Below are 209,498 nucleotides of genomic sequence, written 5' to 3' on the forward strand. Positions count from 1 at the left end.
AGCTAGAGAGCTGAAATTTGGCATGCATACTCGTGTATACCATAGGCAGTACAAGTTTGCTTTATTTTTTCGATAACTCGTCCGATAACTTTTTTATCGAGAATAATCGAAAAATCGACTTGGTTTTTTCAGCCTAATTTTAACAGTTTTAGACCTGGAGACTTCGAATTTGGGTTGTATATAAAGTTAATGGACACAAAGATTTTGTAATTTACAGATTTTGGATACCACGCCCCCTTCGCCCCCAATTTGTAAAAAAATTGAAATTTGCATTTCAAGTACTACAGACTTGTGCTTTGGATTGTACACACATTTTAACCATATGATTACGCTCTGAAAGTTTCATTAAGATTGTGTGTCTACAAAAGAAATTATTCAAGAAATAAATTCTCATAATATTGCCCACATTGCAGCGCAGCCCAAGCGCAGTCGCTGCTTACTGCGCAGTTAGCAGAGCGCGTGCTTATAAGTGCATGTGTATGTATGTGTGCATAAAAGAAGTCCAGACTGAGTAGAATATCAGCTTGGAGGGTTCAGGGTATCTCCTAGTCGAGCAGTCTCGACTGGAGCCTTCTTACTTGTTAAGAGAGTGATAGTAAAACTGAAATAGATTCACTGCTGCAGCGCCATCTAGCAAGTCTAAACTAAACTACTGCTGATGTGATTCTAATAATAAAAACTGTTGTAGCTGCTGCACGTCCCTTTGTTAATTGGTCAAACATTTTGTTATTTTTTAACTTCAATAGACTTAATGAAACTTTCAGCATATGCTCTACATATTTTATTGGATATTTGACAAATATAAAAAAATGCCAAATCATTCACAATTAAGCGGGGTATCCACAGACGAATTACACGAACTTGTTGTGTTCGTCAAATATTCGAATGTGGATAGCAGTGTTTGTAAGAACATTTTGTTCGCCAACTGTGTTCACATAAAAATAGAAATGTTTCTTTCTTACGAGTGTTCGTGCAAACATGTTCGACAATGGATTCGAGTGTTCGTACGAACATAATTTCTAGAAATATTTCGGTATGACTACCACTAGCCATACAGCGTTAGCACCCCAGAATTCGAATCCGCTCAGCTCCTCACTTTTAAGTTCGGGCTACGAAAATATACGACAGCGCAATCATTTCGTTTCATGCGCTCGACCGAGATGGTCGACTTCTGAACAAAAGATCCCTCTATGCTTAACCCCAGTGGCGGAAATGCCCATTACTTTGTCCATTACTCATGGATTATTTGTCACCTATGTGCATGAAAAGATCGATTACAAGCTCCATTACTTTCTTAACAAATGGCCGCGTTTTCAATCGAGTGCATAAAATAATTGATTTTTGTAATGCAGAAAGTAATGAAGTGACTAAGTTTCATTCGGTTTTCCATTACCCAAGCGGATACTTTGTAAACCCTGAATCAATTGAAAATGGGAAATCAGGGTATAATGGTTTTGTTAAATGTAACAGGCAGAAGGAGGCGTGGCAGACTCCAAAAAGTATATATATTCTTGATCAGGGCGACGAGCTGAGATGTTTTAGCTCTGTATGTCTGTCCGTCCGTCTGTCCGTATGTTTGAACGCGTAGATCACAGAAGATATAAGAGTTGGAGAATATCGAATATCTCCAAATTTTATATGTATCTCTATTTACATTTTATACAATTTCGGTTTTTGTCAAAATTTACTCCCCACCCCTAATTCAGGAGTCTTTCAAATACTAGGGACTTGTGCTTTGGCACATACATGCATATCTATGTTATATTAATAATCTGAAAGTTTCATAAAGATCGTACGTCCACAAAAAAAGTTATTGAACAATTAAGTTCTCATAGTAAGCGCACACTGCAGCGAGTTTTGGCGTGGGTGCTTGTGAGCGTGTATGTGTGTGTATCCGTGTGTCTTTTGTAAGTAAAAAGACGCGAAAAATTATTGAAATAGCTATTGCCCGAAGGGTTCAGGGGATCTCGTAATCGAGCAGTCTCGACTAGAGTTTCTTACTTTTTATACCCTGAACCCATTGAAAATGGGAAATCAGGGTATAATGGTTTTGTGAAAAGTATGTAACAGGCAGAAGGAATCATCGCAGACCCCATAAAGTATATATATTCTTGATCAGCGCGACGAGCTGAGTCGATATAGCCCTGTCCGTCTGTCCGTCCGTCCACCCGTATGAGCAAAAGGATCTCAGAAGATATAAGAGCTAGAGAGCTGAAATTTGGCATGCATACTCGTGTATACCATAGGCAGAACAAGTTTATCTTATTTTTTCGATCACTCATCCGATAACTTTTTTATCGAGAATAATGGAAAATTCGACATGGTTTTTTCAGCCTAATTTGAACACTTTTAGACCTGGACACTTCAAATTTGCGTTGCATATAAAGCTAATGGACACAAAGATTTTGTAATTTACAGATTTTGGATACCACGCCCCATTCGCCCCCAATTTGTAAAAAACGCATTTCAAGTACTAGAAACTTGTGCTTTGGAATGTACACACATTATAACCATATAACCATAACCATTAAGATTTTATGTCTACAAAAGAAATTATTCAACAAATAAATTCTCATAATATGGCCCACACTGCAGTGCAGCCCAAGCGCAGCCGCTGCTTACTGCGCAGTTAGCAGAGCGCGTGCTTATAAGTGCATGTGTATGTATGTGTGCATAAAAGAAGTCCAGAATGATAAGAATATCAGCTTGGAGGGTTCAGGGTATCTCCTAGTCGAGCAGTCTCGAGCTTTCTTACTTGTTATACCCTGAACCCATTGACAATGGAAAATCAGGGTATAATGGTTATGTGAAAAAGTATGTAACGGGCAGAAGGAGGCGTGGCAGACCCCACAAAGTTTATATATTCTTGATCAGCGCGACGAGCTGAGTCGATATAGCCCTGTCCGTCTGTCCGTCCGTCCGTCCGTATGAGCAAAAGGATCTCAGAAGTTATAAGAGCTAGAGAGCTGAAATTTGGCATGCATACTCGTGAGTACCATACGCAGTACGAGTTTGCTTTATTTTTTCGATAAATCGTTCGATAACTTTTTTATCGAGAATAATCGAAAATTTGATTTTGTTTTTTAGCCTAATTTGAACATTTTTAGACCTGGAGTCTTCAAACTTGCGTTGTATATAAAGTTGATCGATACAAAGATTTTGTAATTTACAGATTTTGGATACCACGCCCCGTTCGCCCCCAATTTGTAAAAAACGCATTTTAAGTACTAGAGACTTTGGAATGTACACACATATTCATCATATGATTACGCTCTAAAAGTTTAATTAGGATCGTATGTCTACAAAAGAAATTATTCAACAAATAAATTCTCATAATATTGCCCACACTGCAGCGCAGCCCAAGCGGAGTCGCTGCTTACTGCGCAGTTAGCAGAGCGCAGGCTTTTGCGTACATGTGGATGCATGTGTATGTATGTGTGCATAACAGTGCAGAATGATTAGAATATCAGCTTAGAGGGTTCAGGGTATCTCATAGTTGAGCTGTCTCGATTAGAGCCTTCTTACTTGTTATACCCTGAACCCATTGAAAATGGGAAATCAGGGTATAATGGTTTTGTGAAAAGTATGTAACAGGCAGAAGGAATCATCGCAGACCCCATAAAGTATATATATTCTTGATCAGGACGACGAGCTGAGTCGATATAGCCCTGTCCGTCTGTCCGTCCGTCCGTCCGTCCGTCCCTATGAGCAAAAGGATCTCAGAAGATGTAAGAGCTAGAGACCTGAAATTTGGCATGTATACTCGTGTATACCATAGGCAGTACAAGTTTGCTTTATTTTTTCGATAACTCGTCCGATAATAATCGAAAAATCGAGAATAATCGAAAAATCGACTTGGTTTTTTCAGCCTAATTTTAGCACTTTTAGATCTGGAGACTTCAAATTTGGGTTGTATATAAAGTTAATAGATACAAAGATTTTGTAATTTACAGATTTTGGATACCACGCCCCCTTCGCCCCCAATTTGTAAAAAAATTGAAATTTGCATTTCAAGTACTACAGACTTGTGCTTTGGATTGTACACACATTTTAACCATATGATTACGCTCTGAAAGTTTCATTAAGATTGTGTGTCTACAAAAGAAATTATTCAAGAAATAAATTCTCATAATATTGCCCACATTGCAGCGCAGCCCAAGCGCAGTCGCTGCTTACTGCGCAGTTAGCAGAGCGCGTGCTTATAAGTGCATGTGTATGTATGTGTGCATAAAAGAAGTCCAGACTGAGTAGAATATCAGCTTGGAGGGTTCAGGGTATCTCCTAGTCGAGCAGTCTCGACTGGAGCCTTCTTACTTGTTAAGAGAGTGATAGTAAAACTGAAATAGATTCACTGCTGCAGCGCCATCTAGCAAGTCTAAACTAAACTACTGCTGATGTGATTCTAATAATAAAAACTGTTGTAGCTGCTGCACGTCCCTTTGTTAATTGGTCAAACATTTTGTTATTTTTTAACTTCAATAGACTTAATGAAACTTTCAGCATATGCTCTACATATTTTATTGGATATTTGACAAATATAAAAAAATGCCAAATCATTCACAATTAAGCGGGGTATCCACAGACGAATTACACGAACTTGTTGTGTTCGTCAAATATTCGAATGTGGATAGCAGTGTTTGTAAGAACATTTTGTTCGCCAACTGTGTTCACATAAAAATAGAAATGTTTCTTTCTTACGAGTGTTCGTGCAAACATGTTCGACAATGGATTCGAGTGTTCGTACGAACATAATTTCTAGAAATATTTCGGTATGACTACCACTAGCCATACAGCGTTAGCACCCCAGAATTCGAATCCGCTCAGCTCCTCACTTTTAAGTTCGGGCTACGAAAATATACGACAGCGCAATCATTTCGTTTCATGCGCTCGACCGAGATGGTCGACTTCTGAACAAAAGATCCCTCTATGCTTAACCCCAGTGGCGGAAATGCCCATTACTTTGTCCATTACTCATGGATTATTTGTCACCTATGTGCATGAAAAGATCGATTACAAGCTCCATTACTTTCTTAACAAATGGCCGCGTTTTCAATCGAGTGCATAAAATAATTGATTTTTGTAATGCAGAAAGTAATGAAGTGACTAAGTTTCATTCGGTTTTCCATTACCCAAGCGGATACTTTGTAAACCCTGAATCAATTGAAAATGGGAAATCAGGGTATAATGGTTTTGTTAAATGTAACAGGCAGAAGGAGGCGTGGCAGACTCCAAAAAGTATATATATTCTTGATCAGGGCGACGAGCTGAGATGTTTTAGCTCTGTATGTCTGTCCGTCCGTCTGTCCGTATGTTTGAACGCGTAGATCACAGAAGATATAAGAGTTGGAGAATATCGAATATCTCCAAATTTTATATGTATCTCTATTTACATTTTATACAATTTCGGTTTTTGTCAAAATTTACTCCCCACCCCTAATTCAGGAGTCTTTCAAATACTAGGGACTTGTGCTTTGGCACATACATGCATATCTATGTTATATTAATAATCTGAAAGTTTCATAAAGATCGTACGTCCACAAAAAAAGTTATTGAACAATTAAGTTCTCATAGTAAGCGCACACTGCAGCGAGTTTTGGCGTGGGTGCTTGTGAGCGTGTATGTGTGTGTATCCGTGTGTCTTTTGTAAGTAAAAAGACGCGAAAAATTATTGAAATAGCTATTGCCCGAAGGGTTCAGGGGATCTCGTAATCGAGCAGTCTCGACTAGAGTTTCTTACTTTTTATACCCTGAACCCATTGAAAATGGGAAATCAGGGTATAATGGTTTTGTGAAAAGTATGTAACAGGCAGAAGGAATCATCGCAGACCCCATAAAGTATATATATTCTTGATCAGCGCGACGAGCTGAGTCGATATAGCCCTGTCCGTCTGTCCGTCCGTCCACCCGTATGAGCAAAAGGATCTCAGAAGATATAAGAGCTAGAGAGCTGAAATTTGGCATGCATACTCGTGTATACCATAGGCAGAACAAGTTTATCTTATTTTTTCGATCACTCATCCGATAACTTTTTTATCGAGAATAATGGAAAATTCGACATGGTTTTTTCAGCCTAATTTGAACACTTTTAGACCTGGACACTTCAAATTTGCGTTGCATATAAAGCTAATGGACACAAAGATTTTGTAATTTACAGATTTTGGATACCACGCCCCATTCGCCCCCAATTTGTAAAAAACGCATTTCAAGTACTAGAAACTTGTGCTTTGGAATGTACACACATTATAACCATATAACCATAACCATTAAGATTTTATGTCTACAAAAGAAATTATTCAACAAATAAATTCTCATAATATGGCCCACACTGCAGTGCAGCCCAAGCGCAGCCGCTGCTTACTGCGCAGTTAGCAGAGCGCGTGCTTATAAGTGCATGTGTATGTATGTGTGCATAAAAGAAGTCCAGAATGATAAGAATATCAGCTTGGAGGGTTCAGGGTATCTCCTAGTCGAGCAGTCTCGAGCTTTCTTACTTGTTATACCCTGAACCCATTGACAATGGAAAATCAGGGTATAATGGTTATGTGAAAAAGTATGTAACGGGCAGAAGGAGGCGTGGCAGACCCCACAAAGTTTATATATTCTTGATCAGCGCGACGAGCTGAGTCGATATAGCCCTGTCCGTCTGTCCGTCCGTCCGTATGAGCAAAAGGATCTCAGAAGTTATAAGAGCTAGAGAGCTGAAATTTGGCATGCATACTCGTGAGTACCATACGCAGTACGAGTTTGCTTTATTTTTTCGATAAATCGTTCGATAACTTTTTTATCGAGAATAATCGAAAATTTGATTTTGTTTTTTAGCCTAATTTGAACATTTTTAGACCTGGAGTCTTCAAACTTGCGTTGTATATAAAGTTGATCGATACAAAGATTTTGTAATTTACAGATTTTGGATACCACGCCCCGTTCGCCCCCAATTTGTAAAAAACGCATTTTAAGTACTAGAGACTTTGGAATGTACACACATATTCATCATATGATTACGCTCTAAAAGTTTAATTAGGATCGTATGTCTACAAAAGAAATTATTCAACAAATAAATTCTCATAATATTGCCCACACTGCAGCGCAGCCCAAGCGGAGTCGCTGCTTACTGCGCAGTTAGCAGAGCGCAGGCTTTTGCGTACATGTGGATGCATGTGTATGTATGTGTGCATAACAGTGCAGAATGATTAGAATATCAGCTTAGAGGGTTCAGGGTATCTCATAGTTGAGCTGTCTCGATTAGAGCCTTCTTACTTGTTATACCCTGAACCCATTGAAAATGGGAAATCAGGGTATAATGGTTTTGTGAAAAGTATGTAACAGGCAGAAGGAATCATCGCAGACCCCATAAAGTATATATATTCTTGATCAGGACGACGAGCTGAGTCGATATAGCCCTGTCCGTCTGTCCGTCCGTCCGTCCGTCCGTCCCTATGAGCAAAAGGATCTCAGAAGATGTAAGAGCTAGAGACCTGAAATTTGGCATGTATACTCGTGTATACCATAGGCAGTACAAGTTTGCTTTATTTTTTCGATAACTCGTCCGATAATAATCGAAAAATCGAGAATAATCGAAAAATCGACTTGGTTTTTTCAGCCTAATTTTAGCACTTTTAGATCTGGAGACTTCAAATTTGGGTTGTATATAAAGTTAATAGATACAAAGATTTTGTAATTTACAGATTTTGGATACCACGCCCCCTTCTCCCCCAATTTGTAAAAAACGCATTTCAAGTACTAGAGACTTGTGCTTTGGTATGTACACATATTTTAACCATATGATTACGCTCTAAAAGTTTCATAAAGATCGTATGTCTACAAAAGAAATTATTCAACAAATAAATTCTCATAATATTGCCCACATTGCAGCGCAACCCAAGCGCAGCCGCTGCTAACTGCGCAGTCAGCAGAGCGCGTGCTTATAAGTGCATGTGTATGTATGTGTGTATAAAAGAAGTCCAGACTGATTAGAATATCATCTTGGAGGGTTCAGGGTATCTCCTAGTCGAGCAGTCTCGACTGGAGCCTTCTTACTTGTTATACCCTGAACCCATTTTCAATGGGAAATCAGGGTATAATGGTTTTGTGAAAAGTATGTAACAGGCAGAAGGAGGCGTGGCAGACCCCACAAAGTATATATATTCTTGATCGGGGCGACGAGCTGAGTTGATTTGGCCCTGTCCGTCTGTCTGTCCGTCTGTCCGTCCGTCCGTCTGTCCGTATGTATGAACGCGTCGATTTCAGAAGATATAAGAGCTAGAGACTTCAAATTTTTTTTTAAATGTTCGTAATTACAGCGCGCATATCAAGTTTATCATAAAAATCGATAACTCATCCCGATCTTTTTTTATCGGTAAAAAACCTTATCGAAAATCAGTTATAAAATTATATCTTCTACACCTTTATTGCTAGAGTCTCCAAATTTTTAATGTATGCCTATATGTAATTTATACAATTTCGGTTTTTGTTAAAATTCACCCCCCACCCTTAAATTCACCCCCTCACCCTCACTTTTGTAAAAAGCGTATTTCAGATACTAGAGACTTGTGCTTTAGCAATTACATGCATATCCATGTCATAATCATAATCTGAAAGTTTCATGAAGATCGTACGTTCACAAAAAAGTTATTAAGCAATTAAGTTCTCATAGTAAGCGCTCACTGCCGCCCATGCGTGTTTATGCTTGTGTGCGTATATGTATGTAATTGTTTGTGTATGTGTGTGTGTTTATGTGTGTATGTATGTGTGTGTATGTATGCCTGTGTGTGCGTGCGTGCGTGTGTGTGTGTGTGTGTGCGTGTTTCTTGTGTAAGCTGAAAGACGCGAAAAATTATTGAAATAGCTATTACTCCAAGGGTTCAGGGGATCTCGTAGTCGAGTAGTCTCGACTAGAGCTTTCTTACTTGTTTTTATTTAATTTTATAATAATTAAAATTTATTTTGTCCTATTAGCTAAATATTATTTACATTCTTAAAATCTAAATTCACTCAGTCTATATTTACATAACTACATATTAATTTATTGTTTTAATTTTTTGTGGTTTAATTTTTGCTTCTGAACCCCCAAGCAGTTCCTAATAGTTACACACATCTGTGACGAGTCCAAATTTAATCTATTAGGGTCTGATGGATCACAAAAAATCTGTCGGAAACCTAAGAAGGAATGGTTTGGGGGTTTTTGCTGCTTCTGGAGTTGGAAACCTTGCGTTTATTGATGACACTATGAACAAGCATGTTTATAAAGACATTCTCAAAGAGAATTGAAGTTCAGATATTCAAAAACTGCGTCTCAGTGGCACTGATTGGCAGATTCAGCAAGACAATAACCCAAAACGTTCGTCCTATCTTGTCCAGGAGTGGCTCATATACCATTGCAAGCAGTTCAAAACACCGCCCCAATCACCGGATTTGAATCCCATCGAGCGGGAGTGGCACCTATAAGAAAGAAAGATACTATATCATCAAATAACCTCAAAGGATTCTCTAAAAGAGGTCCTACGCGCTGGATGGGCCAATAATTAGCACGAAGAGACGTTTGCAGGCGGGTATTCAGTCTAAAGGAGGACCCTCAAAGTATTGGGGTGATTGACTACCGATGAAAATGACTCATTACGCCTTTTGTGCCACTTTTACTTACTTTTTGGAGGAAAATTTGTGCCTATATACATATTTTAGTTCAGCGCAAGTGAACCAAACTAGAAATTGACTTGTTGTTGTTGTTAAATATTATTAGAAAACATGGTTTTAACAAATACCGTTTTTCATTTATTTATAGCTATGTTCCAAAAAAAGTTACAGCTCTTAGAAGTTAGATTTTTCAACTGTGCCAATAATTTTTTGGCCCACTGTATGTATGTATGTATACAATTATGCACTTGTATTTTCACAAAAAAGGTGCTTATAAGAAAATGATTTCGCGACGAGGGTGTACACGCACACTACAAACCCTCGATACATGTATGAGCATCGCGTCCCCTGCGTACACACAATGTATGTATGTATATGTGAGCAGATCACTAGATCTACCAAAGGCAGTGTTGCCAAAGCCGAGATTAAAAAATATATGCAACTCTTTTGATAGCGTGTAGTACAAGAATTTATGTGTTTAAGGTTGCCGACAAATTTTCAAATAGTGAAAAATGTTGATTCCTTTTCATGCATATATATTTTTGGAGAACATTGATAAATTGAACCCCAATATAAGAACATCCACCCAAGAAATATAAGAAATTTAGGAACGGCCACTTTTGAATTGCTTTCTTTGGTAATGCCCAAGTGGGTAACATTTTTCGTCAGATCAATACTGTGATGCTTAACTCAATTTCAAGCTTCATGTAAAACATATATAATATAAAACTTCGCAGAAACGGCTTGCGGTGGTTGAAGAAATGATGCCATAAGTTGTTAAAAATATGTTTAAATATCAATCAAATCAAGGCAAAAACAACAGTTTATTTCCGATTTTTTTCACAAAATTTCGTCTTTTTTTTAAAGTATCCCACTAAAAACAGCTTTTTTTGCTCAACAAAAATTGGCATCATTGACCAAAGGCAAATTCTAGGCTTTATAACTGCTACAGGCAGCAAGAGCTTCGCTGAGGCCATACATACAATGGAGGACAAAAGTATTTTGACAACACATTGCAAAAACTTAAACCGCTTATTTCTGCGTGCTGAGAGAGCTGAGAGAGCTATTTTTTAGAGAGAGCAAACATACTAGGCTTTAAGTGACCAAAATATTGCATTGATGGCATGATTCATTATTTTTCTATAATTATTTGCATGGCGGATTATCATTATTTGGGTGGACAAAAGTATTTTGACACTAATATTTATTACATAAAGTGAGACAAAAACTTAACAATGGTAATACTCGTAGTAACTAAAATATTAATAAGAATTAAACCCTCCTTTAATATCTGCAAGAGTCTAGGGATCGATCTTACCAAATTTTGTAATGTTTCTATTGAAAAATCCTGCTAAAGTCCTCAAACCTCAGTAATCCGTCTCTTTGGGCGTTCTTGATAAGTCTAAGCTACGTTTTACTTTTGCGTAAGCCTATAATATTGAGATCAGAGCACTGAGGTGGCCAATCATATGTATTGACTTCAATATTATCAGAAAATTCAGTTATAATATTGGGGCATGGAGCATTGTCCTGCTGCAGTATACATGATTTTCCAATGAGCTGGTAACCGGAATTCGATGAGTGGTCATTCAGGACACGTAAATAATTATCCTTCTTCATTTTTCCATTAATTAATATCAAATTGGAGAGGCTATTGACACATGCGAGCCCCCAGAGCATTACCAATTCTTCAGCACGTTGGTACATAGGCATCTTTTTTTGCGAATATTCTTTGGGAACCTGCTATAAAGCGCTTTTTTTTATCCAGGATACTCAAAGGAGCTATCGTCCATCCATAATACTTTTCCCCAGAAGAATTGCGGCTTGCCTATGAAGGTTTTAGCAAATCGATACCTTTTTAGTTTATTTTATAGTGATATTAAGAGTATAGAAAAATTGGCCTTTTATTCTTCGTTCGCGACTAATTTTTAATGATTTCACTTTATCACGTTGTTTGCCCATAAGTTGCCGAAAACTGTGATCAAATAATGGGTATTATTAAAGAAGACACAAAAAATAACTTAAAAAATAAAAATATGTATTTTTTAATCCAAGCGAATTACCGAAAATGAATTTGAAAGGGAATGTCAAAATACTTTTGTCCACCCAAATAATGATAATCCGCCATGCAAATAATTATAGAAAAATAATGAGTCATGTCATCAATGCAATATTTTGGTCACTTAAAGCCTAGTATGTTTGCTCTCTCAAAAAAATATAATGGGTACCGTTAGCTCTCTCAGCACGCAGAAATAAGCGGCTTACGTTTTTGCAATGCGTTGTCAAAATACTTCTGTCCTCCATTGTACATATGTATGTTATAAATAAACCTGAGGCTTGCAAGTTACAGTTGAAAAGACAAATCAGCAGCTACATATCATCTTGCTTAAGGACTTAAAAGAAAATACATAAATATTGAACTTTTATTTTATATCAGTGACATGATCTGATATTCGAAATTTACATACGTAACTACTAATACATATACAGAAAATATTTACAGCAAGATTTATAATGAGATATTGCAATATATAAATAAACCGATTAGCCTGCTTAATTCTATTACCTATAAATTCTCCCGTAAACAGAACTGTAATAGGTAATATCATCGAGACAATATTATTCTGAATTTGTTGCTGCTTGTTAAGATAAAATATCTCAATCATTATGCATAGAAAAACGGGAATAAAAAGAGAATTTGAAACATAGCACGATAAGATATAACCTAATATTGAAGCTATAAATATGTGAACCCTACATTTAATAAATTTATTTTGAGTTTCACGGTTACTACTGGACGAAAAGCGCGTAGTGGAGAAAACAAGTTCTTCTTGAGATAATCCAACACCGATGGGAACATTTGGCTCAACTTCAGGGTCTGAGTAATCTCTTGCTGTACAATCTGTAATGCAATATATGTAAGTATTAGCTTTAACATTCGAATTTTATCTTGTATTTAAGTATTTGTAAATGAATTATTAAAAATAAATAAATAACGTGCATCACACGGCAGATCAATAAATACACTTATACTTATTTATAATTAAAAATTGATTTACATAAATGCCTTTGATGACATCTTTTAATTCATACCCGTATTATTGGTTTCAACTAATTTAACTCCACCATTTAATTTTTCTAATCGTGCTTTGGCAGATTCCAGAATTTTTCTTCTTCGGGCTTCTCGTCGTAATTCAGCGCCACTTAATTCGGAAGTTTTTCCTGTATGCGATTCCATTTGACTTAAATTTAATATTTTGAACAATTTAACTCTAGTACATCTAAAGTACTAATTAGAAACATTAACTTTACAATTTTATAGTTGGGTCAACATAGCATCTACTATTAGCTATTAATGTTCATAACAAGTTCTAAGTTACAGTGACGATTTATAATAGAAATGTTCGATATCAAGTTAAAAAACCAAAACCACTGACCAGAGCACACATAGACTAGACATGTAGAACAAATTTTTTTACAGAAAAGTATATTAAGTTGGTGGACCACTATTCGAGCATTGAAAATATTGCACGACAAAGTCAGTGCGCTGCAATATACTTGGGTAAAAGCAGCTCATTGAGGTGAACCGGCTCACTCGCTCTTTTTTGTGAAGTGAGCCAACTTACTCATTTGGCTCACTGGCTCACTTGCTGATAGCTCATGAGCCGCTACTGATCGCAAGCAAAATGAAGCAAACCGAATGAGCGAGTGAGCCAAAACGAGCTAGTGAGCGAAAACGAGCTAGTGTACCAAAATAAGCCATATTGAAGGAGCTAGCTCAGTGGCTCAGTGAGCTATTCATTTTGCAAGCGCTCAAACGAAATGGTCCATTCTTATATGAAGCACAGCTATGCGCTATTTATCTCTCTCCCTCTCTATCTCTCCCCATGGTCTCTCAAATCACCGAACTCAGCAGCGCACCTTTTGAGTAAGGATATACCGAAATCTTAAAAGCGTTTGCTACGTTCATGCAAAATTTTAGCATTTTCATTGATATTTCTAGGAAGGGTATGAAAGCGTTGAGACGCATAAAGAATATAATTTACCCAAGTATTTTGCAGCGCACTGACTTTGTCATGCAATATTTTCAATGCTCGAACCTCCAACTTAATATATTTTTCTGTAAAAAAATTTGTTCTACATGTCTAGTCTATGTGTTTTCTGGTTATTACTTCAGACAACAAACAAATAGGGATAACATATTTAGAATAGAACAAATAGGGATAACATATTTAGAATAATTTATAATGTATAATATATTTACATATATTTTAATTTTTATTGTAATTTTAGTGATTCTGCCAAATTATTCAGAAAAATGAAACAAATTCATGTAGTAATCATTATTAAAAACTCTTAAATTATTATTAAAAATTTTTATTTTGAGTTAAAAATAATAACCAACCAATTTATGAAATGAGTAAATAAAAGCTTTTCAATCATTTAGTTCAATTGAACTTATTCAAAACTCTTCGATATAACTCTAATTAACATTGTAAGCAGATTGACTCACCCTGTGAATTTCATGTTAGACATTATTGACAGATAACTCGAGAATTTAACTACAAGTGCATGGGCTATTCCTCCAGTTTTTAATATACTTTATGATCGTAAGCTAGTTATTTCAATTACTCTATTTGTGATTAATTGGTGATATGTGAATGTATGTATGGGCGATCATAAGTTAAATTAATTTTTTATAACGAAAATGACATTTCCAAAACAAATAATCGTAATGAAAATAGTCAAAAATTGAATCAGTGTAACACTTAGAAAAAGAGACATAAAGAAGTTGGAGCGTGTTGCATGTATGTATATACATTTGTATATACATATATAATATATGTTTATATGCACGTATTGGAGTTTTGGAAAAGGTCCTGTTTTGTGTATTAAGTATTTGTTGATATTCGATGCTGAGACTTATGTATATGTGTACAAACTTAATGTTAAGTTCGAACTTCTAGTGAGGATGTATGCATATGTATGTTTTTGCATATGTGTGCGCGTTTAGATTTACCCATGTACATATATGTATATTTATGCACAACACATATTGTGTTATGTACTTTGGCAGACGATATACATGAATACATATGCCTGTGTATGCACTGTATGCGGTGTTTATTATCATGTTAATGTATATTATTTATTTACATTACAGGTTGTTTATAATTAATTGTTGAAAATTAAATTAAATGAGCCATTCTAGTTTGTATATGAGCGTAGACATAAGTATGGATTATAGTAGCTCAATGTAAGTAAACATAAAATGTAAAATAATTTATAATTTATTCAACTTCAACTGATGACTATTCAACTGAGGTTCTATATATATTTGGACCATTAAAATATGTACATGTTAAGTTATAATTCGGATATTAGTGTGCAAGAAATGTATGCAAATGTACTTACTCTAACCCTTTTAAAATTTATTTCTACCTCCTATATATATTATATATGCATATATATAGGAGGTAGAATCTCTAGATTAGAGATATATATTTATATAGATGATTAGAGACTCTACCTCCTATATGTTTATACATTTTGAGTCTTGTAAATTTTTTAAAGATGATTGAAATCCATTTGATTGTACTTATACATGTATAACAATTACTAAGAAATTGTTGCACCAAATACTTAAACAAAATTTTAAAATTGTTTTAACGTTTAACTCTTACTCTTATAGTACAGACTGCTCGGCTAACGGATGTATGTATACGCCTACAGTACCTGATATATAATATAGGAACCAGTAGTTTTAAGTTCATCCTCATATCAAAAGCTCAAAATAAGTTAAAATTAATTATTAAATTTTTCAATTCATATTCTGCTTTATCTAAATCAGTAGTCATGTACATAATGGGGAAAAAAGTTTACGATATAATCAAAAATTTTACTGAAGCAGTCTTGCTTATAAGGAATAAATTAATTTTATTTATCTGAACATTTGAAAGTTAAACTAACTCTTTTTCAATCCTCTTTTTCAGGTACTGCATGTTTTCACTAAAAATGGTTCATACAATAACGCTTGTCATAAAATTATTGATATGAAGAGAAAAATAAATAATGAAAAAGAAATCAAAACAAATAGATATAATAATATTAAAATTATAATTTTTAAAAGACAATATCATATTTGGAGACTAATATGGCAAACACAATATCCATAATGTCTAATGCGTTACGAAATGTTGTGAGCAAAAAACGCATACGATACAAGGAAAAAGGATTTAATTTGGATCTTTCATGTAATTACTCTAAATGCATATTTACTTACATTTTAAGCTTTATAATAGATTTATATGAAAGCTATATTATATAATTTCCATTATCTCGGCCTAATTTAATATTTGTATATTTCAGCGATCTTTTTTTAAAACACAAAGTTAATATAAATTAAAATATTTCAAATCTATTTACGTTTGGGAGTTAAGCGAAACTGTGAAGTTGTTATTAAGAATATAAATCTCAGACAATTTTTTTTTAAAATATATTTTAGACATTTGCCCGAAAATAATTGCGATGGGATATCCTGCTCCGGACATTATTGAAGGCATTTACAGAAATCGCCTAGAGGATGTTTATAAATTTATGGAAGAAAATCATGGAGGGCATTACAGAATATACAATCTGTGTCAAGAACGGAGTTATGACATTAATAAATTTCATGGGGTAGAATATACGAAATTCAATATATTCAAGCTACATTCAAATATATTTATTTACAGAATGTTGCAACATACCCGTTTGAGGATCACAATCCTCCTCCTATTGTACTGATGCAACGTTTTTGCCAAGACGTTGAATCCTGGCTTAATAGAGATCCGTTAAATGTCGTAGCTGTGCATTGTAAAGCTGGAAAGGGAAGAACCGGTAAGAAATAACTAATTAATAGCTAAACGCACGTCAGCATATTAACTGCAGGTATAATGGTTTTGTTAAAAGTATGCAACAGGCAGAATGAGGCGTGGCAGACCCCATAAGGTATATATATTCTTCATCGGGGCGACGGGCTGAGTCGATTTGGCCCTGTTCGTCTGTCTGTCCGTATGTTTGAACGCGTCGATAGAGACTTGCATTTTTTTTAAATGACCGTATTTATAGCGCGGATGCCGAGATTACCTTTAAAATTGATAAATCATCCCATTATGTTGTTATAGATGAAAAACAGTAAGAATCAAGTCAGATGCCAGTGTAGATAGCTGTGAACTATTTGTTTGTTTGTTGGTTTTTTTTTTTTAATTTGTCAAATGTCTTTTAGAATATGTAGATCATAAGCTGACAATTTCATTAAGTTCCATTGTCTATCGACGTTAAAAAATAACAAAATGTTTGACCAATTAACAAAGGGACGTGCAGCATCTACAACAGTTTTCCTATACGTGTGCACATTCTTAAAATCACATCAGCAGTAGTTTAGTTTAGACTTGCTAGATGGCGCTGCAGCAGTGAATCTATTTCAGTTTTACCATCACACTCTTAAGAAGTGAAGTGGTGTTGTGACTAGCAGCGCGACGCTCGATCGAGTCTCGCGTTTGACTCCGAGCGCGCAATTTATGTTTATTATTTCAAAATATTTAATTTTCCCAATTGCAACTAGTAAAAGTGCCTCATGTCATTAGTTTTTGCCATACATATGTACGTAAATATAAATATATTGCACTGTGTAATTAAATGAGTTTTTTTATTTCATTTATATATCGAAATAGAAATTTTGAACCGTACTAAATGTTTTTTTTTTTTTCATAGCTTGGTTCATGGTAGTATCTAGTCGAGCACTCTCGACTAGAGCTTTCTTACTTATTTTAAGAAGCGTTTAATATTGAGCGTATATAAAAATGTATTGGTCTAAAACTAATATTCTTACGAACAGTAAGAAATATTTTGGTTTTATGAATTTTGAAAATAACTATGAAGTGTGTAATCGCAATTTTTTAAATAAAATAACATTATTATTTCGATTTGTAAGTTTTGCCAGCCTACATTACATTATCGTTTTATAATTTTAAAATATGTTTAATCAACAGGTACTATGATATGTGCATACTTGGTTCATAGTAAGTTCTTGAATACAGCAGATGAAGCTTTGGCTTTTTATGATGAAAAACGTACAATAGATCGGAAAGGTGTTACAATTCCATCTCAACGTAGATATGTTCAGTATTATTCAAATTTAATCCCAGATATACATTATGAAGTAGTCAGTCTTTACGTAAGTAACACATATACTATCTAACTGTCAGCCCTTTAAACAGTACTTTTGTAGATTTCTGAAATCCGATTTGCTGAGGCAAATTACCTGCATAATCTTGGTACAGTGCAATGTTCAATTTCCGACAGGCAAGAGTCTGCATCAGAGAAACTTAAGGCGCATGTAAGTATGTTGATTTATTTATCAGCTATATTTAATATTTTGTGTACCCTGAACACAGTGAAAATGGTAAATCAGAGTATAATGACTAGGGCGACGCGCTGACTGAACGTGCCGGTCTCAGAACCTCTAAGGGTTAGAGATTTTTTGAGGTCTCTGGATATTAAGATTAAGATCAAAAAGCAGTGTTAGCCAACAAATAACAATTTGTTATAAGAAGTGGATATTAAGATGCCTTGTGGATTTTTTACGCAATGTGCGAACATTCCTCTTCTAGGGCTCGAATCCATCTTGGAACCAATGAGTTATCGCACAATGACCTTCAAGGTGGAGCCGCGCAGTGTCTTTTAAATGAGCGTTTCGCTCTGCCTGCGTTCAGGTCATACTTCATCCGCCGCAGAACCTTTTAAGCGAAGTTTTACATTGTGGCACATTCGCTGTACTGTCTGTACTTTGACTTCACTAGCAGTTTCTGCCAAGTCGGTTCTTTCTTCTTCTGTTCTGCGTCGTCCTTTTCATTTTCGCAGTAAAAATAGGATTCGGTAGTTTTCCCAAATCCACTTTCCATATCTTTCGCATGACCATCTTGCCTTCCATGAGAATATGATTTGCTGTCGTATGGTCTTTGCCAACCGTTCCGTGAATTCTCCGGTTTGCCGGATCAGGCTTCCGCTTACTCGCATCTCTATTTCGGTTGGAATCTGCTTCCCTGTGAACAGAAGTAATTGTGTTTTCCAATCGTCGAGGGCTAAGCCATGACTGCGTGCAGACCATGCACCGGTAAGTCTCTTTTGGGCTTCTATGGTATTTTTGGCAGTGATGACGCGATATCGTCTGTATATCCAGTTAGGAACGAGTCTTCAAGAATTTCCAGTCTTAGGCTGATGTCAGAGTGGCCGCGATAAGCGATGCGATGCTATAAGCGAGAATTATCGTAGCGATTTGCAAAGCGATGCCATGTCAGAGTGAAAGAGATAAATATTGCTTGAATTGCCAAGAATATATTTCACCTACTAACTAACGGTTATTTAAGCTCAGCACGCAACGAAAACGCACGTATACGAAAATCTTTATTACGCGATAAAGCATTTCAGAAATGCTTTCTCGCAATTGTCGCTTTGGCTCTCTTCTCGCTTCGCTTGCACTCTGACATGTTTTAAGCGATCACATGTAAATAAGCATGTAGAGCTTTCTCGCTTATTGTCGCTCGATATTATCGCATCGCTTATCGCGGCCACTCTGACATCAGGCTTAAAATGCGTCGTCATAGAACAGGTCTTGCAGACACGCTTCGACCAGTCTGTGTATAGCATGTGCGTACTTGATCCTGCATGAAAAAAATATCGATTTTTTTTAGATCGAGTATGTCCGTACGGCAATACCGATATTTTGGTTTCGATATTTGTACTTATCAAGTATCTCTCAAGCTATATCGGATTAATAAAATCTAAATTGAAAGATTTTAAAATCTAAATTGAAAGATTTTCATACCTTGAACCCATTGAAAATGGGAAATCAGGGTCTAATGGTTTTGTTAAATGTATGTAACAGGCAGAAGAAGGCGTGGGAAATCCCATAAAGTATATATATTCTTGATCAGGGCGACGAGCTGAGTCGATTTAGCTCTGTCCGTATGTTTGATCTCAGAAGTAGTGTTCCAAAAATAGCTGTTCTCCCGTCAAATCTGGCTTTTTTGAAAGAATAATTTGCTTTATTTTCGCTTTTATCATTTATTGAGCGAATTTTCGTATTTTGTAGGGATAATTCGTATGAAGAATGAAGTTTTCTTCATTGTAGTTGAATTAAAACCAAATAATTCAGTAATTTAATTTTCAATGGACGAACCAAGCGGTAATAATATGGAACTAACTAAACTAGGATATGATTTTTATTCAATTCAGAACAAATTATTGTGAACAACAATATCGAACTTTTTCATTCTATGTAAATGAAACGAAAAGATTTTTTAACAGAGCTTATAAAGCAATTAAAAAATGTATGCAACTCTTTTGATAGCGTGTAGTACAAGAATTTATGTGTTAAAGATTGCCGACAAATTTTCAAAATTTGCAAAAAGTTGATTCATTTTATGCATATATATTTTTGGAGAACATTGCAAGTATTGAACACCAATATAAGAACATTCACCCAATTCAGTAGGAAACTACGCTACAAAGTTATGGGTTGAGATGCGTATTTCTAAGGGTTCGATAGGAAATAAGAAATTTGAGAACTTGGCCCCTTTTCCATTGCTTTCTTTGCCAATGCCAATGGGTAAAATTTTTCGTCAGATCAATACTGTGATGCTTAACTCAATTTCAAGCGTCAGTTGTTAAAAATATATTTAAATATTAATCAAATAAAAGCAAAAAACATCAGCTTTTTTTCCGATTTTTTTTTTTGGCTTTTTTTCAAGTATCTTCCCACTAAAAACAGCTTTTTTTGCTCAACAAAAATTGCTCAGAAGATATAAGAGCTAAGACTTTGAAATTTTTATACCCTGAACCCATTTTCAATGGGAAATCAGGGTATAATGGTTTTGTTGAAATGTAAGGCAGAAGGAGACGTGGCAGACCCCATAAAGTATATATATTCTTGATCAAGGTGACGAGCTGAGTCGATTTGGCCCTGTCCGTCTGTCTGTCCGTATGTATGAACGCGTCGATTTCAAAAGATATAAGAGCTAGAGACTTCAAATTTTTTAAATGTCCGTATTTACAGCGCGGATATCGAGCTATCATTAAAAATCGATAACTCATCCCGATCTTTTTTATCGATAAAAAACCTTATCGAAAATCAGTTATAAAATATATCTCCTACAATTTTAGAGCTACAGTCTCCAAATTTTAAATGTATATTGATATGCATTTTATAAAATTTCGGTTTATGTTAAAATCTCCCCCCTCCCCTATATCTACCCCCTCGCCCACAAATTTGTAAAAGGCGTATTTCAAATACTAGAGACTTGTGCTTTGGCAAATGCATGCATATCCATGTTATAATGAAAGTTTCATGAAGAAAGTACATCTACAAGAAAAGTTATTGAACAATGAAGTTCTCATTGTAAGCGCACACTGCAGCCCATGCGTGTTTAAGTGAGGCTGCTTGTGTGTGTGTGTATATGCGTGTGTGTGTGTGCGTGTGTAGTTCTTGTGTAAGCAGAAAGACGCGAAAAATAATCAAAATAGCTATTGCTCGAAGGGTTCAGGGGATCTCGTAGTCGAGCAGTCTCGACTAGAGCTTTCTTACTTGTTGTTTTTTTTTTTTTTTTTTTTTTGTATTCCGTTATTAACAAATTTATATATTATTTATATTTTACAAGATGCGTGGTGACTAGGATAGCGCACGATGCTTGCGCATCCGTAAAGCATTGCTTCGCAAGCACTATGCGCTACCTTAGTCTGGGACAGCTCGTATTCTTATTGGCTCGACCCTATGGAGCTCCGTCATGACTGTGGCCGCGAAGGTGCTTAATAGTTCTATATACTATATATATATATACATATATATATATATATATATATATATATATATATATATATATATATATATATATATATATATATACTATATATAATATATACTATATTGTCCGCTCTTATGGTACGGCCCGCTGCTTTTTTTAGACGAAGCCTGTCCTCCAGGAACCGTCCACATTAGAATAAAATATGTTTGGTGTCTTCCACATGCCCTCATCCGCACTTGGGGCATTCGTCAGTTTCGTCGTGACCAAAGCGCTTCAAATAGCTCCTAAAGCAACCATGTCCCGAAAGAATCTGTGAAAGATGGGATGAGCGTGTGTGTCCATCGCCCTTTAGTTGAGCTATTCCACCTTCTTTGCCATCGTGCAATGCTGTTCGCCCTGATAGCGTTACGTCGCGCAGGCGCGTGTGAATTCCGCTCCACGGCTTCGGCGACCAAATCCTCCAGTGACACCATGCCGGCTATGACGAGTGCCTCGTCATCGGGGACAGTCGTGAAAGTGCAGCTGACTCTGATTGCGCTAAGTCTGTAGGTCGCGCAAATGCCCCGGTTGTAGCTCGGCGTTGCCATCTCTCTTGACCATATTGGCGCTGCATAGAGGATGACAGACCTAATGACGCTCATTAGAAGAAGCCGTCGTTGCTGTTTTGGTCCCCGCGTGTTAAGCATAAATCTTGAGAGACCTATAAAAGAATCTGCTGCCTTTTTATGCACATATTCTAAGTGTTCGCGGAAAGTTAATCTTGTGTCCATCATGACACCAAGTTATTTTATCGCCTTTTTTTACGCAATGGTGACGCTGCCGATCTTTATATTGGCAGTTTCCACTCTTTTGCGACTGCTGACTGGGACGACTTCGGTTTTGTGTGCCGCTAGCTCGAGCCCAGCTCCTGTCAACCAGCTCCGTATGCGATTGATACTTTCGCTGCACACATCTTCTGTATCTTTAAGCTCCTTTCCTATGGCGACGACAGCTACATCATCAGCAAAGCCAATGGTGTGTGCACCTGCTGATAGTTTCAAGCAAAGTATGCCGTCGTACATGACATTCCATAGGAGAGGCCCTAGCACTGAACCATGGGGTACTCCAGCTGACACTGTATGAGTTTGGGGACCCTCACTCGTGTTGTATACCAGTGTTCTTTCTCTGAAGTATCTCATTATTGTCTATTTTAGATATTTAGGGATATTATATTGTGCCATCCACTGCATCCATTATCATATCCCAAGTAGCTGTGTTGAAGGTATTTTGAACGTCGAGAGTCACAATAATACAGTATTGCTTCGTCCCATGCTTCCAGCTTGTGCCCTGAATGGCGGAAGTAGCCAGACCAACAACTTTATATAGCGCGTCTGTTATTGACCGGGCCTTCCGGAAACCAAATTGATTTGGTGACAGGCCTCCGGCAAACACCTTTCCCATGGTGTCTAAGGGACAGATCGGTCTGTATGAAGATGGCTCCTCTGGTGGTTTGCCAGTCTTGGGTACCAATACCAAGTTCTGGACTTTCCAGGTTGCAGGGAACGTTTCCTGAATTAAAAATGCATTGAACAGTTCGGTGCAAGGCGAGGGCTAGCTTTAGCGCACGACTTGGGATCCCGTCCGGCCCTGGAGCTGTATTAGTTCTAAGACCTCTGAGAGCTACTAAGATTTCTTCGTCTATAACTAAAACAATTTGTGTGCTCGTTGAGCCCTGATCAGCAGACTCGGACTCAGGGGCATAAATGGAGCTTAATCTTTCTGGGAAGAGCGTTTCCACAATCGATTTAAGCTCCAGACGATCCGTAGGCTGCACCTGTTTACCTGCGTATAGTCTTTTAACTACTATCTTATATGCCCTGCCCCAAGGGTCATATTCGCCTGAGTCGCACAACTGTAAAAAACATTCTCTTTTGTTTGCCCGAATGGCCTTCTTCAGCTGTCTTCTAGCTGCCTGGTAAGTTAATTGTTTTTCGAAGAACGTAAACCTACCACGTGCTCGTTGGTAGCTTCTTCTCGCCTGAATGCATTTGCATGGAATGCCACCTATTTGTGCATTCCACCACGGCGTAACATGCTGCCATTGCAGGCATTCTGTATTTGAGCTACCATTTGACATGCTCTGGCCTCAGCATTACCAACTGTTCCCAGCGACTGAATGGCCACTGAAAAGGCCGTGGGATGAAAAGTATCCAGCCAATATGATTCCCTACGCAAGGCTGGCGCCCTAGCAGGTGGTTCACCTATTGTGAACAGAAGTGCCGAATTATTGTTGCCCGTATAGCTATCGCAATGATTGATAAAGTGACAAAAGTAATGTCAACTACTGATCCGTATCCAGCCCGACTGAAAGTGAACTCGTGGCCAGTGTTGAGCAGTGCAATATCCAGTGTCGCGAAGATCTCCAGTAGGATATGGCCTCTGGTATTTGTTGTATAGCTACCCCATTTTAACGCCAAGAGTTAAAATCTCCTGCTCGTCAAGCACTGTTGTGAGCCGAGCTGCATGCTGGGGGCTAGGTAGCAACTGTAGAGCCATAAGTTACCATATCGGCCACGTACGAACCTATTGAATGACTTAACATTCGAAAGTGTATTCGTTGAGTTGCGGCATACCGACAGCACAGCTTTGCCATTAGCGTCTGTTGACTATATTCTATGGCAGGCGGTCCTGAGGCTCACTGAGAAAGGCTACGTCTATACATTTTTGTACCCTGAACCCATTGAAAATGGGAAATCAGGGTATAATGGCTTTGTGAAAAGTATGTAACAGGCAGAAGGAATCATCGCAGACCCCATAAATTATATATATTCTTGATCAGGACGACGAGCTGAGTCGATATAGCCCTGTCCGTCTGTCCGTCCGTCCGTATGAGCAAAAGGATCTTAGAAGATATAAGAGCTAGAGAGCTGAAATTTGGCATGCATACTCGTGTATACCATAGGCAGTACAAGTTTATCTTATTTTTTCGATAACTCATCCGATAACTTTTTTATCGAGAATAATCGAAAAATCGACATTGGTTTTTCAGCCTAATTTGAACTGTTTTAAACCTGGAGACTTCAAATTTGCGTTGTATATAGAGGTAATGGACACAAAGATTTTATAATTTACAGATTTTGGATACCATGCCCCCTTTGCCCCCAATTTGTAAAAAACGCATTTCAAGTACTGGAGACTTGTGCTTTGGAATGTACATATTTTAACCATATGATTACGCTCTGAAAGTTTCATTAAGATTGTATGTCTACGAGAGAAATTATTTAACAAACAAATTCTCATAATATGGCCCACATTGCAGCGCAGCCCAAGCGCAGCCGCTGCTTACTGCGCAGTTAGCAGAGCGCGTGCTTATAAGTGCATGTGTATGTATGTGTACATAGAAGAAGTGCAGAATGATTAGAGTATCAGCTTCGAGGGTTCAGGGTATCTCCTAGTCGAGCAGTCTCGATCTTGAGCAGCAACACAAAGATTTAAGTTAAGCTGGAGGAACCTTAACATTTAATTTTACGCGCAGCTTCACGGTAGGATGGACACTTAAAGCTGCCTGCTGAGTGATCCGTCTGCTTTTCACCTTTGTGGACGCATAGGCTACATTTTGGGGGCTTGGTGCATGCTTTTGAACAGGCATGCTCTGAAACAGGCACCCTTTATGCCACAGTCGCTGCTGCAGTTGGCTGCCGTTTAGGCTGGTCCACGGCTCTGATACGGCATACAACTCATCCTATTCTAATTTTGGACAGCTCGAGCAGAGTTCTGGCTTTCCCAACTGGAAGAGTAACCGTATCTCTTTGCTGTCCACCAAACGCAGGCCGAAGTGATTTGATGGCCTCAATGGGGAGTGAGCTATCCTTCAACTCGACCCTGATTGCCTCCAAGACCTCCTCCTTGCTAGGTAACTCATCTAGATCACGGATCTCAATCTGAGCCGATTCGGTGAATGTGTAACTACTGCTCGGTCGGCCAAGGAATTGTCTACAGCTTCGTGCAGTGCTTCGGCACTATGCTCCGGCTTCCTACTTAGTTGCAACAGAAGGTCCCTCATAGCTGTCTTCCGAATGTCCTGAACATCGCAGCTCAGATGTTTATACTCATTCACTAGGAGCGTTGCAAATCGAAAATGCATTTTCCGATATGCCAGAAATCATATTAGTTGAAGAGCTAGAAAGCTGAAATTTTGAATGTAGATGCGCATCGACCACCCAAGATCACCAGCTATGGCGGATATATCTCCACCCATTGGGGGCGTGGCAAATCGGATCAAACTGTATCTCCAAGAGTTTTACAGCTAGAGCGCTGAAATTTTGCACGTCAGACAAAGACAAAATTATAAGTCTACGCCCATTAGGAGCGTGGAAAATCGGACCTGAAGATATAGTGATTTTTTAAATTCTGCTATATTTTGGACTCTATTGATGCCAGAGACCTCAAATTTTGTATATATACTTGGGCTGATCACCCAAGACCAAAAAGTTTTGTCGGATATATGTCCGCCCACAGGAGGCGTGGCAAACCGCAATAATAGCTATAATAGCTAGAAGCTTCAAATTTAGATAGTTAAGATACCAGTAAACTCCTCTATCGATAACCCAAAAATAATTTTTACGCCTCTTTTGGGCGTGGCATATAGAAAAATGTAATTTTCACATTTTTTGAGGGTAAGCATTCAAATTTTTCAGGTAGGGTACCGTTACCGTTCTAAGAACTGGGCAAGAATGAGGTGCATAAGCCCAGTAGGTGAGTGGCAAATCGAATAGCCACCATCTCGGTCGAGCGCATGAAGCGAAATGATTGTGCTTTGTATATTTTCTTAACCCGAACCTAAAAGTGAGGAGCCGAGCGAATACGAAGTTGTCTGGTGTGCTAACGCTCGAAGAAAAATGTGGTCTATGTGTTCTATGGTTAGTGGTTATAGAACATAGAAATTTTAATACATTGATTTCAATTATTTATATATTGATTGCTGTGAAAGAGTTTTTGAGGGTTTCTTGACAATTATAAAAAATGTAACACTTTAAAACGACTTATCGATTAATTTTTTTGCCCTTATAAATAATAATAATTATAATATTTATTAAGTATATATAGTAATCTAATAAATATACTTTTTTTTGGCAATATATGTATTTTGAAATATTTAAGATAGAGCGACTTGACATATCTGTAGCTCAAAATTTTAAATTATTAGTTGCAGTCTAACTAGCAATTATAAATTGTTATTATCGTTGAACAGGGCATTGGAAAGTCGGCTTGATTTGTCAAATTATCTTAATAAATATCACACATAATGCAACATAAATTTCAAATACAAACTAAAGACAAGCTATGCAACATAACTAAATCATATTTTCCTTTAATTCAGGAACTGAAAACATGGCCAATTGATTTCCAAAAAACTTCAATATTGGACTTAACTAGTTCGCCTTTGATGGTTTCTGGTGATATCAAAGTCGAACTTACTCAAAAGTCATCAAGAAAGATGATTTGCAGTTTTTGGGTTAATACATTCTTTATGCAAAATGATGCGGGTATGTAACAATTTTTAATTTATTTATGCTATTGGCGTTAAATCTTAGCTAATATAAGCGATTTAGAACGACAGAATTATATTAGTTAATAAAAAAAAAGTAATTTTCCCATGTTTTTATTAAAATAGATTAGATTAAAATACTGTGAGCTCTCAGAAGAGGTGTTATTTCAATTTTTTCATTTTTATACCCTGAACCCTTTTTCAACGGAAAATTGGGGTATAATGATTTTATTAAAAGTATGTAACAGGCAGAAGGAGGCATGCCAGACCCCACAAAGTATAGATACTCTTGATCAGGGCGACGGGGGTCAATTTAGCCTTGTCCGTCTGTCCGTCTTTCCGTATGTATGAACGCGTTGATATCAGAAGATATAAAAGCTAGAGACTTGAATTTTTTTCTTAGGTCCGTGTATATCACGCGAATATCGAGTTATTAAGCAATTAAGCTTCCATAGCATGGCCACACTGCAGCCAATGCGTGTTTATGCTTGCATCCCAATGTTTTTCTGTGTGTGTGTGTGTTTCTTGTGTACGTAGAAAGACGCGTAGTATTATTGTGAAAAATCAAACTGGTTGATGGGATGTGAATGAGTATTCCGCAGTCGGTAACGCCCGACTGCAACGTTCTTACTTGTTCTGTGTGTGAGTGTGTGTGTTTCTTGTGTTAGCAGAAAGACTCTAAGAATTATTGTGAAATATCAATTCTTCGAAGGGTTCAGGGGATTTCGTAGTCGAGAAGTCTCGATTACAGCTTTCGTACTTGTTCTTGAAATCAATTTTAAGCTAAACATGCTCATACGATTTCATACTGTCGCATCAACGCCTGTTTATACCCTGAACCCATTGAAAATGGGAAATCAGGGTATAATGGTTTTGTTAAATGTATGTAATAGGCAGAATGAGGCGTGTCAGACCCCATAGAGTATATATATTCTTGATCAGCTGAGTCGATTTAGCTCTGTCCGTCTGTCCGTATGTTTGAAAGCGTCGATCTCAGAAGGTATAAGAGCTAGAGACTTGAATGCAGCCCCTCATCCACACCTTTGTACAAGACGTATTTCTAATACTAGAGAATTGTGCTTTGGCAAATACATGCATATCTATGTTATATTCATAATCTGAAAAGTTATTAAACAATTAAGTTTTCGTGCGTATGGCTGTGTGTGCGCGTGTGTGTGAGCACGTGCGAATAATTATTGTAATATCAGTTGCTCGAAGGGTTCAGGGGATCTCGTAGTCGAGCAATCTCGACTAGAGCTTTCTTTCTTGTTTTTTTTATATATTATATTTTTTCGATAACTCATCCGATAACTTTTTATCGTGATTAATTAAGAAATTGATTTTGTTTTTGCTGTGTATATACTAAAGACTTGTGTTTTGGAATGTACACACATTTTAACCATATGATCACGCTCTGAAAGTTTCATTAAGAGTCCGTCTACTAATAAATTTTTATATTATCCAATGCAAGCCCAAGCGCAGTCGCTGCTCATTGTTCAGTTAGCCGTGCGCGTGAGTTATGTATAACGCTACTCCATTATACATAAACCGAATTAGCAACCAAGTACACTAGTTATTGAACTCTTTAAATTCCAAATAATTGCAACAGTTGCATTTCTAAAACCCAATTAAATAAATTTGTAGTCAGTGAACTTTCAAATTCAAAGAAATGCTAATGCTAATGCTTAAAGTCATAACAGGAAATGCAACGTTTCCAAATTAAGACACATGCCAACTACTGAAGATCATCCCAATTAATTTAGTCAGTGAACTTTCAAATTCAAAGAAATGTTAAAACTTAAAGTTATAACAGGAAATGCAACGTCTCCATATTAATACACATGTCAACCAATGTATATATAAGACACATAGGTATTGAATAAGTTTAATCAGCAATTATGTAAACCCACTTTATAAGTTTCAATTAAAGAATTAAAATAAAGAAAGAGCAGTCGATTCTCGCCATTGAACACTACTAGTCGTGTTTTCATTTACCAAGACCTTTTTTTTATTACCCGCATCTACCGTATACAAAATTCGTGTTTATACGTACAGTGTACCAATAATGTCCTCGTACAGCAATGAGTTTTTTCTTTGGCAACGAATAAGTGATGCAAAATGGGCAAAAATTAAAAATTTTAATTTACAGATTTATTAACTAATATTTTAACAACAAATTAGAAAAAAAAAATAATTTCAATATTTTGCTTAGCATAAAAGTTATAACTAAAAACCATACAAAAACCGTACCGTACTTCTTATACTGCCTGTTACATACATTTCAACAAAACCATTATACCCTGATGTTAATTTTTTTAATTGTTTCAAAATATTTTTATATTTTATTAAGTGATTTTTGTATTTCATTTATATTTTTAAATACATCGAAACATTATCATTAACATTAGTATTTTGTGGGGTAGCCCTTATTCTTTATGACTGCTTCTAGTCTTTTTGGCATCGACAAAACTAATTTTTCTGTGTATTTTTTGTCAATTTTCACACACTCCTCTTTTAGTACTTCTATAAGTTTGGATTTTGAACTAATGTGGTGTATTCTGACCCTTTACTCTAACACATTCCAGCAGTGCTCGGATTAAGATCAGGACTCTGTGGTGGTGTCTTTAATAAATGAGGAGTTATGTGCCATATGTTTAGGATCATTGTCATGTTGAAAATAATAAGACCCTGATAAACCTAACATTTCTACACTTGGAGCCAAATTCTTTTTTAAAATGTCAATGTATTTAAGGTGGTTCATCACTCCATCAATTATTTCCGCAAATTCTGCATAGGATTTTTGTTGCTTAACATGCATATTTAAAATAATATGGCGTACTTCAATTGTTAAATATTTTCCTGGCATTTTTAATCAGTTTTTGTCCACCCGCCGACTATATGTGCATACATGTTTTTTCGAATTTATTTCTCAACTATGCGTAAAACACATAAGCAAAAATTCGCAACAAAAAAAAACGTTATCATTTTCGTTTTTTGTCTGCAGCTAAAGTTCTAGGAAAGTACGCTGTACGAAGACTTTATTTGAGGCAAAAATGCGTTTTTTGTATGGTTTTAGCTATAACTTTTATCCTAAGCAAAATATTGAAATTGTCTTTTTTCTAATTTGTTGTTAAAATATTAGTTAATAAATCTGTAAATTAAAATTTTTAATTTTTGCCCATTTTGCATCACTTATTCGTTGCCAAAGAAAAAACTCATTGCTGTACGAAGAAATTATTGGTACACTGTACGTGTGGATGCATGTGTATGTATGTGCGCATACAAGAAGTGCAGAATGATTAGAATATCAGCTTGGAAGGTTCTGGGTATCTCCTAGTCGAGCAGTCTCGACTAGAGCACCCATACTGCATACTGGTTTCTTTCTAGCTTTTGCTTACCACTCCACTTCATTCTAATTGACAAGAAACGAATTTTTAAAAGTGTACACATATGAATTAAAATTACGTTTTAAAACAAACGTTATACAACAACATAGCAAACGACCAGTAGCCCAAGCGCAGTCCGTGAGAGTGTTTGTGTGCATGTGTTGTTATGTATGTATATATATTAAGCAGCGAAGAGTCATTGGAGTATCAGTTCTTCGGGTTCAAGTAATCCCATAGTCGAGCAGTATTGATCATAGCACTCTGAATTGTTTATGCTTAAATTTACATTCACACCACGAATATTTTAATAAAATATTATTTTCTTTTCAGCTCGCATTCTTGATGGAAATACCGTAAAGTTTATGCATACCTTAAATAAATCCGAGATTGATGGTGCACATAAAGACAAAGACCATAAATCGTTTTCGGAGGACTTTAAGGTAAATAAAGAAAAATCGATGTGCTGATTGGGGAAATCAAGTACCAAAAATCGTAAAGTGAATTCTAAATAAATATTTATTTATTCATTTAAAGATATATTGACAAAAAGTAAAGTCAAACTAAAAAACAAGTAAATTACCAAGAAAAAGGAAAATACTGTGGTAATGAGAGAAAAACGAGCAAAAATAAAAAAAATTAGATAGGACTGTGACCTATGAGAATTAGATCACCACATAAAGGGTATTGCGAGGGATCTCTCTAAAATCAGCTGAAAGCAAGGAACGGAAGAGAGAGCTCTAAGGAAAATACATGGTCAAATTTATAATAGGTAACGCATATAACATAACAAGAAAAGAAAAATTAAGTCGCTTTAACAGAGGGAGGAAATAATATTACCAATACACAAATTATGTAGGAGAGCTAACTCTAGAATTATTCTATGATTGGTTAACGATGGAAGATCAATATGATATGATAAAATGGTAAATATAAATTTCCGTCCCAGTTTAAATTCGTCAGGACAATGAGAAAACACTGTTTCTGACCGATTCAATACGATTCTGATACAATTTATACAATTTGAACAATATTACGATGTATAACGTATTAGCGAAATAAATAACTTTGGTAATAAAGGGATCTTTAAATTCCTTTAACCATCGTTTAATAAAGCCAAAAACACATTCGGCTTCATTAATGATGGTAGAAATATAAAGATTAAAATAAAGTTTACAGTCAAAGAGGCCAAGATCTACGAAACGTTGTAAGGAAGTTTTATTAATTGTATAGTCTGCTTAGCCACACACCAATGTTGAAATGCACTACGGTTACGGAAGCTGCATACATAAATATCGTTGAATGTTAAATAGAGCTAGGAAGGTCAATTATAACAAGTAAGAAAACTCTAGTCGAGAGTGCTCGACTAGAAACTACCCTGAACCAAACTAATAAAAATGCCCATTTAGTATGGCTAACATTTCAATTTCGATGTACTTAAAAATATAAATGAAATACAAAACTCATTTAATAAAATATCAAAATATTTTGAAACAATTACAAAAATTAGCATCAGTTGCGCGCTCGGGATTCGAACTCGAGACTTCTCGTCGAGCGTCACGGACCTACTCACACACCACCACACTTTTCAATGTTCCGCTGGCAAAACTGACTGCTGCAGCGCCATCTAGCAAAACTAAACCAAACTAACTGCTGATGTGATTCTAAGAATCTGCTAGAATACTCAAACTAATAAAAACGCACATTTAGTATGGTTAAAATTTCAAATTCGGTGTACTTAAAAATATAAATTAAGTAGAAAAAAACTCATTTAATTAAATATGCAAATATTTTGAAACAATGAAAAGAAATAACGTCAGTTGCGCCGCTCGGGGTTCAAACCCGCGACTTCTCGATCGGGCGCCACGCCGCTACTCACTACGCCACCTCACTTTTGGAAGCTGCGCTGGCAAAACTGAAATAGATTCACTGCTGCAGCGCCACCTAGCAGAACTAAACCAAACTAATAGCTGATGTGATCCTAAGAATGTTCTAGAAGAAGTTTGAATGCATCTGTGCACACGTATACGAAACTGTTATAGCTGCTGCACGTGCGTTTGTTAATTGGCCAAATATTTTATTATTTTTATATATAAATGGGAAATCAGGGAATAATGGTTTTGTTAAAAGTATGTAACAGGCAGAAGGAGGCGTGGCAGACCCCACAAAGTATATATATTCTTGATCAGGGCGACGAGCTGAGTCGATTTGGCCCTGTCCGTCTGTCTGTCCGTCCGTCCGTCCGTCTGTATGTATGAACGCGTCGATCTCAGAAGATATAAAAGCTAGAGAACTGAAATTTTTTCCCTAGGTCCGTGTATATCATAATATCCGCATCATTAAGAGGAATTGGTACCAACAACAGAGTCAGATTGGGAATGACGACTATCGAAGTTGTACTCATTTTATATTTCTTTCTTCAGCTGTCGAAATTCAATGATGTTCTTATTAAACGAAATTGGTTAGTGAACGAACGACCCAATATTTATTGTACTGATACTTTTTTATAACCTGAACCCACTAAAAATAGAAAATCTGGTTGTAAAGGTTTTGTTAAATGTATATAAGAGATAGAAGGAGGCCTTAAGGGGTTGATAACCGGAGCCGATTTAGCCCTGTCAGTTTGTCTGTCTGTTCCCCAGTGCGAATGTATGAACGCGTCGATCTCAGATGATATAAGAGCTACCGACTTGAAGTTTTTTGTGCGATCAGATCCAGATTTCTTCCAGGAATCGAGAACTATTCAGTAAATAGATTATGGCCTGCTTAGTGTTATATATTATAGCATATTAATTAATCATTTTTCCTGTTGTATATTTTGAAAACATTATTATCATATGATCATAAAATTGAATATCTGAACTTATATTTGTAATATATTAAAATTTAATTTTAGATCTCTCTCGTATTTATAAATGAAGAAAAACGCTCTGACAGTATAATCGCTGAATCCTCAATAGATAACAGTAGGAGCAATAATCAAAGCTCAGAAAATCTTCCTGGTGATAATAATACGAATCTAAGCAGTGAGGGTTCAGTTTTAAACTCTCCGTCCTCAAGTCGTTTGTTTGAAGGTCCATTTCATACCAGTGATGAAAGAAGTGAGGGGCAATCTCACCTAACAGCACAGAGCAGAAAACTAGTAAGTATAATGTTTTAGACACAAAAAACCATGGGACCTAAGAATTTATTTTTGTTAGACTAAAAATCAACATAAAAAATCAACTATCTCAAAATATCCTGCAATGGCATCTAAACGCAAACAATCCTCTTCAAAATGCCTACTAGGTGCTAATAATACCTCGTCAGGCAAGGACAACAAAAAACAGCATATTTTTAATCAACCGTCCCGTAAACAAATCGAAATGGTGCCTAATAATTGGCCCAGTAACATCTATGGAAAAGCCTCAGAGGGTCTACATATATTTGATCGATGTAATATTTCCAATATTTCTGGCGGAGAACAGAATTCACACAATACTTACAAACGATCATCTTCTGATTCAAATCAAAGTGGTGAAGAAGGAGACGAGGATTGGGAATCCGGTGAGTACCCCAAAATACACTTTTTTTGTGTACCTATAAAATTTTTTATCTGTACTTCCATAACAAAAATACAAATTTCGATTCCATATTAAAAATATGGTTTAGTGATCTACAAGCGCTTTTTGTTACCGTAAGCCTACTAATTTTTCGTGTGATACTGTCCATTCTTTAATGGTCTTCTTCCATTACTCTACGGGAACAACTTTTGAAGTGAAACACACCATTAAAAATTTCAGTAATACATCTTTTGTGATGCTATGAACGATAGTTAAATGTCGATAGATCTAAATTTAATCAAGTTCATATACAGAGTTCTGTCTGTTTAGAAAGTGCTATTTTAATATTGAAAAATATTTACAAGGTTTGCGATCTCAAAATTACAAAATTGTACTGTCTCCTCCTCCTGTAAATCTAATAATTTTGAATAGTCTTTTTTTTTTTTTTTCAATATTTCTCTGCCCTGTAATGCATGGGTCGGAGCGTAAAAGAAGGTAATTTAATATGTCCGTATTTGTTGACATTTGTATTCGTGACATTTTGCTCTATAACAACAGATCCGTAAATGAGCACCTTATGCACTGTCGCCCGCAAACAGGGATACTCCTTGATTAACTCTTTGGCAGTATCTAAAGGATATTAATTGAATTTTTCCACACTGATTTTATACACACATCTGCATGTTTGTACAGCTATGTATTTACATACATAGAGCTGGGCATCCATCGATGGTGGCAACACTCAATGGATATTGCAGCGATGAGAAAAACCATCGATACTATCGATAGTTCAGTCTCTATCCATCGATGGAGAGCATAATCGATATTATCGATGTTTCCATCGGCAATTTAAATGGCTTTTTTTAAAAACTATTTTAAGGTTTTAAACATTCTTTTAAAATTATTTAAGCCTCGCGAACAAAATTCAAAATTATTTATAATGTTTTAAAGGAATTTTGAAACTTTTCAAAGGAAACAAAGATTTTCGTGCAAACCAAAATAAAGAAAAAAAAAAGATATAACTTCAACATCATATCTATAGTTAGGAGAAACACTTGTGCGTAAATGAAAATAACTTCATTTCGATGTCAACAAGAATCACTTATTGTGTAAGAAAACAAAAACAATAACTTCATTTTGATAACTTAACCTGATGGACACTGACAGAATAAGTCAAATATAAGTCAATTGATTAATAAGCCATTGGTTTTTGTTCAAGGTCTTGACTATAGTTGACTTTAAACTCGACCTTCGGTCCGAAGCAATCGATCCTGTTTTTCTAAATGTTCTTTCCGATTCGGTAGAACTTGCTGGTATACATAAATATTATTTTAACATTCATAAGGGCTTACAATTACATTTTCATTGCTATTGTGTATTATGTACCTAACATTTTAATCTGTTGAAAGCTAAAATATTACAATTAATAACAAAAAGATTGCAATTTATTATTATTGTACACTCCACCACGCTCACAACAACTTCGATAAATCGAGATCGAAAAATTTCCATCGATCTATCGTACTTCCCGAGGCCCATCGATACTATCGATTGAGTCCTCGATGGATTTCCCAGCTCTAGTATGTAACAGGCAGAAGGAGGCGTGACAGACTTTCAAGGTATATATATTCTTGATCATGACGACGACCTGAGTCGATTTAGCCAGGCGGACACTGTCTGTCCGTATGCTTGAACGCGTCGATCTCAGAAAATATAAGAGTTAGAGATTAGAAATTTTTTTCTTAGGTCCGTGTGTACCACGCAATTTTTACTCTATATATCAATAACCATTGCCGATTAAAATCATCGAAAACCAGTAATAAAAATATATAAATTTATATCTTCTACATCTTGAAAGCTAGATTCTATATAGTATATATTATAGATTTATATTATATATACTATATAGAATTTCGGTTTTTGTCAAAATTTACCCCCTACTCCATATAGGAGTGGATATCCACCACGTCACCCTCACATTTGTAAAAGGCGTATTTCAAATACTAAAGACTTGTGCTTTGGCAAATACATGCATATCCATGTTATAATCATAATCTGATGAATATAGTCTACCCACAAGAAAAGTTATTAAACAATTAGTTCCCAAAGTAAGCTCACACTGCAGCCAATGCGCATTTATGCGTGCGTGCGTAAGCCTGTGTGTGTGCGTGAGGGTGTGCATGTGCGAATAATCATTGAAATCTCAATTGCTCGAAGGGCTCAGTTGATCTTCTAGACGAGCAGTCTCGACTAGAGCTTTCTTATTTGTTTTTGTATACTTTGTTATTAACTTTTTATACCCTGAACCCATTGAAAATGGGTATAGAGTAGACGTCTGCATGAATGGCAAAAAAAGCACATTCAACTGTACAAAGTCATCATTGAATTGAGTGAAAACTTGAAAAAAACGAAATGAGAATGAGTGAGCGACTGAAGTCGTGTTTCTCTCGGCTGCACAAAAATATTGCCGAAAAGAAACGAAGTGAGTGAGTGAGCAGTAGAAGCTATTAAATGTTGTATATTGAATACATTTGAGTATTGTCAGCTGTTTTTTGCTGTGTGTATCTGTTAAAAGAAAGAGGGAAAAATAAAGAAATATGTGTGCAATGTATTTTTTGTTGTGGAATTTTTAACTTATATATTTATTTCAAAAAATTAATTAATAATATTCGAATTTAAAAACATAATTTTATTAATTCTATCAGCTATTGGAAGCTATTGAACATCGCTTTTCAGTAATTAAATTTCTTGCAATTGAAAACGTTCTCTCAGAAGCTGCGCTGCTGGCTGGAATACAAAATATTTGGCAGCTTGTTTTATGCAGTATTGGGAAAAAATGTTTGTGCATTTTCCACCATGCCAAAACGTCAAAATTGGTTGAGTATGGAACATTTATATTTGTATAGCCTGCTATTTCCATTTAAATCTGATCTTTATTGGAGTCAACCTGGGCAGCTTCTATGAACTCATCAAATTCATCGCTAGCTGTTTGAGTTTCAAAAGTTTCACAATTTGAGTCTACTAAAAAATGCTTCATAATAGTTTTACAGTCATTTATTGTTGTTTCCTTTTCATTTTGCGAAAATTGTTTTAGCTTATTTGTTGGTGGAAACAAAAACAATGCAATGCTGTGATATTTTGATAAATTTGGAGTAATTGTATCCACAATTTGAGATCGTAGTGAAAACTTCATTGATTCAATTAGTTGAACATCACTGTACTCGGACTGACATTTTTTTTTAAATTATATATATTTGGTAGAACCAAATGAATAGTCGGGCGTTTAACTGCTTCTAGTTTTTTGGAAACGTTTTCAAATGCTTCTAAGAGACAGACTATGGCAGCTAAATTATTTTTATTGATTCCTTCTATTCTATATTCTTGTCCTTTTTCTTTCAAAATTGAAATTATTTGCGTCCAATTACTATCTACCGACTTAAGCAAATAGTATACTGTGTTCCATCGTGTTGGGCAAAAGCTTTTTAACGAGAGACCCAAAGAAGAATTAGCTCCTGACTTTTTAAAATACTTCACCAGCTTTGTAGAATGTGATACAATATTTGTAAGCTCAGGAACAGACTCAATTGATTTCTCGACGGCGTTGTTCAATAAATGATTGACACAATTAATTTTTTCTAAGTTGCAGAAGGCTTTAATCATGTTTGACCCACGATCAGTAACAATAACTGGATTGTCATTTTCGAGGTCACATCCAAAATCTCTTAAAACGTCGGCGATTTTTGCATGTACATTTGCACCTAAACAAAGAATAATAAATTTAAAACTTTTACAAATAGATTAAATATTGATACATACCTGTGCAGGAGACTTCCTTCATCGACTTCATGGCTAATAATCGGTCAACAAGAGCTCCATCCTTAATGTAGTGTATGGTACATGACAAGTAAGATGATTTTAAAAAATTGTCTGTCCATATGTCACTGGTAATGGCGTATCCGAAACTCTTACATTTTTTAATTTCATCTTGAATCGGGCCAAAGTGTGTGTCGTATATTGCACCTATGTTTCTTGATATAGTTGTTGGATGCGGTAGCAATTTCTCGACGTCGACATTACTACCAAAAATTGCTCCTACTTTAATCAAAAATGATGCAAAGTTTTTGAGTCCGGAATCTTCGACAATTTTAAACGGGCGACAATTTTTTATTACCCATTCGGTAACAACATTAACAGCTTCATGCTTTGTTGCAGAATTTGTTTCGATTAGTAAAGTTTTCTCTGTTTTACAGATCACATTGTAGCATTTGTGCTTCACCAAATTTGATGTGCTACCTGAAAACTTCAAAACCGAGAAACACATTTTGCAAGAAAAAAGGCCATCGAACTCGATTCCACATTCGTTTTTTATTTTGGCAAAATATCGCCACACTTCGCTTCGTCCGCTTTTATCTGTTAAGCTGTACACTCCACTTTGTAGCATTTTTTTTATTTCGTCGCTTTTAAGCAACGTACTCTCCTAAATTTTATATATTGAAACCAAATAAATATTAAATCTGCAAATATCAACACAGGAAACATATATAGACGGTCACAACTACACATTTTGTTAGTAAAACTAAAACACAAGCTTTAAACAAAACACAAAAACAACACGCTGGTATTTGCCGAAAAATACATACATTTTTTCCTGCAGGTTCCGCTTCCATTTCGCACGTCTGCTCACAATTTCTCAAAGCAAAAAATGAATATACAAAATATTCTTCGAACTACTTGAGTAGTTTGAGTGTTTTCGAAGTTTTCCTTTCACTTTCCTCTTCTTTCGTTATACTCAGTCATTCGGCATGAGACACAACATGTTCGTCTTGCGAAAAAGTAGTATACACATTCGTCTCATTCTGTCCTTTTCACTCAATCATATTCCACTCATTTCGAATGTACTCAATGTGGCTTTGTTATGAGTGTAATCATGCAGACGTCTAATATAGAGTTACACAAGAGTGACACAAAGATTTTGTAATTTACAGATTTTGGATACCACGCCCCCATCGCCCCGAATTTGTAAAAAACGCATTTCAAGTACTAGAGACTTGTGCTTTGGAATGTACACACAATTTAACCATATGATTACGCTCTGAAAGTTTCATTAAGGTCGTGTGTCTACAAAAGAAATTATTCAACAAATAAATTCTCATAATATTGCCCACATTGCAGTGCAGCCCAAGCGCAGCCGCTGCTTACTGCGCAGTTAGCAGAGCGCGTGCTTATTAGTGCATGTGTATGTATGTGTGCATAAAAGAAGTCCAGAACGATTAGAATATCAGCTTGGAGGGTTCAGGGTATCTCCTAGTCGAGCAGTCTCGACTGGAGCCTTCTTACTTGTTCTTTTTGGCCTTAGGCGGAACCACAGTGCGTTGTTTGACATAGACACAAATTTTAAAATATTTTGGTGGTCGTTATGCGAAAATTTACTTACTTACTTTCCAAAAAAAAAAAAAAAATATTTTCGCTATTGCGAAATGTTTGTTAACCGAGGGTTCACTGTATATAGTTTTTGGTAATTAATAGAAGAGGTCCATAGTATTTAATTTGTTAAATATAAAAGATACATTTTCTTTTCGATTTTACACTTACGCTTTATATGTATGTAATTATATATATTATATATTTTTCATCTAATTTTCTGCCTCCTGATAGGCATTGGGAAAATCATAAAACTGTACTCCATGCGAAGATATATTCCAAATCTAATATCTCTAACTTCAGTCGGAGCAGGCTTTAGATGGATATTGAGTATAGTCTTCGCAAACAATTTACGAGAAGCGTCATGCTTGCGTGTTGCTACGTAGCCATCTATAAGTCGAATTTAAAGAATTAAGTGCTAAAATATAATTATAAAACTATTGTGACTTTGTAGAAAGTATTTTAAGTATTCGGGTAGTTTGTGACGGCCTTCATTTGTAGCCCATGTGGGAGACTCGGTAGTTATGAAGTCATTTTACTGTCGGCGTTTACAAAAGCCTCTCTTTGATTTGTACTAGTCTTACAAAGGAACATAATTAAAAACACAGTTATTGGAGACAAGCTATTAACTTCAGAATTCTAGCAATAGTGTTGAATATTCAACATTCTTATCATTCTAAAGGGTTTATTGAAGATCTTCTGATGTACAAGTTTATGCTCAACCTACTTGTATTAAAGAAATTTATGAGCATGTAAATGATAGAGACTTGCTTCTTGTGTTGGGTGATTTTAATATTCCTAACACTTCTTGGTCATCAACTTTAAATTCAAATTACTTTATTCCGACAATTGTTCACTATCTTTTTGATGAATTGTTTAACCCTTCTATGTTTAACATTATATCTTGTGTTCATTAATCATAAATCGCTCACTAATGTCGTGAGATCAGCCCCTTTTCTGCTTACCAGAAGATATACATCACCCCACCCTAGAGGTTTTGATAATCATCTCACTTATACCCCTTTGCCTTCTAAACTAAGTCGCTGTTATTGTAAATGCAGTTTTGTTTAGCTTAACAAATTAATTAATTCATCAGACTAGTATATTTTATATAAGTCGATTGATATTAATTTGGCAGCATGGTTTTTGTATACTACCTTAAACTCTATTCTGGATGTTTGTGTCCCTCTCTGTTGTATTTCGCCTGTTTCAAATAAGCTTAAGAATCTTTCGAACTTAAGAAACATTAAAACTAAATGTTTTAAAAATTATAAAAAGTCTGGTTTAAGTGTTGACTGACCTAAAGATTACATAGCCAAGTCAAATTTCAATCTTTTAAATTCACGTTTTTATGATAATTATCTTATACGTTGCAAACATCAGTTTGCTCGAGATCCTAAACAATTTTACTCATTTGTAAACTTGAATAGTAAATTTTTTGGTTTGCCGTCCTCATTTGTACTTGATGGTGAAAAAACTTGCAATGACCAGGATTCCTCTGATCTATTTGCAGATTTTTTCTATCCACTTATTCCTTTGCTAATCTCTACAGCAACTCATATCCATATTCACGTCCTGAATATGGGTCTATTAATTCTCCTAAGGTCACTGCAGCTTCTCTGGCTGCAGCCATTAGGTCGTTGAATCTTTTTTGCAAATCGATTATTCAACCATCTCAACATGGGTTTGTTCAAAATCGATCAACGTCCTCTAATTTACTAGAATTTACTTCTCTTGTCAATGACAACTTTTCTAAAAAAAAATGCAAACTGATGTTATTTATACTGACTTTAGTAAGGCATTTGACTCAGTATATCATCAGATACTTATTCTAAAGCTTGAACGCTTAGGATTTTCACCTAGACTTGGATTTCATCCTATTTAAAGGGTAGAACCCAAAGAGTCTTGCTGAGAACAGCTATTTCTAAACTTATCTTTGTTTCGTCTGGTGTACCTCTTTTCCCTTTTTCTAAACGACCTTCCTAGCTGTATCTCTTATTCTACTATATTTCTGTATGCGGATGATGTAAAACTTTGCCTTCCATACTCCAGTGCAAATGGGCATCTACACCTTCCAGATGGCCTTAATGCGTTTCAACTTTGGTGTGTGGCAAACCAGTAGGACCTAAATTGCTCAAAGTGTAAGACAATGACCTTCAGTGGTACCGTTCCACTAATTTTTGACTAAACAAGTAAGAACGTTGTAGTCGGGCGATACTGATTGCAGAAGACTCATTCACAGCCCAAACGCTGTCAACCAGAGTATATAGTGCAATTTTCAAGTCTAGTGCGCAACAAAAAACAGGGCATGATCCCATTAAAATTGGAAAATCATCGATAGCTATTGTTATGATCATTGCATCATTGCATTCAAATTACATACATATATAATTTATACAATTTTGATTTTTATTATTATATATTTATATCCATATATTGGATACCGGCTTCAAGCTAGCGGCGGATCAGCGCGATTTTCGTATACATGTGTACACACTCATCGTCCATTCGATGCGTACAGACAGAAGCGCGCCTTTTCTCACATTCTTAGAATTTCGATTGATTTCTGGACTTTCTAGCCGTTACTGTCTGATGACGCTCTCTTATTAAGCTATTCTATTTTAGCGACTGGCTGGTCAAGCAAAGCAGTGGCGCGGGTGCTAAGGGCGACGCAAATTATGTTAGAGTAGGGGAGGTTCGAAACCTATTTGATGTTATTTTTATTTTTTTATACCCTGAACCCAATTTCAATGGGAATTCAGGGTATAATGGTTTTGTTGAAATGTATGTAACAGGCAGAAGGAGGCGTGGCAGACCCCACAAAGTATATATATTCTTGATCAGGGCGACGAGCTGAGTCGATTTGGCCCTGTCCGTCCGTCCGTCCGTCTGTCCGTATGTTTGAACCCATTTTCAATGGGAAATCAGGGTATAATGGTTTTGTTGAAATGTATGTAACAGGGAGAAGGAGGCGTGGCAGACCCCACAAAGTATATATATTCTTGATCAGGGCGACGAGCTGAGTTGATTTGGCCCTGTCCGTCTGTCTGTCCGTCTGTCCGTCTGTCCGTCCGTCCGTCTGTCCGTCTGTCCGTCTGTCCGTATGTATGAACGCGTCGATTTCAGAAGATATAAGAGCTAGAGACTTCAAACTTTTTTTAAAATGTCCGTAATTACAGCGCGCATATCAAGTTTATCATTAAAAATCGATAACTCATCTCGATCTTTTTTTATCGATAAAAAACCTTATCGAAACCCAGTTATAAAATTATATCTTCTACACCTTTATTGCTAGAGTCTCAAAATTTTTAATGTATGTTTATATGCAATTTATACAATTTCGGTTTTTGTTAAAATTTACCCCCCACCTCTAAATTCACCCCCTCACCCTCACTTTTGTAAAAAGCGTATTTCAAATACTAGAGACTTGTGCTTTGGCAATTACATGCATATTCATGTTATAATCATATTCTGAAAGTTTCATGAAGATCGTACGTCCATAAAAAAAGTTATTAAACAATTAACTTCTCATAGTAAGCGCACACTGCAGCCCATGCGTGTTTATGCGTGGTTGTTTGTGTGTGTGTGTGTGTGTGTATGTGTGTGTGTGTATGCGTTTGTGTATGTATGCGTGTGTGTGTGTAAGTGTGTCTGTATGCGTGTGTGTGTATATATGCCTGTGTGTGCGTACGTGCGTGTGTGTGTGTGTGTGCGTATTACTTGTGTAAGCTGAAAGTTGCGAAAAATTATTGAAATATCTATTGCTCCAAGGGTTCAGGGGATCTCGTAGTCGAGCAGTCTCGACTAGAGCTTTCTTACTTGTTTTTAAATGTCCGTATTTACAGCGCGGATATCGAGTTTATCATTAAAAATCGATAAATCATCCCGATATTTTTTATAGATAAAAAAACCTTTTAAAAACCAGTTATAAAATTATATCTTCTACACCTTTATTGCTAGAGTCTCCAAATTTTTAATGCTTATATGCAATTTAAGCAATTTCGGTTTTTGCTAAAATTTACCCCCCACCTCTATGTCCACCCCATCACCATCACTTTTGTAAAAGGCGTATTTCAAATACTAGAGACTTGTGCTTTGGCAAACATGCATATCCATATTATAATCATAATCTAAAAGTGTCATGAAGATCGTATGTCCACAAAAAAAGTTATTAAACAATTAAGTTTTCATAGTAAGCGCACACTGCAGCCCATGCGTGTTTATGCTTGTGTGTGTATGTGTTTGTGTATGTAAATTTTTGTGTATGTATATGTGTGTGTGTGTATGTATGCCTGTGTGTGCGTGTGTGTGTGTGTTTCTTGTGTAAGCTGAAAGACGCGAAAAATTATTGAAATAGCTATTGGTCCAAGGGTTCAGGGGATCTCGTAGTCGAGCAGTCTCGACTAGAGCTTTCTTACTTGGTTTTTCATACATATTTTGTTTTTTATAAAATAGATATTTTATTGGGAAGGTGCGAGCTTGAATGAATGGCACTTAATACTCTTCTTTTTCTTAGTCGAATAATTTTATAAGTTTAAATTTGTTTCTTCTTAAATAGCCCTCAAATACATGTACGCAAATACATGCATATGTATATATGTAAGTCTGCACGCATAGCATCAAGCATTCCAGCCTTATACACGCGCTGTGTGTATGTATGTACACATAAATGTGTACTGTAGCATATTCAAAGAATCCCGCTGCGATTGATTTGTCTTTGCATTGTTTTTGAATTTCCAGCCGCTACACTGGCTTTTCTTTGCTATAAGGCGTCATAACAATAATGTGATTTCGTTTTAACTACTGTTGCTCGAAACGACGCGGTGGTGCTGTAGGCGGAAGCGCCGGCGATCTTTATTTTAGATATTTTGACATGAACATGCTATTCGGCTTGGGTGCGAGTTTAAATCCCGCGGAAAACTCGTTTTTGTAAATTGCAAATTTTTGTTATTTTAGCTTTTTTATATATTATTAATTTTTTAAAAATGTTTCCTTCCGTGCTATTAATGCCTATTAAGCCTATTTATATGTACAAATACATAAATAGATGGCTGACGCATATAAATGCCGCAATATGGTCACTATAAATGCCTATTGCCGCGCCCCTAGTGGCCGTAGACTCCTCATTTTTGGCCAGTTCTTAGAACGAGCAACCGGTAACCTAAATGCAAAATTTGAATTCTTACGCTCAAAAAATGTGAAAATTACAGGGTATTTTTCGATATGCCACTCCATTAAAGAGGCTTAAAAATTATTTTTGGGGCATCGATAGAGGAGGCTACCAGTAACTCAACTATCCATTTGAAGCTTCTAGCTCTTAAACTGTAGGAGATATAAACTTTTGCGGCTTGCCACGCCCCCTATGGGCGGACATATATCTACCATAGCTCGTTTCTGGTCTCGAGAATCAATAGTGTCCAAAATATAGCCGAATTCGAAAAATCACTATACATTCAGGTCCAATTAGCCACGCCCCTAGTAGGCGTGGATATATAATTTTTTCACCCATCTTTATAGAATTAAAACATCAGCTTACGTGCAGAATTTTAGGTTTATAACTTTAAGAGATACAGTTTTGTTCGATTTGCCACGCCCCCAATGGGCAAAGATATATCCGCCATAGCTCATGATCTTGAGTGGTTGACGCGGACCTACGTACCAAATTTCAGCTTTCTAGCTCTTCAACAAACATGATTTCTGGTATATCGGAAAATGCATTTTCCGATTTGCAACGCCCCTAGTGGGCGGATCGGGAAAATTTTAACACTTTTTAAATCGGATATACACGAGTATGTGTTCCAAATTTCAAGTCTCTAGCTTCAATAGCGCCGAAATAGATTGCGTTCATACGCATAGACGGACGGATAGCAAGACGGACATTGCACAAAACCAATATACTCATTTCACTTTCGTGAATGAGTCTAAAAATTTCCTTATGACGCATCTTTACCGTCAAAGATCTTGGTGATTTCTTTGACTGTAAACTAATTTTAATCTTCATATTTCTACCATCATTAATGAAGCCAAAAGTGTGCTTGGATTTATTAAACGTTGGTCTAAAGAATTAAAAGATCCTTTTATTACAAAGCAATTATTTATTTCGCTGGTGCGTCCTATCTTAGAGTATTGCTCAGTTGTATGGTCCCCGCAGCATAAACTACATCATTACCGTCTTACCATAGTAAGCTTCAGCTAATTAATCTTCCATCGTTAATCAGCAGAACAATTTTAGGAATTGTTTTTCTGCATAAATTCATTAGCGTTGATATTGATTCGTTCTCTTTGTTGAGGCGTCTCAATTTTTCGGTTCTGTCCCCAACGACTAGACACTATCGTCCGCTTAATTCATCTCTGTGCACTACGGATTATTCTTTGCATAGTGCGTTTCATGTTCTTTATGTTAATTTTAACAAATATCACGTATTTTCCTTTGAGCTCTCTTTTCCTAAAATAAAATCTTAGCTTACCTTAGGGAAATCACTTGCAGTGCCCAGGCATAAGCACTGGTACTCATTTCGTTGCCAATGTTGTGTAGTGAATTCTCAATCCTATCCTATATTCTATTTTTATACCCTAAACCCATTGAAAATGGGAAATCAGGGTATAATGGTTTTGTGAAAAGTATGTAACAGGCAGAGGGAATCATCGCAGACCCCATAAAGTATATATATTCTTGATCAGGACGACGAGCTGAGTCGATATAGCCCTGTCCGTTTGTCCGTATGAGCAAAAGGATCTCAATTTGTACTAGAGACTTGTGCTTTGGAATGTACACACATTTTAACCATATGATTACGCTCTGAAAGTTTCATTTAGATTGTATGTCTACAAAAGAAATTATTTAACAAATAAATTCTCAAAATATTACTCACACTGTAGCGCAGCCCAAGCGCAGCCGCTGCTTACTGCGCAGTTAGCAGAACGCGTGCTTATAAGTGTATGTGTATGTATGTGTGCATAAAAGGAGTGCAGAATGATTAGAATATCAGCTTGGAGGGTTTAGGGTATCTCCTAGTCGAGCAGTCTCGACTGGAGCCTCATTACTTGTTGCTCTTCTTTTACTCTTTTTTTTTCGTAGTCTTTATTCTTTTCACTATTCTTGCAATAACTTGTAGTACTTTCCATTTGCTTTACTAATTTTTTTATACTCATTCACGAAAGTGAATTAGTATATTGGTTTTGTGCAATGTCCGTCTTGCTGTCCGCCCATCTGTCCGTCTGTCCGACTGTCCGTATGAACGCAGTTTATTTCGGAAATTTGGAACACATACTCGTGTATATCTCCTATTTATAAAGTGTTAAAACTTTCACGAACCGCCCACTAGGGGTGTGGCAATTCGGAAAATGCATTTTCCGATATACCAGAAATTATATTAGTTGAAGAGCTAGAAAGCTGAAATTTTGAATGTAGATTCGCATCGACCACCCAAGATTACGAGCTTTGGCGTATACATCTACGCCCATTGGGGGCGTGGCAAATAGGATAAAACTGCATCTCCTAGAGTTTTAAAGCTAGAACGCTGAAAATTCGTAAGTAGGCTAATGTTATGATTCTATAAATATTAAAGAAATTATGTGTCCATTCCCATTAGGCACGTGGCAAATCGGACCTGAAGGTATAGTGACTTTTTTATTCTGCTATATTTTGGACACTATTAATGACCTCAAATTTGGGGCTGACCACCCAAGTCTAAAAAGCTTTGACGGATATATGTCCGCCCAAAGGGGGCGTGTCAAACCGAAAAGTTTATATCTCCTAAAGTATAATAACTAGAAGCTTCAAATTTGGATAGTAACCTCCTCTATCAATAATCCAAAAATAATTTTTACGCCCTTTTAGGGCCGTGGCATATCGAGAAGTACCGTGTAATTTTCACATTTTTGGAGCGTAAACATTCAAGTTTTGCAGTTAGGGTACCGTTAGCTTGTTCTAAAAACTGACCAAAAATGAGTTGTCTATGCCCAGTTGGGGCGTGGCAAATCGGGAAAAACGCATTTTCTACAGTATTAGAGCTAAGCTTAGCTGCTAAATTTCTGATGGGATGTGAATGAGTATTCCGCAGTCGGTAACACCCGACTACAACGTTCTTACTTGTTGTATATTAATTATATTTAAGCTCTCTTAATAATTATTTTAAGTTTTCTTTTTAATACTTTCTTTTTATAGTCTCAATAGTATCACTGACCATATTTAGCTGTGAAGTGGGGCATAGCTAGCCGGACCGGCAGATACCTCCATCGGGTTGGTGATACTATTGTCATTATTTGTTGTACTTTTTGTAGGCTATTTAATTTTATTTGACACTAGCTTTATCAATATCTTTTAAGTAAATAAATAAATAAATAAATAATTATTTTTCAAATATGGATTTTAAAGAAGCTTTGAAAAATGATATGCATAAAATCATTTTGATATGGATTTTCCAGTGTATATAGAAGAAAAAACTCGAAATACCATAGTAGATACGAAAAGATGTTATATTAAGTCTCCAGAGTGATTAAAATAAGGTTTTTACGAGCCAATAGTACACAATGGGCTTCGAACACATAATATTCTTACATAAAAAGTAAATGAAAGTGATTAAAGTATTAGTAAATGCTTAAGAAAAAATTATATTTAATATAAAACTCCGCGAGTATTAATAACATTAAAGGTTGTTTAATATATGGCGACAAATGGTATACCTTCACAGTTTTATTAAACCCACTCGCGAATTCAATCAAAAATATGTTAAGCATTCTTGAGAACCCCGAGGCCTTGAATGGTTTCGAATATTATATAATTCTACAGCCATACGACGTGTCACCAAATCATGCGATTTCATCGTCCACCGCACTTTAAATGCTATGAAATAAATTAAAAATAATCCAAAGAACAGAACGTCTCATTTAAAAGCTTAGGTTATGTAGCAGCCAAAATTGTGGACTTAATATCACTATTGTAAGTTATGCGATTGAATCATCGATTTTAAATTAGAATACGTTGTTATGTATTAAAAAATATATTTACAGGATCTTAATTTTCATAGCTATGGAGGTAGCTACGTCCGGCACTACGTAAGGAGTCATATACCAAAGTGTTCTACTGTAAGAACTGAAACGTCAGATTCATCAGTATATGTGGTGAGTCTATTTCACCTTTGATCGGTAAAGTGAGATATTTTTTTTTAATAGACCAGACGTATCTCACCTTAATTAATTGTTTCTAAATAAGTCCTCAAAATTTTTGAAATTGAGTATTCTTAATATATATTAATAAATATATTTTATATATTTAATGAAATTATTGTAGATGATAGAAATAGTAAAAATCGATGACGCTGGAAAGACTTGTATATATTTATATTGCTCAGTTTTCCGTTTGTTATTTACAGATAGTAAAATATATAGCGTATGTAATTTAATACATACTTCAAAGTAGTTCAGGTTTCTTCTTAAATTTTTACTAAGAAAATAGGAATATAATTGCAATAAAAATGTAACAAGACTATTCTTTAAACAGGCAAGTCCTGTTAATTTAAAATGGCAAGAGGATCAGTGTTTTATTTTTCGATTTACACAGAAGTTCAAATTATTGAGAATGATTTGTTTTTTTTTTTTTTTTTCAAAGATATATATTTTTTTTAGACTCGTATACACTGTTACCTCTAAAATATTGAATATTATTAGACTATTTAAATAAAACTCCAGCAAAACGTATCTATTAAATAATTTCCAAAAAAGTATTTAAAATATTACATACAATGATGGAATAGTTCTTTTTTCGTATCGCATATTTCTATTAGTTACATATGTGATGAATATTGTATTTTTATATATTTTGTAAACAACAACAATTTTAATGTAAGAAAAACAAAAAAATAAAAAAAAAAAGCGCGAAATTCAATTAGTCATTCGGTCTTGGGTCTTGGGAAGAGGTCAGTAAAGCATTTGAACTGTGGTTTTGCTATAAAATTTATTAAATATACTATTTTGAAACATTTTGTTGGGTTTTAGTAGGTGTTTATCAATTTATATTGAAATGGGAAAAGGAGAGATGCTGACAAACGAAAATATGGTAAAAGTCCTTGCATGCAAGGTTGGATACAGGGTTTTAGAATTCGACCATTCGATAACAGAACGCCGTGTTCAGTAAATTTTGGCGACTAGCAACCGGCCAAAATGGATGAAACTGAAGTCAAAACCGGCTTTATCTAACGGCCACAAAGCGACTTGGGTAGATTTTGTGAAGCAACACATGTCCTGGTCGGAAAACTGAAAAAAAAAATATTTTCTCAGATGCGAAAAAATTCAATTGAGATAGCCCTGATGGTTTTAATTATTACTGGCATGACATTCGGCAGCCTAAGCGATACTCCACATATCGAAACTTTGCTGGCGGATCATTAATGGTATGGGCTGCGCTTAGCTACCGCTATCGAACTTCAATATGAATAGTATCCTGGCGTTTGAATTCTCAAGGCTGTATACATTTATTGGAGAACATACTTGTGGACTTTTTGGATGAAGAACCGTCCAGGATTTCAATTTTCCAACAGCATAATGCGGCCATACATGTTTCATAGTCTAGTCGAACCAGATTTCAGGAGCTGAAAATCACCTCAATGTCATGCCCTGCTCGATATCCTGACTTAAATCCTATAGAAAACATGTGGGGGGACCTTGCCAGGCAGAAGAAAATCAATCGGTGGAAGATCTTAGAAAAACGGATTCTCAGGAATGGACTCAAATACCACAAGCCGCGTTTAATAAAAACTATTAATTCGATGCCAAATCGGGTTTATGAAGTAATTCATAAATCTGCCTTTAATTGAGATTCACGCTTATTTTTTGAAAATTTTTGTTTTCTTGCATTAAAATTTTTTTGTTTATAAAATATATAAAAATATTGTTGTGTATGCCATATAACTAAAAGAAATGTGTGATAAGAAAAATACAACTATTCCATCATGCATAATACTAAAAAAAAAACCAAGAAAACTGAGTGCCTTTAATTGAATTTCGGGGAGTGTACATACTTATATATTTAAAAGACAATTATAAGTGGATGTTGGTTCTTAATTCTATGTTATGTTGCTTCCGAATTAATGTTATTTTTGAAAGTCTACATATGTAAGTCTCCAATTTTACTAAGGGAAATTCGAAAATGGAAAATCAGGGTATAATGGTATCTTTTTATCGAGAATAATCGATTTTTAGATTTTGTTTTTTAGCCTAATTTGTAAACTTTCAGACCTGGAGACTTCACATTCAGTGTGTATATACATTTGATGGATACCCAAATTTAATAATTTACATATTTTGGATACCACGCCCCTTTTGCCCCTAATTTGTAAATAAATTACGTTCATGTACTAGAGACGTGTGCTTCGGAATATACATACATTTGAGCATTATGATCACGTTCTAAAAGTTTTATTAAGAGAAATTATTCAACAAGTAAATTCTCATAATATTGTCTACAGTGCAGCGCAGTCGCTGCTTACTGCACAGTTAGCAGAGCGCGTGCTTATACGTACGTGTGGATGCATGAGGAATGTGTGCTTAAAATAAAAATTTCAAATATCTATGAATCAATTCTGCATTTAGTTTGTGTTTATCAAATTTGTATTATATTTCGGATATCGTCACCCTAATTTGAATTTGAATTTGCGTTTTTCCTAAATTTAAATATTTTTAGTAGAATATTTAAGGATATAAGTTAAAAATTTAATCGAAATCTACTAATAAAAAATATAGTTATGCACGATGATTCTTTGTGCTGTGAGTTCACAGAAGGACGGACAGTGCTGAATCGACTCAGCTCATCGCCCTGATCAAGAATACGACTAAGAAGAATACTAGGATACTAAATTAGGATACTAAAATTGTGACTAGATCTTTGTTACTTGTTATGTATCCGTCTGGTATTCAAAAGAAAAATTGAGCATTTATAAAATATGCATAAGGAGAAACCTTTCCCACTGATGTAGTTATCGATTTTTATAAAGCAATCTTAAGTGCGCATTTTAATACTGTTTTGAGCGTTTCTGTTTCGCATGATTGTCTAGAAACATTGACTACTTTTGTATATTTGTGTAAAAGTTCCGTCAATTTCAATCAAAACAAATAATAATTGTTGTATTAAGTACTTATAAATGTGGACGGGCATTCGTACATGACAAGGCTTGAAAGTATGAATAAAAAACTCGCATTCATTATATTTTTTACTTTATTTTATTTTATTTATTTTCAGTCCTTTTCTACTTAAATATAATGATATTTTTATAATATGGAAATTGATTCTTTAGAGTTTAACATACACATGGGGAAAAATTTATATAAAAACCCCAGTTTTTATATATATATATTTTTTTTAATTGCAGATATTTATCCGGAGTGATATCTACATCAACCATGACAAGAGGTGATAACTCACCACTCCACACTTTTTGGCTGCCATTATGTTATTTATTTATTTTTAAAATGTAAAATACAACAAGCTTGTACAGTATAAATTGTTAAAAAAAAAAAAAAAAAAAAAAAAAAAAAACAGTTAATTGCACATTCATTGTTTTAGTCTAAATTCAAATGATAGGAGTGAAACTTTAAGCTCAAAGGATCTTGCCATTGTATATTTTTATACTTCGTTCCTATAAATAAAGGCAAAATGGTATTGCACAGATATGACATTGAAAATAAGTTTGTTTAAGTCATGTCGAATATTAATATAAGCCTATGAAGCTGATTTCTATGCGATAGAAACGTTTCCAAGCACTTAATCGTCATTTTAGAAAGCGGTTTACAATTAAAGTGTCGATTGCTGATACGCATACTAAAATTTCATTGTGTATTATGCAGATTATTATTGGATTGCCTTTGGATTGTGTTTTGTCATTATATTTTTGTTTTTACTTATTAGGATTGTCGTTGGCTTGTTTTAATATTATTTGAAAAAATATTGCTTTGTTTAGTATTAGTAATACTTAAAAGACATAAATGTGATTTATTAATTTTGTATTTTGACTGCAAGAAATTTGATACCTTATAGAAAATAAATTAAAAATGGCACCGTGGTTATTGTTTCATAGTGGAATAGAATAGAAGAGAAAACGCAAAATACAGTCGATAAAATTATGATTGTCAACAATTCTGAAAATTCTGCTTACATAAGAATTGACTAGATACGTTTGGAACCTGAAGCAAATTAATGATTGTCAAACTTTCTAATAACTAGCGATATTGTCACTGCTGTAATTAGTTATATTGTTCTACGCTTTTTGAAAAAAGATCAATACCATCCTAGATTACCATCCAAAAAATCTTGTTTAATGATTTTTATAATGGATAGTCACATTTAATGTCTTACTCATATATGTTTTACCTGATTAATAACATAATAAATTTGTGGGTTAACTTCGAAGTATAATGCATCGTTGCCACTTCATCTCATCTGAACTTTCTATGCCTTTTTCTTTTTTTTTGTCTTTCAGATTATCTCTGGGAAGTCACTGACCGATCATGGCTACGAAATGGTGTATAGCTTTCCGGGCGGTCTAATAAATCGTCCCAACTGAGTAAGAGATAATCTGTTCTTTAGTTTACCGTACAGGACTGACTGACTGTAAGGCTAAAATTTAATATTCGCCCTATTGATCAACCCACTGAAAATAGAAAATCCGAAAATATATGTGTTAGAATGTATATAATAACCAGAAAGAGGTGTGACAACCCCCATAAAGTGTGTATATTCTTCATAAGAACGCAGTACGAGTTTATAATTTATAGTTCCATCAATTTTTTCGATTCAAATCACTCAATTTTTTTTTAAAACGATAAACTTTCTATGACAATCTAATGGGGGATTTTTTTAACATTTTAATTTGGAGAACAAGACTACGAGAGCAAACGATTAATTATTAATACAGCCACATTAATTCGTACCCCGCTGAATCGAAAACCTCAATATTTCGTAAGAAACTGCTGGTCTCTTGAAAAAATGTTATAATTCGTAATTTCGTTTCGAAGCCTCTTGTAATACATAATGCTTGATTTTGCTGAAAGTTAAACTACCGTTAGGTCTTGCAAACTATTATGCATGGCGCCTTTAAAGATGTCGCTTCATGTGCGAAATTTTGTTGTTCTCTCATTGGATTTACATTAGTTTGCTAATAAAAAATTAGTATAAAGGACAATAAAAAACAAGTAAGAACGTTGCAGTCGGGCGTTACCGACTGCAGAATACTCATTCACATCCCATCTACAATTTAGTAGTTAAGTTTCGCTCTAATACTGTAGAAAATACAGTTTTTTTCCGATTTGCCACGCCCCTACTGCGCGTAGACATCTCATTTTCAGTTCTTAGAGCGTGATAACGGTACCCTACCTGAAAAATTTTAATGCTTACCCTCAAAAAATGTGATCAGCCCGAGTATATATACAAAATTTGAGGTCTCTGGTATCAATAGTGTCCAAAATACAGCAGAATTTTGAAAATCCCTATATCTCCTGCTCCAGTTTGCCACGCCACGCTCGGAGTAGACTTATAATTATGTCTTTAGACTCTATAGAATCATTACATTAACTGACGTGCAAAATTTCAGCGCTCTAGCTGTAAAACTCTTGGAGATACAGTTTTATCCGATTTGCCACGCCCCCAATGGGCGGAGATATATTCGCCATAGCTCGTTATCTACGGTGGTCTACGAGGACCTACATACAAAATTTCAGCTTAACTCACATGATTTCTGGCATATCGGACAATTTTAACACTTTATAAATCGGAGATATACACGAGTATGTGTTCCAAATTTCAAGTCTCTAGCTTCAATAGCGCCGAAATAGATTGCGTTCATACGGACAGACGGACGGTCAGCAAGACGGACATTGCACAAAACCAATATACTAATTCACTTTCGTGAATGAGTATTTTTAAAATCTTAATTTAACCAGAAAAGAAATTTGGAAATATCAATTCCTCGAAGGCTTTATCTTTCTTACTTGTTTATTTAATGCCGTATGTCATACGTTCGAGCATAATTCGAGCAAAATATCTAAAATGAAATTAAATATAATTTTGTATTCATTTATGATAAAATTATAACTTGCTTATTTAGTATATACAGTCGACTCACGGTATTTCGAAATTCGAGGGACTCTTTAAATATAACGAATTATCGAATGTTTAAAATATTAAATGGCTCGAAATTTTTAAGAGAAAATAAATAAATCTTCGAATTATCGCGGGTTATTACTTAACTGCTGATATCTTACATCCATCCGTTGATTGTAGTTAAGAGAGTACTGAGTGGAATCTTTTGCAATATCGCTTTTTTTCTCATCTGCTTATACTTTTTCAATAACCTTTTTATTTTTAGCAATCGTCAAACTTGCCTACCCATTTTGAATAAAAACTTTAAATCTGTATACTATCGAACCGATTCGTACGAAAGTAAGCATTAAAATGTGCTTATGTTTTATTCGTAACACGCAACCACGCACAGTAAAGGTAGTTTCAGGGGAGTCCCTATATTCAAATTCAGAAAGAAACTTCGCAACTTTGTATTGTCGCGTCCTATTACTGAGTGCATAAAAATGTATGGATATAATTCGAAATATAAAGAGATTTTGTAGGGCTCCAGAGTCGACTATATATATATATATATATATATATATATATATATATATATATATATATATATATATATATATATATATATATATATATATATATATATATATATATATATATATATATATTTATTTATCTATACATAATTAATTTTTTTTTAAAGAACAAAAATATAATTTTTTTTTCTCATGTGAAAACACTTTCGTCTCAAACTGAATATACTTTATATATGTATATAGACGCCTTCTGATCAAATTTTAAATTTAATTTATACCATACGCAATAAGAGTTTATTTATCATTAAGTTGAACTTGAAGCTTATTTTTTTCGGCTCACAAATATTTTTCCCTTAAATATTTTAAGTGCTGTAACGTTGTATCATTATATTTACTCTAAGCAGTAGAACAAGTGATTGTTAATGTTATTTGATTTTAATAATTAGCTGTGCTTAGCATACGTACAAAATATTGTTGCTCTAATATTATTAAAACTAGAAACTAGATCACTCAATCAACAATTTGTCGAGATATATAAAACATATCTTGCAAATAGCAGTCGACAGTTTGACATTTTAACGTAATATTCGCGAAATCAAAAATGAGACTCAGTAAGTAGACACATGGTCTTAATTGACTCACTTCATTCACAATCGCCATTAATATGCATGATTGCCAAAAAAAAAAAAACGTATTCGAATTAACAATGCTCATATTGAGATGTTTGGCACCGAGGCCAAAACGAAAATTGTATGAGTGTGTGAGTGCGATCGTATATGACTTAGACGCACAATATTGTATTGATCGACAAAGAATAAATAGGTTTTGAGCACGAGTATATGAATTGCTTCGATGAGTATATGAGTTGCGTCGCAGTTTGCAGAGAATCATTAGAATAATTATTTTATTTAAGTTGTCAGGATTAGTAGATACAGTCGACTCTTGTTATTTCAAACCTGCGTTATTTCGAACCTCTCATTAATTCAAAGTTATAACTCAGTAATTCGAACTAAAAATCATTGCTAAGACGCGGTAATTCGTACTCATATGGTTAAACACTCGACAATTCGAAGTATTTTTAAGAGTCCCTTGAATTTCGAAATAACGAGAGTCGACTGTACATAAAATAATGTCATGAAAACGCTAACATTTTGCATGAGCATGGCAATCCCCTTTCAAGAGCTTGATTTATCCTTTGAATGGAAAGGGCATAGAAAGAGACAAGAGTAAGAAAAAATAAGAGCACAATCAGGCTTCATATTAAAATGCGTGCTTTACGCTTGAATGCTCGAAGCGAGAGATTTTTTCACTGCTCGAGCCTCAAGCGACGGAGCCGAGCAAATACGAAGTGTTGACACGAAGATATATGCATGCAAAAACTCGGCTGCCTCGTCGCCTAAATGCTTTGGTTAACTGTTGTATTCCTCTTTAGGTCTTATTTATTCTCATTCTTTTTACTAAAGGCAGTGAGATATGAGATCTTGAGTCCATGCCATCTTTCACTCTATCAACACATTTTATGCCTATCACTCATTCACTCAGTCTCAATTCGAGTGCACTCTATTTTGCTAGGGTATGAGTGCGGCCATGCAGCTCTCTAATACATACACACAAAACATTTTTAATTTATCTTAACATGCGGTCGCTAAACAAACAAAATCTATAAGTATTTTCTCAGAGTGTGGGAAAAACATATTCATGTCTGTATAAGTATTTTAATATTTCCCCCATTCTAAAACTACAGATAGAGTCGACAGTGTCTCTTTCTCTCTTTCGTCGATTCTGCTTAATTAATATTTCCCAAAAAAAAGTTAAATCGCCTTTAAAAACTATAATATTAATTGTTTTGTGGTACAAAATCATCTAATACCAAACTTAGAGCCCAAATTTCCTTGATGTACACTGATGTAAATATATATTAGAGCATTGTCATTTATTGCTAAATTATTTAACAAATTGTTTTATTATATTGCAGGTGAATCAACATACCTTTGAATAAAGTGTATTGGACCTGCTATACTTGGAGATCTACAAAAATTTTAATTTAGCTTCTAACATTTTATAAATGTATATGAATTTGTAAATATTTAGGTTTAAAGTAGGCTTTATATTATTAAGTAAATTTCTCTTTGGATGTATACTTTACGACATTAAATAAAAAAATATATTTGTCGTAGTCTGTCATACAAATGAGAAATTTGATACACGTACACTTACATTTCAATCGAGTTTAAGATCTCAATGTATCGACAAATGCACAGTTGGTCACCTAAATGTTACTTATTTTACGGTAATGGTGTTACGTAAATTGTAATTATTAATTTCTACTTTTCATTTTAAGTAAACTTTATTAATTGAAAAAGGTTTCGAGATTGTTTGATTACACATTCTAAATATATTAATTTGAAAGCTTAGAAGTTATTTAATTAGTATTTATAACAAATGTTGTTTATAAATATTTCTGAAACAATTAAATTAAATGTAAAATAGTGAAATAGTATTAGTATTTGTGTACAAATGGCTTATGATTTAGATGTCAAACAACGACAATCATGGTTAAACTTTAATTCTTTACAGGTGTCAATTACAAGATGATTAAAGGTTAGCATTGGTCTACGATTCTTAGCTCTGAGAATTGGATAATAGCCCATTCATTGCTTGAAACTAACCACAAATATTTTGACAAGTAGTGCTCTGCTTTAGTGCTGAAAATATCCCGTTATTATCAGCAACGCAAGTAACATGAGCTTTCATTTTCTTATAGGCTAAATTAATTAATTACAACGTGATACAGCGCTTAAAACTGAAGAGCATAATTAAATTTGTTAGCTTAATTCCTGAATAATGTAAGCACATACAGAACTTAAACTGTTTAAAAAACTAAAACCAGTCATTTTCAACAATAAATTTTATTTATGAATTGGATATTATTTCCCATTATTAACCCATTTAAAGGTTAATAATGGGGAATAATATCCAATGCTTTGACTTATATTTATTTTCATTAATATGTAGTTAAAACTGGTTTTAAGAATCATATATACAAATATACATATATATTGAGTAAGTGTCCCTCTAAACATAGTCAGCGCTTAACATTTTTAGTTATACCCTGAACCTATTGGAAATGGGAAATCAGGCATGTTTTTGTGAAAATGTATGAGTTGGCAGAAAGAGGCGTGGTAGATCTCATAAAGTATTTATGATTTTCATCAGGGCGATGAGTCGATATACCCAGATCCGTCTCTATGAATGAGCTTAGAGATCTCAGTAGAGTCTACCCTACTATCAGGGCATAATGGTTTTGTTAAAACTATGTAACAGGCAGAAGGAGGCGTGGCAGACCCCACAAAGTATATATTAAAGGTGCCAAACTATCGATGGTGGGCCCATCGATTGTGGACGATAGTAATTTCCAAACCATCGATAGCGGTTGATAGTACCATCGATTTTGGTCGATAGTCGCAAAAAAAAAACAGTGATTCTTAGCCTTAAAAATTTGAGCACTTCAATTTTCTGAAATTACCTTTTAAGATAAAAGCTGAATTGACTTAAAAGCTAAAACCTAAAAACTATTAAGTTATGGTTTTTATTGTAATGATCGATTTTTGTTTTCTGCAAATAAGCGTCTTTCACTCACACAATAAGAATTTAGAATTCAGACAGAAACTGAGCGAGACAGTTATTTCAGTTTTCGTTTCGCTCAAGTCAAGCACTGATTGCTTGAGTTAAATGAATTGAAATAAGAAATAAGAGGTTAGAGTTTTTGCAATGCGTTGTGAAAATAATTTTGTCCTCTATTGTATGTATGTATGTATTTGCATGCACACGAAGATCATTTTTGTAGAGTTTTTTAGTCAAACTGTCTTTTGCTGAGAGTCTTTGTGTAAGCGACGCACTTGACCAAAACGGATTCAAAGCAAAACAAAGAAGGCCGCTCATAGCGAGATTGAGTCTGCCCAATCTTTTCGGTTATGTTATGAAGCAGAACATATTCGAAAAACGATCAACCATCATTTGCAAGCTATGATACAAAATTAAGAAAAATTATAATTATTACTCACGCACCTTTGACGATATTATCGTCCACTATCGAGACATTGAGCCATCGATAGTTCAGTCGTTCGATAGTGGCCGATCATTCACACAATTCTAAGCTGTCGTAGGCACAAGTCAATGCTCATGTCGCATGCATACGCATATAAACATACACACACGCACATACATATAAAGGCACTCAAATGCTTCTACAATGATTACCCCATCATTTGTGAGCATCGCGCACACACAATCAAACATATGTATGTAGGTGTGAACACTTCACAAGATCGACCAAATGCTAATGCTGGGATTTCAAATTGCTACAGCCAGCAAGAGCTTCGCACACAGGCATACAATTGCTCATAGTACATGTAGCATACTGTAAGTGTGTGTGTGCATGCTCGTCGCGAAAACATTTTCATTATGCGCAGCAACGCTTTCATACACTTCCCACAAATAATAACGAAAACGCATGGCAAACGGCTTGAAGAGTTCGGAATACTCTTCACTAAGAAGGGAAGACATGGGTTCTTGCTGCGAAGAAATTTCAATTTTCGTGATCTGCTGTAGGCATTTTAGTTTAACATGATATTTACCATTATATACCATGGTAAATACCATAAATTAATACTAAAATACAAATGATACTGTTAAATTTTCGTAGGAAGTATTGGCATATAAGGATGCTAGCAAAAAAAACTCGCATCATGAAATTGCATTTTTATACCCTGAACCCATTGAAAATGGGAAATCAGGGTATAATGGTTTTGTTAAATGTATGTAACAGGCAGAAGGAGGCATGGCAGACCCAACAAACCATATATATTCTTGATCAGGGCGACGAGCTGAGTCGATTTAGCTCTGTCCGTCCGTCCGTCTGTCCGTCTGTCCGTATTTTTGAACGCGTCGATCTCAGAAGATATAAGAGCTAGAGACTTGAAATTTTTTTTCCTAGGTCCGTGTATAGCACGCGCACATCGAGTTTTGTTTTAAATATCGATAACTTGCCCCGTTATTTTTTTATCGATTAAAAACATTATAGAAAACCAGTAATAAATTTATATCTCCTAGATCTTTAATGCTAGAGTCTCCAAATTTTTTATGTATACTTATATGCATTTTATACTATTTCGATTTTTGTCAAAATTTATCTGTATGCATGTGTGTGTATGCGTGTGTGTGTATGTATGCCTATGTGTGCGTGTGTGTGTGTGTGTGTATGTTTCTTGTGTAAGCTGAGAAACGCGAAAAATAATTGAAATAGATATTGCTCCAAGGGTTCAGGGGATCTCGTAGTCGAGCAGTCTCGACTAGAGCTTTCTTACTTGTTTTAAGCCTATTTTTTTAAAGAATCTTTAGCCTATTCTAGCTTATATTTTTAAGAAATTTGGCCTATTTTGTCGTTCAAAATCTGGCACCACTGGCTGCTTGTGCTCACATGCATACATACATATGTTCATATACACATTTGAGAGAGCAGATAGCATCGAGAGAGAGAGAGAGCAAGGGAAACATTGAGCATAGAGGGATCTTTTGTTAAACATTTGACCATCTCGGTCGAGCGCATGAAGCGAAATGATTGTGCTTTCGTATATTTTAGTAACCCAAACCTAAAAGTGAGGAGCCATGCGAATACGAAGTTGTCTGGGGTGTTAATGCTCGAAAAAGAGTGTGCAAAACGCTTTACACTACGTGTCCGGTCTACACTCCCCGAAATTCAATTGATGGCAACTGCATTTCTGCAGATAAAACTGGAAAAAGTGACAAACTTTTCTACTATGCTTTCTTTTCTACTATGCTTTGTCTAGACTCGAGACCTTCGTATTCTATTTTTAGCATGCACAAAAAATTTACAGTTAGATTTGCAGTTACAATGAGTAAATTTCATGCACATTCCTCATTTTTTGTGTTGTTTTTCGCGAAATTCAATTAAAGTCACTTCGTCTTGTGTCTTGGAAAGAGGTCAGTGAGGAATTTATGCTGTGTCATTTATTATAAAATTGGTTAAGCATACTATTTTTAAACGTTTAGTTGAGTTTTAGTCGGTGTTTATCAATTTATATTGAAATGGGAGGAGGAGTGACTCTGACAAGTGAAGAAATCGCTAAAATCCTTGCATACAAGGATGTGGGTTGGTAAAACGAAGGATTGCATCGAAATTGAATCGCTCGCCAACTGCTGTAAATAATGTTGTGAATTTGAAAGGAAATTACAACAGCAATTGGAGAAATTGTAATAATCAAAAGGTGTCACCACGTGGAAAATTCGCTATTATACGCGCAGGGCTACAAAAAAATGCTACTGCTGCCAAGATTCTTAAGGAATTAGACCTTCCTATAACAAAACGCCGTGTTCAGCAAATTTTGGAAACTAGCAACCGGCTAAAATGGTTGAAAATGAAGTCAAAGCCGGCTTTATCTAACGGCCACAAAGCGGCCAGGCTACATTTTGCGACGCAATACATGTCCTGGTCGGAAAACTGGAAAAAAGTGGTTTTCTCAGATGAGAACAAGTTTAATTTAGATGGCCCTGATGGTTTTAATTATTACTGGCATGACATTCGACAGCCTAAGCGATACTCCACAAAGCGAAACTTTGGTGGCGGATCATTAATGGTAAGGGCTGCATTTAGCTACTACAAGCGAACCCCAATAGGCAAAGTATCCGGACGTTTGAACTCTCAAGGTTAAATAAATTTATTGGAGAATGTTCTTGTACACTTTTTGGATGAAGAACCGTCGATGGATTCAATTTTCCAACAGGATAATGCGGCCATACATGTTTCAGGGTCTAGTCGAGCGTGGTTTCAGGAGATGCAAATCACCATAATGCCATGGCCTGCTCGATCTCCGGATTTAAATCCTATCAAAAACATGTGGGGAAACCTTGCCAGACGGGTTTATGCTGGAGGAAGAAAATTTCAATCGGTGGAAGAGCTTAGAAAAGCGGTTTCTCAGGAATGGGCTCAAATACCAGAAGCCGAGCTTTAAAAAACTATTGATTCGATGCCAGATCGGATTTTTGAAGTTATTCACAAATCTGGGGGATGGACACATTATTAATTAATATTTACGGGTTTTAATTAAGTTTATTTTCGATTTTGTTATATGAAAAATCAAAGTGCCTTTAATTGAATTTCGCGCTTTATTTTTGAAAATTTTCGTTTTTCTTAGATTATAAGTTTCTTGTTTACAAAATATATAAAAAAAATTGTTGTGTGTAACATATAACAAATAGAACAACCAACACTGCTTCAGGGCCGGACGGGATCCCAAATCGTGCGCTAAAGCTAGCCCTCGCTTTGCACCCTAGTACGTTCGCCGAATTATTCAACAAATGTCTAATTCAAGAGACATTCCCGGCAAAATGGAAGGCCCAGAACCTGGTGTTGCTACCCAAGGCCGGCAAACCACCAGATGAGCCATCTTCATACAGACCGATCTGTCTCTTAGACACCATGGGAAAGGTGTTTGAGAAATTGATCTGCTCTAGACTGGAGACTGCGATTACTAGCGCCGGAGGCCTGTCACCAAATCAATTTGGATTCCGGAAGGCCCGGTCAACAGCGGATGCGCTAAACAAAGTTGTTGGTCTGGCCACTTCCGCCATCCATGGCACAAGATGGAAGCATGCGACGAAGCAATACTGCAATATTGCGACCCTGGACGTAAAGAATGCCTTCAATACAGCTAGTTGGGATATGATACTGAATGCGCTGTCACAATATAATATCCCTAAATATCTTAAAGAAACAATAAAGAGCTACTTCAGAGGAAGAACACTGGTATACAATACGAGTGAGGGTCCCCAAAGTCATACAGTGTCAGCTGGAGTACCCCAAGGCTTAGTGCTGGGGCCTCTCCTATGGAATATCATGTACGATGTATTCACAAGCTCATCCCGGTGCTTGAACCATGGGTCAACCGCAAACACGGCGAGGTAAACTTCTACCTTACGCAGATCCTCTCGGGACATGGATGCTTTCGGAGCTATTTGAAGTGCTTTGGTCACGAGGAATCTGACGAGTGCCCCTGGTGCGAGCGAGGGCATGTGGAAGACGTCAACCACATTCTTTTCGAATGTGGACGGTTTCTGGAAGAGAGGCGTCGTCTGGAAGAGGCAATGGGCCGCTCCATCAGAGCGGACAACATTGTCAACGCCATGCTGGAATCGGAGGAAGCTTGGGAATTAACAAGCACCTTCGCGGCCACAGTGATGATGGAGCTCCGCAGAGTCGAGCGAATGAGAAGACGAGCTGTCCCAGGCTAAGGTAGCGCACAGTGCTTGCAAAGCAATGCTTTACGGCCGTTCCGCAAGCATCGCGCACTATCCTAGCCACCACACAACTTGCAAATTGTATTAAGATTGTCAATAAACGAATATAAAAATAAAAAAAAACAAGTAAGAAAGCTCTAGTCGAGATTGCTCGACTACGAGATCCCATGAACCCTTGGAGCAATAGATATTTCAATAATTTTTCGCGTCTTTCAGCTTACACAAGAAACACGCACACACAGGCATACATACACACACACGCATACAGACACAAACGCATACAAAGACTCACATACACACACACATACACAAACACATACATACACATACACAAACACATACACACACATACACCAACAAATACACACAGAAGCACCCACGCATAAACACGCATGGGCTGCAGTGTTGGCTTACTATGAGAACTTAATTGTTTAATAACTTTTTTTGTGGACATACGATCTTCATGAAACTTTCAGATTATGATTATTACCCATTTTCAATGGGAAATCAGGGTATAATGATTTTGTTGAAATGTATGTAACAGGCAGAAGGAGGCGTGGCAGACCCCACAAAGTATATATATTCTTGATCAGGGCGACGAGCTGAGTCGATTTGGCCCTGTCCGTCCGTCTGTCCGTCTGTCCGTCCGTCTGTCCGTATGTATGAACGCGTCGATTTCAGAAGATATAAGAGCTAGAGACTTCAACGTTTTTTTTAAATGTCCGTATTTACAGCGCGGATATCGAGTTTATTATTAAAAATCGATAACTCATCCCGATCTTTTTTTATCGATAAATAACCTTATCGAAAACCAGTTATAAAATTATATCTTCTACACCTTTATTGCTAGAGTCTCCAAATTTTCAATGTATGCTTATATGAAATTTATGCAATTTCGGTTTTTGTTAAAATTTACCCCCCACCTCTATATCCACCCCCTCACCCTCACTTTGGTAAAAGGCGTATTTCAAATACTAGAGACTTGTGCTTTAGCAAATACATGCATATTCATGTTATAATCATAATCTACAAGTTTCATGAAGATCGTATGTCCAAAAAAAGTTGCGTGTTTATGTGTGCGTGTGTGTGTGTGTGTGTGTATGCGTGTGTGTGTGCGTGTGTCTTGTGTTCAGGAGTTCAGGGTAGTCGAGCAGTCTCGACTACAGCTATCTTACTTGTTTTTTACAAGATTTCATGTTTTGGTTCAGTTTGCAAATTTACCCAACTTTGATGGGTCATAACTACCCTTAAAATTCACCTATTTTCAAAAATCTTTTGGAATCTGTCCCTATGGTCAATTTCCAATCAATTTCCAATGAAATAAAAAAAATCAAAATCCAAAAGCGGTAATTATGACTTCACTTACTTTTGCCACGCTCTTCCGGCAGAAGTCCAACTGTGCGTCGCTGGGTACGTTGCCCCTACAGAATACACGTGGATTTCAGTTCTTTCCATTTTCCAGGGAAAAACACAGAACAAGCTAGAGTCCACGATGGATCACGATGACCGCACTCCACGAAAATGCAGCTCGAACTCTTAATATGTGCATGTGTGTATGCTTGGGACTTTTACATCGGCGTGAGCCTACCACAACTTAGAATTGTGAGAACAATTTTGGCTTCGAAATGTAGAATCGCGTTTACATTTTAGTATCCGACTAGCTAAAGTAACAAGTGCACTTCCCATTACTTCTTTGGGAATTTTTTAATTGCATGACTTTTATGACATCTAACAGATGCACCCTTTTAAATGAGTCCATTTGGCCTGTATATGTATGTATATACATATGCTTCTTTTAAAAAAGGTACATTTCACCTGTATATCCGCAGGTGTAAGCGATCGAAAATCACATTCCAATTTGGATACTGGGCTTAATCAGGTACATTTTTTTTTAATCCAACAACTATACTGTCTATGAGCGGTGTATAGCTCAACTAAGCAGGCAGATCGACGCCATTTCAGCATCCAGTGCACCGTCCGCCTCCGTTTCCGCTCCTCTCGCTTCGTCTGCAGGCTGTCGCCTTCCACTCGTTCACACGGAGGTATTTCAAGGCGATTACTTGCGCTGGCCATAATACCTTTACGGCCATTTACATAAATAGTACCCGTTGTCTCCGGTGGAAAAGCTATTCCACCATAATTAAAAAACCGCAGGCGATGCAAACGCACTTATCGCACAGTATCCTCTCACAAGCGACGGTTTTGCATCGGCTTGGGTCTCCTTGTGTGGTCGGTTCTAGAGTAAGCGGTTATTAGTCCACAGCCAGCTTAAGTTCTTCTCAACCTTTCCAAAGTCACTAAGGATTCAGGTTCTTCCAATTTGCCGGAAATATTTTTATCTCTCTGGGAGCATTCATTAACACGAAAAACAGAAATCCCAGCATGGCAGGACTTTAGTCACTTCCTTAGCGAGCGCGCTTGTGCTCTTGAGGCTATGGAAGGTGATCGTTTGGTTCCAAAAGTTCCTAACTCAGTTCCGAGATCTGCGAACCCTGCCCTTCCCAATCGAATGAACTCGTTCACAACGCAAGCGGACACAACATCCAATCCGAATCGGCCCTCGGTTTCTCCAACTATCAATTCATGAACGAGAGAGTTACATAAAATAGAGTGTACCAGCAGTACGCACAACTGTTTTCAGTGCTATGGTCGTCATAACACACTCCTCCACAGGGACAACGTCGAAGCTTCTGCTCTCGTCGTTCCAAATCTAGCTGATAACACCCCTTCGTCTTCAATTCCGCAACTCTTGTTAAACGAACTTCCGAAAGTTCAGCTTGCTGACCCCGAGTTTTACAAGAGTGCGGCAATTTATGTCTTTATAGGCGTAAATATCCTTCGGACTATTATTCAGCTATTATTATTCAGAAAGGTTACCATCCTAATATTTTTGGACCTCTCATAGGAATAAGGACTGTTTTTGGTTGGGTACTGACAGGCCCACATTCCCAGACGACACCGGGAACGGTCTCCTCCTTCAGAACTCAAATTTCTGTGTCGGAAGAAGCAAAACATGAGTCTCCAATAACCGTGTCATCTATCGCTGCTCTTCCATTCTGAGTTCCCGACAGCACCACTCCGAAAATGAGGGTCGGTTGCAATGCTCTGCGTCCATCACTGAATGATAATGCCCTGTATAATATTCTTCATTCACGCCCATCATTCCAACCGTCCTCCTTGGGCTGTTCAACTACCTTTCATGTCATACTCTGGGGAGTAAGCAATTCTTCCTCCTAATCAATCGATCTTCCAGGTAAAGACGCCGTTGTCAGAAGGTACCAAGCTTCCCGGATCAGTGCCTTCCAGTGCAGAGGAATCTACGGTCTCCAGAACTGCCGGCGCATTCTGGGCATTTCAGAGAAGAGACGGATGCGTGTGGTACTTTTACATAAGTACTCCACGAGCGATCCGGGTAATTCTGCCGCAGCAAGGGACTTTGCGAAATGTGTGGCCAGGATCGCCACACGCTCCTGCATCTCCAGGGATCAGCACGTCACTCCGCCTCGACTCCTAAAGAGGCGGTCACAGCTCCGCTGACGGCCTTGATCCGAAATATGGTTGTCAGCATCCCTCCTATGGTGAACATCGTGCTCCCACGCCAAGAGGTCTCCAGCTTCGAGCACGACGTCAAAATTTGCAATCCTTTCAAGGAGGGGAGTATGTTAATGCCAGATTCCATTAACAGAAATTGCTCCTTCCGCACATCGCCATATTATGCTATTAACTGCATTATGTTAGTAACATAGCGCCCACTTGTCACTTGCCTCTCCTGGTACTGACACTTATACACTTATACATATCGACTACATAAAGAATCCTTGATTTGTTTAACGTGACGTGTACCCCAACGGGGGTTTACTACTACGGTACTCGCATGTGCCACATATGTGACACATAGTGCAGCGGGTAAAAATAAAAGAAAAGTAAAAATTAAAGAAAAAGAACCAACTCGAATTGTGTTGTCGGGACACAATTCCCGCTTGGGCCGAGGTGAGGCCTATCATAACCTGTTGATTCATATTTTATTTTACTTTAATTTGATTTCACTTAAAAGATATTGACAAAACTAGAGTCAACTAAAATTAAATAGCCGACAAAAAAAAAGTGTTACAATGAAAACTTAAAATAAATATTAAGATAGCTTAAATATAGTTGGTATAATAAAAATTATAAAAATTCTTAAGGTATAACAAGTAAGAAAGCTCTAGTCGAGACTTCTCGACTACGAAATTTAATTGTTTAATAACTTTTTATTTTGTTGATGAACTAGGCTCATGGAACTTCAAGTCGTTAATATAACAATAAAGTGCGTGTATATGCCAGTGCACAAGTCTCTAGCATTTGAAATACGTCTTTTACAAAGATGTGGGTGAGGGGGTGGATATAGGGGTTGGGGATATATTGCAACAAAAATCGAAACCACGCCTCCTTCTGCCTGTTACATACTTTTAACAAAACCATTATACCTTGATTTCCCATTTTCAATGGGTTCAGGGTATAAAAAATAAAGCCCTATTTCAAGTACAACAGACTTGTGCTTTGGAATATACACACATTTAAACATTATGATTACGTTGTGGAAGATTCATTAAGATAATCCGCCTACAAGAGAAATTATTCAACAAATAAATTCTCATAATATTGCCCACACTGCAGCGCAGCCCAAGAACAATCGCTGCTTATTGCGCTGTTAGCATAGCGCGTGCTTATACTTGCCTGTGTATAAAAGTGCAGAATAACTCAAATATCAGCTTGGAGGGTTCAGAATATCTTCTAGTCTCCTAGTCTTGTAGTCTCCTAGTCTTGATTATAACATTGAGTGCATGTGCTAAAGCACAAGTCTCTAGTATTTGAAATACGCCTTTTTTCAAATATGTGGGTGAGGGGGTGGATATAGGGGTGGGGGGAGACTGTAGTTCTAAAGGTATAGGAGATATAATTAAATAACTAGTTTTTGATGAGGGTTTAATCGATAATAAAATATCAAGAGTATTTATCGGTTTTTATGAGAAAAACTGGATATGCGCGTAATATACACGGACCTGGGAAAAAAATTTCAGTCTCTAGCTATTATATCTTCTGAGATCATACGGACGGACGGACAGGGCCAAATCGACTCAGCTCGTCGCCCTGATCAAAAATATATATACTTTGTGGGGTCTGCCACGCCTCCTTCTGCCAGTTACATACTTTTAACAAAGCTTTTTAACTTTACTTTTCCATTTTCATGGGTTCAAGGTTCAGACATTTATTTGCATACATCGCAAAATGGTCAACAGTTATTTGTGTGCCATGGTTAGTTAATCTAAAAAACGCTCTAAGTTAGCAAGAGAAACCCAGAAGTGCCCTATAGATAATAGCCAAGTAACGTAAAATTGTTTCAGAACTACATATATAAATTTAATAATTTCTTTTCGGTGTACAAAACGTTCATTGTAAGGAAAAAATATAAGAATATTATATTACTTAAGTTAATGTGTTTGTCCAAGTCCTTGGGTTCTATATAATGTAAAAGAGTCATACACATGCTCCAGCTCTGACAATCGGTACTCTTCCAAGCAAACAATGCCTTGTAATGATGGTGATAGTTTCAACACACATGGTAAACAGTGGACTACATGTCTTTTCTCTTGCTCTCTTATGAATAACACGTTGAATACTTCAACCTAAAAAGAAGGAACGTATTTTTATTTTATTAATATTTACATTTATGCTAAAATATATACAGTGCTTATCATAGTTATAACCCACTCAGCAACTCAAACTTAGTACCAATTTTAACATTTCTAAGATTTTTCAAAAATAAATTTTACAGTATTTTGTTGACAGTTCATGTTTATTACAATTTACCGATGTTTGTGTTCAATTTATAGAAAACTAAGAATTTTGGCGTATAGTAGTAGTTAAAGCCCACAGTAACAAATTTGACTTTATAAAATGGGGGGCAGACTTTTTAGTTTTTAAGAGATGCCGCTTGGAAAACAATCTCATTATTTTTCATAATTATTTTTCATAATGAGAATTGTTTTCAGGTATTTTATCACCTTTTGAGTCAGGAGAGTCTATTTCGAGGCGAAAACCGTTACTAAGTGCGCGCGATAAACGCAAAATTATTACCAAAGTAAACAAAAGCTCACCCGCTTGTACAGCTTTGACCTCACATGTGGGCGGATCTGTGTAAGTGATGACTGTTTGGCGCTTACTTAAGAGCTCAGGAATCATAAAGAGGTATAAACTGACCAAAGAACCCATACTGCTAAGTCGCGACAAGGTTGCACGACTTAATTTTGCCGAAAGACATACTGCGACCGATTGGACATACGTGCGATTGAATCATCCTCTTTTGTAAGTCAAAGAGTATACTGTAAGCAGTATACACTAGTCGGCATAAGTATTTTAACCAAATCATGTTGTGTCTAGTACTGTTACATAAATGAGCGAAAATTGTGAGCAAACCAGAGTCTATTAATAGCTCTATGCGCTCTTTCTGCTGATAAGAATGCATGCAAGCATCGAATTTGTGCATGACATAAGTATTTTGACGAAAGCTTTATTCAATTGTTTATTAACTTTTGAGCAGTTGACAACAAAAAATTTTCGCTTACTTTGAGCATCACTTTTTTTTTATATATATATATACAGTGAGTAACATTAATATTCGGTTTTTTTTTCAACTTCAGCCGCCCATAAAACACGTAATTTTAGTTAAAATTAAAAAATTTTAAATTGTAGATTGAAGAATTACCTTTCCAATGAGGTATAAAATATAGTGGATATCATACCAAACGTTAAATGTGAACCATTTTTAATAGAACTCGAATTTGGTCAGTTGTTAAAGAAAAAACCGAATATTTAAGTAACGACAAATTTTGGGTTTTGTCGGTTTATGTACAATTTTTGTTAGTTATATTAAATATACTATATTGATATATACTTAATCGGAAAGGTAATGCTTCAATCTACAATTTAGCATTTAACATTTTTGAATTTCAACTAATATTACTTGTTTTATGGGCGGTTGAAATTTACAAATAAAAAATCTGAATATTAATGTTACTCATTGTATATACATATATATATAGTTATGCTCAAAGTAAGCGAAAATTTTTTCGTCAAAATAATTATGCCGACTATATATGTGTATATATATATGTTCATGCACATGCATGAACATAGAAATATAAATATGGGAACATACACTCTAAGTACTCAACAGCTAGCATACATAAAATAAATAACACATATGAAAGTGTGAACTGTCAAACTAGAAATAAAATATGACTCTGACCCTTAGCGACAAGAATATGTAAGAGACGAGCGCTGAGCCTTACAAACTCAGCGATAGGATAAGAATAGCTAATAGACCTGTGCTGAGCCTTACACACTCAGCAATAGACACACTAGATTGAAATTATGCATGAGTCTGGGTATATAAACCCAGGCTCAGAAGAATAAAGATCAATACGCAACTAAACACCATCAAAGTCAAATCATTAATCATTAATGAATATATTTCCTTATATAAGTGTGTATTGCTTTATGATAAATAAAAATTAAAAACTTACTTCACATTGTCCGCAATAGTGGGACGCTTCGTTTTTTCCACGCCCATTAAATCGTATTTCAACTCCTTTTGACTTCACAAATTCTTGTATGTGAAAAACATTTTTTAGAGATTGACACAAGCACATTCTAGAAATAAAATTTTACATTTATATGTAAATATATATAAAGATATTTTTTGTATTACAAAACAATGAAACTAAGAATGTAAGATACGATCCACATTTATCCTTTATTTGTTAATGTTTCAGTTTTAAGATAAATCTTTTATTTGTATAAATGCCTAGTTCCCTTAAACAGAAAAATAGAAACCCTAATATACAACCACAAACCACTAATAATTTTTTTTTTTTTTGCAATGCAATAACCATTGAAATTACCAATGCATTTCATCTTAAAGAGCATTTTTTTCTCTTCACGATGAAAAACAAGAACAAAAATATGAGTAATTTATTCAAAAGGTTAACTGAAGAGATAAGAAACAATTGACCACTATTAATTCGAACGCTGCGTAATGTGATTTACGATCATACTTAAAACAATAATTTAATTAATATTAGAATTGTGTAACGTCACCCTTGGCCTGCATTACGCAATTAACTCGTTTGGCATTGATTTTAACAAATTTTTGCAGTGGTCTTGAGAAATTGAGTCCCACATCTCATGCAGCTTGATTTTCAAGTCAGAAATGTTTCTTTGTGGCTCATTTCGAAGCTTGCCTTGTAATGATGGTGGCTAATGCCACTAAATATTTTCAATTAAACTGGACTATTTGATGTCCAATCTAAAATCTGCATTTCATTCCAGCCATTTTTGGTTTGTTTGGATGAGCGCGATGCCTAAAACTTCCAGCTATGGTATTGATGGCCGAAAACTATCTTTTAAAATATTAATGTAATGTAACCATCCCTTCTATGAAATGCAGTTTTCCTAATCCTTTGGTAGACTAAATCCCCATACCCATACCATACATGCTCGCAAGAAACTTCACTCTTTTACGGCAGTAGTTATGGTATGATTCTGCACTCTTACGGATGACACGATTTCTCGTATCGCCGAAACTAACATCAAATTTAACGTCATCGCTTAATATGATGGTATCCCATTACCTTTGAGTCCAAAACATCCTTTCCCGAGCCCACTGCAAACGTTTCTTTTTTGACGAAGTGTAAGCAAAGGTGTTTCCTTGGCTTACGAGTAAGATAAGTTATTGGTACGATGCAAAACTTACCTTATAAAAACCTTATCCAATATTTTTTTAAATGCATACGCGTCCATTTTCGCTCGACAGCTTTGCCAATTTTCTGCGACCACTCAGAGGCCAAATATCTTAAAGATTGTCTTTTGTCGCGGGGTATTATTGCTAATGCTCGGCCTCTATTTGCAATGTTGTGCTCAATATTCCCAATTTTTTAAAAATATTTATCACCTCATGCACAGACAATCCAGACACATTTAATTGCTTGCTGATCTCCATGTCTTCCCAGATTCTAATCAATACTCTAATTTCGTTGCAAGTAGGCTTCCCACTTACCACTTACATTCACTGATCTACAACAATTTAAAAATTGTTTACATGCAGCATTGCAATATTATTCGCAGACTATAACTAGATAGTGATTCTGTTATATTGGATGCTTTTGTTTTGTTTTTCTTTTGAGATAAAGGTAAGCTTACGCACCGTTCGAATCAATAGTGGTAAATTTTTTCTTATCTCTTAAGTCTAACGTTTGAATAAATTGTTGTTGTTTTTGGCAATAGATATTTTTTAAATGCATATGTGTTTCTCTTCGCTGGGAAGAGAATAAAATTCTATTTAAGACATTGGTATGTGTGATCTTTAGTATTGATAATATAGTCTGTTAAACATTGCGAACTGCAAAAAAAAACCTGCTGTTCGAATTATTAGTGGTTTGGGCTCGTATAATGAAAGAAATTTTGATTGAATAGTAATATTCCTTTAATATATTCAAGTAATTTTTTTAAATTAATTGCCACGCCCCTAGAAAAGGCTTAGCCAATCTTATGAATCTATATTGACTTACGTCTAAGATTTTTTTTAAACTTGTCAGTCTTAATTGAAATTAAGCTCTATAAAATTAATAGAGTTTAAGTTTACACGCGTACTTACTTTATTAACTCAAATAGTTTGACATCTGAAACTTTAATATTTCTGGCTAAGTTCCAGCTTAAATGCACCATAGGTACAATACTTTTAAAACTTTGAAGCTTGTTCCACTCATAACGCTCAATGGCAAGAGAATACTGTCGTGCAGTTAGTGGCCCAACATTCCATGCAATATTATTACACCACCCTACAGACTGTACCCAGTGAACACATCTGAAATGATGAGTAAAAAGAATTTTATTTCGTAGTATAAATAAATAACTGAAGTGAAAAACTTACCACAGTATAGACTAATTAAAAAAAAACTAGTTGAGGCTGCTCGATTACGAGATCCTCTGATATTTCAATAATTCTTCGTTTCTTTTCAGCTTACATAAGAAACATCATACACATAGACAGGTATGCGCTGCAGTGTGAACTTACTATGGAATTTTAATTGTTTAATAACTCTATTTTCTCTAGTATTGAAATACGCCTTTCACAAATTTAAGGGTGATAATTATAACGAAGTTGACTACTATGGCTTCAAAGATGTAGAAGATAAATTTGAAAACAGATTTTTGATAAGGGTTTAATCGATAATTAAACAAGTAAGACAGCTGTAGTCGAGACTGCCCGACTACGCGATCCCCTGATCCCTTCGAGCAACTGATATTTTAATAATTATTCGGACAAGCACACACACACATTGGCTGCAGTGGTGGCTTACTATGGGATCTTAATTGTTTAATAACTTTTTTTGTGGATGGACTACCTTCATGAAACTTCAAGAGATTTAGATTATGAATATAACATAGATAGCATATATTTGCTAAAGCACAAGTCTCTAGTACTTGAAATACGCCTTTTATAAATATGTGGGTGAGGGGGTGAATATAGGAATGGAGGGTAAATTTTGACAAAGATCGAAATTCTATTAAGTATATATGAATTTACATTTATAGCGGGGCAAATTATCGATTTTAAAAGCAAAACTCGATATGCGCGTGGTACACACGGACATAGGGGAAAAGAATGTCAAGAAGAATGAAGAATTTTCTCGAGTCAAGAGCCAAACTACACTATACATTTGTAAATAATTGGGATGAGTAAAAAATAAAAACTAATAATAGTGGGTAAATTATAAATTTGCAAGGAAACATAAAAACTGGGGCGTCGATGAATGGAAACGAATTGTTTAGTCTCACATATCCAACTTTAACCGTTTTGAATCAGATGGAAACCAATATACTGTAAGCGTAAATCTGTCCCAGGGAATGTATTCACAGAAACCATATAAAGCAAATTGTCGAACATGACGGCGTGATTTGCTTGGAACTTGGTCCTCGTATTAGATAATGGAAAGTATAATACGGAAAATCATCCCGGTTTTATGCAACACACGGCTAAAATTGTTAAGAAATGGATTAAATAGAATTTAAGCAAAGGGAGATGCAATTGAAAATCATTGGTCAATCTTGAAAAGACTACTTGGGCAGAAAAGACGACTACGGAATGGAATGGACTAACGGAATGTAATAGAATTACCAAAGAGGCTGTACTGAATTTCGTAGAAAACATGCAAAATGACTATAGCTAATCTTATGGGAAAAATATTTAAAATGGTTTGGTCATTTTCATGAAACGAGCAACACTTAGTTTATGTGTATTTTTTGGTTTCTTCATTCGAAATTTTTGAATTTATGAAATTTTTTCCCTGTTGTCTTATTTTATTTATTAAAAACAATAAATAACGAAAAAATCCCTATTTTCTTGAGTTACTTACCCAGCATTTACCCAAACTAGGTCTCCAGGCTTCTGAATGAAGCGGTAGACTGGAATATTTTCTTTATATAAATCTTCTAAAACAGGCCACCACGAGCCGTGTAAATAGCTGATATTGTTTTTTTCACAAAGATTATGGATGCCACCCCAATAAGAATCTGGGACAGCAAACCATTCGCAGTCTCCTGGACCAATGTTTATATTAATTGAGCAAAAATTATTATTTTCTTGATGCCCAGGTGTTCTACTTCCAGGCACTTTCATGTATAATTGCACAGTATTCATTCCCAAAATGACGTGACCTACATGAGACAACATATTGGCAGCAGAAATTACTCTAGCAAAAGCAGGCAACTTTTGTAATTCGCTTAATTGCGGTTTCCATTTTCGTTCATCAGAAAGATCAACATTGGTTCCGAACCTATTAAAAACAAATAAAATATTAGCATCCGAAAAAAATATGTTTTAACATTTTTGTATTACCTTAGCATTTTACTACCGTTTTTGGTTTTTTTTCGTTTTAAATTAATATTTGAATTAGATACTGAGTCCTTCGAATCGGAATCCGACATCACTTGGGATCCAACTGAGCCTTTGTCGCCTTCATCCTTAATTTTCATGATTATTATTAATTTATCGATGCTCAAAACGATGTGATGCTAAATTTATTACCTTTAAACTGTCTTGAAAGCTTGATGCCTGATATTGAGCATATTTTGCTATAGTTGTATGAGATCGATGAGATATACAAGCCCAAACTCGCTTTGCTTGAGATATATCCCAGTTTTCATCAGGAGACTGATTCACTTGGGTTCTGACTTCAACGCTGTGATCCGGGTTAGCTTCGACCAGGGTTTTAGTTGAGAAGAGTCCCAAATCTAATTTAAGAGCGCCAGCTAGTCCACGTACAACTGCAATAGGATGCTTTAGACAAAATTCCTGCAACTGTGGACTAAAAGCATTTTTTTTATTTTCCAAGTGGACCGACGGCGTTGGTGGTAAGAGCTGTTCCCTTGAAAGTTTCTGTGGCGGACAATCCGGTGGCGTTGGCGGAGGGGAATTTCTCAAAAAAACAGTAAAATTGATCGGTGGCTCATGAACCGGTAAAAGCTGTACTGCAGACCATAATTGCTTAGATTCCATGTGTATATTGAATTTTGGTGATATATCGGGATCAAGATCATATTCATTTTTAGTCTTCTGTTCAATAATATAACTATCATCATTGCTTTGTGTTGAGCTTTCATGCTTAACAGAATTTTTGCTATTATCGGAATAACTCTGGTTAAAGTCTTCAATTAATTCCGAAGAGTTTTGACTGCATGCAATAATCGACCGACCTAAGCATATACAAAATGTATGTTTAATTAATAATACTATTTTTTGCCACTCAAAAAGTCTTTAAATGTTCAGATCGAAAATGAGTTTGCTGTCATTATGCAGAATTTGCATTGAAATAATTTTTATTGTAGATATTCATGTATTATTCTTACACATACCTAATGAAACCTGATTATTTGAAGAAACATGTTGTTCCAAATCAGTTGATTCTTCTTTAATAATATTAGTTGATGATGCATCAGAAGAATACGTATTTATTCTTTCAGATGAAACATCACTTCCAGGTGTTACTGATGAAGACATTTTGTTAAGAGGATGACAGTTTGAAGCGGTTAGCTGTAGTCCAAGTTTGTCTTGCTGCACACTAAATATTTTTTTATTTTGTTGTGAAAATTGTGTATTAATTTCTAATTTCTCTGATCTATTGATCGTCGACATTTCAGTATTATCATCTTTTGCTCGTTTTGCGGGTGTTGGATTGGTTTGACTTCCATGATTATGTGGGTAGGGTGGCGGCGGCCCCTATATAAATAAAACGTTTGAAAAATATTTCTCAATTATAAAGTAAAAGAATTATTTTCAAATTGTAAAATTAAACGAGTAAGATGCTCTAGTCGAGACTACTTCACTAGGAGATACCTTGAAGGCCGCAAAGACCAAAATTTGGTCACCAAATATTCTAATCATTCTGAACCTATTTTATACACACAAACACATGCATGCGCACGCATAAGCAAGCATAAGATGTAAGCAGCAAATGCGCCTGCGCTGCGGTGCACTGTGGGCAATATTATCAAAATATATTTATTGAATAACTTGTAGTGGGACTATCTATATCAACATACACTAGTCGGCATAATTATTTTGACGAAAAAATTTTCGCCTACTTTGAGCATAAATTTTTAACGGCTTTATTTTCAATTTTTTATTTATTATTCATTTGTTATATATATCTAATAGAAACATAAAAAAATATATATATTCATAGAAACTTAAAAATATATTTATTAAATTTAAATTTGGGGCATGCACATTGGGCCAGCGAGCCGATTTTTCGACGAAAATTAAAGTTTCAAAGCTAGGTTCTTGAAATTTGTTACATATGATAGTGTCGATGCATATAAAAATATATCTAAGTTTCAGACCGATCTGACCACGCCTTCCCTAGCCGCCCTAATGATATTGGTTTCCTCTTATTGATACTTTACGGTAATGAATATTGCTACCACTCATTAAATTCAACAAATGTTTTTAATTCATTTGTTTAACCCTTATCCTTAATATTAATAAGTTATAGTAAACAAAAATATATTGCATTCAAAATGACTATAACTATTTTACATTTAAACATGTTCCTAAATGTCATCTATATCAATTTATATATATTTTTAAGCAGATATGTTAAAGCTTCACCCTCCGCTAGCCCAGCCAAGATTTTTTCTAGCCTTTTTAAGGTTACACGAAGTAAGAAAGTTTTTCAGTTCAAGGGATGTATCTTTCTCGTTCGACTTTCGGCCGAAACCGGCAAGGAGACATGTGTGGTGACCCTGATTTACAGCTAAATCGGGTACCAGTTTTCTCTGCAGGCGGCGTTAACATATTCAAGGGTAGGCGTCCAACTGGGCTTGTTGTTTTATTGGACAAAAGCCATTTTGTTTTGTCTTAAATCTGGACATACTTATATTATATTATGGATTTATAGTGAGCCAGATCAAAGAAGGACTACTAATCTTCTATATATATATATATATATATATATATATATACATATACAAAAGAAAGTTGTGTAAAAGTGCTCCTCCACTTATAACTCGAGATTTGCTGGACCAATTTTAATGGTTTTTGATTTGTTGGATTTGTCTCCGCCACGAGTAGGATAGTAGATCTTAAAAATACTGAAAAAATTTGACAAATACTTGAATAACGCGGTTTTTTCCCTAAAGATTCAAATGTCCATTGATACTTAGTAGGCTTGATAATAGTGACAGTTTTCGATCTTGCTCTCATATTATACAATAGTATAGAAGTAAATAAACAAATGTAGTCAGTCAGTCTACGGAACAGCCTGAGGCGAACCTGACTATTCATAAAAAAAGCACATTTGATAAAAATAATACGCGTGCGTACAGAAGCTAAATCTCTCGAAAGTTCAGGTATTTGTCTTAGAAGATCTAATCTTTCCCGGCGGACCCATGATGCCATTAGGCATCGGAATATCGCGAGTCAATTATCTGACTAAGAACGAGAAATCGCGCCGCGTTAGTACCCAGCAAAGGGCCTTAAGTCGTGCATCTCAATGAGAGGCAGCCCGTGAAACGGCAATAAGAAATGGTTCAAGGATTGATTTGAATCGAGCAGCGTTTCGATATGATTGCACCATTGACTACAGCTTGAATCGTGTAGTTTGCATTGGTCCAATGGACGTTGTTTGCCAGCAATGTGGCGCATTGAAGTTTGCTTGTGAAACGCCCGGTTTGTGCTGCCTTAGTGGTAAAGTGACATTGCCATTAGTGGTCCCGCCACCAGAGCCATTGCGTTCTTCCCTGCTTTATGGCGAAACACCTAGAATCGCGACATTTTCTAGCGAACACTCAATAATACAATGTATGTTTCCAAATGACTTCATTTGGGGCGGAAATTATTGAAGAACACGGATATAATCCAACAATCACTCTTAATTTAGTAGAGAGTAGCTGTAAGAGTCGTAAACCTATTCTAAAATACAATTTTTACTGTATTTGTTTCAGGTGAGGAAACTGCCAAGAAGGTTAGTTCGATGAATTATTACGCATATTATTTAATGATTCGTGAAAATTCTGACAATTATCTATATTAATATTTTTTTGTATTATTGTATTACGTTCATAGAAGCCCAAATTAGTTCAGCTAAAAGGTAACACGACATTACTTACTGATTTTGATACAAAAATTTGACAGCTCCAAAATTAAAGAACTTTAAAGGAAAACAAGTAAGAAAACTCTAGTCGAGAGTGCTCGACTAGATACTACCCTGAACCAAACTAATAAAAATTCCCATTTAGTATGGCTAAAATTTCAATTTCGATGAAGTACAAAACTCATTTAATAAAATATAAAAATATTTTGAAACAAAAAAATTAATATAACTCGCACCGCTCGGGACTCGAATCCGCGACTTCTCAATCGATCGTCACGCAGCTACTCACTACGCCACCTCACTTTCGCGAGCTGCGATGGCAAAACTGAAATAGATTCATTGCTGCAGCGCCATCTAGCAAAACTAAACCAAACTAACTGCTGATGTGATTCTAAGAATCTGCTAGAATAACCAAACTATTAAAAACGCACATTTAGTATGGTTAAAATTTCAATTTCGGTGTATTTAAAAATATAAATTAAATAGAAAACTCATTTATGAAAATATAAAAATATTTTGAAACAATTAAAAAAAATTAACATCAGCTGCACCGATCGGGATTCGAACCGCGATTACTCGACCGAGAGTCACGCCGCTAACACACTACGTCACCTCACTTTTGGAAGCTGTGCTGGCAAAACTCAAATAGATTCACTGCTGCAGCGCCATCTACCAAAACTAAACGAAACTAACAGCTGATGTGATTCAAAGAATGTTCTAGAAGAAGTTTGAATGTATGTGTGCACACGCATACGATACTGTTGTAGCTGCTGCACGTGCGTTTGTTAATTGGCCAAATATTTGATGATTTTTAATTAATTTTTGACTGAACGGAATTTATTGAAACTTTCAGCATATGATCAACATATTATATTGAATATTTGGGAAATTTAAAAAAATGAAAAATCATTCAGAATTAGCTATAGTGGCATCTGACTTGAACTTGAATGTTTTTACTAGATAAAAACATAACGGGATGATTTATCGAATTTTAAAAGCAAACTCGACGTCCGCGCTGTATATACGGTCATTAATAAAAAAAATCAAGTCTCTAGCTCTTATACCTTCGGAAATCGACGCGTTCATACATACGGACAGACGGACAGGGCCAAATCGACTCAGCTCGTCGCCCTGATCAAGAATATATATGTTTTGTGGGGTCTGCCACGCCTCCTTCTGCCTGTTACATACATTTCAACAAAACCATTATACCCTGATTTCCCATTGAAAATGGGTTCAGGGTATAATAACGTATTTTTCAAATATTCCTAAATTTTATTTTTATTTTTATTCGGGGCGGAGACAAATCCAACAAATCAAAAACCATGAAAATTGGTGCAGCAGATCTCGAATTATAAGTTTTGTAACAAACTCGACTTTGCTTTATATTTATAGAGACTGTTAGGCGGTACGAAGTTCGCCGGGACAACTAGTCTTTAATAAAGCTAAATATCACCCGAGCTTTTATGACAAATACTGGACAAATTATTTTTCGATATGACGATAGTCGGAAAGACAGACATTATCATTTAGGATACTCAAATATTTGCCCTATTTTATTGAGTCAGTGATAGGAATGAACTTATCTAGCCCATTGAATGCAAAAAGTCTTTAGAGCATGACAGAGCCCCTACCATGGTTATTTTCTCTTCAAGCATTTTGCTTTTTGGTAAACAAATTTCTTTTTGAGATGAGTTATATTCCAAGAAGCTGTTATCTGTTCATAAAACACTTCTTTCTCCATAACTTCATTGGTTTGTTAACTTATTCCTTACTAAAGGCTAGTCTTTTAAGCTTGCATTGGACTTGATGAGAGACATGTCCTTGCTCCTATTTGTCCCAATCTTTACTTTATTTCAACGCCAAAACAGTACGTCCATAGATTATGTTCTTGGGCGTCAAATTAAAAATAAAATTGCAGCATTTTGAGCTGTCCGAAAAATATTTGTTCAGCACCCCCAAAAAGGATTTTGCCTATAAAGGTCATATTTTATGCTTGGCAACTGGAGTTGTGAAGATTATACTCTTTAAATATATTAATTTGATACAACAGAGCTTGACGACAATCGAAATTTATTTGCACTGCGTTTTATAGTCGTGCTGGGCTAAAATTTGCGACCATTGAAAGTGTGGTATCCATGCTCAAATATCCTTGGATTTTTACTTTTTTTACATTTTTTATTTTTTATCAACACTTAATACCAATTAAAGTTAAATACAACAAGTAAGAAAGCTGTAGTCGAGACTACCCGACTACGAGATCCCCTGAACCCTTCGAGAAACTGATATTTTAATAATTATTCGCATATGCACACTCACACACGCATTGGCTGCAGTATTGGCTTACTATGGGAACTTAGTTGTTTAATAACTTTTCTTGTGGATGGACTCATCATCATCAAACTTTCAGATTATGAATATAGCATAGATATGCATGTATTTGCCAGAGCCCCTTTTACAAATGTGAGGGTAAGGGGGTGAGTTAGGGGTGAGGGGTAAATTTTGACAAAACCCGAAATTGTAGAAAATGCATATAAGTATACATATAAAATTTGGAGACTCTAGCTCTAAGATGTAGGAGATATAAATTTATTACTAGTTTTCGATAATGTTTTTAATCGATAACAAAATAACGGGGAAAGTTATCGGGGAAAGCAAAACTCGATATGCGCATGCTATACACGGACCTAGCTAAAGTCTCTAGCTCTTATATCTTTTGAGATCGACGCGTTCAAACATACGGACAGAGCTAAATCGACTCAGCTCGTCGTCCTGATTAAGAATATATATACATATTTTTAACAAAACCATTACACCCTGATTTCCCATTGAAAATGGGTTAAAGGTATACAAAAAAAACTTGGTTGTTAACTGCTCATAAGTGAATAGAGAATTTAAAAAATACTTATGCCACTCAAAAACTCGATGCTTGCATACATTCTTATCAGCAGAAAGAGAACGGAAAAGCTAAACAGCTCAAAATTTGGCATGCATAGAGCTGTTAATACACTCTTTGCTTTGCTCACAATTTTCGCTCATTTATGTAACGGTACTAAGCAATGCCAGCTTTAATAGTCGAAACACGATTTTGTCAAAATATTTATGCCGACTAGTGTACTTGTTTAATTTCAATTAATGTATTAATTAATGTATTGGTCAATGATTTAATTTCCGGATATCTCTTACACAATACTTATATCTATTGCCTTAAAGCTCTCGAACTAAAAGCTTTAATGCCATTTTCAAGCACGCCTAACCAATATATTTTTGGGTGCTCTTTAACAGTACCTTTAAAACTGCGCAATATTTACGGTAACTTACTTGCACAAATGAGTGCTTTCCATACTGTCTGTGCTGCATTTGGAGGTTTTGCTGCTGTTGACGAGAGTTTATTTCTAATGATATTGGAAGATTCCAAGCCTCTTCAATTGAGCAAAGCTGGCGTCGTTTAGATGTAATACTTGGCAGTGGTGCTTGACTAAGCTGGGTTTCGAGGAATTTTACTCGTTGCAATATGCCCTTTGTCAGTCCATTTGTACTGCTTGTAAATAATATAGGTTTACTTCCTTCATTGACAGAATTTATTTTCTAAAAAAACAAAAAAATCTTCATGTTTAATGCAATTTGTAAATCTATATTTGACATATTCAATAATCTGTCTGGACATGGAATTAACGCGACTTAGAATGAAAATAAATTGGTCTACTCCAAATTTATAAATTTAAATCATAAACAGTCGAGTCTAGATAATTTGTACCCCGCTGAACCGAAAACCGCTATAAATCGAAAGATGTCTATTTCAAACAAAATTAGTTCTCGATAATTCTCAATTATAGGATTTTTGGGTGGATCGAAAAAAAGCCCGAGAGAAAGCTCTAGAAGAGAATGCTCGACTACGGGATCACCCTTCTATGAACTGATATTTCATAATAATTCTTCGCATATTTCTGCTTACACAAGAGATACACACACAAATACACTCACAGACACATCTTGGCACGCATGCATAAACACGCATGGTCTGCAGTGTGGTTTTACTTTTTCCTAGGTCCGTGTATATCACGCGCATATCGAGTTTTTCTCAAAATATCGATAGCTACTCCCGATATTTTATTATCGATTAAAACCCTCATCGAAAACTAGATATTTAATTATATCTCTTATACCTTAAGATCTTGAGCTTCCAAATTTTTAATGTTGACTTATATCACTAACCAGAGAACACATAGACCGGACACGTAGTGTAAAGCGTTTTGCACACTTTTTTTCGAGCGTTAACACCCCAGACAACTTCGTATTCGCTCGGCTCCTCACTTTTAGGTTTGGGTTACTAAAATATACGAAAGCACAATCATTTCGCTTCATGCGCTCGACCGAGATGGTCAAATGTTTAACAAAAGATCCCTCTATGCTCAATGTTTCCCTCGCTCTCTCTCTCTCGATGCTCTCTGCTCTCTCAAATGTGTATATGTATGTATGCATGTGAGGCTCACATTGTGAGCACAAGCAGCAGCTCACGAAAATTGAAATTTCTTCGCGGCAAGAACCCATGTCTTCCGTTCTGAGTGAAGAGTATTCAGAACTCTTCAAGCCGTTTGCCATGCGTTTGCGTTATTATTCGTGGGAAGAGTATGAAAGCGTTGGTGCGCATAATGAAAATGTTTTTGCGACGAGCATGCACACACACACTGTCCCTTGCTACATGTACTATGAGCATTTGTATGCCTGTGTGCAAAGCCCTTGCTGGCTATAGCAATTTGAAATCCTAGCATTTGCATTTGGTCGATCTTGTTAAGTGCTCACACTTACATAAATATGTTTGATTGTGTGTACGCAGGGGCCGCGATGCTCACAAATGATGGGGTAATCATTGTAGAAGCATTTGAGTGCCTTTATACGTATGTGCGTGTGTGTATGTTTATAAGTGTATGCATGCGACATGAGCATTGACGTGTGCCTACGACAACTTAGAATTGTGTGAACGATTTTGAGTTTGACCGGAAGAGGCGCGCTTATATTTAAGTAGTATTGCATGATTTTTATGACATCTAACAGATGCACCCTTTAAAATGGGTCCATTTAGCCAGTATATGTATGTATGTACATACATATGCTTCTTATTAAAAAGGTAAATTTCACCTGTATATGTGCAGGTACAAGGGATCGAAAATCGCATTCCAATTTGGCCACTGGGATTGATCAGGTACTACATTTCTAGCAAAAATCATTCTGATAGGCAAACCCACGATCATTGAAATAAAATCATCTACTTAAATATAAGCGCGCCTGTTCCGGTCAAACCACATTTGAGAGAGCAGAGAGCATCGAGAGAGAGAGAGAGCGAGGGAAACATTGAGCATAGAGGGATCTTTTGTTAAACATTTGACCATCTCGGTCGAGCGCATGAAGCGAAATGATTGTGCTTTCGTATATTTTAGTAACCCAAACCTAAAAGTGAGGAGCCGAGCGAATACGAAGTTGTCTGGGGTGTTAACGCTCGAAAAAAAGTGTGCAAAACGCTTTACACTACGTGTCTATGTGTTCTCTGGTTAGTGATATAATAAAATAACTAGTTTTCGTTAAGGTTTTAATCGATAAAAAAATATTGGGATTGGCTATCGATTTTGGGAGAAATTGTCGATATGCGCGTATATCTTCTGAAATCGACCCGTTCATACATACGGACTGACGGACAGACAGACGGACAGGGGTAAATCGACTCAGCTCGTCGCCCTGATTAAGAATATATACATATTTTTAACAAAACCATTACACCCTGATTTCCCATTGAAAATGGGTTAAAGGTATACAAAAAAAAAACTGACCCCCTTGTCATTTCGAATTATCGGGTCTCGAACGTATTATGAGTTACATTAGGGATACATTAAAGATATTAAAAATCCCAAATTTATACCTGGTTTGATATTTGTTTCACCGCGTTTAGATAGCATGCGTAAGCATCTCGCAATTGCCCGCAACTTTCATATAGAATTCCCAAATTTGTCCACGCCGACTTATGATCCTTATCTAATTGTACTGCGCATATGTATGCTTGTAGTGCATCCGTTGGTTGATTTTGCTGCTGATATAAAACACTATACATATTAAGAAGTATTGATTGCTCATGATGTAAATTAAGAAATAATATTACCCAATCGAGCACCAGGTGTCTGCATTCCCTTCACTTTTCTCAACAGAATTCCTATAAGCTAAAAACGCATCATGAACCTTATTCACGCCAGCGTAACATCTCCCCAATAAATATAATGATTGTCCACACTTTGGCTCTGCTTCAATTGATTTCTGTAGAAACCGTAATGCTTTCGATTCACGTTCTTTTTTTTCGCCTAGGCATTCGACACAATGATACATCCATCCTGAAAATCAAGACATTTTTAATAATAATGAAATTTTATTTATTTATTTTACTCATTAACCAAAGTGAAATGAGTATTGGATTTGTGCGCTGTCAGCCTTTTCGTCTGTCTGTCTTTCCGTATGAATGCAATCCATTTCGATTTAAAAAAAAAAAAAAAAACTCTGTATTTATGCAGCGTGGAAAATCGGTTAAAACTGTATCTTCTTTTTTAAAGCTTTAGGAGTGCGAATGAATATTCTTCAACATTGCTACTTGCTTTATTTATTTAATTGTTCCTTCAGGCCAAAATATAAAACAACCCATCATAGTAAGAGACGTTCTGATTTGAGATTTTCCGTTTTGGTTATAGACTTTTAGTCGAGCTCAATGAAGTAATGTGTTTTGTGCATTGAAAATACATAAGTGATGATCTCGAAGAACGCAAAAACATTTCGGACAGTCAACACGTGCCAAAATAAACAGACAATTTTATGGTTTCGCTTTCAAAGATTCTTTTCCTCCTCGTTCTTTTGTTTTAAATAAACATGTATATATTACATATTAAGGCCGCGGGATTGTTGTCTTCCACTTGAATGTTTACAATCCAAAATTTGGTTTAAAATGTTTTTCGAATGGGAAAACAGATTTATTAAATAATTTTATCGTTAGTATCATCAATAGTAGCGATATTAAACGACAGAGCAGTAAATATCAAACAAGTTTAAAAAATTGAATCATATTTGAAATTGAAGAAAGTCAGGTGCAACGCAACGCAAAACAACGCACATTAAAAACTATCACCTTCTAGCCCTAAGTGACTTCATCAGTGAGCACACAGTCCGACGACGCTTAAAAGGAGGTGATATTAAGACCCATTAGTCAACGGAAGTGACGTTCATTTCAAGGGCAAATTTATATATTTATATATATATATATACTAGCTGGCCCGGCAAACGTTGCATTGCCCTATCCATTATTTCTAGGTAAAAAATTGTTGAAAGCTATGTTGTCCAGGTTGGGATACACTCTGATTAATTTATTAATCGGATTTTCATTTAAGCCCCTTGTGGTAAACGACATTCTTCGTTTTTTGGTCAGGTGCAAGAACAAATAATGCGGATTGTTTGCCAACACGTGAGCATGTCACGTACAATTGACCATGAGAAAAACACGCATTTTCTAGATTGAGGCCACAAATAGTCAAAGATTGGCCCTGTGATTTGTTGATCGTCATGGCGAAGGCAAGACGAATCGGGAATTGAATTAGTTGAAACTCAAAGGGCATATCTGTTGGGGTCATCGGAATCCTCCTCATCTTTAAATTTTCCTTTGAGTATCGATGCGTGAATCACATTGCTCATTAGTTTTCTTATCACCAAACGCATTCCATTGCATAGTTTTAGTTGGTTTAAATTTCTAAGCATGATAACTACCGAGCCAACCTTCAGTTGTAAATTGTGCGGTGGTAAACCAGGCACATCCAAGGAGTTCAAAAATTCAGTTGGATAATTAGTGGCTTCTTCATCGTTTGTTACACAGTCGATAGATTTGAATGAATACAGAGTACCAACGATTTGATTTTGAATTATAAGATTAAAGTCATCCACATCTCTATTTTTAGCCGCCAAAATTGCTTGCTCACTTAACCATTTAGTATTTTTGTGGAAAGCAAGGATATTCGGAAATACTTTGTTGATAAGCTCATCTTTTGATGAGACGAAATTGCAAAAATTGAGGAAATGAAATAAAGTTACTCGATTCGTCAACAGGAATACGGCCATTACCGATATTCAGCAATTGCTTCGAGAAATTATCAGCAGATAGATCGTTCAACAATGCAACTCTCATATTTACAGACAGTTGAAGTCATTTTGAGTGTTCGCTAGAAAATGTCGTGATTCTAATGTTTCGCCATAAAGCAGGGAACGCAATGGCTCTGGTGGCGGGACCACTAATGGCAATGTCACTTTACCACTAAGGCAGCACAAACCGGCAAACTTCAATGCGCCACAATGTTGGCAAACAACGTCCATTGGACCAATGCAAACTTAACCATTCAAGCTGTAGTCAATGGTGCAATCATATCGAAACGCTGCTCGATTCAAATCAATCCTTGCACCATTTCTTATTGCCGTTTCACGGGCTACCTCTCTTTGAGAAGCACGAATTAAGGCTCTTCTTTGCTGTGTACTAACGCGGCGCCTTTCTCGGGCGATTTCTCGTTCTTCGTCAGATAATGGACTCGCGATATTCCGATGCCTAATTGCATTATGGGTCCGCCGGGAAAGATTACATCTTCTAGGATGCGGCATTTTTATCAATAGTAACAATATGCCCTCGCACAAAACCACATAAAACAATCGAGAAATATAAATATAAATAATTTACACAAATTTATGTTTGAGACAAACAAATACCTGAACTTTCGAGATATTTAGCTTCTGTACGCACGCGTATTATTTTTATCAAATGTGTTTTTTTTTTTATGAATAGTCAGGTTCGCCTGAGGCTGTTCCGTAGCCTGACTGACTACATTTGTTTATTTACTTCTATACTATTGTATAATATGAGAGCAGGACCGAAATTTTTTCAGTATTTTTAAGATCTACTATCCTACTTGTGGCGGAGACAAATCCAACAAATCAAAAACCATGAAAATTGGTCCAGCAGATCTCGAGTTATAAGTGTTGGAGCACTTTTACACAACTTTCTTTTATATATATAGAAGATATATATAAGTATATCCAAAGTACGGCTGCAAAGCCATCGATAGAGGTTACCCTCGATAGATTTATCCATCGATGGAATAAACCATCGATACTATCGATAGTTCCATCGAAGATTTGAAGTTCTTACAAATTAATAAATTTTCAATAATTTCGATCATACATCCAGCATAAAATGATTCGTGCAATTTTGTATAAGAATCCATTACAATAGTAATCGGATATTTGTGTGATGGTTGTATATCTAATAAAATATATATTGTATTACATATGGACAAAATTGGATGCATCATCCTCAGAAGCGGTGGGCAAAAATCTAGTAGTACTAGCAGCAGCAGTGGAAGACTTAGAATTATCAAAGTTCGCCACAGTAGAACGCGAAGCAGAAGCGCCATCTTTAATGTACATAATAAAATAAAAAACACACTTGCACTTTAAACATCAGTTTCATGCTTAATTGATGGCTTTAAAAATTTATCCATACACTTTTCTTACGAAGAACCACCAAATATCATTGAAATATAGCTATAAAAGCTAATCACAATATAATAATATTATTAACTTAATGTTTATATATATATGTATATGTATGTTATGTTATATATGTATATTCCGAAAAATGCTTACATGCGTCTCTTTGCGCCACCTAGTTGTAAATTAACGATGGATGAAAAAAACCATCGATATATCATGAGAGCCCAAATCCATCGATACTATCAATAGTCTCCATCGATGGATTTGCAGCCCTAATGCAAAGCACAAGTGCCGAGAAATTTTTTGAATCGGGGGAAGGTGTCTAATAGTATTTAAAACAGGTAAGAAAGCTCTAGTCGAGACTGCTCGACTACAAGATCCCTTGAACCCTTCGAGCAACTGATATTTCAATATTCAGACATACGTACGCACGCATTAACACGCATTGCAATGCCAATGCATTGGCTGCAGTGGTTGCTAATATGGGAACTTAATTGTTCACTAACATTTATTGCGGACCTAGGAAAAAAATCCGTATGTATGAACGCGTCAATCTCAGAAGATATAAGAGCTAGAGACTTGAAAGACTTCCTAGGTCCGTGTATATCACGCGCATATCGAGTTTTTCTCTATGTATCGATAACTACTCCCGATATTTTATTATCGATTAAAAACCCTATCGAAAGATACGATCGCAGTCGCTGCTTACTGCGCAGTTAGCAGAGCACGTTCTAATACGTGCGTATGTATGTATGTGTGCCGAAAAGAAGTGCAGAGTGATTAGAATATCAAATTAGAGGGTTCAGGGTATCTCTTAGTCGAGCAGTCTCGACTAGAGTCTTCTTACTTGTTTTTATTGATTCACCCCAAGAAACTTTGAAAGAAACCACTCTTTCGTAAAACAATAAATAACAAATAATCTTAATAAATCCATAAAATACATTCTTACCTAATTGTCTGTAAATATCGGCTTTTAAGTCAAGCGATATATTTTTGTCATTTAAGATAAATTCATATGATTCTTTTGCAGCCTTGTGTTTATTTTGTACTTCATACAGATGAGCTATTTGAAATTTCACTGAAAAGTAAAAAATAATACAAAGTGTTAGTATTCAAAAATTGTAAAACGATATGAAGATTTTGACAGGCCTTCAATAAAACAAGTAAGAACGTTGCAGTCGGGCGTTACCGGCTGCGGAATACTCATTCACATCCCATCAACAATTTAGTAGTTAAGTTTCGCTCTAATACTAATAGAAAATACAGGTTTTTTCAATTTGCCACGCTGGACGTAGACACCTCATTTTTGGTCAGTTCTTAGAACGTGATAACGGTACCCTAACTGCAAAGTTTGAATGCTTACCCTCAAAAAGTGTGACAATTACAGGGTATTTTTCTATATGCCACGCCCTTAAAGAGGCGTAAAAATTATTTTTGGGTCATCGATGGAGGAGGTTACTGGTAACTTAACTATCTAAATTTGAAGCTTCTAGCTTATACTTTAGAAGATATCAGCTTTTGCGGTTTGCCACGCCCCCTGTGGGCGGACATATATCCGACAAAATTTTTGCTCTTGGGTGACCAGCCCGAGTATATATACAAAATTTGAGGTCTCTGGCATCAATAGTGTCCAAAATATAGCAGAATTTAGAAAATCACTATATCTTCAGGTCCGATTTGCCACGCCACTGATAGGCGTAGATATGTCTGCCATAGCTCGTGATCTTGGGTGGTTGATGCGGACCTACATACCAAATTTCAGCTTTCTAGCTCTTCAACTAACATGATTTCTGGCATATCGGTAAATGCATTTTCCGATTTGCCACGCCTCTAGTGAGCGGATCGGATAATTTTGAGCTGTCAATCCGAGTATACTTTTGATCTTAGGTGATCATCGCGATTCAAAATTTCAAATCTCTAGCTCCTCAGCTAAAATAAAGTCACGCCACTAATGAACGGATCGAGAGAATTTTCGAAATATATATATATGTTCTAAATTTCAAGTCGCTTGCTTCAATAACTGGAAAAATTTGCTTTTATACGCAAAGTCAGACAGACATAAAACGGGCATTACACAAAATCAATACACGCATTCATTTTTTTAATGGTGAATAATTTTTTTTTTTTTTTTTTTTTTTTTTGTGAATAAGTAGATTGAGCCAGCAAAAGCATATCCATATTTATAAATAGAAATAATGATTTTTTATATATACCTTGAAGATCCGAAAAAGTCGAGGGTGATGAATCCGCCAATGCCAACTGGAAGTGTTTAAGTGCACTACGAAAATCACCATTAACTTTAAGCATCAGTCCTAAACGCAGATGAATTTCATTTGCACAGACGAAATATGGGTTCAAGTACAAAAGTTCTTGGAATAGTTTAATTGACCTTAAGAAATAGAAATTAATATTCAATTTATTATATTTATTTGGGAAATTTACTTTCTCGAAGAACTTTGCGTACACATGCAAACAAACACATACTTTTATGTTTACTTGTATAACACACTTAAGGCAATATTTTTGTATAACATTTCTCATTTATTTATTAATATAATTATGTCTTTTATTATTAAATAAAAAAAAAATTAAAAAAAATAATATGAAAAAAAAAATTATAAGCAAAAGACAACCGAAAAATGACACCTCAAAACTAACTAACTATTCTACGCACAACGCAGGAATTTGGTGGTTGTTAATATCTTGGTGGATACCCTTATCGTTTTAACACCTCAGTCAAACGTGAGTCAATAGGTTTAAAGTATTCTCTGCGACTATTTATCCTCATTTCTCCATCATGACCTTTTATTTTCTTCTTTTATGCCAAATATGCAAAACTGGCTCTCATCTTGCTCTCTTTGAAAAAATCACTTTATTCCAGAAGCTAGAAGGCTTGGCAACGTGCTCATTGGCGAAGTCCATACGCTTTTTCCTGTTCACAACTGATACATGAGGCTTCCTACGTGCAACTCGGCCGGGACAGCCGGCCGGTTTCCTCAGAACCAGTTTTGGAGAAACGTTCTTCAACTTCCAGACGTCCTTCTTGTGTCCGGACCGGGGCAATATGGAGCCCGATCAAACATAATTGTCGTAGACTCTTTGACACGAGGAATAAGTTCTGCCTACCAATTAACCAATTTCTTGTTAGGATTTGCCTTCCAACCTGCTTCCAACGGCTACCGATATTTCTTATTCTTTGTGCTTCATGAGAAACAGCGTGCTAAATTTGTTTTCCAAGTGATACCAAATTACGAAAATCAGCCAAGACGAATTAAAGAAACGTGCAAAAATTAACGGTAGTCACGAATTCCGGAATTGTACGCAGAATAGTTAAAGTGTACGAAGATTTTTGAGGTGTAATTTTTCGTTTATATCTTTTGTTTATATATTTCATTATTTTATTTTATTTGTTTTTAATTAGGTTTAGTTTTAATAATATAAGAAAGACATAATTATGTTATTAAAATAAATTTTGAACATAAAATTACTAATTCGTATTGAATGTTTTAGTTTGAGGCAATGTACACTTAGCTATTATTTTACCTTTTAAATTTATAAATTAAAATAATTTTAAAATCCTCTACGTTTGTTAATGCAAATATCAGATTGCTAAATCAGTCCAAATTTACAAGTCATGCATAAAATATGTATTTTTACTTTTATTACCATATAGAGAATTAAGAACTCATTAATCTATATATTTATTTGCCCAACTAATTACAATACAAAAGTGTACTTATTATTAATAAAATTATATTTATATGGACTATATTTCATACAATTGCTTATGACATATCGAGAACATAAAATATCAAAATATTTTCTTTTATAAAACAAGTAAGGAACGCAAAGTTTAAATACATATCTACATAAATACATGTATTCGCTTTGTAAACCATCTATTTACTTCTTTGTTTATATATGTACATACATACAATCATTTATATTTCTGTTTAAACATATATACGCACATATATTCTTATTACACATATGATTTTGCAGTAATATACAAACAGGGCGCACATACTTTAATTTTTTTAATCTGTATAATTATTAATTTAACTTGATTTTTTCTATTTGTACTAGCTTTTCGAAGTTGTGACAGTTGATATTTGGCAGTGTTTCTTTCTAATATAAAAATCACTCAGTCAATACAGATTCATAATTTCATAGTTAATTTACGGACTAGTGGTGAAACGAAAATGAAAAATATCGATATACCTCATTACATGTATTCGATACATCGGTGAAAATTAAGTAATGAATCTAAGGGAACAAGTTGACAAATGGAACAATACTAGGATTCTACCACTAACCAGAGAACACATAGACTAGACACGTAGAACCAACTTTTCTACAGCATAAAATGTTAAGTTGGTGGGCCACTATACTTCGTTTTTGCTCGACTCGCTCGTTGGAAGTTCGAGCAGAGAAAATATTGCACGAAAATGTCAGTGCGCTGCAAGCGCTCAAACGAAACGGTCACATTATTATATGAAGCACAGCTATGTGCTATTTGTCCTACTCACTTTCTAAAATTTAAATTTGTTCGCGACGATCTTTCCTTTTCAGTGAAAGGTATACCTAAATCATAAAAGAGTTTGTCAGGCTCATGCAAACAAACTGTAGCGTTTCGATGGATATTTGTGGGAAGGGTATGAAAGCGTTGATGCAAATCGCTTATGAACCAACTCGCCATGCTTATGCGAAATGTTTGCGTTTTCCTTATTATTCGTGGGAAGGGTATGAAAGCGTTGGTGCGCATAATGAAAATTCTTCCACGACGAGCATGCACACACACACTGTCCCTTGCTACATGTACTATGAGCATTTGTATGCCTGTGTGTGAAGCTCTGGCTGCCTGAAGCGCAGCATTTGCATTTGGTCGATCTTGTGAAGTGCTCACATACATATGTATGTATGTATGTATATACATTTGATTGTGTGTACGCATGGGAGTCGCTGCTCACAATCATGGGATATAACTTGTAGAAGCATTTGTATGCCTGTGTGCCTTTACATGTGTTTGTATGTATGCATGGGAGATGAAAATTGGCGTGTGATTCCATCAACTTAGAATTGGTTGAACGATTTTGGGTTTTAATTGAAGAGGCGCGCTTATATTTAAATAGCTGACTAACTAAAGTGACAAGTGCTCTCGTATCGTAGCGATTTGCAAAGCGATGCCATATCAGAGTGAACGAGAGAAATATTGCTTGAATTGCCAAAAAGAATATATTTCACCTACTAACTTATCATGCGATAAAGCGAGAAAACGATTCAGGAATGCTTTCTCACATCTCGCTTAACTTCTCGCTTTTGCCCTCTTCTCGCTTCGCTTGCACTCTGACATTTTTTAAGCGATTACATGTAAATCTGCATGTAGAGCTTTCTCGCTTATTGTCGCTCCATAATATCGCATCGCTTATCGCGGCCACTCTGACATCAGGCTTAGAGCAACTGATATTTCAATAATTATTCGCACATGCACACACACACGCGATAAAGGTTTTAATCGATACTATATAACGGGGCAATTTATCGATTTTTTAAGAAAAACTCGATATCCACGCTATTTTTACGGACATTTAAAATGTAATTTCAAGTCTACGGACAGACGGACAGACAGAAAGATAAGAATATATATTCTTTATGGGGTTTGCCACGCCTACTTCTGCTTATTACTTACATTTCAACAAAAACCATTATACCCTAATTTCCTATTTCATAACAAGTAACAGTGTTCTAGTCGAGACAAAATGATATGCACACATACAGTGGCGAACCAAATTACTGGCACAGCAAGTATTTTAAGCTTTGTAGGAATTTTTAAAGTATTTTGAAACATTTTTTTAGAGAAACAAAAAATTAACTAAATACAATAGAGTATTTATTAAATAATTAAATAAAAAAAAAACAAGTAAGAAAACTCTAGTCGAGAGTGCTCGACTAGATACTACCCTGAACCCAACTAATAAAAATGCCCATTCAGTATGGCTAAAATTCCAATTTCGATATGTTTAAATATATAAATGAAATACAAAACTCATTTAATAAAATATAAAAATATTTTGAAACAATTAAAAAAAGTTAACATCAGCTGCATCGCTCGGGATTCGAACCGCGACTTCCCGATCGAGCGTCACGCACCTACTCACTACGCCACCTCACTTTCGGAAGCAGCATTGCCAAAACTGAAATAGATTAGCTGCTGCAACGCCATCTAGCAAAACTAAACCAAACTAACTGCTGATGTGATTCTAAGAATCTGCTAGAATAACCAAACTATTAAAAACGCACATTTAGTATGGTTAAATTTCAATTTCGGGGTATTTAAAAATGTAAATTAAATAGAAAACTCATTTTTTTAAATTAAAAATATTTTGAAACAATTAAAAAAAACTGACATCAGCTGCACCGATCGGGATTCGAACCGCGACTTCTTGATCGTGCGTAATGCCGCTACTCACTACGCCACCTCACTTTTGGAAGCTGCGCTGGCAAATCTCAAATAGATTCACTGCTGCAGCGCCATCTACCAAAACTAAACCAAACTAACAGCTGATGTTCTGGAAGAAGTTTGAATGTATGTTTGCACACGTATACGATACTGTTGTAGCTGCTGCAAGTGCGTTTGTTAATTGGCCAAATATTTGATTATTATACCCTGAACCCATTGAAAATGGGAAATCAGGGTATAATGGTTTTGTTGAAATGTATGTAACAGGCAGAAGGAGGCGTGGCAGACCCCACAAAACATATATATTATTGATCAGGGCGACGAGCTGAGTCGATTTGGCCCTGTCCGTCTGTCTGTCCGTCTGTCCGTCTGTCCGTATGTATGAACGCGTCGATTTCCGAAGGTATAAGAGATGGAGACTTCATTTTTTTTTTTTAAAGATCGTATATACAGCGCGGACGTTGAGTTTGCTTTTAAAATTCGATAAATCATCCCGTTATGTTTTTATCAAGTAAAAACATTCAAGTTCAAATCAGATGCCACTATAGGTAATTGTGAATGATTTTTCTTTTTTTTTAAATTTCTCGAATATTCAATATAATATGTAGATCATATGCTGAAAGTTTCATTAAATTCCGTTCAGTCAAAAATTAATAAAAAATAATCAAATATTTGGCCAATTAACAAACGCACGTGCAGCAGCTACAACAGCATCGTATGCTGTTTCTTCTAGAAACATTCGTTGAATCACATCAGCTGTTAGTTTCGTTTAGTTTTGGTAGATGGCGCAGCAGCAGAGAATCTATTTGAGTTTTGACAGCGCCACTAGCAGGAGTGGGGTGGCCTAGTGTGTTAGCTGCATGACGCTCGATCGAGAAGTCGCGGTTCGAATCCCGATCGATGCAACTGATGTTAATTTTTTTTAATTGATTCAAAATATTTTTATATTTTCATAAATGAGTTTTCTATTTAATTTATATTTTTAAATACACCGAAATTGAAATTTTAACCATACTTTATGTGCATTTTTAATAGTTTGGCTATTCTAGCAGATTCTTAGAATCACATCAGCAGTTAGTTTCGTTTAGTTTTGATAGATGGCACTGCAGCAGTGAATCTATTTGAGTTTTGCCAGCGCCACTAGCAGGAGTGAGGTGGCGTAGTGTGTTAGCTGCATGACGCTCGATCGAGAAGTTGCGGTTCGAATCCCGATCGATACAACTGATGTTAACTGTTTCAATATATTTTTATATTTTTATACCCTGAACCCATTGAAAATGGGAAATCAGGGTATAATGGTTTTGTTAACAGTATGTAACAGGCAGAAGGAGGCGTGGCAGACCCCACAAAGTATATATATTCTTGATCATGGCGACGAGCTGAGTTGATTTGGCCCTGTTCGTCTGTCTGTCCGTCCGTCCGTCCGTATGTATGAACGCGTCGATCTCAGAAGATATAAGAGCTAGAGACTTTTTTTCCTAGGTCCGTGTATATCACGCGCATATCAAGTTTTTCTTTATATATCGATAGCTACTCCCGATATTTTATTATCGATTAAAACCCTTATCGAAAGCTAGTTATTTAATTATATATCCAACACATTTCTAGCTAGAGCTTCCAAATTTTAAATGTAGACTTATATGTATTTTACATAATTTCGATTTTCGTTGTAATTTACCCCCCATCCTTATATCCACCCCCCACCTACACCTTTGTAAAAAGCGTATTTAAAGTACTAGAGACGTGTGCCTTGGAATGTACATACATTTTCACCATATGGTTACACCCTGAAAGTTTCATTAAGATTGTACGTCTAGAAATTAAATTATTCAACAAATAAATTCTTATAATGTTGCCCACACTGCAGCGCAGCCCAAGCGCAGTCGCTGCTTACTTCGCGTTCTAATACGTTCGTTTGTTTGTGCCGTAATGAAGTGCCGAGTGATTAGAATATCAGATTAGAGGGTTCAGGGTATCTCCTAGACGAGCAGTCTCGACTAGAGTCTTCTTACTTGTTTTAAATGAGTTTGGTATTTTATTTATATTTTTAAATACATCGAAATTGAAATTTCAGCCATACTAAATAGGCATTTTTATTTGTTGGGTTCAGGGTAGTATCTAGTCGAGCACTCTCGACTAGAGTTTTCTTTCTTGTTTTTTTAATAATTTTTGACTGAACGGAATTTAATGAAACTTTCAGCATATGATCTTCATATTATATTGAATATTTAAGAAATTAAAAAAAATGAAAAATCATTCACAATTAGCTGTAGTGGCATCTGACTTGAACTTGAATGTTTTTATTCGATAAAAACATAACGGGATGTTTTATCGAATTTTAAAAGCAAACTCGACATCCGCGCTGTATATACGGTCATTTAAAAAAAAAATTCAAGTCTATAGCTCTTATATCTTCGGAAATCGACGCGTTCAAGCATACGGACAGGCGGACAGACAGACAGACGGACAGGGCCAAATCAACTCACGCTCGTCGCCCTGATCAAGAATATATATACTTTGTGGGGTCTCCTTCTGCCTGTTACATACATTTCAACAAAACCATTATACCCTGATTTCCCATTGAAAATGGGTTCAGGGTATGAAAACAAGTAAGAACGTTGCAGTCGGGCGATACCGATTGCAGAATACTCATTCACAGCCCAAAGGCTGTCAGCAAGTGCAATTTTTCAGTCTAGTGCGCAACAATAAACAGGGCATGATCCCATTGAAATTGGAAAATCATCGATAGCTATTACTATCATCACTGAATCATTGCATTCAAATTATATACATATATAATTTATACAATTTTGATTTTTATTATATATTTATATCCATATATTGGATACCGGCTTCAAGCTAGCAGCAGATCAGCGCGATTTTCCTATGCATGTGCACACACTCAACGTCTATTCTATGCGTACCGACGAAAGCGCGCCTTTTCGCACCTTCTTAGACTTTCGATTGATTTCTGGATTTTTTAGCCGTTACTGAAGTTTTGTCTGATGACGCTCTCTTATTAAGCTATTCTATTTTAGGCACTGGCTGGTCAAGCAAAGAGGTAGCGTTGGTGCTAAGGGCGACGCAAATTATGTTAGAGTAGTGGAGGTTCGAGACCTCTTCGATGTTATTTTTTTTTTTTTCATACATATTTCGTTTTTTATAAAATAGATATTTTATTAGGAAGGTGCGAGCTTGAATGAATGGCACTTAATACTTTTCATTTTCTTAGTCGAATAATTTTATAAGTTTAAATTTGTTTCTTCTGATTTGTCTTTGCATTGTTTTTTAATTTCCAGCCACCACTCTGGCTTTTCTTTGCTATGTGGCGTCATAACAATAATGTGATTTCGTTTTAACTACTGTTGTTCGAAACGATGCGGTGGTGCTGTAGGCAGAAGCGCCGGCGATCTTTATTTTAGATATTTTAAAAAGAACATGTTATTCGGCTTGGGTGCGAGTTCAAATCCCGCGGAAAACTCGTTTTGTAAATTGCAAATTTTTGTTATTTTAGCTTTTTTATATTTTATTAATTTTATAAAAATGTTTCCTTCCGTGCTATCAATGCCTACTAAGCCTATTTATGTGTACAAATACATAAATAGATGGCTGATGCATATAAATGCCGCAATATGGGCACTATAAATGCCGATTGCCACGTCCCTAGTGGCCGTAGACTCCTAATTTTTGGCCAGTTCTTAGATCGAGCAACCGATCGAGCAACTTGAATTCTTACGCTCAAAAAATGTGAAAATTACAGGGTATTTTTCGATATGCCACGCCCCCAAAGAGGCTTAAAAATTATTTTTGAGGAATCGATAGAGGAGGCTACCAGTAACTCAACTATCCAAATTTGAAGCTTTTAGCTCTTAACTGTAGGAGATATAAACTTTTGCGGTTTGCCACGCCCCTATGGGCGGACATATATCTACCATAGCTCGTTGGACTTGGGTGGTCAATCCGCGTATATATACCAAATTTCAGGTCTCTAGCATCAATAGTGTCCAAAATATAGCCGAATTCGAAAAATCACTATATCTTCAGGTCCGATTTGCCGCGCCCCTAGTAGGCGTAGATATACAATTTTTTCACCCATCTTTATAGAATTAAAACATCAGCTTACGTGCTTTCAGCTTTCTAGGTTTATAACTTTAGGAGATACAGTTTTGTTCGATTTGCCACGCCCCCAATGGGCGGAGATATATCCGCATTTTCGATCCCTTGCACCTGCACATATACAGGTGAAATTAACCTTTTTAATAAGAAGCATATGTATGTACATACATACATATACTGGCCAATTGAACACATTTTAAAGGGTTCATCAGTTAGATGTCATAAAAATCATGCAATTAAAAAATACCTATAAATGTAATGGGAAGTGCACTTGATACTTTAGTTAGTCAGCTACTTAAATGTAAGCGCGCCTCTTCAATTAAAACCCAAAATCGTTCACACCATTCTAAGTTGAGGGAGGCACACGCCAATGTTCAGCTCCCATGCATACATACAAACACATACACACACACATGTAAAGGCACACAGGCTTACAAGTGCTTCTACAAGTGATATCCCATAATTGTGAGCAGCATATCCCATGCGTGCACACAATCAAATGTATATACATACATACATACATACATACATATGTATGTGAACACTTCACAAGATCGACAAATGCTGGGCTTCAAAATTGCTACAGGCAGCCAGAGCTTCACACACAGCCATACAAATGCTCATAGTACATGTAGCAAGGGACAGTGTGTGTGTGCATGCTCGTCGCGAAAACATTTTAATTACGCGCACCAACGCTTTCATGCCCTTCCCACAAATAAAACATTCAGCGCAGAGGGATCTTTTGTTCAATATTTGACCATCTCGGTCGAGCGCATGAAGCGAAATGATTGTGCTTTCGTATTTTTTCGTAGCTCGAACACAAAAAGTGAGGAGCCGAGCAAATACGAAGTGTCTGGGAGATAACTCCCGAAAAAAAGTGTGCAAAACGCTTTACACTACTTGTCCGGTCCATGTGTTCTCTGGTTAGTGGTAAAAACGAGCTAGGAACCAGAACGAGTTAGTGAGAACAAGCTTGTGCATTTGCACAAGTCTCTAGTATTTCAAATATGCCTCTTACACATTTATGGGGTGGATATAAAAGTGGGATGTAAAATTTAATAAAAATCGAAATTCTATAAAGCACATAAATCTACATTTAAAATTTGACGACTATAGCTCTAAAGATGTAGCAGATAGAAATTTATGACCGATTTTCGATAATGTTTTTAATCGATTAAAAATTATCGAGACAAGTTTTCAAGTTTTCAACGCGTTCATAAATACATACGGACGGACGGACGGACAGACAGACGGATAGGGCTAAATCGACTCAGCTCGTCACCCTGATCAAGAATATATATACTTTACAGTGTCTGCATTTTAACAAAACCATTATACCCTGATTTCCCATTTTCAATGGGTTCAGCGTATAATAAGTATTTATACAGAAGTTTACTTTTGTAGAGAACGCCTACAGTTTCAAATACTAGCCGATTAATGGTAAAAGCGAAACAAGACATGGTAGAATAGCGGGGGCTCTAATTGTATTATTAAATAGGTGTTGATTGGGGAAGATGCGAGTTTCAATGTAACTTAAAATTTTGCGTAAGTATAAATTTGTTTCAAATTGAATAACCTCACAAATGCTTATACATATACATATGCTTATACATACATATGTACGTAAGTGTACACGCAAAACTAAAACCATCCCAGCGTTTTTATTTGTCTCAAATTCGGTTGAATTGTCTTTTCATTGTTTTTGAGTTTCCAGCGTTTCTCTGACATAGAATAGTCGTTTTATCTTAATTACTATTTTTGAGAACTATGGATTTAAATGTTTATTATTATTATTATTATTATTATTATTATTATTATTATTATTATTATTATTATTATTATTATTATTATTATTATTATTATTATTATTATTATTATTATTATTATTATTATTATTATTATTATTATTATTATTATTATTATTATTATTATTATTATTATTATTATTATTATTATTATTATTATTATTATTATTATTATTATTATTATTATTATTATTATTATTATTATTATTATTATTATTATTATTATTATTATTATTATTATTATTATTATTATTATTATTATTATTATTATTATTATTATTATTATTATTATTATTATTATTATTATTATTATTATTATTATTATTATTATTATTATTATTATTATTATTATTATTATTATTATTATTATTATTATTATTATTATTATTATTATTATTATTATTATTATTATTATTATTATTATTATTATTATTATTATTATTATTATTATTATTATTATTATTATTATTATTATTATTATTATTATTATTATTATTATTATTATTATTATTATTATTATTATTATTATTATTATTATTATTATTATTATTATTATTATTATTATTATTATTATTATTATTATTATTATTATTATTATTATTATTATTATTATTATTATTATTATTATTATTATTATTATTATTATTATTATTATTATTATTATTATTATTATTATTATTATTATTATTATTATTATTATTATTATTATTATTATTATTATTATTATTATTATTATTATTATTATTATTATTATTATTATTATTATTATTATTATTATTATTATTATTATTATTATTATTATTATTATTATTATTATTATTATTATTATTATTATTATTATTATTATTATTATTATTATTATTATTATTATTATTATTATTATTATTATTATTATTATTATTATTATTATTATTATTATTATTATTATTATTATTATTATTATTATTATTATTATTATTATTATTATTATTATTATTATTATTATTATTATTATTATTATTATTATTATTATTATTATTATTATTATTATTATTATTATTATTATTATTATTATTATTATTATTATTATTATTATTATTATTATTATTATTATTATTATTATTATTATTATTATTATTATTATTATTATTATTATTATTATTATTATTATTATTATTATTATTATTATTATTATTATTATTATTATTATTATTATTATTATTATTATTATTATTATTATTATTATTATTATTATTATTATTATTATTATTATTATTATTATTATTATTATTATTATTATTATTATTATTATTATTATTATTATTATTATTATTATTATTATTATTATTATTATTATTATTATTATTATTATTATTATTATTATTATTATTATTATTATTATTATTATTATTATTATTATTATTATTATTATTATTATTATTATTATTATTATTATTATTATTATTATTATTATTATTATTATTATTATTATTATTATTATTATTATTATTATTATTATTATTATTATTATTATTATTATTATTATTATTATTATTATTATTATTATTATTATTATTATTATTATTATTATTATTATTATTATTATTATTATTATTATTATTATTATTATTATTATTATTATTATTATTATTATTATTATTATTATTATTATTATTATTATTATTATTATTATTATTATTATTATTATTATTATTATTATTATTATTATTATTATTATTATTATTATTATTATTATTATTATTATTATTATTATTATTATTATTATTATTATTATTATTATTATTATTATTATTATTATTATTATTATTATTATTATTATTATTATTATTATTATTATTATTATTATTATTATTATTATTATTATTATTATTATTATTATTATTATTATTATTATTATTATTATTATTATTATTATTATTATTATTATTATTATTATTATTATTATTATTATTATTATTATTATTATTATTATTATTATTATTATTATTATTATTATTATTATTATTATTATTATTATTATTATTATTATTATTATTATTATTATTATTATTATTATTATTATTATTATTATTATTATTATTATTATTATTATTATTATTATTATTATTATTATTATTATTATTATTATTATTATTATTATTATTATTATTATTATTATTATTATTATTATTATTATTATTATTATTATTATTATTATTATTATTATTATTATTATTATTATTATTATTATTATTATTTTATTTTATTTTATTTTATTTTATTTTTTTTTTAGACGCTTTTTAATTGTAAAGTAAAAGTGACTGCCGCGAAAATTTTAAATCGAAAATGTATGTTTTTTATAAAAATGTTTCCGTCCATTCAGAGTCTATTAAGCTTATTTATATACATATATGTATGTATGGCATACGCAAATGAATTTCGTAGTTGAACGCCACAAATGTTTATCACACATTCAATGGGCGTGGACTTTGCTGCCAGCTCGAACTCCGCAGAAAGTTTTAAAAAATAAATAAAGATTTATAACCTAATGCAAATTTTTTAAACTTCATTATAATGTTTCCATTCGTGTTATGCCCGTTAAGCTTATTTATATAAAGAAATGGCAAACGCATGTAAATATAAATAAGTCTAAAAAATTTAAAACTTACAGGATACTCAAAGCCTACAAAAAAGCATTGAGGAGGTTGCTAAATATCCAAAGTTAAATCTTTTAAAGGACATACAGTGTGCGTCACTAAAAATCGAACAAAATTATTGGCACAGCAAGCTTTTTAAACTTTAAAGCAATTTTGTAATTGTTTTCTAACGTTTTTTAGTGAAACAAATAAAGTACTAAATAGAATTGGGTATTTATAATATTTTACAGTAAAAATATTGCGAAAAACTTCAACGCACTTTTTAAAAAAATTCAATAACCAAAAATAAACCTCGATTTTGCTGAACAAAATTATTGGTACACTAAAAACAAAAAATTAAAAATGTTATGAAAAAATTTGATAATAACTATAATTAACATTGGGTATGTATCCTTTAAAGTTTAATAATGGCTAATAATAGGTTTGGCATCGAAAAAATTATTTTCACTAATTTTTTGCCATTCCTCAATAAGAGCTTGTTTTAGGTCGTCTTCTTTTGTTATTACTCGATTTGAGATGCGCCTATCCAATTCTTTCCACAAGCGTTCAATTCTATTTAGGTCTGGAGATAGTGGTGAGTGCGGTAACACATGGGCGGTAGCCATATTTTGACGATATGGGCAGAATGCTTGGGGTCATTGTCATGTTGAAATGTGAACGAGCTTGGTAGTTGTAGCTTTTCAGAATTCTTTTAAAGGTTATCACTCAAAATATTTAGATACAAATGTTTGTCCATTATACCGTCTACAAATACCAATTCGGGCACACCTGCAGCAGATATGCAATGCCAGACCATTACCCCACAACCACCATGCTTAACGCTTGGCGTAATTTTGATTTTGTGAAACGAAGTATTCGGCATTCTCTAAGCAGTTTAACGCCCATCCGATCGAAATATATTGAATTTCCACTCATCACAGAAGAAGACTTGACTTCAATAATCAAATGGTTTGCTAAAATTTTCCTTTGCTTAGTCCAAACGCTTCTTTTTATAAGCACCTTTAATGCACGGTTTTCGTCTAGCCACATGCACTTTGTATTTGGCCTTGTGCAGTACTCTTCGTATCGTAATCGGGTGCATATCGTTGCCCATTTCTTTTGTAACTTCAGCAGAAATCTGTGTAGATATTATTTTGGGATTCACATGCACCTTTCGAACGATTTTCCAGCATTCATGGCTGCTCAACAACTTAAGGCGACCTGTATGTTTATGAACGTTGCAGATTGTGGGCTTCCTTGGAGCGCCGCACGTAGCTTCGAATAGAAAATCGGTTTCTTTCTATTATCTCTCTAGTTTATGCATAAAATTTGCCTTGATCATCCAAATGCAGGATCATTTTCCTCTGAGCTATCGATGTCTCTTTTAGCTTAGGTGCCATTATTATGAAAAGTAAAGAAATATGCTCAATTCTTACAAAATTTTCTATATTTAAATTCAATTTTGCGAAGTTTTAAATAAAGAAACAACATATAGTGAAATGCAAAATGGTTTTGCACACTCGGTCAAATTGTTAAAAAAAAACCCAAAAAATACTAAGTGTGCCAATAATTTTGTTCAGCAACATTTAGGTTCTTTTTGGTTATTTAATTTTTTAAAAATGTACGATGAAGTTTTTGGGAATATATTTTTTTTTTTATAATTTAAAAGATCCCCTATTCTATTTTGAAATTTGGAACACATACTCGTGTATCCGATTTATAAAGTGTTAAAATTTTCCCGATCCGCCCACTAGGGGCGTGGCAAATCGGAAAATGCATTTTCCGATATGCCAGAAATCATATTAGTTGAAAAGCTAGAAAGCTGAAATTTGGTATGTTGGTCCGCGTTGACCACCCTAGATCACGAGCTATGGCGGATATATATCCGCCCATTGGGGGCGTGGCAAATCGGATAGAGCTGTATCTCCAAGAGTTTTACAGCTAGAGCGCTGAAATTTTGCACGTCAGCTAATGTTAATGTTAATCAAATTTTGTATATATACTCGGGCTGATTATCCAAGACAAACAAGTTTTGTCGGATATATGTCCACCCACAGGGGGCGTGGCAAACCGCAAAAGTTGATTTCTCCTAAAGTATAATGGCTAGAAGCTTCAAATTTAGATAGTTAAGTTACCTCTATCGATGACTCAAAAATCATTTTTACGCCTCTTTAGGGCGTGGCATATCGAAAAATACCCTGTAATTTTCACATTTTTTGAGGGTTAGCATTTGCAGTTAGGGTACCGTTATCACGTTCTAAGAACTGATCAAAAATGAGGTGTCTATGCCCAGTAGGGGAGTGGCAAATCGAATAAAACTATATTTTCTACAGTATTAGGGCGAAACTTTACTAAATTGTTGATGAGATGTGAATGAGTATTCCGCAGTCGTTAACGCCCGACTGCAACGTTCTTATTTGTTTAAAATAGTGTTCGAAGCACTCTTCTGACTAACGTTCTTTTTATACCCAGAACCCATAAAAAAGGGAAATCAGAGTATAATGGTTTTGTGAAAAGTATGTAACACTTTTAGACCTGGAGACTTCAAATTTGCGTTGTATATAAAGTTAATGGATACAAAGATTTTGTAATTTACAGATTTTTCGCCACCAATTTGTAAAAAGCGTATTTCAAGTACTACTCATTAAGATTGTATATCTAAAATTCTCATAATATTGCCCACATTGCAGCGCAGTCAGCAGAACGCGTGCTTGTAAGTGCATGTGTATGTATGTGTACATAAAGGAAGTACAGAATGATTAGAATATCAGATTAGAGGGTTCAGGGCATCTTCTAGTCGAGCAGTCTCGACTGGAGCCTTCTTACTTGTTTAAATATATTTTAAGCTCCTTGTTAATTTTTTGGACGGACTTCAAGGCAATTTGTTTTATTTGTCGAACTATCCACCTTGCATGGTTTTCTGTTAACTTGGTATTTGCCTGAACTTTTAATTTACTTTAGACTGTACTGTTTGTTTTAATTCATTTTATGATATACTAAATGGTACTTCGAGGTCTATTAAGGATTTCAACTATCTCAGTATAACTTTTTCCATTATTATGATGGAAAATAGCCAGCACGCGCTTCTTAGAAGATGTCTTCTTCATGGCTTTTAAGTGAAGATTTTAAATTATTTAAATTTAGCGGAAAATCACTAAAGACACCCCCAGCTACATTCTCAGCTAAGCTCAATTGGAAAAGCTGTACGATTTTCAGTGACACTACATTTTCGTATAGAAAAAAGGCTGTTTTATGAACATTATATTAAATCTTTTTGTACAACCTACCTTTTAAAAAATATTTTGTACAAAAATGTTGTTTACTTTAGGAGTTAAGAGCTACATTTTAAAGTCTTATTAGCTTTACGACTTTTAATGACGCACACTGTGTTAAATTTTTCGGTTTACCACGTTCCCTGTGGGATTAGATCCGCTCCTAGTGCGCAGATTTGTAATCGATATTTATAGAATCGTAATTTTAACTACCGTGCGAGCGTTCTAGCTTTAAATCTGTATAAGGTACAGTTTTACTCGATTTCTTTCTCCCATATCTTTTTGATCTTGGGTGGTCAACGCAAGTATACAAACCTACAAAGAGGTTCTATTTCAATTACTCTACTTTTTTGATGAACGAGTAGCAATATACAATTTAATTGTTTTAGTTAATGAGAAAACATATATACGGGTAACTTAAATTGAAAATAATGATCCTTATATCGACTATATTAAGTCAATATATAATGTGCCTTACCATTTAAAACAACGAAATTCAAAGTAAACGATTCCAAGACCGTATAAAAAGCTATGGTTATTCCAATATTTTGGACATAGCCGCATATACTTTTGATACGCAGATAGAGCTAGAAAGAAAAAAAATTGCATATTCTTTTAATTTATTTATATTGTGTAAATAGGTAATTTAATATAACGAAATTATACAAATTTATAGAAAACAAGTAAGAACGTTGCAGTCGGGCGTTACCGACTGCGGAAAACTCATTCACATCCCATCAACAATTTAGTAGTTAAGTTTCGCTCTAATACTGTAGAATATACAGGTTTTTCCGATTTGCCACGCCCCAACTGGGCGTAGACACCTCATTTTTGGTCAGTTTTTAGAAAGAGATAAAGGTACCCTAACTGCAAAGTTTGAATGCTTACCCTCAAAAAATGTGAAAATTACAGGGTATTTTTCGATATGCCACGCCCCTAAAGAGGCGTAAAAATTATTTTTGGAGAATCGATAGAGGAGGCTACCAGTAACTCAACTATCCAAATTTGAGCTTCTAGCTATTATACTTTAGGAGATATAAACTTTTGCGGTTTGCCACGCCGCCTGTGGGCGGACATATATCCGACAAAACTTTTTGGTCTTGGGTGATCAGTCCGAGTATATATTTATTCTACCTTAAACTCTATTCTGGATGTTTGTGTCCCTCTCCGCCGTATTTCGCCAGTTTCAAATAAGCCACCTTGGTTCACCAAAACTCTTTCGAACTTGAGAAACATTAAAACTAAATGTTTTAAAAATTACAAAAAGTCTGGTTCAAGTATTGACTGGTCCAAATATTCCATTGCCAAGTCAAATTTCAATCTTTTAAATTCTAGCTGTTATGAGAATTATCTTACACGTTGCAAACGTCAGTTTACTCGTGATCCCAAACAATTTTTCTCATTTGTAAACTCGAAGCGTAAATCCTCTGGTTTGCCGTCCTCATTTGTCCTTGGAGGTGAAAAAACATGCAATGATCAGGATTCCTCTGATCTATTTGCTGATTTTTTCAATCCACTTATTCTTCTGCTGATCTCTACAGCAACTCATATCCTTATTCTCTTCCTGAATATGGATCTATAAATACTCCCAAAGTTACTGCATCCTCTCTGGCTGCAGCCATTAAGACATTGAAATCATCTTTCTCTCCTGGTGCTGATAATATTCCTAGTTGTGTGATTAAAGAGTGCAGTGTTTCTCTTCAGTCACAATTACTAAAATTGTTTAACTTGTCCTTGGATACTTCTGTGTTCCCTTCAATTTGGAAAGAATCTTTCATCATTCCCTTATATAAAAAAGGTGGAAGATCTGATATTTCCAATTATAGAGGCATTGCGAAATTATCTGCTATTCCGAAGTTATTTGAGAAAATCATAACATCGGCCTTGCAGCATTTTTGCAAATCGATTATTCAACCATCTCAACATGGTTTTGTTCAAAATCGATCTACGTCCTCTAATTTACTTGAGTTCACGTCGCTTGTTAATGACAGCTTTTCCAAAAAAATGCAAACCGATGTTATTTATACGGACTTCAGTAAAGCATTTGACTCAGTACATCATTACATACTAATTCTTAAGCTTGAACGCTTAGGATTTTCACCCAGTCTTGTCTCTTGGATTTCATCCTATTTAACGGGTAGAACCCAAAGAGTCTTGCTGAGAACAGCTATGTCTAAACTTATCTTTGTTTCGTCTGGTGTACCTCAGGGTAGCCATTTGGGCCCATTGCTCTTTTCCCTTTTTATAAATGACCTTCCTAGTTGTATCTCGTATTCCACTATATTTATGTATGCTGATGATGTAAAACTTTGCCTTCCATACTCCAGGGCAAATGGACATCTTCACCTTCAAGATGACCTAAATGCATTTCAACTTTGGTGTGTGGCAAACCAGCTTGACCAAAATTGCTCAAAGTGTATGACAATGACCTTCAGTCGTACCGTTCCTCTAATTGTTGATTATAAAATTAGCAATAATTCCTTACAACGCATCTTTACAGTCAAAGATCTTGGTGTATTCTTTGACTGTAAACTTAACTTTAATCTTCATATTTCTACCATAATTAATGAAGCAAAAAGTGTGCTTGGCTTTATTAAACGTTGGTCTAAGGAATTTAAAGATCCTTTTATTACCAAGCGCTTATTTACTTCGCTTGTGCGTCCTATCCTAGAGTATTGTTCTGTCGTATGGTCTCCGCAACATAAACTGTATCAGGATCGTATCGAATCGGTCCAAAAACAGTTTCTTCTCTTTGCCTTAAGAGACCTTAGATGGGACAGTAATTTACGATTACCGTCTTATCATAGTAGGCTCCAGCTAATTGATCTTCCATGTCTAACCAATCGCAGAACAATTTTAGGAATTGTTTTTCTGCATAAATTGATTAGTGGTGATATTGATTCGTCGTCTTTGTTGGGTCGTCTAAATTTTTTGGTTCCGTCCCGAGCAACTAGACACTATCGTCCGCTTCATTTACCTGTGTGCACTAGGGATTATTCTTTGCACAGTGCGTTTCATGTTCTTTGTGTTAATTTTAATAAATATTATCACGTTTTTTCCTTAGAGCTCTCTCCTCCTAAAATAAAAAGTGTACTATCAGCTTATCTTAGGGAAATCACTCACAATGCCCAGGCATAAGCATTGGCATACGTTTTTGCTGCTAATGTTGTGTTAGTGATTTCTCAATTCTATTCTTATACTCTATTTTTGGCTCTTCCATTACTCTTTTCTTTTTATTATTTCTTATTCTTTTTATTAACTTTTCTTGCAACTTCTCTTATTACCGGCCTTTTTCTTTTTCTATACTTTATCTCTTCTTATTTTATTCTTTTTTTCTTTTTTTTTATTATTGTTTTTTTTTTAACTCCTTTTATTTATTTATTTATTTTATTTTATTTTATTTTTTTTATTATTATTATTTTTTTTTTATTTTTTATTATTATTTTAAAAATTATTTTAAGTATGCTAAATATTGTTTAATAACCTACATTTTAATATTTTATTTTTTTTAAGTTTTCTTACTAACACTTTCTTTTCATAGCTTAAATAGTATCACTGACCATATTTGGCTGTGAGACGTGGGCATAGCCGGCCGGACTGGCAAATAAAATACCCCCATCGGGTTGGTGTTACTATTGAAATTATATCGTGTACTTTGTATAGGCTTTTTTAAATTAAAATTGACTCTCGTTTTTGTCAATAGCTTTAAGAAAATAAATAAATAAATAAATACAAAATTTGAGGTCTCTGCCATCAATAGTGTCCAAAATATAGGAGAATTTAAAAAATCACTATATCTTCAGGTCCGATTTGCCACGCCCCCAATGGGCATAGACTTATAATTTATCTTCAGACCTTATAGATTTATACCATTAGCTGACGTGCGAAATTTCAGCATTCTAGGTTTACAACTTTAGGAGACACAGTTTTATCCGATTTGCCACGCCCCCAATGGGCGTAGATATATCCGCCATAGCTCGTGATCTTGGGTGGTCAACGCGGACCTACATACCAAATTTCAGCTTTCTAGCTCTTCAACAAAAATGATTTCTGGTATATCGGAAAATGCATTTTCCGATTTGCCACGCCCCTAGTGGGAGGATCGGGAAAATTTTAGCACTTTATAAATCGGAGATATACACAAGTATGTGTTCCAAATTTCAAGTCTCTAGCTTCAATAGCGCCGAAATAGATTGCGTTCATACGGACAGACGGACAGACGGACGGACGGACAGACGGACAGACAGACGGGCAGCAAGACGGACATTGCACAAAACCAATATACTGATTCACTTTCGTGAATGAGTATAACAAGTAAGAAAGCTCTAGTTAAGATAACTTTTCTTGTTGATGAACAGAGTTCACTATATAATATTATAACATTAGTCATTAATATAACATTAAAGTGCGTGTATATGCCAAAGCACTAGTCTTTAGTATTTGAAATACGCATTTTACAAAGGTGATGATGAGGGGGTGGATATAGGGGCGGGGGATAAATTTCAAGAAAACAAAAATGGAAATTATTTAAAATACATATAAGTCCAAGTCTCAGGACGACGAGCTGAGTTGATATAGCCCTGTCCGTCCGTCCACCCGTCCGTCCGTATGAGCAAAAGGATCTCAGAAGATATAAGAGCTAGAGATCTGAAATTTGGCATGCATACTCGTGTGTACCATAGGCAGTACGACTTTATCATATGTTTTCGATAACTCATCCGATAACTTTTTTATCAAGACTAATTGAAAACAAGTAAGAACGTTGTAGTCGGGCGTTACCGACTGCGGAATACTCATTCACATCCCACCAACAATTTAGTAGTTAAGTTTCGCTCTAATACTGTAGAATATACAGGTTTTTCCGATTTGCCACGCCCCAACTGGGCGTAGACACCTCATTTTTGGTCAGTTTTTAGAAAGAGATAAAGGTACCCTAACTGCAAAGTTTGAATGCTTACCCTCAAAAAATGTGAAAATTACAGGGTATTTTTCGATATGCCACGCCCCTAAAGAGGCGTAAAAATTATTTTTGGGGAATCGATAGAGGAGGTTACTGGTAACTTAACTATCTAAATTGGAACCTTTTAGCTATTATACTTTAGGAGATATAAACTTTTGCGGTTTGCCACGCCCCCTGTGGGCGGACATATATCCGACAAAACTTTTTGTCTTGGGTGATCAGCCCGAGTATATATACAAAATTTGAGGTCTCTGCCATCAATAGTGTCCAAAATATAGGAGAATTTAAAAAATCACTATATCTTCAGGTCCGATTTGCCACGCCCCCAATGGGCGTAGACTTATAATTTATCTTCAGACCTTATAGAATTATACCATTAGCTGACGTGCAAAATTTCAGCATTCTAGGTTTACAACTTTAGGAGATACAGTTTTATCCGATTTGCCACGCCCCCAATGGGCGTAGATATATCCGCCATAGCTCGTGATCTAGGGTGGTCGACACGGACCTACATACCAAATTTCAGCTTTCTAGCTCTTCAACAAACATGATTTCTGGTATATCGGAAAATGCATTTTCCGATTTGCCACGCCCCTAGTGGGCGGATCGGGAAAATTTTAACATTTTATAAATCGGAGATATACACGAGTATGTGTTCCAAATTTCAAGTCTCTAGGTTCAATAGCGCCGAAATAGATTGCGTTCATACGGACAGACGGACAGACGGACGAACAGAAAGACGGACATTGCACAAAACCAATATACTGATTCACTTTCGTGAATGAGTATAAATAGACTTGGTTTTTCAAGCCTAATTTGAACACTTTTAGACCTGGAGACTTCAAATTTGCGTTGTATATAAAGTTAATGGATACAAAGATTTTGTAATTTACAGATTTTGGATACCACGCCCCCTTCGCCCCCAATTTGTGAAAAACGCATTTCAAGTACTAGAGACTTGGACTTTGGAATGTACACACATTTTAACCATTTGATTACGCTCTGAAATAAATTCTCATAATATTGCCCACATTGCAGCGCAACCCTCACGCAGCCGCTGCTTACTGCGCAGTTAGCAGAGCGCGTGCTTATAAGTTCATGTGTATGTATGTGTGCATACAAGAAGTGCAGAATGATTAGAATATCAGCTTGGAGGGTTCAGGGTATCTCCTAGTAGAGCAGTCTCGACTGGAGCCTTTTTACTTGTTATTTCCCGTTTTTAGATGCGCCTATCTAATATTTCCCACAAATGTTCAATTGGTTTTAGGTCTAAAGATTGTGGTGGAAGTGGCTCATTGGCGGTATTATACGCCAGTCTCATTTTGACGTTATGAGCAAATTACTTGGGGTTGTTGTCATGTTGAAATGTGAACGAGAATTGTAGTTTTAGTCTTTCTTACTAAATATTGAGATGCAAATGTTTGTTACCAACTCGCCCACAGATGCAGCAGACATGCAACCCCAGACCAGTGCTGTCATAATTTTTCGAGCAAATAGAGCCAGATTGGCAAAAAAGAAGCTAAAGAAGCTCAATTTAAGTAAAAATAAGCCAAAATAAAAGCTGGGTTTAAAAACACTATTTTCTTAATTAAATTTATTTATGATTATTCATTTGTTTTTAATTGTTTGATTCCTTCAACTATAGACAAGGAATCTCCACTTTCAAGAGAAATATTAAAATCAGGAACGTCGAAATCATTATTCCACTCTCAACAGAGACGTATTTAATAACGATACCACAAACCATTAACGTAGAAATTATAGATATACATGCATATACATATGTACAAATTATAAAATATTCAACCTTTTAAAGAGAGGTCAGGTGTTTAATAAATAATTGTTATTTACCGAGCCGCTTTGTCACTTGACTTGTCCAAAACCAAAATAAATTTAACGCTTCCAATCTTATTTCTAAGATCCTCCAAAAAATGAGGAGCCAACGAATGTTTAATTATGTTGTACATTTAATACGGCGTAGTTTAAATTGCTAAACGCTCATGCTGTCGCATAATTTTGTTTGGCAGAGAATACCTAGGTTGTTGATGGGAGTAATTAATGTGTGATTTGCCACATAGAGGAAATGTGCTGTTCGTTGTTGCTGTGGTTTTTTTTAGAGTTTGCCCAAAATCAATTTTTTCTTTCTGTGCCCATCCAATTCGTGCACATTAGTGTTTTTTTGTTGACAAACAAGACCTGTTGCTCGATACTTGTATTCATGATTTTTAGTGTTGACAGCGATAAAAACAAAATAAATCAAAATAAATAAAGGAAAATTAAATAAAGCTAAAATAGAGCTAAATTAATTTATTTATAGCCAGAATTCCCGCAGCCCGCCGTTTTCGAATTTTTCCCGCAATTGGACTTCAAATAAAGCCAGATCTGACGGGAAAAAAGCTGAAATGACAGCCCTGTCCCAGACCATCACCCCAAAACCAGTATGCTTAACTCTTGGCTTAATATTGTTTTTGTCAAATGCATTATTCGGCTTTCTTCAAACCGATTGGAGTCCATCCGATCGAAATATATTGAATTTCCACTCATCACAGCACAACACATGAGTCCAGTAATCAGATGGCTTGCTAACATATCCCTTAGTCCAAACGCTTGTTTTTATTACCATCTGTGATGCACGGGTTTCGTCTGTATTCGGCCTTGTGCAGTATTCGGTGTATCGTAATTGGGTGCACATCCTGCCCTATTTCATTTTAACCTCAGCAGCAATTTGTATTGATGTTATTTTGGGATTTACCTTTCTAACGATTTTCCTGCATTCATGGCTGTTCAACAACTTTTGACGATCTGTATGTTTTGGACTTTGCAGGTTGCAGGTTGAAGTGCTGCAGGTGCTTCGAATAGTGAATCGGCTTCTTTCGATTATCTCTCCAATTTCTGCATAAAATTTGCGTTGATCTTGGAAATGCAAGATAGTTTTCCTCTGAGCTACCGATGTTTAACTTAGGTGTCATTATTAAGCAAAGCCAAAAAATATGCTCAATTATTACAAAATTTTCTATATTAGAATTCAAATTTTCGAAGTTTCTATAAAGGTGAAAAGCTTACTCTACAAATAATCAAGTGCGTCACTGTATGTATGTATATCCTCCATATCTTTATACTCATTCACGAAAGTGAATTATTATACTCATTCACGAAAGTGAATTATTATACTCATTCACGAAAGTGAATTAGTATATTGGTTTTGTGCAATGTCCGTCTTGCTGTCCGTCCGTCTGTCCGTATGAACGCAATCTATTTCGGCGCTATTGAAGCTAGAGACTTGAAATTTGGAACACATACTTGTGTATATCTCCGATTTATAAAGTGTTAAAATTTTCCCGATCCGCCCACTAGGGGCGGGGCAAATCGGAAAATGCATTTTCCGATATGCCAGAATTCATATTAGTTGAAGATCTGAAATTTGGTATGTAGGTCCGTGTCGACCACCCTAGATCACGAGCTATGGCGGATATATCTCCGCCCATTGGGGGCGTGGCAAATCGGATAAAACTGTATCTCCAAGAGTTTTACAGCTAGAGCGCTGTAATTTCGCACGTCAGCTAATGCTATGATTCTTTAAAGTCTAAAGAGAACATTATAAGTCTACGCCCAGGGGGGCGTGGCAAGTCGGACCTGAAGATATAGTGATTTATTAAATTCTGCTATATTTTGGACACTATTGATGGCAGATACCTCAAATTTTGTATATATACTCGGGCTGATCACCCAAGACAAAAAGTTTTGTCGGATATATGTCCGCCCACAGGGGGCGTGGCAAACCGCAAAAGTTTATATCTCCTAAAGTATAATAGCTAAAAGGTTCCAATTTAGATAGTTAAGTTACCAATAACCTCCTCTATCGATTCCCCAAAAATAATTTTTACGCCTCTTTAGGGGCGTGGCATATCGAAAAATACCCTGTAATTTTCACATTTTTTGAGGGTAAGCATTCAAACTTTGCAGTTAGGGTACCGTTATCACGTTCTAAGAACTGACCAAAAATGAGGTCTCTACGTCCAGTAGGGGCGTGGCAAATCGGAAAAAAACTGTATTTTCTACAGTATTATTTAATGTTCAGTCTAGTGCTTCCAATGCGCGTTTGTGCGCCATTGTGCATTCGTCCCGTATGATAATTGTTGATGCTACTAAAACTTTGGCCATTGCGGAGTGATTTGAAATGTTACATGTCGGTTGTTCAGTAGCTTGAAGATTTAATGGGAAAGATTACATCTTCTAGGACGCGGCATTTTTATTAATAGTAATACTGAATATGCCCTCGCACAAAACCACATAAAACAATCGAGAAATATAAATATAAAAAATTTTCACAAATTTATGTTTGAGACAAACAAATACCTGAACTTTCGAGATATTTAGCTTCTGTACGCACGCGTATTACGCGTAGAAGAATACACTGATTTTCGATAATAATGGGATGCGTTATTGATTTTTGGTGATAAGCTCGATATCGACATTTAAAGAAAAATTTGAAGTCTCTAGCTCTTATATCTTCGGAAATCGACGCGGACAGACAGACGGACAGGGCCAAATCGACTCTGCTTGTCGCCCTGACCAAGAATATATATACTTTATGGGGTCTGCCACGCCTCCTTCTGCCTGTTACATACATTTCAACAAAAACATTATACCCTGATTTCCCATTTTCAATGGGTTCAGGGTATAAAAATTATAATTTTTCCAATAATGTTTAATATTGCCAAATCGCTATGTCAACATTATTTAGTAGTGTCCAAATCGATTGTGGATTTAACATTTAACTAACAGCTAAAATTACCTTCATAATATTCAGTCAATAGCAAATGCAAATGACCGAGTTTACAGTAGGTTTCTATATCAACTTCTCCAACTCCAATATTTCCCTTAGGTTTGAAGTCACTTGGCAATGCAAGTTTCGAATCACAAGCATGGGATTCTATGCCAGAGTTTTCCTTAATATGTTCCTCATATTTAACAGCTACATCACATTTTACATTGGCATGTTGTAAATCACGTTGCTTGCTCATATTTATTGAATGAGAGCTAGCCACTTCATCTTGCAAGATTGTAATGGATTGTTGAATAAGATCTTTAATTCCATTATTCTTAGGATCCGTCAAATTAAGGAAACCATAATATCGGCTAAAATTTTTAAAAGGTTATTGCTTTTTTTATACATTTAAAAATATTTAAATTACCTATCTAACTCTTGAACTATATAAAGATCATCAATAGAGTTTAGAAACATTTTGCATTTTGCAGTAACGGCAAAAATATGGTTGATCAACGAAATTTGACTTTTCTTCCCAATAATATGTTTATGTCAATTTAATTGTTCACTCGTTCATGAACTACAAGTTCAATCCAATTACTCCGTTGTTTATCAACTTTAAATGAGGGTATTCCTCTCATCTTACTTTTATTAATATGTTCGTAGATAATTATTTATTGAAATAATTTGGTAAAAAAAAGTTAATTTTGTTTTAAAATTGGATGGTTTTTTTTATAACATTGAAAAGCCCGCATATTATTCAGTCGACATACGAAAGTTAAATTTTAGATTGAAAAAATTGATATACCAATAATTCTTCGCTGCTCTATTGTATAAATGGCAAACGCACTAATAAGCACTAGGTGGAATACGAACTTCAAAATTTTTTAAAGAATAAAGTGGATTTAGGACCGCTATCCAAAATATAAAAAACGCAAAACATTTTTGAAATTCTTGTACCGTAGATGGACGAGATGTAATATGAGATATGAGAACTGCAACGCTTTCATACCCTTCGCACAAATAATAACGAAAACGGAAACATTTTGCAAGATTACACATTTGTTCAACATTTGACCATCTCGGTCGAGCGCATGAAGCGAAATGATTGTGCTTTATTGTAATTTCGTAGCTCGAACCTAAAAGTGAAGAGCCGAGCAAATACGAACTGGTCTGTGTCCGGTCTATGTGCTCTCTGGTTAGTCATAGGAAAGAGCTAGGATTGTCGCGAACAATTATCAATTTTTGTGCGCTGCTGCTATTTAAGAGACCATAGAGAGAGAGAGAGCACAAAGAGAGGGAGAGAGAGTGAGGGAAAAATAGCGCATAGCCGCACATCATATGGAAATCTCTTCATTTCGTGCCAACGCTCGCAGCGCACTGATTTTGTCATGCCTTATTTTCACTGCTTGAGCCTCAGAAGACCGAACCGAGTAAATACGAAGTTGTCTGGTCTCTTCAGCGCATTTTTTCGTCGTAGAAAAAAAGTGTACTACATGTCTCGTCTATGTGAACTCTGGTTAGGGACTAAATTAAATGAATGTGATGCACTCGACAATCACCACCGCAGAACTTATGCAAATGTATGAATGCCTTCACAAGACCGATTAACGGCAGATTGCATAGGCGGCAAGAGTAGATATAAAGGTATCTAAATGCTTATTTGAATAGCAAGGAGCTGTAAGTGAGTTCATGACTTTTCTCATGACAACGAAAAGAGTATAGCAAAGGTTTTCAAGTGTTCTATATACTCTTTGCACATAAGGGAAAAATTGGAATCGCCGCGAATAAATAAAAATTTTTGTAAGCTGATGCTTGCTTGTGAATACGTCATAGAGATAGTGTGTGTGTGAGAGAGAGAGGGAGAGAGAGAGAGAAAAGCGAAAAAAGGACAAAAGCCTGTCAAGAATTTCATTTTCAAAAATGAATGAAAAACTGCTACTAAAAACATTATAAAGCTTTGGAATTCTAAAAAAAATAAAGCTGAATACCTGATTAAGAAAGCAGGACTGTAAAAGCTTTTACTGAGCTAAGCGACTCTCAAAGCCATGTGATATGCCAAGCGAAATATTCCTTTCCGAGAAAATACGAAGATGAGCTTTATTATGTATGTGCTGTAAGTTAGTTATACAAATCAAACACTGGGACATAATTAGTAGGTACGGACAAAATTAATTTTAGTTTAATAAAATTTCGAACAAATTCAATTCATATCTCATATCTCAAGTTTCCAGAGTTATTTTCTTACTTTCACAAACTTTTCGTATACAAGCTTTTATAAAAATTTTTAAATTAGCAGATACAAAAAAATACCTTAAAGAAAATTTCTTTTGCAAATATGATATAAATTATAGTATATTATATTACAAGATTACATATCCCATATATGAAATACGTATGACATTCTTCGATAATATCTAGTGTGTAAACCTTAAATCATTGAACATTAACATAATCAAAGAATACCACTGCAATTGAATATCTTCTTTTTTGTATTGATTCCATGCGTTTCGATGTGGAATCATAGATTTAAGTTCTTTTACTGTGTGCTACCGTTGTTTTGATTTTTTAAAAGGAGAAAGTAAAATTTACGGAAGTAATGTAAGTGAATCTTATCGTAAAATTAATGAAGTGTATGAACTATGTAATTAGATATATATAATAATTATATAATACATACATGTGCAATGTATTACCTTGCAAGCGGTCTTAGATATTATATATATATATATATATACATATGCATATATATATATATATATATGTGTGTGTGTGTGTGTGTGTATGTGTGGGTGTGCGTGTGTTCACAAGCATTACATTATGCATATGTTTATACATACATACATATATATATTTATAAATCATGAGACGCTCACGTATTTAACATAAAAACAAATGATATTAAGTATAAGTTTTTTCTAAAGTTTTACAAGAAATGTAAAATATGTTTACATTGCGTGTTTGCGTATACACATATGTATGTATGTATGTACGTATAAATTCGTGTATTTTTTTTCTTTGTAAGTGCATTAAGCGATATTAATTGTGCTTGACTTTATTCAAACATAGATACGTAAAATTAGAATAATAGTCCTATATAAAAAACTATCAACTACGTGTAAAAAATGTTAACCAGGAAACAATTGTTGAAATACCCTGTAAGAAACTGATCATACATACATATGTATATACATATGTATGTATTTAAAAATCCAAATCCAATATACACTGTGCAACTAAAGTCACCGTACCGCTGATAAATTTTCATGAAACACGCTATAACTTCTTAAACAAAAGTTTTGATGAAGGGTAACAAAATAAATTTTTCACTACAAAATACCATTTAAATAATAGCAATATTTTATTTTAGTCTAGTACTATAACTAAAAGTCTAAAAATATTCACGTATTTTCCCTCAAAAAGCCACCGTACTCTTGCTTGCGTCGCACTGTCTGGCGCCAAAGTTCTTTTGAAACATAACGGGAATTTTTGAAACGTGTGCAATATCTTAAAATTATGCGTTTGCTAGCGTGCATTATTTGTTTTGACAAAATTAGCTAATTTAAATGCCCCGTAAAGAGCTAGCTTTAGAAGAACTTGGACTGATAATTCATAATTCATTCACGAAGGGGCAAAAGTCGTATGCAGAGATAGCTAAACTAATGTCCGGAGCCAAGCCAACTATTCAAGCAATGATTGGCCGTTTTAAATAAGAGGGGCATATTAAAAATAATATTCGATCTGGCCGATCATCTGCACTTACTGAGCAAGACAAGTGCCAAATAAAACACAATGCAGCTATGCAACTCCAGCACCGCCGTGACTTACCGTCAGATAAAGAAGTATATCCTTTCTACGTGAATGGTGCCCTTCCAAACAAATATTGTAGTTTGACTCATCTGAGTTCGTATGATTTCATAGCCCAATGAACTAGTTTCGAGTTTCCATACTTTTGAGCATTGTTGCTTGTATTTTATGTAATACGTAGAACGCTAGAAAATGTGTCCTTGTCCTTCAAATGCTTTATTTGGCACTTGTCGCGGACTGAATGTGCTTGTAAGCCAGATCAAGTATTATTTTTTTATAGCCCCCATTTATAAAAGGGTCACTTACAGTATCTAAACGTTTTTTGACGCAAATATTTCACCCATTGAAAAATTGTATTCGGAGTATAATGTTTCTGTAAAAGTGTTTGCATAATGTATGTATATATTTCGAGATAGTTCTATTCGTCCGTCCGTCTGTGGAAAATCTAATGCCGGTTTTCAGACAGGTTATAGAAATGCGGAACAGCAGTTTTAAACATGGTGTTATAGTCCTATGCGTTCATGCGTGAAGTGCTGTAGTAAGATATTGCTACCTAAACCAATGCCACACCTCCCCTCCGCCGCAGCGGCTTGGCAGCCGTTCCAAATAATGTTGTTCTATGAGTAGGTCATGGAAATAATAATTATAGCCATCAGTTCCTTCCAAATTAAATTTTTCTCATCAAAAAAGGCAACATGCTGCCATTGGGTAGACCACGTGTGTTCGCCCGGGTAAAATTAATGCGTATTTCTTTTCTTTTAAGCAAATTTATGGTAGCATAGTCCAGATTCAAAGTATGTCTCAATTTTTGATTTTCAACCAAAGATAAAACGGTTTCTTTACCCATACTATACATATATTGAATACTTTAAGCTTTACAAAAAATTTGGTGAGTGTAATTGCCAAAATAACAAGATAATTACAATTGCATTTGGGTGCGCTATTCTGATGTCGCAAAATAAGTGCACGCATTCTTTGCGAAAATAAAGAAGAATAGAAAATAAAACATAATGTGTTTTGAGTCGCGCTTTTTATTGGTATGAAAGACATCTCATATGATAATGAAATCAAAACAAAAGCTAAGAAGTTGCGTGCAACAGGCAAAGAGAAAAACGTAAAAGAAAATGAGTGTCAGGGGGGGCGCTAACCTGATGACGCGCAGTGTACATTCTTAATCAGCGCGACGAGCTGAGTCGATTTGGCGCTGTCTGTCTGTCTATCCGTGCGTCGAGTTCAGAAGATATAAGAGCTATAGACTTCAAATTTGTTTTTTAAATGTCCGTATATTTAACGAGGATATCGAGTCTATCACCAAAAGTCGATAACTCATCCCGTTACTTATTATCGATTAAAAACCTTATCGAAAGTCAGTTATAAAATTATATCCTACATCTCTAAAGCTAGAGTCCAAATTTTATATGTATACTTATATGAGTTTTATACAATTTCGGTTTTTGTTAAAATTTACCCCCCACCCCTATATCCAACCCCACACCCACATATTTGTAAAAGACGTATTTCAAATACTAGAGACTTGTGCTTTGGCAAATGCATGCATATCCATGATATAATCATAATCTGAAAGTTTCATGAAGATCGTATGTTCACAAGTATAAGTATACATAAACAAGTAAGAACGTTGCAGTCGGGCGATACCGATTGCAGAAGACTCATTCACAGCCCAAACGCTGTCAACCAGAGTATATAGTGCAATTTTCAAGTCTAGTGCGCAACAAAAAACAGGGCATGATCCCATTAAAATTGGAAAATCATCGATAGCTATTGCTATGATCATTGCATAATTGCATTCAAATTACATACATGTGTATATAATTTATACAATTTTGACTAGCAGCAGATCAGCGCGATTTTCCTATACATATGCACACACTCATCGTCTATTCTATGCGTACAGACAGAAGCGCGCCTTTTCTCACATTCTTAGAATTTCGATTGATTTCTGGACTTTCTAGCCGTTACTGTAGTTTTGTCTGATGACGCTCTCTTTTTAAGCTATTCTATTTCAGTACCTAGCTGGTCAAGCAAAGCAGTGGCGCGGGTGCTAAGGGCGACACAAATTATTTTAGAGTAGGGTAGGTTCGAAACCTCTTCGATGTTTTTTTTTTTTTTTTTCATACATATTTCGTTTTTTGAAAATATATATTTTATTGGGAAGGTGCGAGCTTGACTGAATGGCACTTAATACTTTTCTTTTTCTTAGTCGAATAATTTTATAAGTTTAAATTTGTTTCTTCTTAAATAACCCTCAAATACATATGCGCAAATACATACATATGTATATATGTAAGTCTGCACGCATAGCATCAAGCATTCCAGCCTTATACACGCGCTCATTTGTATATGTGTATGTATGTACACATAAATGCGTACTGTAGCATATTCCAAGAATCTCGCTGCGATTGATTTGTCTTTGCATTGTTTTTGAATTTCCAGCCGCTACACTGGCTTTTCTTTGCTATGTGGCGTCATAACAATAATGTGATTTTGTTTTAACTACTGTTGATCAAAACGACGCGGTGGTGCTGTAGGCTGAGGCGCCGGCGATCTTTATTTTAGATATTTTGACATGAACATGCTATTCGCTTGGGTGCGAGTTCAAATCCCGCGGAAAACTTTTTTTTTGTAAATTGCCAATTTTTTTGTTATTTTAGCTTTTTATATTTTATTAATTTTATAAAAATGTTTCCCTGATGAATTGATAGCACAATGCCTATTAAGCCTATTTATGTGTACAAATCGGGATCGGGAAAATTTTAACACTTTATAAATCGGAGATCCAGTTCGGTGTGATCTGCCAAACTGTACGCACGTGTGAGCGCTCCGCGATAGCGAAATTCTTATCTTTCACTTTCGACTTAAAACAAAAACAAAATTAAGAGAACAGTTAGTCTGGCTGGCGCCGCTATGTCGCCAACACAGAGCAGAAAAGTTCCAAAAACGGACACTGGTCAACGGCAGAGCAACAACAACTATTATCAACCGTTACAAGCGCTGGATGACGAAACTGATAACGACAACTGTGAGGAAGTAATTGTCAACAAAACCAAAACTCACATTCCTCCTATTACGGTACTTAAAACTACTGCCGAACAACTGCATGGTATTTGCAATTTACTAAATGTCAAAGACTACTCAATTAGAAAAATTTCTATTGGAGTTAAATTACACTGCGAAGAAGAGGTGGATTTTGCCAATGTCTGCACCCACCTGCAAAACTCTAAAAATGAGTTTTTCTCCTTTGCAAAAAAACACAATAAACCATACAAAGCGGTGCTTACGGGACTTGATGACACTCCGGCTGATGAGGTTAGGAACAAGCTTACACAAATGGGACTTCAATGTACAGATGTCAAGTTTATTCAAAGGAAACGAGCCAACAATAGTAATTTCTCGCTGTATGTAGTTTACTTTGTCAACAAATCAACAAGTCTAAACGAGCTGAAGAAAAACTACTCTGTCATTGACCATATCAGAGTCAAATGGGACTACCAAAGACGCAGACCAAACACCGTGACTCAGTGCTATAACTGCCAGATGTTCGGGCACGGATCTTCCTATTGTAGTGTAAAACCATACTGTATGAATTGCGCAGGAAACCATAAAACTATTGAGTGTTCAGAAAAGTTACCTGTTAAGTGTGCAAATTGTCACGGCTCTCATAAGTCTAATTCAGTGGAGTGCCCAGGCAGAATAAATTATATAAAGTCAAGGGATAGGGGCGTCACCAAAGCACGGGTAGTCAGAACACCATTACAGTCTCCACAGTTAAACTGCGTAAAAACCTTCCCAACTCTTAATGGACAGATTTCTGAACCATTAAAGACAACCTGGGCCAGGCAACCAGAGTTAAGCAGTGATCTCTTTTCGCTAGACGAGCTAAAAAGTCTTACTTTTGAGCTCATTAGTAATCTCAGAAATTGTAAATCCAAGACTGATCAGTTTGAGGTAATAACCTCACTTGCCTTCAAATTTCTTTCTTAATGTTAGACAAAGTAAAGATCATTGCGTGGAATGCCAGGGGCATTCAAAACAAAAAAGAAGAATTTTGTCACTTCCTGTTTAACAACGACATTGACATCTGCCTTGTATCTGAAACCTGGTTAAAAAATAGTATTTTCCTCAAGATTCGTAATTATAGCTGTTACAGAAACGACCGTACGACTAGTAGAGGAGGAGGGGTAGCAATCTTTATTAAAAAAAAATATCCGCCACTCTTTGCTACCTCTCCCAAATACTAAAATTATTGAAACAATTGGCGTAAAAATCTTCATTAGTGATGTCACTGAGACGTCCATTTACTCATGCTATTTCCCAGGGGGCCGCGAAAATTCCTCGAAAAAACAGCTTTTTCAGGCCGATTTACATAAGTTGTGTAGTGCAAATGGAACATTTATTCTGGGAGGGGATTTTAATTGCAGACATCAGTCGTGGGGATGCTCTAGAGCGAACTCGTGGGGTAATCTACTCAAATCTAAGGTAGACTGCAGGAACTTTTATCTAATGCATCCCTCTGAACATACATATTACCCTGCAGGAAGTCACGGGCAACCCTCAACTTTAGATTTTTTCCTTACTAATCGTCCTGGTTATCTAGCTAGCCCACGTGTGCTACACACATTAAACTCTGATCACCTTCCAGTGCTGCTTGAGGTATCTGTCAATTCTGCCATTACCGCAAACTACTTTTACTTCGATGTGAAAAGAGCAAACTGGGTAAGATTCGCCCGTTTTGTCAAAAATTCGCTTCCACCCCTAAACTCCAACTTAATGTGCCGCACAGAAGATGTTGATGATATGATTAATGTTTTTAGTGATGTCCTTCGCGAAGCCAAAGATATTAGCATCCCAAAAAAACAAATCAAATTTTCTCCAAAACCACTGCCGCAAAACATTCTCAACCTTATAAAGAGTAGGAACATACGACGGCGCACCTGGCTGAGATATCGTCACCAGTCCGATCTCATCCTTTTAAAATGGTTAAATAAACTAATCACCAAAGCGATACTAGAATTTAGAAATAAATCCTGGAATATCACTCTTGCAGCCTTAGATAAAGGTTCTTCCCCCTTTTGGAAACTCTCCAAAATTGTTAGAAAGAAACACTTAAATATCCCAACATTAGTCAATAATAACATCAGTCACACGACAGAAGAAGAAAAGGCTGAGGCGTTAGCTCAATCCTTTCGACTAAATCATATCGTAGCTGCTGGGCTCGGTGATCCGCTAACTAAAGCCGCTGTCGATGCCTCAATCCTCTCAGTCGCGCAATTATCTATAGAGCCGCTGAATGATTACTTTGTTAGCTCCAGCGTCATAAAAGGTATACTGAAAAAAGCTGAAGAAGAAGAAATCTCCAGGTATTGACAAAATTGACAATATATGCTTAAAAACCCTACCTACGAAGGGAATAAAGTTTATTACTTACATAGTCAATAAATGCCTAGAGCTATGCTATTTCCCTTCTGTCTGGAAATGTGCTAAAGTTGTTCCTATTCCAAAACAAAATAAGCCTGTCGAGTTGCTCTCGTCATACAGACCTATTAGTCTTTTGTCGGCAGTCAGCAAAATACTAGAGAAGGTTATCCAAGATAAATTAACTCATTTTGTTGAATCCAATAATATCCTTCCAAGTCACCAGTTTGGATTCAGAAGCGAACACAATACTGTTCAGCCCCTTTATAGAATTAAAAAAATCATTAAAGATAATTTTTCTAGTTCTATGTCAACGGGAATGGTACTGCTAGATATCAAAGCCGCATTTGATTCAGTGTGGCATGACGGCCTAATACACAAAATGCTACATCTTAATTTCCCACCTGCGGCCATAAAGATAATCCAAAGTTATCTAAAAAACAGATCTTTTATTGTATATTTAGGTAATGCTTCATCCACAGCAGTTAACATCTCAGCAGGCTGTCCCCAAGGCTCATGCCTATCCCCTATTCTATATAATATATATACCTCTGATCTCCCAATATCACCTCATTGCACTACCTCGGTCTTTGCGGACGATACAGCAATTCTCTGTGGTGGAATTCTTTCTGCAGATATAGTTCGAAACCTCCAAACAGCATATTACTCTTTAGGTACATATTTCTCTCAATGGAAAATTTTAGTCTGCCCAGAAAAGACCAAGGCTATATTCTTCACAAAAAAACGAAAGGACATCTACGTGCCAATAACAGACATCAGATTGGGCTCGGAATATATAAAGTGGGATCCAAATGTCAGGTACTTGGGTATTACACTGGACAAAAGACTTACATTCAAGGACCATATAACCAATACAAACAAAAAGCTCAAACATATTCTTCGTACGTTATATCCCTTTATAAATAGAAACTCGAGGCTAAGCATAGAAAACAAAATGTTCTTGTATAGGTCAATTTTCCAATCAGTTACTTTTTACGGTGCACCTGTCTGGTCAGATATAGCCAAATGTCACATAAGTCAATTGCAAATCGCACAAAATAAAATCTTGAAGCTTATTTTGAATCTTCCTTGGCATCATTCCACGTTAGATCTACACTGTCGAGCCAATGTTGAATTGGTAGATATTAGATTATCGCGACTATCGCAAAATTTCATAGCCAAGTGTCATGAATCAACATATTCACATATAAATGAACTAGCATAGCCATTTAATTTTAAGTATTATTTAGTGTTTAAGTTAGTTTGTAATAAATAACCTCGGGGTTTTCTATTTCTTTGATTTTTCCCCCAAATAATTAAGTCATATTATATACCATGTCATATCTCTAAGTAAATATCTAAGCAGAAAAGGCCTAGTTCCTAGTCTAAACTCTTTAATTATTGTAAGATACCATTCACAAAAAAAAAAAAAAAAAAAAAAAAAACTGTAATTACAACAAAGAGTGAAATAAATTGAAATATAAATCGGAGATATACACGAGTATGTGTTCCAAATTTCAAGTCTCTAGCTTCAATAGCGCCGAAATAGATTGCGTTCATACGGACAGACGGACAGACGGACAGACGGACGGACAGCAAGACGGACATTGCACAAAACCAATATACTCATTTCACTTTCGTGAATGAGTCTAAAAATTTGGAGACTCTAGCTTTACAGATGTAGGAGATATAAATTTATTACTGGTTTTCGATAATGTTTTTAATCGGTAACAAAATAACGGGGCAATGTATCGATATTTAAAGCAAAACTCGATATGCGCGTGCTATACACGGACCTAGGAAAAAAAATTTCAAGTCTCTAGCTCTTATTTCAAATACTAAAGACTTGTGCTGGGATGTACATACATTTTCACCATATGATTACGCCCTGAAAGATTCATTTAGATTGTACGTCTAGATATTAAATTATTCAACAAATAAATTCTTATAATGTTGCCCACACTACAGCGCAGCCCCAGCGCAGTCGCTGCTTACTGCGCAGTTAGCAGAGCGCGTTCTAATATGTGGGTGTGTATGTACGTGTGTCGAAAAGAAGTGCAGACTGATTAGAATATCAGATTAGAGGGTTCAGGGTATCTCCTAGTCGAGCAGTCTCGACTAGAGTCTTCTTACTTGTTATTCTTTGTTAGGGGTCTTTTTGAGAACTTGAAGTATGTTTAAAGCTATACGGTTTCAGCTCGTATCATAAAAGCTACTGACCTAAAAAATAAAGTAGAAGCTAATATTCGACTATCGCAAGCATTGGGGCTAAATGTCAGCCGATCAGGTATATAATAATAGAGCCGGTTTTAATAGATGGGGTATTGATTTTATTTATTTATTTATATAGATGGGATATTGATTTTAATAATTCTAGGTTTACAGTTAATGGTAAGGAAATTTTTGCAATGCACCGCATATAGTGAAATCTTACGAAATATTCCTTTAAAGAATAATGTTTAACACCAGAAGGCACAGTTTCATGGGGAATAATTAGAAAACTGTATGAAACTGAGACCAAAAATTGAACACGTTTATGTCGGAACCCTAAAAAATGTCAGTCCGAATTGTTTTGAAAAAAAATGGCACACAAGTGAATATATGTACAGTGTACAAATAATGTCTTCGACATCAATGATTTTTTTCTTTGGCAACGAATAATTGATGCAAAATGGGCAAAAATTAAAAATTTTAATTTACAGATTTATTAACTAATATTTTAACAACAATTTAGAAAAAAGAGAATTTCAATATTTTACTTAGCATAAAAGTTATAACTAAAAACCATACAAAAAACTCGTTTTTGCCTCCAATAAAGTCTTCGTACAGCGTACTTTCCTAGACTTTAGCTGCAGACAAAAAGCGAAAATGATAACGGTTTTTTGGCGAATTTTTGCTTTTGTGTTTTACACTTAGTTGCGAAATAAATTCGAAATAAAATTTATGCACATTTAGTCGGCGGGTGGACAAAAAATGATTAAAAATGCCAGGAAAATATTTAACAATTGAAGAACGCCATATTATTTTAAATATGCATGTTAAGCAACAAAAATCCTATGCGGAAATACTTGGTCGAAGTCGTTCTACAGTACAATCTGTCATTGGAAGGTTTCAATATGAAGGGCGAGTGGAAAATAAGCCTAAATCAGGACGACTGAAAATTTTGACAAACTCGGATCAGCTGAATATAAAGCGAATGGTATCCTCAGATCCATTTATTAGTGCAAATATGATAAGTGCAGACTTTTTAAAGTCATCGAACAAGAAAGTGCACCCAGAAACTATTCGAAAAACTATAGTTGCTAGCGGGTATAAGTCGTGGACTCCGAGACGAAAACCCTTTATAAGTAGCGCTCATCGCAAAAAACGTTTGGAGTTTGCTCATCAGTACAAAAAATGCACCAATATTTGGATCAGATGGACGACTGCGTGTGTGGAGAAGAGCTAGAGAGGCACTAGATCCAAAAAAAACACAATTAAGACAGTAAAGCATGGTGGTGCTAGTGTGATGGTATGAGGTTGTATGGCTGCTGGTGGCGTCGGAAATTTGGAAATAATTGATGGAGTGATGGACCACCTTAAATACATTGACATTTTAAAAAAGGATTTGGCTCCAAGTGTAGAAATGTTAGGTTTATCACGGTCTTATTATTTTCAACATGACAATGATCCTAAACATATGGCACATAACACCAAAATGTATTTGGCATTCAACACTCCCCATTTATTAAGGACACCACCACAGAGTCCTGATCTTAATCCGATCGAGCATTGCTGGAATATGTTAGAAACAAGTAAGAAGACTCTAGTCGAGACTGCTCGACTAGGAGATACCCTGAACCCTCTAATCTGATATTCTAATCACTCTGCACTTCTTTTCGGCACATATACATACATACATACGTACATATTAGAACGCGCTCTGCTTACTGCTTACTTTACAAAGGTGAGGGTGAGGGGGTGGAGAAGTTATAAAGAATAAAGAATAGAATACTAATGTTAAAAAAAATTCTTTCGCAGTTTATAAGAGTATTTTTTAAGCACATAGGTTAAGTGTACGAAGACTTTATTGGAGGCAAAAACACGTTTTTTGTATGGTTTTTAGCTATAACTTTTATGCTAAGTAAAATATTGAAATTATCTTTTTTCTAAATTGTTGTTAAAATATTAGTTAATAAATCTGTAAATTAAAATTTTTAATTTTTGCCCATTTTGCATCACTTATTCGTTGCCAAAGAAAAAAATCATTGCTGTACGAAGACATTATTGGTACACTGTATGTATTTACATGTAAGCAAAAACTTTTTGTTTTGCGTACCAGCGCTTTCGTACTTACAATAATAGAAATCTAAAAATTTTGCATGAGCACTACGAGGTTTTTTAAGGGTTCGGTATTCCCTTCACTAAGACAAAAATGGGATCGTCGCAAACAAATCAAAATTTTTGTACACTGCCTGCATATATGTATATATATATACAGTTTGACACGAAAGTGTTTTCACTTGGGAAAAAAATAGCACTTTTGTTCTTTTACATTAAAAAAAAACTACTAAATGTGATATTTCTAATTTTTTTTTAATTACATTATGTTTTTCAATTTGTTGTCTTACAAAAATAACTTTAAAAAAATTAAAAAACTATTAACATAGGCTTAAATAACAATAACAACATAAAAGATATTCAAATTCAACTGACACGAAAGTGTTTGCACAAAAATAAAGTATTCAAAATAAGGCACTATTAATTATATTAAGTATCAAAATTAGTATTTAGTATGACCCCCATTGGCTTCAATGACCGCTTCCAACCGTCTACTCATGGAATTGATTAGTTTTTGCACATATTCCACCGGTGTCTTCTCCCATTCCTCTAATATACAGGCTTTCAAATCGCTTTTGTTTGTTAGACCTCGCTTGGCTGTCCTTTTTTTTTAGATCAGCCCACAAATTCTCTATGGGATTAAGGTCGGGACTTTGTGCAGGAGTATCCAACACCTTTGCACAATTGTAGAGAAGTCAGCACCTGACTATGTTAGCTTTGTGTTTGGGGTCATTATCTTGGTAAAACCTAAATGTTGGTTTACCATCCCTAAAAAATCCAAACTTGCGGGCACTGGACACTAGATTCGTGCGTAAAATCTCCAAATACTGTTTCGCATCCATTGTACTCTCGATAAAGCACAATTCTCCAACTCCTTTACTAGAAATACACCCCCAGACCATCACTGAAAGTTTTCCGAACTTAATAGTGGGAATTATATTTTTCCGTTCAAGGGCTTTCAACGGCTTTCGCCAAACACGGCTGGGTCCATCGTTGTAATACAACATCATCTTCGTCTCGTCACAAAATATGGTTTCATCCCAATATGAATCCACATGTCCCACATGCATCCTGGCGAATGTTAGACGTCTTTTCTCATGATTAGACGACAACAATGGTTTTTTCCGCGCAACTCGGGATGCAAACTCGTTCCTTTTTAGGGCTCTGCGGACACTTTCGCGGGATATGTCAATACGACATTCTTCCTGCAGCTCCCTGGCAAGCGTTCTGGTCGAAATTGTTGAGTTATCATTAACTTTCCTGGCCAGAATACGCTCGGCCCTATCTGTTAACGCCCGAGGTCGTCCAGTTGAATGCCTTGGCTCCAGTGTTTCGTTGTTTTCTGCGCGGCTTAAAATATTGTAAATGGTCCTCTTCGATATTATAAACATTTCTGCTATCTCCGCCACTGATTTTCCTATGGAGTGGTTATAATAAACCAATTGAATAATGTCAAATGACAATCGCTTCCCTGGCATTCTTAATTTGTTTAAATTTTTTGAAGATTGAATCGATTCTTACAAAATATGACGAAATTGTTCAGAACATAGCATTAGCCACAGCTGTGCACATTGCAATCGCCGAAAACAACGGTAAATACGAATTTAGCAGTAAGAAGAAATAAAGAATAGCATGTGTGCAAACACTTTCGTGTCAGTTGAATTTGAATATCTTTTATGTTGTTATTGTTATTTAAGCCTATGTTAAGAGTTTTTTAATTTTTTTAAAGTTATTTTTGTAAGACAACAAATTGGAAAACATAATGTAATTTTTTCCCCATGTGAAAACACTTTCGGGTCAAACTGTATATATATATATATATATATATATATATATATATATATATATATATATATATATATAATATATATAATATATATAATATATATTGAGCCGAGCAAATACGAAGTTGACCAGTCTTTTTAGCACATTTTTTCTGCGTTGAAAGTTTCTTCTATATGTCTCGTCTATGTGTTGTTTGGTTAATGGTACCTGTTAGTGCGACGGTAAGTTCGGTCCCAGACAAACATATATGAGCAATTTTATGTGGCTATCTTGTCCTCAGGGTATAACGGCCTTGATCGTCGTTATAATCGGATTATACTGTACTTATAAAATCACCAAACTTGTATAAAAAAAATGGTTAATTACATCATATTTCGAGAAAATTTATCGATTGTATATATATTTATATTTGAGGTACAAATTGTTTCATACAATTTTAAAATAAAATTTAAAATTACTTTTCGATAAATATGCGCTGTGTATTTAGAAAAGGTTTAATGCTAAAATTCTTATCGTGTAGGTATACCATTTTCACAGGGTGTTCATAAAACTGAAACTTGTGTATTATTTAGTTCACCCTGTGATAATAATATACAAAATCAAGTACATGTGTATATGTATATATGTTTAAGCAACCTTGACAACTCGTATTGCAGTTTGGTAAGCGGGGTTGAGTACAGAAGGTGATTTGAAGAAATCGAGAAAAATTAATTTTTAAATCACCATACGCGCATTATTAATAAAAAATATGTTATATTGTAAATACATGCATATATAAAAATAAAATTGCGTTGTATGTGATAAAACAATCGTAAATTTGTGAAGTCCCGTAGCTGACGCCATTTTGTATTTACATATTTGGAACACCCAGTTGAAGTAATTGTAAATGGAACTTGGGAAAAAAAGGTAACATTTGTTTATATATATATATTAAGCATACATACATATATGTGTATAGGCTGATAATTAAATTAAACTTATAGGCTCGCATTTATTCCTGTAGACTTGAATGAGTTTGTTTTTTCGTGGTTGTGTATATGAAATGAACGTATAACTATGTCTACTTAAGTTCATCTTTTGTATTGTAACTAATAATTTTTCTTTCTATAGTTAAAGTATTACTTTTTCTTATATATAAATTAATTTGGAATCTTTTCAGGTATAAGGGTGGTCGGACACCTTCAGTTAGGTCAAGTGATAGACGACGTCCTCAAAGTTTTTCTGCATCATCTACACTATCCCCGCGAGTTGTCCTGTCTCGATTAGAACCTAGGGATTTTGAACGTCTTCGATTATCTTATAAAGTTGCTATCGACCAAAGGAGATCTCGAAGCTGCCGTGGCATGAACATGGGTCAAAAAATTAGTGGCGGCGTTAAAACAGTTAACCGTAATGATTCTCAGGCGACGTTTAAACCAATTATACCTAGAGAACTGCAAGCGGATTTCGTGAAACCTGCTCGAATTGATATTTTGCTGGATATGCCCCCAGCAAATCGAGAAGTTCAACTGAAACATTCATGGAACTCAGAGGACAGATCGTTAAATATATTCGTAAAAGAAGATGATAAGTTGACATTTCATAGACATCCCGTCGCACAAAGTACTGACTGCATTCGCGGAAAAGTGGGACTTACAAAAGGATTACATGTGTGGGAGATATATTGGCCAACAAGGCAAAGGGGTACTCATGCAGTTGTAGGGGTTGCATCAGGCGATGCACCCTTGCACTCTGTCGGGTACCAAAGCTTAGTTGGATCTACTGACCAGAGCTGGGGCTGGGACTTGGGCAGAAATAAACTGTATCACGACTCAAAGAATTCGGCTGGTGTAACATATCCGGCAATTTTAAAAAATGATGAAGCTTTTTTGGTCCCAGACAAATTTTTAGTTGCTTTAGATATGGACGAGGGAACATTAAGCTTTATTGTTGATCAACAATACCTAGGCATTGCATTTAAAGGCCTCAAAGGAAAAAAACTATATCCAGTTGTTTCAGCTGTATGGGGACACTGCGAGATAACAATGCGTTATATCGGTGGATTAGATCGTAAGTATAAAATTTGGGTATACACATTTTTGGCTTTCAAAATTTTTAATTAATTCTAAGGATTTCTAAAATATTTTTATTTTGATTTTGCTAATGACAGAATTTAGTAACAGACTTGCGTGTAGTATTTTGTGTGCAGTATTTTAATCATTACTCGGAAGTATTTTTAAGTATTAGCAGTATAATACTCTGGAAATATTTAAAAATACTTCCGAATAATGAATAAAAAAGTTTAGGTACACAACGATTTTTCAACTTAACTGTATTAAAAAGTGGTTAAGTGAAACGTAATAAACAAAAGTGTTGATACGATCTTTTAAATTATGTATTTGGTCACATAAAAACCTTATCATTAACTTATTTCAATAAAAAACAGTTGAATTAGACTAAATAATATGTAAAACAAGTAAGAATGTTGTAGTCGAGACTGCTCGACTACGAGATCCCCTGAACCCTTAGAGCAAAAGCTATTTCAATCATTTTTCGCGTCATTCTGCTTACACAAGACACGTGCACACACATACACGCACACAAGCACCCACGCCTAAACACGCATGGGCAGCAGATTGCGCTTACTATGAGAACTTCTTTGTTTCAAACCTTTTTTTTTATGGATATACGATCTTCATGAAACTTTGAAATTATGATTATAACATGGATATACATGTATTTGCCATAGCCCAAGTCTCTAGTATTTGAAATACGCCTTTTACAAATATGTGGGTGAGGGGGTGGATATAGGGGTGGGGGTAAATTTTAATAAAAACCGAAATTGTATGAAATGCATATAAGTATACATTTTAAATTTGGAGACTCTATCTTTAAAGATGTAGGAGATATAATTTAATAACTGATTTTCGATAAGGTTTTTTTTTTTATCGATAAAGAAACCAGGATGAGTTATCGATTTTTAATGATAAACTCGATATCCGCGCTGTAAATATGGACATTTTAAAAATTTAATGTCTCTAGTTCTTATATCTTCTGAAATGGACGCGTTCATACATACGGACTGACGGACAGGGCCAAATCGACTCAGCTCGTCACCCTGATCAAGAATATATACACTTTGTGGGGTCTGCCACGCCTCCTTCTGCCTGTTACATTTCATCAAAACCATTATACCCTAATTTCCCATTGAAAATGGGTTCAGGTTATAAAAAGTTTGTGCTCAATTGGATTGTGGTCAGGAGATTGTGGCGGGGTATGTAACTGCTTTGTGTTATATAAAATTCACTCCCTCACAAGATAAGAGGTGTGTTTCGGGTCATTATATTGTTGAAAATATTAATGGCCGTCATCTAACTGGAGCTGAGTCGTGCTCTTCTTGAGATTATCTTTCAATACTCCCAAATAGTAATGTTTATCCATTTTGGTAGATACCAGTTTCCCAATTCCAGATGTGGCCATACACCCCCAGACCATCGCGTTTCCGCCTCCATGCTTCACAGTTGCAGTTAAATTTTTTTTTGCTGTAGAGCAGTATTGCGTTTTCTCCATACTTTTTGAGCCCCATCTGATCCAAAAATGTTAAATTTGGATTCGTCACTCCAAATTACTGCATCCCAAAATGAGTGTGGCTTGTTTAGGTGCTTCTGAGCAAATTATAGACGTTTTTTTTATTAGCGTCGGAAATCAAAGGTTTCTTGCGCGAAGTTCGGGCATTGTAGAAATATATACTCCTGTATTTTTGGCGCAGATGTTTTTGGATCCGTGTTTATTGTGGCCAGGATTTGGCATTTATCTCTGACACGCAATTTTTCAGGACGGCTTGATCTTGGTTGAACTTCAAGTGTTGCCATTTTTCCGTAGGATATTATATTTTGCACACTGGAAGGGGATCGCCCAATCGTTAGGCCAATTTTGCGTACTCCTTTCCCTTCTAAGTAGAGATTTATTATTATTTGACGCGTTTCTTATGGGATTTGATTTCCTCGACCCATATTGACCGATTACTCTCGCAAAAATGACAAAAATGAAATTGCAATTCATAATAACTCAAGTATTTGACTCGAAGAAAATAAAAGAAGAAAATTTACCGTTTGAAATGTTAATATTTGCCCAACTGTAAAAGGGTCAGACGAAGTGTGCCTAAACTTTTTATACCCTTGAACCCATTGAAAATGGGAAATCAGGGTATAATGGTTTTGTTAACAGTATGTAACAGGCAGAAGGAGGCGTGGCAGACCCCACAAAGTATATATATTCTTGATCAGGGCGACGAGCTGAGTCGATTTGGCGCTGTCCGTCTGTCTGTCCGTCCGTCCGTCCGTATGTATGAACGATCTCAGAAGATATAAGAGCTAGAGACCTCAAATTTGTTTTTTAAATGTCGGTATATATCAGTCAGTTATAAAATTATATCTCCTACATCTCTAAAGCTAGAGTCCAAATTTTATTTGTAGACTTATATGTATTTTATATAACTTCGATTTTTGTTGTAATTTACCCCCACCCCTATATCCACCCCCTCACCCTCACCTTTGTAAAAGGCGTATTTCAAGTACTAGAGACGTGTGCTTTGGAATGTACATACATTTGAACATTATGATTATGTTCTGAAAGTTTCTTTAAGATTTTACGTCTAGAAATTAAAACATTCAACAAATAAATCCTTATAATGTTGCCCACACTGCAGCGCAGCACAAGCGCAGTTGCTGCTTACTGCTCAGTTAGCAGAGCGCGTTCTAATATGTAGGTGTGTATGTACGTGTGCCGAAAAGAAGTGCAGAGTGATTAGAATATCAGATTAGAGGGTTCAGGGTATCTCCTAGTCGAGCAGTCTCGACTTGAGTCTTCTTACTTGTTTGCCCTGCATTTAGGTAGTTTAACCCTTTTTTAGCGCATAAAAAGTTCACACATGAAGCAAACAAATTTTGTTTTGCCTATTGCATAAATAAATACCTCTCTTATATGTAAACTAATCTTAATTCATTAATTGTCATATAATTTAAAGGGTATTTTTAACAATGAATGTTGATTTAAGGAGTGTACCTAAACTTTTTTTTGCCGACTGTATTTATATATGTATATGTATATATATTAATGAATTAAGATTAGTTTACATATAATAGAGGTATTTATTTATGAAATAGGCAAAACAAAATTTGTTTTGCTATATATATATATTAATTTATTATTATTTTCATTGCTTTACAGCTGAACCTTTGCCATTAATGGATCTTTGCCGACGGTCGATTCGACAGAAAATTGGTCGAGTAAATTTGGAAGAGCGTATACAACAATTACAACTTCCACAGTCTATGAAAACATATTTATTGTATAAAAATCGTAGATAATATTTTTAAATCGGGTTTATATAAGTTATCATTTTGCATCTCTACTGCATGTGATGGGGAAGTTAAGGCAAATAGTATTAGTTTGTAATAGTCTTAATCTTAATCAATGTTAGTTTTTGTCGTCAAGGAATATATAAAAGTATGTAATTGTAACTATACTTTACATTCGTTTTCCTATTTGTATTGTAAATTAAGTCAATATGATTAACAATATTTAAAATAATCACAAATCATTTGCTAACTAATGAAAAAAAAAATTACTTTTCTATTCAATTGGCATTATTAAACTAAGCGCATAAATACAAATATAAAAGAAGAAATAATTAAATAAAAACGACGAAAACCTCGTGGTATATTCAAAAGCATACAACTGTACCATAGTATAATAGACATAGCCTCCATTTTAAGTACGATTAAACATAGTTTAACATTTAATTTTGATTGAGAACGTGTTCAGATTTATAATTTAGTAAAATAAAAAAAATGTACATACATATATGGCAAAAAAAATCCAATAAGAGTTTTTTAAAACATTCTATGTGTAAAAATAACTATATATCCTTAAATTAAGATTTTATTTTGAATCTTGGCATATTAGGTATTGATAGGGTGAACAAAACGCATGTACATATGTACTCAATAGAGCGTAATACCACAGGCGGACTTTAGAGTAATCAAATAGAAGTCTTTTAACACATAATGGTGCAATAATAATTTCAAAGCAAAAAAACATTTTTTTAATTGCTAACAGTACTGATTTGAACGATACTCAAACAACAAGGAAAGCATTATTGTATCAAAAAAAAACCTAATTTTAATTTTGAACGATTAGAGGAATCTAAAAATAAATATATCCAAACATATGTAGTCAGCATTTTTCTTGCAGTAAAGCTGTTAACTTTTTAAAAATTATTTGCGAAGTATTAATAAAATGCTGATTCAGTTATTAATTAAAAATATCTCAAAAATACAAAAAAAAAAAAAAAAACATTAATTACAAGCGGTTTAAATTAAGCTCAGGACACTATTTAAAATTTATATAAATATATATATATATATATATATATATATATATATATATATATATACATTGATAGTTTTGACACTCAAGTTGAATTGACATAAATATCATATTTTGGGTATAATTCATCACACGATTCATATTTCAGTCAGTAACAAATTTTTTTTTTTTAATTTCATGGACACTAGTTTATCCCAACATATGTACTTATATTAAAATTTATATAGTATACACTTAATTTAACTTTTACATTTTATGACACTTAATAAAGACTTCATTTCACTGAAATTTAATTAAATAGTTCGTCTTCTTTCTAGTTTTACTTTATTATACTAAAGAAAAAATAAATAAAATGGGCAAGGTACCCAATAATAAGAAGCTATACAATGCTTGTTCGGGCTCTCGAGCTCCTTAATGCTCTAGTGGCTTTACACCCTGAACCCTTTGAAAATGGAAAAAAATGGTATAATAGTTTATTTCGTTTATTCTCTTTCTCGCATCATACCCAAAAAAAAATTGTGTAGACACGTCTCTCTCTGAGCGTCACTCTCTTTTTTCTTTACCATCTGTTTCGCTCAGACGCAATGCGATCACTCATTCGTGTGACGCTCTCACATGAGTGTCGCGTAAAACTAACACGATTTTCCCTCACACAAAGCTTCTCAGCAAAAAACACTTTGACTAACAAACTCAGCAGAAAATGTTTTTGCCTTCGTGTGCATGTAAATACACGCATACATACATACAAAAAGAACGCAGCAATCGCGAGTGATTACCCATACAAACGCAACTTACCGTTACTTCTTTAACTCAAGCAAACGATCAGTGTTTGACTTGAGGAAACGAAAACAGAAACAACTATCTCCCTCAGAGCGCGAGAGAGCTAAGCCAGACGCGACAAAAACACTTTCTGTCTGAGTTTTTTTGACTGTGTCACTGAAAGACACTTTTTTGCAGACAACGAAAAAGTGTTAACAGTTTTTTGCAAGCTATGGTAACCACTAACAATAGAACACATAGAACAAGAGAGAGCAAGAACAAAAATTGAGCATGGAGGCATCTTTTATTCAACATTTGACCGAGCGCATGAAGCGAAATGATTGTGCTTTCGTATATTTTCGTAGCCTGAACCTAAAAGTGAAGAGCTGAGCGAATACGAAGTTGTTGGTAGCTACTAGACAGATTTTTCGGTGTTGAAAAAGGGTGTTCTACATGTCAAGCCTATGTGTTGTTCGGTTACATATGATGAAAACACACATTTTGTAATTTACAGATTTTGGACACCACGGCCTGTTCGCCTCCAATTTGTAAAAACATATTTCAAGAGACTTGTGCTTTAGAATGGACACACATTCTAACTATATGATCATCATCATATGATAGTTCTACTAAAAGAGAAATTATTTAACTAATAAATTCTCTTAACATTGCTCACACCGCAGTGCAGCCCAAGCGCAGTCGCTGCTTACTGCGCAGTTATCAGAGGCGTAATTATACGTGCGTGTCTGTATGTGTGCATAAAAGAAGTGCAGAATGAGTAGAGTATCAGCTTAGAGGGTTCAGAGTATCTCCTCGTCGAGCGGTCTCGACTGGAGCCTTTTTACTTGTTACTTATACGATTCTTACATAAGCCTATGTTCCGCTGACATTGTTTTTCTTTTCTGCTATTGGTCGATGATCTTACTGTTGGAGGTGCAGTTCGTGTGTAGGTGTAGTTTGCGAGGTCTTACATCCTCTGTTCCCACGACCCTTGGCATAAAGCGTGTGTGCTCAGCACATATCTGTGCTCTCTACGCTCAGAACATATTGATCTGTGTGATCCGCTTACTTTCATCCGTTCCACTGTGAACGGCCGATAATGTTTTGGTCAGCTTTTTCTACGTCTTGCGCACCTTGTATCGTTCATGCATACGGAAATATACACATACGACTCAGATTGTCGAACTGGTATATACAGTTGAGTCTGGTTAGAACGACACTCAAGGGATCGTCGTTATACCCGAATATGACCACCTAAGTTTGCTCATATAAGTTTGTCTGAGGACCAGAATTTTCGTCACAGTAACCGCACGGACACTATAAGCGGAGTCGTTATAATCAGATTCTATTATTATACCCTGAACCCATTGAAAATGGGAAATCAGGAAATAATGGTTTTGTTAAAAGTATGAAGCAGGGTGGAAGTAGGCCCCACAAAGTACATATACTTATATATTCTTCATCAGGGCGATGAGCTGAGTCGATTTAGCCCTGTTATAAGTTATAAGAGCTAGAGAGAGCTGAAATTTGGCATCAATACTCGTGTATACCATGAGCACCCGATAACTCACCCGATAACTTTTTTATCGATAATAATCGAAAAATTGATTTCGTTTTTTCAGCCTAACATGAACCACTAACCAAACAACACCGAGACTAGACATGTAGAACAAACTTTTTCAACACCGAAATATCTGTCTAGTAGCTACCAACAACTTCGTATTCGCTCAGCTCCGCTTTTAGGTTCAGGACACTATGGGGAAAAAGCCCGAATATTTGGCATTAATTGTCCCTGAAGAGATAGAAGCCTAAAATTTTGTATACATACTATTACGATTTTTTCATAATTTCGGATTTTTAATTTTTAAAATAGAGCCACGCCCCCACCCCTTTCACTTATAGCGTCCATCCGGTTATTGCAACGAAAATTCTAGTCCCAGACAAGCTTTTACCGTGAATATTATTTTTGTTATAAGTTTCTTATTCCAACTCAATACAATTCATTACATATTTTTTTTCATAGGTGTCTTCAGTATCATCTTCCTCTTTTTCGCTTTTGGTTGAACTAGGAATCCTTCCAAATGTTTCAGAAGGTTCGAAACTACATGCCTCTAGAAGTGCAATATCTTCTGTAGGCATTTCTTTGGCTTTGGATAGCAAAAATATTATATATAAAATATAATATAACAAACACAAATTAAATATTCTCTCACACAGCTTTAAATTTCCCGGAGTTCACCTTATGCTCGCAAGAGATAGCAATTAATATTCTATAATAAACAAGTAAGAAAGCTCTAGTCGAAACTACTCGACTACGAGATCCCCTGAACCCTTGGAGTAATAGCTATTTCAATAATTTTTCGCGTCTTTCAGCTTACACAAGAAACACGCACACACACACACACACACACACACGCACGCACACACAGGCGTACAAACACACACATACATACACACACATACACAAACAATTACATACATATACACACACAAGCATAAACACGCATGGGCGGCAGTGAGCGTTTACTATGAGAACTTAATTGCTTAATAACTTTTTTTTGTGGATGTCGATCTTCATGAAACATTCAGATTATAATTATAACATGGATATGCATGTAATTGCCAAAGCACAAGTCTCTAGTATTTGAAATACGCTTTTTACAAAAGTGAGGGTGAGGGGGTGAATTTAAGGGTGGGGGTAAATTTTAACAATAACCGAAATTGTATAAATTGCATATAAGCATACATTAAAAATTCGGAGACTCTAGCAATAAAGGTGTAGAAGATATAATTTTATAACTGGTTTTCGATAAGGTTTTTTATTGATAAAAAAAGATGGGGATGAGTTATCGATTTTTAATGATAAACTTGATATGCGCGCTGTAATTACGGACATTTAAAAAAAAATTTGAAGTCTCTAGCTCTTATATCTTCTGAAATCGACGCGTTCATACATACGGACAGACGGACAGACGGACGGACGGACAGACGGACAGACAGACGGACAGGGCCAAATCAACTCAGCTCGTCGCTCTGATCAAGAATATATATACTTTGTGGGGTCTGCCACGCCTCCTTCTGCCTGTTACATACATTTCAACAAAACCATTATACCCTGATTTCCCATTGAAAATGGGTTCAGGGTATAAAAACAACTCAACGTTTCCAAAAGCTCTTCTTGCTGCGTTGCCGTCATTAGAGTTGCATCTTCAAAACTAATGTTGTATCCTTTTCCGTTAATTTTTTAGACGAAACTAATGCAGAGAGGCGTCGTGTTATCATACTCTGAAGCAAGCTCAGAAGCCAATTCCTCTTTTAATCGAGGACCAGCATCGTTATAATTTAATTGCTTCCGACCTGCTCTTTTAGGTGATCTGGCGTACGCATTGACCTTGATACTTGACTCTAATCAGCAATAGATTGCATTTTGTTAAATGATATTTGATAAATCCAATTTTTTTGTTTACTTTATAGTTAATTTTTTTAAATTTATCGTCTGATATGTTCTCTTTACTTATTTTTTAACGATATAATCTTTTATAGAGCTTTGTTGTCACTTGTTGCTGCTCCACACTTCTAGCAGCATGGAATTGCAGAGCTCATGTGTAACTGCAACATGTCGATTATTTTGTGAAGGAGCAAGAATGAGCAAGAAGTCTTTTTATACTCATTCACGAAAGTGAATTAGTATATTGGTTTTGTGCAGTGTCCGTCTTGCTGTCCGTCCGTCCGTCTGTTCGTATGAACACAATCTATTTCGGCGTTATTGAAGCTAGAGAGAATTTGGAGCACATACTCGTGTATATCTCCGATTGATTTTAAAGTCAAAAGATTAAATTATAAGTCTACGCCCATTAGGGGCGTGGCAAATCGGACCTGAAAATATAGTGTTTTTTTTTAATTCTGCTATATTTTGGACACTATTGATGCCAGAGACCTCAAATTTAGTATATATACTCGGACTGATCACCCAAGCTCAAAAGGCTTTGTCGAATATATGTCCGCCCACAGGGGGCGTGGCAAACCGCAAAAGCTTATATCTTCTAAAGTATAATAGCTAAAAGCTTTAAATTCAGATAGTTAAGTTACCAGTAACCTCCTCTATCGATGACTTATAAATAATTTTTACGCCCCTTTAGGGGCGTGGCATATCGAAAAATACCCTGTAATTTTCACATTTTTTGAGGGAAAGAATTCACACTTTGCAGTTAAGGTACCGTTATCTTGTATTAAGAATTGACCAAAAATGAGGTATCTACGCCCAGTAGGGGCGTGGCAAATTGGGAAAAGCTGCATTTTCTACAGTATTAGAGCGAAACTTAGCTACTAAATTGCTGATGGGATGTGAATGAGTATTCCGCAGTCGGTAACGCCCGACTGTAACTTTCTTACTTGTTATTATTGGATTTAGCAAAGATTTACACACTACTTTCAATTTAAACATTTCAAATACCTTAGAGGGATCAAAAGTTATATCTAACGAAGCACACATATGAATGTTAGTTTTTATCTACAAATGCACAATAGCAACACTTTGCACAATTGGACGATAAATCACAGAACAAATTTTTCACTCTATACTATTTCAAACACCCACAGATTTACACACGTTGAAAGTAGAGCATCATCCCGCGCTTTCTTCAATTTAGCATGCAACCTTGAATCAGCTAACTTTGACGAAGCTTAAAACTTTATGAGTAGACCGCAAAATTCTATAAAAATTGTTTTTAAGTCGGCTAGAGTTTTCTAAATAAGAATATAAAAATAGTTGGCGGATACTGAAAAAATATGTTTTTTTATTTATGCCAAGAAATCGGACTTTTTACGCATAGTGCAGGCTACGAAAATACGAACCTAAAAAGTGAAGAGCCGAGCAAATACGAAATCTATATGCCTTAGGAGACAGATTTTTCGGTGTTGAAAAACTTTGTACTACATGTCTAGTCTATGTGTTCTTTGGTCAGTGCTTAAATGTAATATAACATAGGCTAGTAGCCTGCTACAATTCGGCCATCCTGACTCTGAGATAGCCCTCTATCTCTGTTAATTTTGTATAACTATTTACATATTTGATACTTAAATTCTAAAAAATAATATTGTGCTTACATGTTTTTTAAAAAAATTCTTATAGATATATATAGATATATATTTACATGTTCTGTAAATTAAATTATTAATTAAATGTTGCACACTAGCACTAACCAGTCATAAAAGCTTATTTGGCAGTCACTCTACAATTCAAACAATACAAAATTGACAAACTAATGAATCGCCAGACAATTATTATCCCATCTCATACATACATACACATATGTATGCAAATGTATGTGCTCATTCAAAGGCCAATCAACGGTAAATTTTGGGCATTACAATTTGCTCAGGCAGCAAATGTTACGCACACAGGCCACAAATGCTCACACATGTTTCCAGAGACTGCAAGTGTGTGTGTGCTTGCCCGTCGCGAAATCATATTCTTTATGCGTATCAACGCTTTCCTAACCTTCCCACGAATAACCATCGAAACGCTTACATGTTGTTTGCATGAGCGTGACAAACGCTCGGTATACCCTCGGTATACCCTTCACTCAAAAGGAAAGAGCTGGGATCGTCGCGAACAATTTTCAATTTCTGTCCGTTGCTGCTATTTGAGAGGCCATAGAGAGAGAGATAGAGTGAGAGAGAGTGAGAGAGAGAGTAGGACAATTAGCGCATAGCCGTGCTTCATATAAGAATGGCACTATTTCGTTTGAGCGCTTGCAGCACACTGATTTTGTCGTGCAATATTTTCACTGCTTGAGCCTCAAGAGACTGAGCCGAGCAAATACGAAGTTGTGTAGTCTCCTCAGCGCATTTTTTCGTCGGTGAAAAAATTTGTTCTAGATGTCTAGTGTGTTCTCTGGTTAGTGACACTAGTTATGACATTAATATTCACAATACGAGTCATTATCTCTCTTATGCTTTTATCCAATGGCTTATATTGTTTGCACTCCAAACGCCCTGATAAGGATTCCTGGATAATTGGAAGCCGTCAACGTCTTTTATTAAATACCTATCGTTCTTTAGTACTTTATCTATGACATAGGGTCCTTTGGATTTAGGTATTAATTTTCTTGATATTCCCACCGTGCTGTCGAAATTTTTAACCATTACATAATCTTCTGGCTTGTATACGTTCGCAGCTTTTTTAGCATTATTGAAGTTCTCTTCGTTGCGTGCTTGTGATGCAGATTGATAATGTTGTTCCTGTTCTCTAATATCTTCTAAATTCTGTGAACTGTATGTATCTAATCCTGTTATTTTCTCTGATTGTCCTCCTAAACTATCACTAACTAACTATTCCGAATAACATTACGTTTGGCAATTGCTTGGTGTTACAATGTTGAGTGTTATTCAAAACGTATTCCACTCTTTCAATTATCGTATCCCAATGCTGTCCATTATCAACATCTATTAGTTTAGCTATCATCGGACCTAAACATCTGTTTATTCGCTCCTGTTGCAATCCTAATATGCTTTACCTTTGCTTCTTCTAAAAATTGGTCAAATTCCGTTGACGTAAAAGAACTTCCTCTATCCGATACAATACATTCTGGCTTACTGTATGTTCTAAAATATTCTCCCAACGCCTTTACTGCTTCCTTCTTAGTGCTTGTTGTTTTAGTAGTGAATAATCTGACAAACTTTGTAAACCCATCTACTACTGCAAAAATGTATTTCTTCGATCTGCCGATATCCACTGGTCCATAATGGTCAATATGAATTATTTGGAAAGGTTTATTTCCCTTTGGAATGCTATGCAGCAACCCTTCTGCTTTGCCCGTTCTAGGCGAGAATGCTATGCATTTCAAACAATTTTCAATATGTTCTAAAATTTTCTTTTTCATATTGGGGAACCAATATGATTTACTTATTGCATTAAGCATCTTGTCCCTTCCAATGTGCCCTAATTCATCGTGATATTTGTACAATACATGTTCTTCCATCTTTTCTGGTACATAAAATAATAGTCTTTCATCGTTTGTCTTCCTAAATATAACACCATTTCTCATTTCAAATAATTTGTGCTCTTGTTTCTCTAACAATTTTCTAATTTTTTGTAACTTTGCATCTTTTGTTTGGCAAATAATTAAATTTGTTTCAAAACTATTTGATTCTGTTACCATAATGGTATTATTGTATCTACTCAATGCATCTACATGCTGCATTTGACTTCCGGCCCTGTGCACTAATTCGTAATCAAACTCTTGCATTTCCAATGCCCATCTTGCAATTCTAGGGTTAAGATCTATTTTATTTAATGTTAAAGTTAGAGAATTGAAATCCATTACTATTTTAAGTTTCCTGCCTTGCAAATATATTCTAAATCTCCTAAGTGCATTAATAAGGTTTCCAGCTCGAAACTATGATATTTTGCTTCCGTTTCTGTCGTTCGCTTTGAAAAATAAAATACAGGATGCAGCTTTCCGTGTTCTTTTTTTTGTAAAAGCACTGCTCCAAATCCCAACGCACTGGCATCACAATGCAATTCTATGTCATGTTTATGATTATATAACGCTAATACCGGTGCTTCTAACAATTTATCCTTCAAGCATAAAAAACAATTGAGTTCCTATCTTTCCGCAATAAGTCATACAACGGTTTTGCCAAAGTTGAAAAGTCTTTTATGAATCTTCTGAAATATGAACTCAACCCGAGAAAACTTTGCACTGCCTGAACTTTATTAGGTATGGGGAAATTTTTTACCGCTTCTAATCCCTTAGCATCTGCTTTAATGCCATCTTCTGATATTACAAATCCCAAATATTTAACCTTGCTCTGCAAAAATTCGCATTTATCCAGCCTTAACTCTAATTTGTTCTCTACTAATCAATTTAAAACCTCTTCTAGTATCTTGAGATGCTCGGACACATTTTCGCTGGCGATCATTATATCATCCATATATACGATTACCTTGCTTTCCTTTATTAAATCTCAAAAAACTCAAACTGTCCTAACGGCGTAACAAACGATGTGTATTTTACGGACTCTTTTTTTACAAAAACATGAAAATATCCATTCTTAAGGTCAAGCTTAGTGAAAACAGACTTTCCCACCAGTCTGTCTAACAAATCATCAATTAACGACAAAGGATAATTATCTTTGATCATGATTTTTTTTTCTTTACCAATACTATTGGCGAAGCATACTCTGAGCAACTAGGTTGTATGATGTCATCTCTAAGGTATTCGTCTAACATTATCTGTAATTTTTCCTTTTCAGTGTATGATAACCTTCTTGGTGAACAGCTAAACGGTTTTGCTTTCTCAATTCGTATATTCATTTCACATTTGTTCTTAGGTTTCACTGGCTTTTCAGCAGCTACATATGCCACTTTCAGCAATCTAATTAGTTTTTCTCGTACATCATAACTAATGTTTTCACCGATAATATATGTCTCTTTTTCATTGTCTCCTTCAACCATATTAATTTGAAGCATGCTGTTTTCAAAATTATCGTCAAAAATGCTTTTGCTAAACACTCTTTTGAACTATCGTTCTCTTCTTTGCCTAATAATTTTTCTTCTAACTCTTTATTATTTGACCATTTAGCTAACAGTTTCTCTTCTAAGTCTTTATTTTCTAACAATTTATCTAACAATTTCTCTTCTAATTCTTCATTTTCTAACAATTTATCTAACAATTTCTCTTTTAATTCTTCATTTTCTAGCAATTTATTCTCTAACGTACTTAATTTTCCTTTTGCCGCATCATCGTTTTTTCTAAGGTTTGCTATAATAGGCTTTGATTCGACCAACGTGCTGGCTGTTCTTTCCACTGAAATCATCCTCAGAGCGTTTGGGTCAACGTACAAATTACAAGCTTCCATGAAATCCCTTCCTAAAATTACTCCCCACCTCATAGATTCATCAGACACAACTATTAACCAAAAATTAATTTTTTTAAACTTCTTGAAAACATGAACAAATGTTTTTCTAATAACATTAAACTGTCTTTCATTTAGCCCAAAGTAATTTTCTGCGTGTGCTTCAAGTTTTATTCCAAATGGAACACACGATTTTTTAATAAACGAAATGGGACTTTCTGAATCTATGAGGCATTCTGCAATAATTGACGTTTTATTTTTGGTCTTAAAATATATATTGACTAATCTTATGAAACTGTTTCCAATATCATCCTTCCTCTTCGTGCATTGTGCCACCATATGGTCCTTAGTGCCGCAGTGGTAGCACGTACCCTTCTCCCTCTTGGGCTTCTGACAATCTCTTGCCCAATGTCCCTTATAGTTTGCAGTTGAAGCAACGCGTCTCCTTCATTGCATTATCGAGCCCTGGTCCCACTGCTGTTGTCCCTTTTCCTCCAGTAGATCGTTGCCGTGGCAGACGCACCTCTGCAAAAGCTCTTACCAATTTGCTGGGGTCTTCAAAGTACTGTATCCTGGCCTGCGCGCGTAAAACTGCCAGTAGCTCGTCTACATCTAAATGGATTTCCCTTGCTAAACGTGTTTTTTCTTCATAATACAGGGTAAACTTCTCGTCGACATTCCATATACGTGCCCCAAACTTGCGACGCATTTCGGCCTTGGATATCTTGCTTTCGAATGCTGCTGCCAATCCATCCAGTAGTGTGCTCAACGGTTGTACAATCCTCGATGGATCCTCATGTATCCAGGTATCCAGACAACGCCTCTCCTCTAGGAAGCGTCCACATTCGAATAAGACGTGGTTGGCGTCCTCCACCAGACTTCCGAAAGCACCCATGTCCCGAAAGAATCTGTGAAAGATGAAAATTAATCTCGCCGTGTTTGCGGTTTACCCATGGCTCAAGCTCCGGGATGAGAGTATGTGTCCACCGCCCTTTAGTTGAGCTGCTCCACATTCTTTGCAATCGTGCAATGCTGTTCGCCCTGATATCGTTGCGTCGTAGAGGCTCGTGTGCATTCCGTTCCACGGCTTCGGCGATTATGTCCTCCATAGGCACCATACTGGCTATGACGAGCGCCGCGTCGTTAGAGACTGTTCTGAACGCGCAGCAGACTCTGATTGCGCACAGTCTGTAGGTGGCGCAAATGCCCCGGCTGTAGCTCGGCGTTGCCATCGCTCTTGTCCATATTGGCGCAGCATAGAGGATGACGGACCAAATGACGCTCAATAGAAGGAGACGTCGTTGCTGTTTTGGTCCCCGCGTGTTAAGCATAATTCTTGAGATAGCTCAGCTGCCTTCTTATGCACATATTCTAGGTGATCGCGGAAAGTTAATCTTGTGTCTATCATGACGCCAAGATACTTTATCGGCCTCTTTGACGCAATGGTGACTCTGCCGATCTTTATATTGGCAGTTTCCACTCTTTTGCGACTGCTTACTAAGACGACTTCGGTTTTGTGTGCCGCTAGCTACTGTCAACCAGTTTCGTATCCGATTGATACTTTCGCTGCACTTATCCTCTGTATCTTTAAGCTCCTTGCCTATGGCGACGACAGCTACATCATCAGCAAAGGCAATGGTTTGCGCACCTGCTGGAAGTTCCAAGCGCAATACATAATATTCCATAGGAGAGGCCTCTGAGAGCTACTAAGATTTCTTCGCCTGTAACTAAAACAATTTGTGATTTAAGATCCAAGCGATCCGTAGGCTGCACCTGAGTATAGTCTTTTAACTACTATCTTATATGCCGTGCCCCAAGCGTCATATTCGGCTGAGTCACACAACTCTAAGAAGCATTCTCTTTTACTTGTCCGAATGGCCTTCTTCAACTCTTTTCTAGCTGCCTGGTAAGCTAATTGTTTCTCAAAAAACGTAGACCTACCGCGAGCCCGTTGATAGCTTCTTCTCGCCTGAATGAATTTGCGTCGAATGTCACCTATTTGTACGTAGGCTCTTGTTGCCGCGTGAACTGCTTGCGACGTAACATGCTCCTATTGTAAGCACTCTTAATTTGGGCTACCATTTGGCATGCTCTGGCCTCAGCATTACCAATTGTGCCCAGAGACTGATGTAAACAACGTTTTGGTTAGAGTGATGGACAGCTAATGCTCTCCGTATTTTATTCAATAAAATGTCTTAGCCTAAGATACATAAAGTTTACATAAAGAATTCTGTCGCTAAAAGCAGCGGCAGAACGGGAGTATATAGCATGCTATATGTATGTATACATTTAAGTGTTTAAGCTACGGCGTGGACGAGAACGTTACAATGCTTACGTTGCAGATCCCACGCTGCAGGCCAGTCTATACATACGTGGCCGATCATATTACGGCACTTATGTATAGCTGTAATAATATAAAAGAAGCAACAAAGTGTTGCTATGTTGTGAGCATGATACTCTTACATATGTTGGGCATATGTCTACATTGATATATTGTATACACTACAATACTGTGAGCATATGCTTATACGGCATGCAACATACTACACTGAATAGCCTCTGAAAAGACCGAGAGATCAAAAGTATCCAGCCGATACGATTCTCTCCGCAAGGTTGACGCCCTGGCCGGTGGCTCACCTATTGTGAACAGAAGTGCCGTATGATCGCTGCCCGTATAGCTATCGCAATGGCTCCATGTTGCTTCCCGAAAGAGGGATGAAGTGACAAAAGTAATGTCAATTACAGATCCGTATCCAGCCCGATTAAAGGTGAACTCGTGGCCGGTGTTGAGCGGTGCAACATCTAGTGTTGGGAAGATCTCCAGTAGGATACGGCTTCTGGCATTTGTTGTGTGGCTGCCCCATTCTAACGCCCATAAGTTGAAATCTCCAGCTATAAGGGCCTTCCGACCCCTAGCATCCTCGGCAAGCTCGTCTAGCACCATTGTGAATTCACTGAGCTGCATGCTGGGAGCCAGATAGCAACTGTAGAGCCATAAGTTACCATATCGGCCACGTGCGAACCCATTGAATGACTTGACATCCGAAAGTACATTCGTTGAGTTGCCACATACCCACAACACAGCTTTGCCATTGGCGTCTGTTGACCATGTCCTATGGCAGGTGGTCCTACAGTGATGAGGCTCACTGAGAAAGGCTACGTTAATGCATTTTTCCCTTATGGTCTGCTCTAGTAGATCTTGGGCAGCAATACAGTGATTTAAGCTAAGCTGGAGGAACCTTAACATTTCATTTTACGCGCAGCTTCAGGGTAGGATGGACACTTTAAGCTGCCTGCTGAGCGGTCCGTCTGCTTTTCACCTTTCTGGACGCAGAGGCTACATTTAGATGGCTTGGTGCATGCTTTTGCACTGTGACCCATCTATCCACACATGAAACAGGCACCCTTTAAGTCACAGTCGCTGTCGCAGTTGGCTGCAATATGACCGTAATCGAGGCACTTGAAACAGCGTTTAGGCTGATCCACGGCTCGGATACGGCATACTACCCATCCTATTCTGATTTTGGACAGCTCGAGCAGAGTTGTAGCTTTCCCAATTGAAAGAGCAACCGTAGCTCTTTGCTGTCCACCAAAAGCTGGTCGAATTGAATTGATAGCCTCAATGGGGAGTGAGCTATCCTTCAACTCCATCCTAATTACCTCCAAGATCTCCTCTCCAATTTGAGCCAAGGCTTTGCCTACAGCTTCGTGCAGAGCCTCAGCGCTATGCCCCGGCTTCCTACTTAATTGCACCAAAAGGTCCCCTTAGCTGTCTTCCTAATGCCTCGAACGTCGCCGCTCAGATGCTTTAAATTTGGGTCGCTCTTGACTACACGTAACATGTCCGCATAGCTACAGCCACCTACGCCTGAAATCGCAATGCGTCAGTTCTGGGACATTTTTGGCTTGCGTCCTTTCACAACTGTCCAGCTGCTCGGGTTTGTCTGTCGACCTGCCTGGATTGGATTTTCAGCTGTAGCCCGCATAGCATTTGGCTCTTTTGGGCTCGCTGCACTTTTATTGGGCCTCGGTTTTTTTGAGGGAGTTTTCCTCTGTTCGGATGCAACTTCCCTCGACCGCTTGCGCGTATTGCTACCTGTAATCGCTCTAGTGCTAGCTTTCTCCACTACTTTCTTGACCGGCGTGGTCTGTACCTCGCAGTTTTTAACCGGTCGATTACAGAACGCTTCGGCCGTCTTGTGGAGATTAACCAGACTAGCCAGCTCCTCTCTCATTGAGGCATTTATATGTCGCTGACCCCCAAATAAGGCAGACAAACCCTCTAGGGTAACTCCTATTTGGGCTAACGCTTCTTTTAGTGACGGGTGCCTGGCACTCAACTATTGGGGACTGATTAGAAGTCAACGGCTGTGGCAACACCCACTGCTGTTGCTGCGGCGATCGCTGGAATGGCGCGCGAAAGCTTGCAGCTTTTGCTCCGACTACCACGGCGTGAAGCCTGTAGTGGGCAATGGATACTAATAAAATTTGAGTTTAGAGACCGCAGTAACTTAAACTCAGCTTAGCTACAGTGAGAGCCCGAAAACATGCACTACTTCTAACAATTGCTACTTCACTCCAGCAACTAGGTTGCTGTCTTTGCTAAGACTTAACAACTCACTAAAGTTAGTGAGCAGCTGATTGCTATTGCTATTGCCCCATTTCTCTTGCACCACTGGATTCCACCGCTGGAGTACTCCACGAACCGCCGCGCAGGAAGTCTCTGGTAGTTTTCGAAGTCGTTGGGTACGTCTCACGCACAGCATACACGTTTCTTTAGTTTTTTCCACTTTCGCAGGGAAAACCTCGGAACAAGCTTTAGTCAACGATGGATTACAATAACATCGACCGCACTCCCCGAAAACACAACTCGAACTCGAGTGTGTGCGTGCGTGCGTGTGTGTGGGTGTGTGTGTGTGTGTGTGTGTGCGTGTGTACCTGTTTCTTGTGTAAGCTGAAAAATGTTTGAAATAGCTATTGCTCCAAGGGTTCAGGGGATCTCGTAGTCGAGCAGTCTCGGCTAGAGCTTTCTTACTTGTTTCATTATATATGTATCTCTTATTCGAGGATAAATATTTAGAATGAACCATCAGACATTAGTTACAAAATGTGCATGTCGGCAGCATTTTTATATATTGCACAAGACGTGATGTATATTCTCAATATAAAATAAAAATTTACTTGGTTATTGTTCAACTTATAATGTATTTTTATATCAGTATATATTAATATTAATTATTATAATATAAATATTATAATCAATATAAACTTTATTTTGGGTTCTTGGTCTCTAGCCGGTAAAAAATATAGACATATAGTTTTATTATAGTTCATTTATATCGTTACTTATTGAACTATTAATCCTCTTCGGCTTTGGCACAGGGTTCCAATCCAAATTTGATGCCGTCGGCGAGGATTCTCTACATTGGAACATAATCTTATCAATCTTATTTTTACGAAATCCTTGTTTAAAATCTAAATGATTCTCAAATGAAGTACTTGAAGCCGAAATATCGTTTTTAATTGCTTTACTTTTATTATGATTCTTGTTTGATGGCATACTATTTGTAGAATACAAAGCAGTTGAATATTGGACTGTACCCTTTGCTGCGCTTTCTTTGAGTAGTCGCTGGCTACGATTTATAGAATCAATTATATCTTTCACGGATTTAACTTTAGCAGATTTAACTGCACCTTGTAAATCAATGTTTCCTTCGGATTTTTCAATAATAGTTAATGGATTGTTCAAATATTCAGAATTCTGAATATTATTATTTTTATATATTTTATTATCAAAAGAAATATAGCTTTCCCTCTTAATCGTCGGTAATGATTGCTTGGCCATTGTTAGTTTAATCTCTTTATTGATCATTTCATAGTTTTCAAAAACCTCTACGTTTTGTGATGCATCGACGTTAGGATGATCTCCTTTCGTTTTAAGAACATGTTCTTCATGACATATATTATAATTGTTGTTATCAGGTCTTAAAAGGTTATGAACTGTTATCGTTTGTTCTTTAGTCGGTTCAGTAAATTCTAAGGAATTTGCTTTCGTTTTCAAGCGAATATAAGTAGAAATATTATTCCTTGAGGTAGAGGCTTCATCAGAAGCATGTACGTTTACACTCTCGTTACTTGCCGCTATATATTCCTCCATATTATCGTTGGGTATTTCTTTTACTCCTTTCATAGTTTGCACACTTTTTGACTTACTTTCATTAGAGATATAGTCTCCCGTGCCTAAAACATGTTCAACAGTCAAATGATTTTTATTTGATAAAGAATTTTTATCAGGGGTACCTTTTCTTATAACCGAGTTGAGTTCTTCAGTATGTATATTAGAATTAGGGTTTTTAATTTTTAATAAATTATAATCGATTAATGAATCATTTTCACTTGATACATTATTTTCATTCAAAATCTCTTTTTCTGCATCTAAAATATGTTCTTGACTAGAAATGTTTGACTTGCCACTTAAGCTAGATCTAACTGATAAATTTTTTCTTTTTGGTACACTAATTGTTTTAGTATTCTCTTCGCTCGCAATGCAAACATGTTCCTGCGGCACAGTTCTATTGGTGTTTTCGTTAATTAATAAGCTAGTTTCTTCTGGTATAGAAGGCCGGTTTTCGAAATCCTTGGTTGCTTCCAGTATTGGTAATTGATTATCTGAAGTTTCATTACTGTAATTTACAAATCTTTCTATTGCACTTGTAAGTGACTTAATATCTTCCATATTGTGAACTGAGTCAATTGACTTTTCTTGAACGGGATTTGTTTGTGGCACCGTGATCTGAATGTAATTTAAGAGTCATTATTATTTTTTAAATATTTTATGTTAATATATACAAGTTTACCATAATTTTAGTTGGAGCTGAAGGAGCTTTTCTTTTTTTTCGATATGTTTTAGTACGTAGGCTGAGTTGAGAACCGTTGATATTATTTATATCTGATTCAATTTCGCTTTCAAATGGATTTGTGCTTGATAGACTAGAATGTGAAGATCTGAAAAAAAAAAAAAAATACAATAAATATTTCTAGCATGAGTTAGTAAAGTGAATTAGAACTACAATTCTTAGAGAATGTTAAGTATTACTGTGTTCTCTGGTTAGTGGTATTACCTTATCGTTTGACATTTTTGAGGCTGTGGCAGTGAACATCTATTGAAATAAGCATCACCGTGGTAATTAGGGCTGCCGTTTATCTCGCTCGTTGTTATCTAATAAATAAAATCGCATTATTTATTTTATGATTAGGATTTTCAATGCAAATGATTAATTATTAATAATGACTAGGAAGAATTAAAATTGAAAATTTGTGGAATTTAATTTCATAATTATAATAATACAGAAAATTTGAGCCTTATAATTATAATTTCGAAACATATGCACAATGTTTTTTGTTTTTTCTTTAATAAACTGAAACGAATAGTAAAAAGATTGCTCACTTTCTAATTATTCTACACTTTTTTATACATATATAATATCAGTGAGGACAGAAAATGACCAAACAAAGCAATCCTGTTAAATTGCCTTTACAGATAGTTCTATTAGCAAACTTTTGTCAGCTATCAAAATATTCGAAACAGTAATTGGCGAAACTAGTTCGATTCATTGATAAAAGCAATATGCTTGCATGTTAACACTTTAGATTTCACAAAGAGTAAAATTCAGTTCACACTAGGCTTGTCGAAAATTTTAAAAATATCGTATCGACGGTATTTAAAGTTTAGAAAAATATCAATATGATATTTGATATTCACCTTTAACAATATCGATGTATTTTCCGATTTTTAAGAAATAATTAAAATTTAAATTTATAATCAACAAAAAAAAAAAAAAAAAAAAAAACAAGTAAGAAGACTCTAGTCAAGACTGCTCGACTACGAGATCCCCTGAACCCTTCGAGCAATAGCTATTTCAATCATTTTTCGCGTCTTTCTGCTTACACAAGAAACACGCACACACACACACACACGCACACTCACACGTTCGCATACACACACATACGTATACACACACATACACACACACACAAGCAGACACGCATAAACACGCATGGGCTTTGGTGTGCGTTTACTAGAGAACTTAATTATACCCAGAACCCATTTTCAATGGGAAATCAGGGTATAATGGTTTTGTTGAAATGTATGTAACAGGCAGAAGGAGGCGTGGCAGACCCCACAAAGTGATCTTGATCTTCTTGATCAGGGCAACGAGCTGAGTTGATTTAGCCCTTCGTCGTTTGCATCAGACGTGGATTGTGATAAGCTTGTTACAATTCGTTTAAGTGACACCTAAAACGAAATGCGAGCTATTTTTAGCCACTGCTGAGCGGTGGCGGCTGCAGATTACGGTAATTTACAGTAAAGAGTGAGACTTTGGCGGTGTTTCGCTTGCCCCTCGCCCTGCGCTCCGCGCTAGTGAGAGGTCGACACCCTTTCATCTCGCATATTCATATTTATTGAACTGCTGAAGCTGTATACAATTGACAATTAACTATGTATTTAAATAGTCGCAATTTACGGATGAGGACTTGTCGTCTTGCTCGCTTCTCAGTGAGAGAAGCTCGAAGACAGAGACGATGAGGAAGATATCGTACGCTGACCCTGCTACTATGCGATCGCAATTACGCCCCCAGCTTCAAAGTAATGGGGTGCTAGCAAATATATCTTACTCATCTGTAACAACGAGTAGTGATACAAACTACACAAATACTATAACTATGACCAAAGCTAGCTGCGCATCCACTTCCACTGACACTTTGGCGGCCACTGGAGGGCCTAACATTTGCTCAGCAATATTTGCTGGCAATAAGTCGATGAATGACACCCTGGCACATATAGCTGCACTAAAGACCAAATGCCTATTCCAATTTGGCGTAAGCAAGTAGCGAAAAGGTGGGGCGCATGTATCCAATCCAAATCGTAAGGCAAAGCTACTGGCAAGCTACTGGCCAACTAAAGGTGCCCACCAAGACAGTGACTCGTTCTGCAACTAATGCATTAAGCAACAATCGCTTTGCAGCGCTTACTGAGGAAGTAAATTCTATAATGGATCTGGAAGAAGAAAGCCAGGACGATCAAGTTAGTGTGACTGGCAAAGAGCAGCAAATAAGTAGAAAAATTGTGAGTTTTGGCACCATCAGCTGAGAGAGGATACCCCATACAGGATAATTGTAAGATGCATTCATCCTAATGTGCCTAAACAATTAATTGAACGCACGTTCACGGAAAAAGGCTACACAGTCAGGAACATGTATTGCCCCAGAAAGCCGGACTGGCGTAATATAGAAGTTAACCCAGAGGATGACGAAGACGTAATTAACCTAAAAACTAGACAGAGCTCGTTTTACGTAAACTTAAAGAAGAGTCAAAAGGTTGTGAGGCACTTAATATTACGCAAATTGGAAGGCACAGGGTGTCAGTTAATAAGGCAAAATTTAGCAAAGATTTGGTGCAATGCTTCAGATGCCAAGACTTGGGACATACCCGAAATTATTGCCGTAAAAAACCAGTCTGTGGTAAATGCTCAGGCAATCATATCACAGGGTCAGACTCGTGGGACCTCAGGCTAGACAACGAATCGATATGTGCTAACTGCGGTGGTGATCACATATCTAGCTAAAAAAAACTGTTCAGTCAGAATTGAGGTGAGCCGACAGCAAGATTGCCTCAAGAAGGGATTCTAAACGGCATCAAAAGTAAAAAACCACCGGTCAAATCACAAATCATTCTTAATGCTGCAGTTAGAAGTGAATTCTCCTATGCTGGCATAACGAGACAGCGTGGGACGAAACATATTAATACGAACGCAGCACTCGTCAGCTCCCAGATGAAAGGTAGTACTGTGTATGAACAGTTTGAGAGCAAATTCAAAGAGCTCGAAAAAGCTATATTCCAACTAAACAACAGAATGGAACAATTAATGCAGGATTCGATTGAGGCAAACAAAGCCTTTCGTGACTTGGCTCTAAAACTAATTTCAAAATGAAAAGTCCACAAATAAAAATTGGATTGTCGAATGCAAGAGGTTTAGCGAAGAACATTGAAGAGCTACAACTTTTCCTAAGTGCCAACACAATCGATATAATGCTGATTATTGAGACGCACATGCGACCTGGCTTGTCAGTATTCCTGCCAGGTTATGACCAATATTATGCTGCTCACCCCAGTGGAACAAAGAAAAGCGGATCTGCTCTATTCATTCGATCGATCATTTCTCATGTGCAAAACGAATCTATCTCTAGACTGAACATACAAGCTGCCAGTGTGAGTATATTGACCCATGGTGGTTTCATCTCCGCAATTAGGTATGAGCTCTCCCCGGGTCATTTGCCTATCATAGCAACAGTGCATACTGCTCGCCAAAACAAATCTAGAGGTTCTTGTGTAGAAGTTTTTCAAACTGAACTGTCTAGCAGAACAAATCTCAACATGGAAATAAACAGTCCGGATGATATTGAAAATGCAATCTCAATCTTCATGAGAAACGTTTCTTTAGCTCATCTTCTGCTACTCCAGTAACCCAATGCCCACAAATCCAACATCGAAGAGATATTCTCCCCCCATATGCTGACGCCCTCATAAGACTTAAAAGAAGGGTAAGAAGAGAGTATTAAAGAACCGGGGATACTCGAGTCCATCAGATCTACGCTAGGCTATCAAACCGGCTGCAAAAGGTCCTTGCAAAAGTCAAGCAGAAGAAAATTGATGGAATATCTTTCAATTACACACACTGGAAACTTACAAGTTGGATTAAAAGGGTCGCCATACCGAAAATGCCAATTAAAAATCCATCGGATGGCTTGTGTTATTCCAGTCAACAGAAGGCCGAAATCTTTGCAGACAGGTTAGAGAAAAGATTTAAGCCATTTAATCTTACTTCTGACAGCACAAGAGGAGATGTAGAGTTATGTTTGGAGACGCCTTTTCAGATGACACTGCCTGCAATTCCAGTCACTCTCCAAGAGATTGTGCAGCAAATTAATAAACTGAAAACCAAAAAATCTCCTGGGGGGACTTGCTGGATAACAGAACTTTAAACCTACTAACTAAAAAAGCGCTACTGTATATAGTCCTAATCCTCAACAGTATGCTTAGACTGAGACACTTCCCAACCTGCTGGAAGATGGCGTTGATCGCGATGGTACCCAAACCTGGAAAAGACCACACAGAAGTTGAAGGATTTCTTCCAATCAGCCTGCTCTCAGCGCTAGGGAAGATGACAGAGTGTGTGATCCTTGATCGTATCTTACAGCTCGAGCCTGTAAAGCAAAAAATACTGAATTGGCAGTTCGGATTCAGACAAGGGCACGGCACGCCGGAACAATTTCATCGTGTAGTCAACTTCTCCCTCGACGCTATAGAACAAAAAATATATGCGGCTGCTGTTTTTATGGACATCCGACAAGCTTTGGACAGGGTGTGGTCTCCGATTTAAACTGAAGAACATTTTACCACCGCAGCTATTTCAGCTTGTTACAAGCTTCCTCACGGATAGATACTTCAGAGTTGTTGTGAATGGAGAAAAGTCCTCGAAATGCTCAGTTTGCACAGGTGTCCCACAGGGTAGCGTGCTTGGACCTACGCTGTACAACCTATACACAGCTGATATGCCGACCATACATGTAGTTACTGGACTAGATGAGGAACATGTCTTGATAGAAGCCTACGCAGATGACACTGCAGCTTTGACCAGAAGTCCTAGCATAAACATAGCCACGGAATCCTTGCAACAGTACGTAAATAGCTTTAAAGGATGGGCTAGAAAACGGAACATAGGCATCAACACCAGCAAGTGCGTAAATGTCACGTTTACCAAAAAAACCTTGTCTTGTAGTGACATTAGTATGCTGGGCTCCACAATCCCACAAAAAAGGGTCATATAAGTATCCTACTGGACAGGAAACTAAATTTAAAGGCCCATACTACCATGATAAGGCAGTCGGTAATGGCGAGAGCCAGAAATATGACATGGCTTCTTGCTCCGAAAAACAAGCTATCACTATACAGTAAAACTACGATATATAAGAGCAATAGGATAATCCTTGAAAATATAAATAAATATACAAATAGAATATTAGAATAAACAAAACAACAAGTAAGAAAGCTCTAGTGGAGGCTACTCGACTACGAGATCCCCTGAACCCTTCGAGCAATAGCTGTTTCAATCATTTTTCCCGTCTTTCTGCTTACGCAAGAAACACGCACACACACACATACGAGCATACACGCACACAAGAACCCACGCCTAAACACGCATTGGCTGCAGTGTGCGCTTACTATGAGAACTTAATTGCTTAATAACTTTTTTTGTGGACATACGATCTTCATGAAACTTTCACATTATGATCATAATACGGATATACAAGTATACAAGTAAAAGCACAAGTCTCTAGTATTTGAAATACGCTTTTTACAAAGGTGAAGGTGAGGGGGTAGAAATAGGAGTGGGGGGTAAATTGAAACGAAAATCGAAATTGTATAAAATATATATAAGCCTACATTTAAAATTTGGAAGCTCTAGCTCTAAAGGTGTAGGAGATATAATTAAACAACTAGCTTTCGATAAGGTAAGGAATACTTCTGTTTATATATATATTCTTGATCAGGGCGACGAGCTGAGTTGATTTGGCCCTGTCTGTCTGTCTGTATGCGTGTGTGTGTGTGTGTGTTGTGTGTGTGCGTGTTCCTTGTGTAAGCTGAAAGACGCGAAAAATTATTGAAATAGCTATTGCTCCAAAGGTTCAGGGGATCTCGTAGTCGAGCAGTCTCGACTATAGCTTTCTTACTTGTTATACCCTGAACCCATTTAAAATGGGAAATCAGGGTATAATGGTTTTGTTGAAAAGTATGTAACGGGCAGAAGGAATCATCGCAGACCCCACAAAGTATATATATTCTTGATCAGCACGACGAGCTGAGTCGATATAGCCCTGTCCGTCTGTCCGTCCGTTCGTCCGTTCGTCCGTCCGTCCGTAGAAGTTAAAGGAGCTAGAGAGCTGAAATTTTGCATGTATACGCAGTACAAGTTTATCATATTTATGCGATAACGCATCCGATAACTTTTTTATCGAGAATAATTGATTTTTTTTTCAGCCTAATTTGAACACTTTTAGCCCTAGAGACTTCAGACTTTCTGTGTATATACAGTTTATCGATACGAAGATTTTATCGTTTACAGATTTCGGATATCACGCTCCCTTCGCCCCCAATTTGTAAAAAACAAATTTCAAGTACTAGAGACTTGTACTTTGGAATGTACTCACATTATTACTATATGATTACGCTCTGAGTCTACAAAAGAAATTATTCGACAAATAAATTCTCATAATATTGCCCACACTGCAGAGCAGCTCAAGCGCAGTCGCTGCTAGCTGCGCAGATAACAGAGTGCATGATTATGCGTGCGTGTGGATGCATGTGTATGCATGTATGCATAAAAGAAGTGCAGAATGAGTAGAATATCAGCTTATAGGGTTCAGGGTATCTGAAGTCTCTTGCTCGCAGTCCGTAACGTAATTCCATGACGCTGGGAAAAATTGGGACATACGTATGTGGTCAGGTTTTGAAAAATACTCAATCGTGCTATATTACTATTTATACCTTGGACCCATTTTCAATGGGAAATCAGGGTATAATGGTTTTGTTAAATGTATGTAACAGGCAGAAGGAGGCGTGGCAGACCCCATAAAGTATATATATTCTTGATCAAGGCGACGAGCTGAGTCGATTTAGCTCTGTCCGTGTGTCCGTATTTTTGAACGCGTCGATCTCAGAAGATATCAGAGCTAGAAACTTGACTTTTTTTTTCCTAGGTCTGTGTATAGCACGCGTATATCGACTTTTGTTTTAAATATCGATAACTTGCCCCGTTATTTTGTTATCGATTAAAAACATTATCGAAAACCAGTAATAAATGTATATCTCCTACATCTTTAAAGGTAGAGTCCAAATTTTATATGTATACCTATATGCATTTTATACAATTTAAGTTTTTTTCAAATTTTACCCCCACCCTTAATTCACTCCCTCACTCTCACATATGTAAAAGGCGTATTTCAAATACTAGGGACTTGTGCATATCTATGTTATATTCATAATCTGAAAGTTTCATGAAGATAGTCCATCAACAAGAAAAGTTATTAAAAAATTAAGTTCCCATAGTAAGCCAACACTGCATCCAATGCGTGTCTATGCGTGCGTGCGTATGCCTGTGTGTATGCGTGTATGTGTGCATATGCGAATAATTCTTGAAATATCAGTTGCTCGAAGGGTACAGGGGATCTCGTAGTCGGGCTGTCTCGACTAGAGCTTTCTTACTTGTTTTAAGTATACTTACCATAAACGTTGCCTAGTAGAGTGGTTGAATAATCTCAACACTTGTCCAAATTGTGCAGCTGTGATAAATATACAAGATTTGAAGGTAGTGACAGGAACTTGTTCGCCTCAATCGAAACAGGCAGATCCATGAGTCCCATGTCCAAGTACTCGGGCAGTGGCTCGAAACTTGGCCAAATCATTAAGACATAGATACTCAAATTATTATTGAGGGTACTGATGAGGGTTTGGATCTAGACGAACTTATGTACCGTTGGACGAAGACCTAGATGCTTTATGCAAACATTTGCGTACACTCTTCGTAGGTAGACCAAGGGATTGATATTGGAGATACCACAGAAGGTAGATTGTATTATTTGGCCCGAGTTTTGTATTTCATTACGCCAGCAGTATAAGGACTACAGATCCGAATTTGCCAGTAAAGAGCTAATATGTTCTCGAAAGAAAAAATGGGTGAATCCTTCAAAAAAATTGTATGAGGGTTTTGTTTATCTTATCGACAAATCTTCAGTTAGAATCGATGAGAAAGAGCTTATCGAGATTCTTAAAAATGTCGTATATTTTGTTACGGGTGTAGTGTCTTAATGTGTATGAGCCCCAGTGTATGAATTGTACCCAACATTCGTCGGAAAACCGGCAGAATTGTTCGTTTAGTAACAACAGAATGCCCCCTACAAAGGCAAATTGAGAACCGAAGAGGCGATCAACGATATCATTAGGCAGTCCTGGTACGCTTCGCAGAACAATTTCGCAAAGCGAATTGAAGATTGAATATTGAGAAAAGTCAGTTTTGAGTTAAAAGCGTCAGTTATTGGGACATATCATAGGCAGTGGCGGTATCTGTGCCGATCCCATGAAAGGTTGATTGTATTAAGAACCATAAACATGTTCGGGGATTCCTAGGCATTTTTGGGTGGTATCAAAAGTTAATAAAAATTTGCGCCGAACTTACATGCCCTAGCTCTAATTGTACAGAGTCCCGATTTCGAGCAAAATTCTATAAGCAATACGATGCCACTGATTATAGAATTGGAGCCGTGCTAATTCAGTTATCCTCCGGAAATGATGAAATGCCGATTGCGTTTATGTCAAAGAAACTGAGTCGCGCACAGCGAAACTATAGTGTAACGGAACGAGAATCTGCGGCCGTAGTTTTGGTAATAGAGAAATTTAGGTGCTATTTAGAAATGCAGGAATTTAAAGTTGTTATGGATCACTCAAGCCTGGTGTGGCTTACAACAACTTACGTCAACAAAACGCTTCCGGCAGACTTACCCGACGGATTTCCCGCCTGCAGCCTTTGAAATTTACCAATTCTCATAGATGTGCAAAAATCACATAATTCCGGAACTCCTGTCATGGATTTGCGAAGAAGAAGTTGCAGCGCTAAAAATCGGTCCGATCGTCAACTTAGACTCAGATGCTTTCTTTGGCCCTGAGTACCAGGAACTCAAGAAGAAATTTTCTCTTGAGAAATCCAAATTCCCAGACATTAAGATCTCTAGCCAGTTTATTTATATTCGAACAGAACATTCCAAAGGCTTGGAAGACCAGGATGAGAGTTTGTGGAAGTTATGGGTTCCCAGACGACATATATCAGATGTGCTTATACAAGCTCATTGTTGAGGAACCATTTGTCATTTTTCTGCTCATTTATCATTATTTAGCATATTTGTCATTTTTTAGCATAATTTGTAGCTTTAATTATTATCGGCGAATGAAGACCCGTATCGAGATCAATTATCGGTTAAGTCGATAAACATATTGAGTATTGAGTAAGCAAACGAACGGACAAGTTGAGCGTACCAGCAATTGGCTGTTATAGTTCATATAAAATAAAGAAATGTTTAATTATTCATCACTTATGATTGTGCGATTTCGTTACACTGTGGGTCGGCATTGGCTAACGATGTCCGTACTTACATCTGTTGTTGTGACACCTGCAAGGAAACTAAATCTTCTAATCAAATTGTTAGCCCACCACATGCAGACCATTTCAAAGGCTTTATGTTGATATTTTGGGACCGTATCCGAGAACTAAAAGTAAATATATGTTTACCTATTGTTCTAGACCATTTTAGCAAATTTCATTGGATGTGTCCTTAAAAGAAGTTTACTTCATCTGCTATTCAGGAATTTTTGCTGAAGAATATATTTCACTGTTTTGGAGTTCCCGAAGTCTTAGTGAGCGACAATGGTACACAGCTCTGTGCTAATGACAGAATTGGGGTTGAGACATGTTTATACCGTTTTATACTCACCACAGAGTAATGCGGCTGAACGTGTCAATCGTTTCATTCTAGCTGCAGTTAGGGCATACCTAAAAGATCAGACGACGAAGATCGACAAAGATCGGGCGACGAGCAGAGTCGATATAGCCATGTCCGCTTGTCCGTATGAACGCGTCGATCTCAAAATATATAAAAGCTAGAGACTTAAAAGAGAGACTTGCATACTCGTGTATACCATACAGAGTACGAGTTTATCATATTTTTAGATAACTTATCGAGAATAATCGATTAATTATTTTCGTTTGTTCAGCGTATTTTTAATTCCATTAGACCTGGAGATTTCAAATTGATATTTGATTTGGGGTATCAATAAGTTTCGCATAATTGTGGTCCATCGGCTTATTATTGCAAATATCTTTATATTCTTTTGCAAAGTTTGATCCGTGGTTAGGTATGTCTTTAATAATTTGCTTTTTATACCCTGCATCCAATGAAAATGGAATATCAGGGTGTAATGGTTTTGTGACATACTAACAGGCAGAAGGAATCATCGCAGACCCCACCAAGTATATATTCTTGATCAAGGCGATGAGCCGATTTGGCCGTGTCTGTCTATCTGTCCGTCTGTCCGTCCGTATGTATGAGCGCGTCGTTCTCAAAAGATGTAAAATTTAGAGACTTGAAATTTTTTTCTTAGGTCCATGTATACTACGCGCATATCGAGTTTTGCTTTAAAAATCGATAGCTTTCCCCATTATTTTGTTATCGATTGAAAACAATATCAAAAACCAGTAATAAATTTATATCTGCTACATCGTTAAAGCTAGAGTCACAAAATTGAAAAAAAAAAGTTTCATATAAATTTTAAAGATTTTTTTTCGATTTTTTGTTAAAATTCACCCACCGCCCCAAATATCATGAGTAGTTATCGATTTTGGGAGAAAACCTCGATATGCGCGAGCTATGCAACCAAATATGCTTATGCAAATTACATAACCAAATATGCTCATACAAGATGCACAACCAAATGCACTTGTGCATGGGAATAACGATAATGACCAGATCAGCACAATCATGCAGAAATATTTAAAAAGAGATCAGATTACCAAAGCATAAACAACGTAAGCGTCGCCGCCGCCTCCGTTGTAAATGCGCAGCTAGCAACAACAAATATAAGCAAAACAGGCATTTGTATATGCGAAAGAAAAGTAACAATAAATATAAGCAAAACAGGCATTTGCATAGCCAAAGAAAACTTTACATTCAGTCTTAAGATTCATTCCGAACAGAACAGAAGTTTTTATTATCATTAAAGCAAAATTGTAATATCCGAAGATATTGTTTTTATATATATATTTATATATATAAATATCTAAAGACATTTTTGTTTCAGTGATTTACAGTTTTTATTATGCTGGCCCGGCAAACGTTGCATTGCCCTATCCATTATTTCTAGGTAAAAAATTGTTGAAAGCTATGTTGTTCAGGTTGGGATACACTCTGGTTAATTTATTAATCGGATTTTCATTCAAGCACCTTGTGGTAAACGACATTCTTCGCTTTTTGGTCAGGTGCAAGAACAAATAATGCGGATGGTTTGCCAACACGTGGGCATGCCACGTACAATTGACCATGAGATTGAGGCCACAAATAGTCAAAGATTGGCCCTGTGATTTGTTGATCGTAAAAATTGTATTTTAGAACCCCTAATAGGTTTACGACTCTTACAGATACTCTCTACTAAATTAAGAGTGATAACTTTTTTTGTGTACCAAAAGCAATCAGAATGAAATGTATATAAAGTTAATATGAAAACAATGATTGATTTTACTTCATCGATTGTTGGAGCATTAAATGTGCGTTCATGTGTCCCAGCTGGTGTTTTATCTGCTCTGATTACTACTTTATAGTCATCTCTTGGCATGCGCTCTAAAGCAGTCTTGAACAGCTTGACAAATGCATGAAGTTCGTGAAGCATTTGCTGCTAATCTTGGAGAATTGCTCTTTTCATAGCTGTGTTGATTTCTTGACGCCGGTCAAGTTGTTCTTCCATATTGCCCATGAAGTATATTTGCAAGAATTTGTGCTGTGCATCTTCAATAGGTTGCAATGATCCAAAGCGATGGCAAATCTGGCCTTGAATCTTTAAATTCAAAGCCATAGTTATAGTTAGATTTACAAACACTTTTTACAGAAATCTAACAAACTACATTATTCCAAATTTTTTTTTTTTTTTACAATCAGAAAATAAAATTTTTAACGTAAATTACCTTAAATGTCGGTTTATATACGTCTCCAATAATTTCCGCCCCAAAAGAAGTCATTTGGAAACAGGCATTTTTTCTTGAGTGTTCGCTAGAAAATGTGATTCTAGTGTTTCGCCATAGAACAGGCTCTGGTGGCGGAACCACTAATGGCAATGTCACTTTACCACTAAGGCATCACAAACCGGGCGTTTCACCAGCAAACTTCAATACGTCCATTGGACCAATGCAAACTAAACGATTCAAGCTGTAGTCAATGGTGCAATCATATCGAAACGCTGCTCGATTCAAATCATCAGGAATGAAAACTGTCACTGTTATCAAGCCTACTGAGTATAAATGGAAATTTGAATCTTTAGGGAAAAACCCGCGTTTTTCAAGTATTCGTAAAATTTTTTCAGTATTTTTAAGATCCTACTCGTGGCGGAGACAAATCCAACAAATCAAAAACCATGAAAATTGGTACAGCACATATCAAGTTATAAGTCTCGGTACACTTTTACACAACTCTCTTTTATATATAGATAAATAAAACCATAATTCGCGTGATATACACGGACCCAAAAAAACAATTTTAAGTATGTAGCTCTTATATCTTCCGAGATAGACGCGTTCATACACACGGACGGACGGACAGACGGACGAACAGCAAGACGGACATTGCACAAAACCAATATACTAATTCACTTTCGTGAATGAGTATAATAATTCACTTTCGTGAATGAGTATAAAAATTAACATCAGTTGTACCGCTCATGATTCGAACCCGCGATTTCTCGATCGAGCGTCACGCCGCTACTCACTACGCCACCTCACTTTTGCAAGCCCCTTTGGCAAAATTGAAATATATTCACTGCTGCAGCGCCATCTAGCAAAACTACATCAAACTAACTGCTGATGTGATTCTAAGAATCTGCTAGAATAACTAATCTAATAACAACTAAGAAGGCTCCAGTCGAGACTGCTCGACTAGAAGATACCCTGAACCCTCTAAGCTGATATTCTAATCATTCTGCACTTCTTTTATGCACACATACATACACATACATCCACAAGCACACATAAGCCTGCGCTCTGCTAACTGTGCAGTAAGCAGCGACTGCGCTTGGGCTGCGCTGCAGTGTGGGCAATATTATGAGAATTTATTTGTTGAATAATTTCTTTTGTAGACATACGATCTTAATGAAACTTTCAGAGCGTAATCATAAGGTGAATATGTGTGTACATTCCAATGCACAATTCTCTAGTACTTGAAATGCGTGGTATCCAAAATCTGTAAATTACAAAATCTTTGTATCGATTGCCAAATTTCAGCTCTCCAGCTCTTATAACGTCTGAGATCGACGCACTCATACGGACGGACGGACAAACGGACAAACGGACAGGGCTATATCGACGCAGCTCGTCGCTGATCAAGAATATATATACTTTGTAGGGGCTGCCACGCCTCCTTCTGCCCGTTACATACTTTTTCACAAAACCATTATACCCTGATTGCCCATTTTCGATGGGTTCAGGGTATAAAAACGCACATTTAGTATGGGTAAAATTTCAATTTCGGTGTATTTAAAAATATAAATTAAATAGAAAACTCATTTAACAAAATGTATAAATATTTAAAAAAAAAATTAAAAAATTAACATTAGTTGCACCACTCGGGATTCGAACCCGCGACTTCTCAATCGAGCGTCCCGCCGCTACTCACTACGCCACCTCACTTTTGGATGCAGCGCTGGCAAAACTAAAATAGATTCACTGCTTATAGTTACCACAGTGGTATTTTAGTATTCAGGACATGTAATGTATACATATATAATATATACATATGTTAAGAAACAGGTGGACGTAAAAAAGGATTTATAACAGTGAAACTGTCTAATTATACGGAAGATTCACGAAATTCCGCAAGTCTATAGTAGGGGCACTTGCCAGAGACCTGAAGCAAGAGAGTGACTTAGTTGTCTCACATGAAACAGTACATCAAGCCATACACAATATAGATACTCTTCAAGAGTTGCGTGTAAGAAACCGCTGCATTCATCGATTAATATTGAAAAAATAAAATGATTAGTCAGTCAGCAGAATTATGGGAAAATATATTTTGCAACGAGACAAAAATGTGTTATATTGTGACAATAGTCCATCCAGAGTATGGCGTAAAGCATTAACTGCATTGGTAAGTAAATGAGTTTTTTATTTTATTTATATTTTTAAGTATGTATATCGAAATAGCTTTTTTATACTCATTCATGAAAGTGAATTATTATACTCATTCACAAGGGGCGTGGCGAATCAGAAAATGCAGTTTTCGATATACCAGATATCATATTAGTTGAAGAGCTAGAAAACTGAAATTTAGAATGTAGATCCGCATCGACCACCCAAGCTGTGGCGGATATATCTAGGCTCAAAGGGGGCGTGGTAAATCGGATAAAACTGTATCTCCTAGAGTTTTAAAGCTTTCTATAGAGACTAATAAAAAATTATATGTCTACGCCCATTAGGGGCGTGGCAAATTGGACCTGAATATATATTGATTTTTTCAATTCTGCTATATTTTTACGCCTCTTTAGGGGCGTGGCATATCGAAAAATACCCTGTAATTTTCACATTTTTTGAGCGTAAGAAGTCAAATTTTGCAGTTAGGGTACCGTTAACTCGTTCTAAGAACTGACCAAAAATGAGTTGTCTACGCCCAGTATGGGCGTGGCAAATCGGGAAAACCTGCATTTTCTACAGTATTAGAGCTACACTGAGCTGCTAAATTGCTGATCGGATGTGAATGAGTATTCCGCAGTCAGTAACGCCCGACTGCAAAGTTCTTACTTGTTATTAATCTGATTCAGGGTATTTCCTGTCGAGCAGTCACGACTAGAGTTTTCTTACTTGTTATATCCTGAACCAATTGAAAATGGGAAATCAGGGTATAATGGTTTTGTTGAAATGTGTGTAACAGGCATAAGGAGGCGTGGTAGACCCCACAATGTATATATTCTTGATCCGGGCGACGGGCTGAGTCGATTTAGCCCTGCCCGTCTGTGTGTCTGTCTGTCTGTCTGTCTGTCTGTCTGTCTGTCCGTCCGTCCGTATGCTTGAATACGTCGATCTCAGAAGATACAAAATTTAGAGACTTGACATTTTTTCTTAGGTGTATACTACGTGCTTCAAAAATCGATAACCTGTTCCGTTAAAAACATTATCAAAAACCAGCAATAAATTTATATCTGCTACATCTTTAAAGCTAGAGTCACTAATTTTGAAATATAGAATCATATGAGCTTTATAGAATTTTGATTTTAGTTGAAATGCACCCACCGCCCCAAGATACTGTCTGTGTGTATATGTGCGAATAATGATTATAATATGAGTTGTTTTAAGGGTTTAGGGGATCTCGTAACCGAGGAGTCCCGAGCCGAGCCTCTCGACTTGAGCTTTTTTACTAGTTTAGTTTGATTCAAAGTATTATCTAGTGGAGCACTCTCGACTAGAGTTTTCTTATTTATTTCTATTAAGAATTAGTTTAGTTTTTTTTTTGGTTTTTTGCTTTTTTAAAGAGTAAAAAAAATATAAATAGCTACTTACATCGGTAGAGTCGCTGACATTCTGCAAGGATCTCATTAGAGGTCTTCTTTTGTTATAATTATATCCTCCTGAATGCAGATATGATTTAGTTAAATCTAAATTTCTTCGCAGAAGAGGGGGGCTCTCAGAAGTTTTTTGAATTCCCAAAGTAGATGATTTTTTTTTTAAGTTGAATGAACGAAAGGTCCTAAAAAAAATTTATTATGAATATAAGTGTTCAAAATGTGTTAATTTTTACTATAGATTCAAATATCAGTTGTCGAGTGTCCCGACTAAAGATTTTTATACTCATTCACGAAAGTGAAATGAGTATATTGGTTTTGTGCAATGTCCGTCCTGCTGTCCGTCCGTCTGTCCGTATGAACGCAATCTATTTCGGCGCTATTGAAGCTAGAGACTTGAAATTTGGAAAACATACTCGTACTTTTACAAACTTAAGGGTGAGGGGGTGGATATAGGGGTGGGAGGTAAATTTTAACAAAAATCAAATTATATAAAATGCATCTAAACATATATTTAAAATTTGAGACTCTAGCTTTTAATATGTAGGAGATATAATTTTATAACTGATTTTCGATAAAAAGTTTTAATCGATAACAAAGTAACGGTATGAGTTACTATTACTAAAGGTAAACATCCGCGCTATATATAGGTCATTTAAAAAACAAGTAAGAACGTTGCAGTCGGGCGATACCGATTGCAAAAGACTCATTCACAGCACAAACGCTGTCAACCAGAGTATATAGTGCAATTTTCAAGTCTAGTGCGCAACAAAAAACAGGGCATGATCCTATTAAAATTGGAAAATCATAGATAGCTATTGCTATGATCACTGCATAATTGCATTCAAATTACATACATTTGTATATAATTTATACAATTTTGACTTTTAATAATATATATGTATTTATATCCATATATTGGATACCGGCTTCAAGCTAGCAGCAGATCAGCGCGATTTTCCTATACATGTGCACACACTCATCGTCTATTCTATGCGTACAGACAGAAGCGCGCCTTTTCTCACATTTTTAGAATTTCGATTGATTTCTGGACTTTCTAGCCGTTACTGTAGTTTTGTCTGATGACGCTCTCTTAATAAGCTATTCAATTTTAGTAACTGGTCAAGCAAAGCAGTGGTGCGGGTGCTAGAGGCGACGCAAATAATGTTAGAATAGGAGGTTCGAACCTCTTTGGTGTTATTTTTTTTCATACATATTTTGGTTTTTATATAATAGATATTTTATTGGGAAGGTGCGAGCTTGACTGAATGGCACTTAATACTCTTCTTTTTCTTAGTCGAATAATTTTATAAGTTTAAATTTTCTTCTTAAATAGCCCTCAAATACATGTACGCAAATACATGCATATGTATATATGTAAGTCTGCACGCATAGCATCAAGCATTCCAGCCTTATACACGCGCTCATTTGTATATGTGTATGTATGTACACATAAATGCGTACTGTAGCATATTCCAAGAATCTCGCTGCGATTGATTTGTCTTTGCATTGTTTTTGAATTTCCAGCCGCTACACTGTCTTTTCTTTGCTATGTGGCGTCATAACAATAATGTGATTTTGTTTTAACTACTGTTGATCAAAACGACGCGGTGGTGCTGTAGGCTGAGGCGCCGGCGATCTTTATTTTAGATATTTTGACATGAACATGCTATTCGCTTGGGTGCGAGTTCAAATCCCGCGGAAAACTTTTTTTTTGTAAATTGCAAATTTTTTTTGTTATTTTAGCTTTTTATATTTTATTAATTTTATAAAAATGTTTCCTTCCGTGCTATCAATGCCTATTAAGCCTATTTATATGTACAAATACATAAATAGATGGCTGACGCATATAAATGCCGCGATATGGCTACTATAAATGCCGATTGCCACGCCCCTAATGGCCGTAGACTCCTCATTTTTGGCCAGTTCTTAGAACGAGCAACCGGTAACCTAATTGCAAAATTTGAATTCTTACGCTCAAAAAATGTGAAAATTACAGGGTATTTTTCGATATGCCACGCCCCTAAAGAGGCTTAAAAATTATTTTTGGGGCATCGATAGAGGAGGCTACCACTTAACTATTCAAATTTTAAGCTTCTAGCTCTTAAACTGTAGGAGATATAAACTTTTGCGGTTTGTCACGCCCCCTATGGGCGGACATATATCTACCATAGCTCGTTGGACTTGGGTGACCAACCCGCGTATATATACCAAATTTCAGATCTCTAGCATCAATAGTGCCTAAAATATAGCAGAATTCGAAAAATCACTATATCTTCAGGTCCGATTTGCCACGCCCCTAGTGGGCGTAGATATATAATTTTTTCACCCATCTTCATAGAATTAAAACATTAGCTTACATGCAAAATTTCAGCATTCTAGGTTTATAACTTTAGGAAATACATTTTTATCCGATTTGCCACGCCCCCAATGGGCGGAGATATACCCGCTATAGTTCGTGATCTTGGGTGGTTGGCACGGACCTACATACCAAATTTCAGCTTTCTAGCTCTTTAACAAACATGATTTCTGGTATATCGGAAAATGCATTTTCCGATTTGCCACGCCCCTAGTGGGCGGTTCGGGAAAATTTTAACACTTTATAAATCGGAGATATACACGAGTATGTGTTCCAAATTTCAAGTCTCTAGGTTCAATAGCGCCGAAATAGATTGCGTTCATACGGACAGACGGACAGACGGACGGACAGCAAGACGGACATTGCACAAAACCAATATACTCATTTCACTTTCGTGAATGAGTCTAAAAATTGTAAGTCTCTAGCGTCCAAACATACGGACAGACAGACAGACGGACAAATTGACTCAGCTCGTCGGCCTGATCAAGAATATACATACCTTGTGGGGTCTGCCACGCCTCATTTTTCTTGCTACATACTTTTAACAAAATCATTATACCATGATCTCCCATTTTCAATGGGTTCTTGATCAAGACGACGATTTTGTTTTTTCAGTCTAATTTGAACACTTTTAGACCTGGAGATTTCAGATTTACTGTGTATATGAAGTTGATGAATACAAAGATTTTTTAATTTACAGATTTTGTACAATTCGTAATTTGGAATTTGGAATGTACTCACATTCTAATCATATAATCATGCTCTGAAAGTTGCATTACGATTGTCCGTCTACAAAAGAGATTATTCAACAAATAAGTTCTCATAATATTGCCCACACTGCAGCGCAGCCCAAGCGCAGTCGCTGCTTAGCAGAGCGCGTGATTATATGTACGTGTTGATGCATGTGTATGTATGTGTGCATAAAAGAAGTGCAGAATGAGTAGAATATCTGGGCAAAAATAAATTGGATATCATCTCACGGTAGCGCTGCGAACGGCGACGAATCTATCATTCGTGGTCATCATTAACACTGGTCGATACAGCTGCGATATTTTCTTCAGTTCGCACTTTACGTAAGCGTGTTGGTGGGTTAATGTCCACTAATATAAATTTGGTGCGATATTTAGTCACAATAGCCCGAATAGCCGCTCCAGTGGGTCGATTAAACTGAACATAAAACGGAAAAAGCGCGCGATGAACTTTCTTAACAGAGCACGCATTTTGATATTAAAATTCAATATGTTGCAAGCGTTGTTCGTTTGTGAGACGATTCATGGTTAAATTATAGACCAAACTGAAGATGTTTGACAGTGAAACAAAACACGAAACGTGCGTCAGCTGTTTAAATCAGTGTTGCCAAAAAGATAATAGCTAAAAAATCGCCCTTTAGCTGTCGGCGATGGTTCGGAGGTAGGCACAAAAAATTAGAGGGAAGCCAGAATCGTTTGAGAAGTAGACGGCCACCGAAACTCGCTGCGCTATATATAATCTTATATATAAAATTCTCTCGTTTGTTGCCTAACTCCTCCGAAACTGTTCGACCGATTCTCACGAAATGTTGTGTGCAAGTCGGGTAGGTCTGAGAATCGGCCAACATCTATTTTTCATGGCCCTAAGTTTAAAGGGTAGGCCACCATTAATTTTTTTTTTTCTTTTTTGACGCAACGACCTTACGATATTATTCAGTGACGCAATGTATAATGAAGCATTGATTTCCATAGAGGATCTTTGCATTGTCATTGAGAATTTACCCAGTAGGCTTGATAACAGTGACTGTGTTCGGTCATGCTCTCATGTTAAACAATTATTCATGCACATTTTATTAATACGTGAACGTGATTTATTAGTATAAAAGGTAAGGCAAATAATGAGCCATCAAATACGATATTACGTCACTGTTTATCATCAAACAGTTTTTCAACTTCATTTATTTATGTTTGATTAACAGACAGCAATGTCACGAAAACGCAAGGAGGCTAATTTGAGTCGTCGAACACTCAAATCTAGAAGCAAGATAGCAGAGCTTAAAGATCAGATGAAGAAAGGCAACAAAGCAATGCAGATGTCCGTGTAAGCATGGCGTAGTTACGTGCATCACAATTCACGATTGATTGGTACATTGGAATGCCCGCACTGCTATGCCCTTAAATTTAAAAATGAGCCGGTCGGGATGTGTTGCTCATCAGGAAAAGTAAAACTCCCAGAAATTGAAATACCGCCGGAACCATTGCACGGCTTCCTTATTGGTACTGATCCAGATTCTTTGCTGTTTTTGCAATCAATTCGAAAATTCAATTCATTTTTTCAAATGAAGGGGAAATAGTTCAAAATACTGCTGCAAATGGTCAACAATTTAATTCTACATTCAAAATCAAAGGCCAAGTTTACCGCAATGTAGGTTCATTGCTACCAATGCCAAGTGAACCTTATAAATTTTAACAAATTTACTTTTTGAGTGGCAAAACATTCCTTATTTCGTTACTTCTTGCCGAGATACGAGCAAAAAAAGGCATCGCATTAGCCGTTCCATAATCTGGCATTGCATGTACTTTATAAGATGGAGGCAGAACAGCTCATTCGGCATTCAAGTTGCCACTGAACAATCAAAATAATCCAGATGCAGTTTGTAACTTTAAAAAACAATCATCGATGGCCACTGTGTGGATGAATGTACCGTGGCACATAAGCATTCGCTGGAGGCAAAGCAACGTTTGCCGGGTCAGTATGTATACATATATTTATATGCGCCCTGAAACATATACATATTTTTATACCCAGAACCCATTGAAAATGGGAGATCAGGGAATAATGATTTTGTTAAAAGTAACAGGCAGAAGGAGGCGTGGCAGACCCCTTAAAATATATATATTCTTGATCTTAGCTCTGTTCGTGTGTTTGAACGCGTCGATCTCAGAGACTTAAAATTTTTTTCCTGTCCGTGTATACCACGCGCATATCGAGTTTTGCTTTGGAAAATCGATAACTTGCCCCGTTATTTTGTTATCAATTAAAAACGTCGAAAGCCAGTAATAAATTTACATCTTTAAAGCTAGAGTCGCCAAATTATAAATGTATATTCATATGTACTTTATAGAATTTCGATTTTGGTCAAAATTTACCCCACCCTTATATTCACCCCTTCACCCTTAAGTTTGTAAAATACGTATTTCAAATACTAGAGACTCGTGCTTTGGCAAATATGTGCATATCTATAATCTAAAAGTTTCATGAAGATAGTCCATCCATCCGTGTGTGTGTTGTATCACTATATCACTTGCTCGAAGGGTTAAGGAAATCTCGTAGTCGAGCAGTTTTGACTAGAGCTTTCTTACTTGTTATGTATTTATCTTTATAAAATTTTAAAGTCGTACAATCGGCCGCCACCGTCTACATTATACTTATTCGCAGTCCCAAAACGGTTTAATATTTTTCGGTAAAGCGATAGCAAAGCAGTCCTACCCTAACTGACGGTACCATTCGGAATAAAACTTTTGGATCCCTAGCTCCAAAACATTTCAAAACTAATCAAAATTACATTTGTTACTTACCATACATCCCGAAAATTTCCAAATGAAAAACTTCTCCGATTTGAATATTCATTCGATTTTGAAAAGTTCCAAAAACGCAAACGCTTGTGATTGTCTTCTTCATTAAATGGATTCAAATGCTCTGGGTAGTTATATATTGATATTCTACTCGGGGATCTTTCACCATTTGGTCTAAGCACATTATTTGAATGCATCATCCTTAAATAAATAAAAAGTAAACGAAAAATGTTTTATATTACATTTTAAGAAGAATAAATATAACCTAATATACAGACGACGGCATAAGTATCTTGACAAAATTGGTTGATTTACTTTGCATTCTGTTTTGAAGAACTGTTCCAAGTTTAAGCATAAGCATAAGCATAAAGCAAGTTTAAGGAAGTACAGTAGAATCAGAATATAACGACTCCACTTATAGCTTCCAACACGTTATTCTTATAACGTCTTCCGTGTAAAACGACGATAACTACTTCCGTTATTTTGTTATCGATTAAAACTCTTATCGAAAAATTTGTTAATTAGTTATAAAATTACACTTCCCAGAAATCTAGAGTCGTTAAATTTTATGTGGGTGTAGGGTGACCATCTGAGCCACATCATTCCGCGACAGTCAACGACTATTTTAGTAAAAAAACAAGTAAGAACGTTGCAGTCGGGCGATATCGATTGCAGACGACTCATTCACAGGCCAAACGCTGTCAACAAGAGTATATAGTGCTATTTTCAAGTCTAGTGTGCAACAAAAACCAGGGCATGATCCAATTAAAATTGGAAGATCATCGATAGTTATTTATTTTATACGAGAGGCAATTTAAATTTAAAACAAGTAAGAACGTTGCAGTCGGGCGATACCGATTGCAGAAGACTCATTCACAGCACAAACGCTGTCAACCAGAGTATATAGTGCAATTTTCAAGTCTAGTGCGCAACAAAAAACAGGGCATGATCCCATTAAAATTGGAAAATCATCGATAGCTATTGCTATTGTATATAATTTATAAAATTTAGACTTTTAATAATATATATGTATTTATATCCATATATTGGATACCGGCTTCAAGCTAGCAGCAGATCAGCGCGATTTTACTATACATGTGCACACACTCATCGTCTATTCTATGCGTACAGACAGAAGCGCGCCTTTTCTCACATTCTTAGAATTTCGATTGATTTCTGGACTTTCTAGCCGTTACTGTAGTTTTGTCTGATGACGCTCTCTTATTAAGCTATTCTATTTTAGCAACTGATTGCTCGAGCAAAGCAGTGGCGCGGGTGCTAAGGGCGACGCAAGTAATGTTAGAGTAGGGGAGGTTCGAACCTCTACTATGTTATTATTATTATTTTTTTTTTTTCATACCTATTTCGTTTTTTATAAAATAGATATTTTATTGGGAAGGTGCGAGCTTGACTGAATGGCACTTAATACTTTTCATTTTCTTAGTCGAATAATTTTATAAGTTTAAATTTGTTTCTTCTTAAATAGCCCTCAAATACATATACGCAAATATATACATATGTATATATGTAAGTCTGCACGCATAGCATCAAGCATTCCAGCCTTATACACGCGCTCATTTGTATGTGTGTATGTATGCATACATAAATGCGTACTCTAGCATATTCTAAGAATTGTAGTAGTCCACTTTATCAAATGTTCACTGTACTCAGTAACATATATATTTACATACACAAAGAATGTCACAAATACATTGTTACAATTAAACATACATACATAAGAAGTAATATGATCACTCTCAAGTGCATTGGCCTCAACAGTGCACTAACTCCGCTGAGTCGGCATATTTTGCATGCGCGACTGTTTCGTAAACAAGTGGACACATTACCCCCTCTCCGTCTGCGACTCTCGCCAGACCATTAAGCTAATATATAAACACTTATACCTAAGCATATACACTGCGCGTCATCAGGTTAGCGCCCCCCCTTACACTCAACCTCAAAGCTAAATAAAATCTAAACCAGCAGAGCTCCAGCTTTGAAATTTTTTTACATTATACTCCATTTATTTCTCTTTAAAATACAAAAAGAATGGCTACTGTAACAATAAGGCTTATTTTTTAATAATTTTTTTTGTAAAATGTACAAAAAACATGTAACAAAAATTTGGTCATCAGATTAGCGCCCCCTGCGCAAAATTCAATTTATTTAAGTTAATTACCAAAAATAACACCTGTATTTTAAGCTATTGTTATTTTTAAGTAATATTAGTAGTGCGTAGTGCCGTTTTTTGTTTGAAATTACTTTAAAAATTCGATTAGGAATGGAATTATAAAGTTGTTCAATATTATTCAAGGATATGGTTGATTAAGCGTGTTCAGTACCTTCGATTAACTCTGTCTTTGTACTATAATGCTTTCCGGACTCATATACTTTCCTGACCAACCATCCCCAAACGTTTCCAATGATATTAAGGTCGAGTGAGTATGGTGGCCACTCCATGAGATCAATTTTTTGGCCCTGAATCCAGGACTTCAGGGATCAGGCGGTCTGAATTGGGGCATTATCATGCTGGAAAATCTAATGCCGGTTTTCAGACAGGTTATAGAAATGCGGAACAGCAGTTTTAAACACGATGTTATAGTCCTATGCGTTCATGCGCGATGTCAAAAATTGAAGCTTACAAGCGCTGTAGTAAGATATTGCACCCTACATCAATGCCACACCACCCCCCCGCCGCAACGGCTTGGAAACCGTTCCAAATAATGTTCTTCTATGAGTAGGTCATGGATATAATAATTATATCCATCAGTTTCTTCCAAATTCAATTTTTCTCATCAGAAAAGACAACATGCTGCCATTGGGTAGACCACGTCATGTTCGCCCGGCCAAAATTAATGCGTATTTCTTTTCTCAGCATATCGACTGGTGTCTTTTTTTTTACATTCTGTTTCTTTAAGTAATTAACTTTCTTAATTGCTCTTTAGACCGTTGATAAGCTCGTCCTAACACTGATTTTAACCCTAATCTTGGTGGTCGATTCGTGGGAATTCGAAGCGTCTCGAACTAATGCTCTTCTATTTCCTTCTGAAATCGCTTGATTATTGCCGCGTATATAGTTTTTTCCATAGTTTTCCCTATTTGTAAGAAAATTGCCACTTAGATTTCTGTTTTTTCCTGTTTTTTCAGCAATTTTCTGGTTGCATAGTCTAGATTCAAAGTATGCCTCAATCTTTGATTTTCAACCAAAGATAAAACTGTTTCTTTACCCATACTATAAATATATTGAATACTTTAAGCTTCACAAAAAATTTGGTGAGTGTAATTGCCAAAATAAGCAAGATAATTACAATTGCATTTGGGGGCGCTAATCTGATGACGCAAAATAAGTGCACACATTTTTTGCGAAAATACAGAAGAATAGAAAATAAAACATAACGGGTTTTCACTCGCGGTTTTTTTTGGTATGAGAGACATCTCATATGATGATAATGAAATAAAAAAAAAACCAAGAAGTTGCGTGCAATAGGCAAAGAGAAAAACGTAAAAGAAAATGAGTGTAAGGGGGGGCGCTAACCTGATGACGCGAAGTGTATGCATATGAACGAAGCCGCTCTGCTGCTGGCGTAACCGGCAGCACAGCTATGCGGCTCTAGCTATAAGAATATAATATATATTCTGTAAATTCATTCGCAAAAGAAGTCTAAGATGGCACTGACGTGCCATCGTAAATAAATGCTTTCTTTATTAAAACATTCGACAAATTATCCTCAACATGGCGACCGTGACCAGTCCTTTTAAGGACTAACCGGATCAACAAAAACAACAAGAACAACAATATGATCATCAACCGCAACATTGTCAGCACAAGCAATAGCAGCAGCAGCAACAACAACAACAACAGCAACAACAACAACATCAGCAACAACAGCAGCAGCAGGCCCAGAAGTACAGCAGCAACGTCGACGAGGACAACAAGTAGCCGCGCACATCCAGCGAGAAGGCCAAGAATGTCAACAGCCGCATGCTGGCGGCATAATACATCCGCATCACATCCGCATGTGACACAGGAGACACAGCAGCAACATCAACTGAGTGAGTAGAGGCTCTGAGCTATGCCTACAAATAGGCGCAGTGGAGTTAATAGAAGGCTTAAGAATAAAAAAGCCGAACTCCTAAAGCTGTTATTTGCCACCAACACGAAAATAAGTTGGGAAAGAGGCAATAAAATACAAGCAGAAATCGACAATATCGAGTCGATTCAGCAAAAATATAAAAGCTCATCCTCTACAAACGAAAAAAGCATCAAGAAAGTAAAAATTATTAACGATATCAAATTTCAAGCAGTACCACCAAAAAAAGGAAATCAAAACAAAACCGGAAGATACATGCCCTGCTGACTGCGCTGGACCACTGGAGACGCCTCACTGCGTATACACATGTATGAAAAGGACCAGCACCGGCGCCCCAACAGCCTGTGCGGAACCTGCACCGGCGCCCCAACAGACCAAGTACTATAGGGCCGGCAGCGCTACATAGAGCGCGCAACATATTTCTATATATATATATAAAAATAAATTTAAATTTAAAAGAAAAATTGTTAAACTAGGAATTAAATTAAGTCATGAAATGTAAAGATATGTTTGTAATACTGAGCGATAATTGCGTTGCTCGTAATAGAGTATGGCCTGACAGCCATACGAAACATTAGACATGAGATCACTGCGCTGATCGAATAGGAAAACTATATTAGAAAGAATATAAATGACGAAGTGAAAAAAAATTAAGAATAACAAAATTAAAAATTAAAAAAAAAAAAAATAAGTAGTTGATTATGAATTTAAAAAAAATATATATATATAATAAATATATAAGAAATGCACCTTATCGAGAATCATTATATTATCGTTTTATACTTCTATGCGAAGTAATAGCATAAGTAAATTTGAAATTGAATCAGAGAAATTAGTCGAATTAGGAGTAGCACCCAAAATGGGACTCGTAGACACAAAGGTAGTGGATTCCACTGCTAACGTAATAAACAAAATTGAGTCAAATAATGTGGACTCTAAAATAACAAATATATTGCTGTTTATAATCGTCATTATTATGAGTGCATATGTAATTTATAAAGCATATTTGCTGCATAACAAATGCATTACAAAGAGGGCCTTAAGCCAAGCTAATGATCTAGACAAGATCTAAATAAATGCACAGACGGTCTAAACAGGAATAAATTTAAAAAAAAAGAGAAAACTTTTATATATGTCTAATAATAAAAACACACTCAAAAAACAAATATTTGTCTAGTATATAGGAAATAACTAAAATTTCAAACGCACATATTAGAGACCTATGTCAGCAAGTACTCAGCAGAGAGCCAGAATTCCTAGTGAGATCATTAAATGTGCTTCAACAGCACAAATAATTTATAAGCGTATATGAATTCTCAGGAGAATATGTGGAAACGTTCGGTGGTGTTACATGTCCATTAGATGGTCTGACCCAAATCGAGCAAGGTCTTGTCTTAGCGACAACCATTACTTATTTACAGGCTAAAATTGTAAGTGAATATAACCCCATACTAGGACAATCCAAAAAGTTATGGTGCGATCGCATCGCTAACAAGCTTTTCAATCCTAAGAATGAATTGGGAACAACTCAGCCTCCATATACGCGAAATAAAAGAAAAATTTAGCAAGTCTTATAAATGTGTAACACAGAATAGGACAATACAAAAAGAAACGTTAGTAAATGACAATAGAGAAATAATTGGCAAATCGAATTGGACAAAGATTTCAAAACTATTGATCAAACTACGTTCGAACCTTATAAACGTAAAAGAAAAATATAAGTTAGATATATTCATACCAACCGTATTGAACACACCTCTAGCTATGTATATTCACTAACATAGAATCAGCTGACGAAAATTCCGATTCTGAGTCCGAAACTCAGATAAAAGAAAAAGATCTAAACGATCTAACAATACCAGCCCTATTTACATTATCGGAACCCGATAATGAAATAGAAGAATATTCAGACATAGATTCTAATACAAGTATAGTTGATAGAAAAATAAACATAATGGCAAATATAAACGATCAAAGAGCCTATATAAAGGACATTTCAAATGCCATTCCGGAATTCAACGGACAAAGAATACATCTTCAAAGATTCATAAGAGCTTTGAAGTTAGTAGATCTTACAAAAGGCACATTTGAAGATATAGCTGTTGAAGTAATAAAATCAAAAATTATTGGCTCAATATTATATAAAGTCCAAGACGAAACAACTATAAAAGCTATAATAAAAAAACTTCAAGATACTATAGTTGGTGAAACATCCGACGTAGCAAAGGCCAAACTATCTAAAACTATACAAAAAGGAAAAACCGCCGAGAAATTCACGACCGAAATAGACAATTTACGAAGGCTTCTTGAGGCTTCGTATATTGATGAAGGGTTACCAGCGGAACATGCTGATAAATTCAGTACCAAGGAAACCATTGACGCAATGATTAAAAATTGCGAACAGAGTAAATTAAAAACAATCCTTGAGGCTGGCAACTTCAAAACAATGAACGATGCCATAGCCAAATATGTACAATATAGTACAGAAATGACCGGAAATCCAAACACGGTGTTCTACACCCAAAGGGGTCGAGGTAATTTCAATAACAGAGGTCGTGGTAGAGGCAATGGCCGCGGTTATTATAATAATAATAATGATCGCTACAACTACCAAAACACCAATCAAAATAACTATAGAGGAAACAATAGAGGAAATTATAATAATAGAAGTAATAGAGGAAGCAGTAGAGGAAATAACCAGCAGAACAGCGGTTATAACCGATACAATAATAACAATAATAACAACAATGTTAGGGTGGCCCAAAACACATCGGGATACTCACAAAACCCATTAGAAAATCAGCAGTAAAGATATCGGAAATTCACACTATCAATCTCAGCAAAAATATATATGTAAAATTCACAAACGCTAGTACAGGAAATGAATTAGTCTTTTTAGTCGACACCGGCGCAGACATCTCAATATTAAAAGAAAATTCGGATGTTTATCAAAACATCCAAACAAACAATATAATTAACATACAAGGAATAAGTAAGGAAGTTACTAAATCCAAAGGATTTACGTCTATAGAAATACAAACTTCAAAATATATAATTCCACACGATTTTCACATCGTGAATACAAACTTTGCTATTCCATGTGATGGAATACTAGGAATAGATTTCATAAAGAAATATAACTGCGTATTGGATTTCAATCCAACTGAAGACTGGCTAATAATTAGACCAAACAATTTAAAATATCCCATTTATGTTCAAATAACATACAGTTCTGGCAACAACTCCTTAATTCTGCCAGCAAGATCTCAAGTAATCAGAAACATTAAAATAAACTCAGAAGAAGAAAGTATACTTATTCCAAATCAAGAAATTCAGCATGGTGTTTACATAGCAAATACCATAGTAAATTCTCAAAACGCATTCTTAAGAATACTGAATACAACTAACGAAGACCAATTAATTAGCATAAATAGTTTAAAACATGAACCACTTTCAAACTACGAAGTAGTTACAACAACTCCAGAAAAAAGAGAAAAAATTGTACTAAGCCAGCTATCAAAAAATTTTCCGCCATTATTCCATAAACAGCTAACGTCACTGTGCGTACAATATAGTGATGTGTTTGGTTTAGAAACCGAACCAATGACCACAAATAATTTCTATAAACAAAAACTGAGATTGAAAGATGATGAACCGATATATATAAAAAATTATAGAAATCCTCACAGCCAAAAAGAAGAAATTCAGAAACAAGTCAAAAAACTAATTGACGACAAAATAGTCGAACCGTCCGTATCTCCCTATAATAGCCCTTTGTTATTAGTACCCAAGAAAACACTTCCGAATTCTGAAAAGAAAAAATGGCGATTAGTAATTGACTATCGTCAGATCAATAAAAAATTGTTGTCCGATAAATTTCCACTCCCTAGAATTGATGATATTTTAGATCAACTAGGTAGAGCGAAATTCTTTTCATGCCTAGATTTAATGTCAGGTTTTCACCAAATAGAACTCGAAGAAAGATCAAGAGATATTACTTCATTTTCAACAACAAACGGTTCATATCGCTTCACGCGGTTACCATTTGGTTTAAAAATAGCGCCAAATTCGTTTCAAAGAATGATGACTATAGCATTCTCTGGACTTGAACCCTCTCAAGCATTCCTTTATATGGATGACTTAATAGTCATTGGTTGCTCCGAAAAACATATGCTCAAAAACTTAACTGATGTTTTTGAGAAATGTAGGCAGCACAACCTAAAGTTACATCCAGAAAAATGTTCATTTTTTATGCATGAAGTCACTTTCTTAGGACATAAATGCACAGATAAAGGAATCGTACCCGACGACAAAAAATACGACGTCATTCAAAATTATCCAGTCCCACATGATGCGGACAGCGCCAGAAGATTTATAGCTTTTTGTAATTACTACAGACGATTCATTAAAAACTTCGCCGACTATTCTCGTCACATAACAAAGTTATGCAAAAAAGATGTCAAATTCGAATGGACGGCAGATTGCCAAAACGCCTTCGAGCATCTAAAATCGGCATTAATGAATCCAACACTCCTCCAATACCCAGACTTCAGCAAAGAATTTTGCATTATAACGGATGCCAGTAAGCAAGCTTGTGGAGCAGTCCTTACACAAAACAAAGATGGACTTCAACTCCCGGTAGCATACGCATCAAGATCTTTTACTAAAGGAGAAAGTAATAAAAGCACAATAGAACAGGAACTAACAGCCATACATTGGGCAATAACGTACTTCAGGCCATACATTTATGGTAGACACTTCACTGTCAAAACAGATCACAGGCCACTCACATATCTATTTTCAATGACAAATCCGAGCTCCAAACTCACCAGAATAAGACTTGAACTAGAGGAATATAATTTTACGGTAGAATTTCTAAAGGGAAAAGACAACTACGTAGCCGATGCGCTATCTAGAATAACGATAAAAGACTTAAAAAATATACAGACAAATAATAAAATTCTGAAAGTCACTACCAGAAATCAAAGTAAACAGTTAAATTCCTGCGCAGGAAAAGAAAAAGAAAAGGAGGTCTTGCAAAGCAGACTCCAAATGCTTCTAAGCCCAACGTATACGAAGTACGAAAAAGCGAATAACAAATTCTTTATGTTTATTAAAACAAGGAAAGAGTGTTATCGCAAGAATTGATGTTAGCAATATGTACACCAATGAAACTTTTGACTTAGGTCAGTTCTTTCAAAGGCTTGAATCAGAAGCCGGTATACTTAATATTAGCAAACTCAAAGTGGCACCGAGCGAAAAGATCTTTGAGATTATCTCAATAGAATCTTTTAAATTAATGGGCAATAAATATTTAAAATCTTTAAGAGTAGCGCTACTCAAGCCGGTGACCCTATTATCAAACGATAATAATAAAGAAAAAAAAGCAATACTGTCTACGTTCCATGACGACCCAATACAAGGAGGTCATACTGGAATAGCCAGAACGATAGCCAAAATAAAAAGGCATTATCACTGGAATAAAATGACAAAAGATATATCGAATTATATAAAACAAGTAAGAACGTTGCAGTCGGGCGATACCGATTGCAGAAGACTCATTCACAGCCCAAACGCTGTCAACCAGAGTATATAGCGCAATTTTCAAGTCTAGTGCGCAGCAAAAAACACGGCATTTTGCCATTAAAATTGGAAAATCATCGATAGCTATTGCATTCAAATTACATACATATATAATTTATACAATTTTGATTTTTATTATATATGTATTTATATCCATACATTGGATACCGGCTTCAAGCTAACAGCAGATCAGCGCGATTTTCCTATGCTTGTGCACACACTCATCGTCTATTCTATGCGTACAGACAGAAGCACGCCTTTTCTCACATTCTTAGAATTTCGATTGATTTCTGGACTTTCTAGCCGTTACTGTAGTTTTGTCTGATGACGCTCTCTTATTAAGCTATTCTATTTTAGCAACTGATTCCTCGATCAAAGCAGTGGCGCGGGTGCTAAGGGCGACACAAGTAATGTTAGAGTAGGGGAGGTTCGAACCTCTACTATGTTATTATTATTATTTTTTTTTCATACATATTTCGTTTTTATAAAATAGATATTTTATTGGGAAGGTGCGAGCTTGACTGAATGGCACTTAATACTTTTCATTTTCTTAGTCGAATAATTTTATAAGTTTAAATTTGTTCTTCTTAAATAGCCCTCAAATACATATACGCAAATACATACATATGTATATATAATTATATATGTTTGCCTACGCGCATAGCATCAAGCATTCCAGCCTTATACACGCGCTCATTTGTATGTGTGTATGTATGTACACATAAATGCGTGCTCTAGCATATTCTAAGAATCCCGTTGCGATTGATTTGTCTTTGCATTGTTTTTGAATTTCCAGCCGCTACACTGGCTTTTCTTTGCTATGTGGCGTCATAACAATAATGTGATTTCATTTTAACTACTATTAATCGAAACGACGCGGTGGTGCTGTAGGCTGAAGCGCCGGCGATCTTTATTTTAGCTATTTTGACAAACATGCTGTTTGGGTTGGGTGCGAGTTCAAATCCCGCTGAAAACATTTTTTTGTAAATTGCAAATTTTTGTTATTTTAGCTTTTTTATATTTTATTAATTTTATAAAAATGTTTCCTTCCGTGCTATCAATGCCTATAAGCCTACTTATGTGTACATATACATAAATAGATGACTGATGCATATAAATGTCGCAATTCGGGCACTGTAAATGCCGATTGCCACGCCCCTAGTGGCCGTCGACTCCTCAATTTTAGCCAGTTCTTAGAACGAGCAACCGGTTACCTAAATGCAAAATTTGAATTCTTACGCTCAAAAAATGTGAAAATTACAGGGTATTTTTCGATATGCCACGCCCCTAAAGAGGCTTAAAAATTATTTTTGGGGCATCGATAGAGGAGGCCACCAGTAACTTAACTATCCAAATTTGAAGCTTCTAGCTCTTAAACTGTGGGAGATATAAACTTTTGCGGTTTGCCACGCCCCCTATAGGCGGACATATATCTACCATAGCTCGTTGGACTTGGGTGATCAACCCGCGTATATATACCAAATTTCAGATCTCTAGCATCAATAGTGCCTAAAATATAGCAGAATTCGAAAAATCACTATATCTTCAGGTCCGATTTGCCACGCCCCTAGTGGGCGTAGATATATAATTTTTTCCCATCTTCATAGAATTAAAACATTAGCTTACGTGCAAAATTTCAGCATTCTAAGTTTATAACTTTAGGAGATACAGTTTTGTCCGATTTGCCACGCCCCTAATGGACGGAGATATCCGACATAGCTTGTGATCTTGGGTGGTCGGCGCGGACCTACATACCAAATTTCAGCTTTCTAGCTCTTCAACAAACATGATTTCTGGTATATCGGAAAATGCATTTTCCGATTTGCCACGCCCCTAGTAGGCGGATCGGGAAAATTTTAACACTTTATAAATCGGAGATATACACGAGTATGTGTTCCAAATTTCAAGTCTCTAGCTTCAATAGCGCCGAAATAGATTGCGTTCATACGGACAGACGGACAGACGGACGGACAGCAAGACGGACATTGCACAAAACCAATATACTCATTTCACTTTCGTGAATGAGTCTAAAAATGTGAGAAGTGTCAAAAGTCTAAAACGACTAAACACACAAAGACTCCATTAACTATTACCGAAACTCCACAGAGAGCTTTCGACAGGGTAATTGTTGACACGATCGGTCCTTTACCCAAATCAGAATACAGAAACGAATACGCAGTAACTTTAATCTGCGATCTAACAAAATACCTTGTAGCAATTCCAATTAAAGACAAAAGTGAGAAAACAGTAGCAAAAGCTATATTTGAAAATTTTATTCTGGTATACGGTCCAATGAAGACGTTCATTACGGACATGGGTACAGAATATAAAAATTCAATAATTGAAGACTTATGTAAAAATCTTAAAATTAAAAACATAACTTCAACCGCACACAATCACCAGACAGTAGGTACCGTGGAACGAAGCCACAGAACACTTAACGAGTTCATACGATCTTATATATCAGTCGATAAGACAGATTGGGACGTATGGTTAAGATACTTCGTATATTGTTTTAACACAACACCCTCTATGGCACATGACTATTGTCCATATGAGCTCGTGTTCGGCAAAACGTCAAACTTGCCAAAAGATTTTAATAGCATAGATATAATTAAGCCACTATATAATGTAGAAGACTATGCTAAGGAATCAAAATTCAGACTAGAACAGGCATATAAGAGAGCTAGGCTAATGCTAGAAACAAATAAGAAAAAACAAAAAATTTATTACGATAGCAATAGTTTAGATTTTGAATTAAAAATAGGAGATAGAGTTCTACTAAATAACGAAACAGGTCATAAGTTAGATTTTAAATATACAGGACCATACAAAGTAGAAAGCATAGGAAAAAACGATAATATAACAATTTCAAATAATAAAAATAAAAAACAAGTAGTACATAAAGATAGATTAAAAATGTTTAATTCATAATCAATTAATTGCAAAAAAAAAAAAGAACAAAAATAAAAATATAAATAATTAAACTAGTAAAAAAAAATCAAGAACAGGAATGATCAACCTGCTTGAAACAAAACACAAAAAAAAATATTTGGATAAGTAATATAACTAAGAAAATAACTCCATTAAAATTACGTTATTTTTCAAAAGGAGGGAGATGTAGTATGTCCACTTTATCAAATGTTCACTGTACTCAGTAACATATATATTTACATACACAAAGAATGTCACAAATACATTGTTACAATTAAACATACATACATAAGAAGTAATATGATCACTCTCAAGTGAATTGGCCTCAACAGTGCACTAACTCCGCTGAGTCGGCATATTTTGCATGCGCGACTGTTTCGTAAACAAGTGGACACATTACCCCCTCTCCGTCTGCGACTCTCGCCAGACCATTAAGCTAATATATAAACACTTATACCTAAGCATATATGCATATGAACGAAGCCGCTCTGCTGCTGGCGTAACCGGCAGCACAGCTATGCGGCTCTAGCTATAAGAATATAATATATATTCTGTAAATTCATTCGCAAAAGAAGTCTAAGAAGGCACTGACGTGCCATCGTAAATAAATGCTTTCTTTATTAAAACATTCGACAAATTATCCTCAACACTGGACTTTCTAGCCGTTACTGTAGTTTTGTCTGATGACGCTCTCTTATTAAGCTATTCTATTTTAGCAACTGATTGCTCGAGCAAAGCAGTGGCGCGGGTGCTAAGGGCGACGCAAGTAATGTTAGAGTAGGGGAGGTTCGAACCTCTACTATGTTATTATTATTATTATTTTTTTTTTCATACCTATTTCGTTTTTTATAAAATAGATATTTTATTGGGAAGGTGCGAGCTTGACTGAATGGCACTTAATACTTTTCATTTTCTTAGTCGAATAATTTTATAAGTTTAAATTTGTTTCTTCTTAAATAGCCCTCAAATACATATACGCAAATATATACATATGTATATATGTAAGTCTGCACGCATAGCATCAAGCATTCCAGCCTTATACACGCGCTCATTTGTATGTGTGTATGTATGCACACATAAATGCGTACTCTAGCATATTCTAAGAATCTCGTTGCGATTGATTTGTCTGCATTGTTTTTGAATTTCCAGCCACCACTCTGGCTTTTCTTTGCTATGTGGCGTCATAACAATAATGTGATTTCGTTTTAACTACTGTTGATCGAAAAAACGCGGTGGTGCTGTAGGCTGAAGCGCCGACGACCATTATTTTAGCTATTTTGACAAACATGCTGTTTGGGTTGGGTGCGAGTTCAAATCCCGCGGAAAACACTTTTTTGTAAATTGCAAATTTTTGTTATTTTAGCTTCTTTTAAATTTTTTTAAATTCATAAAAATGTTTCTTTTTGTATTAAGAATATCTATTAAGCTTATTTATATGTACAAATGCATAAATAGATGGCTGACGTATATAAATGTCGCAATACGGGCACTGTAAATGCCGATTGCCACGCCCCTAGTGGCCGTCGACTCCTCAATTTTAGCCAGTTCTTAGAACGAGCAACCGGTTACCTAAATGCAAAATTTTAATTCTTACGCTCAAACAAGTAAGAACGTTGCAGTCGGGCGTTACCGACTGCGGAATACTCATTCACATCCCATCAACAATTTAGTAGTTAAGTTTCGCTCTAATACTGTAGAATATACAGGTTTTTCCGATTTGCCACGCCCCAACTGGGCGTAGATACCTCATTTTTGGTCAGTTTTTAGAAAGAGATAACGGTACCCTAACTGCAAAGTTTGAATGCTTACCCTCAAAAAATGTGAAAATTACAGGGTATTTTTCGATATGCCACGCCCCTAAAGAGGCGTAAAAATTATTTTTTGGAGAATCGATAGAGGAGGCTACCAGTAACTCAACTATCCAAATTTGAAGCTTCTAGCTATTATACTTTAGGAGATATCAACTTTTGCGGTTTGCCACGCCCCCTGAGGGCGGACATATATCCGACAAAACTTTTTGGTCTTGGGTGATCAATCCGAGTATATATACAAAATTTGAAGTCTCTGCCATCAATAGTGTCCAAAATATAGGAGAATTTAAAAAATCACTATATTTTCAGGTCCGATTTACCACGCCCCCAATGGGCGTAGACTTTCAATTTTATCTTTAGACTTTATAGAATCATACCATTAGCTGACGTGCAAAATTTCAGCATTCTAGGTTTACAACTTTAGGAGATACAGTTTTATCCGATTTGCCACGCCCCCAATGGGCGTAGATATATCCGCCATAGCTCGTGATCTTGGGTGTTCCACGCGGACCTACATACCAAATTTCAGCTTTCTAGCTCTTTAACAAACATGATTTCTGGTATATCGGAAAATGCATTTTCCGATTTGCCACGCCCCTAGTGGGCGGTTCGGGAAAATTTTAACACTTTATAAATCGGAGATATACACGAGTATGTGTTCCAAATTTCAAGTCTCTAGGTTCAATAGCGCCGAAATAGATTGCGTTCATACGGACAGACGGACAGACGGACGGACAGCAAGACGGACATTGCACAAAACCAATATACTCATTTCACTTTCGTGAATGAGTCTAAAAAAGCCTAAACAAAGTACAGGATATAATTTCAATAGTAACACCGACCCGATGGGGGTATTTTATTGGCCAGTCTGACCAGTCAGAGATACTAATGAAGCTATAACAAGTAAGAAGACTCTAGTCGAGACTGCTCGACTAGGAGATTCAGGGTATCTCCTAGTCGAGCAGTCTCGACTAGAGTCTTCTTACTTGTTAATCTAATCTGATATTCTAATCACTCTGCACTTCTTTTCTGCACACATACATACACACCTACATATTAGAACGCGCTCTGCTAACTGAGCAGTAAGCAGCAACTGCGCTTGGGCTGCGCTGCAGTGTGGGCAACATTATAAGAATTTATTTGTTGAATACTTTAATTTCTAGACGTACAATCTTCATGAAACTTTTAGATCGTAATTATAACAATAATATGCGTGCATTTGCCAAAGCATAAGTCTTTAGTATTTGAAATACGCCTTTTACAAAGGTGAGGGCGAGGGGGTTGATTTAGGGGTGGAGGGTAAATTTCAACAAAAACCGAAATTGTATAAAATGCATATAAATATACATTCAAATTTTGGAGACTGTAGCTCCAAAGATATAGGAGATATAATTTTATAACTGATTTTCGATAAAGTTTATTTATACCCTGAACCCTCTAATCTGATATTCTAATCAGACACACACACATACACACGCACGCATTAGAACGCGCTCTGCTAACTGCGCAGTAAGCAGCGACTGTGCTTGGCCTGCGCTACAGTGTAGGCAACATTATAAGAATTTATTTATTGAATAATTTAATTTCTAGACGTACAATCTTAATGAAACTTTCAGAGCGTAATCATATGGTGAAAATGTATGTACATTCCAAAGCACAAGTCTCTAGTACTTGAAATACTTGAAATACCTTTTACAAAGGTGTGGGTGAGAGGGTGGATATAAAGGTGGGGGGTAAATTACAACAAACATCGAAATTATATAAAATACATATAAGTCTACATTTAAAATTTGCAAGCTCTAGCTCTCAAGGTGTAGGAGATATAATTAAATAACTAGCTTTCGGTAAGGTTTTTGATCGATAATAAAATATCGGAAGTAGTTATCGATATAAAAAGGAAAACTTGATATGCGCGTGATATACACGGACCTAGGAAAAAAAATTCAAGTCTTTAACTCTTATATCTTCTGAGATCGACGCGTTCATACATACGGACGGACGGACGGACAGGCACACGGACAGGGCCAAATCGACTCAGCCCGTCGTCCTGATCAAGAATATATATACTTTGTGGGGTCTGCCACGCCTCCTTCTGCCTGTTACATACTTTTAACAAAACCATTATACCCTGATTTCCCATTTTCAATGGGTTCAGGGTATAAAAAGGGAAAAAAGCAATGGACCCAAATGGCTACCCTGAGGTACACCAGACGAAACAAAGATCAGTTTAGACATAGCTGTTCTCAGCAAGACTCTTTGGGTTCTACCCATTAAATAGGATGAAATCCAAGATACAAATCTAGGTGAAATCCTAAGCCTTCAAGCTTAAGAATTAGTATGTGATGATGTACTGAGTCAAATGCTTTACTGAAGTCAGTATAAATAACATCAGTTTGCATTTTTTTAGAGAAACTGTCATTAACAAGCGAAGTAAACTCAAGTAAATTAGAGGACGTTGATCGATTTTGAACAAAACCATGTGAGATGGTTGAATAATCGATTTGCAAAAATGCTGCAAGGCCGATGTTATAATTTTCTCAAATAACTTCGGAATAGCAGATAATTTCGCAATGCTATTATTATTTAGAAATATCAGATCTTCCACCTTCAGGGTATAAACTGAACCCATTTTCAATGGGAAATCAGGGTATAATGGTTTTGTTGAAATGTACGTAACCGGCAGAAGGAGGCGTGGCAGACCCCACAAAGTATATATATTCTTAATCAGGGCGACGAACTAAGTTGATTTGGCCCTGTCCGTCTGTCCGTATGTTTGAACGCGTCGATTTCCGAAGATATAAGAGCTAGAGACTTGAATTTTTTTTTTCTTTTAGAATTCGATAAATCATCCCATTATGTTTTTATCGAATAAAAACATTCAAGTTCAAGTCAGATTCCACTACAGCTGATTGTGAATGATTTTTCCTTTTTTTAAATTTCTCAAATATTCAATATAATATGTAGATCATATGCTGAAAGTTTCATTGAATTCCATTCAGTTAAAAATTAATTAAAAATCATCAAATATTTGGCCAATTAACAAACGCGCGTGCAGCAGCTACAACAGCATCGTATGCTGTTAGTTTGGTTTAGTTTTGGTAGATGGCGCTGCAGCAGTGAATCTATTTGAGTTTTGCCAGCACAGCTTCCAAAAGTGAGGTGGCGTAGTGTGTTAACGGCGATAGATGCAACTGATGTTAATTTTTTTGTTTCAAAATATTTTAATATTTTTATAAATGAGTTTTCTATTTAATTTATATTTTTAAATACACCGAAATTGAAATTTTAACCATACTAAATGTGCGTTTTTAAAAGTTTGGTTATTCTAGCAGATTCTTAGAATCACATCAGCAGTTAGTTTGGTTTAGTTTTGCTAGATGGCGCTGCAGCAGTGAATCTATTTCAGTTTTGCCAAAACGGCTTCCGAAAGTGAGGTGGCGTAGTGAGTAGTTGCGTGACACTCGATCGAGAAGTCGCGGGTTCGAATCCTGAGCGGTGCAACTTATGTTAATTTTTTTAATTGGCTCAAAATATTTTTATATTTTATTAAGTGAGTTTTGTATTTCATATATATTTTTAAATACATCGAAATTGAAATTTTAGCCATAGTAAATGGGCATTTTTATTAGTTGGGTTCAGGGTAGTATCACTAACCAGAGAACACATAAACTAGACAACTAGTGGAAAGTTTTTTGCACGCTTTTTTTTGAGGCTTTAACACCCCAGACAGCTTTGGACTCGCTCCTTACTTTTAGGTTCGAGCTACGAAAAAATACGAACGCACAATCATTTCGCTTCATGCGCTCGACCGAGATGGTCAAATTTTGAACATAAGGTGTGAAGAGTATACCGAACTTTTCAAACCGTTTGCCAAGCTCCTACAAAATATTTGCGTTTTCGTTATTATTTGTGGGAAGGGTATGAAAGCGTTGGTGCTCATAATGAAAATGCTTTCGCAACGAGCGTGCACGCACACACTCTCCCTTGCTACATGTACTATGAGCATTTGTATGCCTGTGTGCGAGGCTCTTGCTGCCTCTAGCAATTTTAAAGCCCAGCATTTGCATTAGGTCGATCTTGTGAACTGCTCACACTTACATACATATGTATGTTTGATTGTGTGTACGCAGGGGCCGCGATGCTCACAAATGATGGGGTAATCATTGTAGAAGCATTTGAGCATTTCAGTGCCTTTATATGTATGTGCGTATGTTTGTGTATGTTTATGTGTGTATGCATGCGACATGAGCATTGACGTGTGCCTACGACAACTTAGAATTTTGTGAACGATTTTGGGTTTTAATTGAAGAGAAACGGCAAATTTTGGGCTGATAATAGACGAAAATACTGAGAAAGAATTGAGTTTCGCGACGCACGCACACAAAAGCACATACACGTAGCAAGGATGTAAATGTGTGTGTGCATGCTCGTCGCGAAAATGTATTCTTTCTGTGCACAACAGCCTTTGCAAATTATAAAGCCCAAAATTTGCCGTTGGTCTGCCTTGTGAAGTGAGCACATGCATAAATACATTTGTGTATGTGTATGCTTGTATGGGATGGCAAGCTAATTGTCTCTGGATTTAGTAGTTTGTAAATTTTGTATTATTTGAATCGTAGGGTGACTATCAAATGGGCCATTATGACTTAATTAGAAATTTTTGACAATAATGAGTAAAGCTTGAGTATAATATGACATGTGTATTTCATATATTGCAAAGCATTTAATAAAGTTAGTAGTGTTTTACGATAATTTTTTCGGTTAAAAATGTGTATAAAATAATTTTAATTATATATAATTATTTACGGGTATAAACACATTTATAAACATGATTAGCAATAATAATATATAAATGTACTTATGTACATATGTATGTATGTTCATACATAGTACATCTGTGTAAAGTGGTTATGACAGTCCGTAAGACCGACCAAATGCAAATGCTGGGCTTTAAAATTGCTACAAGCAGCAAGAGTAACGCACGCAGGTCACAAATGCTCATACATGTAGCAAGGGACTACAAGTGTGTGTGTACTTGTCCGTCGCGAAATCATATTGTTTATGCGTATCAACGCTTTCATACCCTTCCCACGAATAACCATCGAAACGCTTACATTTTGTTTGCATGAGCGTGACAAATGCTTTTATGATTTCGGTATACCCTTCACTCAAGAGGAAAGAGCTGGGATCGTCGCGAACAATATTCAATTTTTGTGCGCTGCTGCTATTCGAGACCATAGAGAAAGACCATAAAGAGAGGGAGAGAGTGAGTAAGGGAAAAAGAGCGCATAGCCGTGCTTCATTTGGTAATGTGTGCATTTCGTGGCAGCAGTCGCAGCACACTGATTTTGTCGTGCCTTATTTTCACTGCTTGAGCCTCAGAAGACCGAGCCGACCAAATGAGAAGTTGTCCGGTTTCTTCAGCGCATTTTTTCGGTGTTGAAAAAGTTTGTTCTACATGTCTAGTCTATGTGTTCTCTGGTCAGTGCGTAGATTTTGGAACCTGGCTACGTAATTATCAAATTTTGACTTGCCATCTTATTTCACCTTATTTCCACCTTATTTCGTGCAGCAGCATAGTAAAACTTTGAAACCGTATTTCCGCTAACCCAGTAGATATCCAAAAAATTTAAATGAGGTCTTATTTATTGGTTATTCATTATGTATTAACGCACTGCATTATTTTTCTATTCTATTTAATAATATTTAAAATTAAAGAAAATTAAAATAACTGGCCTTTCCCATGCCACAGCTTATTTTGTGCACTTCACTTTCAATGACTTTATCGGGTATTGTCCAGTCCTGGTTGATCTGGAACTGTCCAAATGTGGTCAATCCACTAGCCCAGTGGTGATACCTAAACTTCATAGAAAATTTGTGGGAAAAATTGGGCGTGGCCATTCGGAAAGGTAAATATCCAATCAAAATGACTTCAAAACGGCCCTATTAGAGGAATGGCCAAAAATCTCCAGAGAAGTCACCCGAAAATTGTTAAACTCGATGGAATCACGCTTAAAAGAGGTTATTAAACAGTAAAGAGGTAAAAAAAATCTATATTTTAGAATTTTTGGGCAATAAAGTCATTGAAAGTGAAGTGCACGAAATAAGCTGTGGCATGGGAAAGGCCAGTTATTTTAATTTTCTTTAATTTTAAATATTATTAATTAGAATAGAAAAAAATTGCAGTGCGTTAATACATAATGAATAACCAATAAATAAGACATTTAAATTTTTTGGATATCTTTACTGGTTTAGCGGAAATACGGTTTCAAAGTTTTACTATGCTGCTTCACGAAATAAGATGTGAGCCACTGTATGTATCCATCTATGAACTTATCTCGATAGATCTGCCTATCGCTCTGATAGATTAAGGTACATACATACATATATTTGCTTATGTACGTAGATACATATATACATATGTATGTATACAGAAGGTAACACCTTTTATTTATATTGTAGTTGATATTTTTTATTATCACTTCGATTAGAAAAAGAGAAATTGTATTATGTCCGCATGTGTATATTTTATAATCGTACATACAAACATATGTATATTGTATATATAATTCATTAATTTAGCACATTCCGAATTTCAACATTTTTATGCAATTAGCATAAATATACATACATACATATGTATGCATACATGCAAATTAAATACATACATACATACACATGTATATAGATATGTACATATTTAATTTTTTTAATACACTTGTGTATTTGGCTGCATGTACATACATACATATATGTATGTATGTACATACATATATGCGTTCACAAATTACATATTATAGAATAGAGAAGATAAGATCGAACATAATCAATTTTGCAAATGATTAAAACACAGTGTAACGAGGTGCAATTAAATACATACATATGTACATGTGTATTTATCATGAGTTATATGTATATTAAAAATTACGTAGGTAAATTAAAATGTACATACATATCTATGTATTTAGATAAATCACCCTAGATTCTTTTTATAATATAAGTACCGATGATCTCAACACGTTGAATGAAAGCTTTTTATTTTGCTAAAGCACCGAGTTAAAGTCGAACACTAAATAAACTTTTACTTTACAGAACTGAATAGGAAAAAAAAAGCTTTTTTGTTATAAAGAACGAGCGAGGGTCTATCGTAAAGTACATACAGTCGACTTTCGTTATTTCGAAGTTCAAGAGACTCTTAAAATAATACCACTAACCATAGAACACATAGACTACACATGTAGAACAAACTATTCTGCAGCAGAAAATGTTAAGTTAGTGGACCACTATACTTCGTATTTGCTCGCCTCGGTCGCTGGAGGTTCGAGCAGTGAAAATATTGCACAAAAATGTCAGTGCGTTGCAAGCGCTCAAACGAAATGGTCCCATTCTTATATGAAGCACGGCTATGCGCTTTTGGTCCTTCTCTCTCTCTCTATGGTCTCTCAAATCACCGAACTCAGCAGCGCACAAAAATTGAATTGAATTCGCGACGATCCCAGCTCTTTCCTTTGAGTGAAGGGTATACCGAAGTCTTAAAAGCGTTTTTCACGCTCATGCAAACAAAATGTAAGCGTTTCGATGGTTATTCGTGGGAAGGGTATGAAAGCGTTAATACGCATAAAGAATATGATTTCGCGACGGGCAAGCACACACACATTTGCAGTCTCATTATTGCCAAAATTACTGATGTAGGTCATGAAGGCTCATTTGACAGTCACTCTACAATTGAAACCATACAAAACTAACAAACTAGTAAATCGCGAGACAATTATCATTCCATCTCACACACATATGTATGCAAATGAATGTGCTCACTCAAAGGCCAATCAACGGTAAATTTTGGGCATTACATTTCGCTCAGGCAGCAAGAGTTATGCACACAAGCCACAAATGCTCACACATGTTTCCAGAGACTCTCAGTGTGTGTGTGCACGCGCGTCGCGAAAACATTTTCATTATGCGCACCAACGCTTTCATACCCTTCCCACAAATAATAACGAAAACGCATGGCAAACGGGTTGAAAAGTTCGGTATACTCTTCACAAAGAAGAGAAGGCATGGGTTCTCGCTGCGAAGAAATTTCAATTTTTGTGAGCTGCTGATTGTGCTCACATGCACATATACACATTTGAGAGAGCAGAGAGCATCGAGAGAGAAAGCAAGGGAAACATTGAGCGCAGAGGCATCTTTTGTTCAACAGTCGACCATCTCGGCCGAGCGCATGAAGCAAAATGATTTTGTGTTGCCGAACCTAAAAGTGAGGAGCCGAGCAAATACGAAGTGGTCAGGGAACTAATGCTCGAAAAAAAGTGTGCAAAACGCTTTACACTACTTGTCCGGTCTATATGTTCTTTGGTTAGTGCATATATGTATCATTTATACAATTTTGATTTTTATTATATATTTATTTATATCAGAGCTCGCAAATGAGAGTTGATCGTTTTCTCGTATATGCTTTGCTTCGTATCATAACCGAAAAGCTTGTGCAGACACGATCTCGCTCTGAGCGACACTCTTTGTTTTCTTTAGAATCTGTTTCGGTCAGACGCATTGCAATGACTTATTCGTAAGACGCTCTCAAATGAGTGTCACGTAAAGACTAATACGATTTTCGCTCACACAAAGATTCTCAGCAAAAGACAGTTTGACTAAAAAACTCAACAGAAATTATCTTTGCCTTCGTGTGCATGTAAATACATGTATACATATGTACATACATAAAGGAACGCAACAATCGCGTGTAATTACCCATACAAACGCAATTGACAGTTTGCTTCATTTAACTCAAGCAAACGATCTTGAGCGAAACGAAAACAGAAATAACTGTCTCGCTCAGAGCGCGAGCGACCTAGGCCAGACGCGACAAAAACAGTTTCTGTCTGAGTCTTTTTGATTGTGTCAGTGAAAGACACTTAATTGCAGACAACGAAAAAGTGTTAACAGTTATTTGCGAGCTATGATTTATATCCATATATTGGATACCGGCTTCAAGTTAGCAGCAAATCAGCGCGATTTTCCTATACATGTGCACACACTCATCGTCTATTCTATGCGTACAGACAGAAGCGCGCCTTTTAGCACATTCGTAGAATTTCGATTTATTTCTGGATTTTCCAGCCGTTACTGTAGTATTTATTCTATTTTAGCAACTGGCTGATTAAGCAAAGCAGTAGAGCGTGTGCTAAAGGCGACGCAAGCTATGTTAGGGGAGGTTCGAACTTCGAAACCTCTTCGATGTTATTTTTTTTTCATATATATATATATATATACACGCGCTCATTTGTATGTGTGTATGTATGTACACATAAATGTGTACTCTAGCATATTCTAAGGATCTCAGTTGCGATTGATTTGTCTTTGCATTGTTTTTAAATTTCAGCCGCTTCACTGGCTTTTCTTTGCTATATGGCGTCATAGTAATAATGTTATTTCGTTTTAGTTACTGAGGCTGGAAACGACGGCGATCTTTATATTAGTTATTTTGACAAACATGCTTTTTTCTTGGGTGCGAGTTAAAATCCCGCGGAAAACTCTTTTTTTGTAAATTGTAAATTTGTGTTATTTTAGCTGTTTTTATATTTTTTCAATTTCATACAAATTTTTCTTTACGTATTATGAATATCTATTAAGCTTATTTATATGTACAAATACATGGCGCAATTCAGACTCCTCATTTTTGGCCAGTTCTTAGAACGAGCAACCGGTAACCTAAATGCAAAATTTGAATTCTTACGCTCAAAAAATGTGAAAATTACATTACATTTTTCGATATACACGCCCTTGAAGAGGCGTTAGAATTATTTTTGGGGCATCGATAAAGGCTACCAGTAACTCAACTATCTAAATTTGAAGCTTCTAGCTCTTAAGCTGTAGGAGATATAAGCTTTTGCGGTTTGCCACGCCCCCTATGGGCGGACATATATCTACCATGGCTTCAGGTATCTAGCATCAATAGTGCCTAAAATATAGCAGAATTCGAAAAATCACTATATCTTCAGGTCCGATTTGCCACGCTCCTAGTGGGCGTATATATAAAATTATTTCACCCATCTTTATTGAATCGGCACGTCAGCTCACATGCAAAATTTCAGCATTCCAGACTTATTACTTTAGCAGATACAGTTTTATCCGATTTGCCAAACCCCAATGGGCGGAGATATATCCGCATAGCTCGTGATCTTGGGTGGTCGACGCTGACCTACATACCAAATTTCAGCTTTCTAGCTTTTCAACAAACATTATTTCTGGTATGTCGGAAAATGCATTTTCCGATTTGCCATGCCCCTAGTAGGCGGACCGGGAAAATTTTAACACATTATAAATCGGAGATACACACAAATATGTAAGTGTTCCAAATTTCAAGTCTCTAGGATCAATAGCGCCGAAATAGACTGCGTTCATACGGACGGACGGACAGAGCTAAATCGACTCAGCTCGTCGCCCTGATCAAGAATATATGTACATATATACTTTATGGGGTCTGCCACGCGTCTTTCCGTCTGTTACATACTTTTAACAAAACCATTATACCCTGATTTCCCATTTTCAATGGGTTCAGGGTATAAAAAGTAGTCGCATAAGTCTACACACACTTACTAACCAGCACATAGACGGGACATGTAGTGCAAAGCTTTTTGAACAGTAATATTTGTGTATCAGTTGTGCCCCGGACTTTAATTATTTCGGTCATGCGCTCAGCCTAGATCGACTTTTAAAGGAAGTCTTACCATGCTCAATGTTTTCGTTACTCTCTCTCTCCCAATGTTCATTCATGAGACAATGGGCTGTATGTGTCTGCAAACTCTTCGCGAAAACATATTCGTTATTCGCACTAACGCTTTCATACTCTTGCCAAAAATAATCATGAAAAAGTAAAAATTTTGCATTAGTTGGGCAAATTTGAAGAGTTTACCACCGAATGAAGGCTCCTCTTCAAATAAATAATTATAAGCAGTATTTATTGACATATAGAGGAATTAATTATTTATGATTGGTAATATATATATATATATTTATTATTATTTTTATTTATTTATTTTTATTTAAAATAAGTTTTAACACTTTCGACGTGAAAAAAACATCAATCTAAGTCAATTCGATTTTCCAAAAAAAAATTGCCAGTATGCATTTTGGACTCTTTCATTTTAAGGTGCGAGTTAAGCAAATCATCCATTGTAATAGAAATTAATGATTTATCAGTATTTGAATTTGCTAAATTTGAAGATTTTTCTGGTTTATCATTTGCGCGCATGAACTGTCTCATTCTATAAACAGACGCATTTCGGCACATTTCTCGAAGATCTGAACCAGAAAATCCATTTGTAAGTTTAGCCAAACGGTTAAAATCGACATTACGATCAACTTCTTCAGTTTCTAAAATTAATTTAAGAATTTGGATTCTTTGCACTTCGGAGGGAAGACTAATGTGAAATTGAGCTGGCATTCGGCGAAGAATAGCTTTATCGAGGTCTTGTGGGCGATTAGTAGCGCCCATTACAATTACTGCCGAGTTAGGATTTGTACTAAGCCCATCCCAAAGCATCATAAACTGAGTTTTCATCATAGCAGTAGCTTCATGGTCATTAGAATTTCGGGCACGTAGAAACGAATCAATTTCATCGACGAAAATAATACACGGCTGAATTTTGGCAGCTAACGAAAATACTGCTGATGCAAGTTTTTGTGATTCGCCATACCATTTGTCAGTTAAGATGGCCACATCTAAGTTTATAAACCTCATGCCCGCCTCTTTAGCAGTTGCCTTCGCAATCAATGTTTTTCCACACCCTGGAGGTCCATGTAGAAGTACGCCTCTTGGAGCTTGCCAAAGTTTCGATTCCTTGAATAAGTCACGGTGTCTCACTGGTAGCACAACGGATTCACGAAGATCCTGGATAACTGAATCTAAGCCAGCTATATCGCTCCATTTAACAGTTATGTCAGCTGGAACAATAAGGTGTGATGCAATCATCAACTCATAGTCAGTAAACGTCTGAATATTAACGTTGAAGTTATTTTCTTTGCTTAATCTATAATAAAAATATATAATAACTTTTTTTAGCATTTCTATTATTGTAAATTGAAACAAACCTTTTTAATTGTTCTTCGGCAAGCAACTTAGCTTTCTTCTTATTTTTACTGGTTGGGTCCAATTGGTTCATCATCCATTTAACGGAGTAATATGTTATTACTGAAGCTATTGAAATTCGTAGAAACATTTGAAAGACATTTCCACGACTTAATTCTGAGCCTCCAAAATTAAAATGATCCATTTCGTCTTATATATTTATTGTTACTAGAAAAATTATTTCAATGCTTAAAAATTGTGGATAGAGATGTAAGAATAAAAGTACGAAGATTATTATTATCGGTTTCAGGATTATTGCATACATATCGATATATGTATGTACATATGTCTGATTTTACAGTATTGTCACTGACCACGATCACTAACCAGAGAACACATAGACTAGACAGCTAGTGGAAAGCTTTTTGCACGCTTTTTTTGAGGCTTTAGAACCCCTGACAGCTTTGGACTCGCTCGGCTCCTTACTTTTAGGGTCGAGCTACGAAAAAATACGAACGCACAATCATTTCGCTTCATGCGCTCGACCGAGATGGTCAACTTTTGAACAAAAGATCCCTCTATGCTCAATGTTCCCTTGCTCTCTCTCTCTCTCGATGCTCACTGCTCTCTCGAATGTGTATATGTATGTATGCATGTGAGCACAAGCAGCAGCTCACGAAAATTGAAATTTCTTCGCAGCAAGAACCCATGCCTTCCCTTCTGTGTGAAGAGTATACCGAGCTTTTCAAAGCGTTTGCCATGCGTTTTCGTTATTATTTGTGGGAAGGGTATGAAAGCGTTGGTGCGCATCATGAAAATGTTTTCGCGACGAGCATGCACACACACACTGTCCCTTGCTACATGTACTATGTATGTACTGCATGTGAGCACAAGTAGCGCTCACAAGAATTGAAATTTCTTCGCAGCAAGAACCCATGTCTTCCCTTCTGAGTGAAGTGTATTCCGAACTCTTCAAGCCGTTTGCCATGCGTTTGCGTTATTATTTGTGGGAAGAGTATGAAAGCGTTGGTGCGCATAATGAAAATGTTTTCGCGACGAGCATGCACACACACACTTACAGTATGCTATATGTACTATGAGCATTTGTATGCCTGTGTGCAAAGCCCTTGCTGGCTATAGCAATTTGAAATCCTAGCATTTGCATTTGGTCGATCTTGTGAAGTGCTCACACTTACATAAATATGTTTGATTGTGTGTACGCAGGGGCCGCGATGCTCACAAATGATGGGGTTATCATTGTAGAAGCAGTTCAGTGCCTTTATATGTATGTGCGTGTGTGTATGTTTATAAGTATGTGCATGCGACATGAGCATTGACGTGTGCCTACGACAACTTAGAATTGTGTGAACGATTTTGGGTTTGACCGGAAGAGGCGCGCTTATATTTAAGTACCTTTAATTTACCTTTTTAATAAGAAGCATATGTATGTACATACATACATATACTGGCTAAATGGACCCATTTTAAAGAATGCATCTGTTAGATGTCATAAAAATAATGCAATTAAAAAATACCTATAAAAGTAATAGGAAGTGCACTTGTTACATTAGTTAATCATCTACTTAATGCTCGTCGCGAAAACATTTTCATTATGCGCACCAACGCTTTCATACCCTTCCCACAAATAATAACGAAAACGCATGGCAAACGGTTTGAAAAGTTCGGTATACTCTTCACACAGAAGGGAAGGCATGGGTTCTCGCTGCGAAGAAATTTCAATTTTCGTTAGCCTACTTGTGCTCACATGCAGTACATAGTACATGTAGCAAGGGACAGTGTGTGTGTGCATGCTCGTCGCGAAAACATTTTCATGATGCGCACCAACGCTTTCATACCCTTCCCACAAATAATAACGAAAACGCATGGCAAACGCTTTGAAAAGCTCGGTATACTCTTCACACAGAAGGGAAGGCATGGGTTCTTGCTGCGAAGAAATTTCAATTTTCGTGAGCTGCTGCTTGTGCTCACATGCATACATACATATACACATTCGAGAGAGCAGAGAGCATCGAGAGAGAGAGAGAGAGAGAGCAAGGGAAACATTGAGCATAGAGGGATCTTTTGTTCAAAAGTTGACCATCTCGGTCGAGCGCATGAAGCGAAATGATTGTGCGTTCGTATTTTTTCGTAGCTCGAACCTAAAAGTAAGGAGCCGAGCGTGCAAAAAGCTTTCCACTAGTTGTCTAGTCTATGTGTTCTCTGGTTAGTGGCTTTGCTTAGATTTATAAAAGAATGCTCGATATGAAATCGGCATGATTATAAAAAGGCAGTCAATATTCAATATTCATTTATAGGTATGGACTATCGCATTTGATTATGATTACAACATAAATATGCATGTATTTGCCAAAGGACAAGTCTCTAGTATTTGAAATACGCTTTTTACAAAAGTGATGGTGAGGGGGTGGACATAGGGGTGGGGGTACATTTTAACCAAAACCGAAATTTCATAAATTGCAAATAAGCATACATTAAAAATTTGGAGACTCTAGCAATAAAGGTGTAGGAGATATAATTTTATAACTGGTTTTCGATAAGGTTTTTATCGATAAAAAAATATCGGGATGAGTTATCGACGCGTTCATACATACGGACAGACGGACAGGGCCAAATCGACTCAGCTCGTCACCCTGATCAAGAATGTATATACTTTATGGGGTCTGCCACGCCTCTTTCTGCCTGTTACGTACATTTCAACAAAACCATTATACCCTGATTTCCCATTGAAAATGGGTTCAGGGTATAAAATTTTCGCAGCAAATCTTGGGACAAATTATTATCAAAATATAATGTCGTCAAAACAAAAGTAAATTGTCTGCACGCTTCATACAGGCGGGAACTGGCAAAAATAAAAAGAAGTGCAGTCAGGTGCTTTCTTTTGTTTTAGAGAAACATGTATTGCCTGCCATTATGGCCACAATTTTGTTTACCTCCGCTGGCATGTTTACAGTGCAAAATTTGCTTTAAAATAATGTTCGCGAACATGTTCGTGAAAATGTAGGCAAACTCGGCGACAATTTTCGTGTAACAAATTCGTCTGTGGATACCCCCTTAATCGAAAAAACTTGAATGAGATATAATGGATGGTTTTATAATTCTTATTTTAAGTTTAATTATATATTTGGGCTAAATTCATTGCTGTTCAATTAAATACATAAGGATATAATCTTCATTGCAACTATAATATGTCAGGTATTTATTGCTTTATTTTAAAATATTTCTCCGTAAAGTTAAAACGAAACATACATACATATATATGTACAATCATATGTACATATATACATACCACTAACTAGGCTTGCAAATCCATCGATGGCTGTTACCGATGTATATTGAATATCCCGATATATCGATGGATTTTTTTTTTGCAACATCGATATATTTGTTATTTTCTTGTGACATTTGATTGTAGCACTAACCAGAGAACACATAGACTAGACAACTAGTGGAAAGCTTTTTGCACGATTTTTTTGATGCTTTAGAACCCCTGACAGCTTTGGACTCGCTCGGCTCCTTACTTTTAGGCTCGAGCTACGAAAAAATACGATCGCACAATCATTTCGCTTCATGCGCTCGACCGAGATGGTCAACTTTTGAACAAAAGATCCCTCTATGCTCAATGTTCCCTTGCTCTCTCTCTCTCTCGATGCTCTCTGCTCTCTCGAATGTGTATACGTATGTATGCATGTGAGCACAAGCAGCAGCTCACGAAAATTGAAATTTCGTCGCAGCAAGAACCCAATGGGTTCTTGCTGCGAAGAAATTTCAATTCTTGTGAGCGCTACTTGTGCTCACATGCAGTACATAGTACATGTAGCAAGGGACAGTGTGTGTGTGCATGCTCGTCGCGAAAACATTTTCATGATGCGCACCAACGCTTTCATACCCTTCCCACAAATAATAACGAAAACGCATGGCAAACGCTTTGAAAAGCTCGGTATACTCTTCACACAGAAGGGAAGAAATTTCAATTTTCGTGAGCTGCTGCTTGTGCTCACATGCATACATACGTATACACATTCGAGAGAGCAGAGAGCATCGAGAGAGAGAGAGAGCAAGGGAACATTGAGCATAGAGGGATCTTTTGTTCAAAAGTTGACCATCTCGGTCGAGCGCATGAAGCGAAATGATTGTGCGTTCGTATTTTTTCGTAGCTCGAGCCTAAAAGTAAGGAGCCGTGCGAGTCCAAAGCTGTCAGGGGTTCTAAAGCCTCAAAAAAAGCGTTCAAAAAGCTTTCCACTAGTTGTCTAGTCTATGTGTTCTCTGGTTAGTGATTGGAGCCTACAATTTATAGGTCTCAAAACAATATCGCCTGAATTAATAATTATTAAATATTAATGAATAAGTGAGATGCGACCGGTGATCTGAACATGTCTGATGCGGATGAGACATTCAATTACAAATAAGAAATCTCTAGTCGCGACTGCCTGACTAAGATATCCCCTGAACCCTTCCTGCAATTGATATTTCAATAATTATTCGCATCCATCACCGGACGCTTTCTGGGCCGGGTCATGTTCGCTCGTTCAATTTCTTCACGAAACTGCCTTCACTTCGCTTTACCATCTCTTTACTGTTCTATGTGTACTTACACACATTCTCCCTCTCACTGTCGGGCCAAGACTGCGTCAGACAAAAACGTCTGCCAGGTTAAGATAACGGATCGGGGAAAAAAGGAATGGAATTGAAATAAGGGCAGTCGCACAGACACGCATACAACATTAAGCGTTATTGCGAAGGACATTTTATTCTTTCCTCTTTACGCTCCTAATCTTAAAATATAGGGATGACACAATGCTATAATAGTGATAACACCGTATTCATAATATTGTGTGGGCACGACACGGACATTCTGACGTTCACACGTCCTCGTGTGTTACAAACTAAAGATTTATAAAACAAACTTCTTTCAGCTTACACAAGACACACGCATACACACACACAAACGCATACACACATAGACACATACACACACATATACACACACAAACACATACACACACAACCACCCACGCATAAGCACGCATGGGTTGCAGTGTGCGCTTACTATGTGTTACAAACTAAAGATTTATAAAACAAACTAAACATCAGTTTGCACACTCAACTTAAACGACAAATTAATCCAAACCTATTACTTTAAATAAATAAAACTTTCTCAATTAGGTCGTTCAATTGACAGAGTTTCTAAGATAGAACAATTATTTTCGTAATGTATCCGGAAGCAAAAGGATTTCCATTAGTTGGTTTCCTTAGATCATCAGGATCAGCGACTCAATAGGATAACACATTAACTTTTGTTCCTAATAGCTTTAGTAGTTCAATCACATATCAGCAAGATTCCCCGGTATAGTGTCTGATTTCTCATATGTTAGGCTCCACTAACATGTCACTGACGTTTCTTTCAACGCCGTCTCTGCACATTTCCAACTCGATGGGAATTCTCTCTGCCGGCATACGTCTTAACGACTCGTGCGAATATTTAAAAGTTCGCTTGTTGACTAAAGACTAAAGAAAACATATCGGTCTCCATCGAGAACTTCTGGGATCTAATTTTGTTTGGTGCCTTTCCTCGTTCTTGAGCAATGCATAATCGCCGACCATGAATCTAAGAACTTTTGACTTGTTTTTGTCGAATCGTTCTTTTTCGTAACGAGCGTTCTGCTCGGTATTTTTATACCCTGAACCCATTGAAAATGGGAAATCAGGGTATAATGGTTTTGTTAAAAGTATGTAACAGGCAGAAGGAGGCGTGGCAGACCCCACAAAGTATATATATTCTTGATCAGGGCGACGAGCTGAGTCGATTTGGCCCTGTCCGTCTGTCTGTCCGTCCGTCCGGCCGTCCGTCCGTCCGTCCGTCCGTCCGTCCGTCCGTCCGTATGTATGAACGCGTCGATCTCAGAAGATATAAGAGCTAGAGCCTTGAAATTTTTTTTCCTAGGTCCGTGTATATCACGCGCATATCAAGTTTTTCTTTTTATATCGATAACTACTCCCGATATTTTATTATCGATTAAAACCCTTATCGAAAGCTAGTTATTTAATTATATCTCCTACACCTTTACAGCTAGAGCTTGCAAATTTTAAATGTAGACTTATATGTATTTTATATAATTTCGATTTTTATTGTTATTTACTCCCCACCCCTATATCCACCCCCTCACCCTAACCTTTGTACAAGGCGTATTTCAAGTACTAGAGACTTGTGCCTTGGAATGTACATACATTTTCACCATATGATTACGCCCTGAAAGTTTCATTAAGATTGTACGTCTAAAAATTAAATTATTCAACAAATAAATTCTTATAATGTTGCCCACACTACAGCCCAAGCGCAGTCGCTGCTTACTGCGCAGTTAGCAGAGCGCGTTCTCATTCGTGCGTGTGTATGTATGTGTGTCGAAAAGAAGTGCAGACTGATTAGAATATCAGATTAGAGGGTTCAGGGTATATCCTAGTCGAGCAGTCTCGACTAGAGTCTTCTTACTTGTTTTTTACCATCTTTCTGACATTTCTTACATCTATCTTATCTTCATTTTCATAAACATGTAACATATTTAAAGGTCTTACTTCTTTTCCAATTAGTAATTCTAATGGGATAGCTTTTGTAGTCCGGTTTGTTGTACAGTTTATGGCCAATCGAATTTCACCTAAAGCGTCTTGCCGAGAACGCTCACTACTCTCAATGTCGGTTAGCATTTGCTTCAGTACACTCATAACGCGTTCAACTTGATCATTTGCTCGAGCAACGGGGCTGCTATCAAATGTAAGTCAATTTTTTGCATGGTACAAAATTTGCTAAAGTCGTTGCCCGTAAA

The 209,498-nt window shown here is 35.8% G+C and overlaps 7 protein-coding genes and 3 long non-coding RNA genes across 31 annotated transcripts; 3 read left to right on the plus strand and 7 right to left on the minus strand.

Annotated features, from left to right (window-relative positions):
* Window positions 1-12,035: 12,035 nt before the first annotated feature.
* LOC6578183 lies at window positions 12,036-12,978 on the minus strand. Its single transcript, XM_002004064.4, has 2 exons — window positions 12,724-12,978; window positions 12,036-12,532 (listed from the first exon to the last, which is right to left on the minus strand). Exons 1-2 carry the CDS (start codon window positions 12,866-12,868, stop codon window positions 12,054-12,056), a joined length of 624 nt encoding a protein of 207 aa, XP_002004100.1. The 5' UTR covers window positions 12,869-12,978; the 3' UTR covers window positions 12,036-12,053.
* A 1,157-nt stretch (window positions 12,979-14,135) lies between these two features.
* Window positions 14,136-57,317, plus strand: LOC6578184 (phosphatidylinositol 3,4,5-trisphosphate 3-phosphatase and dual-specificity protein phosphatase PTEN). Of its 10 annotated transcripts, XR_006357091.1 has the most exons (14): window positions 14,136-14,240; window positions 15,624-15,884; window positions 16,136-16,308; window positions 16,365-16,509; window positions 17,664-17,848; window positions 17,903-18,010; window positions 26,833-26,998; window positions 30,717-30,826; window positions 33,280-33,525; window positions 33,584-33,929; window positions 48,138-48,287; window positions 48,359-48,469; window positions 52,819-52,949; window positions 56,928-57,317. XR_006357091.1 is itself a non-coding variant. In XM_044008650.1 (12 exons), the coding sequence occupies exons 2-11, from the start codon at window positions 15,785-15,787 to the stop codon at window positions 52,866-52,868; spliced, it is 1,629 nt and encodes a 542-aa protein (XP_043864585.1). In that variant the 5' UTR covers window positions 14,137-14,240; window positions 15,624-15,784; the 3' UTR covers window positions 52,869-52,902; window positions 56,928-57,317. The 10 variants fall into 10 exon arrangements, 5 of the variants coding, with proteins under 5 accessions (XP_043865423.1, XP_043864585.1, XP_043864857.1 ...); XR_006357054.1 differs by lacking the exons at window positions 52,819-52,949; window positions 56,928-57,317 and adding an exon at window positions 51,712-52,783; XR_006357351.1 differs by lacking the exons at window positions 48,138-48,287; window positions 52,819-52,949; window positions 56,928-57,317 and adding an exon at window positions 51,712-52,783 and having other exon boundaries at window positions 14,137-14,240.
* On the minus strand, window positions 37,566-38,923 carry LOC122757482. Its single transcript, XR_006357550.1, has 2 exons — window positions 37,742-38,923; window positions 37,566-37,683 (listed from the first exon to the last, which is right to left on the minus strand). It is a non-coding gene; the product is annotated as an uncharacterized LOC122757482 (long non-coding RNA).
* Window positions 57,318-68,638: 11,321 nt separating the features above from the next.
* Window positions 68,639-117,092, minus strand: LOC6578185 (lysine-specific demethylase 6A). Of its 7 annotated transcripts, XM_002004066.4 has the most exons (15): window positions 116,942-117,092; window positions 116,542-116,885; window positions 107,265-107,373; window positions 90,732-90,907; window positions 89,468-89,596; window positions 85,112-85,337; window positions 84,875-85,055; window positions 82,282-82,548; window positions 76,223-76,586; window positions 75,396-76,063; window positions 75,207-75,331; window positions 74,725-75,144; window positions 72,963-73,172; window positions 70,834-70,960; window positions 68,639-68,934 (listed from the first exon to the last, which is right to left on the minus strand). In XM_002004066.4, the coding sequence occupies exons 1-15, from the start codon at window positions 116,989-116,991 to the stop codon at window positions 68,740-68,742; spliced, it is 3,591 nt and encodes a 1,196-aa protein (XP_002004102.2). In that variant the 5' UTR covers window positions 116,992-117,092; the 3' UTR covers window positions 68,639-68,739. The 7 variants fall into 7 exon arrangements, with proteins under 7 accessions (XP_002004102.2, XP_032584283.1, XP_043866452.1 ...); XM_032728392.2 differs by lacking the exon at window positions 82,282-82,548; XM_044010517.1 differs by lacking the exons at window positions 107,265-107,373; window positions 116,542-116,885; window positions 116,942-117,092 and adding an exon at window positions 92,546-92,718.
* On the minus strand, window positions 114,023-114,898 carry LOC116803810. The gene is made up of 2 exons (XR_004363822.2): window positions 114,499-114,898; window positions 114,023-114,444 (listed from the first exon to the last, which is right to left on the minus strand). It is a non-coding gene; the product is annotated as an uncharacterized LOC116803810 (long non-coding RNA).
* A 1,920-nt stretch (window positions 117,093-119,012) lies between the features above and the next one.
* Window positions 119,013-137,722, plus strand: LOC6578186 (protein gustavus). 2 transcript variants are annotated; one of them, XM_015166078.3, is made up of 3 exons: window positions 119,013-119,115; window positions 133,019-133,908; window positions 137,068-137,722. In XM_015166078.3, coding segments are annotated over exons 1-3 (1,032 nt in total). In that variant the 5' UTR covers window positions 119,013-119,113; the 3' UTR covers window positions 137,208-137,722. The 2 variants fall into 2 exon arrangements, with proteins under 2 accessions (XP_015021564.1, XP_002004103.1); XM_002004067.4 differs by lacking the exon at window positions 119,013-119,115 and adding an exon at window positions 132,479-132,765.
* Window positions 137,723-153,099: 15,377 nt separating this feature from the next.
* On the minus strand, window positions 153,100-197,705 carry LOC6578187 (ras guanine nucleotide exchange factor Q). 6 transcript variants are annotated; one of them, XM_015166079.3, is made up of 7 exons: window positions 197,545-197,683; window positions 176,177-176,374; window positions 170,268-170,454; window positions 154,971-155,068; window positions 154,707-154,854; window positions 154,150-154,642; window positions 153,100-154,089 (listed from the first exon to the last, which is right to left on the minus strand). In XM_015166079.3, coding segments are annotated over exons 1-7 (2,043 nt in total). In that variant the 5' UTR covers window positions 197,547-197,683; the 3' UTR covers window positions 153,100-153,172. The 6 variants fall into 6 exon arrangements, with proteins under 6 accessions (XP_015021565.1, XP_015021566.1, XP_015021567.1 ...); XM_015166080.3 differs by having other exon boundaries at window positions 153,100-154,642; XM_015166081.3 differs by having other exon boundaries at window positions 153,100-154,642; window positions 197,597-197,678.
* LOC116803838 lies at window positions 173,257-175,204 on the minus strand. The gene is made up of 3 exons (XR_004363844.2): window positions 173,609-175,204; window positions 173,370-173,417; window positions 173,257-173,283 (listed from the first exon to the last, which is right to left on the minus strand). It is a non-coding gene; the product is annotated as an uncharacterized LOC116803838 (long non-coding RNA).
* Window positions 179,753-180,930, plus strand: LOC122757718 (serine/threonine-protein kinase pakE-like). Its single transcript, XM_044010948.1, has 2 exons — window positions 179,753-180,226; window positions 180,479-180,930. Exons 1-2 carry the CDS (start codon window positions 179,971-179,973, stop codon window positions 180,529-180,531), a joined length of 309 nt encoding a protein of 102 aa, XP_043866883.1. The 5' UTR covers window positions 179,753-179,970; the 3' UTR covers window positions 180,532-180,930.
* Window positions 197,706-201,529: 3,824 nt separating the features above from the next.
* LOC6578188 (outer mitochondrial transmembrane helix translocase) lies at window positions 201,530-202,953 on the minus strand. The gene is made up of 2 exons (XM_002004069.4): window positions 202,683-202,953; window positions 201,530-202,621 (listed from the first exon to the last, which is right to left on the minus strand). Exons 1-2 carry the CDS (start codon window positions 202,862-202,864, stop codon window positions 201,673-201,675), a joined length of 1,131 nt encoding a protein of 376 aa, XP_002004105.1. The 5' UTR covers window positions 202,865-202,953; the 3' UTR covers window positions 201,530-201,672.
* Between the last annotated feature and the right edge of the window lie 6,545 nt (window positions 202,954-209,498).

Source organism: Drosophila mojavensis, unplaced genomic scaffold, assembly GCF_018153725.1.
Source record: "Drosophila mojavensis isolate 15081-1352.22 unplaced genomic scaffold, ASM1815372v1 contig_108, whole genome shotgun sequence".
Lineage (NCBI taxonomy): Eukaryota > Metazoa > Arthropoda > Insecta > Diptera > Drosophilidae > Drosophila > Drosophila mojavensis.

Excerpts from the sequence above, each read along its gene's own strand:
- LOC6578184 (XM_044008650.1), top strand. The coding sequence starts at position 15,785 with ATGGCAAACACAATATCCATAATGTCTAATGCGTTACGAAATGTTGTG. Across the intron at positions 17,849-17,902 it reads ATGAAGTAGTCAGTCTTTAC|ATTTCTGAAATCCGATTTGC; the intron begins GTAAGTAACACA and ends GTACTTTTGTAG. Across the intron at positions 30,827-33,279 it reads CGTTTTCGGAGGACTTTAAG|ATCTCTCTCGTATTTATAAA; the intron begins GTAAATAAAGAA and ends ATTTAATTTTAG.
- LOC6578187 (XM_015166080.3), bottom strand. Across the intron at positions 170,455-176,176 it reads GGAAATTTTCGGGATGTATG|GACCTTTCGTTCATTCAACT; the intron begins GTAAGTAACAAA and ends AATTTTTTTTAG. Across the intron at positions 154,643-154,706 it reads CAGCTCCAACTAAAATTATG|ATCACGGTGCCACAAACAAA; the intron begins GTAAACTTGTAT and ends AATTACATTCAG.
- LOC122757718 (XM_044010948.1), top strand. The coding sequence starts at position 179,971 with ATGATCATCAACCGCAACATTGTCAGCACAAGCAATAGCAGCAGCAGC. Across the intron at positions 180,227-180,478 it reads ACAGCAGCAACATCAACTGA|TACCACCAAAAAAAGGAAAT; the intron begins GTGAGTAGAGGC and ends AATTTCAAGCAG.
- LOC6578185 (XM_002004066.4), bottom strand. The coding sequence starts at position 116,991 with ATGTTTCTAAACTCTATTGATGATCTTTATATAGTTCAAGAGTTAGAT. Across the intron at positions 116,886-116,941 it reads ATAGTTCAAGAGTTAGATAG|CCGATATTATGGTTTCCTTA; the intron begins GTAATTTAAATA and ends TAAAAATTTTAG. Across the intron at positions 75,145-75,206 it reads AACGGTAGTAAAATGCTAAG|GTTCGGAACCAATGTTGATC; the intron begins GTAATACAAAAA and ends TGTTTTTAATAG.
- LOC6578186 (XM_002004067.4), top strand. The coding sequence starts at position 132,746 with ATGGAACTTGGGAAAAAAAG. Across the intron at positions 132,766-133,018 it reads ATGGAACTTGGGAAAAAAAG|GTATAAGGGTGGTCGGACAC; the intron begins GTAACATTTGTT and ends GAATCTTTTCAG. Across the intron at positions 133,909-137,067 it reads TTATATCGGTGGATTAGATC|CTGAACCTTTGCCATTAATG; the intron begins GTAAGTATAAAA and ends ATTGCTTTACAG.
- LOC6578183 (XM_002004064.4), bottom strand. The coding sequence starts at position 12,868 with ATGGAATCGCATACAGGAAAAACTTCCGAATTAAGTGGCGCTGAATTA. Across the intron at positions 12,533-12,723 it reads AGTTGAAACCAATAATACGG|ATTGTACAGCAAGAGATTAC; the intron begins GTATGAATTAAA and ends ATTGCATTACAG.
- LOC6578188 (XM_002004069.4), bottom strand. The coding sequence starts at position 202,864 with ATGGATCATTTTAATTTTGGAGGCTCAGAATTAAGTCGTGGAAATGTC. Across the intron at positions 202,622-202,682 it reads GCCGAAGAACAATTAAAAAG|ATTAAGCAAAGAAAATAACT; the intron begins GTTTGTTTCAAT and ends TTTTTATTATAG.